The sequence below is a fragment of the Podarcis bocagei genome (genome assembly GCF_964188305.1).
Source record: "Podarcis bocagei genome assembly, chromosome: W".
Lineage (NCBI taxonomy): Eukaryota > Metazoa > Chordata > Lepidosauria > Squamata > Lacertidae > Podarcis > Podarcis bocagei.
This window is the reverse complement of record NC_138131.1, coordinates 59,000,916-59,263,199: the sequence shown is the minus strand read 5'-3', so window position 1 is coordinate 59,263,199 and position 262,284 is coordinate 59,000,916. Positions and strand designations below refer to the sequence as shown.

General features: G+C 47.8%; 1 protein-coding gene across 1 annotated transcript; it reads left to right on the top strand.

Moving 5' to 3' along the window:
* Positions 1-19,406: 19,406 nt before the first annotated feature.
* LOC308578200 (uncharacterized protein) lies at positions 19,407-193,163 on the top strand (the record flags this gene model as incomplete). Its single annotated transcript, XM_081178457.1, has 4 exons — positions 19,407-19,526; positions 21,978-22,079; positions 22,928-23,107; positions 192,945-193,163. 4 exons carry the CDS (start codon positions 19,407-19,409, stop codon positions 193,161-193,163), a joined length of 621 nt encoding a protein of 206 aa, XP_081034583.1.
* Positions 193,164-262,284: the final 69,121 nt, after the last annotated feature.

Below are 262,284 nucleotides of genomic sequence, written 5' to 3'. Positions count from 1 at the left end.
CAAGGCACCAGGTGGCACTACAAGCCTTTTCCATGACTTCCTGGCTCCCACATGCCCTCTTTCTTTATTTATTTAATCAGAGTCATATATGTCAGTACCAATACGGTTATATCGAGCGCGATAGGCGACTCTTGTGAGACCGGAAGCGGGCCGCGGACTGGAGAACCATGCAGTACATACAGAAATTAAAGAAGGAATACATTGTATACAGCAACACAAAATAATGCAAATAACTACTATAATGATCACTAAAATCAATAAATGTCGAAGCCAACTTCCATCCGGAAGCCAAGAATATAACCATGCCCATGGATCAACGGAAGGAGGGGGGGCAAACGGATTGTGGGCTACCATGGTTTCCATATGGTCGATTGTCGCAGATATGCTGACATTATTATCAGGAATAAACATGCAACAGTGAGAATGAACAAGCGCACAAACTCCTCCTTTTGAAGCTAAAATCACATTCAAAGTATAACGATTCTGTAAAACCACTTCTCTCATTGCAGACACCTCCTGGTTGAGTTCCTTCAAAGCTTTTATGGTATCATTGAATAATCCTTCAGTCCAATTTGCTAGCCGATGGAGGTCCCTATAGTTCATTGCTGCACCCACCGAGGGCAGCAAGGCCCGAGAGACCTGGGTACCGATATATTGATTTATGGGTGAATTTACCTCCCGACGATTTCGTAGTCTAAGAGAAGATGGTAACTTATCAACCTTATACAACAACGGAACCACGAGACCCAATGTACATGTGCCTGTGAGGTTTCGAGGAATGGCTTTGTATGCTTTTTCGCCACAAAGCAACCATAACTCTCTTTGGAGTAAATAGCTGATATTACTACTCTGTTGGGACCAATTAAAGGCTTCAGTAAATAAGGAACTGATATGAAATTGCTCATCTGTGGCATTTGCTAAGCCAGGGATAGAAGAATTCAGACTCCAATTTGCATGGTAGGTTTCTTTCCTAGTTTTTAGCCATGCACTGGTATCGCTTCTAAAGCACTGAGATTGGTCACTGTATGTTCCTGTAAGAGAACAAGAGCTATTAAACATGAATTTCAATGTATATTGACAGTTTGGATATATGCCCCATGATTCTTTCCCCTCTTTAATTTGAAAACAAATGGGGGCAGGCTCATGGAGGGTCAATTGTACTGGAGGCCAAAAAGTTTGCTTAGGGGATATAATATCAGTAAATTGAAAAGATCCATTGACAGGCACGCCATGAAGCATTATGCCTGAATGACTGGCAAAGGGCGGCATGTGCATACATAACCAACATTTAGAAGCATGCAATAAACTGGTAAACTTAATCATATCTTGTACAAAAATATTATTCCTCCATATCTTATGATAATTTTCTCCCCTAAAAGTCTTATTCAACAATGCTGTTCTTATAGTTCGAGAGTGGCTGAGCCGTGGATACTGCCAGCCAGAGTAGGATTCAGGCGACAGCTGCTTGCCAGCCGATAAGGTGAAATATGGTGGCTGCAACTGGATTGTGTCGTCTGCTTCTCATCCTTGTATAATGATGCAGCAAAAGATGGCAAGGCAAATGGTTAGGAAGGCACTTCTGTAGTTGAAGGGACTCGCCATGGCCGCACGCATCGAGCTGGAACCCACAAAGGCTTGTCCTCGACGTCCACTGCCGCGTACCCTCGTCCCCACGTGATCAGCGGAACAGGTCCATGCCACGCGGGATCAGGCAAGCGTCGGTACACCACCAAGGGGCGGGGGAGTGCCTCCTCCTTCCTAAAATGCAATTCCGCGGGAGTATGGGTCCTATTATGTGGATATAAAAGATGGTTAAGTACAAAAAGAACTTGGTGAACAGCCGAAGGGATATCTGCCGTTGGTATGCTTCGGCCGCCAAGCTGTTTAAGCAATAGTGTTTTGAACGTCAGGTGTGCTCTTTCCACTATAGCTTGACCTGTGGAGTTAAAGGGTATGCCATGAGTTAATTTCACATTCCACAACATACAAAATTCCGAAAATGTTTTAGAAATATATGCTGGACCATTATCAGTTTTGATACGCGCAGGTTTACCCATGACTGAGAAACAGCGGATAGTGTGCTGAATGACATGCCGAGCTGTTTCCCCCCTCATGGGCGTAGCCCATATGAATCCAGAGTGGGTGTCCACCGTGAGGTGAACCTTGGAGAGTGGAGCCAACACAGGTGTGTGTGTGACATCCATCTGCCAACACGCCAATGCAGACGTGCCCCTAGGATTGACAGCATCAAAAGGAATGGCCAGCTGAGATTTAGAACAAGAAGCACATTGGGAAACTATATCCCTTGCTTGGGCCAAAGGAATAGAAAAATGCTTTGCCAATGCTTTCGCAGGAAGGTGAAAGGTGTTATGACCTAGTATAGGGTCAGAAAAGAGAGAAAAGGTAGAAATGTCCCTCAGAGCCACATCTGCTCTTGCATTGCCCTCTGCTAAATACCCTGGGTGTGATGTGTGGGAGCGAAGATGTGCAACATAATAAGATAACTCTCTGTGCTGAAGTAAGGCCTGCAGGCCAAGAAACAAGGAAAACAAGTCAGAATCCAAGGAAGGAGTTATATAAGATATTGGTAAACTAGCAAAAAGGCGATATACATACTGAGTATCCACAATAAGATTGAAAGGTTGAGTAGGAAAGGATTGAAAGGCAAGAATCACAGCTGCTAGCTCAGCTCACTGGGCAGAAGACTGTGGAGGGGTATATAAACATTTCCATTTTCCTCCCTCCTCCCATGTCACCACCCCCCTACTTCTTGTTCTATCCATGAAGAGGGTTAGTGCAGAGGGGAGAGGTGTGAGAGACAAGGGGGTAGCCAAACATAGGTGACCTGTGTCAGAAATGTCAAACGGTCATCCTTTGGAGGGTTAAAAATGATGACACCTATAAAATCAGCTAAAGCAATTTGCACGTGAACGTCCTTTGATAACAATGTCTGATGTGGATTCAATTACTGAATAAATGTTCTTCGGTGGGGTATGTGGTAGATGTAACCATTCTATAATGCAGATAGTCTTCTTCTTGTTCCGCCTGAGCATATAAAATTCCTGTTGGCAACGATGTAGCAAATACGGCCAGGTGCAGCTCGTGTGCAGCACCTCTAGGTGGCGCATGTGGAAAGGTTTCAATGCTTCACCCACAAAATGTTGACAAAGTGTAGGGGAGTTCCGCATGCCTTGAGGACAATCCACTGATAACGTTGCGAATCGTGATATACTGGCAATGTAAAAGCAAACTGTTCCTTGTCTGCTGGAGCCAGTGGGATGAAGATGGTTCAATGTGGCCGAAAGTCAATTGTTCAGAGATAAGCTGTTCAGAAACAGGATGGTGCCATTGCTGCGGATTTTTCTTTTGGTGGAGGCCACCGTTCTACCCACACTGAGGTATCGGTGATCCTGGTTCGCCACGCTGGAAACGTTGTATCGGTGGCTACAGGCTGGTTTTCATTGAGCGCTGCTGCTAGCAGATGAATCTTGTGGGTGGCTGTATCACCAGACTGACAAATGCGAAGCATGGCTGCTGTGTCTGTGGCAGGATTGTGTATTATCGGTCTTAACGCAACCTTACAATCCTCTTTGGCATATTCAAAGGCCAATTGTTTGATAATTATTTGTTTGGCTTCAGGATTTTCAATTTGTCTACTCACTGCTGTAATCAGCCTGTCCATAAAGGAAGAATATGATTCTCTTGCCTCTTGCCTGATTGAACCCCACCTTGATTGAATACTGGTGGGTTCTGGGATTTTTCTCATTGCTTGTTGAGCAGCAAGAGCAGTATCCCTCAATAAAATCTGCAGCAGTGTGGCTTGTACTGAAGCCTGAGCAAAGGGCCCACGGCCCATCATAGCATCCATCACATCTGCGAGGGTAATATTAGGATTATTCCCTCTTGCTTGTTGCAGTAAGGCAGGAGCATAACCATGACAGGCGATTTCCCATTCATGAGCAAATAATACACCAGCTGATGGAGGTAAAACTGTACGTGCCAAAAGCTTGATGTCATCTGGAACCAACAGCTGGGCTAATGTGGCTTCCAAAAGAGCCTGTGTGAATGGTGCTTGCAGTCCATTTGTCCTGACTGACAATTGGAGCTCTTTCAAGATTTTAAAGTCAAAAGGTTGGTGCTGGGCTTGAGTTCCTGCTGGAGCACCAGCAGGGGGCACAATAACAGGGAATGCCATGGTATCCTGAGATAAGGAACAGGCAAGGGCTGCACGTTGAAAGGGGGTAGCTGGTTCTGCTGCTGAAAGAGCAGGGTCATTTCCAGCCAGACCACGATATTTTTGCAGGATTGGGTCCTCTAGTGAGGAACTATAATCTGGAGGCTTGGGTTCTGGAGCTGCTGGCAGGGCAAGGATTGGAACAAACTCTAACACAGCAGACTGGATTAAAGAAGCTGGAGGTTGTGATGGCAATGCAGCCAGGGAGATATTTTTTGGTGATAAAGAGCCCATAGCGTAATGAACCTTGCACCATGCATTTAAAATCCGAGTACTGATGCTGGGGAGCTCATGAAAATGTTCACCAATCTTGTCCCAAAGTTTCAGTTCCCAAGTCCCATTTGCAATTACACCCAAGTCCCAGGGAGAATGTTCATCAATGGCCAGAATGAGCTGTATCAAATCACCCTCGGGAACTTCCAGTTTGTTGGAGGAGAGGAGAAATTTTAAGTCTTTTAAAAATTTCTGTTGGGGAGTAGTCAAAGAGCTGCCCATTTTTCAAAAATCAATATAATAGAAGGGATCGAACTCACCGGGATCTTTTTTAAAGATGTAGAGCGCTTTGCAATCCTTGCCGGACGTAGTGAGTCGATGATAACCACTGCTTGGATCAAAAATCCTCTCAGTTTCTTTTAAAATCCTCTTAGTCTGCCTCAGACTGTTTGCTTCCAGTTGCTTCTTTTTTCCCTTTTAAAAACCTCAGCCGTATCCTTTTATTCTGCCTCAGAGAGGGCACCACTTGTGGGAACCAGTTGACGGAAACCAGCCGTCATTTTGGGGTGCAAGGCAAAGAAAAAACACACACAAAGGCAAATGTCTCCATGGACGGAGGGCAAAAAAGCTCCTTCCTCTCTCTCCTCCGATTTTATTATCCTTTGTTCTCTCCAGCCGCATGGCTGCATTCCAATGTCTCACGTTACCTCATCCGGTCAAGCTTTAACCCACCCACAAACCATATAGGGTTACAGTGCCCAGAGGGGGGAACCTAACTCCTTATAGGGTCAATACATTCTAATACATTGTAAGCTCAGAGTGCTGGTCACCGAGGTCAGCAAGGCACCAGGTGGCACTACAAGCCTTTTCCATGACTTCCTGGCTCCCACAATTAAATAAGAAAAAAACCAAAGTAATGATTAAGAATATGGACCAAAGTGCAATAGAAGTAATGCAACGAGAATCAGGGATTGAAGTGGCGAAGAAGGTAAAATATCTGGGAATATGGTTAACTCCAAGAAATATTGATTTATTTCAAAACAACTATATACCGGTGTGGAACAGAATCAAAAAAGTTTTGTAAGTTTGGGGAAGGATGAAACTTTCTTTTTGGGGTAGAATCTCAACGATCAAAATGAGTGTGCTTCCAAAGATGTTATTTTTGTTCCAAATGATTCCTATAATTAGGGGGACAACGACTTTCAAAGAGTGGCAAATTCAAGATATATCTGGCAGGGCAAAAAGCCAAGAATACAATGTAAGTTATTGACAGATGCAAAGGAAAGAGGAGGCTTTGCGCTGCCAGATTTGAAATTATATTATGAAGCGTCTTGTCTCTGCTGGTTAAGGGAATGGATAAAATTAAAAAACAATAAACTGTTAGAGTTAGAAGGATTTGATAATAGATTTGGGTGGCACGTGTATTTGTGGTTGGAGAAGAAGAAAAGTCACAAGGGTTTTGAGAATCACATTTTCAGGAGCTCCATAATAGAAATATGGGATAGGTGTAAAAATATATTAGAACCCAAAGTTCCACACTGGTTGTCTCCATTAGAGGTTATGAGTGTAAAGAAAATCAATATGAGAGGGAATTGGATCACTTACGGAGAGCTAATAATTAAAGAAGGGGGGAAATGGAAAATGAAGCCATATGAACAAGTAAAAGAACATGTGTTTGATTGGTTGCATTATTTTCAGGTAAATGAAATGTTTAAAAAGGATTTAAAAGAGTGGATATACGGAAAAAGAATCGAAATTTCAAATAGAGATGATAAACAATGATTATAAGATATTGTCAAAAATGTATAAAATGTTGTTGGATTGGCAAACGATGGACGAGGAGGTAAAGTCGGTTATGATACATTGGGCCAGAGACTTTGGTTATAATATACAATTGGCTGACTGGGAAAAATATTATGAAAATGGAAAAAGGAAAATATTATGAAAATGGTATATAGATGGTACATAACACCGGTTAAGTTAGCAAAAATGTTCAAAACATGTAATAAGTGTTGGAAATGTAAAGAAAAAGAAGGATCTTTTTTCCATATGTGGTGGGAATGTAAGAAGGTAAAGGGTTTCTGGGAAATGATATATAATGAGTTGAAGAAGATGCTTAAATACACATTTGTAAGGAAACCAGAAGCCTTTTTGTTAGGAATAACTGGAAGAGAGATAAATAGAAAGGATTACAAACTTTTCCAATACGCAGTAACAGCGGCAAGAATATTAATGGCCCAAAAATGGAAACAAGAGGAGCTACCGACCCTTGAAGAGTGGAGAATGAAACTTATGGACTATGCAGAACTGGATAAACTGACTGGGAAGATTAGATATCAATGGGATCACAAGTTCATCGAGGACTCGGGAAAGTTTACAGATTATCGGAAAAGCATATGTGACGAACAGACAACGCTAGTGGGATTTAAAGAGGCTTTGTGAAAGTTAAAGATGTATTGTAAAAAAGAAATAGAACTGAAAGGATAATATTAAATGGCAATATAAATTTAGAGAATGCATAAAAATAGAAAATATGGATTGGTGGAAAAGCTTGTGGAAGTCCAAAAAGTTGAAATTTGTGAATACTGTTTGGGATGGCGAATTTGTAAATAGGAAAATTTAATAAAAATTATTATTATTATTTTAAAAAAGAACAATTTCAGGTTAAGAACAGACCTCCGGAACGAATTAAGTACTTAACCCAAGCTACCACTGTATAATATTTTTTTAGTTTTCACAAAAAACCAAATCATTAAATTAAATAATATTTTTTTAAAAAACAACTGTATACACAATCAATGTTAATCCCACATTATGGGATTATTTGACTTGCCTCCCCTGGTTCCTTTGTATTATCATCATTCATTATCATCACTGGAGAGCCAGTGTGGTGTAGTGGTTAAGAGCGGTAGACTCATAATCTGGGGAACCGGGTTCGCGTCTCCACTCCTCCACATGCAGCTGCTGGGTGACCTTGGGCCAGTCACACTTCTCTGACGTCTCTCAGCCCCACTCACCTCACAGAGTGTTTGTTGTGGGGAAGGAAGGGAAAGGAGAATGTTAGCCGCTTTGAGATTCCTTAAAGGGAGTGAAAGGCGGGATATCAAATCCAAACTCTTCTTCTTCTTCAATAAAATCATCATCACTAATTTAAGGTTATCAGATTTTTTTTCAATGAGTCCGGGGATACTTTTCAACTTAAATGGATTTTGTATGGGGACTGATTTGTAAATCCGGGGACTGTCCTTACTCCAGAGGAGGGCAACCAAAATGGTCAAAGGCCTGGAAACGATGCCTTATGAGGAACGGCTAAGGGAGCTGGGCATGTTTAGCCTGGAGAAGAGGAGGTTAAGGGGTGATATGATAGCCATGTTCAAATATAGAAAAGTATGTCACATAGAGGAGGGAGAAAGGTTGTTTTCTGCTGCTCCAGAGAAGCGGACACGGAGCAATGGATCCAAACTACAAGAAAGAAGATTCCACCTAAACATTAGGAAGAACTTCCTGACAGTAAGAGCTGTTTGACAGTGGAATTTGCTGCCAAGGAGTGTGGTGGAGTCTCCTTCTTTGGAGGTCTTTAAGCAGAGGCTTGACAACCATATGTCAGGAGTGCTCTGATGGTGTTTCCTGCTTGGCAGGGGGTTGGACTCGATGGCCCTTGTGGTCTATTCCAGCTGTATGATTCTATGATTCTACTTTAAATTTAACCATTACAGGTGGGTTTTTTTAAAAAAATTAATCCTGCTAATGTATTAACCTGTGTGCACTGCTTTTGTCAATATGCAATAAACGTTTCCCATTCTTTTTTATATTAAAACTGGAGGCATTTTTTCAGCTGCAATGGGCCTCCGGTGTCCTGTTAGTACATTAGTTGGTACCATTTCTCGTACAGTTGATATTCCTTGCATAGATAGATTAGATAGATGATAGATAGTTAGATTAGATTAGATTAGATTAGATTAGATTAGATTAGATTAGATTAGATTAGATACATTAGGTAGGTAGATTAGATAGATACATATATAAGAAAGGTTGGTAGATGGATAGATAGATTAGTTAGATTGATTGATTGAGTAGGTAGATAGATTCAGGCATGGCCAAACCTGGCCCTCCAGCTGTTTTGGGACTACAACTCACATTGTCCCTGACCACTGGTCCTGTTAGGTAGGGATGATGGGGGTTGGAGGGCCAAGTTGGGCCACACCTGGATTAGATGGTAGGTAGGTAGATAGATTTGATAGATAGGGTAGGTAGATAGATAGATAGATAGATAGATAGATAGATAAGATAGGTAGGCAAGTAGATAGATAATAAGATAAAGTCGGTAGATCGATAAGGTAGGAAGGTAGGTAGGAGGCAGCCTAGGTCAAAGTTGACCCACTTATTTAAAAGTAACCATGCTGTTATACAGTGGTACCTCTGGATGCGAACGGGATCCGTTCCGGGGCCCCGTTCGCATCCTGAAGCGAACATGCTCGGGTCACAATTTGCTGCTTCCGTAGATGCGTGTGGCATCATTTTGAGTGTCTGCACGTGCGCAAGCTGCAGAACCCGGAAGTAACGCGCTCTGTTACTTCTAGGTCGCCACGGAGCACAACCCGAAAATGCTTAACCCGCAGCTACTTCAACCTGAGGTATGACTGTATTAGTAACAAAAATCTATTATCTTAAATATTTTCAGGCGGTGACCCTGGACCCCAACTTCCTGGATGCTTACATTAATCTGGGGAACGTCTTGAAGGAGGCGCGTATATTTGACAGGTAAGCAAATAGGCATAGAGCTTATATTCTCTTTTTTATATAAATGTTTTTTATTGGTTTTGCGTATAATCACATTACGTCTTATATTCTCAGTTTAGTGGTTGCACCCATACCCAAACTAACTCCCATTGTTGCCTAGAGGGTTGATTTTATTTAAAGCAAATTGATTTAAATCCCAAATCCATAAGACTTGATTTAAATCCCCCTTTTACCGGAAGGTTCAGCCTTGCTGGCATCCTCTTAATATTGACAATCGGAGGCAGGTTTCCTTTTTGGAATCCTAACTTCAGAGTCTTTTCTACAGTTATATCAAAATGATTTGGTTCTGCTATATACAGCCCGATTGTGACGAAATGATGGTGAGTTTTAATAAGTGAACACTTTTTATTTGAACAACTTTTCTGCTGTACTTGATTGGAAGGAGAAAAGAAACATTTCCTTCATAACAATTTAAGCAATTTATTTCACTAAAACAGTAAAATGGTAGCATATGTATCCATGTTGCTTAACTGATGTGCTGAAACATTTTTTCCCCAAGAAAAACTTGGACTGAGTTTTCGCACACATGAAAAACTTAAAACAAATAATTCTTCCCCGAATTATTTATTTATTTATTTCTACCCCGCTCTCACTGGCCAGGGCCTGGCTCAGGGCGGCTAACACCAAATATAAATTACAATAAAATAGAATAGAAAAAAACCCCAGTTAATTAAAATACAGCTTAAAATGCAGCCTCATCAAGACTACAAAGGGAGGAAACATCAGCTATTCACCCAAGCCAGCTATCCATGCTGGTGCTACATGGGCCAGCAAAAAAGCCACGGGAAAATTTATATACCAAATCCCATATAGGGTGTCAGAGTGAGTCTAAGCATAGAGCGAGTTAAAATAATCAAGCCTGGAGGTGACCATCGCATGGATCACTGGCCAGATCAGGGCGAGAAAGGTAAGGAACCAATTCCTTAATACGGCGGAGGTGGAAAAATGCCACCTTTGCTGTGGCTGCAACCTGTGCCTCCATGGAAAGAGAGGCATCGAAGGTTACACCCAAGCTCTTGACAGAAGGCTCTGGCACTAATTGCGCCCCCACAAGAGATGGGAGTTGGCCCCCCAACCCCATGTTGTCCTGACCCAGCCAGAGGACCTCTGTCTTCGAAGGATTTAACTTCAACTGGCTCCCACGCAGCCACCCAGCCACGGCTTCCAAGCATCTGGTCAGTGTGTCTGGGGCCGAGTCCATTGACAGATAAAGTTGGGTGTCATCAGCATATTGACGACAACTCAGCCCTAAACTCCGGACAATCTGGGCAAGGGGGCGCATAAAGATATTGAAAAGCATCTGGGAAAGGATTGTGCCCTGCGGCACTCCACACAACAAGGAGTGCCGCAGCGACAACTCCCTCCCTAGCGCCACCCTCTGTCCCCGACTTGAGATAAAGGAGCACAGCCATTGTCTGACTGTGCCCTGAATCCCCACGTTGGCAAGGCGGTGGTCCAAAAGTTTGTGATCGACCATGTCGAAGGCCGCTAACAAATCTAAAAGAATCAGCAGTCCCGGCCCGCCTCGATCCTCTTAATCGTCCTCCCAAAGCATTTTATTTTTTAAAAAACAGATTTTTATCCACCCTGGTGACAATGAAACTGAACCAGTCCTTGATCTCATTTCAGAGCCGTTGCAGCCTACCTACGGGCCCTGAGCCTGAGTCCCAACCACGCTGTTGTCCACGGCAACCTGGCATGTGTGTATTACGAACAGGGGCTGATCGATCTGGCAATCGATACCTACAAGAGGGCCATTGAGCTCCAGCCCCACTTCCCTGACGCCTACTGCAACCTGGCCAACGCGCTGAAAGAGAAAGGCAGCGTAAGAAACTGGTCCCTTTTGCCTTGGGGTGGGGGGAACATCTATATAAAAGATGTTTTATAGATGGTACTTAACACCTGCCAAAATAGCTAAAATGTATAAAACAAAAAAACTGTGCTGGAGGTGCAGTAAAGAAGAAGGGACACTTATACATTTCTGGTGGGCCTGTGAAAAAAAAATACAGAAACTTTCCTATTAGGCAGTGGTGTCCAAACTTTTTTCAAAGAGGGCCAGATTTGATGAAGTGAAGGGCCATAAGGGCCGACCAAAGTTGTTTACTTTTTTTAAGGATTGAAGTTGTTGAGCTCTTTTCTTAGGGTTTAAATTGTTGAACTTTTTTTAGGATTGAAGTTGTTTAGCTTTTTCTTAGGCTTTTACCCCATGCTGAATTGGCCAGATTAACAGAGACAATTAGGGCACAACCCAGACAAGAATTCCAAAAGGAATGGGGAAAATGCAGAGAATACTTTACCAAACAGTGCCCCAAAATATACACTTGGACTTGTTTCAATTAATTTCTACAGGAGACTTTGTGGTTTAAGTCATAATTAGGAAAAATTGTAATAATCCCATACAAAAGAAATAGTATACAAGAGGTAAATAAGGCGGCCATTTAACAGAATAAAGTCTTTTATTTTTATGTTATGTTTTCTTTGTGTAAGGGGATAGGAGTTTAATTTTGATAATTAGTCAATGGTGGTGGGTCTGTTTGTATGTATGAGTTGTTGTGGACTATGTTATAAATAAAATAAAAATTAAAAAAAGAAAATGAAACCGGTCCCTTTTGCTTTCTGTATGTCAGAGGGTTTGCTGAAAAAAGCCTTCCGGATGATGGTGACCTCGAAATTGGGCTCTTTGGGGGGGGGGATTTGGGGTACAGAACCTAGAAGAAGTCCTCTTTTATTTTTTCCTTTGTCATATCGTCACATACAACTTTGCTCATACCAAGCGTCGACTCCCCTCCCCCTTCCCCCGCTCCCACTCCCTGGCTTTCTTAAGCAGTCACGATCCTCTTAGCATTTCTATATCACCCTTTAAAAATTGTCCAGTAGCACCTGATGATGATGATGATGATAATAATAATAATAATAATAATAATAATAATAATAATAATAATAATAATAATAAAAAAATTTATACCCCGCCTATCTGGCTGGGTTTCCCCAGCCACTCTTGGCGACAAAATATTAAAATACAATAGTCCGTCAAACATTAAAAGCTTCCCTAAACAGGGCTTGCTAAACTTGGCTTCTTCTTGGTATAATTTTTTGTATGCAGGTCCAATTCTTCAGATACAAAAGCTTCTACCAAGACCAAACTGAGTTGGTCTGCAATGTGCTACTGGACAATTTATATATTTTTTATATATTTCAACTGCGTTAGACCACCACAGCTGCCTACCTGAACATATATCGCCCTATTTACCTTCTTACTCTACTTAAAACAATTTACTTTAGCATTTGTAAATCACTTTCAAAAATTAGCCTCTGGTTTTTTTAATAACAGTATATTTAAAGATCTTTTTCAATTCTTTGTAAATCATATCCCAGTAGACTTTGACTTTAGTGCACATCCACCACCTATGGACGAAATTCCCTTCCTTCTCCTTGCATTTCTAGCGTGCCTTATCTTGAGTTATATATATTTTAGCAAGTTTAGTCGGCGTCAAATACCACCTATACGTCACCTTCATTAAATTTTTAATTAGTGCTGTACATTCAATAAATTGTTTTTGCCCATAATCTTTCCCACTTATCTAATTCAATGTTATGACCAAAATCTTGAGCCCATTTAATCATAACCGACTTAACTTCTTCATCCTTTGTATGCCATTCTTATACGTTTTTGGCAATGATTTTCTTTTACTATCTAGCAACTCTGTCTCTTAATTTTGATTTAGTATGACCAAAACCATTTCCCTTACTGTCTTCCTTAAATACATCTTGCAAAAGACGGTAAGTGTGCGGGAAAGAGAGTTTGAATCGGATTAGTCTGCTCTTGTATTTATGTTCCCCTAAACCAAGCATGTCCAAAGTCCACTTTGGGGGCCTTCCACCCATCTCTCCTAGATCTCAAAATGCATTGGTTTTGTCATATTTCCTGCTATCCTGCCAAAGAATTTAAATTTTCCCAATGTTCTTTTAGACCAGGCATGTCCAAAGTCCAGTTCAGGGGCCTAATCTGGCCCTCTGGTCGATTTAATCCGGCCCTCGTGGCGGTTTATTTACTAGGGCAAAACTTCCCCCAAAAAAGCTCAAGAACCTTAATCCTAAAAAAAGGTCAGCACCTCTGGGGTCAAATCCTTAAAAAAGGCTCAACAATTGTGGGGTTTTACTGTTAATATGCTTCTTCTTAATTGCATTTCACTATTAATATACTTCTTAATTGTATTTCAGTTCAACAATGACTTTGATAAAATACATCTTTTGTGACGTGCAGAAGGCTTGAGTTACCTATGAGGTGCAACAGTTACCATATAGCATATATTCAATATAAAAAACAGCAACAATTGGTTGTTGACAAAGGACAGCTGGCATATATATATAAAAGATATTAACTGATATGCATGCCATTCCAGATATAGCTATATAATCTCTACTGTTGGTAAGAGAAGAACTTTGGAGCAGGCATTTTCAAAAAAAGAGTTTTTTATGAACCGCTCTAATACCAAGTTACCGTCAGGAGCTGAGGGGCTGTATCAAACCTCAATCCAGCCATCACATCACAGAGCAGCCTTTTGGGCTCCTGTGAAAGACATACTAATATTCGTGTAAAAACTCTGTTTTGTGTTTCGAAGGTTGCCAAAGCCGAGGAATGCTACAATACAGCTCTCCGTTTATGTCCGACTCACGCGGATTCTCTTAATAACCTGGCGAACATCAAGCGAGAACAAGGGAATATCGAGGAGGCTGTCCGCCTGTACCGGAAAGCTCTTGAGGTACGTGCGTGGAGAATTACAACAATTAAATTGACATATAAGGGTTAGGCATGCGTACCCTGGACTCCTAGTCTGGGTCTTTTTAAAAATCGCCGATCAAATTTTTCTTGATCAATAACGGAAATAATGGTGAAGAAGTGAAAGTGAAGTAGCATTTTGAGGCTCGACAAAGCATGGTCCGATAAGTCCCCTTTGGAAGGAAGAGGGTCTGTCCCCCTTTTTATATTCCTAGGCCTCCTGGAATGACCAAAAATCTGCTTTTTCATCAGAAGAACAATGCAAGGTGTTAAGGAACGGTACAGAAATTGAAATAAAAGCTGGGCACATGCTGTTCTCTGTGTCGGCTGAGCTTGATCCCCTGACAGTCTTATTTTCTAACAGTATTTCCTATGCGTACGAAAAAGGCAGTTCATAGGCCCATTATTATTATTATTATTATTATTATTATTATTATTATTATTATTATTATTATTATTATCATTACCACAAATCATTCCAAACGGTGATTTATTTTGCAGCCAGCCCCTGCCACATTTGAGCATCAAAGAGGGGCTCTTTAAAATATGGCATTGGTCATTTGACAGTCTGATCTCCCAACAGTATTTCCTATGCATGCTAAAAAGGCAGTCCATAGGTTCCTCCTCCTCCTTAATTTTTGCAAGTCAATCCAAATGAGGATTTATTTCACGCCCACAACCTTTGAGCCTCAAAGAGCAGCCTCCGTCTCTTTAGAATGCTTCTCAGGGAAACTAAGAGTGAGCTTCTTCCCCGCAGGTCTTCCCGGAGTTTGCAGCTGCGCATTCAAATTTAGCCAGTGTTTTGCAACAGCAGGGGAAGCTCCAGGAGGCCCTCATGCACTACAAGGAGGCCATCAGGTGAGCTTCCAAAGCCATGGGGAAAATAGATTGAAAGAGCTCCTCCTTACTGTATTTTAATCTTTTGCTGGAAGCCGCCCAGAGTGGCTGGGTATAAATAATAAATTATTGTTGCTGTTGTTAATAATTATTATTACTCCTCATGCGCTGGTCTGGTGCCTGTGGGAAAGCTCTCCTCTTGTGGATAAAGCACTTTCTCTTTTTCTTTTAGGTTTTTTTATTTTTTATTTTTATTTTTATTTTATTTTTTGTCCCTTGAAGGACAGCCAAATTTAAATAACAATTCGACACACAGCTGCGAGGCATTTGCGAGCTTTTTTGCGGAGAAGGTCCTGTTGCTCCGCCATGACCTCCCTGCCAATTTGGATACAATAAAGGAACTGGAGGCCCCTCGACTGTCCTCGGGTCCAGTATTGGACCACTTTGACCGGATATCCCCAGCCGATGTGGACAGACTCCTCCGAGCTGGAAAGCCCACCACCTGTCCTCTTGACCCGTGCCCGTCCTGGCTGATTAGAGCGTGCCCAGACGAGGTGCGGGCCCCCCTGGGGGATATCATCAATTTGTCCCTTGGCACTGGGATATTCCCAGGGGAACTGAAGGAGGCAGTGGTGTGTCTGCTCTTAAAGAAAACATCATTAGATCCTTTAGATCTATCCAATTACCGCCCGGTTTCGAATCTTCCATTCCTGGGTAAGGTGATTGAGAGAGCGGTTGCTGAACAGCTTGGTAGGTTTCTGGATGAAACATCTGCTCTCGATCCATTCCAGTCCGGCTTCCGCGCTGGTCATGGGACCGAGACGGCTCTGGTCGCCCTAACAGATGATCTCCGCAGGCAGCTGGATCGAGGCGGGTCGGGGCTGCTGATTCTTCTAGACCTGTCAGCAGCCTTCGACATGGTCGATCACGAACTTCTGGACCACCGCCTTGCCGACGTGGGGATCCAGGGCACAGTCCTTCAATGGCTGCGCTCGTTTCTCTCCGGTCGGGGACAGAGGGTGGCGCTTGGGGGGGGAATTGTCATCGCGCCACTCCTTGGTGTGTGGAGTGCCTCAGAGTGCGATACTCTCCCCGATGCTTTTTAACATCTTTATGCGCCCCCTCGCCCAGCTTGTCCGGAGTTTTTGGCTGGGTTGCCATCAGTATGCCGATGACACCCAACTCTATCTGTTGATGGATGGCCATCCTTACTCGGCCCCAGATACACTGACCAGATGTCTGGAAGCTGTGGCTGGATGGTTACGTGGGAGCCGGTTGAAGTTAAATCCTTCGAAGACAGAGGTCCTCTGGCTGGGACGGAGCGATATGGGATTGAGGGGGCAACTCCCATCTCTTGCGGGGGTGCAATTAGTGCCAGCATCGTCCGTTAAGAGTTTGGGTGTAATCTTCGACACCTCCCTTTCCATGGAGGCGCAGATTACAGCTATAACAAAGGCGGCATTTTTTCATCTCCGCCAAGCTAAGCAGTTGGCTCCTTATCTCTCTCACCCTGACCTAGCCACTGTGATCCACGCGACGGTCACCTCCAGACTGGATTATTGTAACTCGCTCTACGTGGGGCTGCCCTTGAGACTGACCCAGAAACTCCAGCGGGTGCAGAATGCCGCGGCGAGACTCCTTACGGGGTCTTTGCTGCGAGATCATATCCATCCGGTGCTGTACCAGCTGCACTGGCTCCCGGTGGAGTACAGGATCAGGTTTAAGGTGCTGGTTTTAACCTTTAAAGCCCTATACGGCCTAGGACCCTCGTACCTATGGGACTGCCTCTCCTGGTATGTCCCACAGAGAAATTTACGGTCTGCAAATAAAAACACCCTAAAGATCCCAGGTCACAGAGAGGTTAGGTTGGCCTCAACTAGAGCCAGGGCCTTCTCGGCTGCGGCTCCAATCTGGTGGAACGCTCTGTCACAAGAGACTAGGGCCCTGTGGGACCTGACATCCTTCCGTAGGGCCTGCAAGACAGAGCTGTTCCACCAGGCCTTTGGTCAGGGCGCAGACTGACTCCCTCCTCTGGCAACCTGCACAGAATTTTGCTTGATGGTTGCCATTAATTTGATTTTAATTTGATTTAATTAATTTTATAATGAATGTTTTAAAATGTTGGACTATTTTGATTGTTGTTAGCCGCCCTGAGCCCGGCTTCGGCTGGGGAGGGCAGGATATAAATAATTTTATTATTATTATTATTATTATTATTATTATTATTATTATTATTATTATTATTATTCAGTTTTTTTATTTTATCATTTTATTTCCATACACTCCAAACATTTTCAATATATACAATACTGGGATTATACAAACCCCTTGGACTCTCCCCCACCCCCCACCCCCCGTTTCCATATTTTGCCATCTTTTCTTGCATGTAATTACAATGATTCGTTCTATTCCATTTCCTTATTTGCTACTTTGGCTTCATCAATGTTATATCAATCCTGCCTGTGGAAAACCATCTAATTCGATTTTAATTTGATCCCGATTTGTTTTTAGGAGGTAATTTAATTATTGTTTGATTTTATACTAATGTTATATATTTGATGTTAGCTGCCCTAAGACCGGTTTCGGCCAGGGAGGGCGGGATACAATTATTATTATTATTATTATTATTATTATTATTATTATTATTATTATTATTATTATTATTTCTAAATATGTATCTTTAAGGTATTCAATAAATTTTTCCCATTCTTGTTTAATTTTTTTATATATATAAATAGTTTTTATTAAGTTTTAGCATTTTATATTCAACACAAACATCATTCTTGCAGACAGCATAGATGAATCCCAATCTCCCCCAGCTTCCCTCTTCTGGTTTTTTAAATATTTACTTCTCCTGCCTATCTCATTCTCCCTTAATTTTGCCATCTTTGAACTAACGATGGTTATATCCTTAAGGTTTTTGCACCATGCTTTTTCACATTTCATCTTCATTATTTTCCCCATTTTGTCCTTTTAACTTTTTTCTTTGCTTAAATTTCCTATCATCTTGATGTCTGATCTTCACAGTCATTTTGATAATCCACTCTTCTTTTGTTGGGACCTTCTCTTCCTTCCACATCCGGGCTAAGAACATTCTGGCATAAATAGAATACACTGTCTTTTTAGGTCTCTTGGTATTTCTTCACCCGTTAAACCTATTAGAAAGGCTTCTGGTTTTTACACAAATGTTCTCTCCCCCCCCCCCCCCAGTTAATTATACAGTGGTACCTTGGTTCTCAAACTGAATGTGTTCCAAAACCAAGGTGCACTTTCCCATAGAAAGTCATGCAAAACGGATTAATCCGTACCAGACTTTGAAAAACAATCCCTAAAACAGCCATTTAACATGAATTTTACTATCTAACGAGACCACTGATCCCTAAAATGAAAGCAGTCATCCATGTACTGTACTCTAAAATAAATACAACAGTCTTGTAAATGATAAAAATGAAAATTATTTTTTTTCCTCACCTGCACTGATGATAGTCATTGTTCGGATGGGGACCGGGGCTTCTATCCGTTTCTGCAATCACACAATCAATCAATCAATCAATCAATCAGTAACTAAACTGGGATCCGCACAGTCGCAAAAACAAATGAACCAAAAAAGCCTCCGAAACAAAAACACCACATAAATTGCAAAAACCAAAGCACCAAACTTAATCTGTTCCCGAAGTCTGTTTGATTGGTGCAGGCGCCCCAGAAAGAATAGCTGACAGCCAAATTTGATGTTTGGCTTCCGAAAAACGCCTGGAAACTGGAACACTTTTTCTGGGTTTTCGGCATTTGGGAACCAAAGCGTTTGAGTAGTAGTAATAATAATAATAATAATAATAATAATTTGTTTTTGTTTGTATTCCACCCTCGCCGGCCAAGGCTGGGCTCAGAGCAGCTAACATCATAAAAACAACACAACGAGCCTAAAAGCAAACATCAAGTAATTCAAATAAAAATTAATTCAGACAAGTTAAAATCCGGGCAGGTGGCAATTATTAGGGTGGAATTGAGAGTGATTAATAATTGCCAGAATTGAGGAGCATGGAATTTCCCAAAAGGAAAGTGCTGCTTGTCCGTATGAAGAGGATGCCACAATGCTGAACCTTTCTGTATAAAAAACCTTCTGTATAAAGAAACCTGTATAAAAAACATTTGAGAACCAAGGTCTCACTGTCTCACATGACCACTAGGGTGGTTCATAAAAAACACTTTTTTGAAGATGCCTGCTCCCAAGGTCTTATCTTACTACACTAGGAATTATATAGCTATATCTGAAATTTTGTGCATATCAGTTAATATCTCAACCCTCCATGAAAACAGCTGTTTTCTTGGACGTTTTCCTATTTTGTGAAGGCTTTGGAGAAGGCATTTTTAAAAAAAGTTTTTTTAATGAACTGCCCTAAAGACCACCGTATAGGATAGAAAGAGCCTTCTTGACCCTTACATTTCCAGCGTAACTTCAGAGTATTTTTGTACCAAAATGGCACTTTTTCTCTCCCCCTCCATGTCAGAATCAGTCCCACTTTTGCAGACGCCTATTCCAACATGGGGAACACCTTGAAGGAAATGCAAGACGTCCAGGGAGCTCTGCAATGCTACACAAGAGCAATCCAGATAAATCCTGCGTTTGCCGATGCCCACAGCAACCTCGCTTCCATCCATAAGGTAAGCTTTGTGTCTCTGCTAAATCTATTTTTTTTAAAAAAAACTGGGGGGGGGGGGCAGCAGGGGAATCTTAGTTTTTACAAAAGGAAAACAACTGGCAAAAGCCGTCCCAAACCGAGATGGGGCACAAAAAGAAAAAGGGGAGAATTGGAATTTATGCTGGAAGTCTGAGGAGGCAGAGGGCACGCCGATACGTTTATGGTGGGGCTACAGAAACGTTAAAAAATTCATGAGGAAATAAGAAAGATGATCAGAATTAATTTAGAGGGGGAAACCAGAGGCATATTTACTGAGTATAAGAGGTAAAGAAATACCACAAGATGGGAAGATATTATTCTTATACGCGACAGCTGCAGCAAGGCTACTCCTTGCACAAAACTGGAACAGGAAATATATACCCACAAAGGATGACTGGATAAAGAAACTAATTGAATTTATAGAACTGGCAAGGTCAAGTGCAGTAATAAGGTACCAATCAAACTGGAAAATAAAAATATAATGGAAATGGTTTGAAGATTATGTGTTCAAGTACTGCTCAAAAACTAACATGTTGATATGTTTGGTTTAATGTTTGTAAATCTGGTTTATAATAATAATAAATAGTAAGTTAAAAGAGTTAAGAAATATAAATTTAGATAAAAATTGCAATGTGAGTGAAGGAAGTCACGTGGGTATTTGGGTAAATGCTGAGTTGTGTATAGGGTTAGATGTGGGGAATCCATATATGTAATGTATAGTGTTGAAAATGTACGGCAACTAGCATGTAAAATGAAATCAAAAATAAATAAATAAATAGGGGGGAAATAAAAATGGCAATGTGAAATATTATATAGGAGGGTGAGGGGCGGTGGAGGGAAGCCACAAGGGTGGTTTTAATGTCTGAAATTTTGGGTGGTAGGGTAATACGAATTTTGTTTTGTGTCTATGTGTTTGTTTGTAAATAATTTTTTTAAAAGGAAAATGAAAAAATTGCTATTTTTACTTTGAAATAAAAATGGGGGGGGGAGGTCTTATACGGGTGATTGGGTGGGTGAATGGCTCATTTTCTTAAATTTGAGCCCCCCCCCAAATAGAGGGTGGCTTATATAGACGGAAAGTATGGTGGAGTTCCACACCCAAAAATCTCATTGTGACTTCCAATCACCCCTACGTCACATTTCCGATGGCGCCCTTTTGCTCGTCTCTCCTAGATCTCAAAATGCATTGGTTTTGTCATATTTCCTGCTGTCCTTTGTCAATCCACACCTGCCAAAGAATTTAAATTTTCCCAACATTTTTTTTTAGACCACACATGTCCAGCGTGTGGCCAGGGAGCGTAACCTGGTTTACTTACTGGGGCAACCCCCCCCCCCCAAATGCTCAACAACTTCAATCCTAAAAAGAGCTCAACAACCTTGGGGTTAAATCCTAAAACAGCTCAACAAATTTGCCCCGCCCTCATGTCAAATCTGGCCCTCTTTGGGAAAATTTGGGCACCCCTGTAAATTTAGACAATACAGTCCTATCTCGGGTTAAATATGCTTCAGGATGAATATTTTTGGGTTGCGCTCCGCAGTGACCCAGAAGTAACGGAGCACGTTACTTGCGGGTTTCGCCGCATGCACAGACCCTCAAAATGATGTCATGCGCAGAAGCGGCGAATTGCGACGTGCAGATGCGGGTTGCATTCGCTTCAGGATGCGAACGGGGCTCCGGAACGGATCCCATTCACATCCAGAGGTACCACTGTACTCTGCAAGTGTCCTGTTCTCTATGAAATGTTTCTTCCAAAACCTCTCGTAATTCTGCCTGTATTATAATCTTGCTAATTCTGCGTATTTTAGCCTTTTTGCTAGCTACGCCAACTTAGTAGGGATGGGATTCTCCTTTCCATCCTTTGTCTGTTAAGATTCTCGCTGCGGCTATTGTAGACACTGTGACTTGCCATTGTTTTATAACCATTTATTGTAACATTTATTCTATGATCAATTACAATAATCATTCATTGTAATATTCATTTATTGTACGATTAATTACAATTTATTGTAATTGTTAAGAGTAGGTTTCTATTGAATTTTTACATGCTGATACTCAATATTATTCTATAGCATGGGGAGGCAAACTACGGCCCCATGGCCTTCTCAATCTAGCCGGGAGTCGGCATGTTTTGACACGAGTATAATGTGTCCTTTTATTTAAAATGCACCTCTGGGTTATTTGTGGGACATAGGAATGCGTTCCTTTTTCCCCCTCCCCAAAATCTAGTCTGGCCCCCACAAGGTCTAAGGGACAGTGGACGGCCCCCTGCTGAAAAAGTTTGCCGACCCCTGTTCTATTCCAATGATTGTTGAATGTTACTTTATAAGTCTACCAGGTGTGGATCATCGTGCCTTCTGTCTGTTCTTCATCTTTGGTTTTGATGGTTGAGAAAAAAAGCTAGTGGCAATTGCTGAAATATCCCTCCCTTTCTAGGATTCCGGAAACATCCCAGAGGCAATTGCTTCGTATTGCACCGCCTTGAAACTGAAGCCGGATTTTCCTGACGCTTACAGCAACCTGGCGCACTGTTTGCAGGTGAGGCAGAGTTTTAAGGGCCAACACTCCCAGGGTTTCCGGCATTTGGGAACCGAGGCGTTTGAGTCCCAAGGTACCACGGTAATGGTAAAAGCGTCACCTAATTCAGGAATTGTCCAATGTCACTTTAGAGACCAACTCAGTTTGTTCTGTGTCTAAGCTTTCATGTGCAGGCAGACTTATTCAGATACACTGAAGCGGAAGTCCCCACACCCTGATATTTAGAGGGAGGGTGGGGCGGGGTATTTCTCTGAACGGTAGTAGGACTCAATCGGTATGGTCAACCTGTGGACGACTGTGTCTCATTACATATCCTAAAACTATTTCAGGTCATCTGCGTACCATCCCTTGTTTTTTCAGTCATTCACAGTTGCCAGCAGGTGGACCATACCCATTGACTCCTACTACCCTTCGGAGAAAAACCCCAACTCACCCTCCCACTATATATCAGGGTCTGGGGGCTTCTCCTTACTCTTATATAGCAGGGTCTGGGGACTTCTCCCTCTGTATATCAGGGTCTGGGGACTTCCGCTTCAGTGTATCTGAAGAAGTGTGCATGCACACAAAAGCTTATATCAGGCATCCCCAACCTGCGCCCCCCCCCCCCGATGTTTTGGCCTACAACTCCCATGATCCCTAGCTAACAGGACCAGTGGTCGGGGATGATGGGAATTGTAGTCTAAAACATCTGGAGGGCCGAAGGTTTGGGGTGCCTGGCTTATACCAAGAACAAACTTTGTTGGTCTCTAAGGCACTACTGGACAATTTTTATATATATTTTGACTTCATCAGACCAATATGGCTACCTACCTGAATCTAGAACCCTGGTTTTCTTTGCCCCCTTTCAGATCGTCTGTGATTGGACCGATTACGACGAGAGAATGAAGAAGCTTGTCAGTATTGTGGCTGACCAGCTGGAGAAGAACCGGCTCCCTTCGGTGCACCCCCATCACAGCATGCTGTATCCACTGTCTCACGGCTTCCGAAAGGCTATTGCCGAGAGACATGGGAACCTTTGCCTGGACAAGGTGGGTCTATGCTGTGAAGAGGTGTGCGCCGCTCCGTTCCGTCAGAGTTTGAATGCTTTCATGTTGGCTTTGGATATATAATAATATATAATAATTTATTATTTCTACCCTGCCCATCTGTCTGGGTATCCTCAGCCACTCTGGGTGGCTGCCAACCAAATATTAAAAACACAAGACAGCATTAAATATTTAAAAACTTCCCTAAACAGGGCTGCCTTCAGATGTCTTTTAAAAGTGAGATAATTGCTTATTTATTTGACATCTGATGGAAGGGCGTTCCACAGGGCGGCCGTCACCACGAGAAGGCCCTCTGCCTGCTTCCCTGTAACTTGGCTTCTTGCAGGGAGGGAAGCGCCAGAAGGCCCTCGGGAGAGGGACCCCGGTGTCCGGGGTGGAGATGCTCCTTCAGGTCTACTGGGCCGAGGCCATTGAGGGCTTTCAAGGTCAGCACCGACACTATGAATTGTGCTTGGAAACGTACTGGGAGCCAAAGCAGATCTCTTGGGACCGGTGGTATGTGGTCTCAGTCAGACTGGATTTAAATCCTTTATTTTACAGAAAGGCTTGATCTTGCTGGCATCCTCTTAATATTGACAACCAGAGGAAAGTTTCATCTGCTGGGCTGTTTAGGGCTTTCAAGGTCAGCACCAACACTTTGAATTGTGCCCGGAAACGTACTGGGAGTCAATGCAGGTCTTTCAAGACTGGTGTTATGTGGTCTCTGCGGCTGTTCACGGCCCCCAGTCTGGCTACCACATTCTGGATTAATTGCAGTAAGGTAGCCCCACATAGAGCGCATTGCAGTCGTCCAAGCTGGAGATAACAAGAGCATGCGCCACTCTGGCAAGAGAGTCCGTGGGCAGGGAGGGTCTTATCCTGCATCCCAGATAGAGCTGCCCTGGACACAGAACAGACCTGTGCCTCCATGGGTCCAAAATGACCCCCAGACTGTGCAGCTGGTCCTTCAGGGGCACAGTTGCCCCGTTCAGGACCAGGGAGTCCCCCCCACCCGCCCACACACCACAGAACTTCAGTCTTGTCAGGATTCAACCTCAACCAGTTAGCTGCCATCCATCCTCCAACCGCCTCGAGGCACCCGCGCAGGAACTCCACCGCCTTTGCCGGCTCTGATTTGAAAGAGAGGTAGAGCTCTCTATCAGGCTTCCTCAACCTTGGCCCTCCTGATGCTTTTGGCCTACAGCTCCATGGTCCCTAGCTAGCAGGTCTAGTGGTCAGGGATGATGGGCACTGTAGTTTGAAAACAGCTGGAGGGCCAAGGTTTAGGAAGCCTGCTCTGTATTGGCGCCAATGGCTGTTAAGCGAAAAAATTCCAGGGTGAGTGACTCCTTGACAGCCTAGCTCACCGGGGCACTTGTCCCCCATGGGTCCATGCTGTCAGTAAAAGGAGGAAGTCCCAGCCCGGTAATTTGGAGCAAAACAGTGGTCAGTAGACCATGATTCTTACTGTTGCACCACAGGTCTGCCCAGGAGTAAGAACCCCGAGCATGGGGCAATGTCAACTTTTATAACTTCCTTCTTCCCCCCAGAATACACTTCAAGCAGCATCGTTGATACATCATCACTACATCACTAGCACATCACAAATGAGGAGGGGTATACAAGGGTTATGCATTCACTATGAGGTCCCTTTATCAGACCCCTTAAATCTCCATCACTGAAAGAACAATAAAACTCTTGACACGTCCTTTCCCACTGGACTTGTCTGGAGATGGGCATTCAGAACACCTGCCTTGCTAAACTGCCTTGGCAGATGTCTATGGTTGCCCCCTTGGTCTCTCCCTCGGTGGGGTGCCGTGTATGTGCTCTCAGGCTTGGGGAATTCTGGCGGGATGCCCTGTTCCTGCTGCCTACATGACTTCCTGCTTCTTGGCTCATGGAGGGAGGTGGAGCCCAAATTCGTTCAAATGGCGGAATGAGGAGAGTCGGTTAAAGCATAGATTTTCTGCGTGTCTTTCTTGGGCTGTCAAGTCAAAGGTATGTATATTTGTAACATTGGAACAACTTCAAAGATGTGGCCTCATGTCCCCCACCCCCATGTCATTTCCGTAACCCGGCTTTCTTGAATCCCCTTGCTAAATCAACGTGCTCCACAAGCCGCCTTACGAGCACCCTAAGGACCTGAAAGGCAGTGAGGGCCGGCTCCGCGTTGGCTACCTGAGCTCTGACTTTGGGAACCACCCCACCTCCCATCTCATGCAGTGAATCCCAGGCATGCACAATTCGGACAAATTTGAGGTGAGGTGCACAAGAGGGCAGCTGTGTGAGTAGCTCAGGCAGCAGAGCGCTGAGACTCTGAATCTTGGGGTCATGGGTACGAGCCCCACGTTGGGCCAAACGAATGAATACAGCCTAGGACCGCCTCTCCACGGAGGATCTAACAGTCTGCAAATAAAAAAATGTTAGAGGTCCTGGGCTTCAGGGAGATTAGGCTGGCCTCGACCAGGGCCAGGGCCTTTTCAGCCTTGGCCCCGGCCTGGTGGAACTCTCTGCCACAAGAGATCAGGACCCTGTGGGATCTGACATCTTTCTGCAGGGCCTGTAAGATGGAGTTGTTCCGCCGGGCCTTTGGTTCAACCTGACTCCCCTTCTCTTTTTGTGTAAGGACTAGTATGAAAGAGGCCTCCCAGTGTTCTCACAGGCCCATATAAGAGTTGGGCCTGATGAGCGTTTACTGTTCCCAACCCTAATCCTGCGGAAAGCCATCTAATTGGATTTGAATTTGATCCTGGCTTGTTTTCAGGAGGTAATTTCGTTATTGCTTGATTTTATACCAGTGTTACATATTTGGTGTTAGCCTCCTTGAGCCCGGTTTCGGACGGGGAGGGCAGGATACAAATAAAAGTTTTTTTTATTTTTTATTTATTATTATTATTATTATTATTATTATTATTATTATTATTATTATTATTATTATTATTATTATCATCATCATCATCATTATCATTATCCTCTTAATTTGCATCAGCCCTTGGTTGTAGCAATAAAACAACGAGATGATCTGCAAGGAATAGAAATGAAAAATCAATGATATCAAATACATTTGAGGGTTTTGAATCGAGAGTGGACCTTATTCTGACTGCCCCAGCTCAAAACCCGGCCGCCTTTGCCGTCACCTGCTCCTCTTGATCTGCCAAGAGAGGACTCTGGGGTAGTGGTTGGGCAACCCGGAACAGGCAATAAAGGAGGGGTAATCATCTCACGACAAACCTAGACAGCATCTTAAAAAGCAGAGACACCACCTTGCCAACAAGGTCAGTATAGTAAAAGCTATGTTTTCCCAGTAGTGATGTATGGAAGTGAGAGCTGGACCATAAAGAAGGCTGATCGCCGAAGAATTGATGCTTTTGAATTATGATGCTGGAGGAGACTCTTGAGAGTCCCATGGACTGCAAGAAGATCAAACCTATCCATTCTGAAGGAAATCAGCCCAGAGTGCTCACTGGAAGGACACATCCTGAAGCTGAGGCTCCAAGACTTTGGCCACCTCATGAGAAGAGAATCATAGAATCATAGAGTTGGAATAGACCACAAGGGCCATCGAGTCCAACCCCCTGCCAAGCAGGAAACACCATCAGAGCACTCCTGACATATGGTTGTCAAGCCTCTGCTTAAAGACCTCCAAAGAAGGAGACTCCACCACACTCCTTGGCAGCAAATTCCACTGTCAAACAGCTCTTACTGTCAGGAAGTTCTTCCTAATGTTTAGGTGGAATCTTCTTTCTTGTAGTTTGGATCCATTGCTCCGTGTCCGCTTCTCTGGAGCAGCAGAAAACAACCTTTCTCCCTCCTCTATGTGACATCCTTTTATATATTTGAACATGGCTATCATATCACCCCTTAACCTCCTCTTCTCCAGGCTAAACATGCCCAGCTCCCTTAGCCGTTCCTCATAAGGCATCGTTTCCAGGCCTTTGACCATTTTGGTTGCCCTCCTCTGGACACGTTCCAGTTTGTCAGTGTCCTTCTTGAATTGTGGTGCCCAGAACTGGACACAATACTCTAGGTGAGGTCTGACCAGAGCAGAATACAGTGGCACTATTACTTCCCTTGATCTAGATGCTATACTCCTATTGATGCAGCCCAGAATTGCATTGGCTTTTTTAGCTGCTGCGTCACACTGTTGGCTCATGTCAAGTTTATGGTCAACCAAGACTCCTAGATCCTTTTCACATGTACTGCTCTCAAGCCAGGTGTCCCCCATCTTGTTTTTGTGCCTCTCATTTTTTTTGCCCAAGTGTAATACTTTACATTTCTCCCTGTTAAAATTCATCTTGTTTGTTTTTGCCCAGTTCTCTAATCTGTCAAGGTCGTTTTGAAGTGTGATCCTGTCCTCTGGGGTGTTAGCCACCCCTCCCAGTTTGGTGTCATCTGCAAATTTGATCAGGATGCCCTTGAATCCATCATCCAAGTTGTTGATAAAGATGTTGAATAAGACCGGGCCCAAGACAGAACCCTGTGGCACCCCACTAGTCGCTCTTCTCCAGGATGAAGAGGAACCATTGATGAGCACCCTTTGGGTTCGGTCAGTCAGCCAGTTACAAATCCACTGAGTGGTAGCATAGTCAAGACCGCATTTTACCAGCTTCTTTACAAGAATATCATGGGGCACCTTGTCAAATGCCTTGCTGAAATCAAGGTAGGCTACATCCACTGCGTTCCCTTCATCTACCAGGCTTGTAATTCTGTCAAAAAAGGAGATCAGGTTAGTCTGACATGACTTATTTTTCAGAAATCCATGCTGACTATTGGTATCACAGCATTCCTTTCTAGGTGCTCACAGACTGTTTGCTTAATGATCTGCTCCAGAATCTTCCCTGGTATTGATGTCAGACTGACTGGGCGATAATTATTTGGGTCCTCTCTTTTCCCCTTTTTGAAAATGGGGACAACATTTGCCCTCCTCCAGTCTGCCGGGACTTTGCCTGTTCTCCAGGAATTCTCAAAGATGACTGCCAGTGGTTCTGAGATCACATCTGCCAGTTCTTTTAATACTCTTGGATGCAGTTCATCTGGCCCTGGAGACTTGAATACATCTAAACTAGCCAAGTATTCTTGTACTATCTCCTTAGTTATTCTGGGCTGTGTTTCCTTTGCTGAATCATTTGCTCCAAATTCTTCAGGTCGGGCATTGTTTTCTTTATCGGAGAAGACTGAGGCAAAGAAGGCATTGAGGAGTTCAGCCCTTTCTGTGTCCCCTGTTTGCATTTCACCATCTTCTCCTCTGAGTGACCCCACTGTTTCTTTGTTCTTCCTTTTGCTACGAACATACCCATAAAAGCCTTTTTTGTTGCTTTTAACCTCTCTAGCCAGCCTGAGTTCATTCTGTGCTTTAGCTTTTCTGACTTTGTGTCTACACGTGCTGGCTATTTGTTTGAATTCCTCTTTGGTGGTTTCCCCCCTTTTCCAGTTTTTGTACACATCCTTTTTAAATCTTAACTCAGTTAAAAGTTCTTTTTTTTTTTTTTATAAAGATTTTTTATTGCGTTTCTTTTCATAGATTAACAAATTTGTTTACATGGCAACATACAAGAAACATTTTTTATATATATATATAAGGAAAAATAAAAACAAGAAAAAATGTTATGAAACTTTCCTTAACATCTTTCAGCAATTCACTTTTGGACCTCCTCGCATCCTCTCAGCATTGCATTCATTGTTCTAGCCAGTTCAGCAATTTGTTATCTTGTTTCCCATCTTATTATACCTTTAAATGTATTATGTTACCAATTTCAAAAAATTGTAATTTAGTTTTAACATTCTTAATAAACATAATAATTTGTTTCAAATATTTCTCGTTTTTTCTATCAATACTTACTTTATCATTTCTTAAAATAAATTGCGGAAACATAACATTTCTTAATCGTGCGCTATCTTAACATTCAAACAACTTATAATGTTTTTGCAAATAGTCCTTAAATTTTTTCCAGTCCTCCTCCATAGTTTCTTCGCTCAGATCTCGGATTCTGCCAGTCATTTCTGCCAACTCCATATAGTCCATCAACTGCGTCTGCCAGTCCTCCAGTGTGGGTAAATCTGGTGTTTTCCAGAACTTAGCGATGAGAATCCTAGCTGCTGTGGTTGCATACATAAACAAGGTTCTGTCCTTCTTTGGCACCTTCCGGTCCACCATGCCCAAGAGAAAGGCCTCTGGTTTCTTAGAGAAGGTATATCTAAATACCTTTTTCAGCTCATTATGTATGATTTCCCAAAAGGCCTTTACTTTCGGGCAGGTCCACCAGAGGTGAAAGAATGTCCCTTCTGCTTCCTTGCATTTCCAACACTTATTATCAGAAAGATGATATATTTTAGCCAGCTTGACTGGAGTCATGTACCACCGGTATACCATTTTCATAATGTTCTCTTTCAAGGCACTACATGCCGTGAATTTCATACCGGTGTTCCATAACCTTTCCCAGTCTTCAGACATAATGTTGTGTCCCACATCCTGTGCCCATTTTATCATAGCAGATTTAACTGTCTCATCCTGTGTGTTCCATTTAAGCAGCAAGTCATACATCCTCGAAAGTACCTTAGTCTTTGGTTCTAGCAGCTCCGTCTCCAGTTTCGATTTCTCCAACTGGAAACCCACTTTTCTGTCCATTTTAAATACCTCTTGAATTTGAGCATAATGTAGCCAATCTCGCACCTTACCTTTTAATTTGTCCTGGCTTTGGAGCTTCCAGTTATCTCCAACTCTTTCAATCAGTTCCCAATACTTTGGCCAGTAGGCCTCCATATTGGGCTTTTTTTTAGAAATCTTGGCTTCCACAGGTGATAGCCACCTCGGGGTTCAGTTAAAAGTTCTTTAGATAGCCACCCTGGCTTCTTTAGGCACCTTCCATGTTTCAGTCTCATTGGTATTGCCTGACGTTGTGCTTTTACTATCTCCCTCTTAACAAACTCCCAGCCATCATGAACTCCCTTTCCTTTTAGTATTACTGTCCATGGGATCTCACCCAGCATTTCCTGGATTTCCTGGAAAAGACCCTGGTGTTGGGAAAGATGGAGGGCACAAGGAGAAGGGGACAACGGAGGACGAGATGGTGGGACAGTGTTCTCGAAGCTACCAGCATGAGTTGGACCAAACTGCGGGAGGCAGTGGAAGACAGAAGTGCCTGGCATGCTCTGGTCCAGGGGGTCACGAAGAGTTGGACACGACTAAACAACAACACAATCATCTCCTCAAGGCTTTTTATAAAGCACATGCACTACTGATTTGGTGCTACATGGGACATGAGCGTTTCCCATGTGGAATCTGTCGGAATCGTCCCTCGAGTCCAGTCCAGGGCGAGACATTTGATCTTGCAAGGTTCAAAGCTGTCGGCATTTTGGGATTGCTTGGTGATGCAGATCAGGTGCTGGAGAGTCGAAATGGGACGGTGGGAAATTTCCTGATAGCAGTCAAGTTGTTCTGACACTTGAGATCATTTAGGCACTGACAGATTAGACCAGGCATCCCCAGCCGTCGGCCCTTCAGATGTTTTGGACTACAATTCCCATCATCCCTGACCACTGGTCCTGTGAGGTAGGGATCATGGGAGTTGTAGGACAAAAACATCTGGAGGGCCGCAGGTTGGGAATGCCTGGATTAGACTGTTTGCTTGACCAAAACCCAAAGTCAGTATCTGTTGTGGGGATAAGCCACAAGAGGGAAGCTCTTTGGCAAAGATTCCCACATTGCAGGGGGTAAGCCTAGATGAGCCTCGTGGCCCTTTCAAACTCCCTAGTTCTATGATTATATATTAGCAATTGCTTCATCATTGAGGAAAGCTGTGATGGTTCATGCGCTTCGTAAATTCTGGCTTTTTCCTGCGATGTTTGGGAAAGATGGGCTTTGTCTACTGTTTATCGGCCTGTGTTTTGCTGCGCCTCACGTGCTTCCTGCTCAAGTGACCCTCAAATGTATTTTATACAATGGACTTTTTATTTCCATTCTTGATTGATATTTATTACGGCCATTGGCCCGTCACACGACAGTTTCCCACCAACATATATATACTTAAACCTCCAAATTTAAAACAGCTAAAAACTTACAAGAACAGACAAGAACCAAAGCAAAATAAGCAAAAGACCCAACAACATACATTACAATAAATTTGCAACATAGACATCGTCTTCTGCTCATAAATTAATAAAAGACATCAGTGGTGATATCACCTAGTTACATCCTAAAACATATATCATGGTTTAAAAGGGTCATCCGAGCCGCACAGGAGTCCGTTTTTCTTCTTTAGGGATAGGACGCTGATCAAGAATCTGGCAACCGTGAGTGATCTTAGGGGATCTTCATCATTTAGTAGATATCTCAGTTTGGCTTCATTCCAATCATCGGCGATTCCCTTTAGATATGGATCAAGAAACTTGCTCCTGGCCGATGAGTGAGAAGCACAATCAAAGATTATGTGATGCAACGATTCCGGTGCCCCACAATTACAATCACATAAGAGCGATATCTGTCCATTGGAAAATCTATTTCTCAGCACGTTCGATGGGAAGGCGTTGAATCTTGCCTTTATAAAGGCATATCTATGAGTCGAAGAAGTTAAGGAATTCAAATAGTTTGGGAGCCTTAAGAGGGGTAATAAACCAAGGTTTTGAGGTGAGCAGGTACCATTGCCCAACACCATTTTCTGCTGCAAGTCCATCTCCTCTAGTTTACAGGTTACTGTTCTTTTAGCTGGAACTATGTCCTGCTCTAGTAATTTAGATGGGGAGATTCCCATTGCCGTAATTTTCAGTTGTAAATTTTTTACCCATGGGCTCTGGAAATCATCTCTCCACATACATTGTATCAAATACAAGTTTGGGAGATTGTGCCATAGAGATAACCAGTGACAGAGTATGTGCTTCCACAGGGCGTTTTCCAGGGATACAATATTAAGTTCCATGTGTAACGCTGTATTACTTACACAGTTGGGCAGTTTCAATATCCCTCTTAAAAACTGATTTTGAATAACCTGTAGGTGAGATAGGTTGACAAAAGTCCCCCAAGTTGAGATGGCATAAGCAATTGTCGGGATCACCTTGGCCTTGAACACTTTCAACGCCGATGGGATGTGGAGGGCTCCATCGGTGAAAAAGAATCGCAAGATCGCCAAGGAGATAGCTTTGGCTCTGTTTGTAACATAAGCTACATGGGCCTTCCATCTAAGGTTATGTTGTAACCAAACTCCCAAGTATTGGAATCTATAAATTGGTTCGATGACTCTCCCATCAATTCTCCAATTATGGAGTTTCCGGCTCTTTGAGAAAACTAGGATCTTAGATTTTCCATAATTAATTGTAAGGGAATTTGTGTTACAATATGATCCAAAAAATTTTAAGGCCCTCCTGAGACCTACTCTAGAAAAGGAGAGGATGACTGCGTCATCCGCATATAGTAACAGAGGGCAACGATAAAGTGCTAGGCGGGGTGCGTGAATCCTTTCTTGAGCCTCTGTTAGGGGAGTCCTCATGTCGCTTATGAATAAATTAAACAGGAATGGAGCCAATATACAGCCCTGTCGGACACCTCTGTTAATGGGAATTGAATTGGTGAGATCGCCCTCTGGAGTGAGTCTCACTCTGGCCACTGAGTTCTCATGGAGTTTAATTATTAGCCAGAGAAGCCTTCTGTCGATGCCCCAGCGGGTGAGTTTTTCCCAGAGGATGTTCCTGGGGATACTATCGAATGCTGCCTTTAGATCAATGAATGCCACACAGAGTTGGCCACCCTTTGGGGTGGAATATTTCCAGGCAAGATGCTGTAAAATTAGAATATGATTAATTGTTGACTGTTTTGGGCGAAATCCAGCTTGTTCGGGCCCAATTAATTTTTTCTCTTCGGCCCATTGGGTAAGTCTGTTCAACAGGAAGCGGGCATACAGTTTCCCCACTATTGAGAGCAGACTGATATTTCTATAATTTCCTGGGTCGTCTGGTGAGCCCTTTTTGTGGATTGGAACGATAATAGCGTCCTTCCATACTTCCGGGATCATTCCAGAGTTGTTAACGGCATCAAAAATGGTCGCCAGGACTTAAGCCCACCAGTCCGCATGGTATTTTATAGCTTCTGCCGGGATCAGGTCTGGCCCAGGCGCTTTCCCTGTTTTGAGTTTAACGATCAAATCATGGATGTCCTCCGGATCAGTGGGGGGCCAGAGGGGAAGCTGTTCTTGAAATTCATCTCTTGTGTTAGCAGTACAGTCAGTTGTGGCAAAATAATTTTTTAAGTATGATTCCCAAACCGGGGCAGGAATAATAGTTAAAGGGTATCTTTTAGTTCTTTGATTTACCAGGAGCCAAAATTGTCTGGAGTTCCGTAATGATGAGGCTTCTATGATTGCCCGCCATTGATTCACTTGCCATTCCTGTCTAGCTCCCTTTTGAATTTGCTTGTAGGCCGATTTTGCTTGGAAATATTCTTTTGGCAGGACCGTTGCTTTATATTCTTTGTAGATGTTACCAAGAAGTTGTCTAGCCTGTTTACAAGCACTATTGAACCACAATGCACCTATCTTCCTTTGTGTTCGATTTATTTTATGCGTCGGAACAGAGAAAAAGGACGATAGATCTTCTGACAGATTCGAGAATAGTCTTAGAGTTTGGTCATAATCGTAGTAGTCCTCAATTAAGCCTGAATATGCTTGTTTTAGCCCTTGTTGGAAATATGCTGAGTATTTTTGGGCCTGTAATTCGGACCATTTAACACTTTTGATTTGCAATACTGAGTTCGTAATCAGATGTGTTGGGTGCCTGTCTCCATCTGGGGTCCAGTCTATAGTCATTGTGGCGACCAACGGTAGGTGGTCGCTCAGTTGAATATTTTCAACTTTAAAATGGGAAAATTTGGGGAAAATGTCATGAGATACTAACATATAATCCAGGACACTGTTTGCAGAGGAGCTTATGTGTGTAAAATCACCCGGTACGTCTGGCGGGCAGTTCCCGTTTAGAATCACTAAGTTTAGACGTAGTACCAATTGGTAAAGAAGGGTTCCTGCTTCATTTACCCTTTTGTCTTTGGAAAGTCTTTGAGTATGGAGGGCGAGGTCATTAATGAATTCTGGAGTTATCCACCATTTGGCTTTGATTAAAGACTCCCAGTTTGTTGCAATGCGAGCATTGAAGTCCCCTGCTATAACATTGGGTATATTGGGGTATTTGGAGAGACAAAGAGTAAGATGTTCCTCCAAAATTCCCCATTTATTGTATAAGTCTGCAGTGTTGCCTCCAGGAGGAAGATAGACATTTGTTATAACAAGTTCAAAATTTTTCCCCGTAATCAGGGCTGTAATTGCAAAGGTGGAAGCATTTACAAGCGTGAGTTTTGCCTGTATTTTCAAGGAAATTGCTATAACTAATCCTCCACTAGGCCGGCCTCCTTTAGTAGACGGGCATGCCGGTAATGATGTAACATCAAAACCATTAATATCTACTCTCCCCTCTTCCCATGTTTCTTGTAAAAGAATTACTTGGTGTAAGTTTATTAGTTTTACAAGGTCCGGGTCAGATTTTTTCCCCTTCCAACCTGCTATGTTCCAGCTTAAAAAGGAGAACGGGGGGGGGGGGAGATTTGACTGGGGTTTGGGTAGTCACAATGGAGAAGGGGGGAACGCTGATCTTGGGTTGTCAGATTTAAAGAAGTCAGTAATTTTCCTTTGACTAATAGTAGATGACTTCTCTCCTTTTGACGCAGGTGTGCCTCTTGAGCTGTTTATAATTATGCTCTGCTCGCTCGGTCCTATAGGGGTAGTGTCCTGGTTTGGTCTGATCTCCTCTCTGAAATCCCTTGTTTTATCAGAGAGCTTATCACCTAGGGGGGCAGAGATTAGGTCGGTACAAGTTTTAGCTATTATTAGATTTTCCTTCCATGGGTATATCATCTTATTTATATGGCCCAAGGGGTCTTCTGTCCAGTCCGTATCGATAACAGATTGAACTTCTAGATCATCAGCTAGGGATTCTCCGTCCGATAATGATGACTCCAGGTCAGGCATTGAGGAATGTGTCGAAATTTTGTTTACATTTTGCTGTTCTTTAGTAGATATATCCATTCCGGTTGGTACAGGATGAGCTGGTTCCAAATTAACTAATGAAGGTGGCGGGACGATTGTCTGTATCGTTGCCTTGGATTTTATAGACCTATTTTGGGGCTGTGGGCTAAATTGGAGAAGGTCCACCGAGCCTTCAATGGCCCTGTTTGTTTGAATTTCTTTGTTTCCTATTTTACTTTTGGCCTGAAACATCTTCTCTCTTAATTTGTCTAATTTATTTATTATTTTTTCTTTTTCTTGTGATTGTAATTCATCAAATGAATTCATAAGGGCGCTTTCACCACTGGATATTCTGGAACTACCCAAATTCATTCCTAGTTGTGGGCTGCAGACGATCTCCTCCGTTCTCTGTGGGGAGAGCAAGATCTCTTTGTCTGGCGATTTTATAGAGCTTGTTTCTGAATCTAATGTCTCTTTCCCTTTTTCCACAAGTAGTGGATTTACTATGCTGTCCGCAAAAACCCTTGTGGGTATGATTTTTGTTTTTATGAATTTCCATTTTTCTCTTATTATTAATAAGGGTAATCTCAGCGAATGGAAGGCTAAAATAACTTTGTAAGGGCCATTTGATTGAGTTAGCGGAAGTAAAGCACGAAGATCGATATGAACTGTGCTTATTCTCAGGATTTTACTTAGGGCAATTTTAGCTCCTTCTAAGCTTGACCAGTCCCATATCTCTGACCTTATCGTTAGGCACACCTTCTTTGGTTGCAGTGTTAGATTTTGCTTACACATGAGATTGTTTAGTTTGTATTTTCTCATCCCCTTTGCCCCAGATTTTGGTGGGGCTATCCGTGGAGGTCCCCTCTGGTAGTTATTTTTGAGGGCAATTTTGGCATCCATATCCATCACTTTTTCAGTTAGCTTGGAAATTGAGCACGTCAGAAAGTCTATCTTTTTAAATATACAGTCCAGTGTCCTAATGACTAATTGTAAATGGGAGGACTCATTTCCCAGCTGGTTCTCTTTATCCTGGATCTTTTTTCCATCCACGTCAGACCCACCTTTAATGGGAGTGCTCGTTAGATTACAAGTGTGTAAGATGGTATTTTGGGGCTTGGGAATGGCTACATCCAAGTCACTTAGTGGAAGAAATCTATTGTGTGTAGTAACTGCTGCTTGAGGATTTGACTGGACTCTTCTTCCCTTAGCTTGTAGCTTGGGGCTAGGGAGAAGCAGTAATTCCTCTGCTTCTCTGAGGCGTTTCCTCTTGCCCATAGCCACAGTAGATATGAACTAAATAATATAAATAATACAGGAGAGAAGAAGGGAACTTCCTACCACAGTCAGTGATTTAGCTGTGCAGCTGAGTATTTAACTCCAGGGATTTCTCCACAGTTCGTTGAAGAGCTATAATAAGAGTAAAATTCCGATAGAGATTTACTCCTGTTGAGGGCTCTAGTAAATCTTCTCCAGCTCAGCCCTCTTCACGGTTAATTATACAAGTCAAGGGCTCTCAATTTAAATCTTTATCCGGTCCCCCGTCCCTCCCCTATTCGGTCTCTGGGGTAAGTGAAGGCAGGCTTTACTTAAAACAGAAGGGTCTCACCGCTTTGCGAACTTCCAGGCTTTTGTTTTGTTTAATTGGAACTTCCGTCTCCTTTCTTCTCACCTCTCTCTGCCGTAGACTTCTTCTTTGCCTCTCAAAGTGTAATTTCAGCAACCCGAAGCCTCACAGCCTCACAGCTTTCCACACTAGCTGGTAGGATGACGAAGTGCAGCTGGAGAAAGCGGCTCGGGAGGGAGGCTGGGTCCTCAAGCCCGTCGGGTTCAGCTGCTTGTCCAGGCACCTGAGGACTCCTATGGTCTCCTCTGGTCCTCCCCTGGCCTGGCTTCAAAACTTCGGCTTGGCTTCTTTCCCTTCCCCAAGTATTGAGACTCCGCTCAGACCCTGTCTCCAGGCTACAGCTACAGCAGCGGTGATCCAGTGCCCGGGAGTAATTTTAACCAACGCTTGCCTTCTAGTTCCTTGTGTAGCCGGTGATTCAGTGTCCTTCCAACAAGGGAGACAAATTGCTGTGTCACTTGTAGGTTTAAATGCCTTAGCTAGCAATTAAAACAGGTAAAAAGAAATTAATAAAACTGTTAAAAACTAATAAAAAACTGCACGACTAGCATGGAGCTTAGAGCAGGGCTGCCCTTGCCGGCGCCATCTTGGAAGCTCTCCCCCCACCTCTCGGGCGTGGAATTGGCATTTCTCCAGTTTGACCCACAGCTGATGCTCCTGCAGCCTTTTCAGCACTTTCTTGACATCTTTCAGATGCTGCTCCTCGTTCTCTGAGTAGATAAGTACGTCGTCCAGGAAGGCCACACAATTCTTGTACAGCAGGGACCCCAACACGTGGTTCATGAAAGCTTGAAATGTGCTGGAACCCGATTGTAATCCGAAGGGCATCACGAGGTACTCAAAGGCCCCCAGAGGGGTGAACATCGTGGTTTTCCATTCATCCCCCTCCCTCATCCTTATCAAATTGTACGCCCCTTGAAGGTCCAACTTGGTAAAAACCTTCCCTTTCCTTACCCTGGCCAAAATGTCATCAATTCTGGGCATAGGGAAGGTCACTGGTTCCGATACCCGGTTGACCGACCTATAATCTACGACCAAGCGGGGCTCCTTGGAGTCTCTTTTGTCCACAAAGAACACTGGACTGCCCCCCACCGCCCTTGATTCTCGTATAAAGCCCCTCTTCAGGTTCTTGTCAATGAACTTCCTCAACTCCTGCATCTCCCTGTCTGACATGGCGTACAGCTTACCCACTGGTAACTGAGCCCCTGGGAGTAGGTTGATCTGACAGTCAAAGGGCCTGTGAGGGGGTAGTCTATCCGCCTCTTTCTCACTGAAAACTTCTTCCAGGTCTGCATACTGAGGTGGTATTTATGGCAACGGAGAGGCCAAAGTTGCCATGAGTTCCAAGAAAAACAAACATGGAGTCCAGCACGCTTCCCTTTGCGCAGCTTTGCTGTCTGTCCGTGCTGATCCAAAAATCCTTCCTGCCTCTCCCTATTGCCGGTAGCAGAGATAAACACAGCGGTGAAGCAATTGCAGTAATAAATTCAGACACAAAGGCGTTCCTTATCTTCTTAGCCTTTAATCATGAAGTTTAACAGCATAACTTCAAACCTGGTGAAAGCTCACCCATCTTGCGTCCTCTCTCCGCAAAAGCGAAACCAGACTGAAACTCTCAGAGTCAATCCACTCCCATAAGAGTTTCTAACCACGCCTCAGGTAAGAGACGTCACACAGAACTCCTTAACCCTGTGAGTTCTGAAACCAATAACACCCCCTCTCGTCTCGAACCCTGAGGGAAACTGTGAACCCCTATTTACAGACCTCTTTGAGTTCAACTCACCTCCCATTGCCTTTTGCCTCCCACTGGCATCTATCCCAGGCAATTGTTGAATCCCTTCCACACTCCCAGAATCACACTGTGCGAAACCAACCCACGCACTGGTGACCTGAAACCTCTCAGGTGGAATCCCCTTTGTGGTCCGAGTTGACCGCCGGAGTACAACCTCGGGCGCTCCTCCTGACCCACTGGGGTCAGCAAGTGTGTCTCCAGCAAGCTCAGAAGATTCCCCCTCTGACTTGCTGCGTCTTCGGGCCTCCTGCACATGGCTAACAGGAGATGAAGGCTCGCTCTTGGGTTCCATCTTAACCTGTGGAGAAACCCACCCCTGTGCTTGACCATCATCAGCAACCTGGTCTTCAGCAACAGGCTCCGCCTTTGCCTCTCCTTCCTCCCTTTCTTCCTCCCCCTCAGAATCGGACAGACATTCTGAGAGAAAATCAGAACCAACCTTAGGCCGTGACCAACCACCCTGCTCAAAGAACTCAGCATGCTTGCTGACCAGCAGCTTGGTCTGATCACCCTCTGGGTATGCAAACTTCCACCCATTTGTCGCAGGATCATACCCACAGAAGATCATGTCCTGGCACCTAGGACCACCCTCCTTCCGTTGCGCTGTTGGTATCGGCACTGAAGCCCTAGAACCAAACGAACGGAAGAAATGCACCTGTGGCTTACTCTTGTGCAACAGAAAATACGGTGTGTCACCTACATCGTGATTGTAGGACCTGTTAAAAACAAAGCTGGCAAACTTCCAAGCCTCACTCCAAAAGCTCTGAGGCAGCCCAGAGTCACACAGCAAAACCCTGACAGCTTCAGCCAGTGTTTCACTCCTGTGCTCTGCCACGCCTCTCTCTTGAGGAGACTTTGCACCCGTCACCTGGTGACGAATTCCCTTTTCCTTGAAGAATTCCTTCAGAGCAGACCCAGTGAACTGTGACCCACGGTCGCTCCTGAACTCTTGCACCTTGGTGGAGAACCTTAGTTCCACCTCCGCAACCCAATCCTGGATCAGTTGCGCTGCCTCCCTCTGTGACCTGAGAGAGAAACACCATAAATTCTGAGAAAAATCATCTGCCATTGTTAGCAGAAACCTGGCTCCACCCAGACTCTCACACTTCATGGGTCCTGTAAGGTCTGTGTGAACCAACTCAAAAGGTTTTGTGGTTACCCTCTTTACCCCGGGAAACCTGCACCTTTGAACCTTGCTGCATGCCCTGCACACTAGGGATCCCTCACATGGTGTGATTTTACAACCTTTGGTGCAGCCGGGCAACCTTTTAACATCTTCCGAACAAGCATGAGACATTCTCTTGTGCCATACATGAACACATGAATCATGACTGGGAACACTAGCACACTGCGCCTGTGCTTTTCCTGCATTCCCCCCACCCTCCAGAGGTGTCTCCAGAACAAAGAGATTGTCCTTGCCTTCCACGTTGACAAGCAGCTTCCCCCCTCTGGAAATAGAACAGGTGTTATTTTCAAAACAAATTTTGTACCCTTCTTTTACAAGAGCTGGTACAGATAACAGACAACAATACATTCCTGGCACAACGTAGATCTCCAGCTGCGCCTGCAAAAAAGGAACATACACGTCAACAATGTCAGAAACTTGCTTTTGGGAACCGTTTGCAAACTGCACAATTTTCCCATCCAAAACAGCCCTGCAGTCCCGCAGCCCCCCAGCAGGTGTCTCTCCAATCAGGTGATGACTCGCTCCACTGTCGATTATAAACTTCACAGCTGTGTCCCTGCTGGAATTGTTCTGTAGTGTTGCCATGCCAACAAACGTCCCGCTGCACCCCCTGTCCTTGGCAGCGTCCGAAACCGCGGAGGTCCTGTGCTCTCTCCGCTGATTTCACTGGAAGCGTTATATGTCAGGGATGTGTATACCTGTGAAGAGATCCAAGATTTAGAACCTCAAAGCCAAAGTGAGAGCATTTGGGTCAAAATTAAGGGAGAGAAACATAACAGAGACCTCATTGTGGGAGTTTAGTATAGATCCCCAAGCCAAACGGAGGACATAGATGATGCCTTCCTGGAACAGATGGCCAAGCATGCAAAAGGAAGGGAGATAGTAGTAATGGGGGACTTCAGTTACCCGGATATTTGTTGGATTTCAAACCCGGCCAAGAGCATAAGGTCAAACAGATTCCTCACTGGCCTTGCAGACAACTTCATTGTCCAGAAAGTGGGAGAAGCAACAAGAGGAACAGCCATTTTAGATCTGGTCCTAACCAATGTTGATGACCTGGTTAGTGGGGTAGAAGTGGAAGGATCATTAGGCGCGAGTGATCATGCTCTTCTGAAGTTTACTATACAGCGGAAAGGAGCAGCCAAGCATACTAGGACTCAATTTCTTGACTTTAAGAAAGCCGACTTCATAAAACTTAGGGAAGTGCTGGGTGAGATCCCATGGACAGTAATACTAAAAGGAAAGGGAGTTCATGATGGCTGGGAGTTTGTTAAGAGGGAGATAGTAAAAGCACAACGTCAGGCAATACCAATGAGATGGAAACATGGAAGGTGACCTAAAGAAGCCAGGGTGGCTATCTAAATAACTTTTAACTGAGTTAAGATTAAAAAAGGATGTGTACAAAAAATGGAAAAGGGGGGAAACCACCAAAGAGGAATTCAAACAAATAGCCAGCACGTGTAGACACAAAGTCAGAAAAGCTAAAGCACAGAATGAACTCAGGCTTGCTAGAGAGGTTAAAAGCAACAAAAAAGGCTTTTATGGGTATGTTCGTAGCAAAAGGAAGAACAAAGAAACAGTGGGGTCACTCAGAGGAGAAGATGGTGACACAGAAAGGGCTGAACTCCTCAATGCCTTCTTTGCCTCAGTCTTCTCCGATAAAGAAAACAATGCCCGACCTGAAGAATTTGGAGCAAATGATTCAGCAAAGGAAACACAGCCCAGAATAACTAAGGAGATAGTACAAGAATACTTGGCTAGTTTAGATGTATTCAAGTCTCCAGGGCCAGATGAACTTCATCCAAGAGTATTAAAAGAACTGGCAGATGCGATCTCAGAACCACTGGCAGTCATCTTTGAGAATTCCTGGAGAACAGGCGAAGTCCCGGCAGACTGGTGGAGGGCAAATGTTGTCCCTATTTTCAAAAAGGGGAAACGAGAGGACCCAAATAATTACAGCCCAGTCAGTCTGACATCAATACCAGGGAAGATTATGGAGCAGATCATTAAGCAAACAGTCTGTGAGCACCTAGAAAGGAAAGCTGTGATCACCAATAGTCAGCATGGATTTCTGAAAAATAAGTCATGTCAGACTAACCTGATCTCGTTTTTTGACAGAATTACAAACCTGGTAGATGAAGGGAACGCAGTGGATGTAGCCTACCTTGATTTCAGCAAGGCATTTGACAAGGTGCCCCATGCTATTCTTATAAAGAAGCTGGTAAAATGCGGTCTTGACTATGCTACCACTCAGTGGATTTGTAACTGGCTGACTGACCGAACCCAAAGGGTGCTCATCAATGCTTCCTCTTCATCCTGGAGAAGAGTGACTAGTGGGGTGCCACAGGGTTCTGTCTTGGGCCCGGTCTTATTCAACATCTTTATCAACAACTTGGATGATGGATTCAAGGGCATCCTGATCAAATTTGCAGATGACACCAAAGTGGGAGGGGTGGCTAACACCCCAGAGGACAGGATCACACTTCAAAACGACCTTGACAGATTAGAGAACTGGGCCAAAACAAACAAGATGAATTTTAACAGGGAGAAATGTAAAGTATTGCACTTGGGCAAAAAAAATGAGAGGCACAAATACAAGATGGGTGACACCTGGCTTGAGAGCAGTACATGTGAAAAGGATCTAGGAGTCTTGGTTGACCACAAACTTGACATGAGCCAACAGTGTGACGCGGCAGCTAAAAAAGCCAATGCAATTCTGGGCTGCATCAATAGGAGTATAGCATCTAGATCAAGGGAAGTAATAGTGCCACTGTATTCTGCTCTGGTCAGACCTCACCTGGAGTACTGTGTCCAGTTCTGGGCACCACAGTACAAGAAGGACACTGACAAACTGGAACGTGTCCAGAGGAGGGCAACCAAAATGGTCAAAGGCCTGGAAACGATGCCTTATGAGGAACGGCTAAGGGAGCTGGGCATGTTTAGCTTGGAGAAGAGGAGGTTAAGGGGTTATTTGATAGCCATGTTCAAATATAGAAAAGGATGTCATATAGAGGAGAGAGAAAGGTTGTTTTCTGCTGCTCCAGAGAAGCGGACACGGAGCAATGGATCCAAACTACAAGAAAGAAGATTCCATCTAAACATTAGGAAGAACTTCCTGACAGTGAGAGCTGTTTGACAGTGGAATTTGCTGCCAAGGAGTGTGGTGGAGTCTCCTACTTTGGAGGTCTTTAAGCAGAGGCTTGACAACCATATGTCAGGAGTGCTCTGATGGTGTTTCCTGCTTGGCAGGGGGTTGGACTCGATGGCCCTTGTGGTCTCTTCCAATTCTATGATTCTATGATTCTATGATTCAAAGATGATAAAGCTCTGATTGGGCTTTTTTCAAATTGGTGTTTTTGGGGTTAGAATGCACATTCAACCAAAAATCGCAGGTGACATGTTTGTTACCAGCCCAAATCAAGCATAGGTGTTTTGGTTCCATCTCAATAGTAAAAGGACGAATAAGCTTCGATTGCTCTTTCGGTGTTCATTCACCCACAAATAGCAAAGTTGTGCAATAAGCCTAAACAAAGCCAAACAGGTTGTTTTGTTTTCCAACTACATAGAAAAAAGAATTTTGGATTGCGTTTACTTCATTTCGTGTTTTTTGCTTTTAATGCACATTGACACAGAAATCGCAAAGTGTGTGTAATGAGACCAAAATAACACAACACCATCTTTTCGCTTCCATATGCATAGAGAGAAGACATATAAGCTTTGATTGGGCTTTTTTCAATTCACATGGTGTTATTTGGGTGTGCGCCAGAATCACCCCAAACCAATGGAAAAAAGGTATTTTGGGTTCCATCTACATAAAAAGAAGATGATAAAGCTCTGATTGGGCTTATTTCAAATTGGTGTTTTTGTTTGTTTTTTATGTTTTTTTTAAAGATATTTTATTAAATTTTCACAGTAAAAGACAAAAAAAGTACGAAATCACACAAAACAAAAAACAATACGATACAAAAATACAGACATAAAACATACAACATAGTTAAACCAAACTTCCATAACCCTCTTTCTTGACCCCCCTCGCCTCTCCCTTTCCTGTGTTCCCATTTACCAAATCATGTTCAGCAATGCTTCACCTTCTCTCAGAATTTGTTTTAAATTAAACTTTTCAGCTATTATGTCTCCAATTTTACCCTTTGTTATCAAATATTTAGATATTTAAACTTGACATAATATTATTCAAATTTCATCTTTGTTCTTATAGTTCAGTTATTTTCATATTTCGTTCAACTAGGTTACTAATGCCATGTTGTCTTTATATCCTGCATCATTCTAACATTCATACATTTTACAGTACTTTTGCAAATAGTCCTTAAATTTTTTCCAGTCCTCTTCCACTGTCTCTTCTCCCAGGTCTCGCATTCTGCCAGTCATTTCTGCCAATTCCACGTAGTCAATCAGTTGCATCTGCCATTCTTCCAGAGTGGGCAAATCTTCTGTCTTCCAGTACTTTGCGATGAGTATTCTTGCTGCTGTTGTCGCATACATAAATAAAATTCTGTCCTTCTTTAGCACCCTCTGGCCAACAATGCCCAAAAGGAAGGCCTCTGGTTTCTTAGGGAAGGTATATTTAAATACCTTTTTTAGTTCATTATTGTCAGAGCTGCCCAGGGTCCCAGCTCACAAAGGACCAACGCCAGTCCGTTGTTATATACAAAAGTCTTTATTGAAGTTCAGTTTGTCTTTCACATCAGGAGCGTGCAGCTCTACGTCTGAGACTCTAGACCGCCGAAGCTCCGTCTGAGTTTCCTCCCTCCAGACACCAGTTTAAGACCCTAGCCTTGCTCCACCTCTTCCTTTGCTCTTTCCTCCTCTGGGTCCGCCTGTCAGCTGGGGTCTCGCCCTTCCTAGACTCTTCTGACGCTGAGTCCCCTGAGTCTTCCCCCTGCCTCCGGCGGGCTTTAGGACCTGGTTCCCCATCCGGGTTTTCTGCTGTCCCGCGCGCCTGTACATTCGAACTTGGCGCGCGCGCCCAGCCGGCAACCCTCCTCCTGACCGTTACACTGCTCCTGTCACTGCTTCCCCCTTTGGGGAGGCCAGCTGGACCTGACCTCCCCTCTGTTCCCCCACTCTCCGACAGAGGCGTGGTCAGTCCCGACTCTTCTTCTCTCCCTGCTGGAGGAGACGCTGCCCCTGACACCTGGGACTCTTCCCCCCCACTATGCTCTGGTGGGGAAGCTGGTCCTGATCTCCAGCTGCTGCTTTGGGAGTCCCCGCTGGCCCCTTGTTTCTGGTGTGTCTCCCCTGGGACCCCCCTTGCCCCCTACGCTGCCCTCAGATCCTTCCCCTTCGCTCTCCATCTCCTCTCTCCCCTGTACCTCTGCTCCTGAGCCCCTGACATCCATCCCCCCCTCGAAGCCCCCCTTCCCCCCTCCCCCTCTTCTGGGGCGGGTTCCTGGTGCTCCAGTGCTGTGGGGGTGAGTGCGGGATACAGTTCCTTCCCCCCTGGCGTGCAGCCGACCAGTTGGATCCGGCCAGCCCGTAATGGGCTCGCCGACGTCGATCTCCTCTGCTTCCATCTCTCTGCATTCGTGTTCGAACCCAAGGTCCTCCCCCAACACGTCCATGTCCGTCTCTCCCCGTTACCTCGGGTGATGCTGCGTGCCAGGGCCCCCTTAGCAGTTCCCTGCTCCACCCCACCTCCGGTTGAGTGTCCCACCAATAAGAGCGGTCTGTGGCAGACCCCAAGAGTGATCCCTCCGGGGAGCTTGTGTCTGGCGCCGTTTCCTCAGCAGATGAGAACCCCTGGAACGTGCTGGTTGAAAGTGTGGGTGTGAAAATCTGCCGGCATAGGTCTGTGCGGGAAGAGTGCATGGAACTCGTCTTTGAGGTAGTGCTCCTCCAAGGCATAGTCCGGCACCCACCTGTTGGCGCTGGCCGGGGTACCTTCCCTGGCGAGGAGATATTCAACTCCCTCTTTCCCCCATCTTGAGTCTAAAATCTCCGTGACCTCATTGAGTGGTGCCGCCCTCGGTGACCCCTCCCCCGTTGGCGACTTTCTAAGTGGGCGAGGTGCGGTCCCTGGCGCGTGAAACCTGTGGGGTTCCTTGTAGGGTGTGAGGACTGACCTATGAAATACCGGGTGCATTCTGGAGCCCTCCGGGAGTGTCAACCGGAAGGCCACTGGGTTGATTTGTGCCTCGACTTGGTATGGCCCTAACTGCTTGTGTTTGAGCTTCTTCTTAGCTAACGTTCTGGCCGGCACTGCCTGGGCCGCTAACCAGACCCAGTCCCCCACCTGGATGTCTTCCCCGACTCTCCTGTGCCTGTCTGCCTGCACTTTGTAGGCGTGTTTTGCTAGTTCCAAGGTCCTTCGGAGTTGCTCGTGGACCTCCTGTAACTCTGCTGCCAAGTGCTCTGCTCCCCATGGCTCCCCCTCCCCCTTCGTCTCTAACCCCGGGAAGGTTCTGGGATGCCGCCCATTGTTGGCGAAGAACGGTGTCACCCCTGTAGACCCATGCTTCATGTTGTTGTAGGCAAACTCGGCCAGCGGTAGGTAGTCAACCAAGGTCGAGGGCTGTTGATTCGCGTAGCATCGCAGGTACTGCTGCATGATGGCGTTGACCCACTCCGCTTGTCCGTTGGTCTGCGGGTGTCGTGCCGACGCTAAGTTGATCTTGACGTTCAGGATGCCCAGCAGCTTCTGCCAGAAGCTCGAGACGAATTGGCGACCCCGGTCAGACAGGATGGACCGTGGTAAGCCGTGAACTTTGAACACCTGGTCTATGAACAGTTTGGCAGTCTGTTCCACTGTGGCCACCTTCGCGCAAGGAATGAAGTGCACCATCTTGGTGAACAGGTCTACGACCACGAGTACCACTGTTTTGCCTCGCGAGCTGGGCAGATCTGTGACAAAGTCCAGGGCCACTTTCTCCCACGGTTCGAGCGGCGTCTGTAGTGGTTCCAGCAGTCCCACCAGCTTCTTGTGCACTGGTTTGGCCCTTTGGCATGTGTCACACCTAGAGACGTAATCCGCGACTTCTCCCCTCATCTGGGGCCACCAAAAGTCTCTGGCCACCAATTCCGCCGTCTTGTCCTTGCCGAAGTGCCCAGCACTGGGCGCGTCGTGTAACTGCTGCAGGACTTTAGCTCGGAGGTCGTCCCCAGGCACGTAGAGAGCTCCTTTGCAGGTGAGCAGTCCGTCGCGTATCTGGAACTCGTCGTCCTTCGCTGTGCCTCTTCGCACCTCCTCCATCTTGGATTGTGCGAAGGCATCCGTCTGCAGTGCGCGACGCACTGCGTCCAGGTCCACGGTGGCTGAAGCGCATGCCCACGCTTTCGGTGCAAAAATGTGTTTGGCCGCCACCAGTGCCGCTTCCTCGAGATACTGCGATTTCCTGGATAGTGCATCTGCCATGACGTTGTTGTCTCCCGGGATGTATTCTATCCGGAAGTCGAAATCCGCAAAGAACTCCGCCCAGCGGATGTGTCTCTGGTTCAGGAACCGCGCCGTGCGCCAGTACTCCAGGTTCTTATGGTCCGTGCGGACCTGCACAGTGTGTCTGGCTCCGATGAGGAAGTGCCTCCACGCCTTGAATGCTGCATGAATGGCCAGCAACTCCCTGTCCCAGATGGTGTAGTTCTGTTCCGACTTGCTGAGTTTCCTGGAGTAGAATGCGCAGGGCCTCCAGTTCCCTTGCGGATCTTGCTGCAACAGGACCGCCCCCACCGCTCTGTCTGATGCATCAGTCTCAACCCTCATTGGTTTGCCGGGGTTTACGTGTAGCAGCTGTTCTTCGGACGCGAAGAGATGCTTGAGTCTCCGAAAAGACTGTTCCGCCTGGTCCGTCCAGGTGAACTTCTTCTTCTTGGAGCTGAGGGTGTCCGTGATAGCCGTCGTCTCCTTCGCGAACCCCTTGATGAACTTGCGGTAAAAGTTGGCGAAGCCGACGAACTTCTGGACCTCCTTCCGATTGCGCGGGCTCTTCCAGTCCAACACCGAGTGGACCTTGGCGCTGTCCATGGCGAGTCCCTTGTCGGACAGCTTGTAGCCCAGGAAATCCACCTCCGTCACGTCGAACTGGCACTTCTCCAGTTTGGCGTAAAGTCTGTGCTCCCGTAGTCTCTGCAGGACCTCCTTGACGTCTCCCTCGTGAGCCTCCTGCGATTCCGAGAAGATCAGGATGTCGTCTAGGAAGCATACGCACTTCTTGTAGAGGAGGCCCGCTAACACGTGGTGCATGAAGGCTTGGAAACAATGGGAGCCATTTTGCAGACCAAACGGCATAACTCTATATTCATAGGTGCCTAAAGGCGTAAACATGGCCGTCTTCCACTCATCGCCCTCCCGCATGCGTATAAGGTTGTACGCCCCTCGTAGATCCAACTTGGTGAAGATCCGTCCCTTCCTCACCGTCGCAAGCAGGTCGTCGATCTTGGGCATGGGGAATGCTGTGGGCTTTGTCCTGGAATTTATGATCCTGGAATCAACTACGATTCTCCGTTGGGGCGTGTCTTTCTTCTTCACGAAAAACAGGGGACTGCCCCCCACTGCTTTGGATTCAAGTTGTGATCTATGAACTCCCTGAGTTCTTGCAGTTCGTCCTCAGACATGGAATATAGTTTTCCAGTCGGCAGTGTCGCCCCCGGTAGGAGGTCAATCGTGCAGTTGTAGGGCAGGTGGGGAGGCAGCTTGTCCGCTTCCTTCTCGCAGAAGACCTCCAAAATTGCCTTGTACTTGTTGGGCACCGCCTGCACCATGCCTAGGTGTAGCTGCTGTTCATCTTCCTGTCCCTCCTCTTCCTGGCCGGTTCGGATGCAGTGTTCTGCGCAGTAGAAGGAGCAGAAGGTCAATTGCCGCTGGTACCATGCTAATGCCGGGCTGTGCCTATCCAGCCAACTCATGCCCAACACTATGGGCGTGTCCGACAGGTGGGTGACATTGAAGCTGATGACTTCGCAGTGATTTCCAATTTGCAGTACCATAGGCGGCGTTTGCTGTACCACCTGTCCACCCAGTAGCTCCCTGCCATCGACCGTGACAACGTTTAGGGGCATCGTGGCTGGTAGGAGCGCTATGCGATGTCGCCTGATGAAGTCCACCCCCACAAAGTCTGCATTACTACCAGAGTCAATGGTAATAGGGACTTCCAGGGTGAATCTATTTGGCAGCTGGAGTGATGCGGTGAGTTGCACCACTGGTTTGGGTGGGAGGGGGTCTGTGGGCTGCAAAATCTCTGGGGACTGCTTCACTGACTCGCCTGGCTGGGCCCCAGTGCCTCTGCCTCCAGCCAGGCTTCGTCGTTTCCCTGCAGCTGTTCCCCCTGCTGAACTGCTCCTCTTACTGTTGCTGAGGCTGCAGTGTGCTTCTGGATCCTCTGGGGACACTCTTTGGCCATGTGCTGTGCACTGTCGCAGATGTAACACTTCCTGCTCCCTCTAGGAGCCTTCGTCTTGACTGCTCCTGGTGTTTGGGCTCTGGTCGCTGTCTGAGCCTTGGCACCACCGATCTCCATCGGCTCTTCTCCCTCCCCCAGTGGAGGCGTGGAGTGCGCGTGCCCTGTTTCTCTGGGTATGAAGGGAGGTGTTTTGGCCGGTGTGCGTGCCAGACGACCCTCATCCCTGCCCCAAGGGCGTTCTTCCAGGCGTACCCCTATCGTCAGCGCTCTCTGGACGACTTCTGTGGTAGTGGTAGGTCTCTCCCCCCTCGCCAGCTCATCTTTCACGGGTCCATTTAGCCCCTCCCAGAACAGATCCCTCACGGCATCAGAGTCCTTCTCCCAGCCCAGCACATTTACCAACGCAAAAAAGTGGGAGTGATATTGTCTCACCATGGCTTTGCCCTGCTGCAGCCCGTGCGTTTCCCTCCTGGCCACATCCACATCTACCGTTGATTTAAAACAAGCGTCCATAGCCTCGATAAATGCGTTTGAATCCTGGAGGGCGGGATCATTTTCGCGCCTGTCAGGGCTGCCTCAGGTCCCAGCTCACAAAGGACCAACGCCAGTCTCTCTTTATATACAGAAACGTTTATTGCAGTTCATTTTTCGTTTCACAGCCGTTTCACGTCCGTAACGCTAGACCGCTGAAGTCCCCTCTGAATCAGTCCCTCCCCTGCACCAGTTTAAGATGCTTGCTTTGCTCCACCTCCTCCTGTCTTTCCTTTTCCGCAGGGTCTTTCTGCCCGCTGGAGTTTCGCCCCTCCTGGATTCCTCTGACACTGAATCCCCAGATGGCTCTCCCTCCCTCCTGCGGGCTTTGGGACTTGGCTCCTCCCCCGGGCTCTCCGTTTCCCCTCGCGCTTGCACATTTAAACTTGGCGCGCGCGCCCAGCTTCCAACCTTTCTCCTGATCGTTACATCACTCCTCTCACTGCTCCCCTCCCCTTCCGGGAGGATAGCTTATTCTGACCTCCCCTCCGTTCCTGCCGACGGAGCTGCTTCCCCTGACACACTGGAACCTCCCCCCCTTCGCTATGCTCTGGAGGGGAAGCCGGTCCCGATCTCCAGCTGCTGCTTCGGGATTCCCTATTTGCTCCTTCCCCCTGATGAGTCCCCCCTGGGGCTCCTCTTGTCTTGGCTACAGGCGCCCCCTCCTGGGAATCCCCCGATTCGCTGGAAAGGCTCATGGAATCCCTCGGGCCACCGTCCTCCTCTTCCTCGCTGTCCTCGGACTCTTCCCAATAGTCCTCCCTCTCCTGCCTCCCATGTGCCTCTGCTCCTGAACCCCTGACATCCATCCCCCCTCGAAGCCCCCCCTTCCCCCCTCCCGCTGCTCGGGTGCTGGTTCCGGGTGCTCCATTGCCATGGGGGGTAATGCTGGAAACAGTTCATTTCCCCCGGTCTGCCGCCCCCCAACTGGATCCGGCCAGTCCTTGACGACCTCGTCTACGTCGATCTCCTCTGCTTCCAATTCAGTGTATGTGTGCTCGAACCCGGGCTCCTCCCCCAACACGTCCATGTCCGCCTCTCCCCCTGTTACCTCGGGCGATGCTGTTTGCCAAGGCCACCTTAGCCACCTCCTGCTCCACCCCACTTCTGGCTGATCGTCCCACCAGTAAGAGCGGTCCGTGTCCACCCCCGAGCACGATCCCCCCCTTGGAGACTTCCAGTCGGCGCCAGCGTTTAATGGCTGTCCTTTCTCCGAGCTCCGGAGAAGGACTGCTCCGTGAGTTCGGGTCTGACCCGCTACGGCAAGCGGGGGACCCCTAAAATCACAGGCGCAGAAGCCTGTGAACAAGGAGACTCGGTGGGAACCAGAAGCGCCCCCCTTTACTGCGAAAGAGCCTTTTTAAAGGCTCCGGAACGGCATCGGGAGTGAGCATGGTGCTGAGAGTCGCAACCCAGCCCGCGGAGTGAAGCCGCGTTGCCATGAACGGAGAGCGCCGATTCCTTCCTGTAAATTGAAATTCGACTGAAAAACCCGTGAGTAGGACTGAAAGATTATTTGGGACTTTAAAACTAAAATTTAAAATTCAGCTGGAAACGGGAAAGGCAAAAAATAAGGAAGTCTGCCTTCCCCCAACTGCATGACAGATTAAGCAACGAAAACACAAAGCTGCATCTGAAGGAAAATAATCTTATGACTGCTTAACCTTGGCATTGGACATGATCTCCACTCTAGCAGGCAGGGGCAGAGGGGAGAAAAAGTGACTTTATAACCTGCATGACTTTTTAAAAGAGAAAAGTTTTCCGCTGCCTTAATCCCCTGAGACGGACTGTCAAAATAAGATACCAGGAACTGTATTTAGAACTTGATACAACTTGTTACAAAGTTATACTGTGGAAGCTCTGCTTGTTACAGTGTTGGGACTTTGCTGCAACAACTCTTTGGATAGTGTGGACAGAGTAATTATATAGAAAAAGTGTTGCAGCACTTATATTGAGGAATCCTGGTCTCTTTGTTCTTTGTTTCCTTCACTTGGACATTTTGGTTTGCTCCCTCTAGAGGGTTGAGAAGTAACAGTTGCAGAGCAACGGATTAAGACAGTGGGATTTTCCATCAGGAAACTGCTCCTGTGAGAACGTCCTTGGGACATGAGCGGCCCAGCAGATGAGATAACTACCAGAGCTAAAGCAAAACAACAACAACAAAAGAAAAGAGGCTCAATATCAAGCCTAACACCGACAGGAGCAGCTGGGCAAGAAAAAGTGACAGCTGTTTCAATGGATTCAATGACACAGGCGTTACTCAAGTTAAATCAATCTTTAGAAGCTTTGACAAAGCAGAGTACAGAAAATTCACAAAAATTAACAGCAAGGTTGGACTTGAATACGAAAAGTGTGACATCTAACATAGAATCTATAAATAAGCTGATTGAAGAAAACTCTGCAACACGTAAAATCGCAGAGGACGCCAGACATATTGCTGAAGAGACACAGGAAAAACTAGAACCAATCTCCAGAAAAGTGTATGAACATGATGCGACCTTGTCTTTGCTGGAATTACAGAGAAAGGAGAGAAACCTGAAATTAAGACTAGTTCCCGAAAGTGAAGGGGACAGCCTTGTGGAGTTCCTCACACAAGAGTTTTCTGACTTTTGGCAGGAAGAATTGCAGGAGGAAGAATTTAAGATAACAACAGCATTCAGATTGGGCAGGAGACAGAACAGAAAGACTCCGAGGGATTGCCTGATTACTTTTAGATCCAAGGAAGAAAGGGACAAAATATTAAAACTACATTGCCAAAAGGCCTTGGAAATTGAAAACTCTCATATACAAATCTTCAAGGACATCCCTAAATATATTCTTGAGGTGAGAACCTTCTATAAAGATCTGGTCTACCTGCTGAAAAGGAACAACATACTTTTTAGGTGGGAGTTCCCACAAGGACTGTCCTTTAACTACAAGGGAAAGAAGGTGAAAATAAAAACAATTCAAGACAAAGAGAAGTTTTTGGAGAAAAACCACGAGGATTTGCAGAAGGGAACGGTAGACCCAATTCCAGAGGTAAAAGGGGCGGTAGATATCTTGAATCTATCGTTTGGACTTAAACCACCATCAGAGGAAGAGCAGCAACTTGGAGCGGTAGGAGGAGTAAATGACAAATAACAAGATGGCCCTGCAATTCCTTAGCTGGAATTGTAATGGGCTGAACATGCCCAGGAAAAGACGTCAATTTTTTCATATTCTGAAAAGAGAAAAATTGGATTTGATTTGCTTACAAGAAACCCATGTGACAAGGGTACACAGGAAATTACTTATAAATAAAAGACTAGGACAAGAATTCATCTCATCGGATAAAGTTAAGAAAAGAGGAGTGGTGATTTATGCAAAAGAGAAATTGGCCCCAAGAATGATGTTTAAAGACGAACAAGGAAGATATTTGGCAATTGAAATACAAATACAAGGAGAAAAACTGTTAATTGTTGGAATTTATGCACCAAATGAAGGGAAGGCGGAATTTTTTAAGAAGCTGCATGGAACTCTGATGGACTATTTGGACTATAATGTAGTAATCATGGGAGATATGAATGGTGTGGTTTCTACAAATATGGACAAGGCACAAAGACAGGCAATCTCTAAGGAAGGGAGACTTCCGAAGACCTTCTTTGAAATGACTGAAAATATGGACTTGATAGATATTTGGAGAACAAGGAACCCACTCGAAAGAGAGGGAACTTTCTTTTCTCAAGCAATGATGACCTGGACCAGAATCGATCAAATCTGGATTACTAGTGGGCTGGCTCCAAAGATCAAGAATATAGAAATCTGCCCCAAGACTTGCTCTGACCATAACGCCGTGAAGATGGAAATGAAATTTATAACAACTGGTCAATTTAGATGGAGGATGAATGACACCCTGTTTCGAGATGAGGAGATCCACAGAAAGGCCCAAAAAACCTTAAAGGACTATTTTGAATTAAACCTAAAAACTGATGTAGAAAAAAGAGTGATCTGGGACGCAAGTAAAGCTGTGATGCGAGGATTCCTAATCCAACAAAATTCAGTAAAAAAGAGAAAGCAAAATGAGAAGAAGGAAAAGATCCTGGAAAAGATAAAAGAAGGAGAGAAGAAATTGAGATCAAAACCAAAGTCCCAGGAGATTTTGAGAGAGATCAAGTTATACCAGACACAATATATGGAACTGATGAACCAAGAGATTGAATGGAAGATAAAGCAAATGAGACAAAAGACATTCGAATCTGCAGATAAATGTGGTAAGCTTCTGGCTTGGCAATTGAAGAAAAGACAGAAACTAAATACAGTTACAAACCTAGAAGTGGATGGAAAGAATATATCCAAACCCAATGAGATTAGAAACTGTTTTTTGAGCTACTTTAAAAAATTATATTCACAAGGACCGCAGAAGGAAGAGGATATAGATGAATTCCTTAAAAAATATGGACTACAAAAAATCTCTCATCAAAGCAAGGTGGATCTAAACCAGAGAATAACAGAACAAGAGATAGAGGGTGCCATTCAGAACATGCAACTGGGCAAATCTCCAGGACCAGATGGACTGACTTCCAGATACTATAAAGCTTTGAAGGAGTGGTTGGTACAACCGTTAAAGGAAGTCTGTAACGAGATTCTAGAGGGGAAAAAGGCGCCAGAATCGTGGAAAGAAGCTTATATTACACTCATACCAAAGACAGAGACTGAAAAGACTCAGCTTAAGAACTACCGCCCAATATCATTACTCAATGTGGATTACAAAATCTTTGCAGACATTTTGGCAAAAAGATTGAAAAGAGTGTTGATGGAGAAGATTCACAAGGACCAAGCAGGCTTTCTCCCAAAAAGGCACTTATCAGACAACGTGAGGAACATAATAGACATTTTGGAACTATTGGAGGTGAATATAAACACTAAAGCAGTGCTGATATTTGTGGATGCGGAGAAAGCCTTCGACAATATTTCTTGGAGTTTTATGAAAAAGAATCTTCATGGGATGGGGGTAGGCCAAGGATTTGAGAATGGTATGGGTGCGATATATTCTGAACAAAAAGCTAAGTTGATTGTAAATAATGTGATAACTGAAGAATTTAAGATAGAAAAAGGGACACGACAAGGGTGCCCAATTTCCCCATTGCTTTTTATATCAGTCCTGGAGGTTTTGCTAAATATGATTAGAGATGACCAGCAGGTTAAAGATGTACAGGTCGGAGCAAAACATTATAAGTTAAGAGTCTTTGCAGATGATTTGGTACTTACTTTACAAGAGCCAGATACTAGTACAAAGAGGGTGTTGGAGATAATTCAAGAATTTGGTCAGGTGGCCGGATTCAAACTGAACAAACAAAAGACTAAAGTTTTGGAGAAAAATTTAACAGGTATGGAGAGGGAGAAATTCCAGAATGAAACAGGTTTGACAGTGGTTAAGAAGGTGAAATACCTAGGGGTTCATCTGACATCTAAAAATCTGAATTTGTATAAAGACAATTATGAAAAATGTTGGTCAGAAATCAAAAAAGATCTAGAAATATGGTCAAATTTGAAACTGTCAATGTTAGGCCGAATTGCAGTTATTAAGATGAATGTATTGCCTAGAATGTTATTCTTGTTTCAAACTTTGCAGGTTCTTGACAAGATGGACTGTTTCAAGAGGTGGCAGAAAGACATTTCAAAATTTGTCTGGCAGGGCAAAAAGCCCAGAATAAAATTTAAAATATTGACAGATGCAAAAGAAAGAGGGGGATTTGCCCTGCCGGATTTAAAATTGTATTATGAAGCAGCAGCGTTTTGCTGGCTGAAAGAGTGGATGCTCCTCGAGAATACAGATATCTTGAATCATAGAATCAGAGTTGGAAGAGACCACAAGGGCCATCGAGTCCAACCCCCTGCCAAGCAGGAAACACCATCAGAGCACTCCTGACATATGGTTGTCAAGCCTCTGCTTAAAGACCTCCAAAGTAGGAGACTCCACGACACTCCTTGGCAGCAAATTCCACTGTCGAACAGCTCTTACTGTCTTGGATTATCTTGGATTTAGAAGGTTTCAATAATGCATTTGGTTGGCATGCATACTTATGGTATGATAAAATTAAAGTGCATAGGGCCTTTAAAAACCATATTGTCAGAAAAGCATTATATAATGTCTGGATAAGATATAAAAACTTGCTGGAAAACAAAACCCCTAGATGGTTGTCACCCTTGGAGGCTAAGGCATTGAAAAAGCTCAATATGGAGGCCGAATGGCCAAAGTATTGGGAAATCTTGGAACAAGACGGAGATAAATTGAAGTTACAGAGTCATGAGAAATTGAAACCCAAAGTACGAGATTGGCTCCATTATTATCAAATAATGGAGGTGTACAAACAAGATAGGAAAATTGGCTTCCAGGTGGAGAAATCAAAATTAGAAACTGAATTGTTAGAACCCAATACTAAGAACTTATCAAGAATGTATAATTTGCTGCTGAAATGGAATACACAAGATGAAACAGTTAAATCAGCTATGATTAAGTGGGCACAGGACATTGGCCATAATATTATGTTTGCTGACTGGGAATGGTTGTGGAACACCGGGATAAAATTTACGGCATGTAATGCTTTAAAGGAAAATATTATGAAAATGATCTATAGGTGGTACATGACCCCAGTCAAGCTAGCAAAGATTTATCATTTGCCTGATAACAAGTGCTGGAAATGTAAAGAATCTGAAGGTACTTTCTACCACCTTTGGTGGACGTGCCCAAAGATTAAGGCCTTCTGGGAAATGATATATAATGAAATGAAAAAAGTACTTAAATGTACATTCCCTAAGAAACCAGAGGCCTTTCTCTTGGGCATTGTCGGCCAATTGGTGTTAAAGAAAGATAGAATTTTCTTTATGTATGCTACAACAGCAGCAAGAATACTTATCGCAAAGTATTGGAAGACACAAGATCTACCCACCTTGGAAGAATGGCAGATGAAAGTGATGGACTATATGACATTGGCTGAGATGACTGGCAGAATCCGTGATCAGAGGAAAGAGACGGCGGAAGAGGATTGGAAGAAATTTAAAATTTATCTAAAGAACTATTATAAAATTGATGAATGCTAAAATGTCGAGGTGTTGAGAAAGAAAAAGGGATTACAGTGACATAAGAATAAGTTGAAGAAAAGACTATGAGGACACATATATGATAAAATTATTTAGAAGCTGCTGAAATAATCTTGGAAATTGGGATGCAGAAAGGGGAGGTATGGAGGAGTCTGAGAAATGAGGGTAATGAAAAAAAGGTTAGGAAATTATACATGTTTGTTTGTCCTTTTATTTGTTTGTATTGTTTAAAAAATGCTGTAAAACCAATAAAAAATTTATATATATATAAAAAAAGAGCACAATCCCCTTGGAGGGCTCGATTCCGGCGTCGTCTCCTCTGCGGAGGAGAACCCCTGGAACGTGCTGGCGGAAAGTGTGGGCGTAAAAAGCCAGCTGTCGAAATAATCCGCTGGCATGGGCCTGTGTGGGAAGAGTGCATGGAACTCGTCTTTGAGAAGCGGTTCCTCCAGAGCATAATCCGGCACCCAACTGTTGGCGCTGGCCGGGGTACCCTCCCTGGCGAGGAGATATTCTACTCCCTCCTCCCCCCCATCTCGAGTCCAGAATCTCCGTGACCTCGTTGAATGTCGTAGCCCTCAGTGACTTCCCCCCCTCTGGTGACTTTCTGCGTGGGTCTGGTGCTGTCCCTGGCTCCTGAAACCTGTGTGGGGCCTTGTAGGGTGTGAGCACCGACCTATGAAAGACCGGGTGCATTCTGGAACCTTCTGGGAGAGTCAACCAAAAAGCTACAGGATTGATCCTGGCCTCAACTTGGTATGGCCCTAGCTGTTTGTGTCCTAGCTTCTTCTTAGCTAACGACTTGGCCGGCACTGCCTGGGCCGCTAACCATACCCAGTCCCCCACCTGGATGTCTTCCCCTGCCCTCCTGTGCCTGTCTGCCTGCTCCTTGTAGGCGTGTTTAGCTAGCTCCAAGTGCCGTCGGAGTTCCTCGTGGACCTCCTGCAATTCTGCTGCTAAGTGCTCAGCTCCCTGCGGCTCCCCCTGTGCCGTCGTCTCCAACCCCGGGAAGGTTCTGGGATGTCGCCCATTGTTGGCGCAGAACGGTGTCACCCCCGTTGACGCGTGCTTCATGTTGTTGTAGGCAAACTCGGCCAGCGGTAGGTAGTCCACCCAAGTCGCAGGCTGTTGATTGGCGTAACATCGCAGGTACTGCTGCATGATGGCGTTGACCCTCTCCGCTTGGCCGTTGGTCTGCGGATGCCTCGCCGACGCTAAGTTGATCTTGACGTTCAGGATACCCAGGAACTTCTGCCAGAAACTGGAAATGAATTGGCGGCCCCGGTCGGACAGGATGGACCGTGGCAAGCCGTGAACCCTGAACACGTGGTCTATGAACAGCTTGGCGGTCTGTTCCGCTGTGGCCACCTTCGCGCAAGGAATGAAATGCGCCATCTTGGTGAACAGGTCTACAACCACAAGTACCGCCGTCTTGCCTCGCGAACTGGGTAGATCAGTAACAAAGTCCAGCGCCACCCTCTCCCACGGCTGTAGTGGCGTCTCCAGCGGTTCCAGTAGTCCCGCTGGCTTCTTGTGCACTGGTTTGGATCTCTGGCAAGTGTCACACCTGGCGACGTAATCCGCGACCTCTCCTCGCATCTGGGGCCACCAAAAGTCCCTGGCTACTAAGTCCGCCGTCTTCTCCTTGCCGAAGTGACCCGCGCTGGGTGCGTCGTGCAACTGCTGCAGGACCTTCGCGCGGAGATCGTCCCCCGGCACGTAGAGAGCACCTTTGCGGGTTAGCAGGCCGTCGCGTATCTGGAAATCGCCGTCCTTTGCTGTGCCCCTCCACAGTTCCTCCATCTTGGATTGCGCGAACGGATCCGTCTGCAGCGTGCGACGCACCGCGTCCAGGTCCACGGCGGCTGAAGCACATGCCCATGCCTGCGGTGCGAAAATGTGCTTGGCCGCCACTGGTGCCGCTTCCTCGAGATACTGGGGTTTCCTGGAGAGCGCATCTGCTATGACATTGTTGTCTCCTGGGATGTACTCTATCCTGAAGTCGAAATCCGCAAAGAACTCCGCCCAGCATATGTGCCTCTGGCTCTGGAGCTTCGCCGTGCGCCAATACTCTAGGTTCTTATGGTCCGTGCGGACCTGCTCAGTGTGTCTGGCTCCGAAGAGGAAGTGCCTCCACGCCTTGAATGCTGCATGAATGGCCAGCAACTCCCTGTCCCAGATGGTGTAGTTCTGCTCCGACTTGCTGAGCTTTCTGGAGTAGAACGCGCAAGGCCTCCAGTTCCCTTGCGGATCTTGCTGCAAGAGGACCGCCCCCACCGCTCTGTCCGATGCGACAGTCTCAACCCGCATGGGCCTGCTGGGATTCACGTGTAGCAGCTGTTCTTCGGACACGAAGAGGCTCTTAAGTCTCCGAAAGGACTGCTCCGCCTGGTCCGTCCAAATGAACTTTTTCTTCTTGGAACTGAGGGTGTCCGTGATAGCCGCCGTCTCTTTCGCGAAACCTTTGATGAACTTGCGGTAAAAGTTGGCGAAGCCGACGAACCTCTGGACTTCCTTCCGATTGTGTGGGCTCTTCCAGTCCAACACCGCGCGGACCTTGGCGCTGTCCATGGCGAGTCCCTTGTCGGACAGCCTGTAGCCCAGAAAATCCACCTCCGTCACGTCGAACTGGCACTTCTCCAGTTTGGCGTAGAGTCTGTGCTCCCTTAGCCTCTGCAGGACCTCCTTTACGTCACTCTCGTGAGCCTCCAGCGATTCCGAGAAGATCAGGATGTCGTCGAGGAAGCATACGCACTTCTTGTAAAGGAGTCCCGCTAGCACGTGGTGCATGAATGCTTGGAAACAGTGGGAGCCATTTTGGAGGCCAAACGGCATAACTTTGTATTCATAGGTGCCCAACGGCGTAAACATGGCCGTCTTCCACTCATCACCCTCCCTCATGCGTATGAGATTGTACGCGCCGCGCAGATCCAGCTTGGTGAAGATCTTCCCCTTTCGCACCGTCGTGAGCAAGTCGTCAATCTTAGGCATGGGAAATGCCTTGGGCTTTGTCATCGAGTTTATGGCCCTAAAGTCTACGATGAGCCTTTTTTGGGGCGTGTCCTTCTTCACGAAAAACACAGGACTGCCCCCCACTGCCTTGGATTCTTGGATGAATCCCCGCTTCAAATTGTGCTCTATGAACTCCCTGAGCTCCTGCATCTCGTCCTCGGACATGGAATACAGCTTCGCAGTCGGCAGCGTCGCTCCTGGCAAGAGGTAAATTGCGCAGTCGTAGGGCCGGTGGGGGGGCAACTGGTCAGCTTCCTTTTCGCAGAAGACCTCCAAAAACCCCCTGTACTTGTGGGGCACCGACTGCACCATGCCCAGGTGCAGCTGCTGCCCTTCCTCCTGGCCCTCCGCTTCCTGGCCGGGCTGGATGCAGTGCTGTGCGCAGTAGGATGAACCAAAGGTGAGTTGTCGCTGGTACCACGCTAATGACGGGCTGTGTCTATCCAGCCAACTCATGCCCAACACTATAGGCGTGTCTGACAGGCGGGTGACGTTGAAACTGATGACCTCGCGGTGATTCCCAATCTGCATCACCATGGGTGGTGTCTGTTGTACCACCTGCCCGCCCAGCAGCTTCCTGCCATCGACTGTGACAACGTTTAAGGGCAGCGTGGCTGGTAGAAGCGCTATGCGATGTTCCTTGATGAACTGCACCCCCATGAAGTCTGCGTTGCTACCGGAGTCAATGCTAACAGGGACTTCCAGGGTGAGTCCATTAGGTAACTGGAGAGTTGCAGTGAGTTGCACCACTGGCTTGGGTGGTAGGGGGTCTGTAGGCTGCAAAATCGCTGGGGACTGCTTTACTGACTTGCCTGGCTGAGCCCCAGCATCTCTGCTTCCAGCCAGGCACTGTCATTTCCCTGAAACTGCTCTCCGTGGTGAGCTGCCTCTGTTACTGTTGCTAAGGCTGCAGTGTGCTTCTGGAGCCTCTGGGGACACTCTTTGGCCATGTGTTGCGCACTGTCACAGATGTAGCACTTCCTGCTCCCTCTAGGAGGCTTAGTCTTGACTGCTCCGGGCGCTGGGGCTCCGGCTGCTGTCTGAGCCTTGGCACCACCAAGCTCCATCGGTTCCTCCCCCTCCCTCAGCGGAGGCGAGGGATGCGTACGTCCCAGGTCCCTGGGAAGAAAAGGAGACGCTCTAGCCGGTGCACGCACCTGGCGACCCTCATCACTGTGCCAAGGGCGTTCCTCGTGGCGCACTCCTATCGTGAGCGCTCTCTGCACGACGTCTGCGAGGGTTTGAGGTCTGTCCCCCCTTGCCAACTCATCCTTTACGGAGCCATTGAGTCCCTCCCAGAACAAATCTCTCACTGCCACGGAGTCCTTTTCCCAGCCCAGCACATTCAGCAATGCAAAAAAGCGGGAATGGTACTGTCGTACTGTAGCCTTGCCTTGCCTCAATCCATGCATCTCGCGCCTTGCCACATCAATGTCCACGGTAGATTGGAAACAAGCGTCCATGGCCGCGATAAATGCGTCAGAATCCCTGCGGGCAGGACCATCTTCGCGCCATAAATTGCGTAGCCAGGCTTTAGCTTCCCCATGCAAGTGGGATACAATGAAGCCTACTCTCTCCTCCTCATCTCTAAAATCCTTCTGAAGCAAATGCAGCGCATATACGATGTCAGCTCTGAAACTGGGATAATGCTTCAGGTTCCCATCGAAGTGGGCTATTAAACTGCCCCCCTGCCAGCCGAGTCCAATTCCCTCTGACCTGGGCCCCGGGAACCCTTCTTTGCATGCACGCTCCCACCTGGCTTGCAGATCCTGGCATCGCGCTTCTGCTTCCTCTCCTGTCTTTTTGGAGATCAGTACTGCCGTGGAAAGCTCCGCTACTGCGTTTCGCAGTTCTGTTAGTTGCTCCTCCGCAGTCATCTCTGCCAACCTTCGTGAGCTTGCAAAAAAAATTTTTTTGCGTACAGAGAGGGGACTTACTGTCAGGGCTGCCTCAGGTCCCAGCTCACAAAGGACCAACGCCAGTCTCTCTTTATATACAGAAATTTTATTGCAGTTCATTTTTCGTTTCACAGCCGAGGCACGCAGCCCCACGTCCGTAACGCTAGACCGCTGAAGTCCCCTCTGAATCAGTCCCTCCCCTGCACCAGTTTAAGATGCTTGCTTTGCTCCACCTCCTCCTGTCTTTCCTTTTCCGCAGGGTCTTTCTGCCCGCTGGAGTTTCACCCCTCCTGGATTCCTCTGACGCTGAATCCACAGATGGCTCTCCTGCGGGCTTTGGGACCTGGCTCCTCCCCCGGGCTCTCCGTTTCCCCGCGCGCTTGCACATTTGAACTTGGCGCGCGCGCCCAGCTTCCAACCTTTCTCCTGATCGTTACATCACTCCTCTCACTGCTCCCCTCCCCTTCCGGGAGGATAGCTTGTTCTGACCTCCCCTCCGTTCCTGCCGACGGAGCTGCTTCCCCCTTTTTTTATTATATTTTTTTTTATTGGTTTTACAATTTTTTAAAAAACAATACAAACATATAAAAAGACATACAAACACGTATAGTTTCATAATCTTTTTTTCATAAACCTTGTTTCTCAGACTCCCCCATACCTCCCCTTTCTGCATCCCGATGTCCAAAATTTTTAGCAACTTCTAATTATTTCTCTCAAGCCTCTGTCCTCTTAATCTTTCCTTCAGTCTAATCTTATATCACTGTAACCCTTTCTTTCTCAAAACCTCGACATTCTAACATTCATCAAGTTTATAATAGTCCTTAAGATAGATTTTAAATTTCTTCCATTCTTCTTCCGCCGTCTCCTTTCCCTGGTCACGGATTCTGCCAGTCATCTCAGCCAATGTCATGTAGTCCATCACTTTCATCTGCCATTCTTCCAGGGTGGGTAGATCTTGTGTCTTCCAATACTTTGCGATAAGTATTCTTGCTGCTGTTGTAGCATACATAAAGAAAGTTCTATCTTTCTTTGACACCAATTGGCCGACAATGCCCAAGAGAAAGGCCTCTGGTTTCTTAGGGAAAGTACATTTAAGTACCTTTTTCATTTCATTATATATCATTTCCCAGAAAGCCTTAATCTTCGGGCATGTCCACCAAAGGTGATAGAAAGTACCTTCAGTTTCTTTACATTTCCAACACTTGTTATCAGGCAAATGGTAGATTTTTGCTAGCTTGACTGGGGTCATGTACCACCTATAGATCATTTTCATAATGTTTTCCTTTAAGGCATTACATGCCGTAAATTTAATACCGGTGTTCCACAACCATTCCCAGTCAGCAAACATAATGTTATGACCAATGTCCTGTGCCCACTTAATCATAGCTGATTTAACTGTTTCATCTTGTGTATTCCATTTCAGCAGCAAATTATGCATTCTTGACAAATTCTTGGTATTGGGTTCTAACAGTTCAGTCTCTAATTTTGATTTTTCCACCTGGAAGCCAATTTTCCTGTCCTGTTTGTAAACCTCCATTATTTGGTAATATTGGAGCCAATCTCGTACTTTAGGTTTCAATTTCTCATGACTTTGTAATTTCAATTTATCTCCATCCTGTTCCAAAATTTCCCAATACTTTGGCCATCCGACCTCCATATTAAGTTTCTTCAGTGCCTTAGCCTCCAAGGGTGACAACCATCTAGGGGTTTTGTTTTCCAACAAATCTTTATATCTTATCCAAACATTAAACAACGCTTTTCTGACAATGTGATTTTTAAAGGCCTTATGCACTTTGATTTTATCATACCATAGATATGCATGCCAACCAAATGTATTATTAAAGCCTTCTAAATCCAAGATATCTGTATTCTCGAGGAGCATCCACTCTTTCAGCCAGCAAAACGCTGCTGCTTCATAGTACATGTCAGGGAACTGCCATCGGAGGAACAGGTGGGGAAAGGGCTCACGGAGGCTGGGAGGGACTCAACAGTTGAAGCAGGGACCAGCAGGGGGAGAGATGGGTCTCTGGAGGAGAGTCTCACAAAGGCTGAGAGAGACGCAGCAGCTAAAGCAGGAACTAGCAGGGAAAGGGGAGGATCTCTGAGGGAAAGCGAGCAAGAGGGAGGGCTCAGGGACACGTCCAGCGAGAACAGTGGGGAGGTGTCAGAAGCTCCCATAGGGAGACCTATTCCTCGCCGGAAGCTGTCACGCCACGAATCCCGAAGACGTGTTTCCGTTAAGGAGCTTTTATGCTGGAAGCGCTTCCGAAAACAACCACTGTCGGAATCTGCAAGTGACTAGAGCAGACATGTCTGAGGAGCTCTGTCACACACAGAGGTTTGTGGAGTTGCACAAACTCTGAGGGACTACGATTTTACGCACAAGCAGCTCATCATCCCATCACAGCATTCCGACAGTCTTTGTAAGCTGTTTGTGCAGGAGAAGGCATCATGAGTGACCCAGCCGGAACCGGAGAAGCAGGAGTTGGAGCGGGTCCAAGCTTGGAAGAAAGGTACCGAGCGTTGGAAATCCAACTGGCGCTGCAGACGGCGAGGCTTGAGGAGAGAAGGGCTCAGGATGCAGACAAGAAGGGGAGAGCCACCCAGTTCACCAGAAAGGTACCAGGATTGGTGCAGAAGTTTGGGGGGGACCCCAAGGACTACCATGCCTTTAGAACAGAGATGCAATATGCCCTCAATGTGCAGTTTGATGAATTCCCTGACGAGGAATCGCGAGTGGCTTTCGTGATTGGGCATCTTGAAAGGGGGGCGAGGGACTGGGTTAGACCCCTGATGGCAACGCATAATGACGTCCTAAAGGACACCATGAAGTTCTTTCGTGCAATGGATCTCATGTTTTCCAGCGATATTGAGCAGGGAGTGGTGCGCAGACAGCTAATGGCTTGCAAGCAGGGAAGCCGATCTGTCCGTGAGTACTGGACTGAGTTCACCATGCTGGTTCACAGATTGGGGTGGGACTTATCGGCGGCACCCATTCAAATGCTATTTGAAGAAGGCCTTGCTTCGGCTGTGAAAGACGAACTTTCCCGGGGTCCTAGGGCGGATTCTATGGATCAGCTGACTAAATCTGCGCTGACCATAGGAGCGCGCCAGGAGGCGAGAGCTTTGGAGAGGCGGGAAGGGAAGGGGGAACGTTGGAAGGAGTTCCGCATTCCAGACATTCCAGAGACAACTTTCCCGCCGGCAGAGCCGATGGAAATCGGAACAGCGCGCGCGCACGCAGTTTCAAAGCCCAGTGAGGGGGGAAAGAAGGAGGGAAAAGGCGCCCGGAAATGCTATCTCTGCCAACAGCCAGGTCACTTTGCCAGAGTCTGCCCCTAGAGGAAGGAATAGCAAGGGATGATGGGAGCTGTTGAGGGAAGAGAGGAGGAAAAACCGGAGCAGGTAAAAGCCAACGCCTGGTTGCCACAGTCGGGGCACAGCAGCCAGGCCAAAGAGCAGTGAAAGTGCCCATGCCAGAAGCTCCTCAACCTGCCCTAGTGATAGAAGTGTCGCTAGAGCTGCAAAATGGACACCCCCTAAAGATAAAGGCGCTGTTGGACTCAGGCAGCTCCTGCAATTTCATGAGCAAAGAGTTTGCAGCTGAACACCAAATACAGACTATCCCTTTAAGCAACCCCCTGCAGGTGACCACGATCGATGGCAGGGAGTTGTTGGGAGGAGAAGTCAGCTTGCAGACCGTCCCAATGATAATGAAGGTGGCAAGGCACACAGAACTGATAGCGTTTAATGTGGCCACCTTGGGAGGAGCTCCTATTATTTTGGGGATGAGCTGGCTAGCGTTACATGATCCGCTGGTGGGCTGGCATCAGAGAGTGGTTTCCTTTGGTTCAGCACATTGCTTAGAACACTGCAAAGGGGGAAAGGGTTCAGCAGGGGCCCAAGCCACCCTAGCAGGGACGGAAGTAATGGAGAAAGTGAAGGTACCACCACAATACGCAGATCTCAGCGACGTGTTCAGCGAGAAGGAAGCTGACCAACTACCCCCGCATAGACCCTTTGATTGTCAAATCAATTTACTCCCTGGGGCACAGCTTCCTGTAAGCAAGTTGTATGCCATGTCAGACAGAGAAATGCAGGAGCTAAGAGAGTTCATTGACAAGAACCTGAAGAGAGGCTTCATCAGAGAGTCCAAAGCAGTGGGAGGTAGCCCAGTGTTTTTTGTGGATAAAAAACACACGGACAAGCCGAGACTGGTGTGTGACTTCAGGGCGTTAAACGCAGTGTCAGAACCCGTGGCTTTCCCTATGCCCCGGATTGACGACATTTTGACCAGGGTGCGGAAGGGAAAGATTTTTACAAAGCTGGACCTAAGGGGGGCATACAACCTGATACGTATAAGGAAAGGGGATGAATGGAAAACCACCATGTTCACCCCTTTGGGGGCATTTGAATATCTCGTTATGCCATTTGGCTTACAAGCAGGCTCGGCGTGCTTCCAATCGTTTATGAACCACGTACTGGGGCCTTTGCTTTACAAGAATTGTGTGGCCTTCCTAGATGACGTGTTGGTGTATTCTGAGAATGAGGAGCAGCATGTGAGAGACGTCAGAGAAGTGTTGAGCAGGCTGCAAGCCAGCCGGCTGTGGGTGAAACTGGAGAAGTGTCAGTTTCATACCAAGGAGGTGGAATTCCTGGGGTACCGCCTGTCAGACAAGGGATTGGCCATGGATCCCGGCAAGGTCCAGGCAGTGCTGGAATGGAAAGCACCCAAAACCAAGAAGGATGTGCAGAGGTTCCTAGGGTTTGGGAACTTTTATCATAAGTTCATCCGAAACTTTGCACACCTGACGGCGCCCATTACGGACTGTCTCAGCAGTAAGAAGAAATTTGTTTGGACTGAGGAGGCGGAGCGAGCTTTTGAGGAACTGAAAAGGGCCTTCGCCTCTGAAGGACAACTTCTGCATGTGGATTTACAAAAAAAGATGAGAGTCGAAACAGACGCATCAGACAGAGCCATAGGGGCGGTGCTTCTTCTGCAGCCAGGGAAGGAGGAGTCAGAGTGGAGACCGTGTGCCTTTTTTTCGCAAAAGCTGAACAAATCCGAGAGGAACTACACGGTGTACGACCGAGAACTTCTTGCTATTCATGAGGCTTTCCGGAGATGGAGGCATCTGCTAATTGGCGCACAACATAAGGTGCAAGTGTGCACTGACCACAAGAACCTAGAGTATTGGAGAACGGCACGAGTGCTCAACCAACGGCAGTTGAGATGGGCCCAGGAGTTCTCCAAATTTAACTTTGAGATTTGTTACGTGCCAGGCCCAGAGAACGTTAGGGCGGACGCTCTCTCACGCAAACCTGAATATTTGGAGGGGGAGAGAGCACCCGAAGAAAGACATGTCATTCCAGAGGACCGCTGGGTGTGTGGGGCGGCATTGGTGGGGCAAAGGGAACTGGTAGAGGAAACGGTGCATGATGAATACGCCCAGGAGAAACTCAGGGGTCTCAGGAGGGAGGGAGATAAACCCGGGGGTTTTGAGGAGAGAAACGGGGCGTTGTATTACAAGGGAGCGTTATATATACCTGAAGGTGATTTGAGGGAGAAGGTACTCAAGCAACTGCACGATAGCCCCACAGCAGGGCATTTTGGGCAACACAAAACCATGTGGCTGGTTACCAGGGAATTTTGGTGGCCCAAGGTCAGGGAAGATGTGCGGGAGTATGTGAGAGGGTGTGACCAATGCCAGCGAGCCAAGGGGGAGAGGCGGGCACCGGCAGGGTTATTAGAACCGCTACCCACACCTGAAAGACCATGGGAAGCAGTGGCAATAGATTTCATGACTGATCTGCCAAAGTCCAGAGGGAAAACAGCCATCATGGTTGTGGTAGACCTGTTAACCAAAATGGCCCACTTTATAGCATGCTCACATGCTGTCACGGCAGAAGAAACCGCTAAATTGTTTGTAGAAAATGTGTTTAGGTTGCATGGCGCCCCCTTGAGGGTGGTTTCAGACTGAGGGAAACAATTTACTTCCAGGTTCTGGAGGAAGCTCATGAGCTTACTGCATGTAGAGGTCAATTTTTCGACTGCCCGGCATCCTGAAACCAACGGGCAGGCGGAAAGAGCCAATGGCATCCTCCAGCAATATTTGAGGTGTTATGTCAATGACAGAGAGAATGATTGGGTGGAGAAGCTGGCGTTGGCGGAATTTGCCTACAACAATGCGGAGAACGTGTCCACGAGGATGAGCCCCTTTTTGGCTAATTACGGGTGCCATCCCCGGGCTTTCCCAGGGGGGGGGGGAGGGGAGAACTGGTGCGTTCCAGCTGCCGAACAGTTCGTAGAAGAAATGGAAGCGATCCATCGCCAGCTCCAACTTAACTTAGACAGGGCCAAGGAGGAATATAAGAGGCAGGCAGACAAAAACAGAAGAGAAGGTGAAACAATTAGGGTGGGGGATCAGGTGTGGCTGTCAACCCAAGGGTTACCATTCAAAGGAGGTTGTAAGAAGTTAAGACCCAAAAGACTGGGCCCATCTGAAGTCACGCAACAGGTCAACCCAGTGGCTTTCAGACTCCGGTTACCGAACCACATGAAGCTGCACCCAGTTTTCCACAGGTCGTTGCTGTCACCGTATAAAGGGGACAGAGAAGGGAGGGTCACTCGGGGACCAGCAATGGAGGAAAGGGAACACAGCTACCATGTAGCGGAGATCCTCGATTCCAGGTGGAAGGGAGATCAAGTAGAGTATTTGGTAACGTGGGAAGGGGAACCGGAGTCGGAAAACTATGGCAACCGATAAGCCAAAGTTGCCATGAGTGCCAAGAAAAACAAACATGGAGTCCAGCGCGCTTCCCTTGCGCGGCTTGCAGACTGTTTGTGCCGATCCAAAAGTCCTCTGGCTCCCTGGCTGTCAGCAGAGCGATCGCAGCAGATAGAAGCAATTGCAGCGTGTGGGTGAATAATTCAGAACAGACACAAAGCGTTCCTTATCTTCTCTAGCCTTTAATCAAGTAGAATAACATCGTAAATTAAACCTGGCGAAAGCTCGCCCATTCTCCCTTTCGCGTAGCGTCCCAAAAGCAGACTGAAACACTCGGCGTCAAACCACTCCCCGTATGTGTTTCTAACCACGCCTCAGGGAAGAGACGTCACACAGAACTCTTTAACCCTGTGAGTTCTGAAACCAATAACACCCCCTCTCGTCTCGAACCCTGAGGGAAACTGTGAACCCCTGTTTACAGACCTCTTTGAGTTCAACTCACCTCCCACTGCCTTTTGCCTCCCACTGGCATTTATCCCAGGCAATTGTTGAATCCCTTCCACACTCCCAGAATCACACTGTGCGAAACCAACCCACGCACTGGTGACCTGAAACCTCTCCGGTGGAACCCCCTTTGTGGTCCGAGTGGACCGCCGGAGCACAACTTCGGGCGCTCCTCCTGACCCACTGGTGTCAGCAAATGTGTCTCCAGCAAGCTCAGAAGACTCCCCCTCTGACTTGCTGCGTCTTCGGGCTTTCTGCACTTGGCTAACAGGAGATGAAGGCTCGCTCTTGGGTTCTCTCTTAACCTGTGGAGAAACCCACCCCTGTGCTTGACCATCATCAGCAACCTGGTCTTCAGCAACAGGCTCCGCCTCTGCCTCTCCTTCCTCCCTTTCTTCCTCCCTTTCCTCCCCCTCAGAATCGGACAAGCATTCTGAGAGAAAATCAGAACCATACCCAGGCTGTGACCAACCACCCTGCTCAAAGAACTCAGCATGCTTGCTGACCAGCAGCTTGGTCTGATCACCCTCTGGGTATGCAAACTTCCACCCATTTGTTGCAGGATCATACCCACAGAAGATCATGTCCTGGCACCTAGGACCACCCTCCTTCCGTTGCGCTGTTGGTATTGGCACTGAAGCCTTAGAACCGAACGAACGGAAGAAATGCACCTGTGGCTTTTGCTTGTGCAACAGACAATACGGTGTGTCACCTACATCGTGATTGTAGGACCTGTTAAAAACAAAACTGGCAAACGTCCAAGCCTCACTCCAAAAGCTCTGAGGCAGCCCAGAGTCACACAGTAAAACCCTGACAGCTTCAGCCAGTGTTTCACTCCTGTGCTCTGCCACGCCTCTCTCTTGAGGAGACTTTGCACCCGTCACCTGGTGACGAATTCCCTTTTCCTTGAAAAACTCCTTCAGAGCAGACCCAGTGAACTGTGACCCACGGTCGCTCCTGAACCCTTGCACCTTGGTGGAGAACCTCAGTTCCACCTCCGCAACCCAATCCTGGATCAGTTGCGCTGCCTCCCTCTGCGACCTGAGAGAGAAACACCATAAATTCTGAGAAAAATCATCTGCCAGCGTTAGCAGAAACCTGGCCCCACCCAGACTCTCACACTTCATGGGTCCTGTAAGGTCTGTGTGAACCAACTCAAAAGGTTTTGTGGTTACCCTCTTTACCCCGGGAAACCTGCCCCTTTGAACCTTGTTGCATGCCCTGCACTCTAGGGATCCCTCACATGGTGTGATTTTACAACCTTTGGTGCAGCCTGGCAGCCTCTTAACATCTTCCAAACAAGCATGAGACATTCTCTTGTGCCATATGTGAACACATGAATCATGGCTGGGAACACTAGCACACTGCGCCTTTGCTTTTCCTGCATTCCCACCACCCTCCAGAGGTGTTTCCAGAACAAAGAGATTGTCCTTGCCCTCCACGTTGACAAGCAGCTTCCCCCCTCTGGAAATAGAACAGGTGTTATTTTCAAAACAAATTTTGTACCCTTCTTTTACAAGAGCTGGCACAGATAACAGACAACAATGCACTCCCGGCACAACGTAGATCTCCAGCTGCGCCTGCAAAAAAGGAACATACACGTCAACAATGTCAGAAACTTGCTTTTGGGAACCGTTTGCAAACTGCACAATTTTCCCATCTAAAACAGCCCTGCAGTCCCGCAGCCCCCCAGTAGGTGTCTCTCCAATTAGGTGATGACTCGATCCACTGTCGATTATAAACTTCACAGCTGTGTCCCTGCTGGAATTGTTTTTCAAAGTTGCCAGAGAAGCCGTGAGATGATAACAGTCTCCCTTCTCTGAGTCACGTCCTTCCTTCGCGTTCCCACGCTGGCCTCCTCTCCGAGACTGGTTCCCATGGGAAGCGACCTTGGAGACATCCTGCCCGGTCTCTCTGCTTCTCTGCGGACAAGCCCGTTTTAGGTGGCTGTTCGATCCACAGACATAACATCGACGAGTGGAAAAAGCCTGAACACAGCTCTCATCTGGCTTGCCCCCCCCCCACCTCTGCAACCGGTGGAGCTGCCTGCGCCAGACCTGCCCTCTCGGACACGCCTCTCCTGTTCGTCCGAAAGACGCCCTGTCACGTACGATAGAGTCAAATCCTGTGGACTCATGGATTCCATAGACAGACACAAATTGTCATAGCTTTTGTCCAGAGAGCTGAGCAAAATATAAACCTTCAGTTCCTCTGAGAAGTTGACTTGCAACAGCCGCAACTCATTGAAAACAGATAGCATCTCAGTAACATGCTGTCTGATGTTCCCACCGGGACACAGCTTCATCTCAAACAAGCGTCTGGTGGTGTGGATCTTTGCACCAGCCGTGGTTCTGTGGTGCACCCTCTCAAGGGCTTGGTAGGCCTCCTGGGCAGTTTCAAGCCCTTCAACCAGAGGAAGTTGGGAGCCCTCCAAACTGAGCACTATAGCTCCCAGGGCTTTCTGGTTCTTCCTCTGCGACGCGTGAGCAGCTGCTATGTCCGCCGCTGCTGCTCCTGCTGCAGGTGGTGGTAGAGGGGGTCCCTGGGTCGCCTCCCACAACCCCTTGGCTACCAGCCAGGCCTTTAGCTTCCGGCTCCATTCGGCCCAATTTTGTCCGTTTAATTTTTCGAAGGGAACTGAGAATGATTCACGATCGTCTGCCATCTCCTCCCCCGGGGGCTAAGCTTACTCACGTCTCGGCAGTAGCTTCCTCCGCCTCCCGGCACCGGCAGATCGCTTCTCCCCAGCGAGCTCCTTCCAGCCTCAGAGAAACAGCTCCAGAGCTCCAGCTGGCCCCAGCAACTTTTCAGCTAGCTTGCTGGCCTCCCCACACGTGGGACGTTCCTGCAATGCTTCAAAGCGTTGGCAAGCACCCATAACCTATGGCAACCGATAAGCCAAAGTTGCCATGAGTGCCAAGAAAAACAAACATGGAGTCCAGCGCGCTTCCCTTGCGCGGCTTGCAGACTGTTTGTGCCGATCCAAAAGTCCTCTGGCTCCCTGGCTGTCAGCAGAGCGATCACAGCAGATAGAAGCAATTGCAGCGTGTGGGTGAATAATTCAGAACAGACACAAAGCGTTCCTTATCTTCTCTAGCCTTTAATCAAGTAGAATAACATCGTAAATTAAACCTGGCGAAAGCTCGCCCATTCTCCCTTTCGCGTAGCGTCCCAAAAGCAGACTGAAACACTCGGCGTCAAACCACTCCCCGTATGTGTTTCTAACCACGCCTCAGGGAAGAGACGTCACACAGAACTCTTTAACCCTGTGAGTTCTGAAACCAATAACAAAAACACCTGGGTCATGGCAGAGGATGTCAAGGACGAGGTTTTAATAGAAACTTTTCATCAGAGGTTCCCACGTAAACCTCAGCCAGTGGCGAGGTTCCGGAGGGAATACTTTGCCACCACAGATGAGGAAGAGGAGTTGGAGGGGTTCACAGATTCCGAGGAGGAGGAGGATTCAGCGAGCCGGAACAGCGACCGATGGAGGGAAATGTTCGAGACGTCTGAAGATGAAGAGGATTCTTTTCGGGGTTTTACCTCCTCACCGCCCAGAGGAGAGGGAACGGGCGGGGGTGAAGGGGGTCCTGGAGGGGAGGTGGATGTCAGGGAACTGCCATCGGAGGAACAGGTGGGGAAAGGGCTCACGGAGGCTGGGAGGGACTCAACAGTTGAAGCAGGGACCAGCAGGGGGAGAGATGGGTCTCTGGAGGAGAGTCTCACAAAGGCTGAGAGAGACGCAGCAGCTAAAGCAGGAACTAGCAGGGAAAGGGGAGGATCTCTGAGGGAAAGCGAGCAAGAGGGAGGGCTCAGGGACACGTCCAGCGAGAACAGTGGGGAGGTGTCAGAAGCTCCCATAGGGAGACCTATTCCTCGCCGGAAGCTGTCACGCCGTGAGTCCCGAAGACGTGTTTCCGTTAAGGAGCTTTTATGCTGGAAGCGCTTCCGAAAACAACCACTGTCGGAATCTGCAAGTGACTAGAGCAGACATGTCTGAGGAGCTCTGTCACACACAGAGGTTTGTGGAGTTGCACAAACTCTGAGGGACTACGATTTTACGCACAAGCAGCTCATCATCCCATCACAGTACAGTTTTAAGTCCGGCAGGGCAAATCCCCCTCTTTCTTTTGCATCTGTAAGTATTTTAAATTTTATTCTGGGCTTTTTGCCCTGCCAGACAAATCTCGCAATGTCTTTCTGCCACCTCTTGAAACAGTCCATCTTGTCAAGAATCTGCAAAGTTTGAAACAAAAATAGCATTCTAGGCAATACATTCATCTTAATAACTGCAATTCGGCCTAACATTGACAATTTTAGATTTGACCATATTTCTAGATCTTCTTTAATTTCTGACCAACATTTTTCATAGTTGTCCTTATACAAGTTCAAATTTTTAGATGTCAAATGAACCCCTAGGTATGTCACCTTCTTAACCACTGTCAAACCTGTCTCTTCTTGAAATTTCTCCTTCTCCATGACTGTCAAATTTTTTTCTAAGACTTTAGTTTTTTGTTTGTTCAGTTTAAGTCTGGCTACCTGGCCAAATTGTTGAATTATCTCCAACACTCTTTTCGTACTAGTGTTTGGCTCTTGTAAGGTCAATACTAAGTCATCTGCGAATGCCCTTAACTTGTAATGTTTAGCTACGACCTGTACACCTTTAACCTGCTGGTCATTTCTAATCATATTCAGCAACACCTCCAGAACAGAAATGAAAAGCAATGGAGAAATTGGGCACCCCTGTCGTGTTCCTTTTTCTATCTTAAGTTCCTCCGTTATCACATTATTTACAATCAGCTTAGCTTTTTGTTCAGAATATATTGCACCCATACCATTCTCAAAACCTTGGCCTACCCCCATCCCATGAAGATTCTTTTTCATAAAACTCCAAGAAATATTGTCAAAGGCTTTCTCCGCGTCCACAAAAATCAGCACTGCTTTAGTGTTTATGTTCACCTCTAGCAATTCCAGAATGTCTATTATATTCCTTACATTGTCCGATAAGTGCCTTTTTGGGAGAAAGCCTGCTTGGTCCTTATGAATCTTCTCCATCAACAATCTTTTAAGTCTTTTTGCCAAAATGTCTGCAAAAAATTTATAATCCACATTAAGTAATGATATTGGGCGGTAGTTCTTAAGTTGAGTCTTTTCAGTCTCTGTCTTTGGTATGAGTGAAATATACGCTTCTTTCCACGATTCTGGTGCCTTTCCCCCCTCTGAAATCTCATTGCAGACTTCCTTTAACGGTTGAACCAACCACTCCTTCAAAGATTTATAGTATCTGGAAGTCAGTCCATCTGGCCCTGGAGACTTGCCCAATTGCATGTCTTGAATGGCACCCTCTATCTCTTGTTCTGTTATTCTCTGGTTTAAATCCACCTTGCTTTGATGAGAGATTTTTTGTAATCCATATTTTTTAAGGAATTTATCTATGTCCTCTTCATTTTGTGGTCCTTGAGAATAAAGTTTTTTGAAATAACTCAGAAAACAGTTTCTAATCTCATTGGGTTTAGATATGTTCTTTCCATCCACTTCTAGGCTTGTAACTGTATTTAGTTTCTGCCTTTTCTTCAATTGCCATGCCAGAAGTTTGCCACATTTATCTGCTGATTCGAATGTTTTTTGTTTCACTTGCTTTATCTTCCATTCAATCTCTTGATTCATCAATTCCATATATTGTGTTTGATATAACTTAATCTCTCTCAAAATCTCCTGGGACTTTGGTTTTGATCTTAATTTTTTCTCTCCTTCTTTTATCTTTTCCAAAATCTTTTCCTTCTTCTCATTCTGCTTTCTCTTTTTTATTGAATTTTGTTGAATCAAGAATCCTCGCATCACAGCTTTACTTGCGTCCCAGATCACTCTTTTTTCCACATCGGCCTTTAGATTTATTTCAAAATAGCCCTTTAAAGTTTTTTGGGCCTTCATGTGGATCTCCTTATCTCGAAACAGGGTGTCATTCATCCTCCATCTAAATTGACCAGTTGTTGTAAGTTTCATTTCCATCTTCACGGCGTTATGGTCGGAGCAAGTTTTTGGGCAGATTTCTACCCTCCTAATCTTTGGAGCCATCCCACTAGTGATCCAAATTTGATCAATTCTGGTCCAGGTCATCATTGCTTGAGAGAAAAAAGTTCCCTCTCTCTCAAGAGGGTTCCTTGTTCTCCATATGTCTATTAGGTCCATATTTTCCGTCATTTCAAAGAAGGTCTTCGGAAGTCTCCCTTCCTTGGAGATTGTCAGTCTTTGTGCCTTGTCCATATTTGTAGAAACTACACCGTTCATGTCTCCCATAATTATCATATTGTAATCCAAATAGTCCATCAGAGTTTCATGAAGTTTCTTGAAGAATTCCGCCTTGCCTTCATTTGGTGCATAAATTCCAACTATTAAGAATTTTTCTCCTTGTACTTGTATTTCAACTGCCAGATATCTTCCTTGTTCATCTTTAAACATCATTTTTGGAACCCATTTCTCTTTTACATAGATCACGACTCCTCTTTTCTTAACTTTATCCGATGAAATGAATTCTTGTCCTAATCTTTTATTTATGAGTAGTTTCCTGTGTGCTCTGGTTACATGGGTTTCTTGTAAACAAATCAAGTCCAATTGTTCTCTTTTCAAAATATGAAACACTTGACGTCTCTTCAAAGGCATGTTCAGCCCATTACAAGTCCAGCTAAGGAATTGCAGAGCCGTCTTGTTATTTTTCTGTTACTCCTCCAACCGCTCCAAGTTGTTGCTCTTCCTCTGATGGTGATGGGTTAAGTCCAAACGATAGGTTCAGAATGTCTAGTGCTCTCCTTTGTTCTGCAATTGGATCCACAGTTCCCTTCTGTAAGTCCTCTTGGTTTCTTTCCAAGAATCTCTCTTTGTCTTGTATTGTCTTTATTTTCACCTTCTTTCCCTTATAGTCAAAAGACAGTCCTTGTGGGAACTCCCACCTGAAAGGGATGATGTTCTTCTTCAGCAGGTAAACCAAATCCTTATAGAATGTTCTCAACTCCAAGATATGTTTAGGGATGTCTTTAAAAATCTGTATGGATGAATTTTCAATTTGCAAGGCCTTTTGGTAGTGTAATTTTAATATTTTATCTCTTTCTTCCTTAGATCTAAGGGTAATCAAACAGTCCCTCGGGGTCTTTCTGTTCTGTCTTCTGCCCAGTCTAAATGCTGTTGTAATCTTAAATTCTTCCTCCTCCAAGTCTTCCCAGAAACCAGCAAACTCTTGTGTTAAAAACTCCACCAGGTTGTCTCCTTCGCTCTCGGGAATCAGTCTTAATTTCAGATTTCTTTCCTTTCTCTGTAATTCCCACAAAGCCAGAGTTACATCATGTTCATGAACCTTTTTAGCAATTGGTTCTAAGTTCTCTTGAGTCTCTCCAGCAATAGTTCTAGCTTCCTCTGCAATTTTACGTGTTGCAGAATTTTCTTGAACCAGCCTGTTTATAGATTCTGTATTCAAGTCCAATCTTGCTGTTAGTTCTGTTAATTTCTGTGTATTTTCTGTACTCTGCTTTGTCAAGGTCTCCAAAGATTGATTTATCTTGAGTAACGCTTGTGTCACTGACTCCATAGAGGCAGCTGTCACTTTTTCTTGTCCTGTTATTCCTGTAGGAGTTACGCCTGTAATTGAGCCTCTTTTCTTTTGTTGCTGTTGCTGGTGTTGTTGCTGGTGGAGCTGCTGTTGCTGGTGGAGCTGCTTCCCCTGACACACTGGAACCTCCCTCCCCCTCCGCTACACTCTGGAGGGGAAGCCGGTCCCGATCTCCTGCTGCTGCTTCGGGATTCCCTATTTGCTCCTTCCCCCTGATGAGTCCCCCCTGGGGCTCCTCTTGTCTTGGCTACAGGCGCCCCCTCCTGGGAATCCCCCGATTCGCTGGAAAGGCTCATGGAATCCCTCGGGCCACCGTCCTCCTCTTCCTCGCTGTCCTCGGACTCTTCCCAATAGTCCTCCCTCTCCTGCCTCCCATGTGCCTCTGCTCCTGAACCCCTGACAGCGCCATAAATTGCGCAGCCACGATTTAGCTTCCCCATGCAGATGAGTTATTATGAAGCCTACTTTCTCCTCCTCATCTCTAAAGTCTCCCCTTCGCTCTCCATCTCCTCTCTCCCCTGTACCTCTGCTCCTGAGCCCCTGACAATTATATTTCATTTCCCAGAAAGCCTTAACCCTTGGGCACGTCCACCATAGGTGAAAGAATTTTCCTTCAGTTTCTTTACAATTCCAACACTTATTGTCTGGCAAATGATATATTTTTGCAAGCTTGATTAGGGTCATGTACCACCTGTAAATCATTTTCATAATATTTTCTTTCAGGGCATTACATGCCGTAAATTTCACACCAGTGGTCCTCAAATTGGTGTTTTTGGGGTTAGAATGCACATTCACCCCAAAATCGCAGAAATGTTTGTTACCAGCCCAAATCAACCATAGGTAAACATATGGTAACATGTCAATAGAAAAAGGACGAATAAGTTTTGATTGCTCTTTTGGTGTTCATTCACCCACAAATAGCAAAGCGGTGTGTAATGGTTGGGAGTTACTCGTGCGTAATCCTGCTCTGTTTGAGCATCGGGTTGCCTGGTTAAACCCTCCGGACTACGCAGCCCATGGTAGCGTGGCTGCTCTTAGTCACTTGTAGAATCTGACTGTGGGCGTTTCTTAAAGCGTTGCCAACATAAGAGTTGTTTGACGCCCAATCGTTTCCGCCTCTCACTGTGCGGGAGTCTCCTGCGCAGGGTGGGCGTGGGCAGCGGGGTGCTTGGGCTCTCCTCACTAACTTCCAACGAAGAGTCCTGGAGCCCCTGCACCTCCCTGTCCCGTTGCTCTCCTGGATCCCTGGTGTTACACTCATTCTCTTCCCCTTCTTCCCGGCTAAGTCTCCCTCTAGCGCTTGGACCTTCCCCTGCAGAATCAGAGACCCTCTCCTTCTCCCGTGCCTCTGATGGCAGTTCCCTGACATCCACCTCCCTCCCAGGGCCCCCTTCACTCCCCCTCCGACCCGGGGGCTCTGTTGCAGCCTCTTCTCTGGTCGGCGAGCCAAGGAAACCCCTGAAAGAGCTGTCCTCCTCATCTGTGGGTGTGAACACCTCTTCCCACCTGCTAAGGTTCCCACCCAAGGAATGACTCTCCCAATCCGATTCTTCTTCGGATTCTGAAAACCCTTCGAAACTCTCTTCCTCCTCCGTCGTGCCGAACTGTTCTTCCCAGAATCGCTCTAAGGGCTTGGGTTTATCTGGGAACCGTCGGTGGAACACTTCCACCATATGCTCGTCGCCAACTGCCTCTGCCGGCACCCACGTGTTTTCCGACCAGGGCTCTCCTTCCCACGCCACCAAGTACTGCACCTGCCGCCCTCGCCACCTTGAATCCACTATCTCTGCGGCTGAGCTCTGGTGTTCCCTCTCTTCTACCTGTGGTTGTGGCAAGACTTCTACCTCCCGCCCCTCTAATTCCTGCCCCTCTCTGTGCGGTGAGAGCAAGGACCTGTGGAACACGGGATGTATTTTCATGTTGTTGGGCAACCTGAGCTTGAACGCCACTGGGTTTATCTGTTGTATAACTTCAAACGGGCCCAGTCTTCTGGGCTGCAACTTCTTGCACCCTCCCTTAAAGGGTAACCCTTGAGTGGACAACCACACGCGATCCCCCACCCTAATGGTTTCCCCTTCCCTCCGGTGTTTATCTGCTTGCTTCTTGTAACTGGCTTTAGCCCTTTCTAGGTTCATCTTGAGCTGTTGATGTAACGCTTCCATTTCTTCCACAAACTGTTCAGCAGCAGGTACACTCCAGCTCTGTTCCTCATTGCCCAGGAACGCCCTGGGATGACACCCATAATTGGCCAAGAAGGGGCTCATACTGGTGGACACATGTTCAGCATTATTGTACGCAAATTCTGCTAGCGCTAGTTTCTCTACCCAATCATTCTGCCTTTCGCTAACGAAGCAGCGTAAGTATTGCTGGAGTACACTGTTTGCCCTTTCCGCCTGCCCATTGGTTTCTGGGTGTCTCGCTGTCGAGAAGCTTACCTCGACTTGCAGTAGGCTCATGAGCTTCCTCCAGAACCGGGAAGTAAATTGTTTTCTGCGGTCAGATAAAACCCTCAAGGGGGCGCCATGCAGCCTAAAAATGTGTTCTACAAACAACCGTGCCGTTTCTTCCGCCGTCACCGCATGGGAGCAGGCGATAAAGTGGCACATTTTGGTTAGCAAGTCTACTACTACAATCACTGCTGTTTTTCCCCTTGATTTGGGCAAATCCGTCATGAAATCAATTGACACCACCTCCCAGGGTTTGTTTGGCGTGGGTAAGGGTTCCAGCAAACCTGCTGGCATCGTGCGTTCCCCTTTGGCCCTCTGGCAGCGGTCACACCCTCTTACATATTCACGTACACCTTCCCTCACCCGTGGCCACCAAAATTGTCGGGTCACCAGCATCATGGTTTTGTGTTGCCCAAAATGTCCCGCTGTGGGGGTGTCATGTAGTTGTTTGAGTACCCTTCTTCTTAGAGCCTCCCCCGGTACGTACATCACCCCCCTGTAGTACAACACCCCTTCCTTCTCCTCAAACCCCTCTGGTGCTCCCCTCCCCTCTTGGAGTTCCCTGATTTTAGTCCGGGCGAATTCATCGTCCCTAGTGAGTCCTGCCAGTTCTCTCGTGCCCACTAGAGTACCCCCACACACCCATTGGTCCTCAGGTATGACGTGGCGGGTCTCCGGCGGCCCTTCTCCTTCGAAGTACTCTGGTTTCCGCGAAAGAGCGTTTGCTCTCACGTTTTGCTGGCCGGGCACATACTGGATTTCGAAAGAAAACTTGGAAAACTCCTGCGCCCAGCGAATCTGTCTCTGGTTGAGCACCTGTGCTGTCCGCCAATATTCCAAGTTCTTGTGATCTGTGCAGACCTGGATCTTATGCTGCGCCCCTATCAGCAGATGGCGCCACCGACGAAAGGCGGCGTAAATTGCTAGCAGTTCTCGGTCGTACACAGTGTAGTTTTGTTCCGACTTGCTCAGCTTCCTCGAGAAGAAGGCGCACGGTTTCCATTCTTGCTGGCTCAGTCCTGGCTGCAACAGAACCGCCCCGATGGCTCTTTCTGACGCGTCCGTCTCCAACCTCATAGGTTTCTCCAAATCCACATGTAGTAATTGTTCCTCCAACGCGAATGCCTTCTTCAATCTTTCAAAGGATTGCTGGGCTTCCTCCGTCCACACAAACTTTCTCTTACTACTGAGACAGTCCGTGATTGGGGCCGTCAAGTGTGCGAAGTTCTTGATGAACGTCCGGTAGAAATTGCCAAAACCTAGGAATCTCTGCACATCCTTTCGTGTCTTTGGGGTCTTCCACTCCAATACTGCTTGCACCTTGCTTGGGTCCATCGCTAAGCCTTTGTCAGATAGCATGTACCCCAGGAACTCCACCTCTCGGGCATGAAACTGACATTTCTCTAGCTTGACCCACAACTGGTGTTTCTGCAAATGTTGTAGCACTTCCCTGACATCTCTCACATGTTGCTCCTCATTTTCCGAATAAATCAAGACGTCGTCCAGGAATGCTACACAGTTCTTGTAAAGCAGAGACCCCAACACGTGGTGCATGAACGCTTGAAAACAGGCGGAGCCTGACTGTAATCCGAAAGGCATAACGAGATATTCAAAGGCCCCCAGGGGTGTGAACATGGTGGTCTTCCATTCATCCCCCTCTCTCATCCGGATTAAGTTGTAAGCCCCCCTCAGATCTAGCTTGGTGAAATTCTTTCCCTTCCTCACTCTTGTCAGAATGTCATCGATTCTGGGCATCGGGAAAGTCACAGGTTCTGACACCAAATTTACCCCCCTGAAGTCCACGACCAGCCTCGGTTTATCAGTGTCCTTTTTGTCCACAAAAAAATACTGGACTGCCCCCCACTGCTTTTGACTCTCTTATAAACCCTCTCTTTAGGTTCTTGTCGATAAAGTCCCGTAACTCCTTCATCACTATGGGGGTGGGTTTCCCCTGAGCATCCAGCGACCGTCGTTCTTCCAGCCTCGCTGTCAGGATGGCTATGTGCTCTTCCAAATCGCGGTTTCTCTCCTCCAGCGATTGGCCTCCAGCTGCCCCTCCCCTGGCTCCAGCTCCTCCGGTCTTACTCATGATGCCCCCTTCTGCTTGTTGCGCACGAGCAACTTTCAGGGTGAGTCAGAATGCTGTAATGGGAGTTACTCGTGCGTAATCCTGCTCCGTTTGAGCATCGGATTGCCTGGTTAAACCCTCCGGACTACGCAGCCCATGGTAGCGTGGCTGCTCTTAGTCACTTGTAGAATCTGACTGTGGGCGTTTCTTAAAGCGTTGCCAACATAAGATTTGTTTGACGCCCAATCGTTTCCGCCTCTCACTGCGCAGGAGTTTCCTGCGCAGGGTGGGCGTGGGCAGCGGGGTGCTTGGGCTCTCCTCGCTAACTTCCAACGAAGAGTCCTGGAGCCCCTGCACCTCCCTGTCCCGTTGCTCTCCTGGATCCCTGGTGTTACACTCATTCTCTTCCCCTTCTTCCCGGCTAAGTCTCCCTCTAGTGCTAGGACCTTCCCCTGCAGAATCCGAGACCCTCTCCTTCTCCCGTGCCTCTGATGGCAGTTCCCTGACACGGTGTAATAAGCCTAAACAAAGCCAAACAAGTTGTTTTGGTTTCCAACTACATAGAGAGAAGAATCTTGGATTTCACTTACTTCAAGTCGTGTTCTTTGCTGTTAATGCACATTGACACAGAAATCGCAAAGTGTGTGTAATGAGACCAAAATAACACAACACCATCTTTTCGCTTCCATATGCATAGAAAGAAGACGAATAGGCTTTGATTGGGCTTTTTTCAATTCGCATGGTGTTATTTGGGTGTGCGCCAGCATCACCCCAAACGAAAGCAAAAAAGTTTTTTTGGGTTCCATCTACATAAAAAGAAGATGATAAAGCTCTGATTGGGCTCATTTCAAATTGGTGTTTTGCGGGTTAGAATGCACATTCACCCAAAAATCGCAGAAATGTTTGTTACCAGCTCAAATCTGCTGGGAAAAAGCACCAATGATAAAGCCAGCTGCAGGTGGCTGGAATGCAAAACAGGATGTTGTTGTTTCAAACTGTACTGTTGGGAAAAAGGGGGAGTCTATTCTCTGTACTGAGCACCGGATGTTAGCTCAGAGTGTCATCTGACCTGTGCTAGAAGCACAGGGGAGGAGTTATGACTCTTCTGATGGAGTCTGAAGGGTGCAGTCACGTTTCTTTGTACTGCTGAATGACAGGAATAAAAGACATGTAAATAGGACTCCTGTCTGTCTCATTTCCCCTCCCTGGGGGGGAAAGCAAGGAGAGAGAAGCAGAGGGTGTGTTCTCCTCACATCTAACGAGGAGAATCACCGGTTTACGACCTAGCCTGCCGGGAGTAGCAGATGGAAGGTAAACAAGTATCTCGCTCAGTTTGCCCGTGAAGGCCAGTTTACCTCTGACTGTGAGCTGAGATACTGACATATGGCAGCTTTCGGTGGTTGCGATTCATCGAACATCTGCATGAGAGGCTGGTGGATTGTCCTCCTCTGCTCCAAGGGAGAAAATAGCGTCTGAGAGCAGCCAGAAGCTGAACAGACGGCTGGACCCAGAGGAAAGTGTTTTCCAAGCAACGGAGCTCAAGGTATGCTGCATTTCGGGCTAAAAGTTAGAGATAAGCTTTCAAGTATGCACAGTTGCTAAGCGACGCTCGTCAGAGACGTGGAAATTTACTGGCTGCGCAGATGGCTCTGAGAGAGGGCCTGGGAAGCGAAAGTTTTGTTTTGACTATGTCTTCGATGCTGTGCAAGGTCTGAGAAACAGCTTGCAGCTTGCCTGGAAAGGCAGTAAACAAGTCCAGCAGAGGCTATTGGAGTTTTAGCAAGGCTGGAAAGTGAGACAGAGGCTTGGCTTCAAGATGGATGCCAAGAAGGGGGGAGCCCTGCCTTATTCATCTCCCCTGACCAGTGGCAGTTATTCATCATGGTCTGGAAAGACGACTACCCCAGAAGGGGTGAGCAAGGATGATGTTGGCCAAGTTCCTAAGAGCTCATCGAAAACTGAGGAGAGCTTTGACCCTAGATGGGGGAGCGAAGGAACTGTTCCAGCTGCACTGGAAGTGAAGGACAGGGGGAGGGAAGAACAGAGTTCAAATCTCCCCGCTGCTGAAGCTACTGAGGAGCGAGTTGTAGCATTGAGCGCTGTCCGATGTTACAATTGTGGACAGACTGGGCATCTACAGCGAAACTGTAGGAAGCCGCGCCAGTCAAGAGGAGCGAAGAGCAGCTCTACGAAGCCTGAGGCGTCAGGCAAAAGCCGTACCAAGTGCCAGGTGAAACCTGCAAAGGCTATGATGGCGAAAGGAACCACGCCAGATGTTGGGAACGCGTTCATAATCGACACTGGCTGTACAAAACACATGTGCCCGCACAGAGAACTGTTTTCAACGTTGAAGAAGCAAAGCTTCACTGTGAAACAGGCCAACGGTCAGGAGCTGAAAGCGACCGGGATTGGGACTGTGTATCTTGAGAGTCTGAACTTGACTATAAACAATGTTTACCTGGTTCCAGAACTGAGATTTAATCTGCTGAGTGTGTCGCAGATTGCAAAGAAAGGACTGAAACTGCCCTATGATGCTAAAAGCTGCAAGATCTACAGATGGAGAACTGTTTCTTACTGCCAGAGAGAAGGATGGACTGTATTTGTTGACTTTTGATCAAAGTGATTACATGAAATGTAATTCTTCTGGTTCTAACGAAATCTCTCTTGCAGGTGTGACCAGTGTGAGCACCAGGAAGGTGACCAAGAAGGTCGACAGAGCATTTCAGCGGGTGTATGCTGATGTGATTGGTCCTCTAGAACCATCTAGAGGCGGTGCAAAATATTACCTTGTGTGTGTGGATTGTTTTACTAATTATTCTTGGGTTTTTGTGATGGAAAAACCGCAAGAGACCTTAGAAAGGTTTCAGGAGTTTTGTGACAAGGTTAAAAATATGCATGATGCTAACATTGATTGTCTCTTCACAGATGAGAAACAAGTTTTTCTGTTACAGAAGTTTCAGAAGTTCCTGGATGGAAAAGGGATAGACCACAAAGTTGCTGTTTCAACCGAAGCATGGAACAGGGGGGTCTGTGTGAGGGTGAACAAAGAATTGCAAAAGGGGATGCATGCGCAATTGCTGAGTTCACATTTGCCACATGAATATTGGGCCGAGTCGCTAGCGTCCTATGTTCACATGTGGGTGAGAAAGGTCTCAACAGAGTTGGGATGTTCTCCTTTTGAGAAGCTGTTCCATAGAAAACCTTCTGTTGACTATTTTAAGGTTTTCGGGTCTCATGTGAGAACAGAAGCTCCAGGTGGAGTAAAGAATGCCAGAGGCATTTTTGTGGGTAATGAAAAGGGTCTCTACAGAGTAATTTTGTCTGAATGTGGTCAGGTGATTCTCACAAAGTTTCTTGAGAGTGCTCCAGTACAAGAGCGGGTAGTTGTGCACACATTTCCCACAGGTGACAATTCAGATGATGATTTTTCTGATTACACAGATTACAGTGGTACTGATGATGACAGTGATAGCTCAGAGAGTTCAGTTGTAACAGTCATTGAGAGAAAATCTCACACAATGGATAGACCTTCACAGGTGAAGGAGGAACCACTGTTTGCCATTGCTACTGGTTCTCAACAAAGTCCAGAGGTTGAACCAGTGAGCACAGAGGATCAGAACCTCATACGCAGGTCTGAGAGAGTCACAAAGGGTGTACCATCAAAGAGGTACTCAAAAGAGTTTGCTAACTTAGCTGTTGCATGTGTTGCTATTGTTAACAACTCAAAGCAGGTTAAAGCAGTGTCTAAGTCAGAGACAAAGACACAACAGAGAGTAGCTAACCAAGGTAATGCAGAAGCACTCATTCCTTGGAAGCCAGACAACCAGAGAGGTACACTGGTGAAACCAGTGGTGGGGAGTTCCAAGGGTGGAACTGAAACAACAGGGGACTGTTATATGTATAACAACTGTTTGTTTTCTAATCTGGATCATGTTTTGCCTATTGATGCTTTTGGGGGAGGATGTTGGGAAAAAGCACCAAGGCAAAAGCCAGCTGCAGGTGGCTGGAATGCAAAACAGGATGTTGTTGTTTCAAACTGTACTGTTGGGGAAAAGGGGGAGTCTATTCTCTGTACTGAGCACCGGATGTTAGCTCAGAGTGTCATCTGACCTGTGCTGGAAGCACAGGGGAGGAGTTATGACTCTTCTGATGGAGTCTGAAGGGTGCAGTCACGTTTCTTTGTACTGCTGAATGACAGGAATAAAAGATATGTAAATAGGACTCCTGTCTGTCTCATTTCCCCTCCCTGGGGGGGGGGGGAGCAAGGAGAGAGAAGCAGAGGGTGTGTTCTCCTCACATCTAACGAGGAGAATCGCGGTTTACGACCTAGCCTGCCGGGAGTAGCAGACGGAAGGTAAACAAGTATCTCGCTCAGTTTGCCCGTGAAGGCCAGTTTACCTCTGACTGTGAGCTGAGATACTGACAAAATCAAGCATACGTAAACATATGGTAACATCTCAATAGAAAAAGGACGAATAAGCTTCGTTTGCTCTTTCGGTGTTCATTCACCCAGAAATAGCAAAGCGAAGTGTAATAAGCCTAAACAAAGCCAAACAGGTTGTTTTGGTTTCCAACTACATAGAAAGAAGAATCTTGGATTGCACTTACTTCATGTCGTGTTCTTTGCTGTTAATGCACATTGACACAGAAATCGCAAAGTGTGTGTAATGAGACCAAAATAACACAACACCATTTTTTCGCTTCCATATGCGTAGAAAGAAGACGAATAAGCTTTGATTGGGCTTTTTTCAATTCGCATGGTGTTATTTGGGTATGCGCCAGAATCACCCCAAACGAAAGGAAAAAGGTGTTTTGGGTTCCATTTACATAAAAAGAAGATGATAAAGCTCTGATTGGGCTTATTTCAAATTGGTGTTTTTGGGGTTAGAATGCACATTCAACCAAATATCGCAGATGACCTGTTTGTTATAAGCCCAAATCAAGCATAGGTGTTTTGGTTCCATCTCAATAGAAAAAGGACGAATAAGCTTCGATTGCTCTTTCGGTGTTCATTCACCCATAGCCAAGCGGTGTAATAAGCCTAAGCAAAGCCAAACTGGTTGTTTTGGTTTCCAACTACATAGAAAGAAGAATTTTGGATTGCGCTTACTTCATGTCGTGTTCTTTGCTGTTAATGCACATTGACACAGAAATCGCAAAGTGTGTGCAATGAGACCAAAATAACACAACATCATCTTTTTGCTTCCATATGCGTAGAAAGAAGACGAATGCTTTGATTGGGCTTTTTTCAATTCGCATGGTGTTATTTGGTTGTGCACCAGAATTACCCGCAACCAAAGCAAAAATGCCTTTTGTTTCCATCTACATAAAAAGGAGATGATAAAGCTCTGATTGGGCTTATTTCAAATTGGTGTTTTGGGGGTTAGAATGCACATTCACCCAAAAATCGCAGAAATGTTTGTTACCAGCCCAAATCAAGCATAGGTGTTTTGGTTCCCTCTCAATAGAAAAAGGACGAATAAGCTTCGTTTGCTCTTTCGGTGTTGTCAGGGAACTGCCATCAGAGGCACGGGAGAAGGAGAGGGTCTCGGATTCTGCAGGGGAAGGTCCTAGCACTAGAGGGAGACTTAGCCGGGAAGAAGGGGAAGAGAATGAGTGTAACACCAGGGATCCAGGAGAGCAACAGGACAGGGAGGTGCAGGGGCTCCAAGACTCTTCATTGGAAGTTAGCGAGGAGAGCCCAAGCACCCCGCTGCCCACGCCCACCCTGCGCAGGAGACTCCCGCGCAGTGAGAGGCGGAAACGATTGGGCGTCAAACAACTCTTATGTCCGCAACGCTTTAAGAAACGCCCACAGTCAGATTCTACAAGTGACTAAGTGCAGCCACGCTAATATGGGCTGCGTAGCCCGGAGGGTTTAACCAGGCAATCCGATGCTCAAACGGAGCAGGATTACGCACGAGTAACTCCCAACCATTACAGGTGTTCATTCACCCAGAAATAGCAAAGCGAAGTGTAGTAAGCCTAAAGAAAGCCAAACAGGTTGTTTGGGTTTCCAACTACATAGAAAGAAGAATCTTGGATTGCGCTTACTTCATTTCATGTTCTTTGCTGTTAATGCACATTGACACAGAAATTGCAAAGTGTGTGTAATGAGACCAAAATAACACAGCACCATTTTTTCGCTTCCATATGCGTAGAAAGAAGACGAATAAGCTTTGATTGGGCTTTTTTCAATTCGCATGGTGTTATTTGGGTGTGCACCAGAATCACCCCAAACGAAAGCAAAAAGGTTTTTTGGGTTCCATCTACATAAAAAGAAGATGATAAAGCTCTGATTGGGCTTATTTCAAATTGGTGTTTTTGTTGGTTTCTGCTCTCTTCACTGTGCAGCGAAGTGCTTGTCACAAGACAATGTTTACATTCCACAGTCAGAGTACTGTCGGGTTTTCCCACGGGAATGGGAAACTGGATGTGACGTACACTGGTTTCCTGTTTTTCACTGACTCTCTCGGTGTTCTTCATTCCGAGGAGAAGGACGGTTGCTTCTCTGCTCCCGCAGAGGCAAGATGCATGTTTGTAATTTCTCTACATTGAACTGAAAATAAAGCAACATTAAGCATGTGGCACGTACGGCTCATCATTCCGTTGTGCACAGGACTCTGCAATTACAACATTTTTGGTTCCGGGCCCAGAAAGACGCAATCAAACTGAAGAATGGAGACTCCAGAAGTTGAGTCGGAATGCCGGCAGAGGAACAGACAAACGGATCGGCGTTATCTGCTCTGCGCGTCAAGTTTGATTGATGGAGGTATGTGCTCATGCTCCGGGCAGCCTGCCAGCTTCTAGTTTATGGTTTTATGGCTGGATTTTGAACTTTTGAAGCCGTTTTTGCCGCAATACAGGCAAAGGCACTAAGTCACAGGCTCACAGGCTTGGTGGCTGGGAAAGCGAAAGTACTTTTCACAAGTGCTTTTGGAAGCAGCTGTACTGTGACGCAGCTTGATTAAAGTAGCAATGATGGCTAATGCAAAGCTGGCTGATGCTTTTGGGATTCCTAAGCTCAATAAGAAAAATTATACGGACTGGGTACTTTATGCAGAGGCTGTTCTGCGGAAGGAAGGTCTGTTTAATGTTATTACAGACAACCCCCCAGCTCCAATTACAGCTCAATGGGCAGCTAAGGATTCCAAAGCACGGGGAACGCTTACGTTGATAGTATCCCCAGAAGAGCTCTGTCTGTTGCGTGGAAAGACCACAGCCAGAGAAATTTGGGACACTTTAAGAGAAGCTCACTTGAGGACAGAGGCTGGTTCCTCAATGTACTACTATGCCAAGCTGCATGGTATGGCTCTTGCTGAAGGTGGAGATGTGAGTACACACCTGATGGAGATGCAAAATCTGAGACATGAGTTGCAACAGAGAGGACTCAACTTTCCAGAGGCTGTGTATTCCTTTATGATACTACATTCTTTGGGTCCAAGTTGGGAGTCCGTTGCCACTCAGATTGCTGTTCAGCCAACTGCTCAGCTCACAGTAGCCTATGTTACTGCCGTGATCCAGAATGAAGCAGATCGCCGGGGTGCTAGCTGCATGGGTATGGGGGAGTCTTCACAGACGTCATCCCAGAGTGCAGTGGAACCACCAGAGGGCGCCAAAGCTTTGAAGGCAGTGAAATGCTACTCGTGTGGACATCTAGGCCATATGAAGAGGGAATGCAAATATCCCAGGGCCAAGACAGAGCAGCGCAGCGGAAGTTCATCGCGTGGAAAAGGCCAAAGGAAAGGCAAAGGTCCGGTGTCCAGGACAACGCAGCACAAGGCAATGGTCTCACGCTTCACTCCAAACGTTGCAAAGGTCCAGAAGACGTCTAGATCTTTCTTCGTTGTTGATTCAGCAGCTACCCACCACATGTGCAACGATAAGCGACTGTTCGTGTCTTTTACACCGCAGGAAGGTGCGATTCACCAGGCGGATGACCACACGATCCCCAGTCAAGGCTACGGAACTGTTGTACTTCACAGTTTGGACTTATCGATACAGGATGTACTGTACGTTCCAGATGCCACACACAATCTTCTAAGTGTGATGCAGCTGAATGAACGGAACATTGACGTTTCCTTCAAGAACAAGAAATGCACCATCACAAAGAAAGACGATTATGTATTGCATGCTGAAAATGTTGATCGTTTGTTTGTATTGTATTATGATGATGTTGTGCAGAATGATACTTGTTGCATTGCAGGTTCTAACAAAAGTTTGCATGCAGGATGTATTCATGATTTTCACCGAAAATTTGGTCATTTGCATTTTGAGGCAGTATCTAAAATGCCTGCCTTGGTTGAAGGTATGACGATTAAACCCTGCAGGTACCACATGAAGTGCAAAGGATGTGCAGCAAACAAGGTGAAAATGGCTGCGAAAGGTAAGGTGTCTAGTAGGCAAGCTACAGAACCATACCAGGTTGTTCATGCTGATTTAGTTGGTCCACTATCGCCCTCTTTGGGTGGAAATAGGTTCTTCATGGTTCTCATTGATGCATTTTCCAGGTATATTTATGTGTACAATCTCAAGCAGAAATCAGAGGCTTTTCAAAGGTTTAAGGAATTCTGTGCTTGGTTGGAAAATGTGCATGGTAAGAAGATAAAGACTCTTTTCACTGATCGCGGGGGAGAATTCACTTCTCAGCAGTTTGAAGCTTTTCTGACTGAGAAAGGAATTCAACACGATTTGTCCAGTCCTCGCTCGCCATGGCAGAATGGACTTTGCGAAAGGGCAAATCAGACATTGCTTCAAGGGTTAAAAACCTTGCTGCATGATGCCAATCTTCCAGAGAGTTATTGGGCCGAATCTCTCTCGTGTTTTGTTTACAGTTACAATCGCAGATTATCTTCAGCGATTGGTTGTACCCCCTATGAGAAAATGTTTGGCAAGAAACCATACATCAAACACATGAAAATTTTTGGTTCTGACATGTGGGTTCACTCACCACAAGGCTCCAAATTAGGCAAGCGTGGTTTGCATGGTATCTTTCTAGGTTATCAGAAAGGTTCTTACAGAATAATGATGACTGACTCTAAGACAATTAAGCTCACAAGAAGTGTTGAGTACAATGCCAAGTGGGGGGAGAATGTGGGAATTTTTCAATGTTATCCTGATGACAGTGATGAGACTGAGGATAAGCAACAGCAAAAGCAGCGACAGCAACCCACACCCACTGATGAAGGTTCTGATTCTGAGTCTGAATCTGAATCGGATACTTCAGAGGATTTCAAGAGTGCGAAAGCCTCTATGCGACCCTCTGAAAGCTCTGATCAGGAATTGGAAGAACCATTGTTCACAATAGGCCACTTTTCTCCTAAGAAGGAAGAGGAAAGTGTTGAAGACCAAAGGCTAATTCGCAGGTCACAAAGAGCCACAAAAGGCAGACCTCCAAAGAGATTTGCTGATGAATTTACTAAGACAGCAGTAGCAGCTGTTAAAAGCTCCAAGAAGGTATTTGAACCTTCAAGTTTCCAAGAAATCCAGGATTTGGATTCTAAGGAAGCTGAGCCATGGTTAAATGCCATGAAGGCTGAGCTTGATTCCTTAGAAAGGAACAAAACATGGGAGCTAGTTCCAGTAGTTCCAGGAATGAAACTGCTTGGAAGCAAATGGGTCTTCAAAGCGAAGACTGATCAAAATGGCAAGATAGTCAGACACAAAGCCAGATTGGTAGCCAGAGGTTTTGCACAGGAACCAGGTGAAGACTATCACGAGACCTACTCACCCACTGTGAGATATGAGAGCATTAGGCTTATGCTCAAGCTAGCTGCAGAGGAAAATCTACACATTAGTCACCACGATGTGAATACAGCGTTTTTGTACGGATCTCTAGGTGAATCACTTTATATGCTTCCACCTGATGGCGTACAGGTAAAACAGGGATTTGTTTGTGCTCTAAAGAAGTCCCTTTATGGTCTCAAACAAAGTGCACGGTGTTGGCACACAAAACTCACTGAAGCATTGTTTTCTCTAGGTTTTCAGCAAGGGAAAGCTGATCCATGTGTATTTGTCAAAGAGGAGGGGCAAAAGAAGCTGTATTGTTTGTTTTATGTTGATGATATTTTATTCTTTTGGAAAGATGTCACAATGTACAATAACGCCCTAGCTCAGCTCAAAGAGCACTTTGACATGAAAGATCTCGGTGAGGTAAACAACTACCTATCTCTGGAAATAGAAAGAGATCAAAGTGGTAACATTCTAGTACACCAGTCACGAAAAATTGCTGATGTGTTAAGCAAACTGAACCTGATGGATGCTAATCCTGTAGACACACCCATGACAACAGGTTATCAGGTAGAAGACACTGAAGAAGCATTTTCTGACACTACACTGTACAGAAGTGTGCTAGGCAAGCTAAACTTCATTGCCAGATGTTCAAGACCTGACATTGCTGTTAGCTGTAATTTGCTAAGCAGACAAGTTAACAATCCTACTGTTAAGGATTGGAAAGCTCTGAAACGCATAGCATGCTATTTAAAAGGCACTATGCATTACAGACTGAGATTTAACAATCAGAAGTCTGGTGGTCTTGAGATTTTTGCAGATGCAAGTTTTGGAAGTGACACTGCAGACAGGAAAAGTACGTCTGGAGTTTGCTACATGTACAATCAGGGTCTATTTGATTGGTCTTGCAAGAAGCAAACAACAATTAGCTTAAGTACTTGTGAAGCTGAACTGAATGCACTGTCTTATTCACTTAAGGATTGTGAATGGTTGTTACAATTGTGCAAAGACATGAAAATTCCTGTCAAATGTCCAATCCAGGTTTACCAGGACAACAAAGCATGTTTGGCTTTGCTGAATTCAGAAGGTTGTAAGCAAAGCACGAAGCACTTGCAATTGAAGGTGCAACATGCTAGGGAACATATTCAGAAGGGACTCGTAATGGTGTCCTATATGCCAGGTAATGAAATTCCTGCTGATGTATTGTCCAAGATTGTATCAAGGGATCAACACTGTAGCTATGTACAGAAGTTGGGTTTGTACTGATGTTGTACGAACACGCTGCCCAGTGATGTTCACAGAAAGGGGGAGGATGTTGGTTTCTGCTCTCTTCACTGTGCAGCGAAGTGCTTGTCACAAGACAATGTTTACATTCCACAGTCAGAGTACTGTCGGGTTTTCCCACGGGAATGGGAAACTGGATGTGACGTACACTGGTTTCCTGTTTTTCACTGACTCTCTCGGTGTTCTTCATTCCGAGGAGAAGGACGGTTGCTTCTCTGCTCCCGCAGAGGCAAGATGCATGTTTGTAATTTCTCTACATTGAACTGAAAATAAAGCAACATTAAGCATGTGGCACGTACTGCTCATCATTCCGTTGTGCACAGGACTCTGCAATTACAACAGTTTTTGGGGTTAGAATGCACATTCAACCAAAAATCGCAAAAATGTTTGTTACCAGCCCAAATCAAGCCCAGGTGTTTTGGTTCCCTCTCAATAGAAAAAGGACGAATAAGTTTTGATTGCTCTTTCGGTGTTCATTCACCCACAAATAGCAAAGCGAAGTGCAATAAGCCTAAACAAAGCCAAACAGGTTGTTTTGGTTTCCAACTACATAGAAAGAAGAATCTTGGATTGCGCTTACTTCATGTCGTGTTCTTTGCTGTTAATGCACATTGACACAGAAATCACAAAGTGTGTGCAATGAGACCAAAATAACACAACACCATCTTTTCGCTTCCATATGCGTAGAAAGAAGACGAATAAGCTTTGTGTCACGGGAAATGGGGTTGCTTGTGTGTAAACCTGCAGCTGTTCCAAACTGCTTAGAAGTTGGTGGTGTCTTTCCCTGACTGAGCAGCCTGGGTGCTGCTGCTGCTCAGTCGCTGGACGTATCCGTGAGTGGGTGTTTCCTAAATTTCCTCCAACATAAAAGCTCCTTGACAGACACCCTTCGCCTCGCCTCTCTGCGCGTAACCCTTCTGCGCAGAGTGGGCGTGCCCAGAGGTGCCCCTCCACTCTCTTCACTACCTTCAGTGCCAGCATCTCGGAGCCTCTCCTCCGAGATGCTTCCTCCCTCTTCCTTCTTCCTGGTGTCACCGGGACATTCTTCCCCAGATGACCTTCTCTCTCTACCCTTACTCGTTCTTTCTTCCGCAGAATCGGGAAGCACCGCCTCTCCCCTCTGCTCCGATGTCAGTTCCCTGACATCCACCTCCCTCCCAGGGCCCTCCCCTCCCCCCGTCCTTCCCTCTGACGGTGACGCAGGAAACCCGCGGAAAGAACTCTCCTCTCCATCTGACGATTCAAACACCCCTCTCCATTTGCTGCTGTCTCTCCCCTCTTCCCAATCGGATTCTTCTTCTGGCCAACCCCCTACCTCCTCTTCGGAGGTGGGAAAACCCTCAAACTCTTCCTCCTCATCGGTGGTGCCAAATTGCTCCCTCCAAAATCTCTCTGGTGGTTTGGGCTTTCTCGGGTACCTGCTATGAAACTCCTCCTGCAGGTACTCATCCCTCATTTCTTCTGCTGGGACCCATGCGTTTTCCTCATCTGGCTCCCCCTCCCATGCCACCAAATACTCCCCCCTCCCCCCTTTCCACCTGGAATCGAGAATCTCAGCTGAATGTCCACTGAGTTCCCTTTCCTCCATCTGTGGATGCAAGGGTGCTTCATTTTGCTGACCCAGACACTCCCTCCCTTCCCTGAAAGGTGAAAGTAAGGACCTGTGAAACACAGGGTGCAGTTTCATGTGAGATGGCAATTTGAGCCTAAAGGTCACCGGATTAACTTGCTGAACTACTTGGAATGGTCCCAGCCTCTTTGGCTTCTTGCACCCTCCTTTGAACGGTAACCCTTTGGTGGACAACCACACCTGGTCCCCCACTCCTATGTTTTCCCCCTCCCTGCGGTGCCGGTCTGCCTGCCGCTTATACACTTCTTTGGCTCTCTCCAGGTTTAACTTAAGCTGTTGGTGTAAAGCCTGCATCTCTTCCACAAACTCCTCCGCTGCGGGAACACTCCAACTTCCCTCCCCTTCCCCTGGGAAAGCCCTGGGGTGGCACCCGTAATTTGCCATAAACGGACTCATCCCTGTAGACACATGTTCTGCGTTATTGTATGCAAACTCAGCCAACGCTAATTTGTCCACCCAATCATTCTCCCTCTCGTTGACGTAGCAGCGTAGATATTGTTGCAGCACGCTGTTCGCTCTCTCTGCCTGTCCATTGGTCTCCGGATGCCTGGCCGTTGAGAACACCACCTCCACGTCCAGCAGACTCATAAGCTTTCTCCAGAATCGGGACGTGAATTGCTGGCCTCTGTCGGATAAAATCCTCAAGGGGGCGCCATGCAACCTGAAAACATGCTCTACAAACAACTTGGCCGTTTCTTCTGCAGTCACCGCATGCAAGCACGCAATAAAATGGCACATTTTTGTCATCAAATCAACTACCACCATAACTGCCGTTTCCCCCCTGGCTTTGGGTAGATCAGTCATAAAGTCAATTGATACCACCTCCCATGGTCTCTCTGGTGTAGGTAAGGGTTCCAGTAACCCCGCAGGTGCCGACCTCTCCCCCTTCGCTCTCTGGCAAACCTGGCACCCTCGTACATACTGCTTCACATCCTCTCTCACCCGTGGCCACCAAAACTGCCTGGTGACTAGTAACATAGTTTTATGTTGTCCAAAATGTCCTGCCGTGGGGTTGTCATGCATCTGTTTGAGTATTCTGTTTCTCAATTCCCCCTCAGGTATGTACAAGGCCCCTCTATAGTACAATGCTCCGTCCTTAACTTCAACCCCCCCGAGTTTCCCCAGTGATATCAATTTCTCGCATTTTGGTTTGTGCATATTGATCATCCCTCGTCAACCCGGCTAGCTCTTGCCTCCCGACGAACACTCCCCCACACACCCATTTGTCCTCGGGAATGACATGTCGTGCTTCTGGTCCTCCCTCCCCTTCCTCGTATTCAGGCTTGCGAGAGAGGGCATCTGCTCTGACATTTTCCTTCCCGGGCACGTACCTAATTTCAAAATTAAACTTGGAAAACTCTTGAGCCCCCCGCACCTGTCGTTGGTTGAGCACTCTTGCCGTTCTCCAATATTCCAGGTTCTTGTGGTCAGTACACACCTGGACCTTGTGCTGTGCGCCTATGAGAAAATGTCGCCACCGTCGAAAAGCCTCGTGAATTGCCAGCAGTTCTCGATCGTACACTGTGTAGTTTTGCTCCGACTTGTTAAGCTTCCTGGAAAAGAAGGCACACGGTTTCCACTCCCCATTTGCCTGCTGAAGCAATATCCCCCCTACAGCTCTGTCTGATGCGTCCGTCTCTAGCCTTATCGGCTTCCGCAGATCCACGTGCAGGAGCTGCTCTTCCGACGCAAACGCCTTCTTGAGCTTTTCAAAGGAACTTTGGGCCTCCTCCGTCCATACGAACTTCTTCTTGCTGCTGAGACAATCTGTTATGGGTGCTGTTAAATGAGCGAAGTTCTGGATAAACTTCCGGTAAAAATTTTCAAACCCCAAAAACCTCTGTACATCCTTCCGGTTCTTGGGAGGCTTCCATTCTAGCACGGCCTGCACCTTGCCTGGGTCCATGGCCAGACCCTTCGCTGACAACCTGTAGCCCAGGAACTCCACCTCTCGTGCATAGAATTGGCATTTCTCCAGTTTGACCCACAGCTGATGCTCCTGCAGCCTTTTCAGCACTTCTCTGACGTCTTTCACATGCTGCTCCTCATTCTCTGAGTAGATGAGTACGTCGTCCAGAAAAGCCACACAATTCTTGTACAGCAGGGACCCCAGCACGTGGTGCATGAAAGCCTCAAAGGTGCTCGATCCCGATTGTAATCCGAAGGGCATAACTAAGTACTCAAAGGCTCCCAGAGGGGTGAACATGGTGGTTTTCCATTCATCCCCCTCCTTCATCCTTATCAAGTTGTACGCCCCCCGAAGGTCCAACTTGGTAAAAATCTTCCCCTTCCTTACCCTGGCCAAAATGTCATCAATTCTGGGCATTGGGAAGGTCACTGGTTCCGACACCCTGTTCAATCCACGGTAGTCCACTACGAGCCTGGGCTCATGAGAGTCTCTCTTGTCCACAAAGAACACTGGACTACCCCCCACCGCCCTCGATTCCCTTATGAACCCTCGCTTCAGGTTCTTGTCAATAAACTTCCGCAATTCCTGCATCTCCCTATCTGACATGGCGTACAGCTTGCCCACTGGCAGCTGAGCGTCTGGGAGCAAGTTGATCTGGCAGTCAAAGGGCCTGTGGGGGGGGTAGCCGATCCGCCTCCTTCTCGCTGAAGACTTCTTCCAAGTCCGCACACTGAGGTGGTACTCTCCCTTTCCCCCCCACCACCATCCCTGCCACCCTGGCTACTGCCATCCTCGAGGTTTCCCCTCTGTGGCAATGCTCTACGCAGTGAGCTGACCCAAAGGTGACTGTCCGCTGGTGCCACCCTACTACTGGGTTGTGCAGTGCCAGCCAACTCATTCCCAGTATGATGGGTGGTCCTGCCAGGGTGGCTACGTGGAAGGCAATGGTCTCAGTGTGTCTGGAAACCGTCATTTTCATGGGAGGGGTCTGGTGGGTTACATCCCCTCCCAAAAGTTCTCTCCCATCTATCGTGGTTACTTGCAGGGGATGTTCTAAAGGCACCACCTGGAGCTGGTGTTCTAGCGCAAAATCCTTGCTAAAGAAGTTGCAAGAGCTGCCTGAATCCAGCAGCGCCTTCACTTTGATGGGGTGTCCGTTTGGGAGTTCTAGCACCACCTCTATTGCGATGGCTGCTCGGGGGGGGGTCTGGTTTGGGCACTACTACTGGTTGCTCGCCTGGCTGCTGTGCCCTTTTTCCTGCAGCCAAGCCTTGCCGTTTCCCGGCGCCTCCTTCTTTTCCTCCTCACTCCCCACTGCCCCCACCATTCCTTGCCACGCCTTCTTCTGAGGGCATGCTCTGGCAAAATGTCCCGGCTGCTGGCATAGGAAACACCTCTTATTGGTTTTCCCCTCCTTCTTACGCACCTCGCTGGAGTTTGAAAATCCGCGCGCGCTCACTCCTCCAATCTCCATTGGCTCCTTGGGCGGCACTGCCGACGCTGGCATGTCTGGAATCCGGTTCTCCTGCCAACGCTCAGCTCTCCCTTCCCGCCTTTCCAGCGCGCGTGTCTCTTGTCTGACTCCCACAGTGAGCGCCAACTTGGTCAGCTGGTCCATCGATTGAGGGCGGGGCGAGCGGGAAAGTTCGTCTCTCACCCAAGGGGATAAGCCCTCCTCAAACAACATTTGAATAGGTTCCGAACTCAGATCCCACCCAAGTTTATGGATCAGCATAGCAAATCTCGACCAGTACTCTCTCACTGACTGGTTCCCCTGTTTGCACCCCATCAGTTCTTTGCGCGTCACACTCAATTCCACATCGCTCGAAAACATGTGATCCATTGCGGAGAAGAACTTTCTCAGGTCCTTTAAGGCAGCGTTCTCCGCTGCCATTAAGGGTCGAACCCAATCTCTAGCTCGCCCCTCCAGGTGCCCCACCACGAAAGCAACTCTTCCCCCATCGTCGGCAAAGTCATCGTACTGGAGGTCCAACGCATACTGCACTTCTGTTTTAAAAGCGTTGTAATCTCTGGGGTTGCCCCCAAACTTCTGCACAAGTCCCGGTACCTTTCTTGCGATGGGGGTAATCTTGCCCTGGGCGTCATGCGTCCTCCTTTCATCCAGCCGTGCCCCTAGTAGAGCCAGTTGCCTCTCCAGATCTCGGTTTCTCTCCTCAAGACTCTGTCCGCCTCTGGCTCCCTCTCCTGCGCCTGCTCCTTCTGTTTGACTCATGACTGTTCCCCAGTGCTCTTACACACAAGCAAGGTAAGGGACTCACGGATTGCTGTCACGGGAAATGGGGTTGCTTGTGTGTAAACCTCCAGCTGTTCCAAACTGCTTAGAAGTTGGTGGTGTCTTTCCCTGACTGAGCAGCCTAGGTGCTGCTGCTGCTCAGTCGCTGGACGTATCCGTGAGTGGGTGTTTCCTAAATTTCCTCCAACATAAAAGCTCCTTGACAGACACCCTTCGCCTCGCCTCTCTGCGCGTAACCCTTCTGCGCAGAGTGGGCATGCCCAGAGGTACCCCTCCACTCTCTTCACTACCTTCAGTGCCAGCATCTCGGAGCCTATCCTCCGAGGTGCTTCCTCCCTCTTCCTTCTTCCTGGTGTCACCGGGACATTCTTCCCCAGATGACCTTCTCTCTCTACCCTTACTCGTTCCTTCTTCTGCAGAATCGGGAAGCACCGCCTCTCCCCTCTGCTCCGATGTCAGTTCCCTGACACTTTGATTGGGCTTTTTTCAATTCGCATGGTGTTATTTGGGTGTGCGCCAGAATCACCCCAAACGAAAGCAAAAAGGTGTTTTGGGTTCCATCTACATAAAAAGAAGATGATAAAGCTCTGATTGGGCTTATTTCAAATTGGTATTTTTGGGGTTAGAATGCACATTCAACCCAAAATCGCAGAAATGTTTGTTACCAGCCCAAATCAAGCCCAGGTGTTTTGGTTCCCTCTCAATAGAAAAAGGACGAATAAGTTTCGATTGCTCTTTCGGTGTTCCTTCACTCACAAATAGCAAAGCGGTGTAATAAGCCTAAACAAAGCCAAACAGGTTGTTTTGGTTTCCAACTACATAGAATCATAGAATCATAGAATCATAGAATCATAGAATCATAGAGTTGGAAGAGACCACAAGGGTCATCGAGTCCAACCCCCTGCCAAGCAGGAAACACCATCAGAGCACTCCTGACATATGGTTGTCAAGCCTCTGCTTAAAGACCTCCAAAGTAGGAGACTCCACCACACTCCTTGGCAGCAAATTCCACTGTCGAACAGCTCTTACTGTCAGGAAGTTCTTCCGAATGTTTAGGTGGAATCTTCTTTCTTGTAGTTTGAATCCATTGCTCCGTGTCCACTTCTCTTGAGCAGCAGAAAACAACCTTTCTCCCTCCTCTATGTGACATCCTTTTATATATTTGAACATGGCTATCATATCACCCCTTAACCTCCTCTTCTCCAGGCTAAACATGCCCAGCTCCCTTAGCCGTTCCTCATAAGGCATCGTTTCCAGGCCTTTGACCATTTTGGCGGGGGCCATTGACCATTTTTGGCCTTTGACCATTTGACCATTTTTGCAGGCTGGCGGGGGCCCCTCACCTGCAAAACCTGGTCGCCTCTCATATATTTCGTGCATTGCATTCATCGCCCGCTTTCTCCTCCAAGGAGCTCCCGGGGGCGCGCGTGGTTCTCCCCGTGTTATCCTCGCAACAACAGCCCTGCGAGGTGGGTCAGGCGAGTGGCCCAAGGGAGCACCCAGGGATTGTCCTGGCCAGGTGGGGTGATTTGAACCCTGCTCTCTGCCCGGTCTTCGTCCTCATTTAGCCCCCACATGTGCATGACTGTGCATGACTGAGGTTTTTCCCCCTCGTCTTGGCTATGGTGTGAGTCTGTGCTGTTAATTAATGGGGTTCTGCCTTCGGAGAAGATGAGCCAGCCCTCAAGGAGGTGATTATGTAATTTGCTAGCAATTCATGTCCCTCCCGGCGTGACGCTGCACGCTGACGTCACGGGGCTGTAATGGTGGTGTGCCTCGAGATTTTTTTCATGAAACAAGTGTGCCTTTGCCCAAAAAAGGTTGGGAAACACTGGGTTAATGAGCATAAAAAAGGCCACAACTTTATTGATTACAGAATTGAAAGGTATTGGCCTTAGGCATTGGCTCCTATCGACTACCCGGCATGGAGACCGGGAAGGGTTAACCACCAGCCGTGGGAGTCCTGTTGAAGTACACCAACTAAGATCCCACGGGTGTCACTGCTCGGGGGCGTGCCGGAGGCCCTTACCTTCCTAGGTTTCGGACAAGGCAACGCCCCCCGGAGTCCTCTACCGGACTACCCATTTTCATTGGGGGAAGGTGATGGCGCTTCCTTCCCCCCTCATTTGCATAACAATTACCCCTGCCAATGCCTAACTGCCAATACCGAGAAGTTGTGACGTTTGCTACGAGGTAGGCGAAAAAACCAAAAGGCTGGAAGTGCGCCAAGTTGGAAAAATTCCTACCAGGCCCCTTGCGGCGACCAACCGAAGTCCATAGCAAGGTCATATCTAGCTAAGCCTAAAGGGTGGTTGGGATGGGATAACCGGTGAGCTGGAACAGGGCAAAGAGGGCGGTCCCCGGACGTGCCTGGCCTTAAATGGGCTAGGCCCCGCCGCCCCGGCCCCACCAATTGGCGGGCAGGGTTGCCGGCATGCCCGGGGATTCCCCTGTTCTCGCGGGGGCAAAAGGCCAGCCCCCGCGAGTGGAGTGTGTGGGAGGGGTTAGCCCGCAACCCCCTCTCCTCTCTAGCTCGGAAATGGCTTTGCGTGGCAAGTCCCCTCCCCCATGTGAAATAAAGACACGGGACACATTATTTAAGGTTAATGGGCATAAAAAGGCCACAACTGTATTGATTACAGAATTGGAAGGTATTGGCCTTAGGCATTGGCTCCTATCGACTAACCGGCATGGAGACCGGGAAGGGTTGTCCACAAGCCGTGGGAGTCCTGTTGAAGTACGCCAACTAGGATCCCACGGGTGTCACCGCTCGGGGGCGTGCCGGAGGCCCTTACCTCCCTAGGTTTCGGACAAGGCAACGCCCCCGGAGTCCTCTACCGGAATACCCATTTTCATTGGGGGAAGGTGATGGTGCTTCCTTCCCCCCTCATTTGCATAACAATTACCCCTGCCAATGCCTAACCGCCAATCGAGCAAAGCTCGCCGCCAATACCTTCAAGCCTGTAACCAATCCGTAATCCCTGCTATGATGTCCTCCAACCAAATATCATTTCCAGCATCTGACAGATGCACGCCATTCCGTCTAAAGAGGGCCTTGTTGCTGTACTGGATGCCTGGGTGCCTAATGACGCACCCGTCCAGAGCCACCACTCTACGTTCCACAGCCCGTTCCAAGACCTTTCTTGCCTTGTTGATTCCAACCGGGCTCACACAATCCCTCCACGTCCTCCTCTCAAGCAGCGAGGACCACAAGATCGTAATGTTTGGGTAAGTCGCCATCAGATCAGCAAAATCGTCAAAAATGTTCCATCTCAAGTCAATAGCTTTGCGATACGCTAAGTCGTTTCCCCCCAACTGGACAACCAGGGCATCAGGTGGGCCCTCCGAGGCAGCTCTCGCCATCACGGCTGGCTTGAATTCGCTCCAGCACATCCCTCTATGCGCTATCCACGCCAGCTCTACATTTGCAGGCAAGCTCAGATTTATACCCAAACCGGTGTTCATGGCACGATTCTTGGCCCAATGCACGATGCTGTGGCCCACCAGCCAAATGCGCACCCTCTTGTATTCTGAAAAGCAAACAGGCAGAAAACCACGGTCAGGAAACCCCACAGCTAGTCATAAATTCTTTCTCACATAAGCTCTGTATGCATTAGATCTCCACCGCCCCAAGTCCTTTATCCTGTCTGCTGAGAGCCCAAGGTGCACTGCAGTGGTTGCTGCCCCTATCCGAAAGGAGTGAGCCGCAAATTCGGCCGCGGACAGACCGCAAGCTGACAATGCCAAGCGCATCACCCGCGTAAACTGATGCCTGGCCAAGAGCGATCCATCCGCGTGAATAAATAGGGGGCCGGGGCTACTGGGTCTTAAGTAGAGGAAACGCCTCGTATCCCTCACCGGGCAGGGACCACTAGCCTGTGCAGCTGGTAGCCGAAGGAGGGCCCCTCTGCCCTGTTGGTCCGTCTTAGAGCTCCGTACTTGAACCATCAGGTCAGTCTCTGATAGGGTCAGATCACTTAACAGGATGCCCCTCTGGCCGTGGGCAACCCCTCCCTCGCAGACTACCTCACCTATGCGCAGGGCACCAAAGAAGGCTACCGAATAAGCGGCAGAGAATAGGCGCACTTCATATTTTGACCAGCATATTTCTCGTAATTTTTTGTGTATCTGAGTCAAAATATCATACGTTATGGGCCTCCTCTTGTCAGAGCTGGGGGGCTGTAGCTGGCGCCAGCCCTCTAAGGTCTTACGCACGATAAATTGTGCGCACGGGTCGATGGCGAAAAAGGCTTTACAAAAATAGGAAATCCCCGCGGACTGAATATTGAGAGTCTTTGGTGCCCTGCCCAGCTCCTTCAGATGGGTTAAGTAGTGGAGGACCTCCCTTGTTGAGGGAATGGAATTCTGCTTTGCGCTGGGTATACTGCTGCGGAACTTTAAAAAGTCAGCCCAAGCCTTCTTGTATGATCTCATTGTGGAAGGGGCAACTGCACCGAATACTCCCTTCATCATTTCCTGCTCCCAAGGCTCCAGAGATGCTCCGGGAAAGGCATTGATGATTGTTCCGCTTCCGGCGCTAATGAGCGAAAGCGCTCCATCTGAAAACGAGACAGAGCATCCATGATGTCATTATTAATGTCAGGTACGAATTTGGCTGAAAAATATATATTCTGCTCCAAACACAGGAGGACGAAGGACCGTAACAAGTTACCCACCCTGGTGGAGCGCGCGGACTGCTGAGAAAGAACCGCTACCACTGCCTGGTTATCTGTGTTGAAACAAACCCTATGGTTGCGGAACTGCTCCGACCAAAGATGTACTGCCACCACGATAGGGAAAAATTCCAAGAATGTAAGGTCCCGAGTAATGGGCTGGCCCTGCCAGTCTGCAGGCCACTTTTTGGCACACCACTGGCCCCTGAAGTAAACCCCGAAACCCAAGGAACCTGCTGCATCTGACTGAACTTGGAAATCAGCGTTGAGCGCCATGGAGTCTTGCCACAAGGATATACCGTTGTACTTGTCGAGGAACTGTAACCAAACTCCCAGATCTGCCTTAACTTCTTTGGAGAGGCACACCCTATGCTGTGGTGCCCTGAGACCAGTGGCCAATCTGGCCAGGCGGCCACAAAAGGGGCGGCCCGGCGCCACTACCCTACAGGCGAAATTTAGGTGGCCTAGCAGGGACTGAACTTGCCTTAAGGTAACCTTCCTCAGGGGTAGCAGCTGCTGTATCAGTGCTTTAAGAGCGATCAATTTATTCTCGGGCAGTCTAGAGGTCTGGGCCACGGTATCTAACTCGATGCCCAAGTAGACAATAGAGGTGGCTGGACCCTCCGTCTTTTCGGCGGCTAGCGGCACCCCTAGCTCACCAGCTAAAGTCGTGAAGGCCTCCAAGAGGGCGGAGCATCGCTGCCTGTTATCTGCCACCAAAATAAAATCATCAAGACAATGTGACACGCCCAACGACCCTGTCCTGAAGCGTAGGGCCCAGTCCAAAAACGTACTAAACGACTCAAAGGCTGAGCAAGCCACGGAACAACCCATCGGCATTGCTTTGTCAATGAAATACGCTCCGTCAAATCTAAAGCCCAACCAACGGAAATCAGCCGGGTGGACGGGAAGGAGGCGGAATGCCGACTCGATGATGCATTTGGCTAGAAGTGCCCCCTGCCCAAATCGCCGAATCATTTTCACTGCTTGGTCAAAGGAGGCGTATTTTACTGTACAAAGCTCCTGGGGGATCGCATCATTGACAGAGCCTCCCCTTGGGTAGGAAAGGTTGTGTATCATGCGGAATTCCCCTGGGGTCTTCTTTAGTACAATGCCCAGAGGGGATAGGTGAAGTCCTTCAAAGGGGGGTTCGGCAAAGGGGCCTGCCACCCTCCCTGCCTTGATTTCCTTCTCTATCTTTTTTCTAACTATCTCTGGTCTTTCCTTAACAGACTTTTGATTTTGTGGGTTCCCGGTGTTGGGGGGGAAGCCACGGGGATTCTGAACCCCTTGGAGAACCCCTCCCAAAGGTATTGTGCAGCTGTGCGATCGGGATACTGGTCCAGTAAGGTTTTGAGGGGCTGAAGTTTGATGGGGGAGGAGGCTAAACCCAGGTGCAAGTTACTGGCGGTTACCAGGCCCCTGGCGGGTGGATCCGGGGGCACCCCTGTTATTGTTGTGGAAGAACCCCCGCCCCCCGAAAGGGCTACTGTTTGTTCTTGAAGCAGGCAGAGGCGGGGTGGTTACCCCAGCACCGCTCACATTCATGCAGATACTTACAGGAGGGTCGCGAGCATACACCCCTGTTGTACTCCCAGCACTGACGGCGCCGCTTCACCTCTGTCTTACCCGCCTTGGATGAGTCCTGATTTTTCTTTTCGATGTAGGGATTGACGTCCTCACCCCAGTAATTAGGATCCGTTAGATCCCAGCGGGTGGAAGGCAGGAGAGAAGCGTTTCTACGGAAATTCTCATCGTACGTTAAAGCGGCATTTTCTCCCGCGAGAGCATGTGCCCTCCTCACGTGAGCCAGATAAGCAACCAAATCCATGGAGCGCCGAGGATAAGCTGCACACACAACTCCCATGAAAACCTGGTACCCATCCAACCAATTCTCAAAGGTGCGCTCTGCCCTAGGCGTCCTGTACCTCCGCTTACCATAGGACCGCCTCTTTTCCCCTTTTAGAATCATAGACTCATAGAATCATAGAATCATAGAGTTGGAAGAGACCACAAGGGCCATCGAGTCCAACCCCCTGCCAAGCAGGAAACACCATCAGAGCACTCCTGAGATATGGTTGTCAAGCCTCTGCTTAAAGACCTCCAAAGAAGATGACTCCACCACACTCCTTGGCAGCAAATTCCACTGTCGAACAGCTCTCACTGTCAGGAAGTTCTTCCTAATGTTTAGGTGGAATCTTCTTTCTTGTAGTTTGGATCCATTGCTCCGTGTCCGCTTCTCTGGAGCAGCAGTAAACAACCTTTCTCCCTCCTCTATGTGACATCCTTTTATATATTTGAACATGGCTATCATATCACCCCTTAACCTCCTCTTCTCCAGGCTAAACATGCCCAGCTCCCTTAGCTGTTCCTCATAAGGCATCGTTTCCAGGCCTTTGACCATTTTGGTTGCCCTCCTCTGGACACGTTCCAGTTTGTCAGTGTCCTTCTTGAATTGTGGTGCCCAGAACTGGACACAGTACTCTAGGTGAGGTCTGACCAGAGCAGAATACAGTGGCACTATTACTTCCCTTGATCTAGATGCTATACTCCTATTGATGCAGCCCAGAATTGCATTGGCTTTTTTAGCTGCCGCGTCACACTGTTGGCTCATGTCAAGTTTATGGTCAACCAAGACTCCTAGATCCTTTTCACATGTACTGCTCTCAAGCCAGGTGTCACCCATCTTGTATTTGTGCCTCTCATTTTTTTTTTTGCCCAAGTGCAATACTTTACATTTCTCCCTGTTAAAATTCATCTTGTTTGTTTTTGCCCAGTTCTCTAATCTGTCAAGGTCGTTTTGAAGTATGATCCTGTCCTCTGGGGTGTTAGTCACCCCTCCCAGTTTGGTGTCATCTGCAAATTTGATCAGGATGCCCTTGAGTCCATCATCCAAGTCGTTGATAAAGATGTTGAATAAGACCGGTCCCAAGACAGAACCCTGTGGCACCCCACTAGTCACTCTTCTCCAGGATGAAGAGGAACCATTGATGAGCACCCTTTGGGTTCGGTCAGTCAGCCAGTTACAAATCCACTGAGTGGTAGCATAGTCAAGACCGCATTTTACCAGTTTCTTTACAAGAATATCATGGGGCACCTTGTCAAATGCCTTGCTGAAATCAAGGTAGGCTACATCCACTGCGTTCCCTTCATCTACCAGGCTTGTAATTCTGTCAAAAAATGAGATCAGGTTAGTCTGACATGACTTATTTTTCAGAAATCCATGCTGACTATTGGTGATCACAGCATTCTTTTCTAGGTGCTCACAGACTGTTTGCTTAATGATCTGCTCCAGAATCTTCCCTGGTATTGATGTCAGACTGACTGGGCGGTAATTATTTGGGTCCTCTCTTTTCCCCTTTTTGAAAATAGGGACAACATTTGCCCTCCTCCAGTCTGCCGGGACTTCGCCTGTTCTCCAGGAATTCTCAAAGATGACTGCCAGTGGTTCTGAGATCACATCTGCCAGTTCTTTTAATACTCTTGGATGCAGTTCATCTGGCCCTGGAGACTTGAATACATCTAAACTAGCCAAGTATTCTTGTACTATCTCCTTAGTTATTCTGGGCTGTGTTTCCTTTGCTGAATCATTTGCTCCAAATTCTTCAGGTCCGGCATTGTTTTCTTTATCGGAGAAGACTGAGGCAAAGAAGGCATTGAGGAGTTCAGCCCTTTCTGTGTCCCCTGTTTGCATTTCACCATCTTCTCCTCTGAGTGACCCCACTGTTTCTTTGTTCTTCCTTTTGCTACGAACATACCCATAAAAGCCTTTGTTCTTGCTTTTAACCTCTCTAGCAAGCCTGAGTTCATTCTGTGCTTTAGCTTTTCTGACTTTGTGTCTACACGTGCTGGCTATTTGTTTGAATTCCTCTTTGGTGGTTTCCCCCCTTTTCCATTTTTTGTACACATCCTTTTTTAATCTTAACTCAGTTAAAAGTTCTTTAGATAGCCACCCTGGCTTCTTTAAGCACCTTCCATGTTTCTGTCTCATTGGTATTGCCTGACGTTGTGCTTTTACTATCTCCCTCTTAACAAACTCCCAGCCATCATGAACTCCCTTTCCTTTTAGTATTACTGTCCATGGGATCTCACCCAGCACTTCCCTAAGTTTTATGAAGTCGGCTTTCTTAAAGTCAAGAAATTGAGTCCTAGTATGCTTGGCTGCTCCTTTCCGCTGTATAGTAAACTTCAGAAGAGCATGATTACTCGCGCCTAATGATCCTTCCACTTCTACCCCACTAACCAGGTCATCAACATTGGTTAGGACCAGATCTAAAATGGCTGTTCCTCTTGTTGCTTCTCCCACTTTCTGGACAATGAAGTTGTCTGCAAGGCCAGTGAGGAATCTGTTTGACCTTATGCTCTTGGCTGAGTTTGACATCCAACAAATATCCGGGTAATTGAAGTCCCCCATTACTACTATCTCCCTTCCTTTTGCATGCTTGGCCATCTGTTCCAGGAAGGCATCATCTATGTCCTCCGTTTGGCTTGGGGATCTATAGTAAACTCCCACAATGAGATCTCTGTTATTCTTCTCTCCCTTAATTTTGACCCAAATGCTCTCACTTTGGCTTTGAGGTTCTAAATCTTGGATCTCTTCACAGGTATACACATCCCTGACATATAACGCCACTCCTCCTCCTTTCTTGTTTGGTCTGTTTCTCTGAAATAGATTGTATCCCCCCATTTTTACATTCCAATCGTGGGACTTATCCCACCAGGTTTCAGTGATGCCTATTATGTCATATTTAGTTTGCTGTACCAAGAGCTCAAGCTCATCTTGTTTATTTCCCATGCTTTGCGCATTAGTGTACAGACATTGAAGTCCATTAATCATTCCCCCGTGTCTCTTATTTAAGGATTTTTTCCTCCCACCACTAGGTCTGCGTGCTGTTTGCTCCATTTGGTCTATGACATTTGGATGATCATCTTCATCAATTGATAGACTCCTACCTTCAGGAGCACTGTCTCCCTCCCCCACATTAGTTAGTTTTCCTCTCAATTTGGTTGGAGGGAGAAGGGTAAACATGTCCACGTAATCCCCATTGAGGATCTTATTCCTCTTCTTCTGGGACAAATGGTTCCCCAATATAAAATCAGTGGATTGATTGGTAGCAACTTTTACATCCTCCACCAATGCCCCATCCTTCCATGCCAGTACACCATTGAAGGTCTTACGATGGGAATTGGCCCTCCTTTCATGCGCCCAAAGTGGGATTATCTTCCCCCAAGCCCCAGTAGCTATCCATGGGGCCCTCGCTATCCGAATCAGAGGATGGCGTACCTGACTCATCCTCGGTCTCTGACTGCTTACTTCTCTTCTTCTTAGAGGACGTGTGCTTCCTCTTGGACTTCCTCTTCCCACCTTGGACCTCAACGTTGGCTGGGGTCGCACTTGCCGCTGGCTGAGGGGTGGGAGGTTCAATGTGCTCATCCTCCAGGGCGGAACCCGCGCTGTCCTCGGTAGAGCTGTGCTGGGGCTGCTGTTCCTGAAACACACTAGGAATGTCTACAATTTGTGAGACGGCGTTACCGCTGGCACCCTTGGCGGTGGCCTTCCCCTTGCCGGGACCCTTAGCCGGCGCCCTTCCTTTGCCTATGCTTTGGTTTGTTTTCTTAGCCATGGCTGCCTGTGCACGGGTATTTGGGCGACCTGTATTCGCCGTTTCTGACTGGTTGCTGCCCCCTGCAATGACGGGGATGTCCTGTTGAACTTGGTAGCTAGAAGGAGTGTCAGGTATCACCTCCTGTGACAGTTCCGGGGCTGGAAGCGCCAAAGCCCCCCTAGGCCTACACTGTCTGTAAAATGTTTCAAACGCCATGAAAAATTGGGCGAAGGCTTGAGGGTCGCAAGGCATGGCCGGCACTTGAGCGCCCCCATTGCCTGCGGGGGGTGCCAGCTGATTGGCGGAAGTGGATGCCTGCTGGTCTCCACCGGAAGCCATTTCAAACTGAATCGTGAACTGGAACCACTAAGTTATTCGCCTAGCAATTTAAAATTGCCTACCTAGGAGGTCCGTGTACCCCCTTACCCGTTCAGTATCACCTGCGCTGACTTAAATGCAATCGCAATCCACTGTCCGTGATCAGCAACACGGCCAAGAATTACCTAGCTCAGTATTGTCAACGCTGTCTAGCTTGCACTTGATTATGGGATTGCTAATTGCACCCAGTTCAGTATTATCAACACTGGCCTAGCTATTAACTAACCTTGAAGAGGTTGGCTAAACCTAGTTCAGTATTAACCACGCTGTCTCAGTCAGTATTAACCACACTGACTTAGGTCTAACCTAATTTCAGTAAGGCTCGGTGTGCCCTAATTTGGTCTATATGAAAATAATGGCTATATAATTAGCTCTAAAATGAACACAGTGTTATTTGAATTTAACCTCTCACTACGCAATAAACAAAACAGGGCAGCCTTTCCTCAAAAGGCAGGAGCCAGAATCACCAAACCCATTTCAATGGGCAATACTCAAAACAATGCAATCCAGTTACACAGGTAGGAACCAAAGAAAATAATTGTTTATTTCTCTATTTATTATTTATCTATAACAACTATGAATTGACTATACTAAATTATGAAACTTAATGCCTAGGCAGAGCCCGCGAGCAGAATGAGATAATTTGAATTCACCCTTTACTAAACCCCATAAATCGCCTCTGCGTTAAATTAGAATATTATTTAAAGGGGTAAAGAGATGAGATCACTTGTCAATTAAACTGCCCAATAAAGCACTTCAATTAAATTTTGTCTGATCGAAGGCAGGCACTTAATAGATCTGTTAATTAATTATATTTTCATTTATACGTGACCTTCAATTAAATTTGTTTTATCCAGGGCTTTAGTTTAAATAGATCTGTTGATTAATTAGATTTCCGGATTAAAGTGCCCTGGAGCGCCAGGCACCTTGCATAAATCACCCTAATGCCTGTGAAGACGCTGCTAAAAGTTGCCGGCACGCCCGGGGATTCCCCTGTTCTCGCGGGGGCAAAAGGCAAGCACCTGCGAGTGGAGTGTGTGGGAGGGGTTAGCCCGCAACCCCCTCTCCTCTCTAGCTCGGAAATGGCTTTGCGCTTACTTCATGTCGTGTTCTTTGCTGTTAATGCACATTGACACAGAAATCGTAAAGTGTGTGTGTCAGAGCTGCCCGAGGTCCCAGCTCACAAAGGACCAACACCAGTCCGTTGTTATATACAAAAGTCTTTATTGAAGTTCAGTTTCATCTTCACAACCGTAGCGCGCAGCTCTACGTCTGAAACTCTAGACCGTCGAAGCTCCGTCTGAATCTCCTCCCCCCAGACACCAGTTTAAGACTCTAGCCTTGCTCCACCTCTTCCTTTGCTCTTTCCTCCTCTGGCTCCGCCTGTCAGATGGGGTCTCGCCCTTCCTAGACTCATCTGACGCTGAGTCCCCTGAGTCTTCCCCCTGCCTCCGGCGGGCTTTAGGACCTGCCTCCCAATCCGGGTTTTCTGCTGTCCCCCGCGCCTGTACATTCGAACTTGGCGCGCGCGCACAGCCGGCAACCTTCCTCCTGACCGTTACACTGCTCCTGTCACTGCTTCCCCCTTCTGGGAGGCTAGCTGGACCTGACCTCCCCTCCGTTCCCCCACTCTCCGATAGAGGCATGGTCAGCCCTGACTCATCTTCTAGCCCTGCTGGAGGAGATGCTGGTCCTGACACCTGGGACTCTTCCCCCCCACTACGCTCTGGTGGGGAAGCTGGTCCTGATCTCCCGCTGCTGCTTTGGGAGTCCCCGCTGGCCCCTTGTTTCTGGTGTGTTCCCCCTGGGACCCCCCCTTGCCCTGACCATCGGCGCCTCCTTCTGGGAATCTTCTGATTCGCTGGAGAAGCTCATGGAATCTCTCGGGTCGCTGTCATACTCCCCTACGCTGCCCTCAGATTCTTCCCCTTCGCTCTCCATTTCCTCTCTCCCCTGTACCTCTGTTCCTGAGCCCCTGACATCCATCCCCCCCTCGAAGCCCCCCTTCCCCCCTCCTCCCCTTCGGGTGCGGGTTCCGGGTGCTCCAGTGCTGTGGGGGTGAGTGCGGGATACCGTTCCTTCCCCCTGGTGTGTAGCCAGCCAGCTGGATCTGGCCAGCCCGTAATGGGCTCGTCGACGTCGATCTCCTCTGCTTCCATCTCTCTGCATTCATGTTCGAACCCAAGGTCCTCCCCCAACACGTCCATGTCCGTCTCTCCCCCTGTTACCTCGGGTGATGCTGCGTGCCAGGGCCCCCTTAGCAGTTCCCTGCTCCACCCCACCTCCGGTTGATTGTCCCACCAATAAGAGCGGTCCGTGGCAGACCCCGAGAGTCATCCCTCCGGGGAGCTTGTGTCTGGCGCCGTTTCCTCAGCTGATGAGAACCCCTGGAACGTGCTGGCTGAAAGTGTGGGTGTGAAAAGCCAGTCGTCGAAATAATCTGCCGGCATAGGTCTGTGTGGGAAGAGTGCATGGAAGTCGTCTTTGAGGTAGTGCTCCTCCAAGGCATAGTCCGGTACCCACCTGTTGGCGCTGGCCGGGGTACCTTCCCTGGCGAGGAGATATTCAACTCCCTCTTCCCCCCATCTCGAGTCTAAAATCTCCATGACCTTGTTGAGTGGCGCCGCCCTCGTGGACTCCTCCCCCGTTGGTGATTTTCTGAGTGGATGTGGTGCGGTCCCTGGCGCCTGAAACCTGTGGGGTTCTTTGTAGGGTGTGAGCACTGACCTATGAAATACCGGGTGCATTCTGGAGCCCTCCGGGAGTGTTAACCGGAAGGCCACTGGGTTGATTTGTGCCTCGACTTGGTAAGGCCCTAGCTGCTTGTGTCTGAGCTTCTTCTTAGTTAACGTTCTGGCCGGCGCTGCCTGGGCCGCTAACCAGACCCAGTCCCCCACCTGGATGTCTTCCCCGACTCTCCTGTGCCTGTCTGCCTGCATTTTGTAGGCGTGTTTTGCTAGTTCTAAGTGCCTTTGGAGTTGGTCGTGGACCTCCTGCAACTCTGCTGCCAAGTGCTCTGCACCCCGTGGCTCCCCCTCCCCCTTCGTCTCTAACCCCGGGAAGGTTCTGGGATGCCGCCCATTGTTGGCGAAGAACGGTGTCACCCCTGTAGACCCGTGCTTCGTGTTGTTGTAGGCAAACTCGACCAGCGGTAGGTAGTCCACCCAGGTCGAGGGCTGTTGATTCGCGTAGCATCGCAGGTACTGCTGCATGATGGCGTTGACCCTCTCCGCCTGCCCATTGGTCTGCGGGTGTCGTGCCGACGCTAAGTTGATCTTGACGTTCAGGATGCCCAGCAGCTTCTGCCAGAAGCTCGAGACGAATTGGCGACCTCGGTAGGACAGGATGGACCGTGGTAAGCCGTGAACTTTGAACTCGTGGTCTATGAACAGTTTGGCAGTCTGTTTCGCTGTGGCCACCTTCGCGCAAGGAATGAAGTGCGCCATCTTGGTGACCGGCAGTACGTCTTCAGACATGGAATACAGTTTTCCAGTCGGCAGCGTCGCCCCCGGTAGGAGGTCAATCGCGCAGTCGTAGGGCCGGTGGGGAGGCAGCTTGTCCGCTTCCTTCTCGCAGAAGACCTCCAAAAACGCCTTGTACTTGTTGGGTACCGCCTGCACCATGCCTAGGTGTAGCTGTGGTTCATCCCCTTGTCCCTCCTCTTCCTGGCTGGTTCGGATGCAGTGTTCTGCGCAGTAGGAGGAGCAGAAGGTTAAGTTCCGCTGGTACCATGCTAATGCCGGGCTGTGTCTATCCAGCCAACTCATGCCCAACACTATGGGCGTGTCCGACAGGTGGGTGACATTGAAGCTGATGACTTCGCGGTGATTTCCAATTTGCATTACCAGAGGCGGTGTTTGCTGCACCACCTGTCCACCCAGCAGCTTCCTGCCATCGACCGTGACGACGTTTAGGGGCATCGTGGCTGGTAGGAGCGCTATGCAATGTAGCCTGATGAAGTCCACTCCTATAAAGTCTGCATTACTACCAGAGTCAATGGTAATAGGGACTTCCAGGGTGATTCCATTTGGCAGCTGGAGTGATGCGGTGAGTTGCACCACTGGTTTGGGTGGGAGGGGGTCTGTGGGCTGCAAAATCTCTGGGGACTGCTTCACTGACTCGCCTGGCTGGGTCCCAGTGCCTCTGCCTCCAGCCAGGCTTCGTCGTTTCCCTGCAGCTGTTCCCCCTGCTGAACTGCTCCCCGTACTGTTGCTAAGGCTGCAGTGTGCTTCTGGATCCTCTGGGGACACTCTATGGTCATGTGCAGTGCACTGTTGCAGATATAACACTTCCTGCTCCCTCTAGGAGCCTTCGTCTTGACTGCTCCCGGTGTTTGGGCTCTGGTCGCTGTCTGAGCCCTGGCATCACCTATCTCCATCGGCTCTTCTCCCCCCCCCCCCAGTGGAGGCGTGGATTGCGCGCGCCCTGGCTCTCTGGGAAGGAAGGGAGTTGTTTGGCTGGCGTGCGTGCCATCCGTCTGTCATCCCTGCTCCAAGGGCGTTCTTCCAGGCGCACCCCTATCGCCAGCGCCCTCTGGACGACTTCTGTGGTATTGGTAGGTCTCTCTCCCCTCGCCAGCTCATCTTTCACGGCTCCATTTAGCCCCTCCCAGAACAGATCCCTCACGTCAGCTGAGTCCTTCTCCCAGCCCAGCACATTTACTAACGCAAAAAAGCGGGAGTGATATTGTCTCACCGTGGCTTTGCCCTGCGTCAGCCCGTGCATTTCCCTCCTGGCCACATCCACATCTACCGTTGATTTAAGACAAGCGTCCATAGCTTTGATAAATGCGTTTGAATCCTGGAGGGCGGGATCATTTTCACGCCATAAATTGCGCAGCCACGATTTAGCTTCCCCATGCAGATGAGTGATTATGAACCCTACTTTTTCCTCCTCATCTCTAAAGTCTTTCCGAAGCAAATTGAGTGTGAAAACTATGTCTGCCCTGAAGTTAGGATACTGCTGCAGGTCCCCGTCGAAGTGGGCTACGATGCTGCCCCCCCTCTTCCCGAGGCCAACTCCCTCCGGCTTGGGTCCTGGCAGCCCCTCTTTGCCCAAACGTTCCCACCTGTCACTGCTTCCCCCTTCTGGGAGGCTAGCTGGACCTGACCTCCCCTCCGTTCCCCCACTCTCCGATAGAGGCATGGTCAGCCCTGACTCATCTTCTCTCCCTGCTGGGGGAGACGCTGGTCCTGACACCTGGGACTCTTCCCCCCACTACGCTCTGGTGGGGAAGCTGGTCCTGATCTCCCGCTGCTGCTTTGGGTGTCCCCGCTGGCCCCTTGTTTCTGGTGTGTTCCCCCTGGGACCCCCCTTGCCCTGACCATCGGCGCCTCCTTCTGGGAATCTTCTGATTCGCTGGAGAAGCTCATGGAATCTGACTGACCGAACCCAAAGAGTGCTCATCAATGGTTCCTCTTCATCCTGGAGAAGAGTGACTAGTGGGGTACCACAGGGTTCTGTCTTGGGCCCGGTCTTATTCAACATTTTTATCAACGACTTGGATTATGGACTCAAGGGCATCCTGATCAAATTTGCAGATGACACCAAACTGGGAGGGGTGGCTAACACCCCAGAGGACAGGATCACACTTCAAAATGACCTTGACAGATTAGAGAACTGGGCCAAAACAAACAAGATGAATTTTAACAGGGAGAAATGTAAAGTATTGCACTTGGGCAAAAAAAATGAGAGGCACAAATACAAGATGGGTGACACCTGGCTTGAGAGCAGTACATGTGAAAAGGATCTAGGAGTCTTGGTTGACCACAAACTTGACATGAGCCAACAGTGTGACGCGGCAGCTAAAAAAGCCAATGCAATTCTGGGCTGCATCAATAGGAGTATAGCATCTAGATCAAGGGAAGTAATAGTGCCACTGTATTCTGCTCTAGTCAGACCTCACCTGGAGTACTGTGTCCAGTTCTGGGCACCACAATTCAAGAAGGACACTGACAAACTGGAACGTGTCCAGAGGAGGGCAACCAAAATGGTCTAAGGTCTGGAAACGATGCCTTATGAGGAACGGCTAAGGGAGTTGGGCATGTTTAGCCTGGAGAAGAGGAGGTTAAGGGGTGATATGATAGCCATGTTAAAATATATAAAAGGATGTCACATAGAGGAGGGAGAAAGGTTGTTTTCTGCTGCTCCAGAGAAGCAGACACGGAGCCAAACTACAATGGATCCAAACTACAAGAAAGAAGATTCCACCTAAACATTAGGAAGAACTTCCTGACAGTAAGAGCTGTTCGACAGTGGAATTTGCTGCCAAGGAGTGTGGTGGAGTCTCCTACTTTGGAGGTCTTTAAGCAGAGGCTTGACAACCATATGTCAGGAGTGCTCTGATGGTGTTTCCTGCTTGGCAGGGGGTTGGACTCGATGGCCCTTGTGGTCTCTTCCAACTCTATGATTCTATGAATCTCTCGGGTCGCTGTCATACTCCCCTACGCTGCCCTCAGATTCTTCCCCTTCGCTCTCCATTTCCTCTCTCCCCTGTACCTCTGTTCCTGAGCCACTGACAGTGTGCAATGAGACCAAAAGAACACAACACCATCTTTTCGCTTCCATATGCATAGTAAGAAGACGAATAAGCTTTGATTGGGCTTTTTTCAATTCGCATGGTGTTATTTGGGTGTGCGCTAGAGTCACCCCAAACGAAAGCAAAAAGGTGTTTTGGGTTCCATCTACATAAAAAGAAGATGATAAAGCTCTGATTGGGCTTATTTCAAATTGGTGTTTTGGGGGTTAGAATGCACATTCAACCAAAAATCGCAGATGACATATTTGTTATCAGCCCAAATCAAGCATAGGTGTTTTGGTTCCATCTCAATAGAAAAAGGACGAATAAGCTTCGATTGCCCTTTCGGTGTGCATTCACCCACAAATAGCAAAGCGAAGTGTAATAACCCCAAACAAAGCCAAACAGGTTGTTTTGGGTTCCAGCTACATAGAGAGAAGAATATTGGATTTCGCTTACTTCAAGTCGTTTTCTTTGCTGTTAATGCACATTGACACAGAAATCGCAAAGTGTGTGTGTCAGGGAACTGACATCAGAGCATAGTGGAGAGGCGAGGCTCCCAGATTCTGCAGGAGAGGGGACTAGTAAGGGAAGAGAGAGAACGTCATTTGGGGAAGGAAGTCCAGGGGACACCAGGAAGAAGGGAGAGGCGGAGAGCAGCTCGGAGGCGAGGCTCCGAGACTCTTCCAGTGAAGTCAGTGGGGAGGGTGGAGGACCACCACTCGGCACGCCCACTCTGCGCAGAAGGCTTCCGCGCAGAGAGGCGAGGCGAATGTTGCCCGTTAAGGAATTCTTATGCTGGAGGAAATTTAGGAGACGCCCACTCACGGATTCTGCTAGCAACTGAGCAGCAGCGCCAAGGCTGCTCAGTCAGGGAAAGACACAACCGACACTAAGCAGTTTGGAACAGCTAGAGGTTTACACACAAGCAACCCCAATTCCCGTGACAGCAATCCGTGAGTCCCTTACGTTGCTTGTGTGCAAGAGGACCGGGATACAATCATGAGTCAAACCGGAGGAGCCGGCGCAGGAGAGGGGGCCAAAGGCGGACAGAGTCTGGAGGAGAGAAACTGAGACTTGGAGCAGCAACTGGCTCTACTAGCGGCGCGGCTGGATGAAAGGAGGACACATGATGCCCAGGGGAAGATTACCCCCATCGCAAGAAAGGTACCGGGACTTGTGCAGAAGTTTGGGGGCAACCCCAGAGATTATAACGTTTTTAAGACAGAAGTGCAGTATGCGCTGGAGCTGTAGTACGATGACTTTGCCCACGATGGGGGAAGAGTCGCTTTCGTGGTGGGGCACCTGGAGGGGCGGGCCAGAGATTGGGTTCGACCCTTAATGGCAGCGGAGAACGCGGCCTTGAGGGACCTGAGAAAGTTTTTTAGCGCGATGGATCACATGTTCTCGAGCGATGTTGAACTGAGCGTGACGCGCAAAGAACTGATGGGGTGCAAACAAGGAAACCAGTCAGTGAGAGAGTACTGGTTGAGATTTGCTATGCTGATCCATAAACTTGGGTGGGACCTGAGTTCGGAACCAGTACAAATGTTATTTGAGGAGGGCTTATCCCCTTGGGTGAGAGACGAACTTTCCCGCTCACCCCACCCGGAATCGATGGACCAGCTGACCAAGTTGGCACTCGCTGTAGGAGTCCGACAAGAGACGCTGTCAGAGCTGCCCGAGGTCCCAGCTCACAAAGGACCAACGCCAGTCCGTTGTTATATACAAAAGTCTTTATTGAAGTTCAGTTTCCCTTTCACATCAGCAGCGTGCAGCTCTACGCCTGAGACTCTAGACCGCTGAAGCTCCATCTGAGTCTCCTCCCCCCATACACCAGTTTAAGACCCTAGCCTTGCTCCACCTCTTCCTTTGCTCTTTCCTCCGCTGGCTCCGCCTGTCAGCTGGGTTTTCTCCCTTCCTAGACTCTTCTGACGCTGAATCCCCTGAGTCTTCCCCCTGCCTCCGGCGGGCTTTAGGACCTGGTTCCCGATCTGGGCTTTCTGCTGTCCCGCGCGCCTGTACATTTGGATTTGGCGTGCGCGCCAGCCGGCAACCTTCCTCCTGACCGTTTCACTGCTCCTGTCACTGCTTCCCCCTTCGGGGGGGGGGGCTAGCTGGACCTGACACCTGTGACTCTTCCCCCCCACTCTGCTCTGGTGGGGAAGCTGGTCCTGATCTCCAGCTGCTGCTTTGGGAGTCCCCGCTGGCCCCCTGTCTCTGGTGTGTCCCCCCTGGGACCTCCCTCGCCCTGACCATCGGCGCCTCCTTCTGGGCATCTTCTGATTCGCTGGAGAAGCTCATGGAATCTCTCGAGTCACTGTCATACTCCCCTATGCTGCCCTCAGATTCTTCCCCTTCGCTCTCCATCTCCTCTCTCCCCTGTGCCTCTGTCCCTGAGCCCCTGACAGACGCGCACGCTGGAAAGGCGGGAAGGGAGAGCAGAGCGTTGGCATGACAACCGCATTCCAGACATACTAGTGTCTACTGTGCCACCCGAGGAGCCAATGGAGATTGGAGGAGCGCGCGCGTGCGGGTTTTCAAACTCCAGCGAGGTGCGTAAGAAGGAGGGGAAAACCAGTAAGAGGTGTTTCCTATGCCAGCAGCCGGGACATTTTGCCAGAGTATGCCCTCAGAAGAAGGCGTGGCAAGGAATGGTGGGGGCAGTGGGGAGTGAGGAGGGAAAAAAAGAGGCGCCGGGAAACAGCCGTGCTTGGCTGCAGGAAGGAGGGCACAGCAGCCAGGCGAGCAACCAGTAGAAGTGCCCAAACCAGACCCTCCCCGAGCAGCCATCGTCATAGAGGTGGTGCTAGAACTCCCAAACGGACACCCCATCAAAGTGAAGGCGCTGCTGGATTCAGGCAGCTCTTGCAACTTCTTTAGCAAGGATTTTGCGCTAGAACACCAGCTACAGGTGGTGCCTCTAGAACATCCCCTGCAAGTAACCACGATTGATGGGAGAGAACTTTTGGGAGGGGAAGTGACCCACCAGACCCCGCCCATGAAAATGACAGTTTCCAGACACACTGAGACCATTGCCTTTCACGTAGCCACCTTAGCAGGACCACCTATCATACTGGGAATGAGTTGGCTGGCACTGCACGACCCAGTAGTAGGGTGGCATCAGCGGACAGTCACCTTTGGGTCGGCCCACTGCGTAGAGCATTGCCACGGAGGGGAAACCCCGAGGATGGCAGTAGCCAGGGTGGCAGGGATGGCAGTAGGGGAAAAAGGGAAGATACCACCTCAGTATGCGGACTTGGAAGAAGTCTTCAGCGAGAAGGAGGCGGATCGGCTACCCCCCCACAAGCCCTTTGACTGCCAGATCAACTTGCTCCCAGACGCTCAGCTGCCAGTGGGCAAGCTGTACGCCATGTCAGATAGGGAGATGCAGGAATTGCGGAAGTTTATTGACAAGAACCTGAAGCGAGGGTTCATAAGGGAATCGAGGGTGGTGGGGGGTAGTCCAGTGTTCTTTGTGGTCAAGCGAGACTCCCATGAGCCCAGGTTCGTAGTGGACTACCGTGGATTGAACAGGGTGTCGGAACCAGTGACCTTCCCAATGCCCAGAACTGATGAAATCTTGGCCAGGGTAAGGAAGGGGAAGATTTTTACCAAGCTGGACCTTCGGGGGGCGTACAACTTGATAAGGATGAGGGAGGGGGATGAATGGAAAACCACCATGTTCACCCCTCTGGGAGCCTTTGAGTACTTAGTTATGCCCTTCGGACTCCAATTGTGAATTGTGTGGCCTTCCTGGACGACGTACTTATCTACTCAGAGAACGAGGAGCAGCATGTGAAAGATGTCAGGGAAGTGCTGAAAAGGCTGCAGGAGCATCAGCTGTGGGTCAAACTGGAGAAATGCCAATTCCATGCACGAGAGGTGGAGTTCCTGGGCTACAGGTTGTCAGACAAGGGCTTGGCCATGGACCCAGGCAAGGTGCAGGCCGTGCTAGAATGGAAGCCCCCCAAGAACAGGAAGGACGTGCAGAGGTTCTTGGGGTTTGCAAATTTCTACAGGAAGTTCATCAAGAACTTCGCCCATCTAACGGCACCCATAACGGATTGTCTCAGCAGTAAGAAGAAGTTCGAATGGACAGAAGAGGCACAGCGTTCCTTTGAAAAGCTTAAGAGGGCTTTCGCGTCGGAAGAGCAGCTCCTACATGTGGATCTGCAGAAGCCGATGAGGCTAGAGACGGACGCGCCAGACAGAGCTGTGGGGGGCATATTGCTCCAGCAGGAAAATGGGGAACAGTGGAAGCCGTGTGCCTTCTTTTCCAGGAAGCTGAACAAGTCAGAGCAAAACTACACCGTGTACGATCGAGAACTGCTGGCAATTCACGAGGCTTTTCGACGGTGGCGACATTTTCTCATAGGCGCACAGCACAAAGTCCAGGTGTGTACTGACCACAAGAACCTGGAGTATTGGAGAACGGCAAGAGTGCTCAACCAACGACAGGTGCGGGGGGCTCAAGAGTTTTCCAAGTTTAATTTTGAGATTAGGTACGTGCCTGGGAAGGAAAATGTCAGAGCAGACGCCCTCTCTCGCAAGCCTGAATACGAGGAAGGGGAGGGAGGACCAGAAGCACGACATGTCATTCCCGAGGACAGATGGGTGTGTGGGGGAGTGTTCGTCGGGAGGCAAGAGCTGGCCGGTCTGACGAGGGATGATCAGGATGCACAAACCAAGATCCGGGAAATTGGTATCACTGGGGAAACTCAGGGGGGGGGGTTCGAAGTAAAGGACGGGGCACTGTACTATAAGGGTGCATTGTACATACCTGAGGGGGATTTGAGGGGCAGAATACTCAAACAACTGCATGACAACCCCACGGCAGGACATTTTGGCCAACATAAGACAATGCTACTGGTCACCAGGCAGTTTTGGTGGCCACGGGTGAGGGAAGATGTGAAGGAATATGTACGCGGGTGCCAGTGCTGCCAGAGAGCGAAGGGGGAGAGGACAGCACCTGCAGGGATACTGGAGCCCTTACCCACACCAGAGAGACCATGGGAGGTGGTAGCAATTGATTTTATGACGGATTTACCCAAAGCTAGGGGGAGAACGGCAGTAATGGTGGTAGTTGACTTGATGACCAAAATGTGCCATTTTATTGCGTGCTCGCATGCGGTGACTGCAGAAGAAACAGCAAAGCTGTTTGTAGAGCATGTTTTCAGGTTGCATGCCCCCCCCCCTTTGAGGATTTTATCCGACAGAGGCTGGCAGTTCACGTCCAGATTCTGGAGGAAGCTGATGACATCAATACCAGGGAAGATTCTGGAGCAGATCATTAAGAAAACAGTCTGTGAGCACCTAGAAAGGAATGCTGTGATCACCAATAGTCAGCATGGATTTCTGAAAAATAAGTCATGTCAGACTAACCTGATCTCGTTTTTTGACAGAATTACAAGCCTGGTAGATGAAGGGAACGCAGTGGATATAGCCTACCTTGATTTCAGCAAGGCATTTGACAAGGTGCCCCATGATATTCTTGTAAAGAAGCTGGTAAAATGCGGTCTTGACTATGCTACCACTCAGTGGATTTGTAACTGGCTGACTGACCGAACCCAAAGGGTGCTCATCAATGGTTCCTCTTCATCCTGGAGAAGAGTGACTAGTGGGGTGCCACAGGGTTCTGTCTTGGGCCCGGTCTTATTCAACATCTTTATCAACGACTTGGATGATGGACTCAAGGGCATCCTGATCAAATTTGCAGATGACACCTGTCAGGGGTACAGGGACAGAGGCACAGGGAAGGCAGGAAATGGAGAGCGATGGAGAGGAATCCCAGGAGAGCGAGGAAGAGGATAGCAATGACGCAGGGGATTCCATGAGTCTCTCCAGCGAATCAGAGGATTCCCAGAAAGGGGCGCCTGTGGTAAGGGCAAGGGGAGCCCCGGGGGGAAAGTGTCAGGAGCGGGGGGCCAGCAGGGGACCCCAAAGCGGCAGCTGGGAATCAGGGCCAGCCTCCCCACCAGAGCGCAGCGAGGGAGGGGGAGGTTCCAGTGTGTCAGAGGGAGCAGCTCCGGCGACAGAGAAAGGGGAGGGATCAGAGCAAGCCGTTCTCCCGGAAGGGGAGGAAAGCAGTGAGGGGAGTAGCATAACTGTCAAAAGGAAGGTCAGAAGTTGGGCGCGCGCGCCAAGTTCAAATGAGGAGGCGTGCGGGAGAACAGGGAGCCCGGAGGAGGAGGGGCCAGGACCCAAAGCCCACAGGAGGGGGCAGGAGCAGTCTGGAGACTCCGCTTCAGGAGAAAGCAGGAGGGGAGGAACCCCGACGGGCAGAAAGACCCTGCGGAAAAGGAAAGAGAGAAAGAGGTGGGGTAGCGTTAGCTTATTAAACTGGTGTAGGGGTGGGACCGATTCAGAGGGGACTTCAAACGTCTAGGCTAAGAGACGCGGGGCTGCACGCCTCGGTTGTGGAACCCATAATGAACTGCAATAAACACCCTTGTATATAAGAAGAGCTTGGCGTTGGTCTTTTGTGAGCTGAGACCTGAGGCAGCCCTGACAGTAAGTCCCCTCCCAAAAGTACGCAAAATTTTTTTTGCGAAGCTCACGAAGTTTGGCGGCCATGAGTATGGAGGAGCAGATAGTTGATCTACGCAACGCAGTCTCCCAGCTTACCACTGCGGTAGTGGTCTCCCAGAAGAAGGGGGAAGAGGCGGAAAAGCGATGCCAGGATCTGCAAGCCAGGTGGGATCATGCATGCCAAGTGGGATTCCCGGGGTCCAGATCTGCAGGCGTAGGACTGGGCAGAAGGGGAGGCAACTTGGTAGCCCACTTTGATGGGAACCTGAAGCAGTACCCCAGTTTTCGAGCAGACGTTGAATATGCGTTGCATTTGCTTCGCGACGACTTTAAAGATGAGGAGGAGAAGGTGGGGTTCATTGTGTCCCACTTGCATGGGGAAGCGAGGGCTTGGCTGCTCAATCTGTGGCGCGAAGATTGTCCTGCTCGAAGGGACTCAGATGAATTTATCAAAGCCATGGACGCTTGCTTCCAATCTACCGTGGATGTGGATATAGCACGCAAGGAGCTGCATGGTTTAAGGCAAGGCAAGGCTACAGTACGTCAGTATCATGCTAGGTTTTTTGCCTTGCTGAATGTACTGAAATGGGAGAAAGATTCCCTGGCAGTAAGAGACTTGTTTTGGGAGGGGTTGTCTGGCCCTGTAAAAGATGAATTGGCAAGGGGGGTCAGACCTCAAACCCTAGCAGAACTTGTGCAGCGGGCGCTCGCCATTGGAGTGCGCCACGAAGAACGCCCTTGGCGCAATGAGGAGGGTCGCCAGCTTCACACACCCTCTAGAGCGCCTCCTTTCCTTCCCAGGGATCTAGGACGTACGCGTCCCTCACCTCAGCTGCAGGCAGGGGAGGAACCAATGGAACTTGGTGGTGCACAGGCTCAGTCAGCTGCCGGAGCCCCAGCGTCCGGAGCAGTCAAGACGAAGCCTCCTAGAGGGAACAGGAAGTGTTACATCTGTGACAGTGCGATGCACATGGCCAAAGAGTGTCCCCAGAGGCTCCAAAAGCACACTGCAGCCTTAGCAACAGTAACTGCAGCAGCACTACCTGAAGAGCAATTTCAGGGAAACGACAATGCCTGGCTGGAAGCAGAAATGCTGGGGCACAGCCAGGCGAGTCAGTAGGACAGTCCCCAGCGCTTTTGCAGCATACAAACCCCCTGCCACCCAAGCCAGTGGTGCAGCTCACTGCAACTCTCCAGCTACCTAATGGACGCACCCTGGAAGTCCCCATTACAATTGACAGTGGGAGCAACGCAGACTTCGTGGGGGTGCACTTCGTCAAGCAGCATCGCATAGAGCTCCTACCAGCCACGCTGCCATTGAACGTCGTCACAGTGGATGGCAGGAAGCTGCTGGGTGGGCAGGTGGTACAACAGACGCCACCCATGGTAATGCAGATTGGCAATCACCGAGAAGTCATCAGTTTCAACATCACCCGCCTGTCAGACACACCTATAGTGTTAGGCATGAGTTGGCTGGATAGGCACAGCCCAACCATGGCGTGGTACCAGCGGCAGCTCACTTTCGGCTCGTCCTATTGCGCGCAGCATTGCATCCAGACCGGTCAGGAGGAGGAGGGCCAAGAGGAGGGGCAGCAGCTAAGTCTCAGCATGGCGCAAGCAGTACCCCTCAAGTACAAGGGGTTTTTGGAGGTCTTCTGCGAAAAGGAGGCTGACCAGTTGCCACCCCACCGGCCCTACGATTGCGCAATTGACCTCTTGCCAGGGACAACGCTGCCGCCTGTGAAGCTGTATTCCATGTCCGAGGATGAGCTGCAGGAGCTCAGGGAGTTCATAGATCACAACCTGCAGCGGGGATTCATCCGAGAATCAAAGGCTGTAGGGGGCAGTCCTGTGTTTTTCGTGAAGAAGAAGGACACGCCCCAAAAGAGGCTGATCGTAGACTTTAGATTCATAAACTCGAAGACAAAGCCCGCAGCCTTTCCCATGCCCAAGATTGACGACCTGCTCGCGACGGTGCGGAAAGGGAAGATCTTCACCAAGTTAGATCTCCGCGGAGCTTACAATCTCATACGTGTGCGAGAGGGTGATGAGTGGAAGACAGCCATGTTCACGCCGTTGGGCACCTACGAATACAGAGTTATGCCGTTTGGTCTCCAGAATGGCTCCCACTATTTCCAAGCTTTTATGCACCACGTGCTAGCGGGACTCCTCTACAAGAAGTGCGTATGTTTCCTCGACGAAATTCTGATCTTCTCGGAATCGCCGGAGGCTCACGAGAGCGACGTTAAGGAGGTCCTGCAGAGGCTACGGGAGCACAGGCTTTACGCCAAGCTGGAGAAGTGCCAATTCGACGTGACGGAGGTGGATTTTCTGGGCTATAGGCTGTCCGACAGGGGACTAGCCATGGACAGCGCCAAGGTCCGTGCGGTGTTGGACTGGAAAAGCCCGCGAAATCGGAAGGAGGTCCAGAGGTTCGTCGGCTTCGCCAACTTTTACCGCAAGTTCATCAGGGGTTTCGCCAGGGAGACGGCAGCTATCACGGACACTCTCAGCTCCAAGAAGAAGAAGTTCACCTGGACGGACCAGGCGGAGCAGTCCTTCAGGAGACTTAAGAGTCTCTTTGCGTCCGAAGAACAGCTGCTACACGTGAATCCCGGCAGGCCCATGAGGGTTGAGACTGATGCATCTGACAGAGCGGTGGGGGCCGTCCTTTTACAGGAAGACCCGCAGGGGAACTGGAGGCCCTGTGCTTTCTACTCCCGGAAGCTCAGCAAGTCGGAACAGAACTACACCATCTGGGACAGGGAGTTGCTGGCCATCCACGCGGCTTTCAAGGCGTGGAGGCACTTCCTCATTGGAGCCAAGCACACCGTGCAGGTCCGCACGGACCACAAGAACCTAGAGTACTGGCGCACGGCGAAGCTACAGAATTCAGTGTTTAACCATAAAGGATGAAGCATATTCCATAGGAAAACAAACCTACTTTCTTTCTGTTGTAGAACCTTCCTTGCTTGATCTAGAGGCCCCTGGTAAGCCTAAAGAACAAAAAATGTTAGATCATCTTCAGTATGTGATTCCTGAATGAAGTGCTGTACCAAAGGTGCATCTACGTTTTTGTTTCTGATCCTACTGCGATGCTCTGATAGGTCCTGATAGGTCTTATGCCCAACATACAGTAAGCCACAAGGGCACTTAATTATATAAACAACCTGTGCTGTGGCACACATGACTGTATGGTAAAGTTGAAGTCTTAACTATTCTTTTACTAGTAATGCAAACCTACATGTGGTGCAATGTCCACATTTGAAAAAAACCTGTTGTCAAGGTCTACTGTGTACATGTGTGTTTTAAGTCAGTGTGTACTAACATATCCCTAAGTGATCTAGTACGTCGTTTGGCGAGGCAGGGAAAGACTTCACAGCCAGGAATTTCTTTCAGAATATACCAATGGTGTCTTGTTATTTTTTCAATTTTGGCTGTCATATAGTTGTATTCAAAGGAAACATAAATCCTCCTATGACTCTTGTTGGTATCAGAGTGGGTTTTTATTTTTTATTTTTTTATAAGATATTTATTAAGATTTTCAGAAAAATTACAAAAGAAAAAGAAAAAAGAAAAATACAAAATAAAAATAGTTAAAAAACAGTTCAATCATTCTATCACATATTTTTCATTTGCTTATTTCCCGGACCCCCTCACACCTTCCTTTTCTGTATTCCAGTTCCAATTGTTAATTCAGCAAATCCCTCCCCTCTTCATTCATCTTAATCTTCAATTTTTAAATATAACATTATTATTTTTTTACCTATTAATAACCATTTTCTCATATTCCCTTATAGCATTACAGCAAAAGACCACTTAATTTCTATCCACCATCATTCTAACATTCATTAATTTTACAGTGTTTCTGTAAATAGTCTTTAAACTTTTTCCAATCTTCTTCCACCAACTCTTCTCCCTGGTCTCGGATTCTGCCAGTCATTTCTGCCAGTTCCATATAGTCCATCACCTTCATCTGCCATTCTTCCAGGGTTGGTAGATCTTGTGTCTTCCAGTACTTTGCGATGAGTATTCTTGCTGCTGTTGTGGCGTACATAAAGAAAGTTCTATCCTTCTTTGGCACCAATTGGCTGACCATGCCCAGGAGAAAGGCCTCTGGTTTCTTCAGGAAGGTATATTTAAATACCTTTTTCATTTCATTATAAATCATCTCCCAGAAAGCCTTAATCCTTGGGCACGTCCACCAAAGGTGAAAAAATGTACCTTCAGTTTCTTTACATTTCCAACATTTATTATCGGGCAAATGATAGATTTTTGCAAGCTTGACTGGGGTCGTGTACCACCTGTATATCATTTTCATAATATTCTCTCTTAGGGCATTATATGCCGTAAATTTCATACCTGTGGTCCACAACTGTTCCCAGTCAGCAAACTTAATACTATGTCCAACATCTTGTGCCCATTTAATCATGGCAGATTTCACAGTTTCATCCTGAGTATTCCATCTCAACAGCAAGTTATACATCTTTGACAAAGTCTTAGTTTTAGGTTCTAACAGTTCTGTTTCTAATTTTGATTTTTCCACCTGGAAGCCAATTTTCTTATCCAAGTTATATGCCTCCATTATCTGATAGTAGTGAAGCCAGTCTCGCATTTTATCTTTTAATTTCTCAAAACTCTGCAATTTCAATTTATCTCCTTCTTGTTCCAAAATTTCCCAATATTTTGGCCATTTGACCTCCATATTAAGTTTTTTCTGAGCCCTCGCCTCCATTGGTGATAGCCACCTTGGGGGTTTGTTTTCAAGTAAGTCTTTATATCTTATCCAGACATTAAACAATGCTCTTCTGACAATATGGTTTTTAAATACTTTATGTGCTTTAACCTTGTGCCACCCAAAAACATTGTTAAAACCTTCTAGATCCAAAATGTCTGTGTTCTCAAGAAGCAGCCATTCTTTCAGCCAGCAAAATGCTGCTGACTCATAGTAAAGTTTAAGGTCTGGCAGGGCAAATCCACCTCTGTCCTTTGCATCAGTTAATATTTTAAATTTTATTCTGGGCTTCTTGCCCTGCCAGACAAATCTAGAAATGTCTCTCTGCCACTTCTTGAAACAGTCCATTTTGTCCAAAATTTGCAATGATTGAAACAAAAACAACATTCTTGGCAATACATTCATCTTTATAACAGCAATTCGACCTAACAAAGAAAGCTTCAAGTTTGACCATATCTCTAAGTCCTTTTTCACTTCTGACCAACATTTCTCATAATTGTCTTTAAATAAGTTCAATTCAATTCAAAATCCTTTATTAGGCATAACACACCACACATTAACAAACAAACATCATATACAGACTGTATAAAATACGGGCTCAGCGAACACAATTTATCCTAGTCCTATTCTTAACTCCAAGAAATGAATCGATGTACAAAGATAATATAATACAACACAGCAACATCACCTACCATTAAAACCACTAAGTCTCTTTATCATGGCCCATTCTTTCTTCATGGACAGCACTTAAAAATCTTTAAATAAGTTTAAATTCTTAGCGGTCATATTCACCCTCAGGCAGGGGCGCCGACTTATAAAAAATATTGGGGGGGGGCCATACCGGGGTCCTGCCGCTGGTTCGCTCGGGTAGCCGGGAGAACGCAGTTCGAGGTGGCGGTGTTGGGGAGAGACCCTCGCTCAGGGCGCCATGAGACTTGGCGGCCGGCGGCCTATCTGGGGGGTTTTGGAGCGTATTTTGGCGGAGCGATTGGGGAGGAGGGGGCTTGTTGCCGGATTCTTCAGCTGGGCCGGAGATCCGCTGCTGGGGGGTCCCTGGGCCGAGTTGTGAGCACGGCCTGCTGAAGGGAGATCCAGCCGATTGCGCGACGGGGACGGCCGGGGCTCTCCGGCTAGGGCGCGCGGCTGGCTGGTTGGCTGGCTGGCGAGGGAGCAGGTGGGGAGGAGGCGGGGGTCCTGATACAGTCGGGGGCGGAGGCAGACGGGGCCGAGGGGCGAAGAGGGCAGGCGGGGACGGGGCGCTTGCTCAGGAGCTCAGCTAACCTGTCCCAAGAGACATAGCCTAAGTACTCCTTCCTTCCTTCCTTCCTTCCTTCCTTCCTTCCTTCCTTCCTTCCTGTTTTTTCCCCTCCCTCTTTCCACTGCTCCCCTCTTTCTTTCTTTCTTTCTTTCTTTCTTTCTTTCTTTCTTTCTTTCTTTCTTTCTTTCTTTCTTTCTTTCTTTCTTTCTTTCCTTCCTTCCTTCCTTCCTTCCTTCCTTCCTTCCTTCCTTCCTTCCTTCCTTCCTTCCTTCCTTCGTCTCATTCCTTCTTATTTCATTCATTTTCTTCCATTCCTCCAACCCTTCGATGCTCCTTCCTTCCTCCCTTCCTATTTCATTCCTTTCTTTCCTTTCCTGCAACCCTTCCCTGCTTTTTCTTTCCTTCCTTCCTTCGTCTAATTGCTCCTTATTTCATTCATTTTCTTTCTTTCCTTCCTTCCTTCCTTCCTTCCTTCCTTCCTTCCTTCCTTCCTTCCTTCCTTCCTTCCTTTTCCACCCCCTCCCTCAATCTCACCCTCCCTCCCTCCCTTCCTTTTTCCTTCCTTTCTTCCTTTCTTTGCTCCAACCCTTTCCTTCCTTCCTTTCTTCTCATTGCTTCCTGTTTCATTCATTCCTTTCCTTTCCTCCAACCCTTCCCTGCTCTTTCTTTCTTTCCCTTCTTCCTCCAACCCTTCCTTCCTTCCTTCCCCCACCCCTCCTCCCTCCCCCTCTCTCAATCTCACCCCTATCCCTCCCTCCTTCCTTCTCGCCTTCCCCACAGATTCACACTCTCCCCCCCTCACCGCCCGCCCTACAGCCCAGCTGAAACTCTCGCTCACCCTCCAGCCGCAATTGATTTTATATCGCTATTCTCCCTTACTCCCCGCTGCTGCTGCCGCCTCTCCCCTCACCCCCCGCTCCCCCCCGCCCACCTCCCAGCACATGCCTTTCCCTGTGGTGTGTGTGAGAGAGAGAGAAAGGGGGGAGAGGGAGAGAGAAAGAAAGAAAGGGGGCACACACCCTTGTCGATGCCTTCTATACACTGAGAGGCAGAAATCACATTCATAATAGGAACCAGAGAAGCCACACTGAGGCTAGCAGGTGGGCGCTCGTTAGGAGCACGCTGGGCAGGTTGTGTGTGTGTTTGGGGGTGGTGTCGGTGGAGAGGGGGGGTGGACAGACCGTAGCTGGGCGCCGTGACATCAAGGCGAGAGGGAAGCTGAGCCGAGGAGCAGAGCTGCGCGATCGGCATACTCTGATTTCACCTCAGATCGTATAAATCTTTCGCCTTTTTTTGTTTTGTTTTGTTTCTCTGTTTCACTTCTGTTGTTTTTCTGGTTGTGTTTTTGTGTGGTTTTGTCTTGTGTCTGTTTTTTGTTTTTTGTTGCTGTTTTTTCTGTTTTTATTTGCTTTGCCTTTCGCCATCTATTGGTAGCTAATGCAGCTGATATTAGCATCAGATGTCATTAGTTTTGTTGTAAGGTGCTGATTAACTGAACCGCTAACCTGTTTAAAGATTTGTATATATGATCTATCACCCTGAATGAGTAAGTGAACGCAAGGATTGCAATTATTTATTATATTTATTTGAGCTGATGAATTTGTGATAGTTCTGTATTGATGATTGGCTGTCACTAATTAGATAATTGTCCATAATCAATTTTAAATATATTTAGTGAAACTGGTGAATATAAAGAATTAGTGGATACATAGGCCAGAGATTATTATCAGATTGGTAAAACTGTCGTGATTGCATTAAGAAAGATTGAATTTAATTGACATTCATTAATTATCACATTGGAAATATTGTCACGATTGCATTAAGATTGAATTTTATTGATATTCAGTCTGTAAGACAGAAAGAAAGAGAACAAATTACCTTGTGAGCTAATTGAATTTCTTAGTGATGTCTGGTAAAAAAACAACTGTGTCAGGTTCTGTGGCAGTTTCAGTCTCACAAAACAGGAGAACTTCTGTAATTGACATGGATCAACCACTAGATATGAGAGAATTAATTTTAAGTTTGAAGAAAGATATCCAAGATTTAAAAAATAATGTAAATGAAAAGGCAAAAGCAACAGAAGAAAAATTTATTTCAATGGGTGTTAAAATAGATGAAAATGTGAAAATAACAGCTGAGTTATCAACTTAGGTCAACAATTTAGTACAAAAAAATTCAGAACTGACGAAAATAGTGCTAGACCTTAAAGGTAAAACACAGAACCTAGAGGAAGCTCAGAAAAAATTACAAAATGAAAATAGAGAGTCGAAAAGGGAATGTGATAAGATAAGGAAAGAAACAGCAGATCTGAAAGCGCAGCAGGATTCAACTCTGGACTCTGTTGCGATGTTGCAAATGCAGAGAAGGGAGAATACCCTAAGATTCAGAGGACTAACAGAGGACGCAGAAGAAATAACTGGGGGGAAAAACTCAAAAGAGCTAGCAGCTTGGTTAGACCTAGAAGAAGCAGAAGTAGCACAAAAAATAGAAAAAGCATTCAGAGTCAAATCTAATGCAGCAAAAGCAAATAACTGTCTGGCTGACTGTTTAGTCTCTTTTAACTCTTTAAAGGAAAAGAAGAAAAGGTTAAAAGGTGGCAACTTAATGAGAGTATGTTAAATGATGAAAAAACTGTACAGAAGGCCAAGCAAATCTTAGAATAATATTTTAAGTTTATTTAAATCAAGGAGTAGATCTAGAGAAAGTTTGGGACGCGGGTAAAGCCGTCATAAGAGGCTTCTTTATCCAACAAAACGCATTCCAAAGGAAAATAAAGGAGGAGGAGAAAATGGAGATCTGGGAGGAAATTAGAAAAAAGGAAAGGACCCTTTCCCAAAAACCAGATGATGAACTAATTAAGCAAAGTATAAAAATTTTACAGATGCAATTCTCCATGATAATAAACGAAGAGATAGAATGGAAGATAAAATGGTTGAGACATAGAAATTTTGAGTTTGCAAATAAACCTGGCAAACTTCTGGCCCGGCAATTAAAGAAGAAAAAGGAAGATAGAATTATCAATAAAATTAAAACTGAAGACAAATGGATCCAAGAACCGAAGGAAATTAGTAAAAACTTTGCTAGTTTTTTTGGGAAAACTATATAAAGAAGGTCCAGAGACTCTAGAGAAAATAATTGATTATTTGGGCAAAAATAAACTACCTAACCTAAGGAAAAAAATGAAATTTTGAACTCACCAATAACAGCTATGGAGGTGCAACAAGCTATACAGAGATCAAAATTAGGAAAGGCCCAGATGGTCTCCCAGCTAATTACTATAAAAAGTTAGAACAAGCATTATTTCTTCCCATGAAAGACCTAATGAAAGCTACCGAAAACCTGGAAGGACAGCTTTATTACTCTTATCCACCAACAGGGAACAGATGCCTCAAACATGGCCAATTACAGACCCATTGCACTGCTAAATAACGATTACAAGATATTTGCAGACATTCTTGCAAATAGATTAAAAATGGTGCCGAAAGAGATAATTCATAAAGATCAAACCAGATTTCTTCCCGGACGATTTATGCAATCCAATATTAGATGTGTGTCAGGGAACTGCAGGCAGCAAGGGAGGAAAGAATTAGAGGATACAGGGAACGATCTCCACTGCTCAGTACTGAGTCCTCCTCAGAAGACAGAGAAGAGGATGAGTCTGGGGAGGAAGGGGTGCTTCAGAGAGATGGGGATCCACGTCACAGGGGGAAACGGAAGGGGCTGAGCCGTTGGCTCTGTTGGTCTCGAGGGAGGGGTCACTTTGTTTATTCGGCATGTAATCTTGTCTGAAGAAAATAAAGAAAGGAATTTATGGCTGGCTGCCGGGAGTGTTTTTCTGCTAAGTGCAGCAACGTGTGCAGCTGGCAAGCTGACAATGTGTGATTAATGTATTAGAATATTTGGATATTAACATTGATAAACCAGCAGCTATTATGTTGGTGGACGCTGAAAAAGCTTTTGACAACGTGTCCTGGAAGTTTATGAAAAAATTAATGGAAGAAATCAGACTGGGAGAAAATATTTGTAAAGGAATAAATGCCATCTATTCAGAACAATATGCAAAATTAATCATCAACGGAAGAATTACTGAGGAGTGCAAAATAAACAAGGGAACCAGACAGGGCTGCCCACTGTCACCACTGATATTTATCTTGGTGATGGAAGTCTTGAACAATCAGGTAAGAAAGGATCAGCTTGTTAAAGGCATCACTCTGGGAAACAAAACATATAAAATTAAAGCTTTTGCGGATGATTTACTTGTTATGACTGAAAACCCTAAAGAAAGTCTGAAAAGAGTGCTGGAATTGATTAAAGAATTTGGAGAAGTGGCAGGCTTTAAGCTGAATATAACAAAAACAAAAATGCTTGTTAAAAATGTAACCACGGAAGAAAAGGATGACTTAGAAAAAATATTGGGCCTTAAAATCTCCTCAAAAGCGAAATACTTGGTGTCAGGGGTTCAGGAGCAGAGGCACAGGAAAGGGAGGAAACAGAGAGCGAGGGGGAGGAATCCGAAGGTAAAATGAGCGATGACAGCGGCCCGAGATCTCCGAGTCTTTCCAGTGAGTCGGAAGATTCACAGAAAGGGGCGCCAGTGGTCAGAGCAAGGGGGGCGCCTAGGGGGACACCCCAGGTAGAAGGGACCAGAGGGGACTCAGAGAGCAGCAGTTGGAAATCGGGACCAGCTTCCCCACCAGAGCGCAGTAGGGGGGAGGGGTCCCAGGTATCGGGATCTGGCGGCTCGCCGCAAGCGGGAGGGCAGGAGTTAGGATTGGCCACACCTCCATCGGGGAGCGAGGAAACGGTCAAGAGGAAGGTTGAAGGCTGCGCGCGCGCCCCAAGTTCAAATGCACAGGAAGGCGGCACAGTAAGCAGCCCGGATAGGGAGCCAGGTCCTAAAGCCCGCCGCAAGGAGGGAGAAGAGTCGGGGGGGTCAGCGTCAGAAGAGTCCAGGAAGGAAGAGACCACGGGGGGTAGAGGGACCCAGAGGAGAAAGGAAAGACGGAAGAGGTGGAGTAAGGCTAGAGTATTAAGTTGGTGTACAGGAGGCGGAGACTCAGACGGAGCTTTGCCGGTCTAGCTTCTAAGACGTAGAGCTGCGCGCTGCGGCTTGAAAATGGAAACTGTAACTCAATAAAGAAGTTTGTACAATACTGCCGGCTAGCGTGGTCCTCTGTGAGCTGGGACCTGGAAGCGGCTCTGACACTTGGGTATTTGGATCACCCCCAAGAACATAAACTTATTTCAGGATAATTACACCAAAACTTGGTTAGAGATTAGAAAAAACTTTGTAACCTGGAGTAAACTAAAATTAACATTTCTGGGTAGGATTTCCATTATAAAGATGAATGTGCTTCCAAAATTCATCTTTTTATTTCAAATGATTCCAATACTGGGCGAAGCAGGTTGTCTCAAGATATGGCAAAGAGAAATTTCCAAATTCCTGTGGGAAGGGAAGAAACCTAGGATTAAACACCTGATCTTAATAGACATAAAAGAGAGAGGAGGCTTTTCTCTACCCGACCTAAAACTTTACTACGAGGCAGCCTGTTTCACCTGGCTAAAAGATTGGTGCACGTTGCAGGATTCGGACCTCCTGGAAGGTTTTGACAACTGTTGGGGATGGCACGCCTACCTGATATATGGAAAAGCGAAAATTCATTAAAAAATTACCAACCATATAATAAGAAAGTCACTCTTTGCTGTATGGGAAAAATATAAAGACCTGATGGAGCCTAAAGTCCCGTGGTGGACTTCTCCAATAGAAGACACAGCAGTAAAACGGAAAAAAAAACCCAGGAAAGCTGGCCAACATATAAAGCACTTCTAAAAAATGGAGATTACCAAATAAAATTTAAAAACTTTGAGGAAATAAGAGAACACATCTCAGACTGGTTTCAATACCATCAGTTATTTGAAAAATTTAAATCTGACAAACAAAAGGGGTTCTCAACAGAAATTTCCCGATTCGAATCTGATCTGGTAAATTCTAAAAGAAAAACTCTTTCCAAAACTTATCGACTCCTCCTTGACTGGACAGTCAAGGAGGAGGAGGTAACAGTGGCAATGGTGAGGTGGTCCCAGAATTTTGGCCATTCAATAACCATGGCACAATGGGAAAATTTATGGAAGATCAATTGGAAATTCACAAATTGTTACACGATTAGAGAGAACTTTCAAAAATGCAACATCGATGGTATTCTAACACCATGGAAACTTTCAAAAATGTATAAAAATGTGTCAAGTAATTGTTGGCAATGCGGGGACTCAGGAACATTCTACCATATGTGGTGGATATGTAGGAAAATACAGGTATTCTGGGAGAGTATACATGCAGAACTGCAAAAAATGATAAAGATCTCTTTCAATAAAAAAACAGAGGCCTACCTCCTGGGAATAACAGATTTAGATATTCCACAAAAGAGGAAGGGTATCTTTTTATATGTGACAGCAGCAGCAAGAGTTTTGATCGCAGCAAAATGGAAGAGTAATGAAATCCTCTCTATACAAGATTGGATTCAAAAGCTGACAGAATATGCCGAATTAGATGGTTTATCAGAAAAAATAAAGAATAAATCAAAACAGGAATTTGTTTCAAAATGGAAGGTTTTCAAAGAATATCTGAAAAATAAATATAGTAGTTTAAATTCAGTTGCAGCATTCGAGTAATAGTTGCAAGGTAGATATAAGAAATTATATTTACCGTATTTTTCGCCCCATAGGACGCACCGGCCCATAGGACGCATCAAGTTTTTTTTGGGGGGAAATAAAGGGGGGGGAATTATTTTCCCCCCAGGCGCTTGTGGGGCCGGCAGCAGGGAGAAGCGCTCTTCTCCCCGCTGCCCGCCTTCAGATCAGGTCCGGGGACAGCGGGATGACGCGCTGCGCCTCCCCGCTGTCCCCGGAGCTTGCGGGGCTGGCGGTGGGGTCTCCCCGCTGTCAGCCTCCAAACCACTTCGGGAGACAGCAGGATGGCGGCGTTCCGCCTCCCTCTGTCCCCCGACCTTGTGGGGCTGGCGCTGGGGCTCTCCTGAAGTCTGGAGAGCGAGAGTGGTCGGCGCGCACCGACCCCCTCTCGCTCTCCAGGCTTCAGCGAAAGCCTGCATTCGCCCCATAGGACGCACACACATTTCCCCTTCATTTTTGGAGGGGAAAAAGTGCATCCTATAGGGCAAAAAATACGGTATTAAGAATAAGTTTAATTATGATAAAAGTGTGTATTGGCAATAAGTAATATGAATTTGAAATATGGAATAGAAGGGAGGTTGGTTCTTTAGTGTTAAGACCAATAGATGTTTTATTATTTGCTAAGAAAATTATGTGTCTATGGTTATTCTTGTGCGTAATTTGGTACTTGTGTTCTTTTTCTTTTTTCTTGTTGTACCAATAAACTTTATTAAAAAAGAAAAGAAAAGAAAAGAAGTAGAAATGTGAGAAGCAGAAGAAATACCACCAGAAACCCCCGACAAGAGGGGAAAAGTAAATTGCGCAGAAACCCCAAAGCCAGTTAAACCTTAGTTTTGCATGGTGTGGGGGTGATTTCGCTTTTGCGTGGCTATTCCCTCCCCCCCCACAGGTGGAATAAATAAAGACAACGGACACAGCGTTTTAGGTTAATGGGCGAAAATGGCCACAACTTTATTGATTACCGGAAATGAAGGGTATTGGCTTTGGGGCATTGGGGGAGGTGATGGCGTTCCTCCCCCCCCAACCTCATCTGCATGACAATACCCCGGCCAATGCCTACCGCCAAAACCGAGGGAGTTGTGACGATTTGCTACGAGGTAGGCGAAAAAACCAAGTGGCTCACAAAACCAGCCAATTAGCCAAATGGAAAAACTCCTACCAGGCCCCTTGCGGCGACCAGCCAAAGCCCATAGCAAGGTCAGTGGCAAAACCTAGAGGGCGGGTGGGTGGGAAACCGCGTCGTCTCCAGGGTGAAAAGGGGCAAGCCGAGGGCTGCCCCGACCTTAAGTGGCCTTTCTAAGGCCCGCCCCTGCCGCCAGCCGATTGGCTGGCGCCACAGGGGATGCTAGTTGGGGGAATCCCTGTCTCCCGCGAGGCTGTCGCCAGCCTCGCGAGAGCGAGTGTGGGCGGGGTCGTGATCCCGCAACCCCCCCCTCCTCCTGACGATCGGAAGGGGCATTGCATGGCTATTCCCTCCCCCCCCACAGGTGGAATAAATAAAGACAACGGACACAGCGTTTTAGGTTAATGGGCGAAAATGGCCACAACTTTATTGATTACAGGAAATGAAGGGTATTGGCTTTAGGCATTGGCCCCTAACCGACTATCCGGTCTGACCGGGAAGGGTTAAACACCAATAGGGGGAGCCACCTGAGATGCGTATCCCTAGGCGCTCCCCGAGGGGTTACCGCTCGGGGGCGCGCTTTAGGCCCTAGCCTCCGTAGGTTTCGGACGAGGCGTCGCCCCTCGGAGTCCTTTAACGAACTACCCTTCAAGCATTGGGGGGGGGTGATGGCGTTCCTCCCCCCCCAACCTCATCTGCATGACAATACCCCGGCCAATGCCTACCGCCACCGAGCCTCAAGCCGGCTCGCCGCCAATACCCTCAGACCTGTAACCAATCCCTAACACCTTGAAAAATATCAGCCAACCAAATATCATTTCCCGCATCAGATAGATGCACGCCATCCCAGCGATAAAGCATTTCCTTGTCAAACCGTATGCATGGGTGCTGAATGACCCGACCGCCCCATGCGGCCACTCTACGTGCCACCGTGCGCTCCACAATCCTTCTAGCTTTATTCACAGCCACGGGTTTCTCTGCATCCCGCCAACATTGCCTTTCCAGCAAAGATGACCAAATTATTGTAATGTTTTCATGGGATGCCCTCAACAATTCCAAGTCATTGATAATGTTCCACATCAAGTTCACCCCTTTCCTATACGCCAAGTCGTTCTCGCCCAGCTGGACGACCAAGGCACTGGGTGGGCCCTCGGCAGCGATTTTTTTGGATACAACTGGGAAAAACTCTTCCCAACGCATACCCCTCCTAGTGATCCATGATAGTTTGACCCAGCTGGGTAGCCGTAGCTCTTTAACCCAGCCCCTTTGTTCGGCGCGCCGCTTTGCCCAATATACGATGCTGTGGCCGAGGATCCACAGTCGAACCACACCAGTACCTGAAAAGAGAGAATCGGAGAACCGGATCAGGAGGAGTGCCCGGGGGGAAAGCTGAGGGGAATTTAGAAGGTCTACCGTATATAACCCTGGAATGCGTTGGATTTCCAGCACCCCATGTCCATAATTCTTTCAGCCGGTAAGCCCATATGGGTGGCGGTGGTCACCGCCCCAATGCAAAAGGAGTGCGCGGCGTACTCCTCTTGGGGAAGCCCGATGGCGGCAATTGCTTTGCGCATGACCCTCGTGAACTGCTGCTTTGAGAGGGAGGAACCGTCGGAATGCAAGAAAAAGGGGCCACTAGATTCTGGTCTTACACACAGGTATTTTCTAGCATCCTTTACAGGGCAAGGGCCCGCCTTTTGAGTCGCCTGGAGGCGAACCAAGGCTCCCTTGCCAAGCTGATCAGTCTTCGAACTACGGATTCTTAACATTACATGCGCACTGCCCACAGTTACGTCCTCAAGTAGTAGCCCCCTGGACGCTGCGCGGTCCTCACAAACCACTTCGCCTATGCGTAGGGCGCCAAAAAATGCGAAAGAAAACGCTGCTGAAAATAATCTGGCTTCATATCTTGACCAACACAGGGCCCTCAGCTTCCTACGGATTTGGGTGAGTATATCTAAAGTTATTGGCCTTCTCCTGTCCCGGCCGTGAGGCCTGGACCTGCGCCAGCCCTCAAGCATCTTACACACAACGAAATGCGAACAGGGATCCACAGAAAATAAAGTTTTAGAAAAGAAGGATATAGCTGCTGAATGAATATTGAGGGTTTTGGGGGCCCGGCCAAGATCTCTAAGGTGGACCAAGTACTCTATGACTTCAGACTTGGACGGTGGCCTGCCTGGCTTGGACCGTCCCTTTTTGATGCGGAAGGATGTGAAGTCTAGCCACGCCTTATTATACGATCTCAGGGTAGAAGGCGCTAGCGCAGACAATACTCCTTTATTGCTTCTTGTTGCCAATATTCCAGAGGTGCTCCGGGAATGGTTGAGGCTGCTGCTACGCATCCAGCGCCAATGAGCGAAAGCGTTCCATCTGGAAACGAGATAGAGCATCCGCGATGTTATTATCAATACCAGGGACGAACTGGGCTGAAGCGTGAAGGTTCAACCGCAGGCAGGAGAGGACAAAGTACCGTAAAAGGGACGCTACTCTGGGTGAGCGTGACAATTGTTTATTCAAAACTGACACGACCGCTAGATTGTCCGTCCAGAAACAGACCCTATGGTTCTTGAACTGGTCTTCCCATAAGTGAATTGCAACCACGATGGGAAAGAATTCTAAGAATGTCAAGTCACGTAGTATTGGTTTACCTTGCCAGGAGGGAGGCCAGTGCTGGGCACACCACTGGCCCCTGAAGTAGACCCCAAAACCTAAGGACCCGGCCGCATCCGAATGTACTTGGAAATCAGACTGCAGCACCAAACTATCCTGCCAAAGCGATATGCCGTTGAAACCATCCAGGAATTGCAACCAAACAAGGAGGTCCGCCTTTACTGCCTTGGATAAGCGTACCCTATGATGGGGTGACCGTAAGCCCGTGGACAGCTTTGCTAGGCGGCCACAGAACGGACGACCGGGGGAAATTACACGGCAGGCGAAGTTGAGGTGCCCCAGGAGGGATTGAATTTGCCTCAAGGTGACCTTCTTTAGGGGCAGTATTTGGCCGATAAGCTCTCTTAAGGCAACCAATTTTTTAGCCGGTAATCGCGAGGTTTGGGCAACGGTGTCAAGTTCAATGCCCAGGTAGGTCATGGTAGTGACCGGGCCCTCGGTCTTCTCGCTTGCCAGAGGGACACCCAGTTCCCTAGCTAAGGACTCGAAGGCCAGGAGGAGGGACCTGCACTCCCCAGCGTCACTTGCCACCAAAATAAAATCATCGAGATAATGACCCACCCCCAGAGAGCCAGTTCTAAACTTTAGGGCCCATTCCAAGAATGTGCTGAAGGTCTCGAACGCAGCACAGGCAACAGAACAACCCATGGGCATAGCTTTGTCAATGAAGTAAGCTCCCTGGAATTTGAAACCCAACCAGCGGTAGTCTTCCGGATGAACCGGGAGTAGGCAAAATGCTGACTCGATGTCGCATTTTGCCAAAAAGGCGCCCCTGCCAAAGCTCCGCACCAACCGCACAGCTTGATCGAAAGACGAATACTTCACCGTGCACATCTCTTGGGGAATGGCGTCATTAACCGAGGATCCTTTGGGATAGGACAGGTTGTGTATCATTCTAAATTCACCGGGGGCCTTCTTTGGGACAATACCAAGGGGGGAGATATGAAGCCCTTCGATAGGCGGAGTTGCGAATGGACCGGCCACCCTGCCGGCTGTAATCTCCTTCTGTATCTTTTTAAACGCGATGTCGGGCCTTTCTAATACTGATTTCTGGTTAGGGGGGCAACTGGAATTGGGTGTGAAGGCAACCGGAATTCTAAAACCTTCAGAAAACCCTTCATCCAGTAGGTGGGCTGCACGTCTATTTGGATAGAACTTTAACAATGCTCTCAAGGGCTCCAATTTTATCGGAGAGCACGCAAGGCCTAGGGAGATGTTAGTAACGAGCCCCAGTTGGCCCTTGGGAGGGGGCTGCAGGTCCGGCGGGGCCACCCCTGTTTCCCCGGGAGAGGTGACCCCTGCCTCCCCGAAAGGGCTGCTGCCTCCCTTTGAAGCAGTTGACTGCTGGGTGGCTGCCTAGGCACCTATCGCATTCGTGCAAGTACTTTCAAGTAACGAGCTGACAGGTACCCTTGTTGAAGTCCCAGCACTGCCTACGGCGTTGGGTCTCCACCTTACCAGATTTTGGCTGTTGAGCGGCTTTCTTCTCAATATTGGGCCCCACATGTTCAAACCAGCAATTGTTGTCCTTTTGGTCCCAGCGCGTTGAAGACAGCAGCGAGGCATTCCTCCGAAAGTCTTCATCATACGCCAAAGCAGCTTCATCTCCTGCCATCTCCAGTGCCCTCCTGACGTGTGCCAGGTAGGACACGAGGTGCGCGCCCCTCTTGGGATAGCAACTTGACACCACAGCCATAAACACTTGATAGCCATTAAGCCAATTCTCGAACGTTCGCTCTACCCGGGGTACCCTGTACCTCCTTTTCCCATAGTACTTAATTTTTTCCCCTTTTCCCTTGACCTGAGCTGGGGGCAGCAAGGAAAACATATCTACATAATTGCCATTCAATATCTTATTCCTCTTCCTCTTAGAGAGGTGGTTCCCCAGAATAAAGTCAGTGGCAGCGTTGGTTGAGACTTTAACGTCTGGAACCAGAGCCCCATCCTTCCAATCAAGCGTGCCGTTAAATGTCTTCCTGTGTGAGTTTGTCCTCCGCTCATGCATCCACTGGGGTGCTCCAGTGTCCTCCTCCTCCCCCCAATATGCCTCCATTGGGGCGTCACTATCCCCATCTGATGAAGAGGTACCTGTTTCCTCCTCGGAGTCCGAAGTGTCCCTCTTCTTGCTTTTCTTCGACCGGTGTTTCTTCTTCGCCTTCCGCTTTCCGCCCCGTGGAGCGTCGTCACGGGGGGCCGGGTCGCTGGCAGCAGCCACCTGCTGAGGGGGCAGCTCCTCCTCAGAAGATGACTCCTCCGATGTGCTTGGTTGCCTAGGGTTATCCTGGAAAACACTGGGAACATCAATCACCTCCTGGCGCGGGGCTGATGTAGAGGCCACCGCCGGCCTGGCCTTTTGTCCGCTCGCCCTAGGTTTTTTAGCTGGTGCCTTGCCTTTCAGTGGACCTGACTTAGATTTTTGAGTTCTAGCAGCTTGTAGGCGCGTCCGTGGCCTGCTGGGGGCCTGCTCAACCACATTAGCTGCACTAGTGGAGGGACCATCCTGACCCTGCTGACTGGGGGGGGGGGGTGTCTGGTATGCAATCTTGTGACACCTCGACAATGTTCGGAGAGGGAGTGATAGGTGCCCTGCACTGCGCGTAGAATGATTGCAGCGCGGAAAAAAGCTGGGCCAAGGCCTGAGGGTTACAAGGGCCTGTTGGCATTAGGGCGTTGCCACGCTGAGATTGTTGGGGGTTGCTGCTGCCCTCCATGACCAAGCTGAAAGCAGTGCCTCGGGGGGGTGGGCGCAAGTCAAGTCAAGTTAGTAAGCAAATCGAGTGTCTATTTTATTTATTTATTGTTTACCTATTTGTTTATTTATATGTTTGCTTGTTTTTTAATTTAATTTTATTTATTTTATTATTATTATTATTATTATTATTATTTATTTATTTATTTATTTATTTATACTTGTTTTTCTATTTATTTATTTATTTATGTATATATATATGTGATTACTTATTTATAATTATTTATGTAACTGGGGCTATATCACTATCAGTCTAACCTGCTAAATGAATTTCCAGGCAGAGGCGGCCTGGATAAGCAACGAAACACAGCAGGAATTGAGGTCAATGGGGTCAGGTAGCCCTTGTCAACCAAGCAAGATATTCTGTATTAATATATTAGCAACCAGTACAATTGACAACCACTTTGGGAATAGCCTTATAAACCACCAAATGTCCTTTTAAATACAACGCGTAAGGCTATCAAATACTAAATCAGCTCAAATTAATTTAGCGCCAACCACCAAATAATTATAAATAATTGTAAATGCTGGGAAAGCGGCCGGAAAAACCGGCTAGGTTATAGCCTATACAACCTCAAATATAATTCAGTACCAGCTAAATCACTATGACTGCGAATGCTTTCCTCAAACCAGGCTAGGTAGCAGATCTAGTTTAAAAAGGCCGCCACCAGGCCACGTGGGCGGAGGCAAATTAAATTAAATTAAAGAGGGACTTCTCAGCCAGGTAAGAAGGGAAGCACTAAGCCTCTATGCGCTCCCAACTAGAGATGCCTCTACTAAAATGGCCGCTTCTAAAGCCACGTGGTTCAATCAAAATGGCGACCGTTGGCTAGGCAACCAGGACGCTGCAATCTGCAACAGTCGCTGCAAAAGCCCCCTGCGTACCCGCAAAAGGACTCTCCGGCCCTGAGGCTTCGTGGCCGCTACCCCTCACCACGCTCCCCAATAGCCTCCCGTTCCCCCTTGTAACCTTCAGTGAGCGCTGCAGCTGCTCACTATGGCGATCCGTCCAGGGAGGGTCAAACAAAGCGGCGCAGCACCAGCGATGTGCCAATGGCTCGTGGGGAAGATGCGGACAGTGGCGCTTCGGCGGCGCGGCTCGTAAGCCTTGAGCGCGGTGGCTGCTCGCACCCGAGAGACCAGCACGGAGGTAGATTCAGGCAGGGGCGCGTCGCTCCGATCCGCTGCCGGTGGATCAGCTGATGGGCGGCCGCTTGCTGGCAGGCTGCTGAGAGGCTGAAGGCGCTCCCTTTTGCTGCCGCAGCTCAGCTGATGAGCGGCCGCTTGCTGGCGAGCTGCTGATCGGCTGCCGGCACGACGATCCCGGGCGCAGCTGACGAGCGGTAGCTGGCGATCCGAAGCTCAGCTGATGAGCGGCCACTTGCTTGCGAGCTGCTGGGATGCTGCCGGCACGGCGATCTAGTGCACAGCTGAAGAGCGGTAGATCCGATCAGCTGATGAGCGCTGCCGGCGCGGCGATCCGAGCGCTGAAATCCAAACCACGAGGAGCGGCAAGTCTGGAAGACGACGAACCTCACGGCGACCCAGCAAACCGCGTCGTCTCCAGGGTGAAAAGGGGCAAGCCGAGGGCTGCCCCGACCTTAAGTGGCCTTTCTAAGGCCCGCCCCTGCCGCCAGCCGATTGGCTGGCGCCACAGGGGATGCTAATTGGGGGAATCCCTGCCTCCCGCGAGGCTGGCGCCAGCCTCGCGAGAGCGAGTGTGGGAGGGGTCGTGATCCCGCAACCCCCCCTTCTCCTGACGATCGGAAGGGGCATTCCCTGAGATGTTTACTGTGTGGGTTTCTTGTGGTTCTATTCCATTGGTTTTCTCATCTTTGGTGGATGTGGTTTGTTTCTGTTGTTTCTGGTTCGTTTTTGGGCTTATGTTGAATTTGTTTCTTTTAGGGCGGTTTTCGTTTCATGGATTCTTTTATATAAATTACGATTGTGAGATATACTTGGGGTCCTGTATGTATTTCATGCTCTTTATTGGCCCCCCCCCAACAACCTCAGGCTTTTATATACATTTTTTACACAATGAGTCCCGTCTGACTGGCTAATTCTGGTTTTTTTAAAAAAAAAATTTTTATTGGTTTTACAAAAAATTTTATAGACAATACAAACAAATAAAGAAACAAACAAACATGTATAATTTCATATCCTTTTTTTCATAAACCTCACTTCTCTGACTCCCCCAAACCTCCCCTTTCTACATCCTAATTTCCAAAATTATTTCAGCAAATCCTAAACTTAGTTTTATCAAATTTGTCCCTTATTTATTCTTTTCTTTTACTTAATCTTTTGTCGCTGTAATCTCATTTTCTTTCTAAAAACCTCAACATTTTAGCATTCATCAATTTTGTAATATTTCTTGAGATAAATTTTAAATTTCTTCCAATCTTCATCCGCCGTCTCTTTCCCCTGATCACGGATTCTGCCGGTCATTTCAGCCAATGTCATATAGTCTATCACCTTCATCTGCCATTCTTCCAGGGTGGGTAGATCTTGAGTCTTCCAATGCTTTGCAATGAGTATTCTTGCTGCTGTAGTAGCATACATAAAAAAGTTCTGTCTTTCTTTGACACCAATTGGCCGACAATGCCCAAGAGAAAGGCCTCTGGTTTCTTAGGGAAAGCTGACTGGCTAATTCTGCTTCCCTCCTGGCGCCTGAATGGCCGGGAGGAAAAGACCAATCAGTTGTTGCATTCTAGGATCCTACTTGCCTATTTTTCTAGGATCCAAGGTTAGTACATAACAGATTGCTTCATTTCTAGGTTTTTGGGGGTTTGCACCTTTGAGTATATTAATTTTTATGAGATCTGATAATCCCCCCAAGAAAGGAAAACCACCAGAAATGAAGCAAAACCACCAGAAATGTCTAATGACCATTCCAACAATGAAGTCAACCACTAAAAACACAAGAACCTATTGAAAAGAAGCAGAAGAAACATGTAAAAGCAACATCAATGGAAACTGACAAAGAAGCCAACCAACCCCAAGCAAAGCAGATTCACCAGAAACCCCCAAAGCATTCAAAAGTATTACCACCAGAATGCAAAAACAAGAAAACTTCTCAAAGGAAGCAATAAAGCAAAAGTCCAAAAAACAAGCCAAAGCAATGGAAAAGAAATGAAGCCAGCCGCAAATGAAGCACATTCACCAGAAACCCAAGACTAAGTGAAAACTACCGTATTTTTGGCCCTATAGGACGCACTTTTTCCCTTTCAAAAATGAAGGGGAAATGCGTGTGCGTCCTCTGGGGCGAATGCAGGCTTTCGCTGAAGCCTGGAGAGCGAGAGGGACGAACTGGCCGCCACAGGAGACAGGAAAGTGTTTTCTCCTCGTGTATCTTGTCGTGCCAGAAATGGGGTGGCCATGTTACACGGAAACCAAATTCCCTGCTGGGTCTGAGCCCACCCAGGGGCAGCAGCCTGTGCAGCACTAAAATCCAGCACCCTCTGCTTTGAGCATGTCCTGCTTTACAACGTCACAGAATGATAGCATTGTAGAGCTGGATGGCACACCCAGGGTCATCTACCCTGCAGGTGGGTGCTGGGAGTCAAGGAACGGCTCCAGATCCCACCAGCCCTTGTCCTTTCCTAGGAGCTGGCCCCACCAGGTGGGCGTGGCGGGGTGGCTCCTTGGAACAAGGTCTGCTTGACGACCACACCCTGGGCACACCGGAGGGTGAGTGGTGCCTTGCGGCAGGTTGGACTGGATGACCCCCAGGGTTTCCAATCCAGAAGAAGATCTAACTGGAACACATCTCTTCCCTTCCCCATGGCACTACATGGTTGCCGACACCAGCACTGGCTCTCTGGTGTCAGGTCAAGCAGCGGCACTGCGGATGGGGATATACCCGCTGCTTGGGGGCACCCAATGCATCGGCTTCTGGTACTACCTGAGCTCAGGGTGGGCTGGACGGCCCACAGAGTTCCCTCTTGCCTCCAAGCTAGAGGACCCCAGTGACTTCCACCGCCCCAAGTCCTTCATCCATTCAGCTGAGAGTCCCAAATGCATTGCTGTGCTGGTGGCCCCAATCCGAAAGGAGTTGGTCGCGAATTCAGCTGGGGGTAAACCACAGGCAGCAATCGCCCTTCGCATAGCGCGCATGAACTGATGCCGTGCAAGGTAGGAGCCATCCAAATGTATGAGGAATGGGCCTGAGACGGTTGGTCTCACGTACATGAAATGTCTAGTACTCTTTACTGGGCATGGCCCATTGTGACTAGTTGCTCGGAGCCGAATAAGGGCCCCCTTTCCCTGCTGATCAGTTTTGGAACATCGGACATGCAGGACTAAATTGGATCTGGACAAGGTCAGGTCTCTCAAACTTCCCCAAGCAGCGGAATCTTGTTGGCCCTCACAAACCACTTCGCCAATGCGCAGAGCGCCAAAGGAGGCAATGGTGTAGCCTTATTAGACTTTACTGATTGGTGGGCTCTGCGTTGCTCCCGGACAGGAGGAAGGAAGTCAAATGACACCAAGGTTGGTTCAAAGAAAGAGTTTATTCTGCTCTCCAGATAGCAGAAGGCACTTGTGTGGTGAGTCCACAGCAAGTCCAAAGAAATGAGAAATTTCATGCAGTATATATATCCTCCAGGCACCCTCTCCCTCCTTCCCCAGGAATCCAACCACATCAGCCTATACACGCAGGTTGACATCACATGTGTTCCTGCTCCGGTATTCTTAACCATAAAAGGATATTCGTTCCTGTACTTCTGACCATAAAAGGGTATTCCTGTTCCTACTCTTATCTTGGAGCAAGAGGTCACCAACTCCAAGAACACACTCTGGCACTGTTCCCGGACTAGGTCTATGCGTCAGGACGTAAGATAAGACCTAGACATTGTTGGGATACTGCCAGGGAGAAAAAGGCCATGATGACCCCACGTCGATTCCGGACGATCCATCGATCTCCCGTAGACATGCAGTATCATTCAATTAGTGACACGAGCTCCAGAAATAGCTTGCCACATTCCAGAGCTGGTGCACGCTCTATCAGCAGAATTTGCACAGCGAAAGATGCACGCAGGAGAGCATTATTTACAACTTTATTCAGTGTTGGTCAGAACAAAGAAAACATGACTGCCTGTGTTGTTTTTTTTTTCTTTTTTTTTTTTTTTTATAAATGCTTTTTATTGTATTTCCTTCATCACACACATCCAAAAAGGCACAGCCAAAAAGAGACATTAAAAGTTAGACATTAAACATTAAAAGGACATTAAGTAGAAAAAGAAAAAAGAAAAAAAAGAAAAAAGAAAAACACGTACCACATATTTATATCGACTTCCTTCCCTCTTGATTTCGGGTTTCTACTTTCGATAGATTCGTCTTACAGCTGGTGTTAGTTTTTAGTTTATGGTTTATAACATCGGAAGAGTTAGATCAGACCTACTACAGTTGTTAGGTTACCAGAATCGCCTTCAATATATACCATAAATTTATTCCAATCCTCTTTTAACTTTGTATTTTTTTGATTTCTGATTCTTTGCGTCATTCTTGCCAATTCTATAAAATCATATAACTTCAGTTGCCAGTCCTTCACCGTTGGTGTAGTTGGGTTTTTCCAATTCTGGGCAATTAACATTCTAGCCGCAGCTGTTGCGTATTGGAACAGGGTTTTGTCTTTTTCCGGTATTTCTTTTCCTACCATCCCTAGTAAAAAGGCCTCTGGTTTTTTGGGAAATGTGAGTCTAAATATTTTTTTTAGTTCATCATATATTTGATTCCAAAATTTTTTTATTCCCTCACATGTCCACCACATATGTATAAAATTCCCTTCATTTGTTTTACATCTCCAGCAAGCCTTGTTACCGGTCTTATACATCCTATTTAGTTTTTCTGGTGTTAAATACCATCTGTATATCATCTTTTCTAGGTTTTCTCTAATTGCTACACTTGCTGTAAATTTTATTCCCTGATTCCATAATTTCGACCATTTCTCATATTCTATGTTGTGCCCCAAATCTCTTGCCCACTTTACCATAACCTCTTTAATTTCTACATCTTTAGTATCCTCTTCCAATAAGATATTATACAATTTGGATAATAATTTAGATTTACTTTCAATTATTTCAATTTGGAATTTTGATTTCTTTTCGCTCATTCCTACTTTTTTGTCTTCCGTCCATCTTGCATTGATCTGATGGTACTGTAGCCAACCCTTCAGCTTTCCTTTCAGTTCCTCGTATGGTCTTAGTTTCCAGTTTTCACGGTAGCTTATCAGTAAGTCTTCATATGTTAGGTTTTTCTCTTCCAAGTTTGATTTTTTAAATGATAAAATATCTATTGGGGACAGCCACCAGGGTGTTCTTGGTTCCAACAATTTTTTATTTCTTTCCCAAACTTCATATAGTGGGCCTCTAATGATGTGATTCAAGAAGCCCTTATGTGTTCTTCCTTTATTTAACCAAAGGTAGGCGTGCCAGCCCCACCTGTTATCTACACCTTCAAGTTCTAATAAATCCGTGTTCTCCAAAGTTATCCACTCTTTCACCCAGCATAAGCAGGCCGCTTCATAATATAATTTTAAGTTGGGTACCGCCATTCCCCCTCTCTCCTTTCGATCTGTAAGTAGTTTGTATCTGATCCTTGGCCTTTTCCCCTGCCATATGAATCTTGAGAGGACTTTCTGCCAATCTTTGAAAATTTTGGTCCCTCTAATAACCGGGATATTCTGAAAAAGAAATAGCATCTTGGGAAGAGTATTCATTTTTATTGCCTCCATCCTACCGAGCCACGAAAGGTTAACTCTGCTCCAGATATCCAGATCTTTTTTTATTTTATTCCAGGTCGATGTGTAGTTATCTTCAATTAAATTTATGTTTTTCGGTGTAAGCCAAATCCCTAAATATTTTACTTTTTTAGTCACTTTAATTCCATGTTGGCTCTCTAATTTTTCTTTTATATCATTTCTCAAATTCTTTGTTAATATTTTGGTCTTTGATCTATTCAATTTGAATCCTGCCAGTCTGCCATATTCTTCTAATATCTCCAACGCCTTTTCCATACTCTCTTGCGGCTCTTCTAATGATAACATCAAGTCATCCGCGTAGGCTTTTAATTTAAACTCCTTTGATCCTATTTTGATCCCTTTAATCTCAGGTGTTAATCTTATTTTATTTGCCAAAACTTCTAAAACCATAATGAATAGGAGCGGGGAGAGGGGGCAACCTTGCCTGGTTCCTTTTTCAATTTGAAACATGTTTGTAAGATTGTTATTAATCACCAGTTTGGCAGATTGATTTGAGTATATTGCCTGTATTCCTCTCAGAAATTCTCCCTTTATCCCCGCTTCTTCCATAGTCTTTAATAAGAACGACCAAGAGACATTATCAAACGCCTTTTCGGCATCTATGAAGATCAAGGCCGCTGGTATGTTATTGTTAATTTCCAGATATTCGATTAAGTTTATAGTGTGTCTCACATTATCCTTCAGGAATCTATTTGGTAAAAAGCCTGCTTGGTCTTTGTGGATTAAGTTTGGCAGACACTTTTTTAATCTGTTTGCCATAATATCAGCGTATATTTTGTAATCGTTGTTCAATAGGGATATTGGCCTGTAGTTTTTAATACACATTTTATCTACATCCGGTTTTGGAATTAATGTTATGAAAGCTTCCCTCCACGACTCAGGTATTTTCCCTCTCCTCAAGATGTTGTTCATTGTGTCACAGAGCACCGGTGATAGTTGGTTTCCTAGAACTTTGTAATATTTGGCCGAAAGACCATCTGGGCCTGGAGCTTTTCCTATTTTCATTTTTTTTATAGCATTTTGGACCTCTTCTATGTTAATGGGCTTGTTGAGTTGAGATCTTTCTTCCTCCGTGATAGTCTTCCCTTTATATCTCTCTAAATATCTTTCTATTTGCATTGGGTCCTCTTCCCCCTTCTTATATAGTTCTTCATAAAATTCCAGAAACTTTTTTTGTATTTTAATTGGGTCTACTATCAAGTCTTCCTCTATTTTTATTTTATTTATCATATTCTGTTTCTGTCTTTTCCTCAGTTGCCAGGCCAAAAAATTTCCCTGTTTTGTTCGCTGACTCAAAGTATCTTTGCTTCATTAGTTTGATTTTCCATTCAATTTCTTGACTCGTCAGCATCGAATATTGTGTTTGTAACATTTTTATTGCTCGGATACTTTGTTCATCCTTCGGGTGGTCTGTTAATTTTTTCTCATAATCTCTTAGCTGCTTAAGTATTTCTTCTTTCTTCTGCTGTCTTATCTTCTTCCTATAGTTGTTTTGCTGAATGAATAGACCTCTTATTACCGCCTTACTGGCGTCCCAGACCACTTCTATGCTTGTTTCTGTATTTAAATTTAAGTTAAAGTATTCTTTTAGGGTAGTTTTGGCCATTTCAATAACATCGTCTTTTTCTAGTAGATATTCATTTAGTCTCCATCTAAAGCCTCCCTGTGTTATCCCTTTGATTTCCAGGGTTATCATGTTATGATCCGAAAGTGTTCTTGGGTGAATTTCACAACTTGTTGTTCTTAGGGTAAGTGCTCTCGAGGTCCAGATCTGATCTATCCTGCCCCAGCTTTTATGTACTTCGGAGAAGAAGGTGAACTGCTTTCCTGTTGGGTGTTTATATCTCCATATATCTGTTAAGTCTAGGTTTTCTTCTAGATCATGGAATGATCTCGGTAACTTTCCTTGATTTCGTTTTCTGTTTTCCGCTTGTCTATCCCTTTCTGGTGACGGCACCGCGTTGAAGTCTCCCAGTAATATCGTCTTGTTGTCGTCTAAATCTAATAGTACCTGTTCTAATTTCTTGAAAAACTCAGATTTGTTTGTATTTGGGGCGTAAATGTTAACTACATTAATCTTTTCTCCCTGGAACTTGATTTGAACCCCTAGTATCCTCCCCTCCTCATCTTTGTATATCATTTTTGGTTCCCATTTTTCCTTCACATATACTACCACCCCCTTTTTTTTTTCTTCCGTAGAAGACTGCCTGTGTTGATGTCTCGGGCACATAGAGAGAAACGAAAGCAATAGACAAACAGAAACTTCCTGTGAGCAGGAAATACATAGGCTGTGACTCACAACAGCCTGTCCCCTTTTTAAGGTGGAACGGAAATATCCTAACACCCTCCCCCTTTCCGTGTAACCTGTAGTACCTGTGGTTCAACCCAACTGCAACCTCTGTACATAAACCTTAGGTTGTTCTCTGTTAACAACCTTAGACAACAGATCAGCAGGAATTTCATTTCCTGGCATGTAGGACACCTAAAGGAGTCCTTTCTGAATACACTCTCTTGCACGATGTAGCTTAATCTGCAAGTACCATATTTTTTGCTCTATAGGACGCACTTTTTCCCCTTCAAAAATGAAGGGGAAATGTGTGTGCGTCCTATGGAGCGAAGACGCCATAGCCCCGCGACCCTCTCCCGGCTGGAGAAGTGATGCGCGGCTATGGCAGGAACCTCTACAGCCCCGTGTCACCTCTCCAGCCGGGAGAGCACGCGCGGGCGGGGCTAAAGAAGCACCCCGCGACCCCCTCCCGGCTGGAGAGGTGACACGCGGCTATGGCAGGAGCCTCTATAGCCACGCGTCACCTCTCCAGCCGGGAGAGCACGCGCGGGACTAAAGCAGCCCCCCGTGACCCTCTCCCGGCTGGAGAGGTGACGCGCAGCTATGGCAGGAGCCTCTATAGCCGCGCGTCAACTCTGCAGCCGGGAGAGCACTCGCAGGGCTAAAGAAGCCATAGCCCTGCGACCCTCTCCCGGCTGGAGAGGTGACGCGCGGCTATGACAGGAGCCTCTCCCTGCGCCTTTCCGTTGCTCCCTGACCTGCTCTTTGGGACTGGTGGTGGGCTTCCCCGCACCAGCCCCAAAGAGCAGGTCAAAAGGAACCTGAAGCCTGGAGAGCGAGAGGGGTCAGTGCACACCGACCCCTCTCGCTCTCCAGGCTTCCAAGGTAGCCGCCTGAACGCACCTTAAATGGCACCTTGTTTTAGAGCGGGAAAACAAGAGGGGGAAAGTTCTCCCCCTCTCTGTGCAGCGCCTCCTGCCGCTTCACTGAAGGGGCGCTGGGCAGAGAGGGGGAGAATTTTTTTTTCTTGTTCTCCCCCCTCTAAAACAAAGTGCGTCCTATTGTCCGGTGTGTCCTATGGTGAGAAAAATACGGTACTTGGTTCTTTGCTTGCAACTCTGAGTTCACCAAAACCAAACAGGATCTATTGTCTTGATACACTTGTATAGGACATTTCACAGAAACTCTGATGTCCTTAAACAGTTGCATCAACCATTCACAATCCATGAGTGAAAATGACAGAGCATTGAGTTCTGCTTCACAGGAACTTAGGCTCACTGTTGTCTGCTGCTTGCACAGCGAGTCAAACAGACAGTGGTTGTACATGTAGCATACTCCAGAAGTGCTTGTACCATCCGTGGTGTCACTTCCAAAACTAGCATCTGCAAAGATTTCAAGACCTCCAGTCTTCTGACTGGTGAACCTCAGCCTGTAGTGCAAAGTCCCTTTCAAATAGCAGGCTATGCGTTTCAGAGCTTTCCAATCCTGAACAGTAGGATTGTTGGCATGTCTGCTAAGCAGGTTACAGCTTACAGCTATGTCAGGTCTTGAACATCTAGCAATGAAATTCAGCTTGCCTAGAATGCATCTGTACAGCGTAGTGTCAGAAAACGCTTCAGCAGTACTATCTACCTGGTAACCTGTCACCATCGGTGTGCCTGCTGGGTTTGCATCAACCAAATTCAACCTAGTTAATACATCAGCAATTTTCTGTGTTTGGTGTACCAGAAAATTACCTGCTTGGTCCCTCTCCACCTGCAGAGAAAGATAGTTGGATACCTCACCAAGATCCTTCATGTCAAAGTGCTCCTTCAGCTGAGCTAGGGTGCTTTGGTACAAAGCCTGATTCTTCCAAAACATCAGAAGATCATCAACAAAACATAAACAATACAGTTTGTTTTGCCCCTCCTCCTTGACAAACACACATGGATCAGCTTTGCCCTGGTGAAAACCTAGAGAAAGCAATGTCTCAGTGAGTTTTGTGTTCCAACACCTGGCACTCTGCTTGAGACCATATAAGGATTTCCGAAGTTTACAGACCATTCCCTTCTGTATCTGCATCCTGTCAGGTGGAAGCATAAACAGCTCCTCCCCCAAAACCCCGTACAAAAAAGCTGTATTAATGTCGTGATGGGAAACATGCAGTTTCTCCTCTGCAGCAATCTTGACATTAGCCGAATGCTCTCATACGTGACGGTGGGTGAGTAGGTCTCGTGGTAATCCTGTCCTGGTACCTGTGAAAAACCTCTGGCGACCAGTCTGGCTTTGTGTCTGACAACCTTGCCATTCTGGTCTGTCTTGGCCTTGAAGACCCATTTGCTGCCAACCAGTCTCATTCCTGGGACTACTGGTACCAGCTCCCAAGTTTGGTTCCTGTTCAAGGAATCAACTTCAGCCTTCATGGCATTAAGCCAAGGCTCAGCATCTTTAGAGGTTAACTCCTGAACCTCTTTGAAGCTTGAAGGTTCCCACACCTTTTCTGAGCTACTAAGAATAGCAGTTGCTATCTTAGCAAACTCATCAGCAAATCTCTTTGGAGCTTTGCCTTTCGTGGCCCTTTCAGATCTGCGTACTAGACGCAAGTCTTCTGCACTCACCTCCTCCTTCTTAGGAGAAAAGTGACCAATGGTGAACAGTGGTTCTTCCAGTTCATTGTCAGACGCATCAGATGGTCTGACTGAGGCCTTTGCGCTCTTGTAGTCTGCTGTGTCATCACTGTCGCTGACATCAGCAGCAGCGCTGCCCACTGAGCTGGAATCCGAACTCTGATCATCATCATCATCCTCAGCTTCCTCTTCTACCTCAACATTATCTGCTTTTTTCACATCACCTTCATCTTCCTCTGGGTAACTCTGGAAAATCCCCACATTCCCCCCCCCCACTTAGGATTGTACGCAACACTCTTTGTGAACTTAATGGACTTAGAATCAGTCATCCATACCCTGTATGCACCTTTTTCTTACCCCATGAACAAACCATGTGCCCCACGCTTCCCAAGCTTGTTGCTCTGTGGGGTGTGTACCCACATGTCAGAACCAAAGATTCTCATGTGTTTGACGTAAGGTTTCTTACCAAACATCTTTTCATAGGGAGTACAACCAATAGGTGATGACAGTCTCCTGTTATAGGAATAAACCAACGTTGATAAAGCCTCCCCCCAATACTTCCCAGGGAGATTGGCATCATGCAACAAGGTTTTTAGGCCTTGAAGCAATGTCTGGTTTGCTCGCTCCACAAGTCCATTCATCCATGGCGATCTAAACATTTACAAGTCATGCTGTATTCCCTTCTCAGTCAGGAAAGCTTCAAACTGCTGAGAAGTGAATTCCCCGCCCTGATCAGTAAAGAGACAGCCAATACGTTTACTGTGAACATTCTCCAACCAAGCACAGAATGCCTTGAACCTAGGAAACGCTTCCGATTTCTGCTGCAGCATAAACACATGAATGTACCTGGAAAAAGAATCAATTAGAACCATGAAGTACCTTGCTCCACCCAAAGAGGGCGCAAGTGGACCAACCAGGTCTGCGTGGACTAGCTGGTAGGGTTTGGAAGCCTGCCTGCTAGACTCCTTGCCTTTTGGAGCAACCTTCACCTTGTTCTCTGCACAAGATACACATTTCATGTGATACTTACAGGGCTTGATGTTCAAACCCTGAACCAACTCCGGCATCTTGGCCAGTGCCTGCCAAGACATGTGAGCAAACCTTCTGTGTGCCTTGTGAATGCATCCTGCATGAAGAACTTTGTTAGTTTGTGCAACACAACAAGAATCAACATTTGACACAGCAGCACCATTGTCATCATAAGTTATACAGAATAAGCCATCCATAAACTTTGCATGCAAAATGTCCTATTTGCCTTTCCTGATGACACAGATGCTCCTCTTGAAGGAAATCTCAAAGCCACACCCAGTCAGCTGTGGGACACTGAGCAAATTGTCTGCAGCACCTGGAACATAAAGTACATCTTTGATGGTAGTGTGCAGACTTGCAAGTCTCACAGTCCCTTCTCCTGCGATTCACAACGTCTTTCCATCAGCCTGGTGGATCTCTCCGTCTTGAGGTGTGAAGGAGATAAACAGATGCTTATCTTTTGCCAGATGGTGGGTGCATCCCGAATCAACAATAAATCTGGCTTTGGCCTTTGGAGCAGCTTTTACAGCAAGCAAAACCTTGTTTTCCACCGGCGTGGGCTTTTGCTGCTTGCCCCCCTGCTCCTGGCCATCAAACAGGCATCTGTCTCTGTTTACTTCTGGCCTTCTGGCCTCTGCAAAGACGATGACCTTGGCTCTCATGGGAATCAGAGCTCTCAGCTGCCGACTCCTTGGCTCCCCCTGGAGGCTGGAATGCTGCCTGGGATGACATCACAGTCAGCTCCCCCTGCAGCTTGCAACCGGTGCCCTCAGCATCCCTGCATTCACTCGCATTCTGGGAAACAGCCAGGACCTCCGATGCAGTCAAACTCTGGGCTGGGATGACTGGCAGATGAGCTACTTTCAAAGCATTCCACATCTGACGTGCTGTCGTATTGCCAGCTAGCGTAGCAATTTCCTCCAGAGAGACGGACAAGACAATTACGTCTATGGCCCTTGAATCTTGGGCCCTCCATCTATCTGTCAGAGGAACTAGTGGGGCTTCACACACAGTATGCCACACTCCAAACTGACGAAGTAGACTCTCACAGCAACTTGCCCAAGTCTCATAATTGTGCCTGTAACTTTGGGCACTCAGTGCCTTCAGAGGCTTGGAAAAACTCCATTCCAGGCTTTTACTTGAGCCGTGAGCCTTTATGCCTTCAAAAACTTCTTATCTCGGCAGCTCATAAATCACGAAGCGCGGCTCCCAGGTCAATTAAGCCAGCCGGACATCAAAGTCACTCTGCCTCGGCAATTTTTCCACATAACTCACAGCAGTCTGTCGCAGTCTTACTCTCCTGTAAGTGCTGTGAATCTGGGACCATAACCTGTTGTTGAGATACTGCCAGGGAGACAAAGGCCATCATGACCCCACGTCGATTCCGGACGATCCATCGATCTCCCGTAGACACGCATTAGCAACACGAGCTCCAGAAATAGCTTGCCACATTCCAGAGCTGGTGCACGCTCTGTCAGCAGAATTTGCACAGCGAAAGATGCACGCAGGAGAGCATTATTTACAACTTTATTCAGCATTGGTCAGAACAAAGAAAACATGACTGCCTGCGTTGATGTCTCGGGCACATAGAGAGAAACGAAAGCAATAGACAAACAGAAACTTCCTGTGAGCAGGAAATACGTAGGTTGTGAATCACAACAGCCTGTCCCCTTTTTAAGGTGGAACGGAAATATCCTAACAGACATGTCATCCCTACTCCACTAGAACAGCCAAGGTCATCCTTGCCGTCACAAACTGATAAAGGAGAGGGCTCTGAGCACTTGTTTATACAGCTGGGTTTTGGCTCAAGAGCTCAAGTTAAAGCATTCTAGAAATGCTCCCTTGGAAACAGAAAAAAGTGGATTTTGGGTCCCTGCACAGAAACCCATTCCTTCAATAGCGTATGCAGCCGAAAAATAACCGGGCCTTGTACTTGGACCAACAGATACTTCTTAACTTTTATTTTTGTTGTTGTTGTTGTTTGGATTTGGCATAGAATGTCATATGTTATGGGCCTTCTACCATCACTGCTGGGAGGCAGCAGCCTGCGCCAGCCCCCCAGTGCCCTTCACACTAAGAAATCTGCACAAGGGTCTATGGAGTAAATAGCCTTACAGAAGGAGGAGATTGCAGCTGACTGGATGTTATAGAGTCTTTGCTGCGCGACCCAGCTCCCTAAAATGTACCAAGTATTGCAGAACCTCAGCCTTGGTAGGGGGTGTGTCAAGCCTAGCATTTTTTAATTTGCCTTGAAACTCCATAAAGTCCAACCAAGCCTTTTTATGATGTCTAAGCGTGGATGGGACTACTAAAGCCAATACTCACTTCAGGACATCATGTTCCAAAGGTGCTCCAGGAATGGCTGTGGCAATTGCTGCGCCTCTGGTGCTAATGAGCGGAAACAGTCCATCTGAAAACGAGACAGAGCATGCACGATGTCATTGTTAACCCTAGGTGTAAATTTGGCAGAGAAATAGGTGATTAATTCTAAGCACAAAAGGACAAAGCACCGGAGCACGTTTGCCACCCTAGGAGAGTGTGATGATTGTTTAGACAGGACACTGACAACCGCTTGATTGTCAGTCCAGAAGCATACCTGGTGATTCCTGAACTCATCAGCCCACAAGTGCACCAGAACTACGATAGGAAAATTCTAAGAAGGTGAGGTCACGCGTGATAGGTTTTCCTTGCCAGCTGGTAGGCCAACGCTGAGCACACCAGCATCCCCTAAAGTAGACACCAAACCCCAGGGAACCAACTGCATCAGACTGTACCTGAAAGTCTGAACGCAGCATCAAATTGTCCTGCCACAAAGAATTCCCCTGTACTTATCCAGGAACTTTAACCAAACCTCCAGGCCTTACTTGATCACTTTAGAGAGGCGCACTCTGTGTTGAGGAGCATGCAGTCCCGCTGACAGCTAGCCAATTTCCTACAAAAGGGGCAGCCAGGGGGCACTACCCGGCATGCAAAGTTGAGGTGACCCAAGAGTGATCGACTCTGCCTAAGGGTGACCTTCTTGAGAGGAAGAAGTTACAGAATTAATTCCTTAAGTGCTGCTAGCTTCTCCCTTGGTAGGCTGATGTCTGTGCGATTGTGTCCAATTCAATACCCAAAATAGGTTATGGTCGAAACTGGACCCTCTGTTTTGTCTGCCACCAAAGGTACCCCAAGCTCCTCAGCCAGGGAGGTGAAAGCCTCTAAAGAGAAGCGCAATCAGGGCTATTACTAGTGATGCACAAGCTACTGAGCACCCTATTGGCATAAATTTGTCTATGAATAAGCCCTAAACCTAAAACCTAGCCACAGAAAGTCCTCTGGGTGAATTGGCAGGAGGCAAAAGGCTGACTCAATGACACACTTAGCCAAGAGTGCTCCCCTGCTGAACCTGCGAATAAGCTTTTATAGCCTGATCAAAGGAGGCATATTTCACAGAACAAGGCTCCTGTGGTATTGCATCATTGACTGAGCCACCTCTAGGGTAGGATGGGTTGTGGCTCATACGATACTCTCCTGGAGACTTTTTAGGGACGATGCCTAAAGGTGAAATGTGTAAAGCCAGTATAGGCGGCTCCCTGAAGGGGCCAGCCACCCTCCCAGCCAGAATTTATTTGTTTATTTTCTTTTTGCAATAGCTAGCATTTCCCTAACTGGTTTGTTTGTTTTTTGTTTGTTTGGTTTAGGGGGTCCCCTGAGTTAGGAGGGATCTAAGACGTGAGAGCTTAACAGAAGAGAACGCCAAAACCATGGGCCAAATTAATACCGGTTTGCGGCTGAATTAATACCGGTTTGTGGCTGTTCTTTGGGCTGGTCTGTGAGCATTTCAAGACCCCTGGTGGAAATGCCCCCTACCGCCCAGAAAGGGCTGTTTACCTTTAAAACATGAGGACGCCGGGTAGTTACCTAGGCACTTTTCACATTCATGTGCATACTTACAATTTGGCCCCTGGCACACACCCAGCAAACCTCACGGTGAGGGACTCGCTTAGCTTTGAATTTCCAAACTTAGAGGGATCTGGCTGCTTCTTTTCCACATAGGGACCCACGTGCTCCATCCAGTAATTCTGGTAGCTCAGGTCCCAGCAGGTGGTGGGCAGCAGGGAAGCATTTCTGAATTTTCCTCGGAATCAGAAGGCTTACTTCTCTTGCTCTTCTTGGCCGAATGCTTCTTCTTACTTAGACTTCTTTCTCCCTTGCCCATCATTGGAGACTGGTGCTGTTCTGCAGCCGCTGACACTTCCTGTTGCCCCTGCATCTCTTCCTCCGATGATGTTTCGGAGCCCCCTTCCGTAGTAAGGTTGTGAATCCTGTAGAATACTGGGAAAGTCTGGGGTATAGTGAGAGGCAGAAAGGTTATAATTGGTGGGTTTCTGGATGAAAAATCGGCTCTGGATCCATTCCAGTCCGGCTTCCGCGCTGGTCATGGGACCGAGACGCCTCTGGTCGCCCTAACAGATGATCTCCGCAGGCAGCTGGATCGAGGCGGGTCGGGGCTGCTGATTCTTCTAGACCTGTCAGCAGCCTTCGACATGGTCGATCACGAACTTCTGGACCACCGCCTTGCCGACGTGGGGGTCCAGGGCACAGTCCTTCAATGGCTGCGCTCATTTCCCTCCGGTCGGGGACAGAGGGTGGCACTTGGGGGGGAATTGTCATCGCGCCACTCCTTGGTGTGTGGCGTGCCTCAGGGTGCGATTCTCTCCCCGATGCTTTTTAACATCTTTATGCGCCCCCTCACCCAGCTTGTCCGGAGTTTTGGGCTGGGCTGCCATCAGTATGCTGATGACACCCAACTCTATCTGTTGATGGATGGCCATCTTGACTCGGCCCCAGACACACTGATCAGATGTTTGGAAGCTGTGGCTGGATGGTTACGTGGGAGCCGGTTGAAGTTAAATCCTTCGAAGACAGAGGTCCTCTGGCTGGGACGGAGCGATATGGGATTGAGGGGGCAACTCCCATCTCTTGCGGGGGTGCAATTAGTGCCAGCACCGTCCGTTAAGAGTTTGGGTGTAATCTTTGACACCTCCCTTTCCATGGAGGTCAGATTGCATAACAAAGGCGGCATTTTTTCATCTCCGGCAAGCTAAGCAGTTGGCTCCTTACCTCTCTCGCCCTGACCTAGCCACTGTGATCCACACAACGGTCACCTCCAGACTGGATTATTGTAACTCACTCTACATGGGGCTCTGGTCCATGGGGTCACGAAGAGTCGGACACGACTAAATGACTAAACAACAACAAGCACAACTGGGAAAGGAAACATCCATGCTCCTATCATGTACTAAGGAAGAGGAAAATAAAAGTACCCAACTTTACACAGAACCCTTTTAGCAGATCTTGAGATAGTTTGAGTGAGTTTGCTTCCTTAGACTAAAGAATGCAAGTTCCTAGAGAAATGATCTTTAAAGGAAAATTGAAGTGAACAGTTTTTTCCTAAGATAGGGAGAGGATCTTTTATTAAGCATAGTTAATTCAATTGACATAATCACTCACAAATGATTAAAAGAGCCATAGAATTAATCAATTAAAATAAAATTAAAATTAAAATTAAAAGGAATACAAAAGTGAACATTTTTTCTGAACTTGCCTAGGAACAGTAAGCCTAATTAAGATTTTTTAAAACAACCACACATAGGAAAGTGAGATTCAAGGTACCTTTAGAAAAGATTGCCCCCCCTCCCCGTAGTTTCCTTTTAAAGGAAGCTTACTCAGGAGTAAATTTACCTGGCACAGAAGTAAGAAGGGGGAAAAAACTGAAAGAGACTGATACAAGGGGGGGGGGGCATTTTCCAAGAAAAGAGGCCAGGAAGTCTTATAGAGGCTGGTATCAGGGCTCAGATAGACAATTGCTGGCTATGGAAGCTTCTCCCTTTTAATAACAATTTTCTTAGAAGGAACACCATATTTTCATAGGCATATGCTTAATGAAATACGTACACTGCATATTAGCTTGAGAGAGCAGTTGGCTCAACTAGGCTTTTGCAGCAGAAACATTAGTTTCTTCACAGCACATTTCAAAATACTGGAAAAAAAGACTGGAACACGGATGTAGGCTCACAAACTCAAAAGTTGCAACAAAACATCATTTACCGTCAACTTAAAATCATAATCCTCACTTAAGCTACTCGGAGGAAGACTCTTTGGAGCCTCTCTCAAATAACAAACATTTGCACGCTTCATTCTCATTTTTGTCCTGTTTAAGATTGCTAAGGCCCTTATATTTAAAAATTTTGAAGCAAGCTTGCAATTTTAAAACTATGTGCATTTAAGAACAGTCTGTGGATGCCAAAGCCAATGTAAACACAAACCCTTTAAATATTTCTAAATCTTTGAGTACATCTCTTATTCATTTTTTTTAGAGAAACTAAGATCTCTAATGCGTGGGCTCTCAGGCTGGGCTGTTATTATATCTACTGCCTTCTGAGCACCATTAAGTTTACGGTTTCACATTCTAGCTTTAGGTTATAGTTTATAGTTTAACAACACAAATTTGATGTGTTCAGCTCTCCCTAAGGGTTCACACCCTGATTTTGTTGAAGGATCTCTGAGGTGGCCGCTGTGCCCTGGGTTCCAGGTGGTGGGCCTAAGCCACCCACTAAAAGTTACAACGGTCTCGCAATTTGTACTTGGAAAGACCATTTTGCCCCTTTATTTTATTTCATTTTATTTTTCCCAGTTGCAGATGACAAACTGGAGGGGCGTATCAGAATCCTCTCTGGGGCAAAAAGGCTTCATGGAAGCTTTGTTGCCAGGAGGAGTCCAGCTAGGGTGTTTAGAAGAGTGAGCTCCCATTTTCCCTCTAATACTGAGGGGGGGTTGCTCAGTAGATTACACTAGGAGATAGAAAAACAAGCACAAGAAAGGGACAGAGAAGGGGGGGGGGTAGAGAGAAGAATATTCTATCAGTACTTGATTTTTTTCCCCTTCAACTAAAAGGCAATCCCTGCCTACCAGAAAACCACAGGCACTAGCCTGGAAACCACGGGTCTCTCTAACCCGGTAAAAACCACGGATTCGGAATTTATTCAGCGCTGCTTACAAGACTAATACTCCGAGGGAAGACGTGGGGGAAAGAGGAAAGGAGACTTTCCACACTTTCCCCGGTCAGGCTCCGAGAGGGAAATCGGGAAAGAGAAAAGGAGAGAAAGAGTTTAGGACGCTTCCAGGCGACTCCGAGGGAAGACGTCAGAGATGGAAAGAAGAAAAGCCCAGCTGTCATGGAGACGTTACTTTCCCACCCCCTCCCAATGTATTAACTTCAAACCATACTCACATTCGTAGATGTCCCTCGTGGATCCCGGGATCCTTTCTCTTTAGCCAGCTTGACCTTGCCTTTGCTCCCCCTGGCTGGGCTTTTGGTGACAATTGATTACCGCCCGCAAAGAGGAGGTAGGGAGAGGAAAAAGGGATCCCTGGGCTAAGGTTGCCCAGTGGCACCCGATCCCCTCCATCTCCCCCCTCACCTTCACAGGAGGACCAAGTGTCCCTGAGCATGGTCGCCAAACTGTTACCAGAAAAATCTGAGGGCTCCCTTGGACAAAACAAAGACACCAACCAGGATAACTTGGAGCAAAACAGCAGCCTGTAGGGTTGGCCTTTATTGAACTGTTGCAACAGGGTGTTCCCCTCACTTGCAAGAGAGAGAAAAGACACAGAAAAATGGTGTGCAAGGCCTTATAAAAACTTTTGAAATTCTCATCCTGTAGGTCAAGCCCACCCCCAGAAACATCATGCATACATCACAGAAAGGAGGGGTTGAGGGAGGGGTGGTGGTGGTAACCTGAGTGTCCTGTCACCTGGCTGGTTCCCTTCTCCCCCTCCCCATGAGTCATTTTCCAGGTGACAGAGGGGACTTTGCAGTTTCCTGCCCCCAGAGGGAAGAGCTGATTATTGTCCTTTGTTCCAGTCTGTGCCAAATCCACTCCCATATGCAAGTTCTTGTGATCTTGATTGTCTTCTGTCTGGGACCATCAGGGTTGTAGAATCATAGAATCATAGAGCTGGAAGAGACCACAAGGGCCATCGAGTCCAACCCCCTGCCAAGCAGGAAACACCATCAGAGCACTCCTGACATATGGTTTTCAAGCCTCTGCTTAAAGACCTCCAAAGAAGGAGACTCCACCACACTCCTTGGAAGCAAATTCCACTGTCGAACAGCACTTACTGTCAGGAAGTTCCTCCTAATGTTTAGGTGGAATCTTCTTTCTTGTAGTTTGGATCCATTGGTCCGTATCCGCTTCTCTGGAGCAGCAGAAAACAACCTTTCTCCCTCCTCTATGTGACATCCTTTTATATATTTGAACATGGCTATCATATCACCCCTTAACCTCCTCTTCTCCGGGCTAAACATGCCCAGCTCCCTTAGCCGTTCCTCATAAGGCATCGTTTCCAGGCCTTTGACCATTTTGGTTGCCCTCCTCTGGACACGTTCCAGTTTGTCAGTGTCCTTCTTGAATTGTGGTGCCCAGAACTGGACACAGTACTCCAGGTGAGGTCTGACCAGAGCAGAATACAGTGGCACTATTACTTCCCTTGATCTAGATGCTATACTCCTATTGATGCAGCCCAGAATTGCATTGGCTTTTTTAGCTGCCGTGTCACACTGTTGGCTCATGTCAAGTTTATGGTCAACCAAGACTCCTAGATCCTTTTCACATGTACTGCTCTCAAGCCAGGTGTCCCTCATCTTGTATTTGTGCCTCTCATTTTTTTTGCCCAAGTGCAATACTTTACATTTCTCCCTGTTAAAATTCATCTTGTTTGTTTTTGCCCAGTTCTCTAATCTGTCAAGATCGTTTTGAAGTGTGATCCTGTCCTCTGGGGTGTTAGCCACCCCTCCCAGTTTGGTGTCATCTGCAAATTTGATCAGGATGCCCTTGAGTCCATCATCCAAGTCGTTGATAAAGATGTTGAATAAGACCAGGCCCAAGACAGAACCCTGTGGCACCCCACTAGTCACTCTTCTCCAGGATGAAGAGGAACCATTGATGAGCACCCTTTGGGTTCGGTCAGTCAGCCAGTTACAAATCCACTGAGTGGTAGCAGAGTCAAGACCGCATTTTACCAGCTTCTTTACAAGAACATCATGGGGCACCTTGTCGAATGCCTTGCTGAAATCAAGGTAGGCTACATCCACTGCGTTCCCTTCATCTACCAGGCTTGTAATTCTGTCAAAAAACGAGATCAGGTTAGTCTGACATGACTTATTTTTCAGAAATCCATGCTGACTATTGGTGATCACAGCATTCCTTTCTAGGTGCTCACAGACTGTTTGCTTCATGATCTGCTCCAGAATCTTCCCAGGTATTGATGTCAGACTGACTGGGCAGTAATTATTTGGGTCCTCTCTTTTCCCCTTTTTGAAAATAGGGACAACATTTGCCCTCCTCCAGTCTGCCGGGACTTCGCCTGTTCTCCAGGAATTCTCAAAGATGACTGCCAGTGGTTCTGAGATCACATCTGCCAGTTCTTTTAATACTCTTGGATGCAGTTCATCTGGCCCTGGAGACTTGAATACATCTAAACTAGCCAAGTATTCTTGTACTATCTCCTTAGTTATTCTGGGCTGTGTTTCCTTTGCTGAATCATTTGCTCCAAATTCTTCAGGTCGGGCATTGTTTTCTTTCTCGGAGAAGACTGAGGCAAAGAAGGCATTGAGGAGTTCAGCCCTTTCTGTGTCCCCTGTTTGCATTTCACCATCTTCTCCTCTGAGTGACCCCACTGTTTCTTTGTTCTTCCTTTTGCTACGAACATACCCATAAAAGCCTTTTTTGTTGCTTTTAACCTCTCTAGCCAGCCTGAGTTCATTCTGTGCTTTTGCTTTTCTGACTTTGTGTCTACACGTGCTGGCTATTTGTTTGAATTCCTCTTTGGTGGTTTCCCCCCTTTTCCATTTTTTGTACACATCCTTTTTTAATCTTAACTCACTTAAAAGTTCTTTAGATAGCCACCCTGGCTTCTTTAAGCACCTTCCATGTTTCCGTCTCATTGGTATTGCCTGACGTTGTGCTTTTAGTATCTCCCTCTTAACAAACTCCCAGCCATCATGAACTCCCTTTCCTTTTAGTATTACTGTCCATGGGATCTCACCCAGCACTTCCCTAAGTTTTATGAAGTCGGCTTTCTTAAAGTCAAGAAATTGAGTCCTAGTATGCTTGGCTGCTCCTTTCCGCTGTATAGTAAACTTCAGATGAGCATGATCACTCGCGCCTAATGATCCTTCCACTTCTACCCCACTAACCAGGTCATCAATATTGGTTAGGACCAGATCTAAAATGGCTGTTCCTCTTGTTGCTTCTCCCACTTTCTGGACAATGAAGTTGTCTGCAAGGCCAGTGAGGAATCTGTTTGACCGTATGCTCTTGGCTGAGTTTGACATCCAACAAATATCCGGGTAATTGAAGTCCCCCATTACTACTATCTCCCTTCCTTTTGCATGCTTGGCCATCTGTTCCAGGAAGGCATCATCTATGTCCTCCGTTTGGCTTGGGGATCTATAGTAAACTCCCACAATGAGATCTCTGTTATTCTTCTCTCCCTTAATTTTGACCCAAATGCTCTCACTTTGGCTTTGAGGTTCTAAATCTTGGATCTCTTCACAGGTATACACATCCCTGACATATAACGCCACTCCCCCTCCTTTCTTGTCTGGTCTGTTTCTCTGAAATAGATTGTATCCCCCCATTATTACATTCCAATCGTGGGACTTATCCCACCAGGTTTCAGTGATTCCTATTATGTCATATGTATTTTGCTGTACCAAGAGCTCAAGCTCATCTTGTTTATTTCCCATGCTTTGCGCATTAGTGTACAGACATTGAAGTCCATTAATCATTCCCCCGTGTCTCTTATTTAAGGATTTTTTCCTCCCACCACTAGGTCTGCGTGCTGTTTGCTCCATTTGGTCTATGACATTTGGATGATCATCTTCATCAATTGATAGACTCCTACCTTCAGGAGCACTGTCTCCCTCCCCCACATTAGTCAGTTTAAAGCCCTCCTGATGAGGTTTCTGAGATTTTTGGCAAAAACATTTCTCCCAACCGTTGTGAGGTGCAGCCCATCGCTTGCCAGAAGTCCATCTTCAAGAAACTGCAGTCCGTGATCTAAGAATCCAAACCGTTCCTGTTTTCACCATTTGCGAAGCCAGCTGTTCACTTCCACGATTTTTCCCTCTCTCCCTGGGCCACGTCGTTCAACTGGGAGGAGAGATGAGATGACAATTTGTGCATTTAGTTGCTTCAATTTCCTGCCGAGAGCCTCGTAGTCTCTTTTGATCTTCTGGAGGCTATTGCTTGCAGTGTCATTGGTTCCCACATGAACCAAGAGGAAGGGGTATTCGTCAGTGGGTTTTATAATTCCTTGCAGTCGTTCAGTTACATCTTGGATCTTAGCCCCGGGGAGACAGCACACTTCCCGAGACATCTTGTCAGGCCCACAGATCACTGCTTCTGTTCCCCTCAGTAGGGAATCCCCTATCACCACTACACGCCTCCTCTTAGGTTTGGTCGGGGTTCTTCCGTGAGCTGTCCGTTCCAAGGTCGCCTGCACATTCCCTGAGGACTGACTTTGCTGCTCGTTTTCATATACCTGATCGACTGTAATGAGGGAGAGATCCTCAAATGGAGTCTGCTCTTCGTCTTCCATGCTAGGGGAGAGGACTAGGGGAGAAATATGCCTCGATGCCGGAATTGGAGGCTTCCATTATTCTAAGCCCAATACGCAATCAAGATCCACAGCTTTTGTCAAATTTTGACCCGCTAGCAGTACCGACGCAAGATGCAGCTGTTGACCTGCTACCTGTACAGCCTATACGGGTCTGCAAAACCCTTGCTCTGCAAAAACCAGCTGAACATCATGATACATCAGCTGAACAACATGATATTTGTAACAGTGTCATCGAAGATCCTCTGGGCCAAATCAACCTATTGGCCCCTCAGTTAAAGCTATCACACCTACCTAGGGACCAGCGACCTCAAACCTGGAACCACCAAGCAGGGCAGAAAGAGGAGGAGCCCAGCTCAGGAGCCTCAAACCACCGGAAAAGAGATTGACTGCCACTATTTCCACCATCACCCTATTTCCACATCCTTTCTTGGAATGTGGCGGGATGGCTATCTAAGCAGGGTGATGTCGACCTTCTGGATTTCCTTACAAAATTTCAGATTATATGTCTACAGGAGACATGGTGTCTAGATCTCCATGTCCCTTCTTTACAGGGATACGAAGCCTTTGCTACCCCTGCGATAAAACCAAATTCCCGAGGCCGACCTAGTGGTGGTTTAGTCACTTTTGTTTCTACCAAGCTAAAGTGCAAGGCCCGGCAACAGCAGTGGGTGAAGAGCAACAATTTACAAATCTTACTTATTTCTAGCAGTGAAGGAGGAGATTTCCTTTGCTTTAATATATATATCCCTCCCATAGGCACCCCTCCCCAGTCGTTACAAATCTGGGAAGATTTAGAGCTATGTTTGGAGAAGGCTGAATTAGAATTCCCTGGCATGGATATCCTGCTGGCAGGTGATTTCAACGCCAGGATAGGAAATGACATTAATACGTACTGCTCTAAATCCCAGTTCCTGCCAGAGGCAGATTGGTTTATTCCCTGGTCCTCTGACGATAAGGTCTTGAATAAGGCAGGCATTACATTAATGGAGACTGCCTTCAAACATAATTTGTATAATTTGCATGGTACCCATATGGACAGGTCAGGGGGTTTCTTTTCTTTTCTTGGACCTAGAGGTGCGAGCGTTATTGATTATATCCTGGTCTCCCCAAAACTCTTGGAGAGGTCACAGGGCTTCAGGACTTTCAATAGAATTGAGAGTGATCATCTTCCTATATCAGTTTCACTAATTCCCCGTGGTTTGGAGGATCCGCAATACCGCAATCACTGTGCAGACCCACCTCCAACTCTGGCCCTTCGTAGGCGTAAATGGAACAGCGACCTGGAATCTAAAATCAAACTACACCTGCATTCATCAGACTTACTGGCCTTGAGAGACCAGTGTATCTCATCTAATTCTGACCCCTTTTCAACATTTCAGCAGGTCTCAGAGTCGCTCTTCCCACTACTCACGAATTCCAACCCTCCCAAACAACAAAACAACTCGAGGGCCTGGTTCAACAAAGACTGTAGGAATCTAAGATCTTTGCTTAGGAAATTACAAAATAAGGTAAAACAGGAAGGGACCCTGTCCTCAGTGGAAAACCTGCACAGGTGGCGTTCTCATTATAAAAATACTCTAAAATTTAAGAAATCCCTCTACAGAAAGGAACAATGGGAGGCACTTGACAAAGTGATCAAATTGTGGGACGACAAAAAGTTCTGGGAAATAATTGCTCAGGGAGTTTCACCCAAAGGGAAAATTGTAACCAACAGTATTTCATCTAACTTATGGTACCAACATTTTCCCCGGCTATATACAGCTCCAAACATTGCTAAACCGAGCCAGTTTCCTCCTCTTAAAAACGATCTATTAATGGGCTGGGATCCTGTTACCAAATCAGAATGTTTACAGCTAATTAAAACACTCAAGAATGGCAAAGCTCCCGGTGAAGATATGATTCCTCCTGAGGTGCTTAAATTAAATGCCTAGTGGTGGGCTGCTATTTTGGCCCAACTTTTTACAGCAATAAATGATACATGCAAAATCCCAGAAAACTGGAAACTGAGCCTGGTAGCCCCCATCTATAAGAAGGGAGACCCCCAAGACCCCTCAAACTATCGCCCCATAAGTCTCCCGGACATTGTGTATAAACTTTATACTCGATACCTGCTAAATAAACTGGTTGACTGGGCTGACCACTCTAACTTGCTTAATCCGGAACAGGCAGGGTTTAGAAAGGGCCATAGTACAACAGGCCATTGTTTGGTACTACAGACAATGATAGAGAAGTATACAAAGGTACATAAGAGCAAACTTTTTGTGGCTTTTGTAGATCTCACATCCGCTTTTGATTCAATCTGTAGGGACAAATTATGGCAAAAACTATATGAAACAGATATTGATAGACGACTTCTTATCAGAGTTTGCAGGGCAGCGGCGCGCGAAGTTATACGCATCTTTTAGAATTAGGGGAGCTAGTCTCAAACGTTTGTTGGGGGAGACCTAGGGTTTTTTTGTGGGGGAAGTTATTTGTCCTGTCTTCAAGCTTTTTATGATGGAGGACCTCTGTAGCCACCCCCAACGACACGATCTCAAGATGGAAGGGGAGGGAACAGCTGCAGTCACCTGCGATTCCTGCGCAATGTTTGCCATCTTGCCAAAGGTTGCAGAGGACAGGGTCACACTTCAAAACGACCTTGACAGATTAGAGAACTGGGCAAAAACAAACAAAATGAATTTTAACAGGGAGAAATGTAAAGTATTGCACTTGGGCAAAAAAAATGAGAGGCACAAATACAAGATGGGTGACACCTGGCTTGAGAGCAGTACATGTGAAAAGGATCTAGGAGTCTTGGTTGACCACAAACTTGACATGAGCCAACAGTGTGACGCGGCAGCTAAAAAAGCCAATGCAATTCTGGGCTGCATCAATAGGAGTATAGCATCTAGATCAAGGGAAGTAATAGTGCCACTGTATTCTGCTCTGGTCAGACCACACCTGGAGTACTGTGTCCAGTTCTGGGCACCACAATTCAAGAAGGACACTGACAAACTGGAACGTGTTCAGAGGAGGGCAACCAAAATGGTCAAAGGCCTGGAAACGATGCCTTATGAGGAACGGCTAAGGGAGCTGGGCATGTTTAGCCTGGAGAAGAGGAGGTTAAGGGGTGATATGATAGCCATGTTCAAATATATAAAAGGATGTCACATAGAGGAGGGAGAAAGGTTGTTTACTGCTGCTCCGAGAAGCGGACACGGAGCAATGGATCCAAACTACAAGAAAGAAGATTCCACCTAAACATTAGGAAGAACTTCCTGACAGTAAGAGCTGTTCGACAGTGGAATTTGCTGCCAAGGAGTGTGGTGGAGTCTCCTTCTTTGGAGGTCTTTAAGCAGAGGCTTGACAACCATATGTCAGGAGTGCTCTGATGGTGTTTCCTGCTTGGCAGGGGGTTGGACTCGATGGCCCTTGTGGTCTCTTCCAACTCTATGATTCTATGATTCTATGATTCTATGATTCTATGATTCTCAAAATACTTAGAGAGTTACATTCAGACACCACAGTTAAAATCAGAACTGGGATGTCAGGCAACTATACTGACCCATGTGGTAGCGGTTTTTGTGATGAAGGCCATGAAAGCCAGGGAAAGATTTATGGATGACAATGTAAAGACCCCTTCATCGTCTGTTTAACTCATTGCTGGTTTTCCCTCTCTTTCTATTTTGTGGGATGAAGGTTTTGTTGGCATAGTATGTAATGAATTTTAATATTTTTAACTATTGTTGTGTTGATGTTTGTGTACAGGCATGGTCCTCACAATAAACGGATTTGTTGTTGTTGTTGTTGGTTTAGGGTTACGGTTAGGATTATGGTTAGGGTTAGGGTTTGGGTTGGGGTTAGCGTTAGGGTTAGGGTTGGGGTTGGGGTGAATGACCACCGAAAGAACAATCCAAGCTTATTCGTCCTCTTCCTATTCAGATGGAACCCAAACACCTATGTTTGATTTGGGCTGATAAAAAACATTTCACTCTGCGATTTTTGAGTGAATGTGCATTCTAACCCCCAAAACAGCAATTTGAAATAAGCCCAATCAGGCCTTTCTCATCTTCTTTTTATGCAGATGGAACCCAAAGCACCTTTTTGCTGTGGTTGGGGGTGATTCTGGTCCACACCCCAAAAACACCATGCGAATTGAAATAAGACCAATCAAAGCTTATTCGTCTTCTGTATACACATATGGAAGCCAGGAGACTGTGTTGTTTTATTTTGGTCTCATTACACACACTTTGCGATTTCAGGGTCAATGTGCATTAACACCAAAGAACACGACATGAAATAAGCGAAATCCAAGATTCTTCTTTCTATGTAGCTGGAACCCAAAACAACCTGTTTGGCATTGTTTAGGCTTATTTTACTTCGCTTTGCTATTGTTAGTGTTAGTGTTAGTGTTAGGGTTAGGGTTAGGGTTAGGGTTAGGGTTAGGGTTAGGATTAGGGTTAGGGTTAGGGTTAGGGTTAGGGTTAGGGTTAGGGTTTTGGTTAGGGTTAGGGTTAGGGTTAGGGTTAGGGTTAGGGTTAGGGTTAGGGTTAGGGTTAGGGTCAGGGTCAGGGTCAGGGTGAATGACCACAGAACGAACAATCCAAGCTTATTTGTCCTCCTTCAATAGAGATGGAACCAAAACACCTATCCTTGATTTCCGCTGATAAGAAACATGTCATTCTGCGATCTTTGGGTGAATGCGCATTCTAACCCCAAAAACACCAATTTGAAATAACCCAATCACAGCTTTATCATCTTCTTTTTATGTAGATGGAACCTGTCAGGGCTGCCTCAGGTCTCAGCTCACAAAAGACCAACGCCAGGTTCTTCTTATATACAAGGATGTTTATTGCAGTTCATTATTGGTTCCACAACCGAGGCGCGCAGCCCCGTGTCTCTTAGCCTAGACGTTTGAAGTCCCCTCTGAGTCGGTCCCGCCCCTACACCAGCTTAAGAGGCTTGTGCTAGTCCACCTCTTCCTGTCTTTCCTTTTCCGCAGGGTCTTTCTGCCCCCCTGGGTTCCTTCCCTCCTGCTCTCTCCTGAAGCGGATTCCTCAGATGCCTGTTCCCCCCGCCTTCGTGCTTTGGGGCCAGGCTCCTCCTCCGGGCTCTCTCCATTTCCGCGCGCCTCCACATTTGAACTTGGCGCGCGTTCGCTACCCCTGACCTTCCTCTTGACACTTACACTACTCCCTGTACTACTCTCCGCCTCTTCCGGCAGGACGTCCTGCCCCGATCTCCTTCCCCTGTCTCCTTCCTGCTCCGCTCCGTGTGTCACACTGGGAATTCCACTCTCTTCACTTCGTTCCTGCTGGGAAGCCGGCCCCGATCTCCCACTCCCACTCGGGGTTTCCCTGCTGCTTCCCTGCTCCTGGCAGGTCCCCCCTGTGACCCCCCTTGGCCTGACTAGGGGTGCCCCCTTCTGGGAATCCTCCGATTCACTTGAGAGACTCATGGAAGACATCAAGTCATTGTCATCCTCTTCCTCACTGTCCTGGGATTCTTCCCCATCGCTCTCCGTCTCCCCCCTCACCTGTGCCTCTGTCTCTGAACCCCTGACAGAACCCAAAGGACCTTTTTGCTTTGGTTGGGGGTGATTCTGGTGCACACCCAAAAAACACCATGCGAATTGAAATAAGACCAATCAAAGCTTATTCGTCTTCTCTCTACGCATATTGAAGCAAAAAGACGGTGTTGTGTTATTTTGGTTTCATTACACACACTTTGCGATTTCTGGGTCAATGTGCATTAACACCAAAGAAAACGACTTGAAATAAGCGAAATCCAAGATTCTTCTTTCTATGTAGTTGGAACACAAAACAACCTGTTTGGCTTTGTTTAGGCTTATTACACTTCACTTTGCTAGGGTTAGTGTTAGTGTTAGTGTTAGGGTTACGTTTAGGTTTAGGGTTGGGGTTGGGGTTGGGGTTGGGGTTGGGGTTGGGGTTGGGGTTGGGGTTAGGGTTAGGGTTAGGGTTAGGGTTAGGGTTAGGGTTAGGGTTAGGGTTAGGGTCAGGGTGAATGACCACCGAAAGAACAATCCAAGTTTATTCGTCCTCCTTCTATTGAGATAGAACCGAAACACCTATGGTTGATTTCGGCTGATAACAAACATGTCACTCTGCGATTTTTGAGTGAATGTGCATTCTAACCCTAAAAACACCAATTTGAAATAAGCCCAATAAGGACTTTATCATCTTCTTTTTATGTAGGTGGAACCCAAAACACCTTTTTGCTTTGGTTGGGGGTGATTCTGGTGCACACCCAAAAAACACCATGCGAATTGTAATAAGCCCAATCAAAGCTTATTCGTCTTCTCTCTACGCATAGTGAAGCAAAAATACGGTGTTGTGTTATTTTGGGCTCATTATACGCACTTTGCGATTTCTAGGTAAATGTGCAGTAACACCAAAGAAAACGCCTTGAAATAAGCGAAATCCAAGATTCTTCTTTCTATGTAGGTGTAACACACAACAACCTGTTTGGCTTTGTTTAGGCTTATTACACTTCGCTTTGCTAGGGTTAGTGTTAGTGTTAGTGTTAGGGTTACGTTAAGGCTTAGGGTTGGGGTTGGGGTTGGGGTTGGGGTTGGGGTTGGGGTTGGGGTTGGGGTTAGGGTTAGGGTTAGGGTTAGGGTTAGGGTTAGGGTTAGGGTTAGGGTTAGGTTCGGGGTGAATGACCACCGAAAGAACAATCCAAGCTTATTCGTCCTCTTTCTGTTCTGATGGATCCAAAACACCTATACTTGATTTGGGCCGATAAAAAACATGTCACTCTGCAATTTTTGGGTGAATGTGCATTCCAACCCCAAAAACACCAATTTGAAATAAGCCCAATCAGAGCTATATCATCTTCTTTTTATGTAGATTGAACCCAAAACACCTTTTAGCTTTGGTCGGGGGTGATTCTGATACACACCCAAAAAACACCATGCGAATTGAAATAAGCCCAATCAAAGCCTTATTCGTCTTCTTAATACGCATATGGAAGCGGAAAGACGGTGTTGTGTTATTTTGGTCTCATTACACACACTTTGCGATTTCTGGGTCAATGTGCATTAACACCAAAGAACACGACTCAAAATAACCGAATTCCAATATTATTCTTTCTATGTAGCTGGAACCCAAAACAACCTGTTTGGCTTTTTTTGCCTTATTGATAAAGCTCTGATTGGGCTAATTTCAAATCCAAGATTCTTCTTTCTATGTAGCTGGAACCCAAAACAACCTGTTTGGCTTTGTTTAGCCTTATTACATTTCTCTTTGCTAGGGTTGGGGTTATGCTTAGGGTTAGGGTTACTGTTAGGGTTAGGGTTAAGGTTAAGGTTAAGGTTAAGGTTAAGGTTAAGGTTAAGGTTCGGGTTCGGGTTCGGGTTCGGGTTCGGGTGAATAACCACCGAAAGAACAATACAAGTTTATTCGTCCTCCTTCTTTTTTATATATATAAATTTTTTATTGGTTTTACAAAATTTTTCAAACAATACAAACAAATAAAAAGACATACAAACATGTATAATTTCATAGCCCTTTTTTCATATCCCTTACTTCTCGGACTCCCCCATACCTCCCCTTCGTGCATCCCAATGTCCAAATTTCTGATCTTAGCCAAAAGGCCGAGAAGCGATTGAAGTAGTTGAAAGTAAATCGAAGGTATTATCCAAGATGTATAACATACTACTGGAATGGGAAACTAAAGATGAAAAAATCAAACAAGTTATGGTTAAATGGGCAAAAGACCTGGGTCATGATATAGAATATGAAAAATGGTCAAAATTATGGAGCGAGGGATTAAAATTCACGGCAAGTGCCGCAATCAGGGAAAATTTGGAAAAAATGATTTACAGATGGTACCTTACACCAGAAAAATTGAATAGAATGTACAAGACCGCAGATAAGGCTTGTTGGAAATGTAGGACAAAAGAAGGTAATTTTATACATATGTGGTGGACATGTGAGGAGATTAAAAAATTTTGGGATCAGATATATAATGAGTTAAAAAAGATATTCAGATATACATTTCCCAAAAGCCCAGAGGCCTTCCTATTAGGGATGGTAGGGAAAGAAATTCAAGAAAAAGATAAAATTCTATTCCAATACTCAACAGCAGCGGCCAGAATGCTTATCGCTCAAAACTGGAAAAGCACAAATCTTCCAACGGTGAGGGACTGGCAATTAAAACTGTATGACTTTATTGAATTAGCAAAATTGACACAAAAAATTAGAAATCATAAAGATACAAAGTTAAAAGAAGAATGGAGTAAATTTATGGTTTATTTCGAAGGTAATTTTAAAAACTTACCAAATACAGCAGGTTTGGTGTAAAACTCCCGATGTGAAAATCATAAACAAAAACCAGCGGTAAAAAGATAACTACTGAATGTAAAAACCCGAAATCAGTAGGGAAGGAAGTCGACAACCTTATGTTTTTATGTTGTAGTTTTTTGTCTTTCTTTTATTCCCACTTGCCTGATTTTTTATTTTTCTCTTTTCTTACTTTTTTCATAGCACTTAAGGGCTGTGACTTCTTGTTGAATATTGTGTTGTTGCTGTTTTTTTTTTTTTTTTCTTATCCGTTTTTCATTTTTTTATTTTTTGTATGTATAAAAGAAAATCAATAAAGATTATTTAAAAAAAAAAAAAAAAAAAAAAAAAACAATGTCCAAATTTCTTTCAGCAACTTCTAAATAATTTTATCAAATATATGTCTTGCTAATCTTTTCTTCAACTTAATCTTATTTCGCTGTAAAGAAAGGAGGAGGAGTGGCGTTATATGTCAGGGATGTGTATACCTGTGAAGAGATCCAAGATTTAGAACCTCAAAGCCAAAGTGAGAGCATTTGGGTCAAAATTAAGGAAGAGAAGAATAACAGAGACCTCATTGTGGGAGTTTACTATAGATCCCCAAGCCAAACGGAGGACATAGATGATGCCTTCCTGGAACAGATGGCCAAGCATGCAAAAGGAAGGGAGATAGTAGTAATGGGGGACTTCAATTACCCGGATATTTGTTGGATGTCAAACTCAGCCAAGAGCATAAGGTCAAACAGATTCCTCACTGGCCTTGCAGACAACTTCATTGTCCAGAAAGTGGGAGAAGCAACAAGAGGAACAGTCATTTTAGATCTGGTCCTAACCAATGCTGATTACCTGGTTAGTGGGGTAGATGTGGATGGATCATTAGGCGCAAGTGATCATGCTCTTCTGAAGTTTACTATACAGCGGAAAGGAGCAGCCAAGCATACTAGGACTCAATTTCTTGACTTTAAGAAAGCCGACTTCATAAAACTTAGGGAAGTGCTGAGTGATATCCCATGGACAGCAATACTAAAAAGAAAGGGAGTTCATGGTGGCTGGGAGTTTGTTAAGAGGGAGATAGTAAAAGCACAACGTCAGGCAATACCAATGAGACGGAAACATGGAAGGTGCCTAAAGAAGCCAGGGTGGCTATCTAAAGAACTTTTAACTGAATTAAGATTAAAAAATGATGTGTACAAAAAATGGAAAAGGGGGGAAACCACCAAAGAGGAATTCAAACAAATAGCCAGCACGTGTAGACACAAAGTCAGAAAAGCTAAAGCACAGAATGAACTCAGGCTTGCTAGAGAGGTTAAAAGCAACAAAAAAGGCTTTTATGGGTATGTTCGTAGCAAAAGGAAGAACAAAGAAACAGTGGGGTCACTCAGAGGAGAAGATGGTGAAATGCAAACAGGGGACACAGAAAGGGCTGAACTCCTCAATGCCTTCTTTGCCTCAGTCTTCTCCGATAAAGAAAACAATGCCCAACCTGAAGAATTTGAAGCAAATGATTCAGCAAAGGAAACACAGCCCAGAATAACTAAGGAGATAGTACAAGAATACTTGGCTAGTTTAGATGTATTCAAGTCTCCAGGGCCAGATGAACTGCATCCAAGAGTATTAAAAGAACTGGCAGATGTGATCTCAGAACCACTGGCAGTCATCTTTGAGAATTCCTGGAGAACAGGCGAAGTCCCGGCAGACTGGAGGAGGGCAAATGTTGTCCCTATTTTCAAAAAGGGGAAAAGAGAGGACCCAAATAATTACCGCCCAGTCAGTCTGACATTAATAGCAGGGAAGATTCTGGAGCAGATCATTAAGCAAACAGTCTGTGAGCACCTAGAAAGGAATGCTGTGATCACCAATAGTCAGCATGGATTTCTGAAAAATAAGTCATGTCAGACTAACCTGATCTCGTTTTTTGACAGAATTACAAGCCTGGTAGATGAAGGGAACGCAGTGGATGTAGCCTACCTTGATTTCAGCAAGGCATTTGACAAGGTGCCCCATGATATTCTTGTAAAGAAGCTGGTAAAATGCGGTCTTGACTATGCTACCACTCAGTGGATTTGTAACTGGCTGACTGACCGAACCCAAAGGGTTCTCATCAATGGTTCCTCTTCATCCTGGAGAAGAGTGACTAGTGGGGTACCACAGGGTTCTGTCTTGGGCCCGGTCTTATTCAACATCTTTATCAACGACTTGGATGATGGACTCAAGGGCATCCTGAGCAAATTTGCAGATGACACCAAACTGGGAGGGGTGGCTAACACCCCAGAGGACAGGATCACACTTCAAAACGACCTTGACAGATTAGAGAACTGGGCCAAAACAAACAAGATGAACTTTAACAGGGAGAAATGTAAAGTATTGCACTTGGGCAAAAAAAATGAGAGGCACAAATACAAGATGGGTGACACCTGGCTTGAGAGCAGTACATGTGAAAAGGATCTAGGAGTCTTGGTTGACCACAAACTTGACATGAGCCAACAGTGTGACGCGGCAGCTAAAAAAGCCAATGCAATTCTGGGCTGCATCAATAGGAGTATAGCATCTAGATCAAGGGAAGTAATAGTGCCACTGTATTCTGCTCTGGTCAGACCACACCTGGAGTACTGTGTCCAGTTCTGGGCACCACAATTCAAGAAGGACACTGACAAACTGGAACGTGTCCAGAGGAGGGCAACCAAAATGGTCAAAGGCCTGGAAACGATGCCTTATGAGGAACGGCTAAGGGAGCTGGGCATGTTTAGCCTGGAGAAGAGGAGGTTAAGGGGTGATATGATAGCCATGTTCAAATATATAAAAGGATGTCACATAGAGGAGGGAGAAAGGTTGTTTTCTGCTGCTCCAGAGAAGCGGACACGGAGCAATGGATCCAAACTACAAGAAAGAAGATTCCACCTAAACATTAGGAAGAACTTCCTGACAGTAAGAACTGTTCGACAGTGGAATTTGCTGCCAAGGAGTGTGGTGGAGTCTCCTACTTTGGAGGTCTTTAAACACAGGCTTGACAACCATATGTCAGGAGTGCTCTGATGGTGTTTCCTGCTTGGCAGGGGGTTGGACTCGATGGCCCTTGTGGTCTCTTCCAACTCTATGATTCTATGATTCTATGATTCTTTTTCTTTCTCAAAACCTCGCCATTTTAGCATTCATCTATTTTATAATAGTTCTTAAGATAGATTTTAAATTTCTTCCAATCCTTTTCCGCCGTCTCTTTCCCCTGGTCACGGATTCTGCCAGCCATCTCAGCCAGTGTCATGTAGTCCATCACTTTCATCTGCCATTCTTCCAGAGTGGGTAGATCTTGTGTCTTCCAATACTTTGTGATGAGTATTCTTGCTGCTGTCGTAGCATACATAAAGAAAGTTCTATCTTTTTTTAACACCAATTGGCCGACAATGCCCAAGAGAAAGGCCTCTGGTTTCTTAGGGAAGGTACATTTAAGTACCTTTTTCATTTCGTTATATATCATCTCCCAAAAGGCCTTAATCTTCGGGCACGTCCACCAAAGGTGATAGAAAGTACCTTCGGTTTCTTTACATTTCCAACACTTATTATCAGGCAAATGGTAAATTTTTGCTAGCTTGACTGGGGTCGTGTACCACCTGTAAATCATTTTCATAATATTTTCCTTTAAGGCATTACATGCCGTGAATTTTATCCCGGTGTTCCACAACCATTCCCAGCCAGCAAACATAATGTTATAACCAATGTCCTGTGGCCACTTAATCATAGCTGATTTAACTGTTTCATCTTGTGTATTCCATTTCAGCAGCAAATTATACATTCTTGACAGATTCTTAGTATTGGGTTCTAACAGTTCAATTTCTATTTTTGATTTCTCCACCTGGAAGCCAATTTTCCTGTCTTGTTTATACACCTCCATTATTTGATAATAATGGAGCCAGTCTCGTACTTTGGGTTTCAATTTCTCGTGACTCTGTAACTTCAACTTATCTCCATCTTGTTCCAAAATTTCCCAATACTTTGGCCATTCCGCTTCCATATTAAGTTTTTTCAACGCCTTAGCCTCCAAGGGTGACAACCATCTAGGGGTTTTGTTTTCCAACAGATCTTTATATCTTATCCAAACATTATATAAAGCTTTTCTGACAATATGATTTTTAAAGGCCTTATGCACCTTAATTTTATCATACCATAGATATGCGTGCCAACCAAATGCATTATTAAAACCTTCCAAATCCAAGATGTCTGTATTCTCGAGGAGCATCCACTCTTTCAGCCAGCAAAACACAGCTGCTTCGTAGTACAGTTTTAAGTCCGGCAGGGCAAATCCCCCTCTTTCTTTTGCGTCCGTCAGTATTTTAAATTTTATTCTGGGCTTTTTGCCCTGCCAGACAAATTTCGAGATATCCTTCTGCCACCTCTTGAAACAATCCATCTTGTCAAGAATTTGCAATGTTTGAAACAGAAATAACATTCTGGGCAATACATTCACTTAATAACTGCAATTCGGCCTAACATGGACAATTTCAAATTTGACCATATTTCTAGATCTTTTTTAATTTCTGACCAGCATTTTTCATAGTTATCTTTATACAAGTTCAAATTCTTAGATGTCAAATGAACCCCTAGATATTTCACCTTCTTAACCACTGTCAAACCTGTTTCATTCTGGAACCTCTCCCTCTCCATGACTGTTAAATTTTTTTCCAAAACTTTAGTCTTTTGTTTGTTCAGTTTAAATCCGGCTATTTGACCAAATTCTTGAATTAACTCCAACACCCTTTTTGTACTAGCATCTGGCTCTTGTAAAGTAAGTACTAAATCATCTGCAAAGGCCCTTAACTTATAATGTACACCTTTAACCTGCTGGTCATCTCTAATCATATTTAGCAACACCTCCAGAACAGAAATAAAAAGTAATGGGGAAATTGGGCACCCCTGTCGTGTCCCTTTTTCTATCTTAAATTCTTCAGTTATCACATTATTTACAATCAACTTGGCTTTTTGTTCAGAGTATATCGCACCCATACCATTCTCAAATCCTTGGCCTACCCCCATCCCATGAAGATTCTTTTTCATAAAACTCCAAGAAATATTGTCAAAGGCTTTCTCCGCATCTACAAAGATCAGAACTGCTTTAGTGTTTATATTCACCTCCAATAGTTCCAAAATGTCAATTATGTTCCTCACGTTATCTGATAAATGCCTTTTTGGGAGAAAGCCTGCTTGGTCCCTATGAATCTTCTCCATCAACACTCTTTTCAGTCTTTTTGCCAAAATGTCTGCAAAAATTTTGTAATCCACATTAAGTAATGATATTGGGCGGTAGTTCTTAAGTTGAGTCTTTTCAGTCTCTGTCTTTGGTATGAGTGTAATATACGCTTCCTTCCACGATTCTGGCGCCCTTTTCCCCTTTAAGATCTCATTGCAGACTTCCTTTAACGGTTGTACCAAGCACTCCTTTAAAGCTTTATAGTATCTGGAAGTCAGTCCATCTGGTCCTGGAGATTTGCCCAGTTGCATGTTCTGAATGGCACCCTCTATCTCTTGTTCTGTTATTCTCTGGTTTAGATCCACCTTACTTTGATGAGAGATTTTTTGTAATCCATATTTTTTAAGGAATTCATCTATATCCTCTGCCTTCTGCGGTCCTTGTGAATATAATTTTTTAAAATAACTCAAAAAACAGTTTCTAATCTCATTGGGTTTAGATATATTCTTTCCATCCACTTCTAGGTTTGTAACTGTATTTAGTTTCTGTCTTTTCTTCAATTGCCAAGCCAGAAGCTTACCACATTTGTCTGCAGATTCGAATGTCTTTTGTCTCATTTGCTTTATCTTCCATTCAATCTCTTGGTTCATCAGTTCCATATATTGTGTCTGATATAGCTTAATCTCTCTCAAAATCTCCTGGGACTTTGGTTTTGATCTCAATTTCTTCTCTCCTTCTTTTATCTTTTCCAGGATCTTTTCCTTCTTCTCATTTTGCTTTCTCTTTTTTACTGAATTTTGTTGAATTAAAAATCCTCGCATCACAGCTTTACTTGCGTCCCAGATCACTCTTTTTTCTACATCATTTTTTAAATTTATTTCGAAATAGTCCTTTAAAGTTTTTTGGGCCTTTCTGTGGATCTCCTCATCTCGAAACAGGGTGTCATTCATCCTCCATCTAAATTGACCAGTTGTTGTAGGTTTCATCTCTACCTTCACGGCGTTATGGTCGGAGCAAGTCTTTGGGCAGATTTCCACTTTCTTGATCTTCGGAGCCAGCCCACTAGCAATCCAAATTTGGTCAATTCTGGTCCAAGTCATCATTGCTTGAGAGAAAAAAGTTCCCTCTCGAGAGAGAGGGTTCCTTGTTCTCCAAATATCTATTAAGTCCATATTTTCAGTCATTTCAAAAAAGGTCTTTGGAAGTCTCCCTTCCTTGGAGATTGTCTGTTCTTGTGCCTTGTCCATATTTGTAGAAACCACACCATTCATGTCTCCCATGATTACCGCATTGTAGTCCAAATAGTCCATCAGAGTTTCATGCAACTTCTTAAAAAATTCCGCCTTCCCTTCATTTGGTGCATAGATTCCAACTATTAACAGTTTTTCTCCTTGTATTTGTATTTCAATTGCCAGGTATCTTCCTTGTTCATCTTTAAACATCATTTTTGGGGCCAATTTCTCCTTTGCATAAATCACCACTCCTCTTTTCTTAACTTTATCCGATGAGATGAATTCCTGTCCTAATCTTTTGTTTATAAGTAGTTTCCTGTGTACCCTGGTCACATGAGTTTCTTGTAAACAGATCAAATCCAATTGTTCTCTTTTCAAAATATGAAAAACTTGGCGTCTTTTCGTAGGAATGTTCAGCCCATTACAATTCCAACTAAGGAATTGCAGGGCCATCTTGTTATTTGTCTTCTACTCCTCCAACCGCTCCAAGTTGCTGCTCTTCCTCTGATGGTGGTTTAAGTCCAAACGATAAATTCAGAATGTCCACTGCTCCTTTTACCTCTAAAATTGGGTCTACCGTTCCCTTCTGCAAATCCTCGTGGTTTCTCTCCAAAAACTTCTCTTTGTCTTGAACTGTTTTTATTTTCACCTTCTTTCCCTTGTAGTTGAAGGACAGTCCTTGTGGAAACTCCCACCTAAAAGGTATGTTGTTCCTTTTCAGCAGGTAGACCAGATCTTTATAGAAGGCTCTCACCTCCAGGATGTATTTAGGGATGTCCTTAAAGATTTGTATATGAGAATTTTCAATTTCCAAGGCCTTTTGGTAATGTAGGTTTAGTATTTTGTCTCTTTCTTCCTTGGATCTGAAAGTAATCAGACAATCCCTCGGGGTCTTTCTATTCTTTCTCCTGCCCAGTCTGAATGCTGTTGTTATCTTGAATTCTTCCTCCAATTCTTCCTGCCAAAAGTCAGAAAACTCTTGTGTAAGGAACTCCACAAGGCTGTCCCCTTCACTTTCAGGAACTAATCTTAATTTCAAATTTCTCTCCTTTCTCTGTAATTCCAGCAAAGACAAGGCCACATCATGTTCATTCACTTTTTTGGAGATCGGTTCTAATTTTCCCTGTGTCTCTTCAGCAATATTTCTGGCGTCCTCTGCAATCTTGCGTGTTGCAGAATTTTCTTCAATCAACTTATTTATAGATTCTGTGTTAGATGTCACACTTTTCGTATTCAAGTCCAGCCTTGATGTTAATTCTGTTAATTTTTGTGAGTTTTCTGTACTCTGCTTTGTCAAGGCTTCTAAAGATTGGTTTATCTTGAGTAACGCCTGTGTCATTGAATCCATGGAAGCAGCTGTCACTTTTTCTTGCCCGGCTGCTCCTGCTGGTGTTACACTTGATATTGAGCCCCTTTTCTTTTGTGCTTGTTTTGCTTTAGCTCTAGTTGTTATCTCGTCTGCTGGGCCACTCATATCCCAAGGACTTTCTCACAGGAGCAGTTTCCTGATGGAAAATCCCACTGTCCTATTCCGTTGCTCTGCAATTGTTACTCCTCAACCCTCTAGAGGGAGCAATCCAAAATGTCCAACTGAAAAAGACAAAGAATAAAGAACAAAGAAACCAGGAATCCTCTGTATAAATGCTGCAACACTTTTTCTATATAGTTTCTCTATCAACACTGTCCAATAAATTGTTGCAGCAAAGCCCCAAAACTTTGTATCAAGTAGCACTCCAACTATGTAACTTTGTAACAAGTTTCTAAATGCAGATCACTGTCCTGGTACTTTACTTTGGCAGTCCGTTTCAGGAGATTAAGGCAGCGGAAAACTTTTTTCTCTCAATAAGTCATGCAGGTTAATAAAGTCACTTTTTCTCCCCTCTGCCCCTGCTTGCTAGAGAGGAAATTCGTATCCAATGCCAAGGTTAGACAGTCTTAAGGTTATTTTCGTTCTGATGCAGCTTTATACTTTCGTTGCTTTATCTATCATGCAGTCGGGGGAAGGCAGACTTCCTTATTTTTAGCCTTTCCTGTTTCCAGCCGAATTTTAAAATTTTATTTTTAGGGTCCCAGGTAGTCATTCAGTCCTACTCACGGGTTTTTCGATCCAATTTCAATTTACAGGAAGGAATCGGCGCTCTCCGTTCATGGCGACGCGGCTTCGCTCCGCGGGCTGGGTTGCGACTCTCAGCGCCGCGCCCACTCCCGATGCCGTTCCGGAGCCTTTAAAAAGGCTCTTTCGCAGTAAGGGGTGCGCTTCTGATGCCCACCGAGTCTCCTTGTTCACAGGCTTCCGCGCCTGTGATTTTAGGGGTCCCCCGCTTGCCGTAGCGGGTCAGACCCGAACTCGCGGAGCAGTCCTCCTCCGGAGCTCGAAGAGAGGACCGCCACTGAACGCTGGCGCCGACCGGAAGTCTATTCGTCCTTCTATTGAGATAGAACCGAAACACCTATGGTTGATTTCAGCTGATAACAAACATGTCACTCTGCGATTTTTGAGTGAATGTGCATTCTAACCCCAAAAACAACAATTTGAAATAACCCAATCAGGACTTTATCATCTTCTTTTTATGTAGGTGGAACCCAAAACACCTTTTTGCTTTGGTCGGGGGTGATTCTGGTGCACACCCAAAAAACACCATGCGAATTGTAATAAGCCCAATCAAAGCTTATTTGCCTTATCTCTACACATATTGAAGCAAAAAGACGGTGTTGTGTTATTTTGGTTTCATTACACACACTTTGCGATTTCTGGGTCAATGCGCATTAACACCAAAGAAAACGATTTGAAATAAGTCACATCCAAGATTCTTCTTTCTATGTAGCTGTAACACAAAACAACCTGTTTGGCTTTGTTTAGGCTTATTACACTTCGCTTTGCTAGGGTTAGGGTTAGGTTTAGGTTTAGGGTTAGGGTTAGGGTTGGGGTTAGGGTTAGGGTTAGGGTGAGGGTGAGGGTTAGGTTTAGGGTTAGGGTTAGGGTTAGGGTTAGCGTTAGGGTTAGGGTTAGGGTTAGGGTTAGGGTTACGGTTAGGCTCAGGGTCAATGACCACCTATAGAACAATCCAAGCTTATTTGTCCTCCTTCTATTGAGATGGAACCAAAACACCTTTGCTTGATTTCGGCTGATAACAAAAATGTCACTCTGCGATTTTTGAGTGAACGTGCATTCTAACCCCAAAAACACCAATTTGAAATAAGCCCAATCAGAGCTTTATCATCTTCTTTTTATGTAGATGGAACCCAAAACACCTTTTTGCTTAGGTCGGGGGTGATTCCGGTGCACACCCAAAAAACACTATGCGAATTGAAATAAGACCAATCAAAGCTTATTCGTCTTCTTTCTACGCATATGGAAGCGAAAAGACGGTGTTGTGTTATTTTGGTCTCATTAGGCGCGAGTGATCATGCTCTTCTGAAGTTTACTATACAGCGGAAAGGAGCAGCCAAGCATACTAGGACTCAATTTCTTGACTTTAAGAAAGCCGACTTCATAAAACTTAGGGAAGTGCTGGGTGAGATCCCATGGACAGCAATACTAAAAGGAAAGGGAGTTCATGATGGCTGGGAGTTTGTTAAGAGGGAGATAGTAAAAGCACAACGTCAGGCAATGCCAATGAGACGGAAACATGGAAGGTGCCTAAAGAAGCCAGGGTGGCTATCTAAAGAACTTTTAACTGAGTTAAGATTAAAAAAGGATGTGTACAAAAAATGGAAAAGGGGGGAAACCATCAAAGAGGAATTCAAACAAATAGCCAGCACGTGTAGACACAAAGTCAGAAAAGCTAAAGCACAGAATGAACTCAGGCTTGCTAGAGAGGTTAAAAGCAACAAAAAAGGCTTTTATGGGTATGTTCGTAGCAAAAGGAAGAACAAAGAAGCAGTGGGGCCACTCAGAGGAGAAGATGGTGAAATGCAAACAGGGGTACATGCAGTACATGTGAAAAGGATCTAGGAGTCTTGGTTGACCATAAACTTGACATGAGCCAACAGTGTGACGCGGCAGCTAAAAAAGCCAATGCAATTCTGGGCTGCATCAATAGGAGTATAGCATCTAGATCAAGGGAAGTAATAGTGCCACTGTATTCTGCTCTGGTCAGACCTCACCTGGAGTACTGTGTCCAGTTCTGGGCACCACAATTCAAAAAGGACACTGACAAACTGGAATGTGTCCAGAGGAGGGCAACCAAAATGGTCAAAGGCCTGGAAACGATGCCTTATGAGGAACGGCTAAGGGAGCTGGGCATGTTTAGCCTGGAGAAGAGGAGGTTAAGGGGTGATATGATAGCCATGTTCAAATATATAAAAGGATGTCACATAGAGGAGGGAGAAAGGTTGTTTTCTGCTGCTCCAGAGAAGCGGACACGGAGCAATGGATCCAAACTACAAGAAAGAAGATTCCACCTAAACATTAGGAAGAACTTCCTGACAGTAAGAGCTGTTCGACAGTGGAATTTGCTGCCAAGGAGTGTGGTGGAGTCTCCTACTTTGGAGGTCTTTAAGCAGAGGCTTGACAACCATATGTCAGGAGTGCTCTGATGGTGTTTCCTGCTTGGCAGGGGGTTGGACTCGATGGCCCTTGTGGTCTCTTCCAACTCTATGATTCTATGATTCTATGATTCTACACACTGCGATGTCTGGGTCAATGTGCATTAACACCAAAGAACACGACTTGAAATAAGCGAAATCCAAGATTCTTCTTTCTATGTAGCTGGAACCCAAAACAACCTGTTTGGCTTTGTTTAGGCTTCTTACATTTCTCTTTGTTAGGGTTAGGGTTAGGGTTAGGGTTACAGTTAGGGTTAGGGTTAGTGTTAGGGTTAGGGTTAGGGTTAGGGTTAGGGTTAGGGTTAGGGTTAGGGTTAGGGTTAGGGTTAGGGTTAAGGTTAAGGTTTAGGTTTAGGTTTAGGTTTAGGTTTAGGTTTAGGTTTAGGTTTAGGTTTAGGGTTAGGTTTAGGTTTAGGTTTAGGTTTAGGTTTAGGTTAACGTTAAGGTTAAGGTTTAGGTTAACGTTAAGGTTAAGGTTCGGGTTCGGGTTTGGGTTCTTTGGCAATTAAATCCTGCCGTCCAGTCAGCACAGCTCTGCTTGGGGCTTGAGGCCGACCTGTGCAGGAAGACAGAGTCGCAGCGGTCCTGCAGTCCGTGTGAGATAGAGAGATAAATGAAGTCCAGAGACATTTCATTGCTATCTCTAAAAAGCGTTTATTTACAAGCCATAAATCAGTCACATTCCATCGGAGCTTTCCGGCATCTTTCCCGTGCTAAAAGCACACACAATCTCTCTTGCAGCATCTCTCAGTCTAAAGTGAAACCAAGTCTCCCAGACAAAGCCTCTGACGCATTTCCCTGCGTCAGGCCCCTCCCCAGATACAGGACACCAAGGAGTTTTAACCCTGTAAACTCCAAACTCCACACCCCCTCTTGCCCTGCATCTGGGGAAATAAGCAACAATGCTCACCCCAAACACAGACCTTCACAGAACTCCTCGTGCTTCTGGAAGGTTAACGGTTTTGTGAAACCACCAGCGAGGTTCTTGGTTGAGGGACAGCATTTTAGAGCAAGTAGCCCTTCACGAACGCTCTGACACACATTCTGAAAACGTATGTCCAAATGTTTGGTCCTGGCCTTGAATTGCGCCGTCTCGGCCAATTTGAGGCATGGTTGATTGTCTTCATGCACCACGACGGGCAGACAATGCTCTCCACAGAGTTCCTCGACCAAACACACATAGAACTCCAACTCTCTGCAAACCTCAGATAGCGCACTGAACTCAGCTTCGGTAGATGAAAGCGCTATGAGACTTTGCTTCCAGGACCTCCACCCAACTACTGAGTTCCCAAACTTCACCACTAGGCCTGACACTGATTTGCGGTCCTCAAGGTTAGCCCAATCTGAATCCACCCATGCAGTCAGCTTGACACCGCCCTCAGCTGACATCTTGAGGCAAAAATCTTTGGTATCTTGCAGGTAACGTAGCACCCGTTTAATACCATTCCAGGCCTGCACACTAGGACTTGAAGCCTCTCTACTGAGCAGATTGACAGCAAACGCTATGTCTGGTCTGCTCCACTGTGACAGATACAATAGACTACCCAGAGTTGACTGAAAGAGTTCAGTATTTTCGAACACAGCACGTTCTACTTGCTGACATTCTTTCACGTAACCAGCCTCCATGGGTGTTTTGACACCTGTACACTCAGACATTCTGAACTTCTCAAGCAACTGCTCAATCTTACCTTTCTGGCTGAGCAAAAAGCTTCCATCTCTTGCTCTCATGATCTCTATGCCTAGATACGACTTGACCTCTCCAAGCTGCTTGAGCTTGAACCGCTTTCCAAGCTCCCTAGCAAACTTCTCCACTTGTTTACTTGTCTGTGCCATGATCAAGATATCATCGACAAAAACCTGAGCAGCTTGCTGTGTCTCACCTGATCCTTTAAGGTAGAGACAGCTGTCCGCAACACTTCTCCTGAAACCTAGCTCTTCTAAGGCTTCATTCAGACACATGTTCCAATTTCTGGCAGATTGGCGTAATCCATAGATGGATTTGTGCAACCGCCACACAGTGCCTGGCACACTGACTCCAAACCCTGGAGGAGGAAGCATGTACAACTCCTCCTGGAGGTCTGAGTTCAGGTAGGCAACATCCACATCAAAATGGTTCACCTTCCAACCTCTCTGTGCAGCAACCGCTAAAAGTGTCCTCAAAGTCTCTGCTCTCGAGGTCGGCGAATAGACCTCCGTGAAGTGGACACCCTTCTTCTGTGTGAATCCACGAGCTACTAACCTAGCTTTATACTGTTTTTCTCCAGCTTCTGTGGGTTTAAGATGGTAAACCCATATGCAACCCACAGCCTGATTGCCAGACGGCAGCTGAGTGAGTGAGAACACACCAAGAGACTCCATTGAGTTCATCTCCTTCTGCATCGCCTCACGCCATTTGCTAGCTTCTTCCTGAGGCAACTTCTGAACATCCTCAAAGGATTCAGGTTCACATCTAGCCACACCTACCCAGACACTAGTGGCTTCATACCTTTCCGGTGGCTTTCCCTTGGTTGACCTTGCTTTTTTAAAAAAAAAAAAAATTTATTGGTTTTACAAAGATTTAAACAACAAACAAACACTTAAATGAACAAACAAACATGTATAGTTTCATCGCCTATTTTCATAAACCTCTTTTCTCGGACTTCCCCATACCCCCCCTTTTCTGCATCCCAGTAAACAGTATAAGCTAAGAGCATTTGCAGACGACCTAGTATTGACTTTGCAAGAGCCAAACACTAGTACGAAAAGGGTCTTAGAAATAATCCAACTGTTTGGCCAGGTGGCCAGATTTAAGTTGAATAAACAAAAAACCAAAGTTTTAGGAAAAAACTTAACAGATATGGAAAAAGAGGAATTCCAAGAGGAGACAGGGTTGACGGTGGTTAAGAAGGTTAAATACCTAGGGGTTTATTTGACATCTAAAAATGTGAATTTGTATAAGGATAACTATGAAAAATGTTGGTCAGAGATTAAAAAAGATCTAGAAATATGGTCAAATCTGAAATTGTCAATGTTAGGCCGAATTGCAGTGATTAAAATGAATGTATTGCCTAGAATGCTATTTTTGTTCCAGACCTTGCAGATTCTGGATAAGATGGAATGTTTCAAGAGGTGGCAGAAAGATATTTCGAAATTTGTCTGGCAGGGCAAAAAGCCCAGAATCAAATTTAAAATATTGACAGATGCTAAAGAAAGAGGGGGTTTTGCCCTGCCGGACTTGAAATTGTACTATGAGGCAGCAGCATTTTGCTGGCTGAAAGAATGGATGCTCCTCGAAAACACAGACATCTTAGATCTGGAAGGTTTCAATAATGCTTTTGGTTGGCATGCATATCTATGGTACGACAAAGTTAACAGTGCCTTTAAAAATCACATTGTTAGAAAAGCATTGTTCAATGTCTGGATAAGATACAAAGATCTGTTGGAAAATAAAACCCCTAGATGGGTGTCACCAGTGGAGGCCAAGGCAGTGAAGAAACTCAATATGGAGGTCGGATGGCCGAAGTATTGGGAAATTTTGGAACAGGATGGAGATAAGTTCAAATTGCAAAGTCATGAGAAATTGAAACATAAGGTACAAAATTGGTTTCAATATCATCAAATAATGGAATTTTTCAAACAGGACAGGAAAATTGGCTTCCAGATGGAAAAATCAAAACTAGAAACTGAATTGCTAGAACCCAGTACTAAGAATTTATCTAGAATGTATAACTTGTTGCTGAAATGGAATACACAGGACGAAACAGTCAAATCAGCTATGATTAAGTGGGCACAGGATGTTGGTCATAACATCATGTCAGCTGACTGGGAATGGTTATGGAACACCGGTATCAAATTTACGGCATGTAATGCCTTAAAGGAGAATATTATGAAAATGGTATACAGGTGGTACATGACCCCAGTCAAGCTGGCAAAAATTTATCATTTGCCCGATAACAAATGTTGGAAATGTAAAGAGACTGAAGGTACCTTCTACCACCTTTGGTGGACATGCCCGAAGATTAAGGCTTTCTGGGAAATGATCTATAATGAAATGAAAAAGGTACTTAAATGTACTTTTACTAAAAAACCAGAGGCCTTTCTCCTGGGCATTGTCGGCCAATTGGTGTCAAAGAGGGATAGAACTTTCTTTATGTATGCTACAGCAGCAGCAAGAATACTTATCGCGAAGTACTGGAAGACACAAGATCTACCCACTCTGGAAGAATGGCAGATGAAAGTGATGGACTATATGACATTGGCCGAGATGACAGGCAGAATCCGTGATCAACGAATAGAGACGGTGGAAGAAGAGTGGAGAAAATTTAAAAGCTATCTTAAGGACTATTACAAACTCAATGAATGTTAAAGTGTTCTGGTTTTCAGAAACAAAGGGATACAGTGACACAAGGTCAGAATATAGAGAGGACTAAGATGACAGAGGCGGAGAGTAACAATTGGGAGTTGCTATAAAACTATGGACACACTTGGTTGACCTTGCTGACCTCCTCAGTGTGAACTCTGGAACTGCGCCTGATTCACTTGGACCAGCCAGACCATCCCCTGTGTCAGAACCCCCCCCTGACCTGCTGCGCCTTTTTGGCCTCACAGCTGGGTCTGCTGGCGAGGATGGCTCACTCCTTGGCTCAGACTTGACAGAGACCTGTGGAGGGGTCTTGGGACTCCCCTTTGGAGAGGTTCGGAGCCTCTGCCTTGGAGATCCCGGCTCTGGACTCTGTGGCTATGGACTGTCTACCTCAGCAATAGGTTCAGCTTCGTCCTCCTCCTCTTCCTCATCTGAGTCTGACAGAACATCCGGGTTCCCGTGAATAGGTTTCCACCCACTCTGCTCGCAAAACTCAGCACTGCCGCTAATAAGCAGCTTAGACTGGTTGCCAGTAGGGTATGCAAAACGCCACGCCTTTGAGTCTGGCTCATAGCCTACAAAGATCGTTTTCCTAGATCTTGGTTCACCCTTTCTGCGGGTGGCCTTTGGAATGATGACCCAAGCCTCACAGCCAAACACACACAAGAAATCCACTTTGGGTTTTTTCCCATGCAGCAGAAAATACGGTGTGTCACCCACACTTGAATTGAACACCCTGTTCTGAACAAAACATGCCGTCTTATAACTCTCAGCCCAAAAGCGCTGTGGCAGACCCGAGTCTGCCAGCATAGCATGCGCTGCTTCCTGTAGGGTGCGGTGTTTTCTCTCCGCAATTCCGTTCTGTTGCGGAGAGTAGGGGGCAGTCAATCGATGACTGGTACCTTTCTGCCTGAAGAAAGATTGCAGCCCAGAACCTGTGAACTCGCCCCCCCCCCCGATCAGATTGAAAGGAAACCACCCTGGCGGAGAAACGCAGCTCTACCGCTGTGATCCAATCCCTGATCAGTGCAGCCGCCCCCACTTGTGTTTAAGTGTAAACAGCCAGGTGTGTCTCGAAAAATCATCAATCAGAACCAAAACATGCTTCGATCCACTTAAAGAAGCTATTTGCATCGGCCCAGATAAATCTGCATGAACCAGCTCAAAGGGTTTGCTGGTCCTCTTTTCTGACCTGGGATATCTGCATGTCGTGACCTTCAATTTTTTTACAAGCTTGACAATCTAAGTATTTATCACATGCCTTGAACCCACACCCAATTGTGTTCTCTGCGGCCCTTTTAACATATGACCACCCTGCATGTCCAAAGCGTCTGTGCCAGAGGTGTAAACAATCATGGTGTGGTGGTACATTTGCACACTGCACTTGTGCTTCTTCAGGGGACTCTGCAACAGTAGCATCAGTGACAGGCATCTGCACCAGAAAGAGCCTGTCCTTCCCCTCAACACTGTAGAGCTTCTTCCCATCCCTGTAAAAATAACACGTATTGTTAGTAAACAACACATCAAACCCATCGGCAACAAGAGCTGATACACTTAAAAGAGAATGTGCAAGCTCGGGCACCACGTAAGCTTGCACCTCATGATCTATAAAGGGACAGTATAAGAAACCAGTTTCAGTTAGCTGTCTCTTAGATCCATCTGCCATCGTGACAAAACGTCCAGATTTAACTGTCTTGCAATTTTTCAGGAGCCCACCAGATGGCACAAGGCTGTGGGTCGCTCCAGTATCAACAACAAGAGATAACGTGGCTCTCTGGCTATCTTCCAAAGTTGCCATGGCAATGTTTGCACCCCCACCGGGGCCTCTGCCAGTGTCCTTCCTGGTTGCCATTGTTGCTGCAAGGCCTCTGCTGGTGTTCTCACGCTTCGCCGTCTGAGAACCGTTGCTTATCTGCCTTAGCAGGTGGCTGACCTTGCATTCCAGAGCCTCTGCAGAACAATGCCCTTCGCTGTTGGACTTCGCCTCAGAGCACAAACAACTCTTGGGGACTTTGGCTTTCCCAGAGCTCTTGGAACGGCCTGCACCCCAACTCCTGGGTGCCCAGCTGCCTGAGGAACGGTCTGCTACTGCCTTCCTCTTCCCAGCTCTCAGCCTCTCTCCCGGACCATCACACAGACGTGTTGAAGCATAGAAGCAGCTTCCCAAAACAGTCCCCGCCCCCTCTGGGCTTAATGCTCTCTCTGGGCATCTCCTAGCCCCCTCTGGTCTGGCTCCCACTGCGGCCTGACATGCTGTCTTCAGTGTGTGCCATGCGACCCAGGGCTTCTTCCCTTGGAGCTTTGGCAACAGCCAAGCATCAACGCTGGCCCTTAAAATGGCTAGCACCCTTTGCTCTCTTTCCAGAGCAGCAGCCACGTCTGCTTCACAAGCTTCCACTGCTCCTGCAGACCTCTCAACCTCTGCAGCTGCAGCACCAGGCTGGGCAAGGACTGGTTCGGCTTGTGGATGTTGGGAAAAAGCACCAATGCAAAAGCCAGCTCCAGATGGCTGGAATGCAAAACAGGATGTTGTGTTTTGCAGATCTACTGTTGGAGAAAAGGTGGAGCCTATTCTCTGTACTGAGCACCGGATGTTAGCTCAGAGTGTTATCTGACCTGTGCTGGAAGTACAGGGGAGGAGTTGAGTCTCTTCTGATGGAGTCTGAAGGGAACAGACGCATTTCTATGTACTGTTGAGTGACAGGAATAAAACATGTAGAAAGGACTCCTGTCTGTCTCATTTCTCCTCCCTGGGAGAATGCAGGGAGGGAGAGAGAAGCAGAGTAGCGGAGGGTGTGTTCTCTTCACGTCTGATTGATGAGGAGAATCGCCGGAGTTATGACCTAGCCTGCCGGGAGACGCAGCGGAGAGGTCATCAAGTATCCAGCTTAATTGCCTCGGGGGAGGCCAGGTACCTCTGACTGAAGCTGAGATACTAACATAGTGGCAGCCTTCGGATGGTTTCGATCCATCGTACATCTGCATGAGAGGCTGGTGAATTGTCCTCCTCTGCTCCATGGAAGCCTGATTTGAGAGGCTGATTCTCTGCAGCCAGAAGCTGACCAGAAGAAGCTGACAGCCAAGCCGATGCCCAAGGTATGAGATTATAAGGGCTTAAAAGTGTGAATGCAGAATGGTTCATTCTCTGCTTCACGGAGAGCGAGTGTGGGAAAGCAGCTCCAACTTAGAAGAGGCCTGCATACCAGGCATTTTTGTGGTTTCCTGTCTGAGGAAAGGAATGCGCTGTTGCTAAGCAACGTCCTTCAGAAGGCTGTGCCTCAGAGAGGAAAATGGAAAGAAACTCGAGAGGGCTGGACAGTCAGACTATGCCTCAGAGAGGCGAAAACAAAGTTTTGTTATGACTAGGTCCTCACGAACTGCTGGAAGGGACTTTCCAACCCAGCCAGTGTCAGAGTTGCCAGGTGTCAAGAGAGTAAACAAGCCAGCTATTGGATTTTAGAGGCTTGTGTTTTAGAGTCAATGCAAGGACTCAAAATGGATGCTAAGAAGGGGGGAGGCTTGCCTTCTCCACCCCTCCTGACCAATGACAATTATTCATCTTGGTCTGTAAAGATGAAGGCCCTGCTGCAGAATCAGAGACTGTTTGGGGTGATTGAGAATCCCATCCCTGCAGCACCAACGCGTGCTTGGGAGTCACAGAATGTGAAAGACAGAGGGAGGCAAGAACAGAGTTCAAATCTTCCCACTGCTGAATCTACTGGAGAGCATGCCGTAGCATTGAGTGCCGTCCGATGCCACAATTGTGGACAGACTGGGCATCTACAGCGAAACTGTAGGAAGCCGCGACAGTCAAGAGGAGCAAAGAACAGCTCTACGAAGCCTGAGGCGTCAGGCAAAAGCCGTACCAAATACTATGGGAGTTGGAACTTAAGAGGTTAAGTTGTTCCCATGATGCCTCACCATTCTGACGTCAATTTTAGAAGCTTGGGAGGAGCTTTGGGCAAAGTTTGCCAGTCTCACTGTGTACTGTGAGGGAGAAGGAGTAGTCATACAAATGGCTGCAAGCAGTCCAGGAGAATCCTGAGAAATATCGGAATAAAAGCTGTAAATAGACAAACTGGACTCTCTGTGTGAGTTTGTCTGGAAGTCAAGCTACGTGACAGGTAAACACCGCTGTGCGAAACTCTGCTAATGGCGTGACGGAGAGCTCGGAGCAGAGCATGCGGCAGGAGAAGCGTGCCGGGCAGTAAAGAGCTAATTGAGGGCCATAAATCAATTAGCGGGAGTCACGCCTGATAACAAAGTGCCATAGGTTATGGACCTCATAAATCATCGCTTGTAAACCTGTCACGGGAGGCTGCGGAAAAGCTTTGATCTGCCGGGAGCTGTGAAATCTGCGGTGTCGAGCAGAGACGGAGGCAGAAGCAAACAGGCAAGCTGAAAGACACAGAGAGTGCCTGTGTTGCTGAGAACTGCGCAGAGCTGAGGTATCGTTTCTCCAGGGAGAAGTGCCAGGGGAGCTGGAAATCTTGTGAGTACAGCTTGGGGCGCCTTTGGAGAACGGCAGAGAGCTTGGGGCTGTGCCTATCGTTTGAAGGCAAGCTGACGACGCTGCTGATGCCAGCTTGAAGTTCTGCCTGGAATTGTGAGAGGCAGGAGAGCTGATCTGCTAGACCGGGAGCTGAAGAGCGGCTGGTTTGTTTACGTGAGTACGCTGGGCCCCGGGGGAAGATGGCAGATGGCCAGGAGGTGATTCAAGCTCCGTTTGAACAGCTTGAGGAACTCACCGTCCAAGCGTGGAATACCTGGACAAAAAGGGTGAGGGCGTGGTTCATGGCCACGGACGTGTGGGACATTTCCCAGAGGGAACCAGTGCAACTGGTGGACAGAGATGCAGGCAAGCTAAAGTCTGTTTCTCTGGAGGAGAAAATGCAGAGGGAGAAAGCTATGAGAGCTGAGATCTGCATGTTGAGAGCAGGTGTTCATGCTACGTTGCAACAGCACCTGGATGGCGTTGAATCTGCGTGTGAGGCTTGGCGTGTGCTGAAACGTCTGTGTGAAGACGCAGCGGGAGGCCAAGGGCAGAGGGAAGCTGGAAGCCTAGAGATGGCTGCAGTCCCTGTTCCTGACAATTTAGCCTCAAGGAGTGCTAGTGAGCAAGTCGGGGGGGCGGAAAGATCCAAAGGCAAGTTTGAAAAGTTTTCCACTGAACCTGCTGGAATGAAGCGGCAGTTCAAGGGGGGCGGATCTGGCAAGGAGTGCTTTTCCAGAAGAAGGAGGGCCAGGCCAGCTAAAAAGAGCCCCAGGCAGTGTTTTTCCACTGGAGTTCGTCGTTGCTACGTGTGTAAAGCAGCGGGACATTTGCGTCAAGATTGCCCCCACCGGAGCAGAGAGGCAAGACAGGAAGGCTTCAAGGACACCTATCATGGGAACCAGTCGGGTTTCCATGGGAACCAGTCTGGGAGAGGTGGCCAGCCTGGGAACGCAAGAGGAGGACGTGGAAAACAACGTGAGGAGACGTACAAGATAACAGCTAGTTTGGCTTTGTCTGAAGACAGCTGGGACACAAACCCAAAGGAGCTAAGTTTTATTATTGACTCTGCTGCTAATCGCAATTTGATTCCAGAGACACCTGCTGTCGAGAGGTGGAACTGCACGGCAATTCCTGCCGGGAAAACTGTACTGTTTGCAAATGGACAGAAAGGAAATATAAAAAATGTTGTAAATTTGAATTTTGATGTTTTGCAGGAAACGCTGGAGTGTTGTACCGTTCCTGGGATGCACCACTGTCTTTTGTCTGTGCCCTATTTACTGAAAAAGGGATTTACGGTTTGTTTTCAGGATGATGTGTGCACAATCTCCAAAGGAGGGAGGATGCTTGCCAAGGTTAAAAAGGGGCAGAATGATCTCTTCATTCTTAAAACGTCTCTGGAGGGTGATGGGAAGGTTGAGAAAGCACAAGCACTGCGTGCTACAATTCCCAATCATGATGAATGCGTACATGCTTGGCATACACGAACAGCCCATAGTTCTCTAGAAGAACTACAGGTGCTACCAGAAGTTTCTAAAGGGTGTAGGATCTCAGAATGTGGACAAGCTGTAAGTTGTGAAACTTGCAAGCTGGCAAAGGTAAAAGGATGCAGTTATCCAAAGGTTGAGAGGATAACCACTAGGCCTTTTGAACAAATTCACATAGATTTGTGGGGTCCGGTAAAGGAACCAAGTCTGGGAGGGTCAAGGTTTCTGCTCTCGATGCAGGATAATTTTACACAGAATTCCTGGACTCACGGTCTCAAATCCAAGGATGATGCAGCACAGCTGATCAAACGTTGGATTGAGGAGGTAGAAGTAAGGTTTTCCACCAAAGTGCAGGCTGTCACAAGTGACAGAGGAGCTGAGTTTACAGGTTCTGCTTTGCAGAAGTACTTTCGCAAGAAAGGGATACGTCACACAGTGACTTCACCCAATCAGAGGGGGCAGGCAGAGCTGAAGTGTCAGGCTCTGGTTAAAACTGCACAGGTGTTGCTGAAGGATTCTGGGTTACCTCCAAGGTTTTGGCTGGAGGCAATCAAGTATGTGAGCTTCACCTGGAATCGCACCTACAATTCCATGGTAGGGGACACACCGTTTGGGTTGTTGCATGGCAGGAAACCCCAGATTCATTTTTTGCGCAGGTTTGGGTCACATGCATCTGTGTCAGTACCTGCAACGTTGCAGGGGCCAGATGGATCCAAGTTCCGGAAAATGATCTTCTGTGGGTATGAGCCAACAGCAAATGCATGGAGGTTTGCATTTCCATCAGGTGATCAGAGTAAGTTACTGATCAGCAAGCACGCTGAGTTCTATGAGCAGGATAAAAAGTCACAACCTGCTGTCAAGCGTGATGGTCTTTCAGAGTGTCTTTCTGATTCAGAACAGGAAGATTCTGAGAGGGAGGAAAGGGAGGAAGAAAGTGAGGAAGGAGAGTCAGAGGCGGAGCCTGTTGCTGGAGACCAGGATGCTGATGATGGTCAAGCACAGGGGTGGGTTTCTCCACAGGTTAAGAGAACACCCAAAAGCGAGCCCAGTTCTCCTGTGAGTGTAATGGAGAGGATTCGAAAACGTTTTAAGTTGGAGGGGGAATCCCGTGAGGCTGAGGACACAGGTTCTGGTGGCAGTGAGTCAGAGGTAACATCTGAGTTTGTGCCCAGAAGGTCAAGTCGCGCAACAAAGGGCATTCCACCTGAAAGGTACCAAGCGACAAGTGCGTGGGCCAGGTTTGCACAGTGTGATTCTGGGAGTGTTGAAAGGGTTCAACAGGTGCCTGGGAAAGATGCCGGGAAGAGGCTCAAGGCAAAAGGGAAAGGTGTTGAACTCAAAAAGGTCTTGTCAGAATGTGATGCAGAGGGGGTATGGGAGTTGGAACTTAAGAGGTTAAGTTGTTCCCATGATGCCTCACCATTCTGACGTCAATTTTAGAAGCTTGGGAGGAGCTTTGGGCAAAGTTTGCCAGTCTCACTGTGTACTGTGAGGGAGAAGGAGTAGTCATACAAATGGCTGCAAGCAGTCCAGGAGAATCCTGAGAAATATCGGAATAAAAGCTGTAAATAGACAAACTGGACTCTCTGTGTGAGTTTGTCTGGAAGTCAAGCTACGTGACAGGTAAACACCGCTGTGCGAAACTCTGCTAATGGCGTGACGGAGAGCTCGGAGCAGAGCATGCGGCAGGAGAAGCGTGCCGGGCAGTAAAGAGCTAATTGAGGGCCATAAATCAATTAGCGGGAGTCACGCCTGATAACAAAGTGCCATAAATACCAGGTGAAACCTGCAAAGGCTATGATGGCGAAAGGAACCACGCCAGATGTTGGGAACGCGTTCATAATCGACACGGGATGTACAAAGCATTTATGCCCGCACCAAGGACTATTTTTGACGTTGAAGAAGCAAAGCTTCACTGTGAAACAGGCCAACGGTCAAGAGTTGGAAGCGACCGGAATTGGAACTGTGTATCTTGAGAGTCTGAACTTGACTATAAGTGATGTTTACCTGGTTCCAGAACTGAAATTTAATCTGCTGAGCGTGTCGCAGATTGCAAAGAAAGGACTGAAACTGTCCTATGATGCTAAAAGCTGCAAGATCTACAAAGATGGAGAACTGTTTCTTACTGCCAAAGAGAAAGATGGACTGTATTTGTTGACTTTTGATCAAAGTGATTACATGAAATGTAATTCTTCTGATTCTAACGAAATCTCTCTTGCAGGTGTGACCAAGAGCGCCCGGAAGGTACCGAAGGTTGACAGAGCGTTTCAGCGGGTGTATGCTGATGTGATTGGTCCTCTAGAACCATCTAGGGGCAATGCAAAATATTACCTTTTGTGTGTGGATTGCTGCCCAGGAAGACTCCCCTGTGGTGAGTGCCTGAGGGCCCCGCTCTTGCCACTTGCCATCTGGCTTGGGGCGGGGCCTGGGGCCTCACAAGGACTGCTCTGCTGCCCAGGAAGACTCCCCTGTGGTGAGTGCCTGAGGGCCCTGCTCTTGCCACTTGCCATCTGGCTTGGGGCGGGGCCTGGGGCCTCACAAGGACTGCTCTGCTGCCCAGGAAGACTCCCCTGTGGTGAGTGCCTGAGGGCCCCGCTCTTGCCACTTACCATCTGGCCTGGGGCGGGGCCTGGGGCCTCACAAGGACTGCTCTGCTGCCCAGGAAGACTCCCCTGTGGTGAGTGCCTGAGGGCCCCGCTCTTGCCACTTGCCATCTGGCTTGGGGCGGGGCCTGGGGCCTCACAAGGACTGCTCTGCTGCCCAGGAAGACTCCCCTGTGGTGAGTGCCTGAGGGCCCTGCTCTTGCCACTTGCCATCTGGCTTGGGGCGGGGCCTGGGGCCTCACAAGGACTGCTCTGCTGCCCAGGAAGACTCCCCTGTGGTGAGTGCCTGAGGGCCCTGCTCCTTCTTGCCACTTACCATCTGGCTTGGGGCGGGGCCTGGGGCCTCACAAGGACTGCTCTGCTGCCCAGGAAGACTCTCCTGCGTGAGTGCCTGAGGGCCCTGCTCCTTCTTGCCACTTACCACCTGGCCTAGGGAGGGCCTGACAGGCCTCACTAGGACTGCTCCTGCCACTTACTATCTGGCCCAGGGTGGGGCCTCACAAGGATGGTTGTTGCCATTGATGCTGCTACTGCCCAGGAGGACCCGGAGGAGTGCAGAGCTCTTTTTAACATGTTTTGTTTTGTTTTTGTTTTTTAATATTTCCCTTTCCCTTTCGATTCTATATATGGGGGTGGGATGGATGTTTGGGTGGGCTGGGGAATTTGTTAGATTTTGATGAATTTGTAATTTTTGCAGTTTTTGTTTGTATTGGTTTACTGTTTTCTGGGTTGTTTTTGTTTTTTGTTTTTATTGTTTTAAGGTTTTATTGTTCTAGGCTGCGAAAGAATAATATTAATTGCCATCAATGGAGGCCACTATGAGGCCTGGGATTGCTACCGTGGAGGGGCGAGGGAGGTATGGCGGTGGGGGCAGATGTTACAGGCGAAGGGGATCGAGATATGGATACGCTCGTACCCTTTCCAATCTGCGCCCCATCCCGAGGGACGAGGGTAGGGTGAGCAAGGATTACTCACCTCCGTCACTGGTGCTGTGCAATGCCAGGTCTATAGGCAATAAAACCGCCACCCTGCGAGATTTCTTTATCTCGCAGGGGGTCGACCTGGCTTGTGTGACGGAGACCTGGGTGCGCAAAGGGGCAACAGTTACCTTACGAGAGATGGCGCCCCCGGGTTTCTCTGTCCTCCACCAGTCGCGGACTGTGGGCCGGGGGGGAGGGGTGGCATTATTAATCCGGGAAGATTGTCCTTTCAGGGCTCTACCATCGCCATCGATCCCCGGCATCGAATGTGTTGGCCTAGTGTGGGGCTCCGAGGAGAGCTTGGCTGTCTGGCTGGTGTACCGGCCACCTAGCGCACCAGCAGCCACCCTGTCAGGCCTGCTGGAGGCGGTGGCTGGCTGGGCCTTGGAGTTCCCTAACCTATTGGTATTGGGAGACTTCAACTTCCATGCTGATGCCACTCCCTCCTCACAGGCTCTGGACCTGGTGTCTTCCATGGCGACACTAGGGCTCTCCCAGTTTGTTTCGGGCCCCACACATCAAGCAGGCCACACGCTGGATTTGATCTTTGGCGTCGGTATAGATGTGATCATGTCTCCTTCGATTAAGGCGCCATGGTCTGATCACTACGCTCTGAAAGCCAGGATTGACTTTCCACCCCCACCCTGCTTAGGTGGCGAGCCAATTTGGGCTCGCCCGCAGAGGCTGATGGACCCTGAGAGATTCCGCCAAGCCTTGCGGGACCTTGCTCCCCCTGGCGACTCATTGACTGAGCTTGTTGAGGGCTGGAATGCCCAGCTCCTGGCAGCCATCGATGAGATCGCACCTAAGCGCCCTCTGCGACCCCGCAGAAACCGGGCTCCCTGGTTTACCGAGGAGCTCCGGAAAATGAAGCGGGACCTCAGACGGCTAGAGCGAGTATGGCGGGGTGCCCGTGACGGAGCCTCAAGAACATCTTATAGGGCTTTTATGAAAACCTACGAGATGGCGGTGAAGGCTGCTAAGAAGTCATACTTCTCGGCCTCCATTGCATCCGCTAGCTCTCGCCCAGCGCAATTATTTAGTATAATCAGGTCTTTAACGTCCCTTGAGGGACAGCCAAATTTAAATAACAAATTGACACACGGCTGTGAGGCATTTGCGAGCTTTTTTGCGGAGAAGGTCTTGTCGCTCCGCCATGACCTCCCTGCCAATTTGGATACAATAAAGGAACTGGAGGCCCCTCGACTGTCCTCGGGTCCAGTATTGGACCACTTCGACCAGATATCCCCAGCCGATGTGGACAGACTCCTCCGAGCTGGAAAGCCCACCACCTGTCCTCTCGACCCGTGCCCGTCTTGGCTGATTAGAGCGTGTCCAGACGAGGTGCGGGCCCTCCTGGGGGATATCATCAATTTGTCCCTTGGCACGGGGACATTCCCAGGGGAACTGAAGGAGGCAGTGGTGCGCCCGCTCTTAAAGAAAACATCATTAGATCCTTTAGATCTATCCAATTACCGCCCGGTTTCGAATCTTCCGTTCCTGGGTAAGGTGATTGAGAGAGCGGTTGCTGAACAGCTTGGTGGGTTTCTGGATGAAACATCGGCTCTGGATCCATTCCAGTCCGGCTTCCGCGCTGGTCATGGGACCGAGACGGCTCTGGTCGCCCTAACAGATGACCTTCGTAGACAGCTGGATCGAGGCGGGTCGGGGCTGCTGATTCTTCTAGATCTATCAGCAGCTTTCGACATGGTCGATCACGAACTTCTGGACCACCGCCTTGCCGACGTGGGGATCCAGGGCACAGTCCTTCAATGGCTGCGCTCGTTTCTCTCTGGTCGGGGACAGAGGGTGGCGCTTGGGGGGGAATTGTCATCGCACCACTCCTTGGTGTGTGGAGTACCTCAGGGTGCGATACTCTCCCCGATGCTTTTCAACATCTTTATGCGCCCCCTCGCCCAGCTTGTTCGGAGTTTTGGGCTGGGTTGTCATCAGTATGCCGATGACACCCAACTCTATCTGTTGATGGATGGCCATCCTGACTCGGCCCCAGACACACTGACCAGATGTTTGGAAGCTGTGGCTGGATGGTTACGTGGGAGCCGGTTGAAGCTAAATCCTTCGAAGACAGAGGTCCTGTGGCTGGGACGGGGCGATATGGGATTGGGGGGGCAACTCCCATCTCTTGCGGGGGTGCAATTAGTGCCAGCACCGTCCGTTAAGAGTTTGGGTGTAATCTTCGACACCTCCCTTTCCATGGAGGCGCAGATTGCAGCTATAACAAAGGCGGCATTTTTCCATCTCCGCCAAGCTAAGCAGTTGGCTCCTTACCTCTCTCGCCCTGACCTAGCCACTGTGATCCACGCGACGGTCACCTCCAGACTGGATTATTGTAACTCGCTCTACGTGGGGCTGCCCTTGAGACTGACCCAGAAACTCCAGCGGGTGCAGAATGCTGCAGCGAGACTCCTTACAGGGTCCTCGCTGCGAGATCACATTCACCCGGTGCTATACCAGCTGCACTGGCTCCCGGTGGAGTACAGGATCAGGTTTAAGGTGCTGGTTTTAACCTTTAAAGCCCTATACGGCCTAGGACCCTCGTACCTACGGGACCGCCTCTCCTGGTATGCCCCACAGAGAAACCTACGGTCTTCAAATAAAAACATCTTGAAGGTCCCAGGCCTCAGAGAGGTTAGGCTGGCCTCAACTAGAGCCAGGGCTTTTTCGGCTGTGGCTCCGATCTGGTGGAACGCTCTGTCACAAGAGACCAGGGCCTTGCGGGACTTGACATCTTTCCGCAGGGCCTGCAAGACAGAGCTGTTCCACCAGGCCTTTGGCTAGGGCACAGCCTGACTCCCTCCCTCGGCAATCTTCGCAGAGCTCTGGCCCAATGGTTGCCAGTGGCTTGAATTAATTAATTTTTATAATGAATGATTTTAGAATGTTGTTTATGTTGTACTTTTGTACTGTTTTATTGTTGTTAGCCGCCCTGAGCCCGGCTTCGGCTGGGGAGGGCGGGATATAAATAAAATTTATTATTATTATTATTATTATTCTTGGGTTTATATGATGGAGAAACCGCAAGAAACTTTAGAAAAGTTTCAGGAGTTTTGTGACAAGGTTAAGAGTATGCATGATGCTAACATTGATTGTCTTTTCACAGATGAGAAGCAAATTTTTCTGTTACAGAAGTTTCAGAAGTTTCTGGATGGAAAAGGGATAGACCACAAAGTTGCTGTCTCGCCAGAAGCGTGGAACAAGGGGGTCTGTGTGAGGGTGAACAAAGAATTGCAAAAGGGGATGAATGCGCAATTGCTGAGTTCACATTTGCCACATGATTATTGGGCCGAATCTCTAGCGTCCTATCTTCATGTGTGGCTGAGAAAAGTCTCAACAGAGTTGGGATGTTCTCCTTTTGAGAAGCTGTTCAATAGAAAGCCTTCTGTAGCCTATTTTAAGGTTTTCGGGTCTCATGTGAGAACAGAAGCTCCAGGTGGAGTAAAGAATGCCAGAGGCATTTTTGTGGGTTATGAAAAGGGTCTCTACAGAGTAATCTTGTCTGAATCTGGTCAGGTGATTCTCACAAAGTTCCTAGAGAGTGCTCCAGAGCAAGAGCGGGTTGTAGAACAAATATTTCCCACAGGTGGCGATTCAGATGATGATGATTTTTCTGATGTCACAGATTACAGTGGTACTGATGATGACACTGATAGCTCAGAGAGTTCAGTTGTAACAGTCATTGAGAGAAAATCTCACACAATGGATACACCTTCACAGGTGAAGGAAGAACCACTGATTGCTACTGGTTCTCAACAAAGTCCAGAGGTTGAACCAGTAAGCACAGAGGATCAGAACCTCATACGCAGGTCTGAGAGAGTCACAAAGGGTGTACCACCACAGAGGTACTCAAAAGAGTTTGCTAACTTAGCTGTTGCATGTGTTGCTATTGTTAACAACTCAAAGCAAATTAAAGCAGTGTCTAAGTCAGAGACAAAGACACAACAGAGAGTAGCTAACCAAGGTAATGCAGAAGCACTCATTCCTTGGAAGCCAGACAACCAGAGAGGTACACTGGTGAAACCAGTGGTGGGGAGTTCCAAGGGTGGAACTGAAACAACAGGGGACTGTTATATGAATAACAACTGTTTGTTTTCTTCTCTGGATCATGTTTTGCCAATTGATGCTTTTGGGGGAGGATGTTGGGAAAAAGCACCAATGCAAAAGCCAGCTCCAGATGGCTGGAATGCAAAACAGGATGTTGTGTTTTGCAGATCTACTGTTGGAGAAAAGGTGGAGCCTATTCTCTGTACTGAGCACCGGATGTTAGCTCAGAGTGTTATCTGACCTGTGCTGGAAGTACAGGGGAGGAGTTGAGTCTCTTCTGATGGAGTCTGAAGGGAACAGACGCATTTCTATGTACTGTTGAGTGACAGGAATAAAACATGTAGAAAGGACTCCTGTCTGTCTCATTTCTCCTCCCTGGGAGAATGCAGGGAGGGAGAGAGAAGCAGAGTAGCGGAGGGTGTGTTCTCTTCACGTCTGATTGATGAGGAGAATCGCCGGAGTTATGACCTAGCCTGCCGGGAGACGCAGCGGAGAGGTCATCAAGTATCCAGCTTAATTGCCTCGGGGGAGGCCAGGTACCTCTGACTGAAGCTGAGATACTAACAGTGTACACTCCCAAAGCTGCCTTTCTGCCAGCCAGTAGTACATGCGCTTAGACCAGGCTTCCCAATTGGCCCCATGCAGTCTTTCACCGGGGTAGCTCTCATGGCCTTGCTGTTGCTGAGCAGCAGCCATCTTCCTCCCCCCGGGGCTTAAGTGTACTCACGAGTTGCCAGCTAGCTGGTCCTCTGAAACAGCAGCCTCCTCTTGGCTCCGTTCTCCACCAGCGTCTCCCACAGCCCTTCCTGGCAGGAGCTCAAAGCAGCTCAAAGCTGGCAGCCTTCTTCCCTCCTCACACTTGGCAGGAAACACGGAAGAGCCATAACCTTTGGCAATTAAATCCTGCCGTCCAGGCAGCGCTTCCCCTGCGCAGCTCTGCTTGGGGCTTCAGGACGACCTGGCCAGGAAGACAGAGTCACAGCGGTCCTGCAGTCCGTGTGAGATAGAGGGATAAATCAAGTCCAGAGACAGTTCGCTGCTATCTCTAAAAAGTGTTTATTTACAAGCCATAAATCAGTCACATTCAATAGGAGCTTTCCGGCATCTTTCCCGTGCTAAAAGCACACACAATCGCTCTTGCAGCGCCTCTCAGTCTAAAGTGAAACCAACTCTCACAGACAAAGCCTGTGACGTACGGCCCTGCATCAGTCCCCTCCCCAGATACAGGACACCAAGGAGTTTTAACCCTGTAAACTCCAAACTCCACAGGTTCGGGTTAGGGTGAATGACCACCGAGAGAACAATCCAAGTTTATTCATCCTCCTTCTATTGACATAGAACTGAAACACCTATGGTTGATTTCGGCTGATAACAAACATGTCACTCTGCGATTTTTGAGTGAATGTGCATTCTAACCCCAAAAAACACCAATTTGAAATAAGCCCAATCAGGGCTTTATCATCTTCTTTTTATGTAGGTGGAACCCAAAACACCTTTTTGCTTTGGTTGGGGGTGATTCTGGTGCACACCCAAAAAACACCATGCGAATTGTAATAAGCCCAATCAAAGCTTATTCGTCTTCTTTCTATGCATATGGAAGCAAAAAGACGGTGTTGTGTTATTTTGGTTTCATTACACACACTTTGCGATTTCTGGGTCAATGTGCATTAACACCAAAGAAAACGACGTGAAATAAGTCACATCCAAGATTCTTCTTTCTATGTAGCTGTAACACAAAACAACCTGTTTGGCTTTGTTTAGGCTTATTACACTTCGCTTTGCTAGGGTTAGGGTTAGGTTTAGGGTTGGGGTTGGGGTTGGGGTTGGGGTTAAGATTAGGGTTAGGGTGAGGGTTAGGGTTAGGGTTAGGGTTAGGGTTAGGGTTAGGGTTAGCGTGAATGACCACCGAAAGAACAATCCAAGCTTATTTGTCCTCCTTCTATGGAGATGGAACCAAAACACCTATACTTGATTTGTGCTGATAAAAAACATGTCATTCTGCGATTTTTGAGTGAATGTGCATGGTAACCCCAAAAACACCAATTTGATATATGGCTCAGAGCTTTATCATCTTCTTTTTGTGTAGATGGAAACCAAAACACCTTTTAGCTTTGGTCGGGGGTGATTCCCAAAAAAACACACAAAAAACACCATGCAGATTGAAATAAGACCAATCAAAACTTATTCGTCTTCTCTATACGCCTATGGAAGCGAAAAGAGGGTGTTGTTTTATTTTCGTTTCATTACACACACTTAGCGATTTCTTGGGCAATGTGCATTAACACCAAAGAACACGACTTGAAATAAGCGTAATCCAACTTTCTTCTTTCTATGTAGCTGGAACCCAAAACAACCTGTTTGGCTTTGTTTAGGCTTATTACACTTCACTTTGCTAGGGCTTGGGTTAGGATTAGGGTTAGGGTGAGGGTGAGGGTTAGGATTGGGGTTAGGGTTAGGGTTAGGGTTAGGGTTAGGGTTAGGGTTAGGTTTAGGTTTAGGTTTAGGGTTAGGGTTAGGGTTAGGGTTAGGGTTAGGGTTAGGGTTACGGTTAGCTTTAGGGTTAAGGTCTGGGTGAATGACCACCGAAAGAACAATCCAAGCTTATTCGTCCTCTTTCTATTGAGATGGAACCATAACATCTATGCTTGATTTGGGCTGATAACAAACATATCACTCTGCGATTTTTGAGTGAATGTGCATTCTATTTTTTTAAAAAAATCATATTTATTGAAATTTCCAAAACTCAAAATAGAAAAAGAACAAAAGAAAAAGAAAAAAATAAACCTTTACAATTAAAGCCTTATTTTCATTAACATCTTTTAGGACTTCCCCATCCCTCTCCCTATTGTATTCCCCTTTCATTAATTTAGTTCCACAAGTTCTTACTCCCAATTTAAAACTTATTTTGTTTAACCCAATAATCAATTTAGTTATATAACCACGTTCCCTTTAAATTCCACCATCCCTCATCATTAAAAGAAAGTTTTCCCCCCAAGGTCCACCCCAATTTCCTTCCACGAATTCCCGTTTTGGTTAAACACGTCCAAACAAAATAAAAAATATAAAAAGATTCAAAAAATAGTTTTACACCCTTTGGATTCCAAATCTCCCCCCACCCTTCCCCGGTTTCGATTCCCCATGTCCATCAGTCTATCTACTATCAGCCTGAAGATCTCACGTCCATAGCCGATTTTTTTTTTTTTCAGTTCCACCTTGCCGGTTTTTTTTAATAATGTTTAACTTCAGACGCCCAGTCTTAAAGAGGCCCCTGACAGGCCTTTGGTTTTCCTTGGTCTTTCACAATAATTTGGCTCCTCCCTTGTTCTTTCCAAGTCGTCATCAGTCCTTTGTTCTTTTTTCTCACTTTCTCAGGTTTCTTTTCCTGTTCCGCTGCAAGAACATTCTAATTCAGAAATTTAATACCTCTACAGGGGTTGTTGTTAGTTCAGGAACAAAAACTTGCTTCCAGTCCCTTCCGTTCTTCAATAGATATTTCTATTGTCTCCTTTAATATAAACACCTCTGTAGACAAAATACTGTTTCGTTTTTGCAGCTTTCCCAGAAGATAACAAATCCTGTGGGATTCCAAGAGTGTTTTTCCACTTACAACCGTTCTTGTAATGTCCCGAGACCCCTCTAGGGGGATTATAGTAACTTTGTTTCCTCAAATCCAAAAGTCAAATTGTTATTCCTTATTTTCGACAATTTATATCCAAATTGTAACAAATTTAACCAGCAAAGTCCTCATAGCAAAGTTCTCTTTATATTCTCCAACTTTGACAGCTACTTTGACAGCTGTCAAGGTCTCTGTCTCTCTTCACCAGGCTCTCTCGCGGATCACCGTGGTTCCCGGGGGGTTTGCACTTTCACTCTCACCCTCCACTCTTCTCCTCCAGCACAGTTCTTATAATTTCGCATTGTGGAATTAATATTTTTTATCAGAAGCAAGCTCCTCTTACGACCTTAGTTGCCAAATCCTTGTTTTAAAATGTCTACAATAGGGGGGAGACTGACTTCCTTTTTGGATCTCCCCCGCTCGTGCCAAATCCGAAAAAAAAAATTCCTCCTTTTAAGTCCGATTTCCAAATTACTCACGGGTTGTTGTTTATAGTCCAAATTTTCAATAGAAGAAGTCAGCGCTCTCCGTCGAATGGCATGCGGCTTCGCTCGGCAGGGAAAGCAGAGGACTCATAGCACCACGCCACTCCCCGGCACCCGTTCCGTAGCCTTTAAAAAGGCTCCTTCACGAGTCAGGAGGGCGCTAATGGTGCCCGCCGAGTCAACCATGTCCACGGGCTCCGTGCCCGTGGTTTTTGAGGGCCCCCGCGTCGCCGGTGCGGTAGGACCCAACCCCTGCCGAGCAGACTCCCTCCGGAGCTCGGAGGGAGTCCGCCATTCGGCGATGGCGCCAACCTGGAAGTCAGAGTGAATGTGCATTCTAACCCCAAAAACACCTATTTGAAAAAAAGCCCAATCAGAGCTTTATCATCTTCTTTGTATGCTGATGGAACCCAAAACACCTTTTTTCTTTAGTTGGGGGTGCTTCTGGTGCACACCCAAAAAACACCATGCAAATTGAAATAAGACCAATCAAAGCTTATTCGTCTTCTGTATACACATATGGAAGCGAAATGACAGTGTTGTGTTATTTAGGTCTCATTACACACACTTTACGATTTCTGGGTCAATGTGCGTTAACACCAAAGAACACGACTTGAAATAAGCGAAATCCAAGATTCTTCTTTCTATGTAGCTGGAACCCAAAACAACCTGTTTGGCTTTGTTTTGCCTTCTTACACTTCGCTTTGCTAGGGTTAGGGTTAGGGTTAGGGTTAGGGTTAGGGTTAGGGTTAGGGTTAGGGTTAGGGTTAGGGTTAGGCTCAGGGTGAGTGTTTTTTTTAAATAAATATTTATTGCAATTTTTTAAACAAAAGAAAAACGAACCAATAAACATATAAAAACCCATCACCATACACCATAACAAAGACAACAGAAAAAATTAGAAAATACACATACCCTAAAAGAAAAAAGTACAACAAAGTCAATTTATCTTTAAATCTTATTTTCATGATCTTAGGACTTCCTCGCATCACCCTTTCCTGCGTTCTCAGCCATATAGTTATAAACAGCAAATTATTGCCTTATTTCAATTCTTGTTTTATAGTTCTCAAATATTATGTCTCAAATTTTCAATAATTTATCATATACTGACCTGCTTAACTTAAACATAATATTGCTTCAAATTTCATCCTTTTCTTAGTCATCGCTTATTCATACAATCATACAGCTAAATTACTGATGCCATGTTGTTTTCTATCATGCATTCTCTTAGCATTCATACAGTTTATATTGCTTTTGTAAATAGTCTTTAAATTTTTTCCAATCCTCTTCCATCGTCTCTTCTCCCAGGTCTCGAATTCTGCCAGTCGTTTCAGCCAGTTCCATATAGTCTATCAGTTGCGTCTGCCATTCTTCTAGAGTGGGCAAATCTTGTGTCTTCCAGTACTTTGCGATGAGTATTCTTGCTGCTGTTGTTGCGTACATAAAGAAAGTTCTATCCTTCTTTAGCACCCCTTGTCCCACAATGCCCAAGAGGAAGGCCTCTGGTTTCTTGAGGAAGGTATACTTAAATACCTTTTTTAATTCATTATAAATCATTTCCCAGAAAGCCTTAACCCTTGGGCATGTCCAGCAGAGGTGAAAGGATGTTCCTTCAGTTCCTTTACATTTCAACATTTATTGTCGGGCAAATGATATATTTTTGCGAGCTTGACTGGGGTCATGTACCACCTATATATCATTTTCATAATATTTTCTTTCAAGGCATTACATGCCGTGAACCTCACTCCGGTGGTCCATAATTTTTCCCAGCCAGCAAACATAATATTATGCCCAATGTCCTGTGCCCATTTTATCATAGCTGATTTGACCGTTTCATCCTGAGTATTCCATTTCAACAGAAAGTTATACATTTTTGAGAGTACCTTGGTCTTAGATTCTAACAATTCTGTTTCTAATTTCGATTTTTCCACCTGGAAACCTGTTTTTTTGTCCAAATTAAAGACCTCACTAATCTGAGTGTAATGTAACCAATCTCGCACTTTATCCTTTAATTTCTCAAAACTCTGCAATCTCCAAGTATCTCCTTCTTTTTCTAATATTTCCCAATATTTCGGCCATGCGGCCTCCATATTGAGTCTTTTCTGGGCCTTGGCTTCCATTGGTGAGAGCCACCTTGGGGTCTTGTTCTCTAATAAGTCTTTATATTTTGTCCAGAATTAAACACTGCCTTTCTGACAATATGGTTCTTAAAAGACTTATGGATTTTAACCTTGTCGTACCACAAATATGCATGCCATCCAAAAGCATTATTAAACCCTTCCAGATCTAGGACATCAGTGTTCTCAAGAAGAAACCAGTCTTTTAACCAGCAGAGAGCTGCAGATTCATAATATAGCCTCAAATCTGGCAGGGCAAACCCCACACTCTCCTTAGCATCAGTTAGTATTTTAATCCCAGAAAAACCAATTTGCATTCTAATCCCAAAAACACCAATTTGAAATAAGCCCAATCAGAGCTTTATCATCTTCTTTTTATGTTGATGGAACCCAAAACACCTTTTTGGTTTGGTTGGGGGTGATTCTGGTGCACACCCAAAAAACACCATGTAAATTGAAATAAGTCCAATCAAAGCTTATTCGTCTTCTTTCTACGCACATGGAAGCGAAAAGACGGTATTCTGTTAGTTTGGTTTCATTACACACACTTTGCGATTTCTACGTCAATGTGAATTAATACCAAAGAAAACGGGTTCGGGTTAGCCTTAGGTTTAGGGTTAGGGTTAAGGTCAGGGTCAGGGTCAGGGTCAGGGTTAGGGTTAGGGTTAGGGTTAGGGTTAGGGTTAGGGTTAAGGGTTGGGTTTAGGGTTAGGGTTAGGGTTAGGGTTAGGGTTAGGGTTAGGGTTAGGGTTAGGGTTAGGGTCGGGGTGAATGACCACAGAAAGAACAATCGAAGCTTCTTCGTCCTCTTTCTATTGAGGTGGAACCAAAATAACTATGGTTGATTTGGGCTGATAAAAGACATGTCACTCTGCGATTTTTGGGTGAGTGTGCATTCTAACCCCCAAAACACCAATTTGAAATAAGCCCAATCAGAGATTCATCATTTTCTTTTTATGGAGATGGCACCCAAAACACATTTTTTCTATCGTCGGGGGTGATGCCCAAAAAACACCATGCGAATTAAAAGAAGACCAATGAAAGCTTATTCGGCTTCTTTCTACGCATATGGAAGCGAAAAGACGGTGTTGCGTTATTTTAGTTTCATTGCACACACTTTGCGATTTCTGGGTCAATGTGCATTAACACTAAAGAACACGACTTGAAATAAGCGAAATCTAAGATTCTTCTTTCTGTGTAGCTGGAACACAAAACAACCTGTTTGGCTTTTTTTAGCCTTATTACACTTCGCTTTGCTAGGGTTAGGGTTCGGGTTAGGGTGAATGACCACCGAAAGAACAATCCAAGTTTATTCGTCCTCTTTCTTTTGAGATGGAACCAAAACACCTATGCTTGATTTGGGCTGATAACAAATAATAAATAATAATAATAAATTTTATTTATATCCCGCCCTCCCCAGCCGAAGCCGGGCTCAGGGCGGCTAACAACACTAAAATAGTGCAACATTATAAAACATCATAAGAATGTCACTCTGCAATTTTTGAGTGAATGTGCATTCTAACCCCAAAAACACCAATTTGAAATAAGCCCAATCAGAGCTTTATCATCTTCTTTTTATGTTGATGGAACCCAAAACACCTTTTTGCTTTGGTCTGGGGTGATTCCCAAAAAACACCCAAAAAACACCGTGCAAATTGAAATAAGACCAATGAAAGCTTATTCGCCTTCTTTCTACGCATATGGAAGCAAAAAGACGGTGTTGCGTTATTTTCGTTTCATTACAGACATTTTGCAATTTCTGGGTCAATGTGCATTAACACCAAAGAACGCGACTTGAAATAAGTGAAATCCAAGGTTCTTCTTTCTATGCAGCTGGAACACAAAACAACATGTTTGGCTTTCTTTAGGGTTATTACACTTCGCTTTGCTGGGGTTAGGGTTAAGGTTAGGGTTAGGGTTAGGGTTAGGGTTACGGTTAGGGTTGGGGTTGGGGTTGGGGTTAGGGTTAGGGTTAGGGTTAGGGTTAGGGTTAGGGTTAGGGTTAGGGTTGGGGTTAGGGTTAGGGCTAGGGTTAGGGCTAGGGTTAGGGTTAGGGTTAGGGTTAGGGTTAGGGTTAGGGTTAGGGTTGGGGTTAGGGTTAGGGCTAGGGTTAGGGCTAGGGTTAGGGTTAGGGTTAGGGTTAGGGTTAGGGTTAGGGTGAATGACCACCTGTCAGGGTTTCAGGGACAGAGGCACAGGTGAGGGGGGAGACGGAGAGCGATGGGGAAGAATCCCAGGACAGTGAGGAAGAGGATGACAATGACTTGAGGTCTTCCATGAGTCTCTCAAGTGAATCGGAGGATTCCGAGAAGGGGGCGCCCCTAGTCAGGCCAAGGGGGGTCACAGGGGGGACCTGCCAGGAGCAGGGAAGCAGCAGGGAAACCCCGAGTGGGAGTGGGAGATCGGGGCCGGCTTCCCAGCAGGAACGAAGTGAAGAGAGTGGAGTTCCCAGTGTAACACACGGAGCAGAGCCGGAAGGGGCGGAGAGTAGTACAGGGAGTAGTGTAAGTGTCAAGAGGAAGGTCAGGGGTAGCGGACGCGCGCCAAGTTCAAATGTGGAGGCGCGCGGAAATGGAGAGAGCCCGGAGGAGGAGCCTGGCCCCAAAGCACGAAGGAGGGGGGAGCAGGCATCTGAGGAATCCGCTTCAGGAGAGAGCAGGAGAGAAGGAACCCAGGGGGGCAGAAAGACCCTGCGGAAAAGGAAAGACAGGAAGAGGTGGACTAGCACAAGCCTCTTAAGCTGGTGTAGGGGCCGGACCGATTCAGAGGGGACTTCAAATGTCTAGCCTAAGAGACGCGGGGCTGCGCGCCTCGGTTGTGGAACCGAAAATGAACTGCAATAAACATCCTTGTATATAAGAAGAGCTTGGCGTTGGTCTTTTGTGAGCTGAGACCTGAGGCAGCCCTGACAGTAAGTCCCCTCCCAAAGATACGCAAAAATTTTTTTTGCAAAGCTCACGAAGTTTGGCAGCCATGAGTATGGAGCAGCAGATAGCTGAGCTACGCAACACAGTCTCCCAGCTTACCACTGAGGTAGTGGTCTCCCAGAAGAGGGGGGAAGAGGCGGAAAAGCGGTGCCAAGATCTGCAAGCCAGGTGGGATCATGCATGCCAGGTGGGGTTCCCGGGGGCCAAAGCTGCTGGAGTAGCACTAGGCAGAAGAGGAGGCACCTTGGTAGCCCACTTCGATGGGAACCTGAAGCAGTACCCCAGTTTTAAAGCAGACATAGAATATGCGTTGCATTTGCTTCGCGATGACTTTAAAGATGAGGAGGAGAAGGTGGGTTTCATTGTGTCCCACTTGCATGGGGAAGCGAGGGCTTGGCTGCGCAATCTGTGGCGCGAGGATTGCCCTGCTCGAAGGGACTCTGCTGAATTTATCAAATGCATGGACGCTTGCTTTCAGTTTAGCGTGGATGTGGATGTGGCACGCCAGCAGATGCATGGTTTAAGGCAAGGCAAGGCTTCAGTACGTCAGTACCATGCTCGCTTTTTCGCCTTGCTGAATGTGCTGCGATGGGAGAAAGATTCTCTGGCTGTCAGAGACTTATTTTGGGAGGGGCTCTCTGGCCCTGTGAAAGACGAACTGGCAAGGGGGGACAGACCTAAAACCCTGGCAGACGTGGTGCAGCGAGCGCTTGCCATTGGAGTGCGCCATGAAGAACGCCCTTGGTGCGATGAGGGGGGTAGCCAGCTTCACGCACCGTCTAGAGTGCCTCCGTTCTTTCCCAGAGATCCAGGACGTACGCGTCCCTCACCTCAGCTGCAGGCAGGGGAGGAACCGATGGAACTGGGGAGTGCAAAGGCTCAGTCAGCGACTGGAGCCCCAGCGTCCGGAGCAGTCAAGACAAAGCCTCCTAGAGGGAACAGGAAGTGTTACATCTGTGACAGTGGGACGCACATGGCCAAATAGTGTCCCCAGAGGCTCCAAAAGCACACTGCAGCCTTAGCAACAGTAACTGCAGCAGCACAACATGAAGAGCAGTTTCAGGGAAACGGCAATGCCTGGCTGGAAGCAGAAATGCTGGGGCACAGCCAGGCAAGCCAGTAGGGCAGTCCCCAGCGCTTTTGCAGCCTACAGACCCCCTGCCACCTAAGCCAGTGGTGCAGCTCACTGCAACTCTCCAACTACCTAATGGACGCACCCTAGAAGTCCCCATTACAATTGACAGTGGGAGCAACGCAGACTTCGTGGGGGTGCACTTCGTCAAGCAGCATCGCATAGAGCTCCTACCAGCCACGCTGCCTTTGAACGTCGTCACGGTGGATGGCAGGAAGTTGCTGGGTGGGCAGGTGGTGCAACAGACGCCACCCATGGTGATGCAGATTGGCAATCACCGAGAAATCATCAGTTTCAACGTCACCCGCCTGTCAGACACGCCTATAGTGTTAGGCATGAGTTGGCTGGATAGGCACAGCCCAACCATGGCGTGGTACCAGCGGCAGCTCACCTTCGGCTCGTCCTACTGCGCGCAGCATTGCATCCAGACCGGTCAAGAGGAGGAGGGCCCAGAGGAAGGGCAGCAGCTGAGGCTCAGCATGGCGCAAGCTGTACCCCTCAAGTACAAGGGGTTTTTGGAGGTCTTCTGCGAGAAGGAGGCTGACCAGTTGCCACCCCACCGGCCCTACGACTGCGCAATTGACCTCTTGCCAGGGACAACGCTACCGACTGCGAAGCTGTATTCCATGTCCGAGGACGAGCTGCAGGAGCTCAGGGAGTTCATAGATCACAACCTGCAGCGGGGATTCATCCGAGAATCGAAGGCTGTAGGGGGTAGTCCTGTGTTTTTTGTGAAGAAGAAGGACACGCCCCCAAAAAGGCTGATCGTAGACTTCAGATTCATAAACTCTAAGACAAAGCCCGTGGCCTTTCCCATGCCCAAGATTGACGACCTGCTCGCGACGGTGAGGAAAGGGAAGATCTTCACCAAGTTGGATCTCCGCGGCGCATACAATCTCATACGCGTGCGAGAGGGTGATGAGTGGAAGACGGCCATGTTCACACCGTTGGGCACCTACGAATACAGAGTTATGCCGTTTGGTCTCCAAAATGGCTCCCACTTTTTCCAAGCTTTTATGCATCACGTGCTAGCGGGACTCCTCTACAAGAAGTGCGTATGTTTCCTCGACGACATTCTTATCTTCTCGGAATCGCCGGAGGCTCATGAGAGTGACGTTAAGGAAGTCCTGCAGAGGCTACGGGAGCACAGGCTCTACGCCAAGCTGGAGAAGTGCCAATTCGACGTGACGGAGGTGGATTTTCTGGGCTATAGGCTGTCCGACAGGGGACTAGCCATGGACAGCGCCAAGGTCCGTGCGGTGTTGGACTGGAAGAGCCCGCGAACGCGGAAGGAGGTCCAGAGGTTCGTCGGTTTCGCCAACTGTTACCGCAAGTTCATCTGGGGTTTCGCCAGGGAGACGGCAGCTATCACGGACACTCTCAGCTCCAAGAAGAAGACGTTCACTTGGACGGACCAGGCGGAGCAGTCCTTCAGGAGACTTAAGAGTCTCTTTGCGTCCGAAGAACAGCTGTTACACGTGAATCCCGGCAGGCCCATGAGGGTGGAAACTGACGCATCTGACAGAGCGGTGGGGGCCGTCCTCTTACAGGAAGACCCGCAGGGGTACTGGAGGCCCTGTGCTTTCTACTCCCGGAAGCTCAGCAAGTCGGAACGGAACTACACCATCTGGGACAGGGAGTTGCTGGCCATCCACGCAGCTTTCAAGGCATGGAGGCACTTTCTCATCGGAGCCAAGCACACCGTGCAGGTCCGCACGGACCACAAGAACCTAGAGTACTGGCGCACGGCGAAGCTACAGAGCCAGAGGCACATACGCTGGGCGGAATTCTTTGCGGATTTCGATTTCAGGATAGAGTACATCCCAGGCGACAACAATGTCATAGCAGATGCGCTCTCCAGGAAACCGCAGTATCTCGAGGAAGCGGCACCGGCGGCAGCCAAGCACATTTTTGCACCACAGGCGTGGGCGTGCGCTTCAGCCGCCGTGGACCTGGAGGCGGTGCGGCGCGCGTTGCAGACGGATCCGTTCGCACAGTCCAAAATGGAAGAGGTGCGGAGAGGCACAGCGAAGGACGACGAGTTCCAGATACGCGACGGCCTGCTGACCCGTAAAGGTGCTCTCTACGTTCCGGGAGACGATCTCCGTGCGAAGGTTCTGCAGCAGTTGCACGACGCACCCAGCGCTGGCCACTTCGGCAAGGAAAAGACGACGGAATTAGTGGCCAGAGACTTTTGGTGGCCCCAGATGCGAGGGGAGGTCGCGGAGTACGTCGCCAGGTGTGACACATGCCAAAGGTCCAAGCCAGTGCACCAGAAGCCAGCGGGGCTGCTGGAACCGCTGGAGACGCCACTGCAACCGTGGGAGAGGGTGGCGCTGGACTTTGTCACTGATCTGCCCAGTTCGCGAGGCAAGACGGCGGTGCTTGTGGTTGTAGACCTGTTCACCAAGATGGCGCATTTCATTCCTTGCGCGAAGGTGGCGACAGCGGAGCAGACCGCCAAACTGTTCATCGACCACGTGTTCAAGGTGCATGGCTTGCCACGGTCCATTCTGTCCGACAGGGGGCGCCAGTTCGTGTCCAGCTTCTGGCAGAAGCTCCTAGGGATTCTGCACGTCAAAATCAACCTGTCGTCAGCGAGACATCCGCAGACCAACGGCCAAGCGGAGAGGGTCAACGCGATCATGCAGCAGTACCTGAGATGTTACGCCAATCAGCGACCCGCGGCTTGGGTGGATTACCTGCCGATGGCTGAGTTTGCCTACAACAACACGAAGCACGCGTCGACGGGGGTGACGCCGTTCTTCGCCAACAATGGAAGGCATCCCAGAACCTTCCTGGGGCTCGTAATGACGGGGGAGGGGGCGCCACAGGAAGCCGACCATTTCGCAGCAGAATTGCAAGAGGTCCACGACGAGCTACGGAGACATTTAGAGCTAGCCAAACAGGCATATAAGGTGCAGGCAGACAAACACAGGAGGGAGGGGGAGGACATCCAGGTGGGAGACTGGGTATGGTTAGCGTCCCAAGCAATGCCGGCCAAGTCGTTAGCTAAAAAGAAGCTAGGACACAGGCAACTAGGGCCGTACCAAGTTGAGGCCAAGATCAATCCCGTAGCGTTTCGACTGGCCCTCCCCGAAGGTTCCAGAATGCACCCGGTCTTTCATAGGTCGGTGCTCACCCCTTACAGGGCCCCACACAGATTTCAGGAGTCAGGGACGGCACCAGAACCGAGCAGAGAGTCGCCCAAGAGGGGGAGGTCACCTAGGGACGAACCAATCAACGAGGTCACAGAGATTCTGGACTCGAGATGGGGGGAAGAGGGAGTAGAATATTTTCTCGCCAGGGAGGGCGCCCCGGCCAGCGCCAACAGTTGGGTGCCGGACTACGCTTTGGACGAACCCCTCCTCAAGGACGGGTTCCATGCCCTTTTCCCACACAGGCCCATGCCAGCACAGTTTTTCGACGATTGGCTTTTTACGCCCACACTTTCCGCCAGCACCTTCCGAGGGTTCTCCTCCGCAGAGGAGACGACGCCAGAGTCGAGCCCTCCAAGGGGATCGTGTTCGGGGGTGGACACCGACCCTTCTTACTGGTGGGACGACCAACAAGAAGAGGACTGGCGCACGAGCTGGCGGATGGGTCCTTGGCAAGCAGACCCCACCCAGGCAACAGGGGGAGGGGAGGACGTGAACATGTTGGGAGAGGACCATGGGTTCGAGCACACAAACAACGAACTGGAAGCAGAGGAGATCGACGTCGACGACCTGTATCCGGCAGCGACCTCCGCAACGACGGAGCCCCCAGAACCTGCGCCCGAGCAGCGGGAGGGGGGAAGGGGGGGCTTCGAGGGGGGATGGATGTCAGGGGTTCAGGGACAGAGGCACAGGTGAGGGGGGAGACGGAGAGCGATGGGGAAGAATCCCAGGACAGTGAGGAAGAGGATGACAATGACTTGAGGTCTTCCATGAGTCTCTCAAGTGAATCGGAGGATTCCCAGAAGGGGGCGCCCCTAGTCAGGCCAAGGGGGGTCACAGGGGGGACCTGCCAGGAGCAGGGAAGCAGCAGGGAAACCCCGAGTGGGAGTGGGAGATCGGGGCCGGCTTCCCAGCAGGAACGAAGTGAAGAGAGTGGAGTTCCCAGTGTAACACACGGAGCAGAGCCGGAAGGGGCGGAGAGTAGTACAGGGAGTAGTGTAAGTGTCAAGAGGAAGGTCAGGGGTAGCGGACGCGCGCCAAGTTCAAATGTGGAGGCGCGCAGAAATGGAGAGAGCCCGGAGGAGGAGCCTGGCCCCAAAGCACGAAGGAGGGGGGAGCAGGCATCTGAGGAATCCGCTTCAGGAGAGAGCAGGAGAGAAGGAACCCAGGGGGGCAGAAAGACCCTGCGGAAAAGGAAAGACAGGAAGAGGTGGACTAGCACAAGCCTCTTAAGCTGGTGTAGGGGCGGGACCGATTCAGAGGGGACTTCAAATGTCTAGCCTAAGAGACGCGGGGCTGCGCGCCTCGGTTGTGGAACCGAAAATGAACTGCAATAAACATCCTTGTATATAAGAAGAGCCTGGCGTTGGTCGTTTGTGAGCTGAGACCTGAGGCAGCCCTGACACCACCGAAAGAACAATCCAAGTTTATTCGTCCTCTTTCTATTGAGATTCAACCAAAACACCTATGCTTGATTTGGGCTGATAACAAACATGTCACTCTGCGATTTTTCAGTGAATGTGCATTCTAACCCCCAAAACACCAATTTGAAATAAGTCCAATCAGAGCTATATCATCTTCTTTTTATGTTGATGGAACCCAAAACACCTTTTTGGTTTGGTTGGGGGTGATTCTGGTGCACACCCAAAAAACACCATGCAAATTGAAATAAGTCCAATCAAAGCTTATTCGTCTTCTTTCTACGCACATGGAAGCGAAAAGACGGTATTGTGTTATTTTGGTTTCATTACACACACTTTGCGATTTTTAAGTCAATGTGCATAAATACCAAAGAAAACGAGTGATATCCAAGATTATGCTTTCTATGTAGCTGTAACACACAACAACCTGTTTGGCTTTGTTTAGGCTTATTACACTTCGCTTTGCTAGTGTTAGGGTTAGGGTTAGGGTTGCGGTTAGGGTTGGGGTTAGTGTTAGGGTTATGGTTAGGGTTGGTGTTGCGGTTACGGTTGGGGTTAGCGTTAGGGTTAGGGTTAGGGTTTGGGTTTGGGTTAGGGTTAGGGTTAGGGTTAGGGTTAGGGTTAGGGTTAGGGTTAAGGTTATGTTTAGGTTTAGGGTTAGGTTTAGGTTTAGGGTTAGAGTTAGGGTTAGGGTTAGGGTTAGGGTTAGGGTTAGGGTTAGGGTTAAAGTCTGGGTGAATGACCACCGAAAGAACAATCCAAGCTTATTCGTCCTCTTTCTCTTGAGATGGAACAAAAACACCTATGCTTGATTTGGGCTGATAACAAACATATCACTCTGCGATTTTTGAGTGAATGTGCATTCTAACCTCAAAAACATGAATTTGAAATAAGCCCAATCAGAGCTTTATCATCTTCTTTTTAAGTAGATGGAACCCAAAACACCTTTTTGCCTTAATTGGGGGGTGATTCCCAAAAAACACCATGCGAATTGAAATAAGCCCAATCATAGCTTATTCGTCTTCTTTCTACGCATATGGAAGGGAAAAGACGGTGTTGTGTTATTTTGCTCTCATTACACACACTTTGCGATTTCTGGTGCATTAACACCAAAGAACACGACTTGAAATAAGCGAAATCCAAGATTCTTCTTTCTATGTACCTGGAACAAAAAACAACCTGTTTGGCTTTGTTTAGGCTTATTACACTTCGCTTTGATAGGGTTAGGGTTAATGTTAGGGTTGGGGTTGGGGTTGGGGTTAGGGTTAGGGTTAGGGTTAGGGTTAGGGTTAGGGTTAGGGTTAGGGTTAGGGTCAGGGTGAATGACCACCGAAAGAACAATCCAATCCGACCTCGTTGAGTGTCGCCGCCCTCGGTGACTTCCTCCCCTCTGGTGACTTTCTGCGTGGGTCTGGTGCGGTTCCTGGCTCCTGAAACCTGTGTGGTGCCTTGTAGGGTGTGAGCACCGACCTATGAAAGTAACAAAGTGCATTCTGGAGCCTTCCGGGAGAGTCAACCGGTAGGCTACTGGATTGATTTGTGCTTCGACTTGGTACGGTTCTAGCTGCTTGTGCCCTAGCTTCTTCTTAGCTAACGACTTGGCCGGCACCGCCTGGGCCGCTAACCATACCCAGTCCCCCACCTGGATGTCTTCCCCAACTCTCCTGTGCCTGTCTGCCTGCACTTTGTAGGCGTGTTTAGCTAGTTCCAAGTGCCGTCGGAGTTGCTCGTGAACCTCCTGTAACTCTGCTGCTAAGTGCTCTGCTCCCTGCGGCTCCCCCTGCGCCGTCGTCTCTAACCCCGGGAAGGTTCTGGGATGCCGCCCATTGTTGGCGAAGAACGGTGTCACCCCCGTGGACGCGTGCTTTGTGTTGTTGTAGGCAAACTCGGCCAGCGGTAGGTAGTCCACCCAAGTCGCAGGCTGTTGATTCGCGTAGCATCGCAGGTACTGCTCCATGATGGCGTTGACCCTCTCCGCTTGTCCGTTGGTCTGCGGATGTCTCGCCGACGCTAAGTTAATCTTGACGTTCAGGATACCCAGCAGCTTCTGCCAGAAACTGGAGATGAATTGGCGACCCCGGTCGGACAGGATGGACCGTGGCAAACCGTGAACTCTGAACACGTGGTCTATGAACAGCTTGGCGGTCTGTTCCGCTGTGGCCACCTTCGCGCAAGGAATGAAGTGTGCCATCTTGGTGAACAGGTCTACAACCACTAGTACAGCTGTCTTGCCTCGCGAACTGGGCAGGTCAGTAACAAAGTCCAGCGCCACCTTCTCCCAAGGCTCTAGTGGCGTCTGCAGCGGTTCCAGCAGTCCTGCCGGCTTCCTGTGCACTGGTTTGGCTCTCTGGCAAGTGTCACACCTAGCGACGTAATCCGCAACTTCTCCTCGCATCTACTAATTCCGCCGTCTTTTCATTGCCGAAGTGACCCGCGCTAGGCGCGTCGTGCAACTGCTGCAGGACTCTCGCGCGTAGGTCGTCCCCCGGCACGTAGAGAGCAGCTTTGCGGGTTAGCAGTCCGTCGCGTATCTGGAACTCGTCGTCCTTCGCCGTGCCCCTTCGCACCTCCTCCATCTTGGATTGTGCGAACGGATCTGTCTGCAGCGCGCGACGCACCGCGTCCAGGTCCACGGTGGCTGAGGCGCATGCCCACGCCTGCGGTGCGAAAATGTGTTTGGCCGCCTCCGGTGCCGCTTCCTCGAGATACTGCGGCTTCCTGGAGAGTGCAACTGCAATGACGTTGTTGTCTCCCACGATGTATTCTATCCTGAAGTCGAAATCCGCAAAGAACTCCGCCCAGCGTATGTGCCTCTGGCTCAGCAGCTTCGCCGTGCGCCAATACTCCAGGTTCTTGTGGTCTGTGCGCACCTGCACCGTGTGTCTGGCTCCGATGAGGAAGTGCCGCCACGCCTTGAAGGCCGCATGAATGGCCAGCAACTCCCTGTCCCAGATGGTGTAGTTCTGTTCCGACTTGCTGAGCTTCCTGGAGTAGAAAGCGCAGGACCTCCAGTTCCCTTGCGGATCTTCCTGCAACAGGACCGCCCCCACCGCTCTGTCTGAGGAGTCAGTCTCAACCCGCATTGGTTTGCTGGGGTTCACGTGTAGCAGCTGTTCTTCGGACGCGAAGAGGCTCTTGAGTCTCCGAAAAGACTGTTCCGCCTGGTCCGTCCAGGTGAACTTTTTCTTTTTGGAACTGAGGGTGTCTGTGATAGCCGCCGTCTCCTTCGCGAAACCCCTGATGAACTTGCGGTAAAAGTTGGCGAAGTCGACGAACCTCTGGACCTCCTTCCGATTGCGCGGGTGTCAGGGCTGCCTCAGGTCCCAGCTCACAAAGGACCAACGCCCGGTTTACTTTATATACAAAGAAGTTTATTGCAGTTCATTTTCCGCTCCACAGCCGAGGCGCGCAGCCCCACGTCTGTTATGCTTAGACCGTTGAAGTCCCCTCTGAGTCAGTCCCTCCCCTGCACCAGTTTAAGAAGCTTGCGCTGCTCCACCTCTTCCTTTCTCTCCTTTTCCGCAGGGTCTTCCTGCCCGCTGGGGTTTCGCCCCTCCTGGATTCCCCTGACGCTGAATCCCCAGACTGCTCTCCCTCCCTCCTGCGGGCTTTGGGACCTGGCTCCTCCTCCGGGCTCCCTGTTCTTCCGCGCGCCTGCACATTTGAACTTGGCGCGCGCGCCCAACTTCTAACCTTCCTTTTGACAGCTACACTACTCCCTTCACTACTCCCCTCCCCTTCCGGGGGGATGGCTTGCTCTGACCTCCCCTCCTTTTCTGCTGCCGGAGCTGCTTCCCCTGTCACACTGGAATCTCCTCCCCCTTCGCTCCGCTCTGGTGGGGAAGCTGGCCCTGACTCCCAGCTGCCACTTTGGGATCCCCTGCTGGCCCCCTGCCCTCGCTGCGTCCCCCCTGGGACTCCCCTTGTCTTGACCACAGGCGCCCCCTCCTGGGAATCCTCAGATTCGCTGGAGAGGGTCATGGAATCCTCCAACCCACTGCAATCTTCTTCCTCGCTGTCCTGGGATTCTTCCCCATCGCTCTCCATCTCCTGCCTCCCCTGTGCCTCTGTCCCTGAACCCCTGACAGCGGGCTTTTCCAGTCCAACACCGCGCGGACCTTGGCACTGTCCATGGTGAGTCCCTTGTCGGACAGTCTGTAGCCCAGAAAGTCCACCTCCGTCACGTCGAACTGGCACTTCTCCAGTTTGGCGTAAAGTCTGTGCTCCCGGAGTCTCTGCAGGACCTCCTTTACGTCCCTCTCGTGAGCCTCCTGCGATTCCGAGAAGATCAGGATGTCATCGAGGAAGCACATGCACTTCTTGTAGAGGAGTCCCGCCAACACGTGGTGCATAAACGCTTGGAAGCAGTGGGAGCCATTTTGGAGACCAAACGGCATAACTTTGTATTCATAGGTGCCTAACTGCGTAAACATGGCCGTCTTCCACTCATCGCCCTCCCGCATGCGTATGAGATTGTATGCGCCGCGTAGATCCAACTTGGTGAAGATCCTCCCCTTCCGCACCATCGCGAGCAGGTCGTCGATCTTGGGCATGGGGAAGGCTTTGGGCTTTGTCTTCGAGTTTATGAGCCTGTAATCTACGATCAATCTCTTTTGGGGCGTGTCCTTCTTCTTCACGAAAAACACGGGACTACCCCCCACTGCCTTTGATTCTTGGATGAATCCCCGCTTCAAATTGTGCTCTATGAACTCCCTGAGTTCCTGCATCTCGTCCTCGGACATGGAATACAGCTTCCCCGTCGGCAGCGTCGCCCCTGGCAGGAGGTCAATCGCGCAGTCGTAGGGCCGGTGAGGGGGCACCTGGTCAGCCTCCTTTTCGCAGAAGACCTCCAAAAACTCCTTGTACTTGTGGGGCACCGCCTGCACCATGCCTAGGTGCATCTGCTGCCCATCCTCCTGGCCCTCCTCTTCCTGGCCGGTCTGGATGCAGTGCTGTGTGCAGTAGGATGAGCCGAAGGTCAGCTGCCGCTGGTACCACGCTAAAGCTGGGCTGTGTCTATCTAGCCAACTCATGCCTAACACTATAGGTGTGTCTGACAGGTGGGTGACGTTGAAGCTGATGACCTCGCGGTGATTTCCAATCTGCATCACCATGGGTGGTGTTTGGTGTACCACCTGCCTGCCCAGCAGCTTCCTGCCATCGACTGTGACGACGTTTAAGGGAAGCGTGGCTGGTAGGAGCGCTATGCGATGCTGCTTAATGAACTCCGCCCCCACGAAGTCCGCGTTACTTCCAGAGTCAATGGTAATAGGGACTTCCAGGGTGAGTCCACTTGGCAACTGGAGCGATGCGGTGAGCTGCACCACTGGTTTGGGTGGGAGGGGGTCTGTGGGTTGTAAGATCTCTGAGGACTGCTTCATTGACTTGCCTGGCTGGGCCCCAGTGCTTCTGCTTCCAGCCAGGCATTGTCGTTTCCCTGAAGCTGCCCCCCCCCCGCTGCACTGCTTCTTTTACTGTTGCCAAGGCTGCAGTGTGCTTCTGGAGCCTCTGGGGACACTCTTTGGCCATGTGTTGCGCACTGTCACAGATGTAACACTTCCTGCCCCCTCTAGGAGGCTTCATCTTGGCTGCTCCTTGTGCTGGGGCTCTGGCTGCCGTCTGAGCCTTGGCACCACCAATCTCCATTGGTTCCTCCCCCTCCCCCAGCGGAGGCGTGGGGTGCGTGTGCCCTAGGTCCCTGGGAAGAAAAGGAGGCGTTCTAGCTGGTGCGCGCACCTGGCGACCCTCATCACTGTGCCAAGGGCGTTCTTCGTGGCGCACTCCTATCGTGAGCGCTCTCTGTACCACCTCTGCGATGGTCCGAGGTCTGTCCCCCCTTGCCAGCTCATCTTTGACGGATGCATTGAGCCCCTCCCAGAACAAATCTCTCACTGCCACGGAGTCCTTTTCCCAGCCCAGCACATTCAGCAATGCAAAGAAGCGGGAGTGGTATTGTCGCACTGTAGCCTTGCCCTGGCGCAATCCATGCATTTCTCGTCTTGCTACGTCTATATCCACGGTAGATTGGAAACAAGCGTCCATGGCCGCGATGAATGCGTCTGAATCCCTTAGGGCAGGATCCACGTCGCGCCATAAATTGCGCAGCCAGGCTTTAGCTTCCCCATGCAGGTGGGATATTATGAAGCCCACTTTCTCCTCCTCATCTCTAAAGTCCTTCCGAAGCAAATTCAGCGCATAAATGACATCTGCTCTGAAACTGGGATAGTGCTGCAGATTCCCATCGAAGTGGGCTACCAAGCTGCCCCCCCGCTTTCCGAGTCCAATTCCCTCTGACCTGGACCCCGGGAACCCTTCCTTGCACGCACGTTCCCACCTGGCTTGCAGATCCTTGCAACGCGCTTCTGCTTCCTCTCCTTTCTTTCTGGAGACCACTACCTCAGTGGAAAGCTGCGAGACTGCGTTCTGCAGGGCTGCCAGCTGCTCCTCCGTAGTCATGTCTGCCAAACTTCGTGAGCTTGCAAAAAAAAAAAAAAATTGCAGGTAGAGAGGGGACTTACTGTCAGGGCTGCCTCAGGTCCCAGCTCACAAAGGACCAACGCCGGTTGCTCTTTATATACAGAAATGTTTATTGAAGTTCATTATCAGCTTCACAGCCGCGGCGCGCAGCTCTACGTCTGTAACGCTAGACCATTGAAGTCCCCTCTGAGTCAGACCCTCCCCTGCACCAGTTTAAGAGCCTTGCTCTGCTCCACCTCCTTCTTTCTTCCCTTTTCCGCAGGGTCTTCCTGCCCGCCGGGGTTTCGCCCCTCCTGGATTCCTCTGATGCCGAATCCCCAGATTGCTCCCCCTCCCTCCTGCGGGCTTTAGGACCTGGCTCTTCATCCGGGCTCTCTGTTTTCCCGCGCGCCTGTACATTTGAACTTGGCGCGCGGTGCCCAACTCCCAACCTTCCTTCTGATCGTTACATTACTCCCTTCACTGCTCCCCTCCCCTTCCGGGAAGATGGCTTGTTCTGACCTTCCCTCCACTCCTGCTGACGGAGCTACTTCCCCTGACACACTGGAACTCCCCCCCCCTCGCCACGCTCTGGTGGGGAAGCCGGTCCTGATTTCCAGCTGCCGCTTTGGGATTCCCTGCTGGCCCCTTGTCCCTGATGCGTCCCCCCTGGGACCCCCCTTGTCCTGACCACAGGCGCCCCCTTCTGGGAATCCTCTGATTCGCTGGAGAGGCTCATGGAATCCCTCGGGCCAATGTCATCCTCCTCCTTGCTGTCCTGGGATTCTTCCCAATCGCTCTCCATCTCCTGCCTCCCCTGTGCCTCTGTCCCTGAACCCCTGACAGCACTCAATACACCTTTTTGCTATCGTCGGGGGTGATTCCTAAAAAAACACCATGCGAATTGAAATAAGACCAATCAAAGCTTATTCGGCTTCTTTCTACGCATATGGAAGCGAAAAGGCGGTGTTGTGTTATTTTGCTCTCATTGCACACACTTTGCGATTTCTGGGTCAATGTGCATTAACACCAAAGAACAAGACTTCATATAAGCGAAATCCAAGATTCTTCTTTCTATGTAGCTGGAACACAAAACAACCTGTTTGGCTTTGTTTAGCCTTATTTAACTTCGCTTTGCTAGGGTCAGGGTTAGGGTGGGGTTGGGGTTAGGGTCGGGGTTGGGGTTAGGGTCAGGGTTAGGGTTAGGGTTAGGGTTAGGGTTAGGGTTAGGGTTAGGGTTAGGGTTCGGGTTAGGGTTCGGGTTAGGGTTAAGGTTAAGGTTAAGGTTAAGGTTAAGGTTAGGGTTAGGGTTAGGGTTAGGTTTAGGGTTCGGGTTAGGGTTCGGGTTAAGGTTCGGGTTCGGGTTCGGATTGGGTTTAGGGTTCGGGTTCGGGTTCGGGTTCGGGTTCGGGTTCGGGTTCGGATTCGGGTTCGGGTTTGGGTTCAGGTTCGGGTTCGGGTTTGGGTTAGGGTTAGGGTTGGGGTTAAGGTTAGGGTTAGGGTTAGGGTTAGGGTTAGGGTTAGGGTTAGGGTTAGGGTTAGGGTCAGGGTTAGGGTCAGGGTGAATGACCACTGAAAGAACAATCCAAGCTTATTTGTCCTCTTTCTATTGAGGTGGAACCAAAACACCTATCCTTGATTTGGGCTGATAAAAACATGTCACTCTGCGATTTTTGGGTGAATGTACATTCTAACCCCAAAAACACCAATTTGAAATAACCCAATCACAGCTTTATCATCTTCTTTTTATGTAGAATCATAGAATCATAGAGTTGGAAGAGACCACAAGGGCCATCGAGTCCAACCCCCTGTCAAGCAGGAAACATCATCTGAGCACTCCTGACATATGGATGTCAAGCCTCTGCTTAAAGACCTCCAAAGTAGGAGACTCCACCACACTCCTTGGCAGCAAATTCCACTGTCGAACAGCTCTTACTGTCAGGAAGTTCTTCCTAATGTTTAGGTGGAATCTTCTTTCTTGTAGTTTGGATCCATTGCTCCGTGTCCGCTTCTCTGGAGCAGCAGAAAACAACCTTTCTCCCTCCTCTATGTGACATCCTTTTATATATTTGAACATGGCTATCATATCACCCCTTAACCTCCTCTTCTCCAGGATAAACATGCCCAACTCCCTTAGCCGTTCCTCATAAGACATCGTTTCCAGACCTTAAACCATTTTGGTTGCCCTCCTCTGGACACGTTCCATTTTGTCAGTGTCCTTCTTGAACTGTGGTGCCCAGAACTGGACACAGTACTTCATGTGAGCTCTGACCAGAGCAGAATACAGTGGCACTATTACTTCCCTTGATCTAGATGCTATACTCCTATTGATGCAGCCCAGAATTGCATTGGCTTTTTTAGCTGCCGCGTCACACTGTTGGCTCATGTCAAGTTTGTGGTCAACCAAGACTCCTAGATCCTTTTCACATGTACTTCTCTCAAGCCAGGTGTCACCCATCTTGTATTTGTGCCTCTCATTTTTTTCCCCCAAGTGCAATACTTTACATTTCTCCCTGTTAAAATTCATCTTGTTTGTTTTGGCCCAGTTCTCTAATCAGTCAAGGTCGTTTTGAAGTGTGATCCTGTCCTCTGGGGTGTTAGCCACCCCTCCCAGTTTAGTGTCATCTGCAAATTTGATCAGGATGCCCTTGAGTCCATCATCCAAGTCGTTGATAAAGATGTTGAATAAGACCGGGCCCAAGACAGAACCCTGTGGCACCCCACTAGTCACTCTTCTCCAGGATGAAGAGGAACCATTGATGAGCACCCTTTGGGTTCGGTCAGTCAGCCAGTTAGAAATCCACTGAGTGGTAGCATAGTCAAGACTGCATTTTACCAGCTTCTTTACAAGAATATCATGGGGCACTGTCAGAGCTGCCCAAGGTCCCAGCTCACAAAGGACCAACGCCGGTTCATTGTTATATACAAAAGTCTTTATTGAAGTTGAGTTTCGCTTCCACAGCCGCGGCGTGTAGCTCTACGTCTGAAACTCTAGACCGCCGAAGCTCCGTCTGAGTCTCCTCCCCCCAGACACCAGTTTAAGACTCTGGCCTTGCTCCACCTCTTCCTTTGCTCTTTCCTCCTCTGGTTCCGCCCGTCCGCTGGGGTCTTGCCCTTCCTAGACTCTTCTGACGCTGAGTCCCCTGAATCTTCCCCCTGCCTCTGGTGGGCTTTAGGACCTGGTTCCCAATCCGGGTTTTCTGCTGTCCCACACACCTGTACATTCGAACTTGGCGCGAGCGCCCAGCCGGCAACCTTCCTCCTGACCGTTACACAGCTCCTGTCACTGCTTCCCCCTTCGGGGGGGGGGGGCTAGCTGGACCTGACCTCCCCTCCGTTCCCCCACTCTCCGATAGAGGCGTGGTCAGCCCTGACTCATCTTCTCTCCCTGCTGGGGGAGACGCTGGTCCTGACACCTGGGACTCTTCCCCCCCACTACGCTCTGGTGGGGAAGCTGGTCCTGATCTCCCGCTGCTGCTTTGGGAGTCCCCGCTGGCCCCTTGTTTCTGGTGCGCCCCCCCTGGGACCCCCCTTGCCCTGACCATCGGCGCCTCCTTCTGGGAATCTTCCGATCCGCTGGAGAAGCTCATGGAATCTCTCGGGTCACTGTCATACCCCCGTACGCTGCCCTCAGATTCTTCCCCTTCGCTCTCCATTTCCTTCCTCCCCTGTTCCTCTGCTCCTGAGCCCCTGACAGGCACCTTGTCAAATGCCTTGCTGAAATGAAAGTAGGCTACATCTACTGCGTTCCCTTCATCTACCAGGCTTGTAATTCTGTCAAAAAATGAGATCAGGTTAGTCTGACATGACTTATTTTTCAGAAATCCATGCTGACTATTGGTGATCACAGCTTTCCTTTTTAGGCGCTCACAGACTGTTTGCTTAATTATCTGCTCCAGAATCTTCCCTGGAATTGATGTCAGACTGACTGGATGGAACACAAAACACCTTTTTGCTGACTGGATGGAACCCAAAACACAAAACAACCTGTTTGGCTTTGTTTAGGCTTATTACACTTCGCTTTGCTAGGGTTAGGGTTAGGGTTAGGGTTGGGGTTAGGGTTAGGGTTAGGGTTAGGGTTAGGGTTAGGGTTAGGGTTAGGGTTAGGGTTAGGGTTAGGGTTCGGGTGAATGACCACCGAAAGAACAATCCAAGCTTATTTGTCCTCCTTCTATTGAGATGGAACCAAAACACCTACGCTTGATTTCGGCTGATAAAAAACATGTCATTCTGCGATTTTTGGGTGAATGTGCATTCTAACCAAAAAAACACCAATTTGAAATAAGCCCAATCAGGGCTTTAGCATCTTCTTTTATGTAGGTGGAACCCAAAACACCTTTTTGCTTTGGTTGGGTGTGATTCTGGTGCACACCCAAAAAACACCATGCGAATTGTAATAAGTCCAATCAAAGCTTCTTCGTCTTCTTTCTACGCATACGGAAGCAAAAAGAAGGTGTTGTGTTATTTTGGTTTCATTACATACACTTTGCGATTTCTGGGTCAATGTGCATTAACTCCAAAGAAAACGACTTGAAATAAGTGAAATCCAAGATTCTTCTTTCTATGTAGCTGTAACACAAAACAACCTGCTTGGCTTTGTTTAGGCTTATTACAACTCGCTTGTAATAAGATCTGCAAGCCAGGTGGGAACGTTGGGGCAAAGAGGGGCTGCCAGGACCCAAGCCGGAGGGAGTTGGCCTCGGGAAACGGGGGGGCAGCATCGTAGCCCATTTCGACGGGAACCTGGAGCAGTATCCTAACTTCAGAGCAGACATAGTTCTCGCGCTCAATTTGCTTCGGAAAGACTTTAGAGATGAGGAGGAGAAAGTAGGCTTCATAATAACTCATCTGCATGGGGAAGCTAAATCGTGGCTGCGCAATTTATGGCGCGAAAATAATCCCGCCCTCCAAGATTCAAAAGCATTTATCGAGGCTATGGACTCTTGTTTTAAATCAACGGTAGATGTGGATGTGGCCAGGAGGGAAATGCACGGGCTGAAGCAAGGCAGAGCCACGGTGAGACAATATCACTCCCGCTTTTTTGCGCTAGTTAATGTGCTGGGCTGGGAGAAGGACTCAGCTGACGTGAGGGATCTGTTCTGGGAGGGGCTAAATGGGGCCGTGAAAGATGAGCTGGCGAGGGGGGAGAGACCTAACAATACCACAGAAGTCGTCCAGAGAGCGCTGGCGATAGGAGTGCGCCTGGAAGAACGCCCTTGGAGCAGGGATGAGGGACGTATGGCACGCACACCAGCCAGAACAACTCCCTTCCTACCCAGGGAGACAGGGCACGCGCAATCCACGCCTCCACTGGGGGGGGGGGAGAAGAGCCGATGGAGAAAGGTGGTGCCAGGGCTCAGACAGCAACCGGAGCCCAACCACCAGGAGCAGTCAAGGCGAAGGCTCTTAGAGGGAACAGGAAGTGTTTTATCTGCGACAGTGCACAGCACATGGCCAAAGAGTGTCCCCAGAGGATCCAGAAGCACACTGCAGCCTCAGCAACAGTAAGGGGAGCAGTTCAGCAGCGGGAACAGCTGCAGGGAAACGACGAAGCCTGGTTGGAGGCAGAGGCACTGGGGCCCAGCCAGGCGAATCAGTGAAGCAGTCCCCAGAGATTTTGCACCCCACAGACCCCCTCCCACCCAAACCAGTGGTGCAACTCACCGCATCGCTCCAGCTGCCCAATGGACACACCCTGGAAGTCCCTATCACCATTGACTCTGGTAGTAATGCAGACTTTGTAGGAGTGGACTTCATCAAGCTACATCGCATAGCGCTCCTGCCAGCCACAATGCCCCTAAACGTTGTCACGGTCGATGGCAGGGAGCTACTGGGTGGACAAGTCGAAACAGAACTACACCATCTGGGACAGGGACTTGCTGGCCATTCATGCAGCCTTCAAGGCGTGGCGGCACTTCCTCATCGGAGCCAGACACACTGTGCAGGTCCGCACGGACCATAAGAACCTGGAGTACTGGCGCACGGCGCGGTTCCTGAACCAGAGACACATCCGCTGGGCGGAGTTCTTTGCGGATTTCGACTTCCGGATAGAATACATCCCGGGAGACAACAACGTCATGGCAGATGCACTATCCAGGAAACCGCAGTATCTCGAGGAAGCGGCACCGGTGGCGGCCAAACACATTTTCGCACCGAAAGCGTGGGAATGCGCTTCAGCCACCGTGGACCTGGACGCAGTGTGTCGCGCGCTGCAGACGGATGCCTTCGCACAATTCAAAATGGAGGAGGTGCGGAGAGGCACAGCGAAGGACGGCGAGTTCCAGATACGCGACGGGCTGCTCACCCGCAAAGGGGCTCTCTACGTGCCGGGAGACGACCTCCGCGCGAAAGTCCTGCAGCAGTTACACGACGCGCCCAGTGCTGGGCACTTCGGCAAGGACAAGACGGCGGAATTAGTGGCCAGAGACTTTTGGTGGCCCCAGATGAGGGGAGAGGTCGCGGATTACGTCTCTAGGTGTGACACATGCGAAAGGGCCAAACCAGTGCATAGGAAGCCGGCGCGACTGCTGGAACCGCTACAGACGCCGCTCGAACCGTGGGAGAGGGTGGCCCTGGACTTTGTCACAGATCTGCCCAGCTCGCGAGGCAAAACAGCGGTACTCGTGGTCGTCGACCTGTTCACCAAGATGGCGCACTTCATTCCTTGCGCGAAGGTGGCCACAGCGGAACAGACCGCCAAGCTGTTCGTAGAACACGTGTTCAAAGTTCACGGCTTACCATGGTCCATCCTGTCCGACCGTGGTCGCCAATTCGTCTCGAGCTTCTGGCAGAAGCTTCTGGGCATCCTGAACGTCAAGATCAACTTAGCGTCGGCACGACACCCGCAGACCAACGGACAAGCAGAGAGGGTCAACGCCATCATGCAGCAGTACCTGTGATGCTATGCGAATCAACAGCCCTCGACCTGGGTGGACTACCTACCGCTGGCCGAGTTTGCCTACAACAACACGAAGCACGGGTCTACAGGGGTGACACCGTTCTTCGCCAACAATGGGCGGCATCCCAGAACCTTCCCGGGGTTAGAGACGAAGGGGGAGGGGGAGCCATGGGGAGCAGAGCACTTGGCAGCAGAGTTACAGGAGGTCCACGAGCAACTCCGCAGGACCTTGGAACTAGCAAAACACGCCTACAAAGTGCAGGCAGACAGGCACAGGAGAGTCGGGGAAGACATCCAGGTGGGGGACTGGGTCTGGTTAGCGGCCCAGGCAGTGCCGGCCAGAACGTTAGCTAAGAAGAAGCTCAAACACAAGCAGCTAGGGCCTTGCCAAGTCGAGGCACAAATCAACCCAGTGGCCTTCCGGTTAACACTCCCGGAGGGCTCCAGAATGCACCCGGTGTTTCATAGGTCAGTCCTCACACCCTACAAGGAACCCCACAGGTTTCAGGCGCCAGGGACCGCACCTCACCCACTCAGAAAGTCGCCAACGGGGGAGGGGTCACCGAGGGCGGCGCCACTCAACGAGGTCACGGAGATTTTAGACTCAAGATGGGGGGAAGAGGGAGTTGAATATCTCCTCGCCAGGGAAGGTACCCCGGCAAGCGCCAACAGGTGGGTGCTGGACTATACCTTGGAGGAGCACCACCTCAAAGACGAGTTCCATGCACTCTTCCCGCACAGACCTATGCCGGCAGATTATTTCGACGACTGGCTTTTCACACCCACACTTTCAACCAGCACGTTCCAGGGGTTCTCATCAGCTGAGGAGACGGCGCCGGACACAAGCTCCCCGGAGGGTTCTCCCTCGGGGTCTGCCACAGACCACTCTTATTGGTGGGAAACTCAACCGGAGGTGGGGTGGAGCAGGGAACTGCTGAGGGGGCCCTGTCACGCAGCATCACCCGAGGTAACAGGGGGAGAGACGGACATGGACGTGTTGGGGGAGGACTTTGGGTTCGAACACGAATGCAGAGAGATGGAAGCAGAGGAGATTGCCGTCGACGAGCCCATTACGGGCTGGCCGGCTCCAACTGGTCGGCCGCACGCCAGGGGGAAGGAACTGTATCCCACACTCACCCCCACAGCACTGGAGCACCCGGAACCCACCCCAGAAGAGGGGGAGGGGGGAAGGGGGGCTTCGAGGGGGGATGGATGTCAGGGGCTCAGGAGCAGAGGCACAGGGGAGAGAGGAGATGGAGAGCGAAGAGGAAGGATCTGAGGGCAGCGTAGGGGAGTACGGCAGTGACCTGAGAGATTCCATGAGCTTCTCCAGCGAATCAGAAGATTCCCAGAAGGAGGCGCCGATGGTCAGGGCAAGGGGGGTCCCAGTGGGAACACACCAAGAACGGGGGGCCAGCGGGGACTCCCAAAGCAGCAGCTGGAGATCAGGACCAGCTTCCCCACCAGAGCATAGTGGGGGGGAAGAGTCCCAGGTGTCAGGGGCAGCATCTCCTCCAGCAGGGAGTGAAGATGAGTCAGGGCTGACCACGCCTCTATCGGAGAGTGGGGGAACGGAGGGAAGGTCAGGTCCAGCTAGCCTCCCCGAAGGGGGAAGCAGTGACAGGAGCAGTGTAACGGTCAGGAGGAAGGTTGCCGGCTGGGCGCGCGCGTCAAGTTCAAATGCACAGGCGCGCAGGACAGCAGAAAGCCCAGATGGGGAACCAGGTCCTAAAGCCCGCCGGAGGCAGGGGGAAGACTCAGGGGACTCAGCGTCAGATGAGCCTAGGAAGGGCGAGAACCCAGCTGGCAGGAGGGCCCAGAGGAGGAAAGAGCAAAGGAAGAGGTGGAGCAAGGCTCGGGTCTTAAACTGGTGTATGGGGGCGGAGCCTCAGACGGAGCTTCGGCGGTCTAGAGTCTCAGACGTAGAGCTGCACGCTGCTGATGTGAAAGACAAACTGAACTTCAATAAAGACTTTTGTATATAACAACGAAGTGGCGTTGGTCCTTTGTGAGCTGGGACCTTGGGCAGCTCTGACATAAGCGAAATCCAAGATTCTTCTTTCTATGTAGCTGGAACACAAAACAACCCTTTTGGCTTTGTTTAGGCTTATTAAACTTCGCTTTGATAGGGTTAGGGTTAGGGTTAGGGTTAGGGTTACGGTTATGGTTGGGGTTGGGGTTAGGGTTAGGGTTAGGGTTAGGGTTAGGGTTAGGGTTAGGGTTAGGGTTATGGTGAGAGTGAGAGTGAGAGTGAGAGTGAGAGTGAGAGTGAGAGTGAGAGTGAGAGTTAGGGTTAGGGTTAGGGTTAGGTTTAGAATTAGGGTTCGGGTTCGGGTTCGGGTTCGGGTTAGGGTTAGGGTTAGGGTTAGGGTTAGGCTCAGGGTGAATGACCACCGAAAGAACAATCCAAGCTTATTTGTCCTCTGTTTATTGAGATGGAACCAAAACACCTATGCTTGATAACCCTAGCAAAGAGAAGGGTAATAAGCCTAAACAAAGCCAAACAGGTTGTTTTGGGTTCCAGCTACATAGAAAGAAGAATCTTGAATTTCGCTTATTTCAAGTCGTGTTTTTTGGTGTTAATGCACATTGACCCAGAAATCGCAAAGTGTGTGTAATGAAACCAAAACAACACAACACCGTCTTTTTGCTTCCATATGCGTAGAAAGAAGATGAATAAGCTTTGATTGGTCTTATTTCAATTCGCATGGTGTTTTTGGGGTGTGCACCGGAATCACCCCCAACCAAAGCAAAAAGGTGTTTTGCGTTCCATCTACATAAAAAGAAGATGATAAAGCTCTGATTGGGCTTATTTCAAAATGGTGTTTTGGGGGTTAGAATGCATGTTCACTCAAAAATCGCAGAGTGACATTTTTGTTATCAGCCCAAATCAAGCATAGGTGTTTTGTTTCCATCTCAATAGAAGGAGGACAAATAAGCTTGGATTGTTCTTTCGGTGGTCATTCACCCTAAAACTAACCCTAACCCTAACCCTAACCCTAACCCTAACCCTAACCCTAACCCTAACCCTAACCCTAACCCTAACCCTAACCCTAACCCTAACCCTAACCCTAACCTTAACCTTAACCTTAACCCTAACCCTAACCCTAACCCTAACCCTAACCCTAACCCTAACCCTAACCCTAAGCCTAAGCCTAACCCTAACCCTAACCCTAACCCTAACCCTAACCCTAACCCCAACCCTAACCGCAACCGCAACCGCAACCCTAACCATAACCCTAACGCTAACCCCAACCCTAACCCTCAGCCTAACCCTAACCCTAATCCTAATCCTAACGCTTACCCTAACCCTAACCGCAACCCCAACCCTAACCCTAACCCTAACCCTAACCCTAACCCTAACCCTAATCTTAACATTAACCCTAACCCTAGCAATGCGAAGTGTAATAAGCCTAAACAAAGCCAAACAGGTTGTTTTGTGTTCCAGCTACATAGAAAGAAGAATATTGGATTTCGCTTATTTCAAGTCGTGTTCTTTGGTGTTAATGCACATTGACCCAGAAATCGCAAAGTGTGTGTAATGAAACGAAAATGGCGCAACACCGTCTTTTCGATTCCATATGCGTAGAAAGAAGCCGAATAAGCTTTGATTGGTCTTATTTCACTTCGCATGGCGTTTTTTGGGAATCACCCCCTTCCAAAGCAAAACAGTATTTTGGGTTCCATCTACATAAAAAGAAGATGATAAAACTCTGATTGGGCTTATTTCAAATTGGTCTTTTAGGGGTTAGAATGCACACTCACCCAAAAATCGCAGAGTGACATGTTTTTTAACAGCCCAAATCAAGCATAGGTGTTTTGGTTCCACCTCAATAGAAAGAGGACGAATAAGCTTGGATTGTTCTTTTTGTGGTCATTCACCCCGACCCTAACCCTAACACTAACCCTCACCCTAACCCTAACCCTAGCAAAGCGAAGTGTAATAAGCCAAAACAAAGCCAAACAGGTTGTTTTGTGTTCCAGCTACATAGAAAGAAGAATCTTGGACTTCGCTTATTTCAAGTCGTGTTCTTTGGTTTTAATGCACATTGACCCAGAAATCGCAAAGTGTTTGTAATGAGACCAAAATAACGCAACACCGTATTTTCGCTTCCATATGCGTAGAAAGAAGACGAATAAGCTTTGATTGGTCTTATTTCAATTCGCATGGTGTTTTTTGGGAATCACCCCCGACCAATGCAAAAAGGTGTTTTGGGTTCCATCTACATAAAAAGAAGATGATAAAGGTCTGATTTCAAATTGGTGTTTTTGGGTTTAGAATGCACATTCACTGAAAAATCGCAGAGTGACATGTTTGCTATCAGCTCAAATCAAGCATGGGTGTTTTGGTTAGATCTCAATAGAAAGAGGACAAATAAACTTGGATTGTTCTTTCGGTGGTCATTCACCCTAACCCTAATTCTAACCCTCACCCTCACCCTCACCCTAACCCTGACCCTGACCCTGACCCTGACCCTGACCCTGACCCTGACCCTAACCCTAACCCTAACCCCGACCCTAACCCTAACCCTAATAATAATAATAATAAATTTTATTTATATCCCGCTCTCCCCAGCCGAAGCCGGGCTCAGGGCGGCTAACAACAATCAAAATAGTCCAACATTTTAAAACATTCATTATAAAATTAATTAAATCAAATTAAAATCAAATTAATGGCAACCATCAAGCAAAGTTTTGTGCAGATTGCCAGAGGAGGGGGTCAGGCTGCGCCCTGACAAAAGGCCTGGTGGAACAGCTCTGTCTTGCAGGCCCTGCAGAAGGATGTCAGGTCCTGCAGTGCCCTAGTCTCTTGTGACAGAGTGTTTCACCAGATTGGAGCCGCGGCCGAGAAAGCCCTGGCTCTAGTTGAGGCCAACCTAACCTCTCTGTGGCCTGGGATCTTTAGGGTGTTTTTATTTGCAGACCGTAAATTTCTCTGTGGGACATACCAGGAGAGGCAGTTCCATAGGTACGAGGGTCCTAGGCCGTATAGGGCTTTAAAGGTTAAAACCAGCACCTTAAACCTGATCCTGTACTCCACCGGGAGCCAGTGCAGCTGGTATAGTTCCGGATGGATATGATCTCACAGCGAAGACCCCATAAGGAGTCTCGCCGCGGAATTCTGCACCCGCTGGAGTTTCTGGGTCAGTCTCAAGGGCAACCCCACGTAGAGCGAGTTACAATAATCCAGTCTGGAGGTGACCGTCGCGTGGATCACAGTGGCTAGGTCAGGGCGAGAGAGATAAGGAGGCAACTGCTAAGCTTGGCGGAGATGAAAAAATGCCGCTGTCAGGGGTTCAGGGACAGAGGCACAGCGGAGACAGGAGATGGAGAGCGAATGGGAAGAATCTGAGGACAGCGGGGGGGGGAGAATGACAGTGATCCGAGGGATTCCATGAGCCTCTTCAGCGAATCAGAGGATTCCCAGAAGGGGGCGCCGGTGGTCAGGACAAGGGGGGTCCCAGGGGGGACGCACCAGAAGCAAGGGGCCAGCGGGACTCCCAAAGCGGCAGCTGGAGATCAGGACCAGCTTCCCCACCAGAGCGTAGCGGGGGGGGGGAAGGTTCCCGTGTGTCAGGGCCAGCGTCTCCTCCAGCAGGGAGAGGAGATGAGTCAGGGCTGACCACGCCTCCATCGGAGAAGGGGGGAATGGAGGGGAGGTCAGAACCAGCTAACCTCCCGGAAGAGGAGGAAAGCAGTGACAGGAGTAGTGTAACGATCAGAAGGACGGTTGGGAGCTGGGCGCGCGCGCCAAGTTCAAATGTACAAGCGCGCAGGACAGCAGAGAGCCCGGATTGGGAACCAGGTCCTAAAGCCCGCCGGAGGGAGGGAGAACAATCCGGGGAATCAGCGTCGGAAGAGTCTAGGAAGGGAGAAACCACAGCGGGCAGGAGGACCCGGCGGAAGAGAGAACAAAGAAGGAGGTGGAGCAAGGCAAGGGTCTTAAACTGGTGTCGGGGAGGGACGGACTCAGACGGAGCTTCAACGGTCTAGGGTTTCAGACGTAGGGCTGCGCGCCGCAGCTGTCAAACCGAAAATGAACTTCAATAAAGACTTCTGTATATAAAGAGAAACTGGCGTTGGTCCTTTGTGAGCTGGGACCTGAGGCAGCCCTGACAGCCGCCTTTGTTATAGCTGTAATCTGCGCCTCCATAGAGAGGGAGGTATCGAAGATTACACCCAAACTCTTAACGGACGATGCTGGCACTAATTGCACCCCCGCAAGAGATGGGAGTTGCCCCCTCAATCCCATATCGCTCCGTCCCAGCCAGAGGACCTCTGTCTTCGAAGGATTTAACTTCAACCGGCTCCCACGTAACCATCCAGCCACAGCTTCCAGACATCTGGTCAGTGTATCTGGGGCCGAGTCAGGATGGCCATCCATCAACAGATAGAGTTGGGTATCATCGGCATACTGATGGCAACCCAGCGCAAAACTCCGGACAAGCTGGGCGAGGGGGCGCATAAAGATGTTAAAAAGCATCGGGGAGAGAATCGCACCCTGAGGCACTCCACACACCAAGGAGTGGTGCGATGACAATACCCCGCCAAGCGCCACCCTCTGTCCCCGACCGGAGGGAAATGAGTGCAGCCATTGAAGGACTGTGCCCTGGACCCCCACGTCGGCAAGGCGGTGGTCCAGAAGTTCGTGATCGACCATGTCGAAGGCTGCTGACAGGTCTAGAAGAATCAGCAGCCCCGACCCGCCTCGATCCAGCTGCCTGCGAAGATCATCTGTTAGGGCGACCAGAGCCGTCTCGGTCCCATGACCAGCGCGGAAGCCGGACTGGAATGGATCGAGAGCAGATGTTTCATCCAGAAACCTACCAAGCTGTTCAGCAACCGCTCTCTCAATCACCTTACCCAGGAATGGAAGATTCGAAACCGGGCGGTAATTGGATAGATCTAAAGGATCTAATGATGTTTTCTTTAAGAGCGGACGCACCACTGCCTCCTTCAGTTCCCCTGGGAATATCCCAGTGCCAAGGGACAAATTGATGATATCACCCAGGGGGGCCCGTACCTCGTCTGGACACGCTCTAATCAGCCAGGACGGGCATGGGTCAAGAGGGCAAGTGGTGGGCTTTCCAGCTTGGAGGAGTCTGTCCACATCGGCTGGGGATATCCGGTCAAAGTGGTCCAATACTGGACCCGAGGACAGTCGAGGGGCCTCCAGTTCCTTTATTGTACCCAAATTGGCAGGGAGGTCATGGCGGAGCAACAAGACCTTCTCCGCAAAAAAGCTCGCAAATGCCTCGCAGCTGTGTGTCGAATTGTTATTTAAATTTGGCTGTCCTTCAAGGGACGTTAAAGACCTAATTATACTAAACAATTGCGCCGGGCGAGAGCTAGCGGAGGCGATGGAGGCCGAGAAGTAGGACTTCTTAGCGGCCTTCACTGCCATCTCGTAGGTTTTCATAAAAACCCTATAAGATGTTCTTGAAGCTACGTCACGGGCACCCCGCCATACTTGCTCTAGCCGTCTGAGGTCCCGCTTCATTTTCCGAAGCTCCTCGGTAAACCAGGGAGCCCGGTTTCTGCGGGGTCGCAGAGGGCGCCTAGGTGCGATCTCATCGATGGCTGCTAGGAGCTGGATATTCCAGCCCTCAACAAGCTCAGTCAAGGAGTCGCCAGGGGGAGCAAGGTCCCGCAAGGCCTGACGGAATCTATCAGGGTCCATCAGCCTCTGCGGGCGAGCCCAAATCGGCTCGCCACCTAAGCAGGGTGGGGGTGGAAAGTCAATCCTGACTTTCAGTGCATAGTGATCAGACCATGGCACCTTCATCGAGGGAGACATGATCACATCTATACCGGCGCCAAAGATCAAATCCAGCATATGGCCTGCTTGATGTGTGGGGCCCGAAACACACTGGGAGAGCCCTAGTGTCGCCATGGAAGACACCAGGTCCAGAGCCTGTGAGGAGGGAATGGCATAGGTGCTTTGGATCCACCTCCATAGAAAGAGGACAAATAAGCTTGAATTGTTCTTTCTGTGGTCATTCACCCCGACCCTAACCCTAACCCTAACCCTAACGCCAACCCCAATCCTAACGCTAACCCTAACCCTAACCCTAACCCTAACCCCAATCCTAACCCTAACCGTAACGCCAACCGTAACCGTAACCCTAACCCTAACCCTAACGATAACCGTAACCCTAACCCTAACCCTAACCCTAACCCTAACCCTAACCCTAACCCTAACCCTAACCCTAACCCTAACCCTAACCCTAACCCTAACCATAACCGCAACCCCAACCCTAACTGCAACTCCAACCCTCACCCTCACCCTCACCCTCACCCTCACCCTAACCCTAACCCTAACCCCAACCCTAACCACAACACCAACACCAACCCTAACCATAACCCTAACGCTTACCCTAACCCTAACCCTAAACCTAAACCTAACACTAGCAAAGCGAAGTGTAATAAGCCTAAACAAAGCCAAACAGGTAGTTGTGTGTTACAGCTACATAGAAAGCAGAATCTTTGATATCACTCGTTTTCTTTGGTATTAATGTACATTGACGTAGAAATCGCAAAGTGTGTGTAATGAAACCAAAATAACACAATACTGTCTTTTCGCTTCCATGTGCGTAGAAAGAAGACGAATAAGCTTTGATGGGACTTATTTAAATTTGCATGGTGTTTTTTCGGTGTGCACCAGAATCACCCCAAACCAAAGCAAAAAGGTGTTTTGGGTTCCATCAACATAAAAAGAAGATGATAAAGCTCTGATTGGGCTTATTTCAAATTGGTGTTTTTGGGATTAGAATGCAAATTGGTGTTTTGGGGATTAAAATACTAACTGATGCTAAGGAGAGAGGGGGGTTTGCCCTGCCAGATTTGAGGCTATATTATGAATCTGCAGCTCTCTGCTGGTTGAAAGATTGGTTTCTTCTTGAGAACACTGATGTCCTAGATCTGGAAGGGTTTAATAATGCTTTTGGACGGCATGCATATTTGTGGTACGACAAGGTTAAAATCCATAAGGCTTTTAAGAACCCTATTGTCAGAAAGGCAGTGTTTAATGTCTGGACAAAATATAAAGACTTATTAGAGAACAAGACCCCAAATTTCAAATGGGTGTTTTTGGGGTTGGAATGCACATTCACCCCAAAATCGCAGAACTTCAGGTATTTTATCAGCCGAAATCAAGCGGGTTAGGGTTAGGGTTAGGGTTTGGTTTAGGGTTAGGGTTAGGGTTAGGGATAGGGATAGGGATAGGGATAGGGATAGGGATAGGGATAGGGATAGGGATAGGGTTAAGGTTAAGGTTAAGGTTAAGGTTAAGGTTAAGGTTAAGGTTAAGGTTAAGGTTAAGGTTCGGGTTCGGGTTCGGGTCTGGGTTCGGGTTCGGGTGAATGACCACCGAAAGAACAATCCAAGCTTATTCGTCCTCTTTCTATTGAGATGGAACCAAAACACCTATGCTTGATTTCGGCTGATAAAAAACATGTCATTCTGCAAATTTTGGATGAATGTGCATTCTAACCCCCAAAACACCAATTTGAAATAAGCCCAATCAGAGCCTTATCATCTTCTTTTTATGTAGATGGAACTCAAAACACCTTTTTGCTTTGGTTGGGTGTGATTCTGGTGCACACCCAAAAAACACCATTCGAATTGAAATAAGACCAATCAAAGCTTATTCGTCTTCTTTCTACGCATATGGAAGCAAAAAGACGGTGTTGTGTTATTTTGGTTTCATTACACACACTTTGCGATTTCTGGGTCAATGTGCATTAACACCAGACTTCCGGAGGCGGAGCCAACGGTAATGGCGGTCTCCTTCTGATCGGGAGGGAGAAGCTCCGCAGAACTTGGGGTCTTACCGCTACGGCGCAGCGGGGACCCGTTAAAAAAACGCAGGCGGGGGAAGCCTGCGGCCGTGGGACTCAGCAGGTGCCAGAAGCGGCTCCCCCAATAGCAAAGGAACCCCAAGAGGGGCGCCGGAGCGGAACGGGGGTGCCGTGGCGCTGGGAGTCAATCGCTACTTCCGTGGAGTGAAGCTGCGCAGCTGTTACCGGAGAGCGCTGACCTTTTTTCCTCTGACAATTCGGCTGTCAAAATAACAACCCGTGAGTAGGACAAGTATTAAGATTGGGAATTTTAAAGAAAACTAATCTGAATCGGAACCGAAGCGGGGAGGTGCAAAGAGGAAGTCCACCTTCCGTTCTGTAAAAACATTAAAGCAAAGAACGTCCAAGCCGGTTACCGGGTGAGGAGCGTTAGGAAGAAAGACTGATTAAACGTCAAGCTAAGAGAACCCCTTCCCTGAACTGAGAGGGAGGGAGGGGATAAGGGACAGTGCTTTTGGTGCCAATTTTTAACATAAGAAAGAAAGGAGAGACAAAAGACCACCTCTCAATCCCTGGGAACAGACTGCCTAGACTGAAATAGTCTGGTTACATTGAATACTGCACTCTTTATTAACAATGTAATAATGGATGGTTAACACTCTGCAAATAGACATTCTGAACTGCTAAAATTGTTACTTCTCCTGCTGAAGGGGGCATTTGGGAACTTAGCCATTTTGTTGCGAAACCATTGTCTGTTACTGTGTCCCCCTAGAGGCTTACTGAAAAAGAAACATTGGCTGGGGAATTTTCCACTTTGAGCCTGAGAAAGTCTCACAGTAAAGCTGTGGGAGTGACCTTGACTGTCAGATAAAGTGCCATGGATGAAAAGCCAACAAAACCGGAGGACAAAACAACGAGATCAGGCAGAGTCAGATACCAACAGCCTATTACAACACAGCATCAACGCAGGGCATCTGCCTCAGGCCCCTCTGTACCAAAAGGAGAAGGGATGTCAGAAGAAGGATTCACCTCTATCTTGAGTAAGATTTATGAGTCTTTGGATAAACTGAGCAAACAAGTGGCAGAGGCCACAAATAAAATTGACCAAAATACCATAAGCATTAAGGATTTGAGCCAGAAAGTGAATGTAAATACAGGTTCTAGCGAAAAATTATCGCAACAGTTAGAATCGAACCAAAAGACGGCTCAGGAAGCTAAAGAAAAAGTAGAGGCTGTAGAAGGAAAGATAATACCGATAAGCAAACAGTTGGGGGACCACCAGGTACGTCTTGGGGTTCACCAGGAACTCCTGTCTATGATTGAATTGAGAGAAAAACAGACCAACTTGAGGGTCAGAGCGGTGCCTGAACTTGAGAAAGATAGTTTGTGTGATTTCCTGACACAGGGATTTGCGGATTTCTGGAAATTGGATGATAAACAAGACTTTAAAATAACAAAGGCTTTCAGACTTGGAAGAGGAGGGAGGAAGGGCAGGGTGAGAGACTGTCTGATCACCCTTCGATCTAAAGAGGAGCGAGACAAAATACTAAATCTACACTACCAAAATACTCTGATAATACAGGAGTCAAAAGTGGAAATCTTCAAGGACATTCCGAAACATCTCTTGGACCTCAGGTCTAACTACGGGGACCTGGTGACTTTACTGAGAGGGAACAGAATCATTTTCAGGTGGGAATTCCCTCAAGGCCTATCTTTCAGCTTTAAAGGTAAGAAGTTTAAAATAAGATCATTGGAGGAGAAGGAAAAAATTCTGAGAGACCACGAAGAAGACCTGCAAAAAGGAGTAGAAGGTTTGCTGGCTGCCTTACCACCAGGATTATTAGACATAGTATCACTACCTTTGGGAGTGGACAAGACAAAGAAAGTGATACCACCGCCAGAAGAAGACGTACTGGGAGCTGTCAGAGGACAGTAAACCTAGATACATCATGTCTCTACAGCTACTAAGCTGGAACATTCACGGATTTAATTCCCCGGAGAAAAGGAAAAAAAGTTTTTCACATACTTAAGAATGAACAATTGGATCTAATTTGTCTACAGGAAACACATGTGACAAGGCTGCATAGGAGAATATTGATTAATAAGAGACTGGGCCAAGAATTTATTTCATCGGACAAAGTAAAAAAGCGAGGAGTGGTCATTTATGCAAAAGAGAGCCTGTCACCGAAATTCGTTTTTAAAGATGAGCAAGGAAGATATATTGCAATTGAAATTCAATCACAAGGAGAAAAATTTCTGATAGTAGGTGTATATGCACCAAATGAGGGGAAATCTACATTTTATAAGAAGTTGCATGAGACTTTACTGGATTATATGGACAACAATATCGTCTTGATGGGAGATATGAACGGGGTGGTATCTACAAATATGGATAAGTCGCAGAGACAGGTAGTTACTAAAGATGGTAGACTACCAAAGACCTTTTTTGAATTGACTGATAATATGGACTTGATTGACATTTGGAGGAACAGGAATCCCCTGGGGAGAGAAGGAACCTTCTTTTCTGAAGCCCAAAAGACATGGACAAGAATTGACCAAATCTGGATAACTAGAGGACTGGCACCCAAGATCAGGAAGGTAGAGATCTGCCCAAAGACGTGCTCCGACCACAATGCCATGAAAATGGAGATGAGATTAACATTAACTGGTTTCTTCAGATGGAGGATGAATGACACCTTGTTTAGAGATCAAGAAGTGATTAAGAAGGCCCAAAAAACTTTGAGAGATTACTTTGAAATAAATTTGAATACCACTGTGGAAAAAAAGAATAATTTGGGATGCAAGTAAAGCAGTTATGAGGGGATTTCTGATCCAACAGAACACATTAAAGAAGAGAGCCCAGAATGTGAAATAGAATTTTTTTTGGATAAAATAAAAGAGGGCGAGAAAAGACTGAGATCGAAACCCAATTCACAAGAGATTTTGAGAGAAATAAATTTATCCCAAGTGCAATATATGAAGATGATGAACCAGGAAATTGAGTGGGAAATTAAACAAATGAGGCAAAAGACTTTTGAATCAGCAAATAAATGTGGGAAACTGCTAGCTTGGCAGATGAAGAAAAGACAAAAACTCAGTACTATTACCAACCTGGAAGTGGAGGGGAAAAATATTGAGAACCCAGTGGAAATCAGAAAATGTTTCCAGAGGTATTTTAAACAACTATATACACAAGGGCCTCAGAAAGACTTTGATATAGACCAGTTTTTGAAAGCAAACGGATTACAAAAAATCTCACAGGAAAATAAGACAATCTTGAACTATAAAATCACAGACCAGGAGGTGGAAGGTGCCATTCAGAACATGCAGCTGGGAAAATCTCCAGGGCCGGATGGCTTAACCTCAAAATACTATAGAACTTTGAAGGATTGGATAATCCAACCACTAAAGGAGGTTTGCAATGAAATTATGGAGGGGGGAAAGGCGCCAGAGTCGTGGAAAAAAGCATATATTACACTCATACCAAAAACAGAGTCTGAAAAGACACAACTTAAGAACTACCGACCCATATCCCTGTTAAATGTGGATTACAAAATTTTTGCTGATATTTTGGCAAGGAGGCTAAAAAAAGTTTTAAAGGAAGTGATACATAAAGACCAAGCTGGTTTTCTGCCGGGCAGACATTTGTCTGACAATGCGAGGAATATAATTAATGTTTTGGAAAAGCTGCAAGAGGATATTAATACTAAAGCAGTATTAATTTTTGTGGATGTCGAGAAAGCCTTTGATAATATTTCTTGGAGTTTTATGAGGGAAAACCTTCAAGGGATGGGGGTCGGTCAGGGGTTTGAAAATGGTATAAGTGCAATTTATTCAGAACAAAAGGCAAAATTAATAGTCAACAATGTGGTGACAGAGGAATTTAAGATAGAGAAAGGGACACGGCAAGGTTGCCCCATTTCCCCATTACTCTTTATTTCCGTCCTGGAGGTTTTGTTAAATATGATAAGAAGGGACCATTTGATTAAAGGCATAACGGTCAGAGCCAAACAATACAAATTGAAAGCCTTTGCAGATGACCTGGTATTGACACTACAGGAGCCAGAATCTAGTGTTAGAAGAGTATTAGAACTGATCCAGGAGTTTGGTCATGTGGCAGGATTTAAGTTGAATAAGTCAAAAACTAAAGTGCTTGAGAAAAACTTAACAATGACTGAAAGAGAGAGGTTTCAGAATGAGACAGGTTTAACATTGGTTAAGAAGGTGAAATATTTGGGGATTAATATGACTGCTAAAAATGGGAACTTATTTAAGGACAATTATGAAAAATGTTGGTCAGATGTTAAAAAGGATTTAGAAATATGGTCAAACTTGAAGCTTTCCTTGCTGGGACGAATTGCGGCTATCAAGATGAATGTATTGCCAAGAATGTTGTTTTTGTTTCAATCGTTACAAATTTTGGACAAAATGGACTGTTTCAAGAAGTGGCAGAGAGACATTTCTAAATTTGTCTGGCAGGGCAAGAAACCCAGAATAAAATTTAAAATATTAACCGATGCAAAAGAAAGAGGGGGATTTGCCCTGCCAGACCTTAAACTCTATTATGAATCGGCAGCTTTCTGCTGGTTGAAGGACTGGCTGCTTCTTGAGAACACAGACATTTTGGACTTAGAAGGTTTCAATAATGTTTTTGGGTGGCATGCATACCTATGGTATGACAAAGTTAAAGCACATAAGGCTTTTAAGAACCATATTGTCAGGAAAGCACCGTTTAATGTCTGGACACGTTACAAAGACTTACTTGAAAACAAAACCCCAAGGTGGTTGTCACCAATGGAGGCAAAAGCTCAAAAAAAACCTCAATATGTAGGCCAAGTGGCCAAAATATTGGGAGATTTTAGAGCGAGAAGGAGACAAATTGAAATTGCAGAGCTTTGAGAAATTAAAAGATAGAGTGCAAGATTGGCTTCATTATTTTCAAATAAGAGAGGTATACAATCTAGACAAAAAAAATTGAATTCCAGGTGGAAAAATCAAAGTTGGAAACAGAAGGGTTAGATCCCTATATCAAGATACTTTCAAGAATGTATAACTTGCTGTTAAAGTGAAATACTCAGGATGAAACAGTCAAATCTGCTATTGTCTGGGGCTCAGGAACAGAGGCACAGGGGAGAGAGGAAATGGAGAGCGAAGGGGAAGAATCTCAGGGCAGTGTAGGGGAGTATGACAGCGACCCGAGAGATTCCATGAGCTTCTCCAGCGAATCAGAAGATTCCCAGAAGGAGGCGCCGATGGTCAGGGCAAGGGGGGGTCCCAGGGGGAACACACCAGAAACAAGGGGCCAGCGGGGACTCCCAAAGCAGCAGCAGGAGAGCAGGATCAGCTTCCCCACCAGAGCATAGTGGGGGGGGAAGAGTCCCAGGTGTCAGGACCAGCGTCTCCTCCAGCAGGGAGAGAAGATGAGTCAGGGCTGACCACGCCTCTATCGGAGAGTGGGGGAATGGAGGGGAGGTCAGGTCCAGCTAGCCTCCCAGAAGGGGGAAGCAGTGACAGGAGCAGTGTAACGGTCAGGAGGAAGGTTGCCGGCTGGGCGCGCGCGCCAAGTTCGAATGTACAGGCGTGGGGGACAGCAGAAAACCCGGATTGGGAACCAGGTCCTAAAGCCCGCCGGAGGCAGGGGGAAGACTCAGGGAACTCAGCGTCAGATGAGTCTAGGAAGGGCGAGACCCCAGCTGACAGGCGGAGCCAGAGGAGGAAAGAGTAAAGGAAGAGGTGGAGCAAGGCTAGAGTCTTAAACTGGTGTCTGGGGGGAGGAGATTCAGACGGAGCTTCAACGGTCTAGAGTTTCAGACGTAGAGCTGCGCGCTACGGTTGTGAAGGTGAAACTGAACTTCAATAAAGACTTTTGTATATAACAACGAAGTGGCGTTGGTCCTTTGTGAGGTGGGACCTCGGGCAGCTCTGACAGTAAGCTCCGTCTCAAAAAAATTTTTTTTTTGCAAGCTCACGAAGATAGGCAAGGATGACTACAGAGGAGAAAGTGACAGAACTGCAAGAAGCAGTCACGAAGCTGTACGAAGAAGTAGCAGCATCCAAAAAAAGAGAGGAAGAAGCAGAAGCGCTCTGCCGGGAACTGCGAACCAGGTGGGAACGTTTGGGCAAAGAGGGGCTGCCAGGACCCAAGCCGGAGGGAGTTGGCCTCGGGAAGAGGGGGGGCAGCATCGTAGCCCACTTCGACGGGGACCTGCAGCAGTATCCTAACTTCAGAGCAGACATAGTTTTCACGCTCAATTTGCTTCAGAAAGACTTTAGAGATGAGGAGGAAAAAGTTGGGTTCATAATCACTCATCTGCATGGGGAAGCTAAATCGTGGCTGCGCAATTTATGGCGCGAAAATGATCCCGCCCTCCAGGATTCAAACGCATTTATCAAAGCTATGGACGCTTGTTTTAAATCAACGGTAGATGTGGATGTGGCCAGGAGGGAAATGCACGGGCTGAAGCAGGGCAAAGCCACGGTGAGACAATATCACTCCCTCTTTTTTGCGTTAGTAAATGTGCTGGGCTGGGAGAAGGACTCAGCTGCCGTGAGGGATTTGTTCTGGGAGGGGCTAAATGGAGCCGTGAAAGATGAGCTGGCGAGGGGGGAGAGACCTACCAATACCACAGAAGTCATCCAGAGGGCGCTGGCGATAGGGGTGCGCCTGGAAGAACGCCCTTGGAGCAGGGATGAGGGACGCGCACCAGCCAGAACAACTCCCTTCCTTCCCAGAGAGACAGGGCGCACGCAATCCACGCCTCCACTGGGGGGGGGGAGAAGAGCCGATGGAGATAGGTGGTGCCAGGGCTCAGAGGGATTTGTTCTGGGAGGGGCTAAATGGAGCCGTGAAAGATGAGCTGGCGAGGGGGGACAAACCCAACAGTACCACGGAAGTCGTCCAGAGAGCACTGGCGGTAGGGGTATGCCTGGAGGAACGCCTGTGGAGCAGGGATGACAGGCGTAGGGCGCGCACACTAGCCAGAACAACTCCCTTCCTACCCAGGGAGACAGGGCACGCGCAATCCACGCCTCCACTGGGGGGGGGGGGAGAAGAGCCGATGGAGATAGGTGGTGCCAGGGCTCAGACAGTGACCAGAGCCCAAACACCAGGAGCAGTCAAGACGAAGGCTCCTAGAGGGAGCAGGAAGTGTTATATCTGCGACAGTGCACAGCACATGGCCAAAGAGTGTCCCCAGAGGATCCAGAAGCACACTGCAGCCTCAGCAACAGTAAGGGGAGCAGTTCAGCAGGGGGAACAGCTGCAGGGAAACGACGAAGCCTGGTTGGAGGCAGAGGCACTGGGGCCCAGCCAGGCGAGTCAGTGAAGCAGTCTCCAGAGATTTTGCAGCCCACAGACCCCCTCCCACCCAAACCAGTGGTGCAACTCACCGCATCACTCCAGCTGCCAAATGGAATCACCCTGGAAGTCCCTATTACCATTGACTCTGGTAGTAATGCAGACTTTATAGGAGTGGACTTCATCAGGCTACATCGCATAGCGCTCCTACCAGCCACGATGCCCCTAAACGTCGCCACGGTCGATGGCAGGAAGCTGCTGGGTGGACAGGTGGTGCAGCAAACACCGCCTATGGTAATGCAAATTGGAAATCACCGCGAAGTCATCAGCTTCAATGTCACCCACCTGTCGGACACGCCCATAGTGTTGGGCATGAGTTGGCTGGATAGACACAGCCCGGCATTAGCATGGTACCAGCGGCAATTAACCTTCTGCTCCTCCTACTGCGCAGAACACTGCATCCGAACCAGCCAGGAAGAGGAGGGACAAGGGGATGAACCACAGCTATGTTGGAGTTGGAACTTAACAGGTTAAGTTCTTCCCATGATGCCACACCATTCTGACGTCAATTTTAGAAGCTTGGGAGGAGCTTTGGGCAAAGTTTGCCAGTCTCACTCTGTACTGTGAGGGAAAAGGAGTAGCCATACAAATGGCTGCAAGCAGTCCAGGAGAATCCTGAGAAATATCGGAATAAAAGCTGTAAATAGACAAACTGGACTCTCTGTGTGTTTGTCTGGAGGCTAAATCAAGCCACGTGACAGTTTACACCGCTGTGCGTAGCTCTGCTGAGCCGTGAAGAAGAGCCGGAGCGGAAGTGTGCCGGGCACCATAAATCGCTAATCGAGGTTCGTAAATCAATTAGCGGGAGTCACGGCTGATAACAAAGTGCCATAGGTTATGGATGTCCTTAATCATCGCTTGTAAACCTGTCACGGGAGGCTGCGGAAAAGCTTTGATCTGCCGGGAGCTGTGAAATCTGCGGTGTCGAGCAGAGACGGAGGTAGAAGCAAACAAGCAAGCTGCAAAACGCAGAGAGTGCCTGTGTTGCTGTGGAGCCAAGGAGCTGAGGCTGCAAGGAATCGTTTCTCCACGCCAGGGGAGCTGGAAATCTTGTGAGTACAGCTTGGGGCGCCTTTGGAGAACGGGAGGCAGGAATCTGAGGCAAGCAGGCAAGCAAGCTGAAAGACGCTGTGCAGGGGCTGTGCCTATCGTTTGAAGGCAAGCTGACGACGCTGCTGATGCCAGCTTGGAGTTCTGCCTGGAATTGTGAGAGGCAGGAGAGCTGATCTGCTAAACCGGGAGCTGAAGAGCGGCTGGTTTGTTTACGTGAGTACGCTGGGCCCCGGGGGAAGATGGCAGATGGCCAGGAGGTGATTCAAGCTCCGTTTGAACAGCTTGAGGAACTCACCGTCCAAGCGTGGAATACCTGGACAAAAAGGGTGAGGGCGTGGTTCATGGCCACGGACGTGTGGGACATTTCCCAGAGGGAACCAGTGCAACTGGTGGACAGAGATGCAGGCAAGCTAAAGTCTGTTTCTCTGGAGGAGAAAATGCAGAGGGAGAAAGCTATGAGAGCTGAGGTCTGCATGTTAAGAGCAGGTGTTCATGCTAAGTTGCAACAGCACCTGGAGGGCGTTGAATCTGCGTGTGAGGCTTGGCATGTGCTGAAACGTCTGTGTGAAGGCTCAGCAGGAGGCCAAGGGCAAATGGAAGCTGGAAGCCTAGAGATGGCTGCAGTCCCTGTTCCTGACAAGTTAGCCTCAAGGAGTGCTAGTGAGCAAGTCGGGGGGGCGGAAAGTTCCAAAGGCAAGTTTGAAAAGTTTTCCACTGAACCTGCTGGAATGAAGCGGCAGTTCAAGGGGGGCGGATCTGGCAAGGAGTGCTTTTCCGGAAGAAGGAGGGCCAGGCCAGCTGGGAGGAGCCCCAGGCAGTGTTTTTCCACTGGAGTTCGTCGTTGCTACTTGTGTAATGCAGCGGGACATCTGCGTCGAGATTGCCCCCACCGGAGCAGAGAGGCAAGACAGGATGTTGCCAAGGTCAAACAGCTGAACTCTCATGGGAACCAGTCGGGTTTCCATGGGAACCAGTCTGGGAGAGGTGGCCAGCATGGGAACGCAAGAGGAGGACGTGGAAAACAACGTGAGGAGACGTATAAGATAACAGCTAGTTTGGCTTTGTCTGAAGACAGCTGTGACACAAGCCCAAAGGAGCTAAGTTTTATTATTGACTCTGCAGCTAATCGCAATTTGATTCCAGAGACACCTGCTGTCGAGAGGTGGAACTGCACGGCAATTCCTGCCGGGAAAACTGTACTGTTTGCAAATGGACAGAAAGGAAATATAAAAAATGTTGTAAATTTGAATTTTGCTGTTTTGCAGGAAACGATGGAGTGTTGTACCGTTCCTGGGATGCACCACTGTCTTTTATTTGTGCCTTATTTACTGAAAAAGGGATTTACGGTTTGTTTTCAGGATGATGTGTGCACAATCTCCAAAGGAGGGAGGATGCTTGCCAAGGTTAAAAAGGGGCAGAATGATCTCTTCATTCTTAAAACGTCTCTGGAGGGTGATGGGAAGGTTGGAAAAGCACAAGCACTGCGTGCTACAATTCCCAATCATGATGAATGCGTACATGCTTGGCATACACGAACAGCCCATAGTTCTCTAGAAGAACTACAGGTGCTACCAGAAGTTTCTAAAGGGTGTAAGATTTCAGAATGTGGACATGCTGTAAGTTGTGAAACTTGCAAGCTGGCAAAGGTAAAAGGATGCAGTTATCCAAAAGTTGAGAGGATAACCACTAGGCCTTTTGAACAAATTCACATAGATTTGTGGGGTCCGGTAAAGGAACCAAGTCTGGGAGGGTCAAGGTATCTGCTCTCGATACAGGAAGATTTTACACAGAATTCCTGGACTCACGGTCTCAAATCCAAGGATGATGCAGCACAGCTGATCAAATGTTGGATTGAGGAGGTGGAACAAAGGTTTTCCACCAAAGTGCAGGCTGTCACAAGTGACAGAGGAGCTGAGTTTACAGGTTCTGCTTTGCAGAAGTACTTTCGCAAGAAAGGGATACGTCACACAGTGACTTCACCCAATCAGTGGGGGGTGGCAGGGCTGAGGTGTCAGGCTCTGGTTAAAACTGCACAGGTGTTGCTGAAAGATTCTGGGTTACCTCCAAGGTTTTGGCTGGAGGCAATCAAGTATGTGAGCTTCACCTGGAATCGCACCTACAATTCCATGGTAGGGGACACACCGTTTGGGTTGTTGCATGGCAGGAAACCCCAGATTCATTTTTTGCGCAGGTTTGGGTCACATGCATCTGTGTCAGTACCTGCTGAGTTGCAGGGGCCAGATGGATCCAAGTTCCGGAAAATGATCTTCTGTGGGTATGAGCCAACAGCGAGTGCATGGAGGTTTGCATTTCCATCAGGTGATCAGAGTAAGTTACTGATCAGCAAGCACGCTGAGTTCTATGAGCAGGATAAAAAGTCACAACCTGCTGTCAAGCGTGATGTTCTTTCAGAATGTCTCTCTGATTCAGAACAGGAAGATTCTGAAAGGGAGGAAGAAAGTGAGGAAGGAGAGTCAGAGGCGGAGCCTGTTGCTGGAGACCAGGATGCTGATGATGGTCAAGCACAGGGGTGGGTTTCTCCACAGGTTAAGAGAACACCCAAAAGCGAGCCCAGTTCTCCTGTGAGTGTAATGGAAAGGATTCGAAAACGTTTTAAGTCAGAAGGGGAATCCCGTGAGGCTGAGGACACATCTTCTGGTGGCAGTGAGTCAGAGGTAACATCTGAGTTTGTGCCCAGAAGGTCTAGTCGCTCAACAAAAGGCATTCCACCTGAAAGGTACCAAGCGACAAGTGCATGGGCCAGGTTCGCACAGTGTGATTCTGGGAGTGTTGAAAGGGTTCAACAGGTGCCTGGGAAAGATGCTGGGAAGGAGCACAAGGCAAAGGGGAAGGTGTTGAACTCAAAAGGGTCTTGTCAGAAGGTGCGGCAAAGGGGGGTGTTGGAGTTGGAACTTAACAGGTTAAGTTCTTCCCATGATGCCACACCATTCTGACGTCAATTTTAGAAGCTTGGGAGGAGCTTTGGGCAAAGTTTGCCAGTCTCACTCTGTACTGTGAGGGAAAAGGAGTAGCCATACAAATGGCTGCAAGCAGTCCAGGAGAATCCTGAGAAATATCGGAATAAAAGCTGTAAATAGACAAACTGGACTCTCTGTGTGTTTGTCTGGAGGCTAAATCAAGCCACGTGACAGTTTACACCGCTGTGCGTAGCTCTGCTGAGCCGTGAAGAAGAGCCGGAGCGGAAGTGTGCCGGGCACCATAAATCGCTAATCGAGGTTCGTAAATCAATTAGCGGGAGTCACGGCTGATAACAAAGTGCCATAAGCTACACCTAGGCATGGTGCAGGCGGTACCCAACAAGTACAAGGCGTTTTTGGAGGTCTTCTGTGAGAAGGAAGCGGACAAGCTGCCTCCCCACCGGCCCTACAACTGCGCGATTGACCTCCTACCGGGGGCGACGCTGCCGACTGGAAAACTGCATTCCATGTCTGAAGACGAACTGCAAGAACTCAGGGAGTTCATAGATCACAACTTGAAGCGGGGATTCATCCAAGAATCCAAAGCAGTGGGGGGCAGTCCCGTGTTTTTCGTGAAGAAGAAGGACACGCCCCAACGCAGATTGGTAGTTGATTACAGAATTATCAATTCCAGGACAAAGCCCACAGCATTCCCCATGCCCAAGATCGACGACCTGCTCGCGACGGTGAGGAAGGGACGAATCTTCACCAAGTTGGATCTACGAGGGGCGTACAACCTTATACGCATGCGGGAGGGCGATGAGTGGAAGACGGCCATGTTTACGCCTTTAGGCACCTATGAATATCGTGTTATGCCATTTGGTCTGCAAAATGGCTCACATTGTTTCCAAGCCTTCATGCACCACGTGTTAGCGGGCCTCCTCTACAAAAAGTGCGTATGCTTCCTAGACGACATCCTGATCTTCTCGGAATCGCAGGAGGTTCACGAGGGGGACGTCAAGGAGGTCCTGCAGAGACTGCGGGAGCACAGACTTTACGCCAAACTGGAGAAGTGCCAGTTCGACGTGACGGAGGTGGATTTCCTGGGCTACAAGCTGTCCGACAAGGGACTCGCCATGGACAGCACCAAGGTCCGCTCAGTGTTGGACTGGAAGAGCCCGCGCAATCGGAAGGAGGTCCAGAAGTTCGTCGGCTTCGCCAACTTTTATCGCAAGTTCATCAGGGGTTCGCGAAGAAGACGGCGGCCATCACGGACACCCTCAGCTCCATGAAGAAGAAGTTCACCTAGACGGACCAGGCAGAACAGTCTTTTCGGAGACTCAAGCGTCTCTTTGCGTCCAAAGAACAGCTGCTACACGTAAACCCCAGCAAACTAATGAGGCTTGAGACGGACGCATCGGACAGAGTGGTGGGGGCGGTCCTGTTGCAGCGAGATCCTCAAGGGAACTGGAGGCCCTGCGCATTCTACTCCAGGAAACTCAGCAAGTCGGAACAGAACTACACCATCTGGGACAGGGAGTTGCTGGCCATTCATGGAGCCTTCAAGGAGTGGCAGCACTTCCTCATCGGAGCCAGACACACTGTGCAGGTCCGCACGGACCATAAGAACCTGGAGTACTGGCGCACGGCACGGTTCCTGAACCAGAGACACATCCGCTGGGCGGAGTTCTTTGCGGATTTCGACTTCTGGATAGAATACATCCCGGGAGACAACAACATCATGGCAGATGCACTATCAAGGAAACCGCAATATCTCGAGGAAGCGGCACCGGTGGCGGCCAAACACATTTTCGCACCGAAAGTGTGGGCATGCGCTTCAGTCACCGTGGACCTGGACGCAGTGCGTCGCGCGCTGCAGACGGATGCGTTCGCACAATCCAAGATGGAGGAGGTGCGAAGAGGCACAGCGAAGGACGACAAGTTCCAGATATGTGACGGACTGCTCACCTGCAAAGGGGCTCTCTACGGGCCGGGAGACGACCTCCGCGCGAAAGTCCTGCAGCAGTTACACGACGCGCCCAGTGCTGGGCACTTCGGCAAGGACAAGACGGCGGAATTAGTGGCCAGAGACATTTGGTGGCCCCAGAGGAGAGGAGAAGTCGCGGATTACGTCTCTAGGTGTGACACATGCCAAAGGGCCAAACGAGTGCACAGGAAGCCGGCGGGACTGCTGGAACCGCTACAGACGCCGCTCAAACCGTGGGAGAAATTGGCTTGGACATTGTCACGGATCTGCCCAGCTCGCGAGGCAAAACAGCGGTACTCGTGGTCGTAGACCTGTTCACCAAGATGGCGCACTTCATTCCTTGCGCGAAGGTGGCCACGGCGGAACAGACTGCCAAGCTGTTCATAGACCACGTGTTCAAAGTTCACGGCTTACCACGGTCCATCCTGTCCGACCGGGGTCGCCAATTCATCTCGAGCTTCTGGCAGAAGCTGCTGGGCATCCTGAACGTCAAGATCAACTTAGCGTCGGCACGACACCCGCAGACCAACAGACAAGCGGAGAGGGTCAACGTCATCATGCAGCAGTACCTGCGATGCTACACTAATCAACAGCCCTTGACCTGGGTGGACTACCTACTGCTGGCCGAGTTTGCCTACAACAACACGAAGCACGGGTCTACAGGGGTGACACCGTTCTTCGCCAACAATGGGCGGCATCCCAGAACCTTCCCGGGGTTAGAGACGAAGGGGGAGGGGGAGCCACGGCGTGCAGAGCACTTGGCAGCAGAGTTGCAGGAGGTCCACGACCAACTCCGAAGGCACTTGGAACTAGCAAAACACGCCTACAAAATGCAGGCAGACAGGCACAGGAGAGTCGGGGAAGACATCCAGGTGGGGGACTGGGTCTGGTTAGCGGCCCAGGCAGTGCCGGCCAGAACGTTAGCTAAGAAGAAGCTCAGACACAAGCAGCTAGGGCCTTACCAAGTCGAGGCACAAATCAACCCAGTGGCCTTCCGGTTAACACTCCCGGAGGGCTCCAGAATGCACCCGGTATTTCATAGGTCAGTGCTCACACCCTACAAAGAACCCCACAGGTTTCAGGCGCCAGGGACCGCACCACATCCACTCAAGAAATCACCAACGTGAATTAACATGCCGTGAATTTAATCCCTGTGGTCCACAACTGTTCCCAGTCAGCGAACATAATGTTATGACCAACGTCCTGTGCCCATTTAATCATAGCTGTCAGAGCTGCCTGAGGTCCCAGCTCACAAAGGACCAACGCCAGTTCGTTGTTATATACAAAAGTCTTGAAGTTCAGTTTCACCTTCACAACCGTAGCACGCAGCTCTACGTCTGAAACTCTAGACCATCGAAGCTCCGTCTGAATCTCCTCCCCCCAGACTCTAGCCTTGCTCCACCTCTTCCTTTGCTCTTTCCTCCTCTGGCTCCGCCTGTCAGCTGGGGTCTCGCCCTTCCTAGACTCATCTGACGCTGAGTCCCCTGAGTCTTCCCCCTGCCTCCGGCGGGCTTTAGGACCTGGTTCCCAATCCGGGTTTTCTGCTGTCCCCCGCGCCTGTACATTCGAACTTGGCGCGCGCGCACAGCCGGCAACCTTCCTCCTGACCGTTACACTGCTCCTGTCACTGCTTCCCCCTTCTGGGAGGCTAGCTGGACCCGACCTCCCCTCCGTTCCCCCACTCTCCGATAGAGGCGTGGTCAGCCCTGACTCATCTTCTCTCCCTGCTGGAGGAGACGTTGGTCCTGACACCTGGGACTCTTCCCCCTCACTACGCTCTGGTGGGGAAGCTGATCCTGATCTCCCGCTGCTGCTTTGGGAGTCCCCGCTGGCCCCTTGTTTCTGGTGTGTTCCCCCTGGGACCCCCCTTGCCCTGACCATCGGCGCCTCCTTCTGGGAATCTTCTGATTCGCTGGAGAAGCTCATGGAATCTCTCGGGTCGCTGTCATACTCCCCTACGCTGCCCTCAGATTCTTCCCCTTCGCTCTCCATTTCCTCTCTCCCCTGTACCTCTGTTCCTGAGCCCCTGACACCTGCCAATGCCTAACCGCCACTCGAGCGAAGCTCGCCGCCAATACCTTCAAGCCTGCAACCAACTCCTAATGCCAGCTAAGATGTCCCCCAACCAGATATCGTTTACAACGCCAGATAGATGCACGCCATCACATCTGTAGAGGGCCTCGTTGCTGTACTGGATGCCGGGGTGGCCGATGACACACCCGCCCAGAGCCGCCACTCTACGCTCCACGGCCCGCTGCAAGACCTTTCTTGCCTTATTGATTCCAACCGGGCTCACACAATCCCTCCATGTCCTCCTCTCAAGCAACGAGGACCACAAAATAGTCACGTTTGGGTAAACCGCCATCAATTCTGCCAAGTCGTCAAAAATGTTCCATCTCAAGTCAGTAGCTTTGCGGTACGGTAGGTCATTCTCCCCCAATTGGATAACCAGGGCATCCGGGGGGCCCTCAGAGGCAGCTCTCGCCATCACAACTGGCATGAATTCACACCAACGCATGCCTCTTCTCGCCATCCAGGTCAACTGGACACCCGCCGGCAAGTTCAAGTTTTTTCCCAGCCCGGTACTCATTGCACGCAGCCTTGCCCAATGCACAATACTATGGCCTACCAGCCAGATGCGTACCCCTCGGCAATCTGAAAATGAAATAAACAGGGAAAGCGAGGTCAGGCGTGCACCTAGTAGTCATAAAGTCCCCCTTACATAAGCTCTGAATGCATTCGACTTCCAGTGGCCCAGATCCTTTATCCTCTCTGCGGAGAGACCAAGATGCGCCGCCGTGGTTGCAGCGCCGATCCGAAAAGAGTGAGCCGCAAATTCACCCGCGGGTAGCCCACATGCGGCCAAAGCCCTTCGCATCACCCGTGTAAACTGATGCCTGGCCAAAGGTGAGCCGTCGGCATGAATTAAGAGGGGGCCTGGGCTACCAGGCCTTAGGTAAAGAAAACGCCTCGTATCCCTAACCGGGCATGGGCCACGGCCTTGCACCGCCGGCAACCTTAGAAGGGCCCCCCTCCCCTGCTGGTCGGTCTTGGAGCTCCTAACTTGGACTATAAGCTCGTTTGTTGACAGGGTCAGATCACCAAAGAGGATACCCCTCCGGGCTTGGACGGCCCCTCCATCGCAAACCACCTCCCCTATGCGAAGGGCCCCGAAGAAGGCTATGGAGTAGGCAGCCGAGAACAGGCGAGCCTCATATTTTGACCAGCATATGGCACATAATTTTTTGTGTATTTGGGTCAGAACCAGGTGGTTGCTGCCGGCGCCACCCATCTAAAGCCTTACGCACTATAAATTTGGCGCATGGGTCAGTGTCAAAAATTTTTTTGCCAAAATATTAAATCCCCTGCAGACTGAATATTGAGAGTCCTGGGGCCCTGCCCAGCTCCCTCAAGTGAGCTAAATAATGGAGGACTTCCCTCGCTGAGGGAACCGGGTTGCGTTTTGACTTGGGAAACTTATTGCGGAACACTAGGAAGTCGGCCCACGCTTTCTTGTAGGATCTCATTGTGGAAGGGGCAACTGCACCGAATACTCCCTTCATCATTTCCTGCTCCCAAGGCTCCAGAGATGCTCCGGGAAAGGCATCGATGACTGTTCCGCATCCGGCGCTAATAAGTGGAAGCGCTCCATCTGAAAGCGAGACAGAGCATCCGCGATGTCATTATTAATGCCGGGCACGAATTTGGCCGAGAAATATATATTGTTCTCTAGACACAGGAGGACGAGGCACCGCAACAAGTTTCCCACCCTAGGGGAGCGGGTGGCCTGCCTGGCAAGAACCACTACCACTGCCTGGTTATCTGTGTTGAAGCAGACCCTATGATTGCGAAACTGGTCTGTCCAGAGGTGCACTGCCACCAAGATGGGGAAAAATTCAAAAAATGTGAGGTCCCGGGAGATAGGCTGGCCCTGCCAGTCTTTTGGCCACCTTTCTGCACACCACTGGCCCCTGAAATATACTCCGAAACCTAGGGACCCCGCAGTATCTGACTGAACCTGGAAGTTGGCATCAAGCGTCAAGGAGTCCTGCCACAGGGATATCCCATTATAATTTTCAAGGAATTGCAACCAGACTTCCAAATCTGCCTTGACTTCTTTTGAGAGGCGAACCCTATGCTGTGGTGCCCTGAGACCTGCCGACAGTCTTGCCAGCCGGCCACAGAAAGGGTGACCCGGGGCCACTACCCTACAAGCGAAATTTAAGTGACCTAGCAGAGATTGAATTTGCCTTAAAGTCACCTTCTTCAGCGGCAAAAGCTGTAGTATTGTCTCTTTAAGGGCACACAGTTTTTCCCGAGGCAGTCTGGATGTTTGGGCTATAGTATCTAATTCAATGCCTAGGTAAACCAAAGAAGTGGAAGGCCCCTCAGTTTTTTCTGCGGCTAATGGCACCCCTAGCTCGCCTGCTAAGGCGGTGAAGGCCTCCAGGAGGGTGGAGCACCGCTGCCTGCTATCGGCCACCAAAATAAAATCATCGAGGTAATGCGATATGCCCGACGACCCTGTCCTAAAGCGTAAGGCCCAGTCGAGAAATGTACTGAACGACTCAAAAGCTGAGCATGCCATGGAGCAGCCCATAGGCATTGCTTTGTCAATGAAATACGCCCCCTCGAATCTAAACCCCAGCCAACGGAAGTCAGCCGGATGCACGGGAAGAAGGCGAAACGCCGACTCAATTTCACATTTGGCAAGAAGTGCCCCACGCCCGAACTTGCGGATCATTTTTACTGCTTGGTCGAAGGAGGCGTATTTTACTGTGCAAAGCTCCTGGGGGATCGCGTCATTAACCGACCCTCCCCTTGGGTATGAGAGGTTGTGGATCATGCGGAATTCCCCTGGGGTCTTTTTTGGTACAATGCCCAACGGGGATAGATGAAGACCTTCCACTGGAGGCTCAACAAAAGGACCTGCCACCCTACATGCACTGATTTCCTTCTCTATCTTTTTCTTTACTTCCTCTGGCCTCTCCCTGACTGATTTCTGATTTTGTGGGTCCCTGGTGTTAGGGGGGAAAGATACAGGGATCCTGAAACCCATGGAGAACCCCTCCCACAGGTACTGCGCAGCTTTTCGATCGGGATATTGATCCAACAGGGTTTTGAGGGGCTGAAGGCGGATGGGGGAGAAGGCTAAGCCAAGATGCAAGTTACTGGCGGCCACCTGGCCCTTGTTGGGAGGATCTGGGGGCGCCCCTGTTATTACCGTGGGAGAACCCCCGGGCCCCACGAAAGGGCTGCTGCTTGTTCTTGAAGCATGCAGAGGCAGGGTGGTTGCCCCAGCACCGCTCACATTCATGCAGATACTTACAGGAAGGCCGCGAGCATACTCCCCTGTTGTATTCCCAGCAATGGCGGTGCCGACTAGCCTCTGTCTTACCCGCCTTGGCTGAGTCTTGGCCTTTCTTTCCGATGTACGGGTTGACGTCCTCGCCCCAGAAATTAGGATCTGTCAGATCCCATCGCGTGGAAGGCAGGAGAGAAGCGTTTCTACGGAAATTCTCATTGTACGTTAGAGTGGCATTTTGCCCCGCGAGCGCGTGGGCCCTCCTCACGTGAGCCAGGTACGCAACAAAATCCATGGAACGCCGCGGATAAGCCACACAAACGACTCCCATAAATTCCTGGTATCCATCCAGCCAGTTCTCGAAGGTGCGCTCTGCCCTAGGCGTCCTATACCTCCGCCTACCATAGGAGCGCCTCTTCTCACCTTTACCCGTTATCTTAGTCGGGGGAAAAAGGGTAAACATGTCAACATAGTCACCATTGAGGATCTTATTCCTCTTCTTCTGTGACAAATGGTTCCCCAAAATATAATCAGTGGGTTGATTAGTAGCGACTTTTACATCTTCCACCAATGCCCCATCCTTCCATTCTAGCACGCCATTAAAGGTTCTACGATGGGAATTGGCCCTCCTTTCATGTGCCCAAAGTGGAATCCCATGATTCGCCTCACCCAAACCCCAGTAACCATCCAAGGGGCCCTCGCTATCCGAATCCGAGGATGACGTACCTGAGTCGTCCTCCGTCTCGGACTGCTTACTTATTTTCTTCTTCGAAGAGGTATGTTTCTTCTTGGACTTTCTTTTCCCTCCTTGCACCTCGACGTTGGCTGGGTTCATGCTGGCGGCTGCCTGGACAACTTGGGGCTGCGCGTGCTCCTCCTCCAAGGCGGAGCCCGCACTGTCCTCGGTAGAGCTGTGCTGGGTCTGCTGCTCCTGAAACACACTAGGGATATCTACAACGTGTGAGACAGCGCTGCCACTGGTACCCGTGGCTGTCGCCCTCCCCTTCCCGGTACTTTTTGCAGGCGCCTTTCCTTTACCACTGCTTTGGTTGGCTTTTCTAGCGATGGCTGCCTGGGCACGGGTATTAGGGCGGCTGACGGTAGCCGTGACCGACGGGGTGCTAACTCCACCCCCCGCTGAGCTGCCCTGCTGCCCTTGACAGCTGGGAGGAGTATCCGGTATCACGACCTGTGATGGTTCAGGGACCGGCAGAGACAAAGTCCCTCTGGACCTGCACTGTTTGTAAAAAGTTTCGAAAGCTGCCATGAAACATTGGGCAAAAGCTTGGGGATCGTATGGCATGGCCGGCACCTGGGCACCACCAATGCCTGCGGCGGGTGCGGCTTGATTACCTGAGGTGGATGGTTGCTGGTCCCCACCGGAAGCCATTTGCTCTCCTGACGTAGCAAGGGTAGGTACTAAGACTATTCGTTCGATAATACAGTGCTGTCCCCCCCTAGGATGACTGTGTTCCCCGCTAGTCAGTGCTCACTAAGATGACCTAAATTGTGCTCAGCTCAGAATTGACTGTGAACTCCCCCCTAGTTCTGTATATCCTAAGCAAACTTACAAACCACCACCGGCCAATGCCCAGCTGTTGGCAACACCACCTAAAGCTGCACCCAGTTCAGTATTGTTTACAATGACTTGGCACAACGTTGAATCTGGAAGGGCTGGTTGCCCTAGTTCAGAATTATCAACACTGACCCAGCTGTTCCTTTACCTGTGGTACTGGCTGCCAAGTTCAGTACTATCGGCACTGGCTAAGGTTCAACTTAAAATAGAAATGCAAGCTGCAACAAAGTTCGATAATCTCAACACTGGCTTAGCCGCTACTTAACTCTTTAGACGTTAGCAGAACTAATTCCAAGAAATACCTACGCTGGTGCAGCTGTAACTTAAACCAGTAAAAGCTAGTTCAGAACCACTAGACGTTGGCAGGACCTATTCTAATAATACCTACGCCGGTGCAGCTGTGACTTAATTCAATAAAAGCTAGTAAGACCCACTAGCTCTATTAAGTAAAAGAATTAATTTTTTTTTTTATAAATCAAATACTGCTATTATTAGCATTTAACTATATATTGAATTGTATATCCTAACCAGTAAGCTCAAATTAAATTTTCCTAACCAATAGGTTCAAGCAAAACCCAAATCCCAGTGAGTGAGGACGTTTATATTTATAGAGGCTATTAGTTCAACTTCCTGAATGAAGGAGAGGGCTTAACTAACCACTGCCAAATAATCTCCACTATACCAGGCACTGTGCCCCAACAGCATAAAAGCCACTTAATTATTTACAGCACTCAGCACTTTAGCACCAACAGCATAGAAGCCACTTAACACTATACCAGGCACTATGCCCCAACAGCATAAAAAAACCACTTAATTATTCCCAGCACTCAGCACTTTAGCACCAACAGCATGGAAGCCACTTACAAATACTAAAGCACACAGCACTTTTGTCCCCCAGCCGAATGAAAACCAAGCAATCCAAGAATTAACCCCCGATGCCTTCAGACTTACTGCCTAAATCAATGCACAACTATACCCTGAAAAGGAAAGTTCCTAATCAGTAAAACTATGAAACCGCGTACGTAAAGGGTCTGATTGAACTGTGTGCAAACCTTGCTTGCCCAATTGCCGCTTGCAAAGCTGCTACCTCCGCTTTTTTTTTCAAAGAATACTCTGCTTGCATTCAGAATATGTTCCTAACGCCACACCTAAAATGGCCGCCCGTGCCTCCACAAGTGTCCCTTCCCAAGATGGCAGCCGTGATCTCTTCCCCTTACCTCAACAAAGATGGCCGCTCGCACTACCACCACGTGTGCCCACAAAGATGGCGCCTGTTCTCTGCCCTTAACAAGCCCTTAACAAAAATGGAAGCCTCTGCTTCAAAACCCACACTTAGTGGAGGCGGGGGTTAGAACGGGGGGCGCGGACCTGGCGCTAAGAGGGAGAAAAGCAGGAGAACAGCTAAGTGAGGCAGCCAGCCGTTAAAGCCAAGAAAGTAACAAACAACCAAACGCACAAACAAAATAGCAAACTGAAGGGGGAAAACCAGGAAACCCGAGAGCACAGCAAGGAAGACAAGAAAACAAACCGCTGGCGAGTACCCCCGCGATCCAGCGAGAAGGGGGGAGCGGAAGGTGGCTGCGCTCCGTGTACTTTACCCCTCCTGCTCTCCGCCTTCAAACAATACACTCCCTGCATTGCCTGATTGTCGGTGTTGCAGCCGCTGCCTGGTCCTCCAAACTAACAAGGTAAGTGTCCTCCACGTGCAGGCAAGCAAATTGGAAAGTTCCCAAGGAGCCGCTGGTGCCTCCCAACCTTCTTTCTGCCGTCAAAACACCCCAGCAAAAGTGATTTCAGCTCTAGTGGAGACTGTGGTCTCCTTAGTGATTTAGCTCTGTAAGTGTGAAGCCAAGCACGTGGCAGAAGGTGCGGCTCGCAACG